This window comes from Sinohyriopsis cumingii, chromosome 18 (genome assembly GCF_028554795.1).
Source record: "Sinohyriopsis cumingii isolate HCF-2022 chromosome 18, ASM2855479v2, whole genome shotgun sequence".
In the NCBI taxonomy this organism is placed as follows: domain Eukaryota; kingdom Metazoa; phylum Mollusca; class Bivalvia; order Unionida; family Unionidae; genus Sinohyriopsis; species Sinohyriopsis cumingii.
The window spans coordinates 102,507,417-102,795,774 of NC_142978.1; the positions used below are offsets into that span (position 1 = coordinate 102,507,417).

The 288,358-nt window shown below is 35.6% G+C and overlaps 4 protein-coding genes across 5 annotated transcripts; 1 reads left to right on the forward strand and 3 right to left on the reverse strand.

The window, feature by feature from the left end:
* Positions 1-30,438: 30,438 nt before the first annotated feature.
* Positions 30,439-90,361, reverse strand: LOC149777611 (proline-, glutamic acid- and leucine-rich protein 1-like). The gene is made up of 17 exons (XM_089942265.1): positions 90,223-90,361; positions 83,632-83,696; positions 78,689-78,794; positions 75,972-76,121; positions 75,474-75,545; positions 68,938-68,991; positions 64,983-65,133; positions 59,308-59,437; positions 58,189-58,276; positions 46,849-46,943; positions 44,569-44,676; positions 41,297-41,438; positions 38,861-39,017; positions 36,192-36,247; positions 35,311-35,517; positions 32,822-33,631; positions 30,439-30,591 (listed from the first exon to the last, which is right to left on the reverse strand). The coding sequence occupies exons 1-17, from the start codon at positions 90,346-90,348 to the stop codon at positions 30,535-30,537; spliced, it is 2,574 nt and encodes an 857-aa protein (XP_089798391.1). The 5' UTR covers positions 90,349-90,361; the 3' UTR covers positions 30,439-30,534.
* A 5,467-nt stretch (positions 90,362-95,828) lies between these two features.
* On the forward strand, positions 95,829-128,037 carry LOC149777612 (prolyl 4-hydroxylase subunit alpha-1-like). Its single transcript, XM_089942266.1, has 13 exons — positions 95,829-96,147; positions 106,148-106,323; positions 107,330-107,652; positions 113,032-113,083; positions 113,707-113,873; positions 114,409-114,576; positions 117,534-117,583; positions 124,338-124,452; positions 125,174-125,224; positions 125,583-125,642; positions 126,783-126,851; positions 127,208-127,304; positions 127,856-128,037. The coding sequence occupies exons 1-13, from the start codon at positions 95,963-95,965 to the stop codon at positions 127,921-127,923; spliced, it is 1,581 nt and encodes a 526-aa protein (XP_089798392.1). The 5' UTR covers positions 95,829-95,962; the 3' UTR covers positions 127,924-128,037.
* A 1,186-nt stretch (positions 128,038-129,223) lies between these two features.
* On the reverse strand, positions 129,224-173,319 carry LOC149777613 (sodium/calcium exchanger regulatory protein 1-like). 2 transcript variants are annotated; one of them, XM_089942268.1, is made up of 4 exons: positions 173,033-173,319; positions 132,668-132,855; positions 131,584-131,685; positions 129,224-130,881 (listed from the first exon to the last, which is right to left on the reverse strand). In XM_089942268.1, exons 1-4 carry the CDS (start codon positions 173,100-173,102, stop codon positions 130,831-130,833), a joined length of 411 nt encoding a protein of 136 aa, XP_089798394.1. In that variant the 5' UTR covers positions 173,103-173,319; the 3' UTR covers positions 129,224-130,830. The 2 variants fall into 2 exon arrangements, with proteins under 2 accessions (XP_089798394.1, XP_089798393.1); XM_089942267.1 differs by lacking the exon at positions 173,033-173,319 and adding an exon at positions 148,282-148,523.
* Positions 173,320-232,794: 59,475 nt separating this feature from the next.
* Positions 232,795-281,541, reverse strand: LOC149777614 (sodium/calcium exchanger regulatory protein 1-like). The gene is made up of 4 exons (XM_089940829.1): positions 281,206-281,541; positions 235,077-235,264; positions 234,095-234,196; positions 232,795-233,258 (listed from the first exon to the last, which is right to left on the reverse strand). The coding sequence occupies exons 1-4, from the start codon at positions 281,273-281,275 to the stop codon at positions 233,208-233,210; spliced, it is 411 nt and encodes a 136-aa protein (XP_089796955.1). The 5' UTR covers positions 281,276-281,541; the 3' UTR covers positions 232,795-233,207.
* Positions 281,542-288,358: the final 6,817 nt, after the last annotated feature.

The following is a 288,358-nucleotide window of genomic DNA, read 5'->3' on the forward strand; positions in this document are numbered from 1 at the left end:
ACACAGTACATGTTGCAGCATACGACATCGTCTTCCATCTTGGATTATTCGTCGGGACTCGAACTTTAATTCATTAGAAACATTTTATTATTAGGACTTCTAACATTTTATTTGTGGAATTTTCTTGGATTTAATTCTGGAAACCGTAAGTCATTTTTAAAATATATTTTACAGTATGTTTCCAGGGAAATAAATTATTTGTCATATTTTTCAAAGTTGTTTTCACTCTTTCTTGTGTCACTGTTTATTCGAGCCTAAACACGTAACATAAGAACTCTAAAGATCTAAATAACCCAACCTCTTTGACGAGGTTCCTTGAAAATGTTTCTGAGCGAGATAAATTCCAGATAGTCATCATCACGTCATGATCAACGCGTCAAACACGGATTACATCAAGTGGAATTTAATAATCTGACAAATACTTTTGTTCTATAAGGATTACAGAAAATGTGTTATTTTATTACGAAGAAAATTGGATTTGTATATTATTGAACCTAGTGGATGAATTTGTTGCAGTTATAAGTATATACTACAACAGTCACAAATGAAAGCATGTTTAGGTTACCAGACGACCCAAATGGAAATTAATAACACCTGGTCTAATGCCAAACTTTATCATTTTAGAATGGACTGTCATTGTGATGAAACATTTCGGAATTGTCTGATGGCGGCATCGCAAAATCCAACGTCTCATAATGATAAACTGATGGCAGATGTTGTTGGGAAGCTCTTCTTCAACATGCTGAGACCTAAATGTCTAATAAAAGACTACCCAATAGTCTGCATGAACTGGCGGTAAGAACTAGTTCAGTTTGTTTATATTTTATTTATTATCAGCTCATTTATGAGGCTAAATTATGTTGTGCAACCAGAGATAATTGTTTGTTATTTAAGTATTTACAGTAACAAGCCAGTCGTTTGTCAATGCATTAAGTTTTCAAGATTATTGTGTATCGTCCATAAATTAATATGGCGAAGAAGATTAATGAAACTTATCATCAACTAATAACTTCGCAAGCGAGCTGAAATTGTTTTCTATGACACTGATACGTGTAAGAAGTAGTAAAGGACATAGCACGGATTTCTGCCGAACCCCAACAGTTAGATGACTTTCTGTTGATACTGAATTTCGATAGAAAACCCTCTGAGAGTGGCTTATTAAGAATCTCCCGAGCCATGAAAGAAATTTACCACTAATTCCATATTTCTGTAGTTTGTAAAACTAACCTCTTTACGAGTACTCTATCTAAAGCTTTACTAAAATAAAGGAAAGCAGCAGAGGGGGCGAATCCGACATTTTGTCCAGTCGTCATTTGGCTTAATTAATACTTTCTGCAACTCAACGATCTAGTGTCGTCAGCGCCCGGTAAAAAAAAAACGACGTCGTCGTTGGGGGATCGTCCAATCGTCATTTGGTTTAATTAATACCTTCTGCGCGCCGATCCCCAGCGTCGTCAGTGTCCGGTAAATACATCGACGACCGCGTCGATGTCATCGCCCCCTCTGCTGCTAAGAGGCTATTTACAATGAAGATCTTTATGATCTTACAATTTAACCGAATATTTGGTCAAGTCCGATACGATATCGTGTCCGAGGATCATGTAAATTTATCGTTACAAATCCATGTGGGGTCGACTGAGCATGACTAAAAAAGTTTCGAAAAACATTAAAGTCCATGTCACCGCCGCACCATGTCTGCCAAATATTTCGTAGCGTGTGTGTATCAACGCCGTTGAATACAGCAAGAATATTGCAGTTGTCTCTGATTACTTTTGGAATCTGAGTGTATCGTTGAGTGACATATATCACGTCAGTGTTTTTATGCCTGCCTCTGGAAAATATCCTAGCTGGGTTTTTTTGATTGTCTAACATAACATCATCGTACACGACTAAATTGTTAACGTCGCCATCAATATCATCGATACCCGGTGCATCATTGATATCTGTAATAAACTCGATGACATTTTTTGTAGCGATCGCTGATGCATTCTCGTTGAAATCTTTCAACACCTCGTAGCATCGTTGATCATCTACGCTAGGAGCAACCAAATACAACTTATCCCACTTCATCCATCTCATTATTAAATTGAGTAACAATTGCGTCTTGCCGGATCCAGATGGTCCGATGATAATCATCCGGATCGAGTTTGGTAACGCTGCAACATGCTTAACTGGTTCTCTTGTTTTAGTCGCCGAAAAATCAATTATATTCATATCTCTATACATAAATTATGGATCTATATTGTGTAAAGTGTAGAGTGCGTACTGGCACAAATGATATGACAACCGCTACAACAAGAAATAACAGATCGGCCCTTACTGGCAAGTGTGTACAATGCGGTACAAAGAAATTTAGATTTATTTCTATTAAACCCGGGGATGTTTTAAAAAAAAGCGAGGGGGCGATATTGCAGCCAAGTTATCAAAACTCCCCGGAACCCCGTGGGCAAAGTATCCAGGAGAAAAGCACCTCCCAGGATATAGCTACTGTGGCCCCGGAACACGATTAGATATCAGACTCGATGATCAAAATCAACCAAAACCCGGTGAGTATCCAATAAATGCTATCGATAAGGCGTGTCATGCTCATGATGTTGCTTACAAAAGTAGCGATCTGCAACAGCGTCATATTGCGGATGTAAAATTAATTCACGCGTTAAATGCTATTCCTGATAAATCCGTCAAAGAAAAATTGGCCTCATGGTTGGTAAAATCGGCTATGAAAGGTAAATTAATGATGGGCGCTGGTAATTAATAACAATATGGAATCCATCTATTATTCTCCGAGAGGATACTGGAAGGGGAAGGCCGCAATTGGTAAGCTTGCAAGCGCTGCAAAAGTAACAAAGGCCACTGCGGCTAATTGGTTATCCAAACAGGCTATATGGCAAATTTATCTACCACCGCCTAAACAAATCAACTTCTCGCGCTTTGATGTCAGCGTACCTAATGAAGTTCATCAGGCTGATATACTATTTCTGCCGCATGACAACGGTTACAAATATGCGCTAACCGTAGTTGATGTTGCGAGTCGATACAAACAAGCGGAGCCGTTAAAAACAAAGTCAGCAACTGAAGTAGCCGATGCGTTTGAGTGGATTTATCGAAGAGGTCCTCTGCGCTGGCCAAATCTACTACAAGTTGATCCCGGTAGTGAATTTCGCGGCGCTGTTTTATCAACGCTAAAACATCATAGCGTCGCGGTACGACGAGGTCATACTGCGCTACATCGTGATCAGGCAATTGTTGAACGATTCAATCGGACTCTTGCTGAACGGTTATTTGGATATCAATACGCGAAGGAATTCATCCAAGAAAAACGATCTCGTGAATGGGTCAAAAGGTTGCCAGGCGTAATTGCCGCGTTAAATAACGAGATTACCCGAGCAATCAACATGAAGCCCAGCGACGCGATTAAATACGAGTATATACCCGGAAAATCAAAAATAAATAGCGTTTCCAAGCCGATTCTTGGCGATGTCACTGTTAGATATCTATATGAACCAGGAGAGCTTGAAGGCGGTAAAAAAAGAGCTACTGATCCTATTTGGAGTGTTACCACACATAACATATCAACGATAACACGATCAACTGGTAGACCACCGATCTATAGACTGGATTCAACTGCTCCCCAGCGCGGATTTACACGCGAGCAACTACAAGTGATACCTAACGATACTCAATTACCCCCGCGTGGTCTTAACTAGCGCCGTTGCGTCTATTACACTCAAGACAGGTCAACCTCACATTGTTTTTGACATGACCGAGACTGTTATCGATCCTGTCCACGGTAAATTGGCGAGCGTCTTTATCCGAATAACGCCAACTCATTATACAATTACAACTCGCGCAGTGATTATTCTGTTGTTGTCGTAGCGAGATTATTATTTCGGCGTCAATATCAAAACGCCGCTGTTTTTTTTTTTTATCCTGTTGGCGGTAACCCGAGAGTTTTCTATCAATGACGCTTGCATCGATGGTGACTTTATCGCCGGCTTCGTCGGTGGCTTCGTCAACAACAATTCTTCGAAGCTGATTTATTTTCCGTACTCGGGACACTGCAAGATAGACTAGATTCGACCATTCGATGCGATTATCAACCATCCAAACAATTGTGTCCGTGATGGTTAGTCCCTGCGAGGAATGTATTGTTGTTGCGTATCCTAGCGTCCACGGGGATTTATCAGCACGTAGCGCGTCCTCAACGACGCTGATATCAACGAGCACGATATCATTCAGCACGAGAATTTCTTTTTTTGTCCCTGACGCTGTCGGGGCCGGGATTTCAACTTCAATGTTCTGCCGCCGTGTATCCGCGGGTCTATAACATAACGGCACTGGACGCGTTGGAAACTTTTCCTTATGCAACGCAAACAACCTCCGCTGAAGTGTGTCCCTGACTATCTTTCTACTCGCTACAATCAAATCATTTGGTCTCCATGTTTCCCAGAATTCATTTAACGGCGTTTCCGGAATCACCTCGCGGATTATTTCACATTGAATTCTATCCAGTTGTAATCTGATTAATTTTTTAACCTCGCGCAGTTGTTCATCAAGTGCTCGGTAATCAGTATCGGTTTCTTCATAATAGTCCACAAAACCCCTTAACCAATCATGTGGGCCCTCGCCGACAAATGGTGGTGGTTGGCCATGGTCGCCACACATGATCATCGCTGTATTCGCGCGCAGCAACCAATCAAGAAACATTTGTAAAACATCTAACGAAACAGTACATATCTCATCCCAGATGATAACCTCAGGAATAAATTTTTCGCCCATTCGATCAGGAGTCCACTCACCGCCGCTGTATCGAAAAAAGCTGTGATAAGTAACGGCGTCAACATTTCGTTGTTTTATCTCTCGCGCTAGTCTATGGGTCGGTGTAAGCACGATTATACTTGCCCGCGTTCGAAATAATTCAATTGCCCGAGTCGTCTTTCCTGACCCGCCACAGCCGCTTAAATAAACTGTTTTGTGCCTACAAATTGGATCAGAACACGGTGGTGCATTAGACCATTCTGACAATTTATCACCGCGTAGGTAATTGTTCTCAACGGTGACATCTGCTGACGGGGAATAATCGCGTCGTATTTCATTTTTAATTCTCCATGTACCCCAACTCTCGTCCGGACTAGTAAACCCGGCTACGTTTTTCCTTGTACTTTACGTCAACATAAAACGAATCAACGGCTACTCTAACCGCGGTGTCGGGAAATTTATTTATCGTCGAGAATAAATTGATAGCGGCGTAACCCAGCATAGACACCCTCAAATGCGGGTATGCCGGGCTGTCTCCATCGCTGTAGGTAACAACTGTACCCAACCTTGTTCCATTGGACAAGAAAGCTGTTTCGCAGTTCACGTATCTATTTTTCGCCACTGCGTCCTTGATTACGAAATCATATTCTGCGTCATCTATAATCAGCCGTGAGCAATATCGTTTGTAGTCGCAGTTTTTTCCACCTTGTGTGAACTTACCAATTATTCTTCTACCGAGATCTTTTGCCTCGTGGTTTCGTTGGTTGAATATCCTCCTGGACCATTCGACGATATATTCCTCGTCGGCATCGATGTGTTTTCTGGACTCGTCAATTATGCTATCTAGACGCTCCGGTTCTGGTAACCAGACTTCAGTCTGCGCCCGGTATGATATAATCGCGTCACTGACAATCAACGAAATTAGCATTTTACAATCAATCATATACCGTAGCAGCGCTATTGGCAACCACTTTTTTTCAGACATGTGTCTACCGATCCAAATATAGCAACAGCGATGAAGTCCTGCCGCGAACTCAAATGATACTATGCGAGCGAATCCGGTTAAATCAAAATCAGGCAGTGGTCCATTAATAGCAACACGAGTCATTTCATGTCTGGGGTGTCCAAATCGTTTGAAATACTCAGCGGCGGATCCATACCCGAGAAAACTCGCTGGATAACAGGCAACCATATCAACGGAAATCATAGCGTCGCGGCTGTATTCAGTGTTCCATAGTCCACCGTGATAATATTCCAAACAACTGGATTGTACATCCGGTAGAAATTCCCTGCGCGTTGGTCTCCACGCATTTTTTTTTGCTGCAACATGAGCTGCAACCGATGGAATCGTAAAACAATTTGTTAGCAGTTGTTCATCATGCTCCTCAAATTCTATGGCGGTTTTTTTCATCCTGTTGTGAAATGCTTCAGTGCGATATAATTCACCGTTTGGTCTTACAAACTGATCAAAGGTATCCGCATCGTTTTCAGCGCTGCGAAGTAACCACACTGATACAGGGTCGTTTTTACACAAGTAGGCAATAGCATCAAATAGTTTCCTCTCCGCGAGAAAACCATCCTGTATAAATTCCCCCGGGATATACTTTACTGTTCTATCCCGTGGAAATATTGTGATCGCGGGCGTCCATGCGTGTTCGTTATGATCAATAATTTTGATTGGGGCTCCATTTGATTTGTACTTTGATTCGTATAATACTTCACCGGTTATCGTTGTAACGGTTATTGGAAATCTCAGCGATGTTTCTAATCTCGCTATGTCGCTGATGGTTGCTCCACGCTCTTTTACGGTTAGTTCCCACTGGTTGATTTTGCTACGTCGTAAATCAGTCAATTTGTTTCCTCGACACGCATTTGTAAAATGCTCTATTACTCGTTCTGCTACACAATTTATCCCCGTTGACTGTCTCATTGGTTTCAGTTTTCCGATATCAGGTTTCTTATTTAACGGGTATATTCCATAAACAACTGCTGTTTCAGGATACGCTCGTTCATAGTATGGTTTGTCAATTCCGGTTAACAACCCCGGCTTGGAGTCGCGGCTAACAGTGACTGTTTTCTTGTCGCTGAGAACTGGTTCAAATTTATCACGTATGATCCAATCACCTGATTCCACCAGGACAATGAATTTTACTCTGAAGAAATACCTTTTACCGTCAAGTTGTGATATTATCATTGCTGCGCGGTTGTCGTTCATGGTAGCATCAACAACGCCATCAATTCGAAATGTTGACCAACTATGAGATGCACCATCACGCTTGAATTCATCGATACAATCGCGTATTTTACTCAACAGGGTTTTATCGTTTATTAACGCTTTTGGTGTGTCCTTGAGGACTCTATCGAGATTGAATTTAATATTTTTCCAGGGCTTAATTGCTGCTAATCTTTCAAACTCATCCATATAATTAAAACAAGTATTTAAATAAAAGAATATAGTATAATGAATAAATGCAAATGGTTGATGATTGGGTCGATAACCCCGTGCAATAAATCATGTAGAGGTGAATTCTGCGGGTATAATTTACAAAGCGTTCGTAATGGTTCTCTTGGCCCCCTCCCGTGCTTGGTTTGCCACGTTGGTGTAAGAGGAAAATCGCAGTTGTGTATCAATTGTGGCGGAAAGCGATACAGAGAGTTAAAACGTTATTACGACAAGCGAATTAAAAACGCCGTCATTGACCCCACCGCCGACTTCGTCATCAAAACCCCTCAAGACTACGTTGAAAGGTTTATAATTAAACCAAATAATAAATTAGACAAGTAGTATTATTATATAAATGGACCAAGAATTTCAGCCGCATCCCCTGCTCGTCAATTACGAGGCATCTCGCGACGGCATTGTTAGAAACCGCAGACTAAAAAACCCAGTTGGTACCGTAAATAATCACGGGTATTTGATGTTTGGTGCCGGGGGAAAAATTTATCTTGTTCACAGGGTGGTATTTGAAGCATTTAACGGATTAATCGAGAATGGGCTTGTGATTGATCATATTAATAATAATAAGACTGATAATTCTCTTATAAACCTGCAAGCCATCTCTCGGAGTGAAAACAATAAAAAAGGCCAAACTGGCAAGTTTTCAAAGCAAGCAAGGGGTGTTAAATCGTTTGATACATCAACGCACAAAGAAAAAATATTTCAGTCGATGAATGAGGCAGGAAAATATTTCGATATTTGTAGAGCCTCAGTTCGAGATGTTGCAGAGAATATAACTAAAACAGCGATCTCAAAAAAGACGGGTCACAGAATTCGATTTTCATATATAGATACGAAGTCACCGTGACAAGGCCACCGGCGCCCATGGCGCTGACGAAGTCGCCATGACAGTGTGAAACGTTATAATCAATAAATTGTCTGTTCCGGAAGAAAACAAAGTATTCAGTGTTGTTAAACACCTCGGGATTGATACGCGGGGTTTCATTTTTTTTTATTTAAAAACAAGATGTTCTGTAAGAATAATGAATATCGAAGACATCAATAATATATTGGCCGAGATTTCAAAATTAAAAAATCAAGGAATTGAATTATCTGATGGTCTCGACAGTGAAAAAATATTATCCGATTATGAGATTATTAACGAACAATCAAAACGGGGGCGTTTCATCCTGGCCCGCGAGTATTTTTTTATAAAACGATTGCAACATACGATTAATGAAAACTTGTACCACAATGACGCAAATGCATTCATTGGACTATTTACTGCCGTTGAAATAATACGAAAAAAACTTGGACGTGTTTATGAACGACGCCGGGAGATTTCTAGTAAGATCAAAAACATTAGAAGGATTATAGACGGAGCCTCCGATGTCACACTCGGCGAGAAATTAGAAATTGCGGAGCAATTGCAATAATGGTAGGCGAATCACTTACTACTCGGCTAGCCAGAGAGCGGCTAGCGGCGCTTAAAAAGTTCATACCGTTACGAGACAGAGTGAGAGAGAAACTTCAAACGCGACAACAAATGCAAACTGATTTTGCTGTTGGAAGCGAACAGTTATTTGCCCCGGTAACCAAAGCGACTAAGGATGTTACGGCGGCAACTGTACCCGTTCTTGGTGCGCTTGAAAAGATAGCGGCAGAAACAAAACAAACAAAAAGGTCTTTAGAAACACTCCCTGCAAAAATAGCGGCTGCTACAACACGGAGGCCACCACCACTCGCTATAACCGAACCACAAGAACCTTATGTTACAATGGCCGACGAGGAAGAACTAGGTGCTACTGCGAAAGAACCAGAAGAAGAAATACCGGAAGAAATACCAAAAGAAGAAACACCGGAAGAAAAAAAGAAAGAGGGGAATATATCCCGTAATGTTCTTAAAATGTTCGCAATAGATCAAATTAGAGACATCGACGACGATGAAGAATTAGTTGATTTTGTTGTTACAACATCAACTAAGAGCCTTCGAGATGAGTTTATCAATGAAGGTTACAAGAAAAAAATAACCTCGACGGAGAACTGGGCAAGAATAGTGTATTTAGCGAGTAAACATAAAGATGCATTACCACATCGTGGTGATCCCGATTACGACAAATTCCTCGAGAAAGTTAAGAGTAGAACACCAAAAAAAAGGAAAAGGATACCCTGTTGGTAAAGAATCCTACGGCGTTACCTGTCCTGGTAGTGTTCTCAGTGATATATCACGGCTGGAAGTACTAATCGGAGGAAAACGAGCCGGAAATAACTCTCCGGAAATAATCAATGAGGCCGCTGATATTTGCAAGCGGTTATTTGCAGGCGGTATTATGGACATTAATGCATATCGAACGCTCATAGACGAACTCGTGGATGATTAATTGGAAAACTGGTGTTTTTATAATAAAGATGATCATACACTACAACCATGATAAACCAGTACTCGTCTACGTGGTAAACTCGCGATTGCCTGTTTACCGCGCGTACTATGGAGATGGTCTCGGTAGCACCATTGCGGGGTTATTTACAAGAATGGCTCCAAAAGTAGCGCCGTTAGCCAAACAATTAGGAATGAAGGCTATTGATGTTATTCGTGATAAGGGTATTAGTGCCATTGGAGATGTTGCCGGAAAGGCGCTTTCAGCCGCGCGGGACAAACTAATGTCGTTGGTGAGGAGAAAAAAACAGATGCCATCAACGACAGTGATGCCTGCAAATGTCAGTAAAGTAATAAATAACGCCGTGGAAGAAAAATTAGAGTCGTTGGCGGCTCAGTCATCCGCCGATGCGTCAACCAACGCGCTCATGAACGCAATAGCGGGGGAGTGGTCTTAAACAGAATTCAAAGAATTTACGACGAAAAAATCGCAATTGAAAACACCAACATGATAAATAATAAAATGTTTGCGCGAACCGCTGATCCCGCGTTTGATATGGATGCTCCAGTGCGCAGGGATGATTCTGTCCGTGATTATCAATTTTATTCTTATTATGCAGCGCAACCTGACCTACGATCGCGAATTGAACTTCAAGTCCAAGATACCAGTAAATATTTTTTGCCGTGTGAAGCGTTTATCGAAATTGAGGGAGAACTCGTGACAAATGCTGCCGATAATGCACCATACGCAGATGACAATCGTGTTCGAGTTGGCTTTGTCAACAACGGTATCATGGCGTTATTTGAGAGCGCCAGATATCTTATTGACGGGCGAGAAATTGAATCAATAGAACGCGAGGTTGATGTTGCAACGACGATAATTGGGTTAGCGAGATACTCGGATGATTATACAAGATCGGCGGGCCCATCTATGATGTTCGCAAAGGACACCACTAATAACGCTGACCATCTTCAGTACGTCAACGTGCTGGCGGAAAGAGATACCGCAGTTGCTAATCAAGCTGAAGCAGCCAATCCAGACCGCAGGGCAAGACCGGGCGCTGAGTTCAATATTATGAAAAGTCTTAACGATAATTACAATATGGGATTCGCAGCACGAGTAACAATGTTGCAAAGACCACGCCGACAGTTTTCATGCGCGATTCCACTCCATCACATATTTGGATTCTGCAGAAATGTCAGAAAAGTTATCTATGGGGCTAAGCATACAATCGCGCTAACGCGAAGGGGCAATGATAACAATGCAATATGGCGTGCTGCTGGCGTCGCTGCCGGTAAAGTCATTTTAACTAAAATGGCATTGTGGATGCCGGTGCTGACTCCATCAGTTACCACGGAAGCACGATTGTTAGCATTTATGGAACGGGGGGAAAATCGTTGTTGAGTTGGCTAGCGGTAACAACTGATGCTAAAGAGGACAACGTCGCCGATACGTTTACATGGCACCTGGCATCAAAACAGGGTGTTTCAGCCCCGCGTCATATATTCATAGCGCTACAGAATAGGGAACGATTGGACAGTCAAGAACACAGCCATATGATATTTGATCAATTAGGAGTCAGGGATGTTTCGCTGAGAATAAACGGACAACAGGAACCATCCGAGGATATACAGCTTAATTACGGCGACAACCATATCGCACGTGTGTATCATCGATTGCTGTCATATATGGGTCGTGATCAAAACGTCGACACTGGTTTGCAAATATCACAACTTGATTTTAAAAACCTGTATCCGATTTATTATTTTTCGCTGGAACATCTTGATTTAACGAGACAATCCGTCGTTGATATACACTTCCGAGCTCGTATAGCCCCGGCTGGTGCCAATTACAGAGCGGTTGCTGTCATTCTCAGCGATAAATCAATGCTGCTAGAAGGCGTTGGTGGACGAATGAGAATCGTTGATGCGCCAGTGGAAAACATGTAATTGAAAGCACAAAACGCGTTTACAATAAAATGTCGTATAGTGTCGTCAGTGTAGAGTTAACTGATGGTCAAGTCAAGAAATTACGATCAAAGTCGGCTAAACAATGCGGGACCACAATAACGCTGAAGCCGTCACAGATGGCGGGTGGTAATCATAAGATATCGTTGACGGCGCGTCAAATAAAACATTTCAATGATGCGATGAAGAATAAAAAGGGTGTTCAAATAGATTTTTCGGCCGCAGCGATTAAAAACATGGAAAAGACCAGTGGGATATTTCCGCTGTTAGCTGCGATTCCAGCGTTGATTGCCACGGCGGCCCCAGCAGTGGCTAAGGCGGCGGCGTTAGGAGCCGTTGGTACCGCGGCTGGGATGGCATTGAAGAAGGCAACCGGGAAAGGCTACAAAAAAAAACGACCCGTGGCCGGAAAGGGTCTAAGATTACCGGGGACCCCGTATTCATGGTACTCGGGAAAGGGTCTAAGACTACCGGGAACCGTTTATTAACGCAGGAGTCAATGACTCCCATGTCTAATTTTGATTTAATAGACGCCGCAAACGCGCTAGCGATAAAAAACTTCAGAGGTGTTTTTATGAGGGATCAATTACCGGCGGCACCAAGGAATATTGAAACCGGCATAATTAACCTCGATGGGTCCTCCGGAGCGGGAACTCATTGGGTTGCGTACGCGATTGATCCGCGTGCAATCGTCTATTTTGATTCATACGGGTTAGCCCCGCCAAACGAGTTCATGCGGTATATCCGGGCGTGTTCAGCCCGGGTTTTTTATTCCACGCTGCCAACACAGCAGTTAAGTGACCCACCGATATGTGGCCGTGAGGTATTGAACGTACTCGCGGCGATTTCATCATCGCGAAAACCACCTCATGTGGTTGTAAACGAATACACTAGTGGGGTCGTAGAAGCTCAACGGATTTTAGAGAATAACATTTACAATAATAATGATTGATATCTGGGGACGACCGGTTTCGGCGCTGAAAATGTCCACGGAAACGCTCGCCACCGATGACATAAAAAAACTAATCGAGGATGAAATCGCCGATACGTTGAACCTAACAAGTGTTGACCCGGGTGAAATAGTTGTATTTCAAGACCGCCAGGGTAAATTGAAATCCAGTAATGTGTCGCTGGATGACGTTTTAATACGACAGCGTGATGCCGCCGAGGGCACTATCGCGCTGTATACCAGCGACGGACGACTCAAACCGGGCGAAAATATATTGGATGTGATGGATAGGGTAACATTAGCCCAGAACGGTTTTATAAGGTTGAATGGATTGGTGATCGAACTCGACGCGCAGGTGAAAAAATCTGCCACCGAGGTGAAAAAATCTGTTACCGAGGTGAAAAAATCTGTCACCGATGTACAACTCACTACTGCTAGTTTTTTTGGGACCCCGACGGTAACCGAACCAAATCTTGCAACAATAAAAAATACTATTTCGGAGTTTACAACGCTGTCGGGCCAATTTTACACGTTACGAAAAAATTTTAACAGGGTTGATAGCGCCGTTGATAAATTCCTTGGTAAAAAAAATGTCAAACCGGATGAGATTACAACAACTATAAATGATATCACTGCGTATGGACAGGAAATAGAAACAATCAAAACTGATGTTGCAACGAACAAAAGGAGTGTAGACGCGCATGAACGGGAAATAGAAATAATCGGCGCTAATGTTGCAACGATCATAAATAATGTAGACTCGCATGGACGGAAAATAGAAACAATCAAAACTGATGTTACAACGATCATAAATAATATGGACGCGCATACACAGGAAATAGGAACAATCAAAACTGATATTGAAGCGAACAAAAAGAGTGTAGACGCGCATACACAGGAAATAGGAACAATCAAAACTGATGTTGAAGCGAACAAAAAAAATGTAGACGCGTATTGGCGGGGAATAGGATTAATCAAAACTGATGTTGCAGCGAACAAAAAAGGTATAGACGTGCATACATATGAAATAGGAACAATCAAACTTGATGTTGCAGCGAACAAAAAAAGTATGACCGAGAATACACGGGAAATAGAAACAATCAAAACTAATGTTGCAGCGAACAAGAATAATATAGACGCGAATTTGCGGAGAATAGAAATAATCAGAACTGATGTTGAAGCGATTAAAGACGGACTACCGAGAGTAACAGAGCAATTCGAAAAAATAAAAAACCCTCATGAGAACATCATCAACACAGTATACACAATTCGGCATGGATCATTCGATTGGACTCCTACACAGAATACAGTAAATATTACCGCAACTGTTAAGGGTATTTATCGATTGACACTGGTTTCAATGATGCAGTTTAATATATTATCGTCGAGTTCATCCGGGTTTAACAATACAATATCAACAATTATAGACAAGAACGCAACTGAACTGTTTACAATTTATGCCGTTGATAGAAATCTAGCCGGGGCAAACATTACATGGTATGTGGAATTTGTAGCAAATCTAAGTAATTAAAAACACTAGCTCTTTTAAAATAAAAATGACCACCGGGGTAATTGAATCAGAGGTATCACCGACGTCACATCAATATCGATTCGATACCGCAAAAGAATTCTCCGCGAATTTGAAAACGCTTTCCGAACAATACCGTGCAAAAATAAAAAAATACCGCCGAAAAATAACCACCATCGACGCGGTCGTGTACTCGATGTCGGGTATAGTAGCCGGTACCGTTGTTATTTTATCCACGGTGACCACGATAGCCCCGATCGCTGTTCCAATCGCTGTCTCCGCGATGACAACAGTTGCTGGAGTTGCCAACGCAATCACTAGGAAGATATCATCGTGTTTTCAGAAAAAACTCAACGAGTATACAGTAAAACATCAAATAGTATCCGACGCGTACTCGAAATTATCCGGGTTGATCTCGTTATCGATTGATAATTTGTTCGTATCCGATGTTGAATTCTCCACCATGGTCCAGTTGTACAGCTCCGCGATGTCAAAAATCGAGGATTTTCAACTGGAAGCCGGAACCACTTCAATGGGCTCTGGTTGTTGAAATTAGACACTAAAGACAACGAATAATAATAATGTCGCTGAACCCCGAAGGGTTTCAGTTGCTTCAACGGATCGCGGAGAACACCACTCCGGTACAAACAAATATGATATCAATAACGTCAACGAAACCCGAATTCAGTGTGAACTTCCCATCGCCGGTTCCAGTGAAGGAAATAGCGCTGGCAAAATTGCGAATATATCACAGTTGGCCTAATATTCGAGCGAACGCATTTAACGGACAACAACCTAATAACTCGCTGGTTTTTACACGGACAAATAAACCCGATGGGGCCCCAGACTGGGAGGAGGTTACAATACCAACTGGGTCATACCAAATAGAACAAATCAATAAAGAATTTCAACGCAGGATAAAATCGATCACAGGAAAGGAATCAAAAATCGCTATTACGGTTCATGAACCAACGTTATCGTCGACGATTGAAATAAGCACACCGGGGTATATGGTTGATATCTATAACAGTTCAATAAGAACCATACTAGGATGGCCTAAGAATCCACCTCATGAAATCCCCGCGGACAAGCAATCGTATCATGAGATTAATCCCGATTATCGAATTGATTGGTCTATTATAAAAGGCGCGTTATTACCCAGCAAGTTTATATTTCGAGACAGGAATACCATGCAATGGGAGTTTCCGTATAAGGAAACTCCTAAATTGTTCGCGTCGACCACAGTTAGTTTAAATGATATCACTAATGCGTTTGCCGAGATTAATCATAATTACCGATTGCAACTAGAACAGCTACGGGAAACAAAAGAACAAAAACACGTTGAGGTGTTAAATCAACTTATATCAGACATGGAATATATCAATGAACGAATCGTTAAAACAATATCCGATAGCAGCGATGATAATAAACAACGATTCCTAACCGAGTATAATATCGCAGAAGCCGATTTACCCGATTTTAGGTTTCCAGGATACAACGCGCCAGAACTAAGAAAGTCTCTTAATGATTTTCTCAGTCCATCAACTCATATCCTCAGACACGATAACGGAGATGATGGTAGGCATATTGCCCCATACAACGTAAATATCGCATCGGTGATAGCAATCAATCTAGTGTGTGATGTTATCGAAGGGAGTTACCAGGTGGATACCAAGCAATCAAATCAAGCTCAACAGGGGTATATCCTTTATTCATTTTCACCAACAGCCCCTCCGGGATTTTTAATCGTTGAGAGTCCGATTAATCCGGTCTATATGCGATGCCATGATCGGTTTTTAACGAGAATTAATTTTAGAATTACCGATCAGTCAAATAACCTAATTGATCTGCAAGAGGAGGAGTTAGTAATCACTCTGTTTGTAAGATCATAAAGACCCTCATTGTAAATAACTCCTTAGCAGCAGAGGGGGGCGATGACATCGACGCGTTCGTCGATGTGTTTACCGGACGCTGACGACGCTGGGGATCGGCGCGCAGAAGGTATTAATTAAACCAAATGACGATTGGACGATCCCCCAACGACGACGTCGTTTTTTTTTTACCGGGCGCTGACGACACTAGATCGTTGAGTTGCAGAAAGTATTAATTAAGCCAAATGACGATTGGACAAAATGTCGGATTCGCCCCCTCTGCTGCTAGGAATGCTAAACACGATATTTTATTAGAATCATTATAGAAACAATTTTTAATAAAGTTCACTTAGTTGATGAGCTGCTTAACGATCTGGAAGAAATATTGATATAAGATTATTTTCACGAAAAAATGATATAGATTTATGAATACAAACTTGTCACAAACGTTGGACTCGCACCTCAGTACAGAAATTGGAACAAAATTAGCATTAGAGTTTTGACTTCTTTGTAATAAATCGGCATGATGTGTTCTAGCTTCCAGTGCAGGAATCACACTGGCTTCAAGTGATTTGTTAATAATATTTGCAAAACTAAAAGTAAATTTCTTCAACAAACATTTTAACAGTTTTATACTCAACAGAGAAAAACAAATGGTTCAGCAAATTACTTCCTGTTACATGATTTTCTAATAAAGTGTATGATTTAAATATTTTAAAGAAGCCAGATTATCATAAATTTTTAACAGTAAGGTTTTCTTAACTGATTTTTTAATTTTATAATTCTGTTTCTCTGGATTTTAGATTTTTGATAACGGTTTGGGTTTCGGATTCTGAAAGCCTTAGCCTTCAGTCTGTCTCTATTTCTCATTTCTCACCTTAAATAAGAAATATCAACAAAAGTGTATTTTAAGAAACTTACGTGTTATGTATATTTGATTTAATTATATCTGATTTAATATATATTTATTTCAATTTAATTGTCTGTCAGTTTTCATTTTTAGTTTATTTTTCATTACATGATATTGTAATGTAAATTTATTCACTAGAGATGGTACTTTTTCCAGAAAATAGTTTGATCTTGACTGTTAGTTTATAAACACCATGTGTTGATCTAAATCCTGACCTTGTTTCAAAATTTGTAGCAACCGTCGTAAACAAGTTATATTTCATTTTAAATTGATTAGTTGTTGTCGACATCATGATGGGCCTTCGTCTTTAAGATGCAAACAATTTTTTTATTATTATTTCTTAGAGTAAAATGATTGGTTTTCGTCAGGGTCACACTGGGTAGACGTGATCTTTAACAAGTATTTAGCTTCTATAAACTTCCAGAAGATGATCATGTGACCCCATGTTTACGTTTTACAAAACCATATAACCTGTTTTAGAGAATTATTCTCAGTTGCAGCTAGGCTTTTTCTTACACTAGAAGTTGTATGTTGTGCTGCTTAGAGTTATTTCAAATTACTTGGATTCAAAAGGATTCTTTTATTTTTCTGGAAAATACGTGTGCTCATGTAAAATTGTTCAACAGGGACAGTTTGTTATAAAAATTTATTCAGCTAATAGAAACCATAGTGATAATTCTTGTTTCTACAAGGAACTGTAGACTTCCACACTACAGATTGCAGCATACGTCATCGTCTTCCATCTTGGATTTTTGTTGGGATTCGAGTTTGAAATCAGTAGAACATTTTATTATTGGGACTACTAAAATTTTATTCTTGGATTATCTTTGGATTCGATTCTATAAAACCGTAAGTTCATATTTTTTTTTCTTCATTTTTACAGATTTTTTCCAGGGAAATAAATTATTGTATTTTTTTAAAGCTTGTTGTTTTCACTCTTTCTTGTGTTTATTCGAGCATAAACACGTGACATATGTTACTTTTAATATTATCCTCAAGCCTCGCTGTGAAAATGTTGACTTGCAAAGTGAAAACTTCTCATGTGCAGGAGTACAACTTTTGAATGTATCTTATTGGATAATTTCATGATTGTACCCATTAACAGTGTCTGGGAAATGAACTAAACAAATTCAGCACATCATGTGAAGATGGGATTTAGGTCATAATAATCGTACTTTGTAGAGTGTCCTATCAACACGTTTGATGGTGACCTTTTGGCTGTGGCAGGGATCACTTTGACCCGAATATGTGCCCTACATTTTCTTACAGCTGATAATAGCTATCCGTTAATTTGTTCACCAAATGGAAACCACATATCTTAGATGAACTAAGCATTTGCGCAATACGCTAGTACTGACACATCAAGGTTGGTCCTGTTTGCTTCAAGTCACGTCCATCCAGCTACTTAGATTTTGGTCTCCTTAAGCCCATAATACAGCAGATGATCTGGTAAACTGTTTACAGCAGAGTATGCAGGTGTTATGGAATATGTATGGTACGTAAACATAGTTCTCTGACTGCACTCTTATTACTTTTGGAAAAGTTGATCTTTTTAAAAGGCAGTCTGAATTAAAGTAAATTAGAAAACAACTATAATGCCACAATTTATTTATAGCCTATTAAACCTATGTCGCTTCTCTTAGCTATTGACAAACATATATAATAAGGCTCAACCCTTTTTCAGGTTGCTTACGTGTACAGAATACAAGCAAGATTTAACCAAACCCATGGTCTGGCAATTCATAGACAGCTACATACGTTACTGAAGTTGAATAAAACACCGTTAATACCACACATGTGACAGAGGGGCTAGTAATACTGACTTCGTCTTACCGTGAATGAAATGAATAATATTACAGAAGCTACATTTTCAAAATTATTAAAAAGAGAAAAGCAACTTCTCACGCTTTTCATACAAAACTATCTTTTCTGGAAGTCACTGTTGTATGTTGATGCAACTTTCCTAATAAAGAAATGTTTGTTTTATTAGTCTGTTTCTTTGCTTCTTAAAACTAAAAATCTTATAATTAAGTACTCGTACTCCATAGGTTAATACCTTTGTAAATCTATACACATTCAGATGTCACTTGTATTTATTTATCGTCCATGACCCCAATTTGGGTGGTAAACTGTCCCATACGGGTTACTTCTCCAAGAAACTATTCCAAGCAGCAATCAGCGCATAGAAAATATGGAATGCTAAGATATATAGGCCAAGGATGAAACATTTCGTTATTAGTTTCTTCTCATTTTACAGTCATCCTATGTTAATCTGAACTTTTTTAATTTGTGGTAATTATATTGTCTTGAGAGCTTTAAATGGCATGTTGAAATCATAACTGGAAAATACTTTTTGTCAAATGAAAAGCCATAATTTATGTTAATGCTGTATCAAATTTGTATTAAATGTGAAAGTATCATGCAAATAACCTGTTCAATAATGTGCACGTTGCAGCACCTAATACTTTGTCATGTTGTGTTTGTTCTTGTTTGTTGTGAACGTCGAGACGAGATTATATTTTGTTTATGTCCAGGAAAATAGCATTGCTAAGCGTTAACTAAAATATGAACACACGAATTTGTACCATATCCGGAGGGATAGGTAGTGGAGAGTAAGATACGGCGGAGTTTAGAAGGTTTTAACTTCTTTCGTGCTCAAGCATCCACATCAAAATGTATTTTTAAAAATCCTATACAAGACACAAGTTACCTCGTCTATGTGGCTCGCTAACATTGGAGTGGTGTTTATCAAGTTTGAATTGTGCATGTTCAGGGCAAAATGACATTGCACACATACTTTCCAACGATCCCGCACCTAAGCCAATTGGACACAGCAAATGTGATTGGTTCGTTATATGGTCAAAAAAAAAAAAAAAAAAAAATTGCAGACGGAACACTGTCCTGACCAAGTTTCTTCCTTTATCATTTCCATAACACATATGGACCTACTAAGCTCCCTCTATTATCAATCTCTCCCGTTATTGCCCAAGTTCCTGTCTTTCTGTCCTGTATCTTGTGTACTGTCATCCTGTGTGGATCAAAAGACCAATGCAGTCGTGATCAGTTCATTGTGTTTAGTTACTCATCAAACAAAACATTCTATTCGGTGTACTCTGTTGTCTAAATTCATACTTACATGCCAGGTGATATTTTGTTATTATTTACGATCTTTTCTATTGCTGGATTGAATAGCTTTTTCTGGATCAGTTTTCTTTATCTTTCGCACACATTTGAACAACTTTTAGACTGAAATCATTGAGTCTGAAACAACCATGTCCTGGAGATAAATAATTTTCAACTCGTAATTCTTATTAGAGCGTAATACTTTCTAAGATTTTGACAATGTAATGAGGAATCTCAAGTGCCGAGAAAGAACGGATAAAATAGTGTCTGAAAGTCAAATGATATTCTGAAAAGACATGTATACTGCCAACTATATAACCTTAGTACCGTATTGTATGCATTACCCACTGTATAATGCCAAGTATTTAGTGTCAGTACCTTTATTGTGTCATTACCCACAGTATAATGTCAACTATATAACTCAGTGCCCTTATTGTATGCATTACCCACTGTATAATGCCAAGTATATAGCGTAAATACCTATATTGTGTCATTACCCACAGTATAATGTCAACTATATAGCTCAGTGCCCATGTTGTATGCATTACCCACTGTATAATGCCAAGTATATAGTTGCAGTAACCGTGTTATGTACATTACCCACTGTATGCTGCCAATTATATCGCATCAGTGCCCATGTTGTATGCAATATCCACCCCTGATCCTACATTTCTCAATTGATTATTCATCATACCTTGCTCAATATATCATTGTTCTTACAATGCTGATTGTAGTAAATCTTTTTATTTATCCAATATTATTCATTTAATTTGAAAGGGTAATTACTACCATAAGAAACTGTTTGGGTTTCAATCAATCTTTCCAAACCATTATCCACTGTATCAGTGTCATCTCCAATAAGTCAATTAAAAATTCATCTAGGTGAAATCAAAATTGAAGAAGAGATATGTAATTTAACTGCTAAAATCTTTTAGCAAAGCTGCTGAGCTTTGGCATGTAATGAAACCTTACACTGTAGTTAGTTAACTCGGCATCGATAATAATATGTGTGTGTGTAGCTCAGTGATGTTTCACATAAGGGTTTCAAAATGTATATAAAATAACCTAACTCGTTCCGCGAACAAATGTTTCAAACACCAATTTATCAAAATACAGATCAACGCTACACCTTTGATACATGCTGATAAAGAGCATGCTGTGTAATTCACCGAGTTTGCAATGAATTTATGCTATCCATTTTTAATACAGGACTGGGGCGGTTATGGGGCCATCGCGTGCCACAAGCACACCAACATCATTTGCATCTGGTGTCCTTTAAACGTTTAAATTTGTAACATTTATACTTTACTTCTGCTTATAATATGACATGTGTTCAGAATAGACGACGTTTCTTAACTTGTGGCATGCACGGACTCCTGTAAAGACTTAGTCTACGACCAACATAGCGAATTACATATACAAATACCACTCTTTTTCAGCATGCATCGAATGAGTGACATCGCTTTTTATATCTATTCCAATTAAAGCATTAGTGTGCAAAACGAATTCGGTAATTTGTAGCTGCATTTTGCGATGCTTGTGAGAACAATGTTTCATTAACCTAAAAGCGCTGATATCATGTCGAGCTGAACGAGTAGATCACCCATTATAAGCCTAATAAATGCATGTTTGTAACCTTATCTGCTTATTAGAATGATAAAACAAAATTAAGAAGACGAGGTTATCTTGGTAATTCTACGTATCTTTATGATGTGTCAATCACAAAGACAGAGCATGGTCCACGTTGTTCATATTGTTACGACTCTATGGTCACAACTAAGTATCAGAATACAGGAAAAACAACAAGTTTTGTAAAACTTTACTAACAATATCATTATCAAAGTTATAAATAAAAACGTGAGGAACTAAAAATAATAATAATAATGACTTTATTTAAAGAGGGTAACACGATTAGCTAAGAACTAATCTACCTTGAGGCCCTCATACAAAGGAATGTATTTTAGCTGCATCTCTGAAGCCACTGGATATATTGGGTTTGGAAGAAGGAAACAGAGTGGGCATTTCTAATCGCAACTGGAATATTATTCAAGAGCAAATATCCAGAGTATTGTAAACTTTTTTAAAAATAATTCCTTATTTTGTTTGGGAATTTTAAACTGCTTGGTAGACAAGGATCAGGTGGGGAGTATTGCCAGGTAGCCTATACTGGAATAGTGATTGTAAATATTCAAGAGCACTGTTACTGGATATCTTGTACATTAATTTGTCTTTCTTCAAATGGATTCGGTTTTAATAGGTAATATTTTTCACTTACCAGCTAAAATTTCCTTGCATTTTTTATGGATTGATATTAGCCCAAATGCTCTTTTTTGAAAATGTGCCAGCTTTGCTATGTTTTTATCATTTGAATTACCCCATACTGTACTACAGTAGACTAAATAGGGTTGTATGTAACTGTTAAAAAATAGTTTTCTGTGCCTTTCTGGGTGAACTTTCTTATCCTACTGAGAATCCATAAACGTGAATTGGCATTTTTTACTGATATGTTTGATATGCCAGTCCATGATAGGTTATTATCTACCAGAACACCAAGTAATCTATACACCATTTGCAAATTTGTAATCTTTCATGTCAGACATAGTTCATCTCTATCAAGATTTGTCTTTTTTTGCTGTGTTGAGATAAGTAATATTTTAGTTTTACCAGTGTTTACCACCATGCCATTGCATGTGCGCCAGTTGTCCAGTTTGTTTAGGGCATTCTGTAAAGAAATTTCGAGTTCATACTTTGTGTTTTGGATATCTGACAAATGTTGTGTCATCTGCATAGAGATCTGTTGATGATATTGAGTCCCTTAGTAAAAGTAGTAGGTCATTAATATAAAAAAATAGTAGCTGACCTAGAATTGAGAATTGTGGTACTCCTCATCTAATTGTTCCAGGTTCAGACAGAACATTATTTATATAAACATGTTGTGTTCTCTCACTTAAGTATGAAGTAAACCATCTAACTGCGCTTTTGTCACATTGGTAGATATTTAGTTTCTTAAAAAGGATTTCATGATCCATCATGTCAAAAGCTTTCCTGAAATTCATAAATACAGATCCTATTATTCTACCCAGGTCAAGTGCATGAAGCCATTTATCAGTTATGGAGATCAAAGCAGTCTCACAGGAATGTTTCTGTCTAAAGCCTGTTTGATTAAGGTGTAACAGGAAGTGTTTGGTTAAATATGACATGAATGAGTCATGGACATGTTTTTCAATTAATTTTGACAAGTTTGGTAGTATTGAGATTGGACGGTAGTTATCAGCATCATCCTTAGAACCAGATTTGTGAATAGGAGTTACTTTTGCGGTTTTCCATATTTTGGGGACAGATGACGTTGCAATACTTAAATTGATTATGAATGTTATGCTATCTAAAATAGCAGGGGTAGAAGATTTAATGAGTTGTGGACCAATCTGATCCAGTCCTGTAGCTTTCTTGGTATCAAGTTCAAGGAGCCATTTTTAACAGTTTTTTATGCTGGTGGAATAGAGAAATATACAGTACCTCCTTAGAAACTTTGCTGCTGCAGAACTTTTTCAGTTCATTAAAGTTGTTTTCTATCACTGGTTCCTTTAATGTTGGTGAAAAAATCACTGAAAACATTTGCAATGCCAATGTCATCAGTGACTATGGTGTTATTTATCAGAAGTGAGTGAATTTCATTTGTCTGACCTTTGTGTTTCTCCAGTGAGTTCGTTGAAGATTTTCCAAATGGATTTGTGTTGCTCTTTTTGTTTTCAAGCAATGATTGAAAATAAAAAATTTTAGTAGCTTTTTTAATCACACTTGTTATAGTTCTCCATGTTTTATATTGTGCATGGTTTCCCATAGCTTTGAATTGGCCTTGTGTTTTCATCATATCTAGGATTTCAGTAGTAAGCCAATTAGGTTGGATTTCATTCTTTACTCAATGTACTTTCAGTGGTGCATACTTAGAGACTACATCCATAAATAAGTCAGTCCACACCCTCAGAGCTTCATCTATGTCATCCAAATTTTGGGTCATATTCAGTGAAACTTTATAAAGGTGATCGAGAAATTGTTCATTAAAAGTTTTGAACGATCTGTAAGTGATCGTTTTGTGTGCAATTTTCTTATTTCTCTTGCACTTTACCTTTCTTTTAATAACAGTATGATAGTGGTCACTAAAACCAACATTCAATACAAGCCACATTGTCTAATAGGCTGATATTCAAGTGATCAATAAGAGTGCTTAATTTTTCTGTTACCTTTGTGGGTTCATTTACCAGCTGGACTAGACCTAATGATTCAATAAATTCCATCCAGTTGTTCCTTATTTGAATATTGAGAAGGTCCTTATTTATATTGCCGAGTATACATGTTTCTTTCACTTGTGCAAGAACATTTTCCATTTGTTTCAAAAACGTATCATTCCAAACTGCTTTGGAGGAAAATGGCCTATAACTAATAATATTTATGAAGTGAATCAAAACTAATTTTTGTAATGGTCTATGAAAGTCCTAATTTTTGTAATGGTCTATGATAGTCCTAATTTTTGTAATGGTCTATGAAAGTCCTAATTTTTGTAATGGTCTATGAAAGTGAATGAAACGTTCCTTATACAATTCAAAACTGGAAATGTACCCCTCTAAGAACGTGACGTTAAAATGGCGCTGTCCAGAATTCCTTCGAATAATGTATAACAGTTCCAGAATAATATTATAGTAAAAAAAAAAAATGCTTTCTATTTCCAATGAACAGTTCAAATAAATGTTTTTCCTCTCGAATAATATCTAGTACAAAATAGAACATGTCTGCAGACTTACAACTGTAACACAAGAAATGTGAATGACTTCAAAATTGCTTAATTCTCTCCTTATATACACCATCGATTGCGAATGTATTTGCAATAAACCGCATGTAACAAATAATACTACTCATTTTGCGTCATTTCATGTGACCAAGGCCAACCGATGGAAAGTTATAGAATTATTGTAGAAAAGTCAAAAACCCAGCCACTGATAAACTTAGCCACGGGCATCATTGTCTAATTATTAAGATTAAGATTATTAACAATTGTCAACACATAAGTAAGTATCTATTTATAAATCATATTGTAACAAGATAACCAGGTGAGATTTCAGATTTACAACAGAACACTTTTGATCAAGATACAAATACAATGTTTAATAACGAATGAGTTGAATGAGAAAAGAATTATGATCAATGCATGCGTATATAATATCTAAATATTGGATCAATTAACATAATCCGCACAAAATTAATAATAAAAATATAAAAAATGACCTTAGACAGTACAAGGACAAAGATGAATGATTCACAATGATTTCACAACCAAAAAATGATGTGTTTGACTCAAATAGTAAAAACTGGTATTTTACTCGTATAGTAAAAATGTATTCACTCAAATAGTGAAAATGATGAAAACAGAGGGACAGATGTACAAAATATCTTTACAGTCACACTGGGTATTACAAACCTCAAAGATTAGCCCACAGCTAAAATACATGTATGTAATAAAAGATTACATGTATGGAGTTACACACTCCATCACCAGCACACTTGGCTACCAGTCACACCGGTCAATCAAGCAGACAGTATTCCAGGTTGGTCAATCAAGTAATCAGCGCCCACAAATCTCAGTCAGCAATATCCGATCACTGGCTACTCGACCATCAACACTTTACTCAGCTCTACGGCTGCTATGGTTCAGCTTCACAGTTGCTATGGTCAGTTCCTATGGTTAGCTCTACAGCTTACACCACGCCAACCCATTGTAATATAGTGTGAGGGAGGTTCACTTGGAGCATTGTAATAGAATGTGTTTTGGGAGGTTCACTTGGAGCATTGTAATAGAATGTGTTTTGGGAGGTTCACTTGGAGCACTGTAACTGACCATGTTTTGGGGAGGTTCACTTGGTGCATTGCAATAGAATGTGTTTTGGGAGGTTCACTTGGAGCATTGTAATAGAATGCATTTTGGGGTGGTTCACTTGGAGCAATGTAAATAACCAACAACAAATTGTCTTCTCTGTAATGAAATGTACAAATGTATAATCGACTATTTTTGCTATCAGCTGCATTGAAAACATACATTCCTTCTCTGGTGACACTTCCATTTGCACAGAAGACACTGAAATATTCTCAGTTAAAGCTTTCTTCAACTTGTCTCTTTTATTGCCACATTGATAAAAAATTCTGCTTTCTATATTTACCTTCTCCTTCCTGAAAAACTAATTTAACCTCTATACTTTCTGCATTTTTTCCGATTGCATTCTTTATTTCCCTGCAAGTGTTACATTATGCAACTAAACATTAAAATTAAACTTGAATGATTTCATTATAACTCAATGCCATCTTAATATATCAATACTTTTAGCACTACAGAAATGTTTGCAAAATAACCACTTCAACAAGGTTATCAAGCTTTTCATTTGGTGGGTATTATTATAGGTCTATTAGTAATCAACTTCACCTTTGTGAATTATGTTGCCTGCTCGAGCTTGAATTAGTCTGACCAACCTTGCAACATAACTTCTTGGCAAGACTGATATCTCTTGTTCCAATCTTGATGTCTCATATTTGCCACTTCAAATTTCTGCGAATGTTAACCCAAGCATCAAGTTAAACATTACTTGAATCTTCTGGCCTTTGTAAAGGTACTTTTCAACCACATTTCTTCTCTGTTTTTGTCTTTGCTATCTTCTCTCTATAACCAAATTACAACAAATTTTCATGTTTCTTGCAAAGTAATATATGGTCTCTTTCAAGTAATTTTAAGTTATTTCTCATTTTATTTAATCTGGATCCTTTTCTTGAAGTTAATTCAGTACAAATATTCCAAGCAGTAGTAGTAACTTTCATAGTAAAATGATCATTCAAACATATTAGTAACATACTGTAGAAGTTGTTTGCTGCATCTTAAATTAGTCATTTTGGCAAGTTTCCCCACACTGAGAATGAGACGGTCCAGTTAGAAATAGATTTGTTGGGGGAACATGATAGGTCACATGGTACCAGTGTATATAAGAGCTGAGGCAAGTTGATTCAGATAAAGAAGACTAAGAAGCAGACAATTTTGAGGATAACTGATTCCAGCAATATTAAAGACAACAATCATTGTAGTTATCTTCTTTGCATAGGCATGTGCCAGGGCTTGATAAGATTTATCAGAACCTGATACCTATCTCTGAGTGAAGACAATCAACGTACAGCAAGAGGGAAGGTTTGCAACCGAAGTTGTAAATATTCATTTTCACATGCCCACTTACATATGACAATATAAATGATGTGTATTTAGACATAATCAAGATGTGGACCAGTGGAAAATAAATCTGAAAATAAATCTGAGTTTAATGCAAACTCTGTATGAGGAAGTGCTTTAAAATGTGCAAAGAAAATAAATAAAATAAAAATTGAATGAAGAAAAGGAGAGAATGTTAAAGGGAATTATAAGAAATATATACTCCAATGACGAAAACCGCAAGATATCAACCAGCAATCTTGAAAGCACTGCAACAGAAGTTAAAGTCAATCACCTAGGGCATTGTTTACTGACTTTTATCATAGATAATTAACATTATAAAAAAATTAAAAAGTGTTAGTGATGATTTAGACCTACATCATTTAATTCCTTTTCTTTCCGCTAATCTCTGAGGTGCAGAATACATATAAAACTTTTACCCTGAAAACAAAGTAAAAACAAGATTACAATAAGTCAAAATTTAGTTAAGCAAATTTTATCATTGATGACATTTTGGATGGAATAATTTCGTCTAAATAGCTTGACCAGAAAGTAAACATTTTCTTCATCTTCTTCTCATTGTCTCTTCGGTGTGATTTTAGCTTATGATATATGGTTATTCATGTTTTTTTTTTTAAATTTATTTTATTCTAATGTTTATATCAAGCCATCGCTAAGTGCTGACCAAAGTTAAATACAACTTGAAAAAACTGTAAATCTTATTTATGTCTTGTTTACCACCACTAACACATAGCTGCCAACCTTCCAGGCTCACAATTAGTGAAAATAGGGATAAAAAGTCATGAATTTGGACATGAATTAGTGAAAAATACAAAGCCAAAAATACCATGACAATAACTCCATCCACTCTGACTGTCAATACTACACTATATCAAGATCGCAACTAAAACACTACATATATGCAGAAATATTTATTTATCAAGACATGATACTGCAGCAGACCTGAACTTCCTCAACTGCTTGATCGTAAATTTGTTTTCTATATAGTTCAGACTTCTTGTCTGCTGGTTGATCTTGGTGACTAAAATTGCTGACAAATTTTCTGCAGCTAAGGAGACCCTAAAGTCTGTCTTATTTTTCCTCACTAGAGAAAATACTCTTTTGCTGTCACTGTTGCTGTGAGGAATGCACAGCAGCTGCAGCACTTTTGGTTCTTCCACAGGAAAATTTAGAAGTGATTTTCAAGTCCAGGAACATTTGTCGGAACAAATGTTTAGCATGGTCTCCAATTGATAAAGGTAGATTATGTTCAACAAGAAAACTCACAAATAATGCTTCAGCACTGGTAGCCTGCAGGTTTTCCACCAATGGCTTAAAATATTCCAGAGCTGAAATTTGCGAATTCTTCATTTTCCCAACTTCTACGTGTTTTTTGCAACCGATGTGCTTCCTCACATCGTCTCTGCGATGGCACACTGAGTGCAAAAAGCATGATGAATATCAATGTTTAATGGCAGAATGTACGGCCAATTTTTGATATATTCCAAATTAAACTTCACTTTTTGAGCAATACATTTCTTTTTCCTTGATGGTGAAGACATTTTCAAGATCTTACACGCGATGCTGAACGGTACCTCAAATCAGTGTTGGTGACGCATGCGCAGAGCAAAATTCCAGTTAGGCCCCAGTTTCTCTCAAAAGTATTTGTAAAACTACTCTTATACATACAGATTAAAATAGGATAAAATGCTTGCTACCAAGCCAACTATACTAATTGGCTGTAGATCTACTAATATCGCGACCAGCTGTACCGGACTGTTTCCGCAACTGCGAATATCATGACTAGCGCTTAACAGGAAATCGGTTATTTTATTAAAGATTTAAAATAACTGAGTATTGGAGAATTCATGAAATTTTGGCTTGTGGTGTGAATCTGTGAATCGCTGAAAAAGTCGTGAAATTCACGCCAAATTTCTTGAGGGTTGGCAGCTATGCTAACCTGACCCACAAAACCTTGAGTGTACAACCATATGGTTTTTGAACAGAAGAAACAACATTATAGTGTAAACATCTATATTTTGTCTTACATTCTTTTTATTTTCAAACTATGTAGTAATACTGGAAACAGTCATGAAGCATTGCAGTAATGGCATAATAATAGTATCGATAGTTTACAGTCATGTCTAGCACTGGGGCATCATGCTGCAGTCATGTAGCATCATGACCCACCCAATCACATTATCCTGACACCAGGCTGACCAGTACTAATACTAACCTCTTAATGCTGAGTGCCAAGCAAGGCAGCTGCTAGTACCATTTTTATAAGTCTCTGATATGACTCAGCTAGGGTTCAAACCTGTGACCTCTAACATCCGAGGCTGACTCTCTAACCACTTAGGCTATTGAAGCAGTCTCATGGAAAGAGTAAATGAAACTTATTACATAATATAATATTAGCAAGACCATGCGAAACTGTAAAGCCAATCATCTTCTTTGGACAACAGTTTCCACAGCATTGTTACCAGCAGCAGTGCAAGCCTAAATGTTAACCCAAGTTTAAGTATCTATATAAATGGGTGTCTGTATAAGATATATCTGAAACTATTTCAACAAATACTTCTTAACATCTGAAGCAATCCTTTGAGATAAGTTCTGGCCACCTTAACTAGGAGTCTTGTAAAGTCTTTAGATACTATATATACCCAACACTGCATGTGTGCAAGATGTTCATGAAAATTTCACATTGTAAAGTTTTCAACAGACTGTGATAACTCTTGGTATATAAGCTAATGACATCAAAGCTTGCAAGAGCTGGATGAAGGGCAACTATCCATTTTTAACTGGTGATCTGGCATCTGACAGGCTGAGTCTGTTATCGCAGAGAATGTATTTTTGAACATATATTGATCAAAACTTTACAATGTTGAATCATCAAGATCACTAACAAGCTGCGTTGTAAGTAAAACTGGAACATATTTATATGATGATACAGAATCTCATTTTGACTGAGTTTGCTTTAACTCTGTCCATGAAAAATAATGAATGATCGGATGAACATAGTGATACTCAGAAATATATGCCATCTGGAAGTAGCTTACACTCAAAGAAAACAGGAGTAGAAGGACTTTTTTTCCCCAGTTTTAAGAAAAATAATACCCTTAAACAAAACAAGTGGGTAAGGAAATTTAAAAAAACAAAAAAACAAAACAAAGGAAAAACAACAAATATACAACATATATGCAAAATAAGCTGATTTTAGGAGGAAATGTTTAGTGCAGCATTGGTTAGGATCCTTAGGTAATGAGAAAAAAAGAGTGACTACATATTATCATGTATTTATTCCAAGATCTTCAATTTTTTTATACACATTCTTGAATGTATATATAATTTCCTCTATACACCTGGATGAAACACATCAGTCTGCATCAGGTCCCACATCCACAAAACTTGAAAGCATTGCATCGATCTCCTCCTGAAAAAAATATTTAAATTGTGTTCCATGCAATGATGTTGCTGAGGCAAAAATTATCACGTCATCAAATCCCCACATAAACTTGAATTTTCAAGAACCCCATTTCTCTGATTAACTAGTGAGTTCTGAATGTGATAGCAATCCATGTATGACAAACATAAAAACCATATATGCATGATAATAACTTATGATAACACCTGATTAAGCACATATGTCTGAAGCAGGTAAAAAAATAAAGTCATAATGTTAAAATGGGTGTTTTAAAATAAATATTTATAGCATCCAACAGCAAATCTGTAGAGTATTTACCACAGTCAATACAAATCTGTACAGTTCTAGTCATAGACCATACAAATCTGTAAAGTCCTGGCCATACAGTCAGTACAAATCTGTAGCATCCTGGCCATAGTCTGTACAAATCTGTATAATCCTGGTCATACAGGGTGTACAAATCTGTACAGGCCTGCCACACAGTCTGTACAAATATGTACAGTCCTGGCCATATAGGGTGTAAAAATCTGTAGTTCCTGGCCATACAGTTGGTACAAAACTAGTGTGTCCTGGCCATACAGTCTGTACAAATCTGTACAATCCTGGTCATACAGGGTGTACACATCTGTACAATCCTGGCCATATAGTCTGTACAAATCTGTACAGTCCTGGCCATATAGGGTGTACAAATCTGTAGTTCCTGGCCATACTGTCAGTAGAAAACTGTAGTGTCCTGGCCATAGAGTCTGTACGAATCTGTACAGTCCCGGACATACAGTCTGTACAAATCTGTAATGTCCTGGTCATAAGTCTACAAATTTGTACAGTTTTGCCATATAGTCTGTACAAATCTGTACAGACCTAGTCAGTGTGTACAAATTTGTACAGTCCTGGTCATACAATCTGTAGAAATCTTTTGTGTCCTGACCATACAGTGTGTACAGATCTGTAATGTCCTGGCCATACAGTCTTTACAAATCTGTAGTACAGTCCTGTTCATACAGAGTGTACATATCTGTACAGTCCTGGCCATACAGGGTGTACAAATCTGCAGTGTCATGACCATATGGTCTGTACAAATCTGTACAGTTCTGGTCGTACAGGGTGTACAAATCTGTACAGTCCTGGTCATACAGGGTGTACAAATCTGTAGTGTCCTGATCACATGGTCTGTACAAATCTGTACAGTCCTGGAAACAAAGTGTGAACAAATCTGTAGGGTCCTGGACAAATCTGTACAGTCCTGGCCATATGGGGTGTAAAGACCTATACAGTCCTGCAATACAGTGTGTACAAATCTTTACAGTCCTGGTCACAGTGTGTACAAATCTGTACAGTCCTAGTCATACAGTGTGTACAAATCTGTACAGTCCTGGTCATACAGGGTGTACAAATTTGTGGTATCCTGATCATATAGTCTGTAAAGTTCTGGTCATACAGGGTGTACAAATCTGTATTGACCTGGCCATAGTCTGTACAAATCTGTACAGTCCTGGTCATACAGGGTGTACAAATCTGTACTGTCCTGGTCATACAGTGTGAACAAATCTCTTGTGTCCTGGCCATACTGTCTGTACAAATCTGCAGTGTCCTGGCCATACAGTCTGTACAAATCTGTACAATCCTGGTCATACAGGGTGTACAAATCTGTACTGTCCTGATCATACAGTGTGAACAAATCTCTAGTGTCCTGGCCATACAGTCTGTACAAATCTGTAGTGTCCTGGCCATACAGTCTGTACAAATCTGTACAATCCTGGCCATACAGGGTGTACAAATCTGTAGCATCCTTGCCATACAGTCTGTAAAAATCTGTACAGTCATGATCATACAGTCATTACAAATCAGCACTCTCCTTTCTATACAGTGCTCAATAAGTTTAGGTATCTGAACATTTACTTAGAAAAGAACGTTTTCAACAATGCACATGGTCCAAAAATGCTAAATGTGCAGCATATTTGTACCTTCATATCAACATATATTTAAACACTGTATGGATGCAACTTCCAATGGTTCTTATGGAATATTCCACATCTGGAATAGATTTCACTGTGTGTTTTATGACAGATCAACTGTGAAGGTAATACTAGCCTCAGGAAATTAGAGTCAAGTGCTTTACCAAATGTCACACAATGGTATAGAGCCAGGCTATTCTCACATGCTAACCACTAAGCCACAATAGGTCTTACAATTTAATCTGGATAAATAACAAATAAATAATTAGTGATAAGTTCCAAACCTTTTCCTTCAAATGGGTTTGCTCTGTAAAGTTTGAAGAGTGATGCAACTCATTCCTCGGTTCTTCCTTCTCAGCTGAGAATCTTCCTTCACTTACAATGTCCTCATCTTCCCCTACTATACCAATGCTATCTAAAGAAGCAGTATTTTCTCTGCTGGTCTTCTGTACAAAATCCACATCTGCTGCACTATCCTTATCTTCTATTTCTATGATAAACTCCACTTCACTTGCCCCCTGATGCTGTTCCATCTTGTTATCTCTGTTTTCTTTGACTGACACATCACTACTTTTATCTTTTTCAATGACATTATTTTGGTCTTCACCAGGGACCCGTGTCCTTTGAGAAACATGGAGATCTGAAGCTCTGTTTTCTTGGTTGTTTACAAGATTTTGAGATTTCGTGTTACCAGATGTGCTTGAACTGGGAACATTATGTGAGATCACTTCATCAACTCTCATCTGTTTATTGTTATTACCATTTCCTTTATGAGCACCTGTCTCTTCAAAAATCCTCTTTCTCCCCCTCCAACTATCACTATTAGGTTCAACTTCCACAGTTTGCTTGGGAGAGTCAGTTAAACTTACGTTTGAAGATGGTAGGACAGTGAATGTAGGCATTGGCAGGTTCTCTTCATGTTGGACTACTGAATCCTCTTCAGAATGATATGTATTGCCATTGCTGAGCTCTCTGATTTTCTGATTTCCAATATGCACCAGGGAATGACAGACAATTGGCCCATTTAAACATGGGACACGGGGATGAACTAAGGCTTCACATACCCTAGAGGCTTCTATGCAGAAAGAGGACACCTGTTTAAAACAAACACAAGTTAAAGCTGTAAAGTATTTTATTAAGCAGTATACTTCTCAAAGTATCCAGTATTAAGAATGTTACTGCAAGAATGAATGGTACATGGATGCCTATGACTTAGCGATCATTTCCTGCTGAATGTCATCTCACACATATTTCATGAAAATCTGGGTTTAACAAATTAATAGCTGAAAACACAAAAGTAATTCATGCAAGAAAAATGTTAAGTGTGAACTAGTTTTGATAATGTTAAGTTACTATACTAGAGGTACAGACAAACACAAAAGTTTTACAAGTCCAAATTTTCCTGGTAAAAGATATTGAGGTCATAGCAAATGAATAATTGATGACACACAAATTGATCAAAATACAGTAACCTGTTTTGGGTACAACTGATTCTGTCTCCTAAAGATGCAAACAAATACACACTTTTTGACATGTCAAGATGAAACAGGGTCTACTATACCAAAGATTTAATGAAAGAACAGTTGAAAATTGAAAAATCACTCTAGCAAGAAAATTACAAAGTGACCTACTTTTGGTATGGTCGAGTGATTCTCTTGATTAACGCACAATGTTTGACAAGTTAAGACGTAGTAGGGTCAAATATACTAAGAGTGTAATAAAAGAACAGCTGAATATACAAAATTTGCTCATGCATGAAAATTATAGTGACTTTTTATTGGTATGACTGAGTTACTCTTCTGGAGATGCACTGACATGCTAATTTTCATAACTATAGGTGAAAAATGGTCTAAGAAAATGAGGGTGTAATGAAAGCATAATGAACAAATAAAAAAGACAGGAAAAGGAACACTACACCAACTTGAGTGGTGAGGGTATAACTAACCATAATTAGTTTCATCAGGCTTCTAACGCATACAAATATTTTTAGACTTGTCCACACTTCTCTGATAACTGTTATGACTGTGATAACTGTTGTGACTCTGATAACCATGAAGACTCAGATGACTCTAAAATATTATACCCATGTATCAAGTAAAAAGTCGAGGTCACAAGCAAAGTGTCAGCCCATGACTCAGGGAAGATAATAGAGACCTTGTCAAGAAAGTGTCAACTGATTCTGTCTCAAAATGACTTTCATTTGAATAGGTCATTAGCACTTTTCCCACTGACTGATACATAGATGAACAGGTAGATATCTACAGGTCTCGTCAGCATCACAAAATAACAATCATTCCAATGCCAATGAGGATGCAGGCAAGAGGGACAAAAATAAGTTGAGAGTTGATTGTAGATTTGTTTGTTTTAATTTATAAATTAGTGCTTTATTTGATGGATATAATGGTTTAAAGCTTCTTCACTGAAAATTGTATGAAGGTTGAAAATTTCAATAACGTGTGATCATTATTTACATCCACTATAATAATGAAACCAATTGTCATAAACCAGCATTGTGGTGCTATGATTTCATTTATTTCCAAGCACAGTTAATCCCATACTTGTCTTTTATGCAAACAAAAGCCTCTTAAAATTTCTGCCCCATTACTTTACCATATGTTCCTCAAGATGAAATGCTCTCTGGATCAAATACAAACTCACTCAAAATCATTACCTTTGTCCTTGTGTCTAGAAGTCAAATGCTAAAGAATTCAAGAGAGATATTTGCCTTTTGACTTGGGCCTGGCAGTTTGACAGATGCCTAAGAGATAATTACCTTTAAACTTGTGTCTAACAGTCCAGTCCTAAAGAGTCCAAGAGCACACTGTAGTGGAGGTGGGACTGTATGATGTGTCAACAGAGTAAGGGCCAGTAGAACTCTGTAAAGGGACCGTCTACACTCAGAATCAGTGTAGGGGATGAGAGGACTCATGATGCACTGGTGAATAGTCAGCAATGTGGAGATCACAAACTCCTGAATACCCTGGTAACATTAAAATTATCAGATGCATGATCAAAACTAAACTGATTTTATAAGTTCTAACAGTTTATAAAATAAATTCTTAAGAGTTCGGAAAACAGACAAATCCACAAATTTAGGATTAGTAATTATGTACCCTTGCATATACAGGAGCTGAATATCAAACTTGGGACTGCAGAGATGCATTGTGAGCTTGTTATTACAATATTATGCAGACTCATTTCCACCAAAATAAAAACATTAAAATGTATTAAGACTCAATTCTAAAACAAATCAAGCCTACACACTCAATGTGACACATTCTATCTTAAATAATACTCATTACTCAATACATATGATCAAAATTTAATAAGTTATTAGGGAACAGTATAATTCCATTAAAATGAAATAAATGAGTGACATAACTTGTGGACTGTTTAGTCACATATTTAATGAGTGACATAACTTGTGGACTGCTTGGTCACACATTTAAACCATTCCAAGCAATATATTTTTGTAGCTTAAAAAAGCGATGGATTTACATATAAATTTGTTGATATAACTCGTACAAGGTACAGGCATATATTAATCTTGTAATGTTTAAGTTTTTGTATGTATATTAAAATGAATCTCTGCGCATATAGCAATATGTATTTAAAATATGCATGTTCTGAGGATAATATCACATATCCGTTTACCTGTAATGCCTTCCTCCCAAGTGATGATCCTGTGGTTGTCAGAAGCCAGTTCAGGGCTAAAATTACACGTAAGAATTTGCAGAGGGCAGCAGAAGCAAAAACAAAGCCAAACCTAACATTTGCAATAGGTTAAATCATATCAACAGGATGTGTGCTTATACCCAAGATTTGACAATATGAGTACCCAAATGAGTCATAACCACAAAACCTATGATTGGATGAGGGAAGAATTTTGTATGACTCTGAATAGAAATAAACCACTCTAAGTGGAACAAATCAATAAATAATAAGAAAGTGTAGAAATAAAAGTTTTGCATTCTGTTATGGATAACATATTCAGTATTATGTTGCAGAGAAGGATAAAACAAACTATTTGATGCTTGTGTTAATTTGTTACACAGTTGGAAGAATATATAAAATCATGAGAATAACTGAATAAATAGAATGACTTAAAATAAGTTGCTTATTATATGGTTTGTATGGAATATAAATGACCAAATGAAGATGTACTGCTGTAAATTATTAGTATTGTGTGTATACCATGGGACCCTCTTATAACCTGTTGCTCAGAAATACCTTGGATAGAAATACATTGTGGCATATTTTAAACAATAATGAGCCATAACTCTACAAACTGATGATTAATTGTTAATGGCAATGTTGGAGAGCAATACCAAAGTGTGAGAAGAATGGACCATCATTTAACTAATTAATGATCTATTAATTTTGCAAATTGTGCAAAATCGATGCCTGAAAATTAAACTACTCTGAAATATCATTACTATCAAGCTGCACACCTAATTAGGTCAAGTTATGCTCTGGAAATCAAAGATGTTGGAGAATGGAAAATAAGGGGCCATAAGTCCTCTAATTTAGTTATCTGGAAACCTGGAAATTGAAGTCACCTGCTGTCTTTTACTTGCAAAGCTTCAGACAAAATCCAGTTTAAACTGAATGTAAAGTCTTGCTGCCAAAACCTCTAAATGATGCCACTGGAATGCTAAAGACCTAATTCATTCAAGGTTTTATTAATATAAAAAGTGCAGAATAAACTGGAGGAAATCCAACAATGCTAAATAAAGTTAAACTGGACAAACAGCAGTTTGGATGATGGGAAATCAGGGTGCTGTAACTCCTGTAAATGATGCCGTGCAATACTGGAAATCAAACTCATGTAAGGTCTACTTAATACAAGTCTATCTTGTGCTGAAAAATGGCATTAAACCCCACAACAACAACACTATCAGGATAAGAAATCAAGGGCCATAACGCCTATTAGCAAAACTGGAAGGATGTATACAAATTCCTTCAAGGCATCAAGATAAAGCATAATGCCATATCTGCCTGAAATCCTACAAGCCTTGGTAAAATTGCACTAGTGAACTGATGTCATGAAATACTGAAAATTAAACGCATTTAATGTTTCATTTTAATAAACCTGCAATCAAAATAGTAAAGTTATGCTGCAGCTAAACAAACAAATGGATGAATAGATGGACTGACAGATAAACAGACAAAATGATTACAGCTGGGCTCTGCCAGCATAGTTGAGAAGAGCCCTAATAACGAACTCTTGCAAAAACATGTTAAAGAAGAAATCTGTCAGAAGAATTATGTGTGTGTGTGAGTGTGATTTGGATTTTTAATGTAGCATTAACAATTTCTGTCAAAAAAGCCTGGCCCATATAAACATGACATTAATGAATGCAAGCAAAAAAAGCCTGGTGCATATAAACACAGACCAGCCAACCCTGATGAGTCTGTCTCAGTAAGGCAGCTGATTTTGTTCCCGTAAGAATAACCAGTTTTCATTAAGGTATAGCAAAAGATCAATAACTGCTATTGTAAAACTGGAAAACATAATTAAAAGTTTGATGCAGCGATGATAACATTATGTTCTACTGAAAAGTTTGCAAAGTAAGTGTAGACATTATTTACCACTGGTACAGTTGCACAAACTTTAGTATAAAATCCTAAGCAACTCAATGCCTTGTTGCTATCTCTCAACTTGACATAATTCTTGGAAATTCTTTTTCCATTTCATATGATGATGGCAATCACATTTCCTGCCATGAGATGTACTCAAATTGGCATGTGATGTCCAATAAACAAAACTGTGTCCTATCCATCTTTTATTCACAAGAATCTGAATATTGCTTTTTATTCTTCTGTTGATTATTAACATTTTCTTAGAGGCTTAAACATGCACCAATTTCAGGAAGCCATTTTTAAACAATTCTATAATCAACAGACTGATCATGCAGATGCTTTGCATGAACAAACAATGCAGTTTAAAGCATCTGGGGTGCTGCTGTAAAGTTAGTCTGGTTCCCTGACTAGTTTCACTAATTCTAATATGAAACCTGGTTCCAAAAAAAAGACAGATGAACCAATTATCCAGATTTTTTGGCAACAAATATTTTCCCATAGTTTTCCCTTGTATGCTGTAAGTCCATATTTTAAGAGTAAGTTTTTTAAGATTTTTACAGCAAAATTGTAAGGATTGGCAGGTCTATAAACATGACTGTAATGAATGCATATAAAAAGAGCCCGGCACATATAAACATGACAGTAATTAATTTGCAAGTCAAAAAAAATAAAAACTTGTTAAAATGCTTCTTACCTCTTATTCAACTTAAGTCAACAACAGAGATCTCTTTTCACTTCACCTGTAAGACCAGATGAGACTAAAGCTGCATTAGCTGTCACGTCAACCTTTCTCTGTGTACTGATGCCCTTGCTTATCTCACTGTAACCTCCCTTTTTCCTCTTACCACTGGGTACTGTATCAGCACCAGGTTTTTGGGAAGACTTTGAGCTATCAATCTGTAATTACAGTTGAAAAGCAATTTTAACTTAAGAATGATGAAAACAGTACATTAGAAAGAAGAAAAAAGATCATATATATATATATATATATATATATATATATATATATATATATATATATATATATATATATACACACATACAAACATACATCACATAGTGTTAGTTTACAACTTGTTGCAAATTTGATTGAGTTTTAGAAGCATGTATGAGAAAAATAAAAATCTTGTAAACAAAAAACTTTAAAAAAAATTTTTTAACCTTACTTGAGGATTATTGTCATTAACCTTGTATCTCATTCATACTGGCGCACTTGAACCTGGCATTCTTTTTTTCTGAATAATATTTTAATATAATTACATCAGCCATAATTATCATTCAGCATGCAGGTGATTATGTCAATTTCATATACAGGCTGACAAATCCAATATAATTATCATTCAGCATGCAGGTGATTATGTCAATTTCATATACAGGCTGACAAATCCAATATAATTATCATTCAGCATGCAGGTGATTATGTCAATTTCATATACAGGCTGACAAATCCAATATAATTATCATTCAGCATGCAGGTGATTATGTCAATTTCATATACAGGCTGACAAATCCAATATAATTATCATTCAGCATGCAGGTGATTATGTCAATTTCATATACAGGCTGACAAATCCAATATTTATAATCATGAATGCTAATTATGGGCTGGTCACATTTTCAATGACTATGTACAAGTAGTAGAGTATGGCTGATTTATTGATCAACATGTCAAAATGACATCTACCTTTGGTCAAAGTATGCAGTCCTGAACTAAGCTCCTTGTTGTTGCTCTAATAAGTTGGCTCATAAGAGTCACACAGACCCAATTAATTACATCTAGATCAATGAAATACAATTTTGACCCAAACTTTGAGAAAAATATCTTCCAATATTTAGAACTTCAGTTATTTTTCAATATACCTCTTCAAAATTTGAAGAACAATTCACAAAAAGCTATTGGTAAAACAAAGAAGTTGTCTACAGAGTGTAACTTTAAAAACTAATTAGACTGACTTGCACCAACATCTTACTGTGGTGTCATCACCATTGATTATTGTAGTCAACTGGAAACAATAATTCCAATAACTGACTTGTATTATCACATCAAAGGACCATTAAGTCAACATCAGTTGTCAAACAAAGCCAGCTGAGTAAGTAGAGTTACAACAACTGCTTTTTATGGTTTATGATTTCTCATTGTCCACTAAGTGGACAAGGGACTAAGCATTCTTCTGTCAATATAGTTCAATGCCCCAGTCAGTGGACAAAGGACTAAGCATACTTCTGTCAATATAACTCAATGCCCCAGTCAGTGGACAATAGATCTAAGCATTCGTCTGTCAATGTAACTCAATGCCCCAGTCAGTGGACAAGGGACTAAGCATTCTTCTGTCAATATAATTCAATGCCCCAGTCAGTGGACAAGGGACTAAGCATTCTTCTGTCAAAACTCAATGCCCCAGTCAGTGGACAAGGGACTAAGCATTCTTCTTTCAATATAACTGAATGCCCCAGTCAGTGGACAAGGGACTAAGCATTCTTGTATCAGTTATGAATGCCACAGTCAGTAGCCACAAGGCTAAGCTATGTTGTGTCATTATAACTAAACACCCCAGACATTAGACACAAGACAAAGCATTATCAGTATAACTGACTAGTTGATTTAGTAGACTAGAGTTAAGCAGTCTTGTTTTAGTATAGCTAAATGTCTCAGTCAGTAGAAAAAAACACTAAGCAGTCTTGTTTTAGTATAACTAAATGTCTCAGTCAGAAGAAAAAATACTAAGCAATCTTATTTTAGAATAACTAAATGTCTCATTCAATAGAAAAAACACTAAGCAGTCTTGTGTTAGTGTAAACATTTATAGGCTGATATGCTGATCTTCTCATTTCTCATTTTAATTTCATCTCAATTTCATCTCATTTTAATTTCAACAGATAATCTGCCATGCGAACATTTAAGATGTATGAAAACTAAATATTACAAGATATGGCTGGACTTTTGCAAAACAGTCTTACTTTGTTATCATCCATTTCTTTGTCTTTATTGGCATCCACCCAATGAAATTCATAGACCTTGCTGCATTTTAATCCAGTTTGTGAGTAATTATAAATGTTTTACAATAATAAGTAATTTGTTTATATTTAAGACACAAAACCTTTGTAACCTGCTCTATCACAATGCCTTTAAAAAAAATAATTTAAATTCGAAAGTGTATAACGTATTTAGATCTTACTTTCAAAATGTCCGTCTGAGGAGTGAGATCATGCAGAATCTGGTGAATTAGCTGAGCCTCATCCTCTCCAGTAATCCCAGTGTTGCTATCCAGGTTCTGACACCGAGTTATGACACATTCATATACCAGTTTCCTCAGCCGACTGTAAAGTAGATTTAACAGCAAATAATATGTTGTTGCCACTACTTTCTGAGTTTCTTTATGTGAATCAGCAAAACTCCTTTATGAAAACATGGATTCCACAGAGAACTATGTACTGGCTACCACTAGCACAGGGGTCTCAAACACACGGCATGTGGCCCGCCAAGCCTTATCCTGTGGCCCACAAAATGATTGGTGTCACAAGTTCTCATTAGAGATAACAAAGGTGGTGCAGCCCTTGGGCCATCGAAAATCCACTCATGCAGCCCTCAGGGTGGTTTGAGTTTGAGACCCCTGCACTAGAACTTAAATGTATGCTGTTGGACTTTCAATATCAACTAGGTGAGACATGGTAATCCCACCTGATGGTCAGAATCTGCTATCTGCAGTGTATCTGCATTCAAATTCTGATTCCATGACTGAGATTTCCCTATCTGACACCTATGCATATGTCTATCTAATTTCTAACCTAAGAGACATAGAAAACAGATGGTGGGTAAATGGTACGTATGTACCAACAGAAATACAAAGATTGTTTTGAAATATTTTACATCATCAGAAAGGCATACAAAGTTTATTTTACAAATTCTTTTTGTTGCAAACAGAATTGATATTAGTCACCTGGTGAAATCTGCTTTAAAATAAGTAAAAAGGATGCCATTACAAAACCATATATATATATATATATATATATATATATATATATATATATATATATATATATATATTCTATAGGAATGTCAGAAAATATCTATCCCTAATGAAAACTAGTACGATGTAGTTATAGAGAAATTGCTTTATTGTAATTAATCATCATAAGTTGTGTAAAATATTTTTGAAGTGGTTTGTTTTTTACAGCAAAAACATGTCTCCACTGCTGATCCTGGCCAAGACCCAAACCAGATATACTTCCTTACAAGTAGAGACCAAATGTAAACTGTAGAGATTCAAATCTGCCACTGTGTACTGTACTGACAGATCTGGGTCTATGCAGTATATTAGGAGTAATCAGTAGCACAAACACCATAGGCCCTGATCTACTGGTACACTATGCAAAGGCAGATTAGGGTCTATGTTGTTTGCAGTTGGACTAGACTTACATTATTGTATAAAAGGTCAAGTTATTCTGAGATGCTGGTACTTGACAGAAGGATAGGAAAACTCAAGCAAGTTGAATAAGATGACTTTTGTCGGGAGTGTGATAAAGGAAGTCTACGCTATTTAAAGACACGATTTTAGTCTTTCTAGTATTAGCTTGAAACATTTCAGTCAATTTATGTAGAATACAGAAAGCTTGAAACATTTCAGTCCATTTAAGTAGTACACAGATAGCTTGAAACATTTCTGTCAACTTAAGTAGTATACAGAAATAAAGAAACCTTAAAACATACAGAAATCCTGAAACATTTTAGTCAATTTAAATAGCATTAGCTTGCAACATATTGGTCAATTTAAGTAAAATGCTTTGACTTTGCAAAAATTAGGATTGATATGACAGTTAATAAAAAAGTGGGCAAGAGCCTGAAATCTTGTACCAAAAGTTATTTGTGTTTGTAAACACCGCTGACAAAATCTGCTTAAATCAAACAATTTCAAGAAAGGTAGAGAAACTGCTATAAAGGTATTGAAATCTAATATGGTCAGCTACATTTACCTATAAAAATGCATGCCAAATTATATGTCAACATTAAAAGGCTTTCGCTAAATTTTGGGAACAAAGTTTTCTTTAAAAAATTCACAAAAGTTCAAAAATGGGTAAAATCGGGAATATCTGCTTTAATGACCTTGACATCTAACAAGGATATGTACATATAAATCCAAATATGCTTACAAAATTTCAGTTGTCTACCTCAAGTGGATTTTGCTGAAATGTGCTTAAAAGGATTTTTAAAAATAAAGTCCAAGTCCAAATTTTATCACAAGTACTTGACTATTGTGAGCAGCACATTATACACCTACCACATGATTAATAGTCCACTGTGAAGGAACTAGTCGGATGCAAATAACTCCAGAGATTACTGACAAACAGATTTCAATGACCTCGACCTGTCCAAGGTATGCATGAATATATATGTTTCTTTATTAACGTAAGTGTGCATTATCCAAAGCTGGGTTAAGAACCTTACTTTGGATTGAAAGTTATCTGCCCTTTGACTTTTAAGGTCTCTTCCATGCATTCGATGCATGTCCTCCCCAATTTGGCAATGCATGTGGTCTAAAAGTAAAGTTATTATACATAAACCATTTTTCTTATTTCAGTAAGCAGTGATGTGGAACTATTGTTACTGTGTGGAAACCATGTTTCTTTCTTCCTGCATGTGATGTTGATCTTTGACCCTTTGACTTGGAAATGGGTCAGCTTCTTTACCCAAGTGCAACCCATCCGCAAAAGTCTGGTAACTGAAGATGGTTGAGGACTCTAGTTATTGCGTAGAAAGATGTATGGACAGACAGACTGACAACATCAAACATAATACACTATTTATAAAATAATACTTATCACCCAAAAAATATTATTAACCTACCCTGAGTGATTTTTGCTTTATCATGATTATTAGGCTCTTGTATAAAAAAAATGTTCAAGTCTGAAAATTTACAAAAATCTGTAACAACACAAAAATAGCTATAATGGCCTGAAAATCAAATCAAGCCAAATCAAATATCATTTTTTGCACACATCATGCCTGTTTGCAAAACAATGCTTACTGCTTTTTGTCAAAAAAATTCAGAAATATTGTAAACAAATTGAAATACAAGTTCCACGGAACTAGGTATATCAACTTCATCCCAATACTTATCAATATAACCAGTTTGTAACTTTAAAAACATTTTTTTTGACACCACAACAACTTTGTGATTACTATAGATCACCATGTTTATGTGGATATCATAATAAGTTCACACAACCTAATCAAGTCTTGGGACCTACCCACGGTATCAAAATATCAAATCTGGTCTGTTTGGCTAAATGGTTTTTGTTTGCTATCTTGCTTACAAGAAAGTATGATAGATGGACAGATGGCAGATGAAATGGACAGCTTACACAAACCAATATGTATCCCTACCTTGGAGAAGGGGACAAGATTTATAAATATAGACCAATATGTCTTATGTCTTACTCAGTAACATACCCATATGGCTTTTCCTGCCCATACTGGTCCACAGTTTTTGTCCAAGATAGCTCCTGGCTTATCACATCATTGATCACTCTGGTGAATGGTATCAACAAACCCTTACAACTGCAAATTAAGAAAAGTATCACTGAAACCATCTGTAATAAGTCCAACCTAAAGGAACTATGAGCAACCTGCCTACATAAATACATAAATATAACCCTGCCTCTCTTGACCCCTGTCTCTCTTGACCCCTGCTCTTTCCCCATGACGAAGACAAATCTAAAGCCAAATAAAAGGAATAACTCTTGTAAAAATAGCATTAGTACAATGATTGGTCAACATGTATGATGATTACAATAATATAAACAAAAGGCATAACTCATAACAATAGCACTAGTACTGTCCTACACTGCATCCAACTGTAAATCAAAATGGGCAATAACTCCTACAAAACTCAAGAAGAACAATAATTTGTCCACATGTGTATCTTTAAATAATGACCATATAATGTACCAAGTTTCACAGCAAAGCATAAAAGAAATCAAGACAATTTAACTTTACAAGATTCTGTCTTGATTTGTATTGACATATTGATGTGCATTTTCATAGCAATCCATCAGAACCTGAGCAACTTGCTGTGCTAAGGAAATCGTGTCATGCTAAAAGACAAAAAGCAGTAACTAAACTAAGTAACAGAAAGAAGTACAAGCAACAAGTTTTGTAAAACTTAATAAACAATTTTCTATATTATAAATTAAAATTTCGGAGGAACTTACAGTATTATGAATTAAATCCAAAATAATCCTAATAGGTTCTACACAAATCAGAAAGAATCAAATGTTCTGAATGAATTTCACATCCTTGAATGTACTGATGTGAGAACAGTCTTGATGTATCACAATGGCATTGTCCATAACTCTTTTTACATAAATTCACAAAAATCACAGAACAAAATTTTAGTCCAGTGTCAATGAGCACTTTGTAATTCTATTGAAGGATTCAAACAACTGTTTCCTCTCAAATTATATCAAAACACAACATTAAACAGATCTGCAGACTGATGTTAAAACAAATACGAATTAACTGTCCACTTCTACATCCTTTCATACAGCCATATGGCTCTAAATCATAATATCTTCCTACCCAATACATGACTACAGGTAAAACCCGTTATAACACGATGCTCAGGGTCCAAAGAATAACATCACAATATAGGTGGGATCTCATTAACAAATTTTTCGGAAAACTTCCCCATAGAAAATGTGCTCAATTTCAATGTCATCAGTTTTAACTTACCTCTTGATCATTTAATCTGCTAGGGATATGAATAATTGGCTTTTCTGAGAGCATGTTTTTAGGATGTTAAAAGAGAGGTCACCTTAAATTAAAAAATGGGAGCCATGCTGCCATCACATTAGAAGCAGAATTGCATTATAACAAATTGCATTATAATGGGTTTTACCTGTATTCTCATATCTCAACATAGCAATATTCTACCACATGACCCAAGCATCCAACCAGGATTTTCTCCAAACTTATAAATAGGTTTATTATAAATACCAATATTAATATAATATTATAAATACCTATTTACAGAACCTAAGCAACCTACAGGCATGCACCAAAACTACAGATACATAATAATGGCAACCAATCAAGTAGATTTTTTTTAATGAGATTATGCCACAACGAAAACAGATGGGCAGAAGGAGGGACAGACATAAGGATTACTATATACCCATGCCTTTGGGAGCTGGGGGTTAAAAAAAAAAATGAGTGCAAATGAATTTTCAAATTTCGGTGCTGTGAAGATACAGGAATAGTTTTAACCTCACTGAATGACAGAATATGCATTAAGTGTTTTATCGACAGTAACCAAAGTTGTTAAAAAGAGACAAAGAAAACAGTCAATCCTATTCCAACATATATCACTATAATATCTGTTAAATGAAAAGTAGATTTACAAGTTTAAGTTAAGGAAACAAATAAAATGATTTCAATATCACACATTCTATAACATGCAACAAAGTAGTTTCTAATTACTGTGAATTTATATTCATGGGAAACAATTTTCTCGTTTGCCACAAAAGTGTCGCATTCAGCTATAATTTGTATAATCTGATTCATGGATTTTTGTGGGAGTCATACTATTTCAATGGAAGGATCATTATTTGAGGGTCTTCATGGTTCGTATCAACCTCAAAATCCCCTAAAACTTGTATCCCTAAAAAGACAGAATTCACAATGTCATTATTCATGACAGACAGAGAAAGAGATTGAAGATATTGATGTTACCATGTAAAAAGTCCTTTGAGCAATTCAAGAGCTGACTCATGTACTGCTGGAATTAAGCTGGCTAACATGATTCTCTCAGTTGTTGGTCTACTTAGCTGAAACAGAAATAGCAGAACATTATCAACTTTCTGATTTCTTGATTTTGGTAAATTTTTAAATCTTAAAATCTTTTCAGTAAAAAGTGAGCTAGTGGCTGATAAATTTCCAGGTTCAAATTTATCTCCCTAACTGGAATATGCACTTGTTTGATTACCTCCAATTTCTATTGGCCATTTTGAATACTGGTAAGTTAATGTCCAATTCTTGTGAATAAAAATTGTTCAACACTGTTACAAGTCAACAATGGCTGCATTTCAAAGCATTAACGGAAGATTCTAAACAAAAGCCCTAAATATAACTTAATTTTGTAACCTATCTTTTGGTTCCAAGAAACATTTGTCTCTTACTCAGTACAATTTTGCAGCACTGTTTAGGTTGATGGTTAGTGAACAAAGGTGGCAAAGAACACGATTTTTCATATTCCTATATATTTGTGTCATAGGGTCTGCCCATGTGAGAAAATCATGTGGGATAGGTTTCATTAGTATTAAAAATATGTGAATACAATGAAATGTATTTTCAGGAAAATTCAAATTTATACAACCAAGTTTGCTACCTGTAATTAGAAATACTTGTCTGCTACCTATCATTAGAAATATGCAATTGTTACCTGTAATTAGAAATATTATGTTGGCTACCTGTAATTAGAAATACACATCTGCTGACTGTAAATATAAGTATAAATGTTTGCATTTGTCTACACTTTATATACATTATTCATTCATACAAAACAGAATTTTAAATCACAGAGAATTGAGACAATAACATAAACACCATTATATCAAATGAGTATTGCTTCACAGCAGTTTCACCTGAATGTAGAAATAATATAAATGGGAATTAAATCTAATTTTTGTAAATTATTTCATCATTATTCTTTTACAATAAATCTAGTATAAATATTTTATATTCTTTTTTATCTCTATCCTTACCAATTTCACATCACATATCAATTGTGGCAGACAGTGGAACCAACAGTTACTGGATACTCTATGCATACATGCGGTCTGGCATAATAAACAATGCACAAAGACTGAATTAAACTGTTTTTTGAAACTGCATCCTTTTGCAAGTGTTGAAAACATCAATTAACAAATTTTCATTTATACAGGCAATTCTTATTATCAGTTACTTTCATCAAGCTATACTCTAAGCATGAAGTTTGTGAGTAAGAATGAACTAGGAAACTTTCGTATCAGCTTCAAATGAAATTTATTTTATTATTTAGAACAAATAAGAACATGTATAGCTGACCTTTTTTTCTTGTTATAAATGAAGTCTGAGTTATAATTGGCATAACAATGGAGTATGTAATTCTAAATCCCAAAATTAAATATAATGCAAATAACAAGAAAAAAAATCTCATAAAATTGTTAAGCCATATTTCTTGCAAGGAACTTCATTAAGAAAATCTCAACCATACATAATATGTAGTCATTACAACTGATCTGAAATGGAACCTTTACATTCAGGAAATATGAGTCCTGAAAATCATACCTTAGGCCTATCGAGACCTATGTTATAATTTTGCAGACAAAATATTAAAGAATTAGCTTCCAAGTGTTATGTAAAATCTATTATAGGATATGCTTGAATATTTTTCAGATCCTTTTCCCAAGAGGACAAACTTGAAAAAATCCAAAATCCAGTCTGATTTGTTTCATACAACCATAACTATCCAACAGGACCTATTATCTTAGTATTGGACAAGAGGCCCATCTGGCCTGATATCACTCACTTGACTTACATAACTGAACAATTTGACCAGTTTCACTGAGCAGTCTTATGTGGCATGGCAAAAATAAACCTCAGTAAACTATTTCTCACACTTTATATTGTGTAGATTTTAATTATTTTTCTATATCCTGAACAAAACTTCTTTAGATAATGGCATAATTGTGTAGATTTTAATTATTTTACTATATCCTGACCAAAACTTCTATAGATATTGGCATAATTGTGTAGATTTTAATTATTTTACTATATCCTGACCAAAACTTCTATATATAATGGCATAATTGTGTAGATTTTAATTATTTTTGCTATATCCTGACCAAAACTTCTATAGATATTGGCATAATTGTGTAGATTTTAATTATTTTACTATATCCTGACCAAAACTTCTATATATAATGGCATAATTGTGTAGATTTTAATTATATTACTATATCCTAACCAAAACTTCAATAGATAATGGCATAATTGTGTAGATTTTAATTATTTTACTATATCCTGGCCAAAACTTCTATAGATATTGGCATAACTGTGTAGATTTTAATTATTTTACTATATCCTGACCAAAACTTCTATAGATATTAGCATAATTGTGTAGATTTTAATTATTTTACTATATCCTGACCAAAACTTCTATAGATAATGGCATAATTGTGTAGATTTTAATTATTTTACTATATCCTGACCAAAACTTCTATAGATATTGGCATAATTGTGTAGATTTTAATTATTTTACTATATCCTGACCAAAACTTCTATAGATAATGGCATAATTGTGTAGATTTTAATTATTTTACTATATCCTGACCAAAACTTCTATAGATATTGGCATAATTGTGTAGATTTTAATTATTTTACTATATCCTGACCAAAACTTCTATAGATAATGGCATAATTGTGTACATTTTAATTATTTTACTATATCCTGACCAAAACTTCTATATATAATGGCATAATTGTGTAGATTTTAATTATTTTTCTATATCCTGACCAAAACTTCTATAGATAATGGCATAATTGTGTAGATTTTAATTATTTTTGCTATATCCTGACCAAAACTTCTATAGATATTGGCATAATTGTGTAGATTTTAATTATTTTACTATATCCTGACCAAAACTTCTATAGATAATGGCATAATTGTGTAGATTTTAATTATTTTACTATATCCTGGCCAAAACTTCTATAGATAATGGCATAAATGTGTAGATTTTAATTATTTTACTATATCCTGACCAAAACTTCTATAGATAATGGCATAATTGTGTACATTTTAATTATTTTACTATATCCTGACCAAAACTTCTATATATAATGGCATAATTGTGTAGATTTTAATTATTTTTCTATATCCTGACCAAAACTTCTATAGATAATGGCATAATTGTGTAGATTTTAATTATTTTTGCTATATCCTGACCAAAACTTCTATAGATATTGGCATAATTGTGTAGATTTTAATTATTTTACTATATCCTGACCAAAACTTCTATAGATAATGGCATAATTGTGTAGATTTTAATTATTTTACTATATCCTGGCCAAAACTTCTATAGATAATGGCATAAATGTGTAGATTTTAATTATTTTACTATATCCTGACCAAAACTTCTATAGATAATGGCATAACTGTGTAGATTTTAATTATTTTTGCTATATCCTGACCAAAACTTCTATAGATATTGGCATAATTGTGTAGATTTTAATCATTTTACTACATCCTGACCAAAACTTCTATATATAATGGCATAATTGTGTAGATTTTAATTATATTACTATATTCTGGCCAAAACTTCTATAGATATTGGCATAACTGTGTAGATTTTAATTATTTTACTATATCCTGACCAAAACTTCTACAGATAATGGCATAATTGTGTAGATTTTAATTATTTTACTATATCCTGGCCAAAACTTCTATAGATATTGGCATAACTGTGTTGATTTTAATTATTTTACTATATCCTGACCAAAACTTCTATAGATAATGGCATAATTGTGTAGATTTTAATTATTTTTGCTATATCCTGGCCAAAACTTCTATAGATATTGGCATAATTGTGTAGATTTTAATTATTTTACTATATCCTGACCAAAACTTCTATAGATATTGGCATAATTGTGTAGATTTTAATTATTTTTGCTATATCCTGGCCAAAACTTCAATAGATATTGGCTTAATTGTGTAGATTTTAATTATATTACTATATCCTGACCAAAACTTCTATAAATAGCATAATTGTGTAGATTTTAATTATTGTACTATATCCTGGCCAAAACTTCTATAGATATTGGCATAATTGTGTAGATTTTAATTATATTACTATATCCTGAACAAAACTTCTATAGATAATGGCATAACTGTGTAGATTTTAATTATTTTACTATATCCTGAACAAAACTTCTATAGATATTGGCTTAATTGTGTAGATTTTAATTATTTTACTATATCCTGAACAAAACTTCTATAGATAATGGCATAATTGTGTAGATTTTAATTATGTTACTATATCCTGAACAAAACTTCTTTAGATAATGGCATAATTGTGTAGATTTTAATTATTTTACTATATCCTGACCAAAACTTCTATAGATAATGGCATAATTGTGTAGATTTTAATTATATTACTATATCCTGAACAAAACTTCTTTAGATAATGGCATAATTGTGTAGATTTTAATTATTTTACTATATCCTGACCAAAACTTCTATAGATATTGGCATAATTGTGTAGATTTTAATTATTTTACTATATCCTGAACAAAACTTCTATAGATAATGGCATAATTGTGTAGATTTTAATTATTTTACTATATCCTGGCCAAAACTTCTATAGATATTGGCATAACTGTGTAGATTTTAATTATTTTACTATATACTGGCCAAAACTTCTATAGATATTGGCATAACTGTGTAGATTTTAATTATTTTACTATATCCTGAACAAAACTTCTTTAGATAATGGCATAATTGTGTAGATTTTAATTATTTTACTATATCCTGACCAAAACTTCTATAGATATTGGCATAATTGTGTAGATTTTAATTATATTACGATATCCTGAACAAAACTTCTATAGATAATGGCATAATTGTGTAGATTTTAATTATTTTACTATATCCGGACCAAAACTTCTATAGATAATGGCATAATTGTGTAGATTTTAATTATTTTACTATATCCTGACCAAAACTTCTATAGATAATGGCATAATTGTGTTGATTTTAATTATTTTACTATATCCTGAACAAAACTTCTATAGATATTGGCATAACTGTGTAGATTTTAATTATTTTTCTATATCCTGACCAAAACTTCTATAGATAATGGCATAATTGTGTAGATTTTAATTATTTTTGCTATATCCTGACCAAAACTTCTATAGATATTGGCATAATTGTGTAGATTTTAATTATTTTACTATATCCTGACCAAAACTTCTATAGATAATGGCATAATTGTGTAGATTTTAATTATTTTACTATATCCTGGCCAAAACTTCTATAGATAATGGCATAAATGTGTAGATTTTAATTATTTTACTATATCCTGACCAAAACTTCTATAGATAATGGCATAACTGTGTAGATTTTAATTATTTTTGCTATATCCTGACCAAAACTTCTATAGATATTGGCATAATTGTGTAGATTTTAATCATTTTACTACATCCTGACCAAAACTTCTATATATAATGGCATAATTGTGTAGATTTTAATTATATTACTATATTCTGGCCAAAACTTCTATAGATATTGGCATAACTGTGTAGATTTTAATTATTTTACTATATCCTGACCAAAACTTCTACAGATAATGGCATAATTGTGTAGATTTTAATTATTTTACTATATCCTGGCCAAAACTTCTATAGATATTGGCATAACTGTGTTGATTTTAATTATTTTACTATATCCTGACCAAAACTTCTATAGATAATGGCATAATTGTGTAGATTTTAATTATTTTTGCTATATCCTGGCCAAAACTTCTATAGATATTGGCATAATTGTGTAGATTTTAATTATTTTACTATATCCTGACCAAAACTTCTATAGATATTGGCATAATTGTGTAGATTTTAATTATTTTTGCTATATCCTGGCCAAAACTTCAATAGATATTGGCTTAATTGTGTAGATTTTAATTATATTACTATATCCTGACCAAAACTTCTATAAATAGCATAATTGTGTAGATTTTAATTATTGTACTATATCCTGGCCAAAACTTCTATAGATATTGGCATAATTGTGTAGATTTTAATTATATTACTATATCCTGAACAAAACTTCTATAGATAATGGCATAACTGTGTAGATTTTAATTATTTTACTATATCCTGAACAAAACTTCTATAGATATTGGCTTAATTGTGTAGATTTTAATTATTTTACTATATCCTGAACAAAACTTCTATAGATAATGGCATAATTGTGTAGATTTTAATTATGTTACTATATCCTGAACAAAACTTCTTTAGATAATGGCATAATTGTGTAGATTTTAATTATTTTACTATATCCTGACCAAAACTTCTATAGATAATGGCATAATTGTGTAGATTTTAATTATATTACTATATCCTGAACAAAACTTCTTTAGATAATGGCATAATTGTGTAGATTTTAATTATTTTACTATATCCTGACCAAAACTTCTATAGATATTGGCATAATTGTGTAGATTTTAATTATTTTACTATATCCTGAACAAAACTTCTATAGATAATGGCATAATTGTGTAGATTTTAATTATTTTACTATATCCTGGCCAAAACTTCTATAGATATTGGCATAACTGTGTAGATTTTAATTATTTTACTATATACTGGCCAAAACTTCTATAGATATTGGCATAACTGTGTAGATTTTAATTATTTTACTATATCCTGAACAAAACTTCTTTAGATAATGGCATAATTGTGTAGATTTTAATTATTTTACTATATCCTGACCAAAACTTCTATAGATATTGGCATAATTGTGTAGATTTTAATTATATTACGATATCCTGAACAAAACTTCTATAGATAATGGCATAATTGTGTAGATTTTAATTATTTTACTATATCCTGACCAAAACTTCTATAGATAATGGCATAATTGTGTAGATTTTAATTATTTTACTATATCCTGACCAAAACTTCTATAGATAATGGCATAATTGTGTTGATTTTAATTATTTTACTATATTCTGACCAAAACTTCTATAGATAATGGCATAATTGTGTAGATTTTAATTATTTTACTATATCCTGGCCAAAACTTCTATAGATATTGGCATAATTGTGTAGATTTTAATTATATTACTATATCCTGACCAAAACTTCTATAGATAATGGCATAATTGTGTAGATTTTAATTACTGTACTATATCCTGGCCAAAACTTCTATAGATATTGGCATAATTGTGTAGATTTTAATTATATTACTATATCCTGAACAAAACTTCTATAGATAATGGCTTAATTGTGTAGATTTTAATTATTTTACTATATCCTGACCAAAACTTCTATAGATAATGGCATAATTGTGTAGATTTTAATTATTTTACTATATCCTGACCAAAACTTCTATAGATATTGGCATAATTGTGTAGATTTTAATTATTTTACTATATCCTGACCAAAACTTCTATAGATATTGGCATAATTGTGTAGATTTTAATTATATTACGATATCCTGAACAAAACTTCTATAGATAATGGCATAATTGTGTAGATTTTAATTATTTTACTATATCCTGAACAAAACTTCTATAGATATTGGCATAACTGTAGATTTTAATTATTTTTCTATATCCTGGCCAAAACTTCTATAGATAATGGTATAATTGTGTAGATTTTAATTATTTTACTATATCCTGACCAAAACTTCTATAGATAATGGCATAATTGTGTAGATTTTAATTATTTTACTATATCCTGACCAAAACTTCTATAGATAATGGCATAATTGTGTAGATTTTAATTATTTTACTATATCCTGACCAAAACTTCTATAGATAATGGCATAATTGTGTAGATTTTAATTATTTTACTATATCCTGGCCAAAACTTCTATAGATAATGGCATAATTGTGTAGATTTTAATTATTTTACTATATCCTGACCAAAACTTCTATAGATAATGGCATAATTGTGTAGATTTTAATTATTTTACTATATTCTGACCAAAACTTCTATAGATAATGGCATAATTAATACAAGTTTTATAGAAATTCTATCATAAATTTGTCTCTTGATCCAGAAAGGAAACAAGCTCATTCAATCAGATGCATAGTACCTCATCAATACAGTAATTAAGTTTTAAGTTTGATCAAAATCAGATCAAAAATACAACTTCAAGAGTGTCTACAAGCTCAGCCAATCAGACCAAAAATACAACTTCAAGAGTGGCTATAAGCTCAACCAATCAGATCAAAAATACAACTTCAAGAGTGGCTACAAGCTCAGCCAATCAGATCAAAAATACAACTTCAAGAGTGGCTACAAGCTCAGCCAATCAAATCAAAAATACAACTTCAAGAGTGGCTACAAGCTCAGCCAATCAGATCAAAAATACAACTTCAAGAGTTGCTACAAGCTATCAATCAGATCTGCGATCAACACCATGAATCCTGTTCCCTTTTGTTCCTGTCCAAGATACTGATGATATAAGTCCTTATTCCAAATTTCATCAAATCAGATCAGAACTATAACTTATAGTGCTAATAAGCTCAGCCAATCAGATACAAGATAACCTCTAATATAAACGGATCTATCTCATTACCATAATTGTCATGGTAACATTGTACTCTTTTGTCATTGTAACTGATGACAAAAGAGTACAAATCACATACAAAGAGCTCATTGCTTGAACAATTAGTTACAAATTTAGGTTTTCTTCCCCATGAACGGTCAAAGATTGTAAACTTTTACTGCAGCTATTCATCCGGCAATCCTAACTGATGCATTTTCAAACTTAGGATGGTCAAATGTGTTCTGAAACATTTTTTGTTAATGCTGCACAGTGCACTATTTTCATTATGATGTAACACTGAACTACACAAGATCACTTACATTCAAGTTTGTATTTTTGGACCATGAAAAATAAACACTCAGACTAAACCATATTAGTGACAACCATTTCATTTTTGGGGTTTGTCAGAATAATATCTGACACAAAAAATGAGATTGGCTGTGCTACAAGTAATATTAGCAGAGTGAATCATCAGAGGAAACCTAGATTTGCCTGAATAATGATAATATCAAAGAAATATTTATGTATTTGTGAATAAAATGGTTCAGAGCAAAAGTGATGTTTTGATTCCCTTGAAAATTTTATCCGTATCTGCGGGTACATACAGGTCACACTATTGGACTACATGCCAAAAAGATTGTTTTAGCTTGGACTGAGAAAGCAAGTTTGTAGTGGGAATCTCTGCTACTAGGCTCCATGATATTTGGGGTGTAATCAAGATTATTTGGCACTCAGATATTCTCGCTTTATGCAAGACTTTAGGAATTAAAGAGTTTGCGGAAAGGCATATGCCAGTTTGGCTCTAACCAGAATCTGAGTGCACAGGGAATTTTGATCCGTGGTAGTTGACCTATGCTTGAAAGGATTAATAAGGATTAGTTGCAACTCAGACTGCACATCTCTCTGGAGGATATCTGGAATCAGACAGGTATGAGGAAAAGCCCGTGTTATGGAATCTGACCTGGGTTCTAACATGGCTAACTCAAGTAATTTCAAGCCTTTAACCCACACTTTGCTAAAGTTTATATCATAACAGACATGTTTCCTGAAAGTTTTAGCTTCTGCATGTAGGGTAAGCAAGTTACAGTCGATTAGAACAAATTTTGTAGCTGAAAACCAGTTGCCATCCATCGGTAACCAAAGAGTCATCAACTCTCTCTTCCATAGACAAGTCAAGAGCAGCACCATGCAAGATTCTGTCTGTGCTCTTGAGCTTTTTACTAAATGAAATGCACAGAGACAAGTCGTGGCATGCACAAACACCTCTTCCTGGTGAAGGCTGGAAAACAAGACATCATCCCTCAAGCCCTTACTTCGTGGCTGAGGTGGGTGTGAGTCTTGCATTCGAACATAACATTTCAATCTAAGGTATCATAGAAGCTGTCAATCATCTTGAGTTTTTACCTCAGAGATTTAGCGTTGCACGAACAAACTTTGAATCTGGTAGGGCAGGTGGCAGCAGCAAAGAGGTCAACCAGACCCAACTAAATCAATCAACACAGCCTGCTAGCTTCACTAGATTTGCCAGTGAACCTTTCTCAACCATAGATAAGAGTCCCGTGTCAAGGGATCCCAGGCTGTGCTGCTTGAGTAATTAGGAGAATGGGTTATCTTTCACATGGGGAATCCAGCTATTCTTCCCCAGAAGGATACCCAAGGTAGAGGCTGGATGCTCAGCATCCCCTCCTCATATTACTTATTCTCCTACTGTAATATGATTGGAAAAAATTTTTGAATGAGAAATTAATTTTTTAAGAAAATTATGTTTCTCTGAGAATACTTATCCAATCACATTACTTAAAAGCTATCCCAACCACATGCCTCTCCCATGTGAGAATCCCCGTTAGTATCTTGATCAGCTAAAAATTGGTGACACCTGGTGGTATCAAGGGGAGGTAATGGACATGAGTTACTGCCCTTCATAAATAGACAAGATAAGATTTTCATCTCTTAGTAGGGCTGGATTTACGTGGTAGCAGGCTAATGTTCCAAACGTAATGTGATTTGAGAACATATCTGAAGGAGAAATGTCCATCAGCCAATGAAAAATTACACCATATGTGCCATTAAGTCTTATTATCAAGATTGTTATTAATAACTGTCAAAACATATGTAAGCATCTATTAATAGATCCGATGTAATTTTATGCTCTTAACAGACTCTAGTGATGTAAGCAAAATCTAACTCAAAATTAATAAAGTCATGTACCAGGAGTTACAAAAAATATAGATATACATAACAGCATCACTAGTATTAATATACTTTAAAAAATACAAAAAAGTATTTGCTAAATGTTTTATGAAATTAGGAGCAATACACAATGAATTCTTTTTCATTGTACAATGACGAACATTGTAAGCAAATATCATAAGCATTATGATGTCAACAGTGTTAGTGAGTGTGGTCATGTGGGACAAGCATACCCAACACGACTTTCTCACATGGGCAAAGTGTATCACATTTATATAGGAATAAGAGAAAAGAAGTGGTTATCACCTTCTGCAGACTAGACTAGTAGGTTAAATCATTCACAATTAATCAAGAAAAAATATCCTGCCTGATGCATTTGGAAACAATGACTTTCATACATTTTCTGAAATCTCAAATGACCATCTCAAGTGCTGGTCACACATTCAAACATGTAAACATCCCTTTTTAACCTATATGTATAGATCTTCTCCTAAAAAACGTCTTTGTATCCAAAATGGACTCATTTCTTGGTCATTATATTGAACTGTTCTGAGAAAACATATCCAACCTACCAGCATTTTGCCATGAACAGACAGTGTACGGCAAACTAGCCCCAAAATCCTCTCAACAGGCAAATTTACCACTGCTGGAAAGCTCTCACTGAAATCATACAAAGATGGAAAGCCATGACAACAGATTTATTGAATCTTAGACACTAACTACAAAGATGAAGTTAGGATTTTTGTAATGATCAACAGGATCACCTTAATAAGCATTTTGCTGATCCTGCCGAAATTTCACCAATTATGGTAAAATCACAACCACCAACAAATTAATTCCCCCACATACTTTTTATTATTCTGAATAACCAGTACACAAAATGACATCCTTTCCTGGCTCATACTTTGTCCATCCTATTCATTTTAACTCAAATGACAACTAGGCTTGCATGCAAAATGAACAGTTTTTTCATCACAAAAGCATGCTACCTACCACATTGTGACATTATGTGAAAGAGACCATACTTGAAATTGATGTTTTGATGGGATACATGATTCTTAAAATGTATCTAAATCCACTGGCAAACTGCTGATAAAGTAGCATGATTTAAGGATGATAGCTTCATAAAAAAATATTGTTACTCAATCAATATGACGCTATGTGTTACATAAGTATATTGCAGCACTATGAATTCTGGGAGACTGGACATAAAAGAACATGATGAAAACTTCTGTCTTGAATGAAAATAATGCAAAAGAAAATACTTGTACAATTTTAATAATTGTAATAACAGTAAATGAAAAGTATATGAGACAATGCAAATCTGATTAATTTTTAAATATTCATTCAGCTTATACCGTATGGACAACTACTGACCAGTGTAACAGCCAATTCTTTAACCCCTACTAAATGTTTCCCCAGGGAAATAATCAGCAAGCTGTTATACTTTCCTATGTAACAACCCTAACTCGGGAATATATTAGCAAAAGATAATGCACAACACCTGGACTCTAAGCAATGTAAAAATAACCATTTCTCCAAAACTGATATACTCCAACATTTACCAGAAATCATCCCCAATACACACTCTATTCAAACTGCATAAAAAAATGCGCATGCTGCATTAAAAAAACCCCAAAGAAACAATGTCTTCATAGAGGGCTAACTGCTGAGGCAATAGTGTGTCCCACCTGAGTAGATTGCTCAAGCAGTCACACAGTATTTTCCATCTCCCAACAAGATTTGTAAGTCTCTCTGACAGACTATCAGGGACATCAGAAGTGAAGATCAACTGAGCACCTTCTTTCCTCGGATGTTTATCTGAAAATCAACAAAACAAAGAGGTGTAATATCTCACTATCCTAAAAATTCTCAAAGGATAGAACTACCACATATCCTCATGCACGAGTCATGTCCAACTGTAATCTGCATAGACCCAGATCTGCTGTTGCATAATGCACTGGCAGATCTAGGTCTATGCAGTTTAAGTAATCAGCAGCACAAACAACAGAGATCCTGATCTAAGGCACAGTCTGTTATTTGCAATTAGATCTGACTTATATGCAGGTAGATATGGCATAAAAAACAACAATGGAAACACATTTGTAAAGCAGTTAATTCAGTTTCAGTCATATGTATTATTTTAATATCCAGGAAATGACACTTACCAAATATATTCACATACAAGTCAAATCCAACTCCAAACTCCATAGATCCAGACTAGCTGTCAGATAACATGCTATATGATCTGGGTGTATTCAGTTTATTAGGATTAAGAAGAACAAGCAACAATGACCTTGGTTTACCACTACATCATGCAATAGCCTATAAGGTATATATTGTTTGCAGCTGGATCTGACCCACAGGTGAATATATAAGGTAATTCAATCTGACCTACAGGTGAATATATTACGTAATTCAATCTGACCTACAGGTGAATATATCAGGTAATTCAATCTGACCTACAGGTGAATATATTTGGTAATTCAATCTGACCTACAGGTGAATATATAAGGTAATTCAATCTGACCTACAGGTGAATATATCAGGTAATTCAATCTGACCTACAGGTGAATATATTAGGTAATTCAATCTGACCTACAGGTGAATATATAAGGTAACTCAATCTGACCTACAGGTGAATATATTAGGTAATTCAATCTGACCTACAGGTGAATATATAAGGTAATTCAATCTGACCTGCAGGTGAATATATAAGGTAATTCAATCTGACCTGCAGGTGAATATATTAGGTAATTCAATCTGACATACAGGTGAATATATAAGGTAATTCAATCTGACCTGCAGGTGAATATATAAGGTAATTCAATCTGACCTGCAGGTGAATATATAAGGTAATTCAATCTGACCTACAGGTGAATATATTAGGTAATTCAATCTGACCTACAGGTGAATATATTAGGTCATTCAATCTGACCTACAGGTGAATATATAAGGTAATTCAATCTGACCTACAGGTGAATATATAAGGTAATTCAATCTGACCTGCAGGTGAATATATTAGGTAATTCAATCTGACCTACAGGTAATTCAATCTGACCTACAGGTGAATATATAAGGTAATTCAATCTGACCTGCAGGTGAATATATAAGGTAATTCAATCTGACCTACAGGTGAATATATTAGGTAATTCAATCTGACATACAGGTGAATATATAAGGTAATTCAATCTGACCTACAGGTGAATATATAAGGTAATTCAATCTGACCTACAGGTGAATATATAAGGTAATTCAATCTGACCTGCAGGTGAATATATTAGGTAATTCAATCTGACCTACAGGTGAATATATTAGGTAATTCAATCTGACCAACAGGTGAATATATAAGGTCATTCAACCTGACCTACCGGTGAATATATAAGGTAATTCAATCTGACCTACAGGTGAATATATAAGGTAATTCAATCTGACCTACAGGTGAATATATAAGGTAATTCAATCTGACCTGCAGGTGAATATATTAGGTAATTCAATCTGACCAACAGGTGAATATATTAGGTAATTCAATCTGACCAACAGGTGAATATATTAGGTAATTCAATCTGACCAACAGGTGAATATATAAGGTAATTCAATCTGACCTACAGGTGAATATATAAGGTAATTCAATCTGACCTACAGGTGAATATATAAGATAATTCAATCTGACCTACAGGTGAATATATAAGGTAATTCAATCTGACCTACAGGTGAATATATAAGGTAATTCAATCTGACCTACAGGTGAATATATTAGGTAATTCAATCTGACCTACAGGTGAATATATAAGGTAATTCAATCTGTCCTACAGGTGAATATATTAGGTAATTCAATCTGACCTACAGGTGAATATATAAGGTAATTCAATCTGACCTACAGGTGAATATATTAGGTAATTCAATCTGACCTACAGGTAAATATATAAGGTAATTCAATCTTGGAGGACAGTTCAAAGTGATTATCTGTCAGACATGATCAAAACATCTCATACACTGCTCCCTCAATAACTCGCGCCCAGATAACTCACAATCCCGCTTATAACGCAGTGTCCGTCTGGGCTCCCGAATTTTTCCAGAGAAAATGTTTTTAAAATATCTTTAAAATATGCTGAACGTCAAAAAAATACGATAAGAACTGGTAAATTAAACCTTGATACATTGCTCATTTTATCATCGAAAATGGTGATTAATGCCCGCAAAAATAGAATCCATATTTTGAAATTTGCAAGTTCAAAATAAGAATTAATTTCAGAGATCTCAAAAATGCTTAATTATGTGCATTTGGATGCCAATTTTTGATGTGGGATGCAGAAAATCACTGAGGAAGGAGTCCTCCATACGCATGTAATAGGTACGCGGGAAAATTCAAAGATTTGCCAGTCCTGTTTCAGCCACCTGCTTTGTGGGAAAATGTGTTGATCAGTTAGCTGTGCTGATATTTACAATGAATAATTCAGTGACTGAAAGACTCCTTGACGTACATACATGTTGTCATTTTATAAGAGTACATAAAAAAAGAATATGATGCAATAGCTAGGCGGCTAGTTCAAAGGCTTTGACTGGCGGCCAGGTGAGAAAATGTACTGATATTTAGTGATTGAATTCAGAGGCAGAAAGACCCAGCTTTAAAATCTAGCGAGACCTCTGTTTAAAGATTTCATATATTATGTAAGTTTTTATGATAAATAGTTGTCAGTATACTGTAAATAAACAGTCTGGTGAAATAGCAATAAATGAAAACTTCTGGTAAATGCTAACAGGTGGCAACAGAGAATGAAATAAACACCAATTAAACGTCTTCCTGTGTGAAAGTCACATTCTAATCCTTTAATTCCGTTTCAGTGTAAACATTATAATCGCAACATATTCTGTTCACTGAAAACATGAAAAGAGTCAATCGACCGTCAAATAGAAACCCGGGAGTACTTCTGTGAGAACCTAATTACATGCCGGCTTTGTTTTGATCAACAACTTGGGGAAGTGTTTGTTGCATTAAAAGATCGATTACAAGAGACCTAGGGTGCTGGATTAAGGGTCTTGAAGCTGCCTTTGACGTAAAGCAAAACAGTAACATAGACAGCAACAATGATAATGACTTTGAAGGTTTCAGTGAAACTGATGTCATTAATGCCAAGGCTGTTTGGGAGAAATTCGTACAGACTCATGGTCCTGAGATGGGTGTTTCTCTTGATGATATGGAGGAGTGGATTTGTGCTGACAATGATTGCCCCACAGCCAAATACATGTCAGATGAAACAATAATTAATTCTATAATGAACAAATTTGCAGCAGAAGATGATTCTAACTGGAGTACCACAAGTGTTGAAAGTGATGCAGACGCAGATGTTGCACCACCTCCCCCCTCTGCACAGGAAGCAATCAAATCTTTTGATATTGCCATAAGGTGGCTAGAGGCCCAAAATGTTGACTATGTAAAGCTCATGCAGTTGAGAAATCTGAGGGATTTTGCTTGACGGCAGACAAACCAAGGAGTAACACACAAAAAAAATTAACCGATTTTTTCAAAAAGTGAATTGATATTTGTCAAGCGTGGCACAAACGGCAAGTATTAACTTGTTCTAATTTACGTTGTTTTAATTTTGTAGACCCATTAAATATGTTAGTACCGATTAACCCTTGTTTTTTGTTTTCCATTTTACTTCTATCGCAATCAAATCTATCTATCTATATATCTATCTATCTATCGTTCGATCGACACTGTTTCTAGAAGAGTCGATCTTTTGCATATAAAAAAAAATGTCTAATTTGGATCAAACAATAAAACTAGAATGAATCCAATTCAACATAAAAATTAGTGACGTAGTACACAGTGTGTGAAGTGGTACGCATGTTAAGCAAACGGAAACCACGTGGAATAATGTTTTCGATGATGGCCTCAATATACCATAATTTATCCTGAAATTAATGTCGCTCTATGAGGAAATAATAAACAAAGTACTCCGTTATGAAGAGATATTTATTCACAGTTAATCTCAGCAGGATTATAAAGTCAGCATTCAACAATATAATCTGCCTACCCCCCCCCCCATTTTTCCTTTATGTCTTTGATCACTTTATTGGTTTTGGGCTTATTTTATAGGTCCCTCGATAACTCGTGCCTCACTTATAGTGCGGTCAATGTTTCTGGACCCTGATGTGCACGAGTTATTGAGGGAGTGGTGTACCAATAAATTGTTACAACCAAATACGTTTTGAAATACTTAATGAATTTGGTTGATGGCTTCAGCCCTACATATTTATGAAAATTATCAACTTAAGTCCATGTAGTGAACAAAGGTTCTGTAATATACAAAAACTCAGATTTGCACCCCCCTGATTGGAACTTTCAAACTTTATTTAAAAAAACTTAATATTACAGACTTTGCTGCAACCACCAACACTGCTGGAAAAGTGACAACTATACAGCAGAAATTTTCAGTGGTGTGGAAATGTTAGAACTAAACTGTGTCACAGTGAGATCATGGAAATAAATTCAGTGAAAATGTTTTACCAGTACCTTAAATATTATCATCTCTGCTAATTCCTATTTCAAATATAAAACTTGCCTAAGCTAAATACTGTTTTTTCTTCTTTATGTCACCAACCTGTATGTCTTCAAAAATACCTGCTATATGATATACACTGCTGTGTGCTATAAACCTATATACTGTTTTGCATAAATGCTGAAAATCTGTGATAATTCAAATCCTATCGTCAGATGGGTGTAATCTGTGATAATTCAAATCCTATCATCACATGGGTGTAATCTGTGACAATTCAAATCCTATCATTACATGGATGTAATCTGTAATAATTCAAATCCTATCATTACATGGGTGTAATCTGTAATAATTCAAATCCTATCATTACATGGGTGTAATCTGTGATAATTCAAATCCTATCATTACATGGGTGTAATCTGTAATAATTCAAATCCTATCATTATATGGGTGTAATCTGTAATAATTCAAATCCTATCATTACATGGGTGTAATCTGTAATAATTCAAATCCTATCATTACATGGGTGTAATCTGTGATAATCCAAATCCTATCATTACATGGGTGTAATCTGTGACAACTCAAATCCTATCATTACATGGGTGTAATCTGTGACAATTCAAATCCTATCATCAAATGACTGTAATCTGTGATAATCCAAATCCTATCATTACATGGGTGTAATCTGTGACAATTCAAATCCTATCATTACATGGGTGTAATCTGTGACAATTCAAATCCTATCATCAAATGACTGTAATCTGTGATAATTCAAATCCTATCATTACATGGGTGTAATCTGTAATAATTCAAATCCTATCTTCACATGGATATAAAATATAATTTTACTGGTTGTTCCATACCTGTTTCCATGCCCTCATACAGCAATGTAAGAGTGTGAGACATGGAGTCAGTCAGCTGATCACACTGTTGTTTCCAACCCTCAGTGTACTTCACCCCCTGGTTCCCTCCTCCACCACATCTAGCCAACAGGCTGAAGCACACTACTGCAGCCTGGTAAGCATAATTTCTTTTTAGAAAAAAGTCTCCTTTCATTTCATTACATTACATACTCTTCCAATTATCTCATAAGTGAATCAATTTTTTTAAACATATGAATAGCAGTCCAAGAATATCTTCATAGTGTTGGCCTTGTCATTTTCAGGCTGGTCTGTTTAGATTTGTTATTTTCAGACTGGGGGCCCTGAGTGGCCGAGTGGTCTAAAGCGCTCTCTGTTACGGATCACTGCCATCTCACCTCTGTCTGCATGATTTCGAGTCTTGGATTCAGCCAATGTGGGTATGTGAGAAAGCCTGCCAGTAGCTTCTCATGGATCAGTGGTTCTTTCCGGGTTCTTCCTCCACCATTAATACTGGCTGCCATGTGTATCGTGTGCTGAAAAATGGCGTTAAACCCTACAACAACAAGAATTTTCAGACTGGTCCTTTTAGACTTCTTGTCATTTTCAGACTGTTTTCTAAGGATGGAAATGACACACAATCCGTGTAAACAGCTCACTGCCGTTAATGAAAGACAACAAACAATACTGTACTTAAGCACAGTATACATTCAAATGTCGAGTCCAACTGTAAAAAAATAGAATCAGATCTGCTGTTGCAAGATGCACAGGCAGTTCAGGGTCTTCAATGTTTGTTCTTTTGGTTACTCCTAATAAACCTATCAGTGCCTTGTGCAATGGCAGATCTAGGTCTTCAGCTGAATCCAAGTGATGCACAAGTATATATAGTACATCTATTATAAATCCATATACCTAATGTGTACACAAAATCCTTACATTAAATATATCAGTTTTACAGCAATGACTAAGCATCTTACTACTAAAGGAATCAGTCTACATCGTAGTACTTAATGGAATGGGTCTTGTTGTTGTTGCTGTAGGGTTTAACGCCACTTTTCAGCACACGATAGGCTATACATGGCAGCCAGTATTAATGGTGGAGGAAGAACCCGGGAAATCCTTGGAAAGAACCACCGACCCTCGAGAAGCCACTGGCAAGCTTTCTCATATACCCACATTGGCCAAATCCTAGACTCGAACCTGCGCAGACAGAGGTGAGATGGCAGTGATCTGTAACGGAGAGCGCTTTAGACCACTCGGCCACTTGGGGCCCTGGAATGAGTCTACATCTTACTAATAAAGCAATGGGTCTACATCTCACTACTAAAGGAATGGGTCTACATCTCACTACTAAAGGAATGGGTCTACATCTCACTACTAAAAGAATGTGTCTACATCTCAGTACTAAAGGAATGGGTCTACATCTCACGACTAAAGGAATGGGTCTCCATTGTATTACTAAAAGGAATGGGTCTACATCTTACTACTAAAGCAATGGGTTTAGATCTCAGTAATAAAGGAATGAGTCTACATTACAGGTGTGTGCAGTATTACTGGTACACCAGTTTACCTTTGTATTTTTTCCATTAGTATGTACCATGGTATTTTTTCACTCTATTGGTATGTCAGTAGTTTCCAGCAATAAGGAATGTACAAAATTCATGAAAGATGGCGTTGGAATGTAAATTATATGAAAATCATGTTTATATTATTCATGACAAATTTAACTTTCTGTTTACAAAACTGATGTATCTATCACAAATTAATGGTGAATATTACAAACATAATTTTATTTCATATCCATTTAATCTTCTATGGCTGATCTGGTTTGGAAACAGATGTTCAGTCTTTGATTCCATATTGCACACTCAACCTGGAATACTCATTTATAACTTGAAATATTAAATAGCATTTCATTTGTATGCTTTGTCTGGAATGATTTACTGCTATACATTTTAGATTATTCAAAAATGCCAACACACATCGGTAATTTTAGGAAATGCATTCATATTTGGTTAAAATGGATGCTTTTGCTGCTGGGGCTAATGCGAGAGTACAGCAAGAAGCGATGAGCAGTTTATGTGCATTTAACTGTATCTAGGCCAAGACACTAGAGTTCGTTTAGGAGGGCAACAATATCTAGGCCTTAACATTTATCAATGAGTTCTCAGATGAACATCAAACATGAAAAACAAAACAAGACAGAGAGTGAGAAAGTATATAACTGCTGAAATCTTACGTTGACATTTTTTAAATCCAGACAAAGAAAGATGCATGCATGCATGTCAAGGCTCCACGTCTCCATTTACCCCATGCTTAATTCCCAAGAAACATCCCACAATAAAAATCATCTAAAATACCAAATTTAACTAAAATCCATTTTAAAAATATGGTCCACAGAATTATATTTTATAAGGAGCAAGTGTAAAAAGGTTTTACAATGTGTCTCTTAAAATTACAGAGGAATCAAATTTGTTTAGTAAATCTGACGATAAAACTGATAAACATTTGCAACATTAATGTAGATGTATCACTGAAAGCAGCAGCTGTTTTGAATATGACACAAAGGAATATAAATTATATTTTGTTGCAACATTGTTAAGATTTTTCACTACAGGGGGTACTGCTCCTGTGGCCTAATGGTTAGAGCACCCGCCTCAGATGCGGAAGGTCACAGGTTTGAACCCCATCTGAGTCATACCAAAGACTTATAAAAATGGCAATAACAGCTCATTAGGCACTCTGCATAAAGAGATAAGTGTTAGGATTGGTTGGCCTGATGTCAGGATAATGTGACTGGGTGGGACATCATGCTACATGTCTGTGACATGATGCCCCAGTGCTAGACATCACTATAAACTGTCACACTGCAGACATCATAGCAAAATGACTGGAAAATTGTTAAATCTACATATAAAGTCCAAATCACACACACACACACTCATTACAGGGGCACATGGTGGGAATCACATTTTTGTTTCATTTTCAAATTCTTACAACTGTTTAAGTAGAAAAAGGAGAAGAAAACATAACATCCCTTACTGTTAATGTGATTGGGGAAGGTGTGAAAGGAAAATTTATTTATCAGTTGTCATGCTTGGTTAAACTGACATCTTTAAAAGATATTAAAAAAATAAGCAATGTTTCACAAACTGAATCATGAAATATAATTTTCCAGACATCAGTGTTCAATTAACTCGCAACTTTTTCTAAATGATATAAAAAGTCAGCAATGTTTCACAAACAGAACTATGAAAAATAATTTATCAGTCATTAGTGCAGATTAAATTGTCACCTTGTCTAAATGATATCATCAAAATATCAGCAATGTTTCACAAATAGAATTGTGAAAAATAATTTATCAGTCGTTAGTGCCTGATTAAATTGTTACCTTGTCTAAATGATATCATCAAAATATCAGCAATGTTTCACAAATAGAAAATTATTTTTTTGGAAACATTAGTTCAAAAATAAGTGTTCACATTATGACAACTATGCATGACTGATTGTGTTATTTCAATCAAGTTGCAACGTAAGAAAAGCCTCAGGCACAAAAAACACAGTACCACGGATTTCTCTAATGGATTAAATTTGATCCGAAACAAATGAATTTGCTGGAAACTCTTGTTCCTGCACTTTTCATAGCCTTGTGAAATGTTGACAGTTTTATTAAAAGCACAAGCTGTAGCTTTGGAGATAGGAAAAATGCAGGCATTGGCGCCTTATAGTGTATATGCTATTACCCTTCTCTTGTAAAAAATACTGGCACATCTGGTGAAAATTACAGTGTCTCATTTATGCAAAATGGATGACAAAAATATATTTTAATTTTTAGTACATGTACATTTACTTAAAGTCAAGTATAGAGGATGGCCTTTTTCAATCACTCTTATTTATTTTATAGTGATGATTTGATCTAAGTAAATATCATTTCTGGATGAATATAAGTAAATCTTACCTTGCATGGCTTGCAAGTCCTTATATCCTCCAGTACACAAGCTTCTATTTTGTTCTGAAATAGACAGGGAAAAGTACTGGAAAATAACATTCTGCATAAATCATGCAGCAAGGGTAATACTATCATAGTTGAAGCCTGACTGAAATGTAAGACTGTCAAATAACACAAATTAGAAAACAGCTGCCATTTTAAAAAGAAACTGCCCTAAAATTACAACCATAGGCAAAGATATCAGAAGGAACAAATTCCTACTCTTAAAGCCCCCAATGCCAGCATTTATCATAAATTTCACCATTCTTCTAATCTAACCAAAAGTTTAGAAGGATGGAAATGATTTGTTAAAAAAGCCATGACATAAACTGTATTTTGAAATGATTAAGATTTTAGGTTTAAATAATCTTAAAATATTCAGTTTAAAATTAAGAGGTAACACTCCTCAATTCATTCAATAAAGTTGCTCAGAATTCCGTTCTTTCTTGGGAGTACTCCAAAAGTAGTGATGTCATACATTTGAAAAATTTCGTTAGCAACTAATTTAATAATAACAACATTCACACATGCCATACACATTGATTCAAGAAGGATTGGAGGCAGGCCTGCTTTCTGAAGCAGATCTGAGAAGAGAAAGTGTGCATTAGATAAACACAAGACTCAGGTGTGGTCACCTAGGGCACTGAAATAATTTAAAGGGTGATCTTGGGCTGAAATCAATTTGACAGTGTCGTGGTGGCTTATGTTTACAACAGTGATAACTTCAAATCTTGTGTTCCAGCTTTTAACTGAGATTGGCTGACCCAGAGATGTCTACGATCAACACAGGATGAATTCATATACGTTAAAAATGGCACGGTTTCTCAGTTCAAATGAGAAATTACATGGCTCAAAATGTGATGAAAATGGCAGCAAATCATGTTTAGGACCAATATCTTTCAAGATTCAGCATTTTTCAGTTGATATGGCACTTACAACTTTCTGCACGTAATAGTGGCATTAGGGCTTAAAATTTTGATTCCTAGCTAATAAAAGTGTTCAACTCAAATAACACATGCAAACTGGAAATTGTTTTCATGGAAATAAAACATTTTGAGTTGCTATAAGTTCCATAGTCACAACTGTAAGACATTAAAGTGGAGTCTTAAGGACTTTTGGTACGAAACAAAATTTCCACTGTGCAAGAAAAGTGTGAAGAATTAAAAGTAATAATGTGAAAAAATTCAATGCTTTTCAAAACCTTTGACTGCGCTTTTAATATTTTATTCATTAATTTTCATAGTTTATATAAAAAAAATATTTTTGTCAAAACTAAATGTGTGAACTGGGGAAGAAATCACATTATTTCCACACAAGAGTAACTCCTCATTGGGTCTTTAAATCTTTTGTTTGTAACAACCACAAAATCCCCACCCCATCTCAAAAGATTACTCAACAGAAAATAGTAAACTGACTATAGATAAAGCATGGATATAGAAAAAAAAAACTTCCCAAAGTACAGCCCATTAAACCATTATCTTTTCTCTCATTGAAATTTGCATTTCTTTTCAAATAAAATGGACCTCTCATAATAATTCAGAAATAGATTTTTAAGAGGCCTCTAAGCTAATGGATACAAAATATTCTGTAAGCAGTGTTTCAGTAAAGTTTGAGAAAAACTGGGCCAAAGACCCCCACCTCCTTTTGTCTAAAAAACTCGACCTGTGGCGTGATCATCATGTGTCAATCTTATTATAAATAAGATAACACTTATATGGTCTTGATTACCTGTTACTTGCAAGAAAAACTACAATAAAATACCAACTTTACTTTTGGATTCTCCTCTGTGATCCTTCAGACCATATACAAATAGAAATGTCAAATTCTTCTGTTTTCTACTGCTCATCCGTTACTGCAATGTGTTGGCTTTCAAGCAATTTCTTAAGGATGCATGAATACTGTTCTGAAAGCTTTCTTTACAATTAGATGACTGCAACGGAGTAAAAAGGGAAAGCCTTGCTAACAGTATCAAGTTCAGGAAACTGCTATTATGGTACTTTATCATTTTCCATAGGTGTGAAATGTTGTCCCTACAGCAAATTTGGCCTAAGACCAACTTCTTCACAAGTGATCGTTAACTTAGACATTGTACATTTCTATCTCCTGCTTTCTCATTCTCCCCAAATAATTTCATAAGATCTAAGTCACAATTGACAAATGATTACTTTTCTTCCTCAGGAAGAAGTTATAGTTGATGCATTCCTACAGATCTGAATGCAAAGGCAACTACATTGGAATCCTTCGAGATTATCTCATTCACATTTGGTTCAAGTTTTCCAGTAAATTCTGTTATTTTTGTACTTTCCCCTGAAGGAACATTGATGTCACTGTTTGACAGCTTTTCATCCTTGCACATAAAGTCGCTGTCTTTCTTCAACAATTTCTCCTGCAGTTCTGTTTGGAAGTGTGATTTACTACTTTTGGCCTTGTTTGTAGCCTTAACTACACTTTTTTAAGCAGTTGGTACAACAGCTATATCCAAGTAGTTTTTGGAACACATGGTTCAGTTGAGTAAATGCTTGTACAATATCCACCATTATCTGCACCGTGGAAATAAATCTGAAATCAGTTTTCATTTGTTTTGCTTCTCACCTAGCTGATACTTAGCTGCTGAAGTATGCATCAGTGGTTTCCATGACAACTTAGCGGCATGTAATGCATCATAAAAAACAAACCAAGTCTCATGGACTTCCATAAATCTGACCTTTTCATGATCTAAAAGTTTCTGAACTGCACATAACTGTGTAATTCTATCTTTGAATCTTTTGAAATAGTAGAAAATAATGGTTCATGGAAAATCTTTCCTATGTATCATACAACATCAACATATCTAGTGAAAAACAGTGAACTTTAACTGCAAGAGGGTCCACTTCTTGGATTTTAGCAGAGACTCTTTTACCTACCAACCATAACAGAAGTCCATCATTTGCAAATGAATAAACATTAAGAATCTGCATTCCATGTAGGCTTTTCAATTTATCAGTTATGACTCATTTCCCAAGAAATGGTTTCTCATTAAGGATTTATCCATCTACCATACATGCATCCACAACTATCTTCATTGTAACATCAATATCAGTGCTTTCATCAATCAGAATGACTAGCAATGGTCTCATCCAAAGCTGTTGATTGACATCTGATGATACTGTCATAAATTCATTCAAGCCTTACAGCTCTGTAAATGACAGAAATCAATCAAAGATCCATACTTCATGGTTGCCATTCATTTACTTGCTAAATAGCATGTACAACGCATGTCATATATCATGGCATCAGTCTTCTAAGTGCCTGCATTGTTTGGTGTACCAGCAAAATTACAGTACAAAAGCACCGTCTCTATGGGCAAGATGATGGTCACTGCACTCAGTATGGCAAGATAATCTTATGGTCCTAAACGTTTGACGTCTAGTTGTCACAGAGTTATTTTTTTTTAACTATGCATAAGCTGCATTATTTTATTTTTCATCTGAATTATATTCTAGCCAACTATATTCACATTTTTGCAGCCTTCAATGAACATGTGCATGACTTTTCTTCTTTGGTTCCACCATTCTGTTATCTAAATCTTCATTGGAAGTTTCGTGTTCAATTAGTATTTCATTCTGTATTGGATTTTTAACGTAGCTTTTACAATTTTTCAGTGATATCGCTATGATGTCTGCAGTGTGGCAGTTTATAGTGATGTCCAGCACTGGGGCATCATGCTGCAGACATGTAGCATGATGCCCCACCCACTCACATTATCATGACACCAGTCCTAACACTAACCTCTTAATGCTAAGCGCATAGCAAGGCAGCTGTTAGTACCATTTTTTTAAGTCTTTGGTATGACTCGGCCGGGAATCGAGCCTGCGACACATTGTTCAGTAGTCAAAAATCTTTAATGGACATTCTGACTGCTGTCAAAGTGAGACACTAAGGAACTCTGTTATCCACCATTTCATATCTACCTCTTTAGCAAAACTTTTGTGCCATTTCAAATGCAAATGTCTACAGCTCACGGTTGCAGAATGTGACTTACAAAAATTGCTACAATTTTTCTTTGATAACAAATGTCAAAAAAACATGGTGTAACTTACCTAAATATGTTTTCTGAAATTGTTTTTTAATATTTTCAATGAGGCTATTACAATTCTAAGCTCATACGGTTACCCAGTCTCAAGAAAAATATATAGGAGCAGCTAAAGTAGGAACAGGGTATCAGTCTAATTCTATGTCTACAAATATGGGATATATCATGTACACCATTATTTAATGCAAAAGTATATAAGGAGGCAAACCCTAGGTGCAATCAGATCAGACTGTTATTTGGAAAGATGGAATCTGTTCATTTTTTGTTAAAACAATCATTGAGAAATTAACTGTATCAGATTAAAGGTAAAAGGTACAACTAGTCCATGGGACTTTGTATCTAGTTTGCACAAAATCCCACAAAGGCAATCCTGGCTGAAACACTGTTCAAGTATTATTGATTTAATCTATTACTACTGTCCTCCCCCTGGTCTGGACCTGGTATTTAAAAAAATGTCCACACTAATTTCCCCATTTCATCAAATTTAATGTTTACTGCCACCTGGTATTTTTTTTTTCACCATACAAATAGAACAAAATCCTTCTTTACAAGGTTTCTCTTACATTTCCTATGAATTGTGTTATCATATAAATAGTTAAACATACATTTTATTACATCTATAGGCAAATGTTTTGACTACCCCCCCCCAAAAAGAGGATTTGGTTTAAGGCTAAGAAGCAACAATCTTATTTTTATACAAAGATAAGGGTTTTCAAAATAAAAAGATATTGTAAAAAAACCTGAAGTATGTATTTTGTGCAAGTACATGTATAACTGTTAGCATTTATTATAATTCTATAATAGCTGTAAGAAAAATCTGAATGTTTATTTTAAATTAGTCCTATGTTTCATATGAATTTGATCTGTCATTTAAAATATCTAAAAAATGTAAATAGATTTAAATATTGTATGGAATCACATGGATAAATGGAGTTCAACAAGGGGTGAATGATGATTTCATTTCCAATTCTATCCCTGGTTTAAATGTTTTTATATCACCAAAACCCACACAAGTTTAAAATTTGGAAGAAATCAAAAACAAAATCAAACTAAACATACATTTGGAATAAGTCTAATGCAAAAACCGAATATTATTATCATTTGGAAGACCTCTAGTACAGAACCAATATAAATTGACATTTGGAAGAAATAAGACTTACACTGGAAAAACCCCAAATATAAACTGACATTTTGGAAGACCTTTGAGACAAAACCAATATAATCACTTGGTGAGCTATGCCTAATAGAGGCATGCAAATTTGCACTATATGTATCACCTGGTAATCTATGCCTAATAAAGGCATACAAAATTCACACTTGGTGTAACACCTGGTGATCTATGTCTAATAGAGGCATGCAAATTCACACTTGGTGTATGACCTGGTGATCTATGTCTAATAGAGGCATGCAAATTCACACTTGGTGTATGACCTGGTGATCTATGTCTAATAGAGGCATGCAAATTCACACTTGGTGTATCACCTGGTGATCTATGTCTAATAGAGGCATGCAAATTCACACTAGGTGTATTACCTGGTGATCTATGCCTAATAGAGCCACACAAATTCAAATTCACACTAGGTGTATCACCTGGTGATCTATGCCTAATAAAGGCAATTATGATACTTTGGTGAATAGCTCTAATAACTGAATGTCTGGAAAACAGTAAAGTTGCAGGCACCTCACATGGGGGAAACTGCCCTCCAAAACAGGCTAGTTGGCAAAAAGGTTGTGCAGCCAGATATATTCATATAATATGAAACTTTTTCACCAGACTGACTGCCGGCTCCCCTCACGAAAAACTCATCATAATAAAGGTACCACCAAACTTGTAAACTATTGAATATATTTATTTTAAATTTGGTGCCAAAACTATGTATACTAAATAATTTACATTGTAATCTATGGATCATATGTATTGCTACATATAGGAAATATACAACTAGAAGTCCCTTTTACTTGACATAAACTGTTTGACTTACCTTAGTTTAAACATATTTTATGTCATAAATTTGTAATTGGAGATTTCAAGATGTACAATATAGAAGATAATAGCTTATAATGTTCTAATCCTTTTAGGATATAAAAATTGAAAATATATATGAATACATGGTAGATGATATTAGGTTTTAATGACAGAAAGCTACATTTTTTTTACAGTCAAAGTGAAGAACATCTTGGTTAAACATTAGCATTTAGCCAGGGTATATAAAGCGGAGGATGAACAATGATGGAGCAGTTGAAAGACAAGGATAAAGAAAGAAATAAGTTAATATGAGAAATTGTCAATTAAAATGTGCCAAACATTGTGTAGAAAGTTGAGAAAGTAGGGATAAAAGAAAAGGAAGGGACAAAAATACAAAAATAAATAAATAAACTGAAAGGAACAAAAAGTAAGATTAAAAATTAACAGTGCTTCCTTCTGTCGACATACCCTGAATGGTCCACATGATCCAGAGAAGTTCCTGATACAGCTGTTGATGCATATAAAGGCAAACTGCCGCCACTAAAAGAATTGAAATTGAGTTAGCTGATTTATTTATCGATTAATGCACTAAAATGTACATGGGGAAACTAAAATAATAAACTGACCTGATAGATAATTGTTTTGTAGCCAGAGATGATGCTTCCAGTTTTTCTGATTTTAAATTCAAGACAAGCCCATTTGTTTTTATTCTAAATATTATTTGTCTATGCATGTATCATCATGTAGAACTCTAAACAAAGTGATTTCCTTCCATAAGAAAGAAATGTTTCCTATCCATTTCAATAAAATAATTTTAAAAAATCAATTACTTAGGGGGTTGTTTTCCCCCTCACTTATAAAAATGTAAAACATTGTGAACAAATTATTTAGTTTTTTATCTTCCCCTCAGTTATAAAAATGAAAAGCACTGTGAACCCAGAATTTAACAGTGAAATAAATACAAACCTCCTTTGTCGCAACAAATAAAAGGGGCAACAACTGTGGAATAACAGAACTGGTTATCTCTCTTGACAGATCAGTGAAGCTAGTGGAGATGGACAGGATGCTGGCACACACATCACAGGCAACGCTATGAACAGCAGCCTTGTTATGGGACTAGAACAAGAAATTCATAACATTTCTTTGAAAGAGCAGTGATACATGAATTTGTGCAGTCTATTAATTTTGACAAAGGTATTCAGTATTATAACACACTGCAACATGTTCTTATTTTAGTGTCCATTTTAGTAAAGTGATTGACATGTTAAAAACGTATGACAAATGTAGAGAGTAATATCTCCCATTAAGTTTCAATTTGTAAAGTGATTTTTAACATTTATTGCAGGTGTAATGATCCATAACATACAAATCTTTCAATCCAATAATATAAAAAAATAACAAAAATGAAAGGTAAAATAATGTTTCCCTAAGATTATATTTATACATGGTCAGTAATATGACTGCATACAAATATATATTATGTTACAAAGATGTTCCTAACTTTTCCTTAACTACTCATTTTCTTAGTATAATATTTTAAAATGAAATTTAGGTTTGTGCAGATGTAATTTCTTCCTATTAGGAAATAAATCCTTATACCGTGTACCATAATAGAGATATAACAATTTATTCTGTTGCAAGAGAGACTTCATTTAGTCGGAAAAAAGATTTAATGGTTCAAGTTCTCCTTACTTGATCAAGTTAAAAGGTATTTTATAAAGTCAATATTTCACTGATTTATGCTATATGTACATCCCTAACCCCTCTACCCAGATCATATTTGTTACAACTGTTTTGGAGTAGTCATGAAAAAATGAAAATTCCAAATCTAAATGAATTTTCTGTTTTTACAGCTTTACAGCAAGATCCAACAAAGCACTGAGTAAGCAGAGACAATAATAATAATAATAACAATAATAATAATAACAATAATAATAATAATAACAATAATAATAATAAATAAAAATACATGTGAGACTTAGTAGTTATGGATACTTCATCCATTGGGATCTTTAGTCCTTAGGGATACATAGTCCTTATGGATACTTAGTCCTTTTTGGGATACATAATCCTTAGGCATCCATAGTCTTCTGGGATTCTAGTCCTTCTGGATCCTTAGTCCTTTGGTATACTTAGTTCTCTGGGATACTTAGATGTATTAAACAGAAAAGCACAAAATTCAACTACAGATCTTCAGAGCTTGAAGCAAAAGTAGTGCCAAGTTGTTTAAATTTTCTACACAGTGACAGGTTCACTGTATTTTATTCCATCTTTAAAAAGACACCAATTCAATGTTTGAAATAAAGTTTCATGGGAGGGGGGGTTTGAATATTTTTCACCTAAAAAGTTCCTACCATTTTCTTTTACTAGCATTTAGTACATTTATAAAAATAATTTAAACCATGTCCACAAATATTGGGACAGTAACCACCTCATTAGGTACCATGAAACAACTGCAAACCATAATCTGAGTACTTGATCTTCAAAAGTAGCTGTTTTAAAATGAAATAACCTGAAGGAACGTATGCAACGTAAGGAGTTCATTTGTTTATTCCATTAAAGAGAGCCACCAACTATGACTCCTACATTTTTTCTCAAGTGGAATATTCACGATTGTCATAACTGCAGCATACATAAAGATCTGTTTAATTTCTCTTTTTGTTCTGAGTAGTGCTGATTAGTAAAACAGCATTTTTGTTTTTTTCCAATCTATGCATTTAGCAAAGGTGAAAATTTCAACATGTCAGAATTTAGCATATTGTTAATTTCATCAATATCTGTACTTACAGCTCAGGCAGCTGTTTCATCCACATACATAAACATATTAGCATAGTTAGATATTAAAGGGAGTTCACGGTAAAAAGAAAAGGTCCTAAATCCTTGAGGAATTCCTACAGTCATCTAGCATACAGTTTTTATCAGCATTAAATCTTTTGTCTTAAGATCTGCTATTTAAATATGAACTAGACAGAAAAGTGCTGAATTGTAACATCCATAAATTCTAAATTTTGGAGTAGAATATCAAGATTCACCTTCACCACATCAAATGAATACCATGATTCACCAGGTCAAATGTGTTTCAAAAATCAAACTAAAACAATTCCTTTCATCTATTCCTTGATAAAAATAATTAGTGCAAGTCATTAAATCCATTTAGAAAATGGAATTTTCAAAAACCTGATTGATTTTTGAATGTCAAATTATGTACTGATAAAAATGGGATTAAAATATATGCATACATGTTTTTTGAGTACTTTGGACAGTATGGGAAAACAGAATTTGCTCTATAATTTATCATCTCTTGTTCCTTTTACTGAAGACCTGTGTGACTTGGCAGATTATTAAAAGTCAGCCCCACCCCACCTAGACTAGTAAAATTTTGAATGGGTGGAGTTTAAACTAGAGACCTGTATATAACAGTATGCAACAGTTTTATGGGAATGATGCATTTATATAGTTTTTCATCGTATGTGGATTAACTTAATTTAACAAATAAACAGCTGATCCAAGAAGCAAACTACACTTGTTGATCTCAGTGGGACATATAAGACTACTATGACAGTCAACATGAAACTCACCAATAATGAATAAATGAGTTTAACTTTGTAAGTCTCTATTGGTTTTGTTTTTTTCAGTCACTACCTATCCTATAAGTACATGTACTGTACATTGCATATGCTCACCTGAATAATCTGAGTGCACAAACGGAGCCAGGTCATGGCATTCTGCATAAACACTTCTGTGCTGCATTGTTTGATTAGATGGGACAGCAGGAGGAGTCCAGACCCACTGGAAAACAACACACTTGATCAGAAAAGAAACTTACTGTATGGATTCAAGTAGAAGCTGGATCCAACCGCAAACAATATAGATCCTGATCTGCCATTGCCTAATGCATTATCTTATCAGGATCTATCCTGTTTGTTCTATTGATTAGTCAGAACAAACTGCATATGCCAAGATCTGCCACAGCATTGTGCAATGGAAGATCTAGGTCCATGCAGCTTGCAATTGGATCTGACATTAAAGCAAATATATATGGTTACAATTTTTTTCTTACTACTTTGGTAATGACTACAATGACTATGACAAATAATCCCGCTGCTAATTATGAACCGTATATAAACTCTCCAGATAATCCAAGAGTCGACAGCTTTTCAAACATTTCTGAAAGTCAGGGAGTCTTATATTTAATCAACAAGAAATTGTTATTATGCAACCAATTTTAATAAGTACAGATACAATGGCTGTCACTTACAAGCACAAAATAGAAGTAACTTACCACAGTCCATGGATGAAAAAGAATGATGCAAAAAAGGAACACCAAGGTAAATTAAATCAGACATTAGAAGCAAAACATTTTCCTTCCTGCATTTACTTCATTCTTGCCTATGCCTAATCCCATTATCTTCAACTTGAGTTAAAATCAGGAGTTGATGACTGGTCTATGAAAACAAATCAAATCGATTTTAATTTGGTTTGATCCACACACACACACAAACACACATATATAGTCTACCACAATGAGTTAATTTATCAAAACATTCAAAATGCAAATCTAATTTCTAAACAAAAAACATGTAGGACTAATTGATGGGATCTGGTCAACTAATTGTAACTGTGTGTTTAAACAATTAATTTATCAAAACATTCAAATGCAAATCTAATTTCTAAATAAACACATGTAGGACTAATTGATTGGATCCGCTCAACTAATTGTAATTCTTTGTTTGAACAATTAATTTATCAAAACATTCAAAATGCAAATCTAATTTCTGAATAAACACATGTAGGGCTAATCAATGGGATCTGTTCAACTAATTGTAATTGTGTGTTTGAACAATTAATTTATCAAAACATTCAAAATGCAAATCTAATTTCTAAATAAACACATGTAGGATTTATCGATTGGATCTGTTCAACTAATTGTAATTGTGTTTAAACAATAAACTATCCAACATTAAAAATATGAAAATCTAATTTCTATAAAAACACATGTTGGATCATAGGATCTCAACTAAATGCAGTTTTTAGTTGCGTGTTTAAAATCTGAATATTTACTTTTGTAATTGGCTTCAAAAAGTCTATATCTAACATGAGTGGCTTCTTTCAAATTCAATTACATGACAGTTGTGGATTTGGGCTTCTCACTTTATATTTCTTCACAGCTAAGGTTTAAAATAAATAATTTCACGGCTTCTTAACACTATTAACTTTAAAGCAAGCACAGCATATATAAACCTTAGCTACTGTCTTAGACCTTGTTATCTGTGAATCTCTATATTGATGTATGTGCAATACCTGGAAGAAAACAAGATTGTGTCTTGCGCTACTTCAACTGGATTGTCACTCCTGGAAAAGCTATGTGTTGTGAGACATATAAGACTTGTAATACAGAATTACTGGGAATAGGTAAGCATATGAAGTCCACAACCAAAACACAGAGACAATGAAGCTGTAACTGACAAGCCAGTCACTTCTAAAGTATCAAGAAAATGTGAAGCTTTTCCAGTTCAGTCAACATCACAGAATCGGCTTAAGAAAGATCCTGGCATTGACAACTTTGTAACTGAGATATCAGCAAGCAAGAAAGCAATATTAGACCCACACGTGACCAACTTCATTCTGACTACTAAAATTGTCTTCTCGGCTGTAAAACATAAGGAGTTTGTCAAGCCTAAATCAATTCTTGTACACAATATAATCATATATTAAAGCCTGATAAATTACAGTAAAAGAAAAAAAATCTGACTTAAATTTTAAAAAATCAGAGTTTTGTTTAAAATCATGATATTTTTCAACCCTGCTCCCATCCCTAACTGGGAAATGTCCCCCAAATTTAATGAATCCTCATATCTTGTCTTCATTAGTACAGGAGGAAAGTGCTGTATACATTGCCTAGAAAAGGTCAATAAAAATGCAAAACTATACATATTATTTTTCTGTCATGTATAATGACATTTTCTGACACCTAATAAACTGCTTGCATTTCACATAGTCTAACAGTTTACCATATCATTTGTCTGTGATGTAGTTGTTGTTGGATTGTACTAGACAACAAATGGCTATATAATTTAACTGTAAATTTATCTTCACATATTTTACCTTTCCTGAAGATTTTGGCAAAAAATGGCAAATGGATTAAAAGGAAACAGTTTAAGTGTATATACCAGATTATGTAAAATCACAAACTGATCAGTTGTTTCTTTATTTAAGGTTTCCAATTATTTATTACTTCAATTACATAACTGCTATACAACTATTTTCAACCAATCTAACTCAGCCACAGGGTGAATAATGATTAACAATCATTATTTACATCTCTTATATATCAGCCTCAATCATGTATTTGCACCACGCACTGTTTAATGATGTACAGCAGCATGGATACATTAACAGCAGACATGGATGACACTAAGTCTTCAATAGGCATGGAATTCACATATGGATGAACTAAGTCTTCAATAAGCATGGAATTCCAATATAGATGACACTGCATATTCAAAAAGCACATTATTCACATATGGATGACACTAAGTCTTCAATAGGCATGGAATTCTAATATAGATGACACTGCATATTCAAAAAGCACATTATTCACATATGGATAACACTAAGTCTTCAATAAGCACAGGATTCACATATGGATGATACCAAGACTTCAATAAGCACAGGATTCACATAAGGATGACACTAAGTCTTCAATAAGCACAGGATTCACATATGGGTGATACTAAGTCTTCAATAAGCACAGGATTCACATATGGATGATACCAAGACTTCAATAAGCACAGGATTCACATATGGATGACACTAAGTCTTCAATAAGTACAGGATTCACATATGGGTGACACTAAGTCTTTAATAAGCACAGGATTCACATATAGATGATACCAATACTTAAATAAGCACAGGATTCACATATAGATGTCACCAAGTCTTCACATAAGCACAGGATTCACATATGGATGATACCAAGACTTCAATAAGCATAAGATTCACATATGGATGACACTAAGTCTCCAATAAGCACAGGATTCACATATGGATGATACCAAGACTTCGACAAGCACAGGATTCACATATGGATGATACCAAGACTTCGACAAGCACAGGATTCACATATAGATGTCACTAAGTCTTCACATAAGATCATACTAAGTCTTCAATAAGTACAGGATTCATATACAGATGACACTGCATATTCAAAAAGCACATTATTCACATATGGATGACACTAAGTCGTCAATAAGCACAGGATTCACATATAGATGACACTAAGTCTTCAGTAAGCACAGGATTCACATATGGATGACACTAAGTCTTCAACAAGCACATGATTCACAAATGGATGACAATAAGTCTTCAATAAACACAGGATTCACACTGGATGACACTTAGTCTTCAATAAGCACAGGATTCAAATATGGATGACACTAAGTCTTCAATAAGCACAGGATTCACATATGGATGACACTAAGTCTGCAATAAGCACAGTATTCACATATGGATGATGCCAAGTCTTCATTTAGCATGGGATTCACATATGGATGACACTAATTCTTCAATTATTATAGGATTCATATATGGATGACACTAAGTCTTCAATAAGCACAGGATTGATCAATTTTGTGAGTGTTATGGTCCAAAACTGGTTGTTATTCTGGACTTGCACTGCTGACTTTGTTGTTGTGCTCCAAAACACTGAATCATTTATTCCATTGACATAATAATGCTGCATCATTCTGGAATAGTTTGCTGTCTTAGACTAGGAATAACTGTTTTAATATTTAAAATCCTATTTTTTACTGATGAAAGGATCATTATTGGTGACAATTACAAAAGTAAAACAGACAGAATTCAGAATTTTGGAACAAGTTTTGCTGCAAGGTAAATGATTTTTTTTACAAACCAAGGCTTGAGGAAAATTTGCATATTTTTAAAAACGTCCACACAAAAATTCTACAGCCTTTATGAAACAAATAAAGTATATTTAACACATGCACGTATGTATGTATGCATGTATGTATGTATGTATCTTTACATTTTTCCTCTCTCTCTCTCCCTCTCAGGCTATAATAATATCTATGTATATTTGATGTATTTTATGTATTGTATTGTATTGCAAAGAAGTGAGCCCTGGACTCCATAACCCTGGCACTGTTTCCATTGTGTCTTGGGGAATGTAAGTATTTAAAAAAGTTACAAAACAAAATTTTCAGTATCTCATGAGACCAAGAAAGTGGCTACTTTCTTGTTCCTATTTAGACAAAAGTTGGTTTATATTCAACATACAAAGTTTTCCCTTTAAACCAGATTCAAATTTATGTACTACCATTTAAAAAATAAAATAAAGAAAATATACATAACCATATAGTTTCACTCTTCTGCCATTGTGAACAATTGTCTTGACAGTCAATTTCTTTAAGGTCTAAATCCAAGGGTTTCTACCTGAGTTTTCCATTTGGAGACCAGGAGCAATAGTTGAATACAAGATGCATTTTATTTGTATATAGTTACCTGTTCTTGTAAGATTTCAAAAAAATCATGGATGTAGCTTTGTATATAGTTACCTGTTCTTGTAAGATTTCAAAAAAATCATGGATGTAGCTTTGTATATAGTTACCTGTTCTTGTAAGAGTTCAAGCAATCATGGATGTAGCTTAAGATTTCTTGACAACTACCTTTCTTCTGAAAAGAAAAAAACATGTTAGAATAGGTACAATACCATTACAGTACAATTCAACAAAGATATGGGGAATTATTTGTCAAAATGAATGAAGCAGGTTCATACGTGCAAAGAAAATGTAATGGTCATAGCTTCAGATAATAAGCACTTGGCACATCTATATTTTAGAATACTTAAAAATGAAGTTAAACTTTTAAGTAAAGATGTGTTCATTTTCATTTTCTACACTCTGACAACCATATAATGATACATACATGTACATACAACTATATATAAAGAGTTCTCCAAAGGATTTTGAAAGCTGCAATTCAAGACTTCTTCTTTTAAAAAGTTAGTCTAAATCCTAAAACTAGGAATCACAGTAGTTTCACCAATATATATATATATATATATATATATATATATATATATATATATATATATATATATATATATATATATATACATATATATAATCAGATTTTTAATGCTCATTCATTGTGAAATATTTATTATTACAATAAAAGAAAATAATTTATTATTATAAAAAAAGAAGAAAAGACAAATGACCATCAGAGGTCTTGGAAACACTTAATCACGCGTATTTGGATGCAAACTTTTTTTCTGGGACGCAGAAAATCACTTAGGTGGGAGTCCTCCATACACATGTATGAGGTGGCAGAAAAATTCAAATACTTGCCATTCCTGCTTAAACCGCCTATTGAGTGTGAAAATGTGTTGATCAATTAGCTGTGCTGATATTTACAATAACAGAGTTCAATGCTGCAAAACCCATGATGAACAAGTTTCCATTATAAGAGTACATCAAAAGAACATGATGCAATAGCTGGGCAGCAAGTTCAAAACCCTTGATTGGCTGCTGGGTCAGAAAATGTGTTGATATTTAGAGTGATTGAATTCAGAGGCAGAAAGACGTACATGTGGTCATTTGTAAAAGTATATCAAATAAACAACTTTAGCTTTCGTTATTGTGTTCATTTCCGAGTGTAGCTGAATAAGTAGTACATGTGACCTCGAAATCGAGACGTGTTGAGACAGAGACAAAATACCATCTGCAAATTTGGATAAGTATTTTGGGGTTAAATGGCAAACTGATGAAGACTGAGTACTAAAGTTGCTAGAACTGGTAGTTTGAATGGGACAGTAACCAAGTGTAAGATAGTGTTATGCCTGTCTTAGTACTTGGAATAAGACCTTTCCTTGTATTGACAAAATTCAGTCACACTGATGGACAAACAAGATATATGTCAGTGTTATAAAGAATGTGGAAATTAAACTCAGTGGCAACCATTATTTCTTATAATCTGCAAAGTTAACATTTTCTGGGAGGGGACTGCAATTTTTTATGGTGGGACTCCTATTTTTACTAAAATGGAAGTCCTGAACTCCTAGTTTTAAAATCCTAGCAAGACCTCTGACCATATTCCATTCCCTTCTTTTCCATTTCATCTTTAAACAACACAGCATACTACCGTCTCATTTACTTTTTAAAAAAAACTTGTAAAAAAATTATTTCACAGCAGGTTTAGGATTCAATCCTTAAAACTGGAACCAGGTGTGCCTTTGGTTGCCATTACATTTTTCCTTGCAGTAATGACCGACTGTGCATAAAGCTAATAATGTTCTATTGTATTTTATTTTTGAGCCCAAGGGAATGAACTATCCCATGATTCATTCCACAAAATCTCTCAGTCTCATTGGCATCCTGTTTTCTTTATCAAAACTAAATGCATCTATTTTCTGTCGTCCAGACTCAAGTGACAAGTGCTCATCTGTAGTCTTGTGCTTGGCATGAAAGAAATTATATAAAGTTGCCATAACAACAGTGCACAATCACTTGAAAATGAAAGTTCATGTATCATCAAAATATGACACTGAAAAACACCTGATTTTATGACAATTTATTATTATTACATGGGAGTTCAAATTCCTCCAGCAAAATAAGTCCAAAATCTTGGCCCTACTTTGTCTAAAAACAGTATACGATAAAATGCAAGTATTCCAAACATCATGTAATATAATGGATTAAAACTATAAAGTTTATCAAAGGATGTAATTATTCTTTTGATCAAATTGATCATTAGAAACTGAACAGGTGATGTAATCTCCTCGTGTGCCAAGATCCAACCTATGCAGCTTCATAAAATCCTATTAAAATTGCTTGAACTTTGTTTGACAGCTTGCACGCTACATGACTGCTACTTTCTCTTTAGAAACAGATTAAATAAAAGGAAATTTTTCTGACAATAAAACTTGTATACCAAGGAATGAGCTGTTGAAAGTCTGATGCTTCCAAAAATAAAAAGTATTTGAACTTTTATGCAGATTACAGCATTCTACTGAACCTCCAGATACATTCATAACACTACACAGATAAAAATTTATATTTCAATCAATCAGTCAGTCAATCATTCATTTAGCTAACTTCTGTATATTTGTCTCCATTGTTGTATAAGCCTCACTCATCTTTTGTCAAAAGAAAAAACAAAATTTTGCCAGTTATTCAACCAAAATCAAAACTAAAACCTGTTTCATTTGTTACTAAACTATCTAAAAGTGATTGAAGTCTTTTGCGTACAATACAGCATGCAGTCCGCATCTACCATGGACTACTTACTAAAATTTGAAGGAAACAAATATTTCATTAACAGGGATCTCCCCAGAAAATTTGTATAGTGACAGAGTAGGTGCCAGTTAGCATTAGAGACTATTTTCCAAAATGTACATTGTCATCATAAAAGGAAACAAATTAATCAAATATAATATGACAAGACACATTACAGACTTTGAATTTAGGTAAGAGTTATCTTTCTTTTATTCACTACACCATAACTCTTAAAGTGACATTAAAGAAAAAATCCTTATAGGAGAGTCTCAGTGATTTTCTGAGATTGTTTTGAGGTTCAAATATGGCCCCATTTCCAATCAGAACTGTTTTAAAAAATCCTTTACAAAACTCATTTTGCAAGAGTAATTACCATAAATGAAACAATGGATTTAATTACTGTAACAACTGCAGCAAGGGATCTAGTTACTATAACAGTGTAGCATAGGATCTAATTACTATACTGAGTGTAGCATGGGTTCTAATTACTATAACGAGTGTAGCATGGGATCTAATTATTATGAGTGTAGCATTGTATCTAATTACTGTAATGTATGTAGAATGGGGTCTAATTACTATAATGAGTGTAGCATGGGATCTAATTACTATATTGAGTGTAACATGTGATCTAATTGCTATAATGAGTGCAGCATGGGATCTAATTGCTATAATGAGTGCAGCAAGGGATCTAATTACTATAATGAGTGCAGCAAGGGATCTAATTACTATAATGAGTGCAGCAAGGGATCTAATTACTATAATGAGTGTAGCAAGGGATCTAATTAATATAATGTGTGTAGCAAGGGATCTAATTACTATGTGTGTAGCAAGGGATCTAATTAATATAATGAGTGCAGCAAGGGATCTAATTACTATAATTAGTGTAGCATGGGATCTAATTGCTATAATGAGTGCCGCAAGGGATCTAATTAATATAATGTGTATAGCAAGGCATCTGATTGCTATAATGAGTGCAGCGTGGGATCTAATTACTATAATGAGTGTAGCAAGGGATCTAATTATTATAATGAGTGCAGCATGGGACATAATTACTATTATGAGTGTAGCATGGGATCTAATTACAATAATGAGTGTAGCATGAGATCTAATTACTATAATATATATATATATATATATATATATATATATATATATATATATATATATATATATATATATATATATATGTATAATGCATGTTCTCTTATTTGAATTATGCCCTCTGTTTCCCAGTATTCATATTTGCATTTTACAATGGATTTAAGCAATACTTTATTTTCCAATAGAAAATGTTATGAGTTATTTTGGCCATTTGACTCTAAAAGAGAATAACAATACCTACATTGTAACGAATTTTAACTGAGTAACCAGTTTACATTATTGTAATTGCAAGTTAGTAAAAATGCTTAATCAACTAACTGCAATTAATATTTTTAATACTGTCTGAAAGTTCACAATAATGGTACTTTCAAAGATTTCTAAATAGTAATGTCCACCATTATTTCTCCATTTCTGGTTCATTTACAGTTTCAAACAAATTTTATAATGAAACAGTGTACAAGAGGTAATTAAGATATCCAGATCATAGATTCTGTTCTTAAAACACAAATTACTGTTTATATACTATTTTTAAAGTTTTGAAACACAAATCTGTATGTTTTTATCACAGGCACTTGATTCATGGTAAAACCAATGACACATTCCCAATTAATTCGGAGTGGGTCATCATTGGTTTCCCCATGAATCAAGTGCCTGTGTTTTTTTTAATCAAAGGATAACATGTAGAAATTGGTCAGTGACAGTTGCTGACTTACTAGGGAAAGGGTTAATGGTCAATAAGCTATCAAAACACATGCCTGTGAATGTGCAAGAGTTTGTTGGTCAGGGTAAGTGATATCAAAACTAGGCCTATCTACTGATGGCTTGATGCATACATTTTACTACAACACAACACTAGAACTAACCTGGCTTAGGCGAGGGGGCATCTCAAAAAGTATGGTCAATGTACGTCTAAAAAAAATCATAGGGCGAAGTCATTTTCACTTTTCTAACAGAAAAAGGCCAAGTTTACACTTTTTGGTGACTTAGTCACCCTCTTCACCTGGTAGCGTGACCCCTGTAGTTACTATAATATGAGTGGCAAGGGATATAGAGTTAAGAATTCAAGGCTAATAATTGCTGGGCATGACTTGTCTTTCCTACCTTAACAGACCAACAGAGACTTTATATGAGAATAGTGTTATGAATATATCCTGTATAGTATGCTTCAACAAAAATGTGGTGGCCGAGTGGTCTAAAGCGCTCTCCATTACGGATCACTGCCATCTCACCTCTGTCTGCGTGGGTTCGAATCTAGGATTCAGCCAATGTGGGTATGTGAGAAAGCTTGCCAGTAGCTTCTCATGGGTCAGTGGTTCTTCCCAGGTTCTTCCTCCACCATTATACTGGCCGCCATGCATAGCCTATCGTGTGCTGAAAAATGGCATTAAACCCCACAACAACAACAAACATATTGTAATTAACTTTTAATGAAGATAATACTAAGTTGTTTATTCTAGAATGAACAGTGCCACGTGCTACTACCATCTGCAACTTAATGAGACTAAATACAGATACCTTTCTGTAGCAAAATAAGTTTCTGACTCCCAAGCTTTCAAGCTTTTAACATAGCTTTAACAATTTTTCAGTCATAACGGTATGATGTCTGCAGTGTGGCAGTTTATAGTGATGTCAAGTGAGGCAGTTGTTAGTATCATTTTTATAAGTCTTTGGTATGACTCGGCCAGGGATCAAACCCATGACCTCCCGCATATCAGAGGAATGAATTCTGGACTGGAGTCACATGATCAACTAACTGTTGATCACACGAAAATAATCCTTTTGTACATGGGTACAAGCTCCAATACCTGACACCAGTTGGTGAACATTACAAAGAAGCAGGTCATACTTTTTCTAGGGATAACATCAAAGTACAGGAGATAAATAAGCAAAGCTAGAGAAATTATGGAATGGGGCCAATAAGGAACCGTGATTCCAGATTGGAACTTCCACCCATGTATAGCAGGATTTTGTCATGTGATCAACATTGAGTTGATCAAGTGACTCCAGACCAAAAGTCAAGTCAGTAATAAGCACACATTCATGTTTGCATGGTTGATTTATGCTGATGCAGAAATTGGTTAAAAGGATGATAAATATCTTGAACGAAATGAAGCTATCTAAACAATTTCTTCAATATTAATATTTTTTTCCTTCTTTTTGTTAAAGAAACATATTTCAACTTAATACGATTGTGGCATTCTCAGCTTCCATCACATCCAAACCATCTAAAATGTAGGCCAGCAGACTGGCTAAAACAGTATGACTTTAATACCTAGGAAATTGTCCAAATGGACTGCAAAGTGTGTAAGATACTCCTAAAAAGTTTACTTCTCTTTGCAATGTTAGTCGACATAGGAACACGCTACACTGCGCCGTTATATAGAAGGTAAGACCTCGACCCCTAAAACATAAATATCAAGGTCGATGTCTTACACTGTATGACTACCCTTCTCCCAGTGCCAGTAGGCTTTTTGTATAGTGCGAATTCTTGTGACTGTTCTGCCGCGTACCCCCTCAAACCCTTTTGCGTACCACACTCTGGGAAACTAATCTAGAGTTGAAATGGTCGGAGAAAACTCGAGTATTAATACACTTCACTGTAATGTATTACATTTTCCAGACAAGTGATATCATGAATTCTGAAGGCATCGTTTTACTGACTATTGTTCTTCAACGATTTTTTTGTTGTCATGGTTTTAGTAGTTTTTTTAGTGTACAATATCCGAAATATATGTAACACCACCGAAAACAGGTAGCAACTATGTATGAGTAAAGTTACATCGTTTATCTGACTGAAAATACCAATAAAGAGTTAGATGAACCTGTAATGAAAAGAGCTGATGCTGCGTTGCAATATCCAAAGCTGGCAAAATATTTTGCTGTCCATGGTCGTCTCCTAACCATGTGGTTTTAAATGTGGAAACCACATGTTCTCTGTAGTCCTCCATGTTAATATTCCGCACCAAATCCGGAACGTATAATCCGAATGTAGCGGGCATAGATTTTGAACAGACCGGAGAAGTTAATTTTCTGTTAGGCCTAGTATATAACCTGTTATGTTTGTATAATGTGTGTGTGTGTGTGTGTGTGTGTGTGTGTGTGTTACAATTAAATTGTTCTATTTTGCGGTGATTAAACAACAAGTTCAAACAACCATGACCTTATTTTTTATTTCAAATTTTTTTTTTTGTAAATAATTTGAACCTGCTCAAAGTAAAGCTTAGTGTAAACCACTGTAATACTTGGGATGATGCACTAAATAGAGATATTAAATGGGTAATGATTTCTTATTTAATTTATGAAACGAGGTGAATAATGCCCAACTTTTGGAAATAGTTAAGAGAAAAAGATGTTAGCATTTAAACCACGTTTGTTATTGGAGGGAGAGGCCATGTTACAACCCCCCTCCCTGAACGGAGACAGACAGACAGAAAGACACATCTCTATCCATTGACCCTTAGTTTTATTTGTTACAATACCCTGGGTGGTAAACAGGACATATTCCGACAGACGTAACCTTTTTTCACCAATGCCTTTGGAAAATCGACCCAGAAACTACTAAATACGACTCCCTCAAATGTTCTGTTTTCAGGTCTACAATAGATACATGTATAAAAAATATATTCTTTATTTTAAAGGAATCACGATAGATAAGTCTTAACACCATGTATAAGTCTTAACACGATGTATAAGTCTTAAAACAATCTTTCTTCATATTATATCTGTAACCTAAACGAACCAAGATCATCGAATGCCGATCGTTATCTCCAACTAACAACGATCCCCAGACATCGTGGTTAATAACCAAACTTTTCAATCGCTCTTTGTGTATCAGCACCCACATTTTGGAATTTCTTACACCTGCATATAAATTATTTAAATTCCCTTCCTTCGTCTGAAAATTCATTAATGAAATTCTTTTTTGACCAGCTGGAATGATACATAAAAGCCTTCAATAGAGAATTGTATAATTGTATCCAAAAATAATATGTCGATATTGTATTTGATGTATGTATATATGACTTCTGACATGTTGAAATGAGTATACCTGTGCATAATATATTACTGATATATGCATCTGTTGACCACTATAGTCACACATATTAATCCATTTTACATCTGCAAGAGTACGTTTTCGAGGCTAGTTGAGTGTTTGCAAGCGACACTCTTTGATATAATCTGCTACAAAAACTGTGACTGTTACGTATATTTAATTTGCATTGTTTATTAGTTAAGCTTTTTTAATTTTGTTATATGTTACTGTAATGTAACATTGTATTCTGGACTTAACCTATTTTATACTTAACCAGAATTATTGACCTTTTTTTTTATTCCGTAAACTTACATATCTAAAATATTCTCTATGTGTATGGGTTTAATATCAGAATCATTATTAATGGAGGTAAACATGCTTATTTGGGTCTGGATATAGGCTATTAGAATTCCCATTCAATTAATCTGCCGTACCTTAAATAGTCTAGGTTATATATTATGATTTTAGTAACAGACGTTCTAATTATAACTTACATTTTATTGTGTAAACATTAAGAAGTTTCTAGTAGGTTGTTGAACATGAGGTAATAGTGATTTTTAGAAACTGCGGTCAAGTAGAGGACTATCACTTGAAAAATTATTCATTCCTGCTTTAAGATCTAGTAGAATAAATTTTATAATATTGTTGTGTCCACAAGTTCTTTGGACTGGAATTTACTTGTTAAAATTATTTATTTCAATGATTATTTTCTCTGGAAATACCGAGTACTCATAAAAAAATAGTATTCTCAGACAGAGACACTCAATGGAATTTATAGCGGATTCAACCTGGAATTAAATTACTCTGTTTCAACAAAAGATTGTAGGTACAACAACAGGATACAGGCCGTCAGAGGTACATCAAAACCTTCAACGTTTGACTTATTTTAGATTTCCACTGAAGTCTTTTGAGAACTTTTACTTTTAGGACTTGCGTCTGTAATTCTGTGATTATTTAGGGATTTAATTCGCAATACGTTAAGTTCTTTTGCCTTCATTTTCACATTATATTCTAGGGAAATAAATTAAATATTTGTTGAATTTTACAAAGCTTGATGCTTTTTACTATTTTCCGTTGCTTATTTAAAGAGCATAAACACGTAACATGACAGATGGGTTTTTCACGACCAAATGTATTATCCTCGTTAAATTATTATTATTATTATTATTATTATTATTATTATTAAATAAATGGCCGCAAAAATGTTGATAGTAATAGTGAAAAAAGGACCAGAAGGTTGGGTAATACAAAAAATTACCACGTTCGCAGACAACTAGTAAAGAGAATACTACACAAGAATTTCATTGACGTATTTGGACAATCAAATTCACATAAAGTGATATGTGATATGTTAACCTGTTGTCATATAAAAAACACCAAACTTCATATAGTATATAAAATGTAACAACTGTGATAATAAAAACGTGTAGTCGTTGACTTCAGACAAATTGAAAAATGCAAAAATGCTCTACCCCATATCTTTTGTTATCCTGAAAAATGAAGTATTTTTTCTCTCAATATTTAGCCTATTTAAATTTAGATCAGACTTCACGTGTTGGTATAATTAAGACATCATATCACTGTATAAATCTCGTTTCTATCAATCGTAATTTATATAAAAATAGATAAGAAGGGATGATAATGTAGAATGAGAGATGTAGTAGATATATGTTCCTTTCATTAAAACACTGTTATAGGTATGTACACACACACACACACACACATATGGACGTAATTCTTTGACACGATGAAGTCAATGCTCAGATTCATCGTAAGGTCTAATGTGTAAGCAATCCTTTGGTTGTTTACCTCTAACGCAGCTGTATTGTGTCCCGTCAAGAGGTTACGTGTGTTACACGAAGGGCAGCCAAAAATCTCGATTTTAACAGTATTACTCTCTTATATGTGGCACGTGATCGTTCATTTTGTAATGAATCCGGGGAAAAATCCCAGACGTGTATTAATCTACCTCGATTCCCCTGTTTTGGTACAATGCGGGAATCGGTGTGTGTGTGTGTGTGTGTGTGTGTGTGTGTAAAGGAACTTTTTCATCAAATTATTTTTGTCATTATCGAATTTCATTTTACAATTTTCCCTTTTTAAACACAGAGCAAGACTTCTGAGGCCCCCTTTGGTTTTCATTTCAGTTTTGAATGCATATGTGTCTTTGTTTACTCCATTTTTAATGGTGTTATATGTACTAAATAATGCGAAAGTCTTTTTAGTTTTTTCAGCTTTAATTCAATCGTTTTATTTGTAATATTTGTTTTTGTTGGTGTAATTAGTCAGTACTTGTTGTACCATACACAATAATATAATTAACCATTCTAGATCTTCTTTTATATATGTTGTTTCTTAATTGCTAAAACTCAGTACACGATGAGTTATTCAATATAGTAAATGTAGCTTCAGTAAGAATTTGTCTGCTATCTTTGGTTATTTTTGCTTTCTGACGAGACTTTATGTGTGTCAATGAATTTGACGGGCCAACATTCTATTTCGGTAACAGGCGATGCACACAAATTTCGATTTTCACTTACTTTCGGTTTGCGATCGACACTAATCAGCACCTGATTTTTCCATAGTTTACATACATGATTATGATTATGATGACAGTTGAAATCACTACGTAAACAATTTCTTCTGATGAGCACACATGATGGCAGATATTAGTCATAAATAGCAAAAGAAAGTTGTTCTAAAAGTGATATCGCCACTGTGGCAATCAAAGCGGTATAGCCACTGTGGCGATATTTTTTTTCTCCCACTGATATACTGCAATATGTCAGTATGAAATAGATCATAAATTACAGTGTGTAATAAACAAAAGGTAAAAGATTATAAAGCCAATAGATTATAAGTTTTCTTTACCGTAACAATACAAAATTGTAAATTCAAATGTATGTATGGTTTTAGATTTCTTGAATTCCTGTAAACGTATTTAATTTTTTTGCCAAGTTCAATCTTACGTGAATCCCATTAACCTTAGCATGGGTTATCAATTCAGCCATCCTTTCTCTTGTTCCTTTTCCATTAATTTGCACTGAAAATCCAACAAGTCAACTTAAGAAATATTATAAATTTGAACAAATAATTGAAGATTGGCTTGCAAGGTTACTTATACGTAGTTAAACATAATCTGATGGAAACAAAGAAATGTTCTAAACATGAAGAAGCAAAACATTTACATAAATTTTGAAGGAAAAAAAAAGCCCAGAACAAAATGTAAAACCTGCAACATTAAATAAGTCACAGTACTGACAACTGGTGATAGGGAACATAGACTAAGATACTACAGTGACAAAAACTGTAGAGTAACATGACAAGATGTGTAATTTAAAAAGAGATTGCTTCGGTACCTATTGTTAATATCATTAGAAAGTCATCCGTTCTTTTAAGAGCGACATTCAAAAACGGGATTTATGAAAGGGAGATTTGTTGAAAATACAAGAATTTTGCATAACCTAACATATCACCATGAGGGGAAAATGAATCAAAGCTACTCTTTGTAATAGCTTTTGAAAAAGCTATCGAGTCTTCTGAATAGGGCTGTCTGAAAATTTTTCCGAAATCTATTAACTTTGGAGAATCCGTTTGCCACTGGTTCTGGCATTTTGCAATAAATGAAGATGTTACGTCAGTAATAATAGGCATTTATCGATTTTTCAAATTTAGAGACAAATTGTATCGAAGAAGGCTACTTTGCACCCTATTAATTTAAAATAGGAACATAACTTATGTCAGTCACAAAGATTCCAACGTACCGTTGACAAACTTGATCGCCACCTATATGCGAATAATTGCGTAATTCGTTAAGCGGACGAACATATGGAAAAACGAGTAGGGAACTTGACATAAATTACAGTATAATGGAAGCAAAATTTAATTCACCCCGTTTTAACGATATTTGCACAATATAGTAATGTGCTATGTTTCAATCAAGGAAATTTTTCAGAGAGAGAGAGAGAGAGAGAGAGAAAATAAAAGAACAACATTTACTAAAGAAATAAATGTTTTAATGATATAATGAGTGGGCGTGTCTATATCTATCTATCTATCTATCTATCTATCTATCGTGAGCCTTCCCTAATTGCCTCGCTACAACTTTCATCATCATCATCATCATCATCATCATCATCGTTAAGGCTATGAAATTGTTTGCATACTCAAATGTCATTTCCAATAACTACTGCATTATTCACTCATTCATTCTGGTTTAAATGAATAAATTTTGTTCATTCTTTGTTCCTTATTTCTCAGTTTTAAGAGACAATTCTCTTAAGCGACTGAACGCATAGCCTAAATAGATGAATTCCGGGCTGTTACTCGTCCGATGGAAACATATGGGAGAATTACATGTCGCACATGGAAGCTGTCCCTAGTACTCGATCAATATATGAAAGATATCGTCTTTTGTACGTGTGACGAACCGTATTGCCGTGCCGTCCAATCAATTTAAATGGGACTGACACGTGTAAAGTGATCATCTTCATCTAACATATAATAATTTGCCGGAATTTTAAAGTGCCATGAAGTATTTTTCCCTTATATTTATTCTGTTTGCCGGTCTTAAGTCGGCCCAGCAGGAATCTTTGAAATCGGTACTGGACATGGAACAGTTTATTCAGCTAGAAAGGACTGTAATTGACAAGCTCGACACATACTTCAAGAGACAAGAGAAACGAGGAGCTGTTGCAACGGAAGAAATCAAACAGTGAGTATCGCCAAATGGTTGTTAAAGCTTCCTTTTTGTACTATTGGCAATATCAAAGTAGCTGTCATCATCCATGTATAACGCGGTCCTGAAAACAGACTTTTTTAAAAGAAAAATTCTATTTGAAAGTTACATTTTTATTTGTACGAGTAGATAAAAATCAATCCTTTCAAAGGTTACCAATTCAACCAAGCCGGATTTCCAGACTGTGTCCTACAGGGATGACAATATTGCATTACTATTTTCTCACGCCTGCGTACTTTTTACTTTCTTCCTACCTACGAACCTACCGATGCGCTTGACAAGCTACGTTCACACTCATTGCGTGATCGCTGCCTTAATTTCATGCCCGCTCGCTCTCCTTTTAATTGCCGCCACACATGCTTACATATCTAATACTTTGTTTTCATACTCGGCCCATCGGCCAAAAGTAAACGTTTTCTCATTTACTTGATAAGAAACTAAGTTCATGCTTTTTTCATGTATATATGTATGCTGTGTAACTACGTATTGAAACCGAAATAAAAATTAAAACGATTCAATTCATGTATTTATCTCTAACGTTATGTTGCGTACTTCATCATTACTGAGTCAATAAAAGACTCAGGGACTAAATGACGCCCTTATCGTTATTTGCCAACGTGTTGATTCTGTTTCATTACTTCTGTGCTTACTTACTCTCGTTTGATTTTCTTCTTTGTGTCATGCAAGGTAACAGTAGGAGTGAAACCATGCTTTAAGTCTCAAATGTAAGTTATTCACGATGTCACAAGAGATTTCTATAACGAACGTCAATCATTCAAGCTGTCACACGAGATTACTGTAACGAATGTCAAACATTCACCGTGTTGCACGAGATAGTTGTGTTGACTCTTAATCATTGACAGTGTTGCACGAGATTGCTGTACTGCAAATATAATTATACTGATTGATATCATCAATCACATAGTCTACAGTGCACTTTTAAAACCAAATGTTTATTTTTTTCATAAGCTATAGCAGCATACGATTTCAATGTTGATACAACAAGAACATTTTTAAGAACAACAATTTCAAATTTACATAAAGAAGAGAGCTAGATAGTTGTAAAAAATTGTTTCTGCGAAAATCAACAAAATAAACTAGTGGTTTGGTAATGTTCTGAACAAAATCGCTGCGTTAGCATCCATGTTACTAGGCCGATAAATCAACCCTTCACCCTTGGTGATATTGATTTTCGGGTGAGGGGCTGATATCACCTATTCATTAAAAGCGGCAATTATCTGCATGCAAATTTGGCTGCACACATCGATGTATATTTTATACACTTACCGGTAGTTCTCATGGCTGTGCAGCAACCATCGGCTGAAGGGTTCTTTTGGTGACATGTAGATTATATTTCCTGAGCAAATCATATGTTTGGTGACTTGTAAATCCCACATGGAATAGCACAACCATCTGTCCTGTGGCCATTTTGAATTTCGCGCTTGATATGGCTATTACCAATAACCGGTGTGTGTCTAAAATGTACGCGGGTTTGTTCCGGAATGATTTGCATGCAGCAAAATTGCATATTTTAATGAACAGGTGACATCAGACCCAAAACATCGTCCATCAGTTTCAACACAGATTTGTGGTGTTGGTTTATCGGACTATCATGTTAACGCCCACATTAATTTGCAACAAGGAGTAAATGTATTTCAACTCTCAAGATCTTGATTTCGTCTTTATCATCAGACGGGCGGAATCGTAATTGCATAACAAAACAAAACTCGAGATTTGTTCAGTTTTGGATAAATACATGTAGGGGTGGCTGTGAGGTACAAAGTTTGACGTCAAAGCTGTCAGCATGAAACAGTTGGTAAATCAGGATTAATACCGTATATAATGGCTTATAAGACCAGTCCAACTGCAAACTACACAGAACCGGATCTGCCGTCGCATAATGCGCCGTCAGATCTGGGTCGGTGCAGTTTGTTAGGAGGAATCATTAGAACGAACAATATACAACTCGATTTATATGCGAGTATATACGGTAATCATTGCTTGCAAATCCACTATATGCCGTGTTTTCTTCACCTGAATCAATTTTCACTGATTATGCACAAATATATGTATGTATCCTATTGCACCGAATTTAAAATTAGAGTAAGTAGGTATTTTTTAATGAATATTATTAGTATATATGATGTACTGAGCTCTTTAAGTACTTGGACAGACCAGCTCAGATAGATGCGTAAATCAATTTTGTTGTTTGTATTATTATTTTTTAACCCTGGGGGAAAATGTGCTAGGGAAGGCAACGAAAAACAAGGACGGTCGGCCGACCTGAAACATTTATTTTTTGGGGTGGGTGGGTCGGTGGCCTTATTTGTCGCAATTACTGTTTAAACATTATTAAAAACAAAAATATCCAACAAATTGGGGATGTGAATATAAAAATATTCGGCCACCTGCCACATAAAACATATGTATTGTTGCTAATTTCTGAAACGTCATCAACACGTTCAAAGCATTTCAAGCTTATTTTGAAACAACCCTAATAGTTGTACATGGAAGAACAAAGACATATGTCTGTGCAACATATATACATGGATTCCAAGAAAGATGGCCACTGATGTTATGCGTGACTCGTGAGTATTCTCAACTTTTTCTGTTTAAGGGGTTATTTCAAGGTTTATGTAAATAATTGGGACATCATTTTTGATGTAACAAGAAATAAACGTTTTGGTGTCGTGACACTTTGTAAAATATTTTTTGATTTTTTTCCTTTTAACCATCTCTAAAATGCACTGCAGGTAAAAAGCTAACACACTCATCAGGTCTTATGGTCGATTGTTGTCTTAAATCATAACCTACAACCAGCAGTTTGAATTGATTACAACGTATAGATTTTACTGTACTCATTTGAAGTCGTGTGACCTAAATACACGATGTAATTGGAAGTGTTATAATGAACCGTAACATAAACCTGCAACAGCTAGACGAAGGTCCCTGATCAAGGTGTTGATACATTTCTACCAATATACCATTTCGATCCATCGTCAACCCCTTCTCTCTGGGACCATGACCATGGTGTTGATATATCTATACCGATATACCATTTCGATCCATCGTCAACCCCTTCTCTCTGGGACCATGACCATGGTGTTGATATATCTATACCGATATACCATTTCGATCCATCGTCAACCCCCTCTCTCTGGAACCATGATCATGGTGTTGATATATCTATACCGATATACCATTTCCATCCATCTTCCACTCTCTCTGGGTCCCTGATCAGGGTGTTGATATATCTATACCGATATACCATTTCGATCCATCGTCAACCCCTTCTCTCTGGGACCATGACCATGGTGTTGATATATCTATACCGATATACCATTTCGATCCATCGTCAACCCCCTCTCTCTGGAACCATGACCATGGTGTTGATATATCTATACCGACATACCATTTCGATCCATCGTCAACCCCCTCTCTCTGGGACCATGATCATGGTGTTGATATATCTATACCGACATACCATTTCGATCCATCGTCAACCCCCTCTCTCTGGGACCATGATCATGGTGTTGATATATCTATACCGATATACCATTTCCATCCATCTTCCACTCTCTCTGGGTCCCTGATCAGGGTGTTGATATATCTATACCGATATACCATTTCGATCCATCGTCAACCCCTTCTCTCTGGGACCATGACCATGGTGTTGATATATCTATACCGATATACCATTTCGATCCATCGTCAACCCCCTCTCTCTGGAACCATGACCATGGTGTTGATATATCTATACCGACATACCATTTCGATCCATCGTCAACCCCCTCTCTCTGGGACCATGATCATGGTGTTGATATATCTATACCGATATACCATTTCCATCCATCTTCCACTCTCTCTGGGGCCCTGATCAGGGTGTTGATATATCTATACCGACTTACCATTTCGATAAATCGTCCTGATCACGGTGTTGATATGCCCATATTGACATATCATTTCAATCCATCGTCCACACCCTCGGTCTCGCTGATGTAAAATAGGCCCAAGCAGAATTTCTGTACATCGTAAGAGGCAACTAATGGAAGGAACCATTTTAACGTGAGACGAGTCTCGTCACAGTGTTCCAGCTAAGTATTAAGCACTTTTAAAAGGCGGTTTATATCGAAAAATTGACTTTGTATTTTAAGAGTTTGCTCTTTTTGTATTTATATTTGTTTTTATGCCTTTTATTGATACTTAAACATACTCGGCACCGTATCCCCTTGAGTGTCATGACCACATACATACCTACATACATACATACATACATACATACAGACAGACAGACAGACAGATATACTGACAGACAGACATACACACACACACACCACATACATACATACATACATTCATACATACATATATACACACATACATACATACATGCATACATACATACAGACAGACAGACAGACATACAGACAGATATACTGACAGACAGACACACATACACACACACACACCACACACACATACATACATACATACATACATACATACATACATACATACATACATACATACATACATACATACAAATCGTCCTAAATATACATTCTTCGTCAGAAAGAATGGATGAAAGCCCTTCTATCCGCGTAGAAAGAGTACAACTCGAGGAGAATAGACACAAGAAGAACAAATACACTAACCTCCTTTGTACTTGCAAATAGCTACGTCGTATTGATTCTGCTATGCTTATTCATGTGACAGATGTTCTTATATATGTAATTAACACAAATGTGGAAAGCATTATCATTACAAGAATGTGGTATTTAAAATTTAATGTCATGTGCATCAACATGCACATGCATTGAAGACTGAAAATGAGCTACAAACTAGATTGAGCCGTTTACTTTATATATATATATATATATATATATATATATATATATATATATATATATATATATATATAGAGAGAGAGAGAGAGAGAGAGAGAGAGAGAGAGAGACATCTACATCATACAGAACGGAAAGTGCTAACTCTAGATCTATAGCAGAATGCATGATACTATTGGCAGAATTAAAATTTAATTTAAAAAAAAAAAAACTATCATACAGGTTAGATAATTTTCAGTTCGTACTCTATGGCGATTCGATCCCAGGTCAACGGGCAAACGGCATCCATCACTGTGTCGGCTTTAAGAGTATTGGTATAAAGCAACTTGATAAACCAATACTATTGGTATATTAAATTGTGATCCGCCCATGGCGCAATAATGCAAATATACAAACATTCTTTCAACTGCAGGCCTATAGATCAATGAAGAATTTCCATTCAGTAATTTTAAATGACATGAACGTAACAATAAAAAGTATTAATAATTTCCGTTTTTTTAGAAGAAATTAAAATGGTACACAATTTTATTGGAATCCTTTCTTTGTTCCGTTCCCCTCTACCCTCTCTTGCGTAAGCGAAAATATAGAGTGAGAGAGAAAAACAAACTGCGCTGCATGAGAGCTAAAAAAACTTTAACTTGTACCAAGTAACCTACAATTATATGGCTCGTTGTAACGGTATGTTTACACTTTCCTTGGGATCTATCTACAGTGTTCATAATATCAATGATATATCCATACATAGTTGCAATAGCCGGTCGACACTATATGTTAAATTTATCGGTTACTAGGCACACATAATGTAACGTATTTAATGCATTGTTATTGTTTCTGAAACCTATTATAATGTTCTAAAAATCGATTATTAATTATTAAACATGAAAATGTTCAAACGGCCTGCCCCACCCCCGTCTCTCTCTCTCTCTCTCTCTCTCTCTCTCCCGCTCCGGTGGCCTAGTGGTTAGAGCGTCCGCCTCGGATGCGAAAGGTCTGGGTTTGATCACCGGCCGAGTCATACCAAAGACTTTTAAAAATGATAACAACAACTGCCTCGCTTGGCGCTCATCATTAAGAGGTTAGTGTTAGGACTCGTCGGCCTGGTGTCAGGATAATATGACTGGGTGGGACATCATGCTACATGTCTGCGGCATGATGATCCAGTGCTAGACATCACTATAAACTGCCACAATGCAGACATCGTGGCGATATGACTGAAAAATTGTTAAAGCTACGCTAAATCTCTCTCTCTCTCTCTCTCTCTCTCTCTCTCTCTCTCTCTCCTATCTCTCTCTCCTATCTATCTTAGCAAGATATGGGCGGAAATCCATGAAAATACGAGCGTTGGGATTTTCGCTTGTGTCATACGACGATGTTTCTGGACCTATGAATGATGGTAACGTTAAGTCTAACCGTCCAAAGGAAGAGAGAGAGAAATGTTTTATCAGGCCCGGCCCAAAGGGCAAGGCGAACGAGGCAACCACCTTGGTCCCCGCGCTTTCAGGAAATCAACTCCGCAGTGCATTTTTTTCGTTTTGTGCCCAGGCACTCATCGCCTGCTGCCTTGGGCCCCGCACATCCAAGGCCGGGCCTTTTTTATAGTCTTTAGAAATTTTAATTAAAGCCGAATAATGACTTAGATCAACTGTAAATATATTAAAATATTTTAATTACCTCTTGTTGGTTCGTCATTTCGCTTAGTTTCTATTCCACGCTAATTTTCACGCCTCGTTTCCTTTTAATGAAAAATTTATTCATCTACATACTACACACACACACATTATATACAGAAAAATAAAAATTGTTTAATATCTCTCTCTCCATATAAATATATTTGTTTGTTTGTGTGTGTGTGTGTGTTTCTTTGCTTGTCTTCACTAACTCCTTTATTTCGTAGGTTCCGTCGTAAATTTTAATAAGAACATAAGAATAATATTTGAACATGCTTTTTTTTTTCAATGCCATATTTATGTGCGCGGCTGTTAACAACGTTCAAGACAGTCTTATAACGAGAATAAAACAATAGAATATGGTTAGCAAGGAGATGTATAATTAATGTGGCCACTGGATCGCCAAACATCATTTTAGAAAAATCAAGTGTTTTTGTACCAACGCTAAAGTAATTTCAAAAGATAACAAACGTTCTCAGTGAAATTAGTTCCGGTGTATAATTTGAGTTTGTTAATAGAATATGTCGATTTTGAATTGTGATTTATGCATAAGGAATACAAATAAATTGACATTTCAAGCAAAGACAACAAACAATATCGCGTGTGTTTTGGTTGTCTGACCAAAAGAACCTGTTCTGCTAAATACTCAATGAGCCCAAAACGGGTTCAGTTGCACATTCAGCAGCGGTTTTGTTCAATCCACACGAAAAACAATGTTAACAAATTGAGTTTTTGTTGAAACGCTGTATTGTTCACTTTTATCAAGCAAAGAGATTGTTTTATTAATATTATCGGTTGCTTTAACAGTGAACCCTCTATGGAGAATTTACACTGACAAAATATGCACAAGTCCTTTCTCACTCGTCTTATCAGTCAGTTTGGCTGAAATTTTTTGGGTAATTTTAGGAATTTTTTTTGGTTATGGAGGTTTTAGACATTTTTAGTTACATTGGCTATAAAATATAAGTATCCAGGGATCGCTTATTGTTTTTTATATTTCATTTCAGTTTTGTTTGTACATGATCATATGTTATGTATATTTATTTTGTATTGTGTGATTAACTTATGTTAGTAATTGAGGGTAGCAGTTTGTACCTACATGTTTAATATCTTGTAGGGTAAACATATTTACTAGGTTTGAGTTCATGGTACAGCTTTGATGTTGACCTTGGAATTTTCTTGAAACGAATTTTGTTTACTGTTTGATGGAAATTTAAATAAATATGACCCTCATCCTGGTTCTCGAATTGTGTCTGTGGTTTTATATTAAGGCTGATTATATTATAATTACTCATTCAGTATCCTAACATAAGTCTTAGAGGAATCAGTTTAAGTTGTGTATCAGTTAATATTTGAGAAGATTTAGTTATTTAAATTATTCACTGGAATTACAAAGTGCTCACTGATACTTTTCGGACTAAATCACTATTATTGGATTATTGTGAATTAATTCAAGAAAAATTTGGCTTATATCATTGTGATACATCAAGACTGTTAGCACATCGCCACATTCCAGGCGACTGGCACATCAGTACATTCAAAATTGGAATTCACTTGGAACACCAATGTAATTCATTCGGAATACTCTATACTGTCGGACTTGTGACAGATCTTGTAGGACAATGTGGGGTTTCATGCACAATACTGTAAGTTCTTTTGAAATTTTATTTTGTATTCTAGGAAAAAATTATTTGTTGAATGTTACAAAACTTGTTGGTTAGTTTATGACCATAGACTTGTTAGATCATTAAAATTCCATTTAATGCATTTTCTCAGCAGCACTATTAATATGTTCACGAAGAAACATATCTATTATAAATTATGAGAACATCAAAATATTGATTAACAAAAGTGGAACTATATCATTGCAATTATTGAAGCCTAGGTATGAAAAATGAACAGTTCTTATACAAAAGTTTGTATTATAATTTTGCATTTTCCCCTTTTGTGTTCAACCGGTTAGATACCAAGACCACTAACTGAGGTCCATGATCATTTGTTAATTGTTGTATATTTCTTTTTAACTCGACAGTTTAGTAATGATGATTTGCTTGACTATAATTTCAGATATTTTCTTATATGTTTCACTGACTTTTATTACGGTTTGATCTCTCTCTGTCACTCTCTGTCTCTGTCTCTGTCTCTCTCTCTCTCAGTAGTATGGAAAAAGCAGTTTGAGATTTTGGTTACAGATCCACACTTATACGTTTCTACATAGCAAATTTCTCCATCTCATAGCAAATTTCTCCATCTCGACCAATGTCGCATTACTTCCTACAATACGTTTTTCACAACACCTCACGGCGAAACAGAACCAACCTGACTCATCCAAAGGGAACTTGCCCCAAACTTGTACACAGGTTCATTATTACGATTAATTGTAAAACTTTTATACACCTTATTATAGATTATAAGCAATTTATGGACACGTGCCAAAAGTGAAAACACAATATGCACACAAAGATCATATGCTCCAAAGGGGCGTTTAAGCCACAAAACCACAATCTAGAGAGCAATTTTGTGACATTATGAGAAGCTAAGAGTGTTGCCTATTGGCAGAAAGTACCATATGTAAACCAGTTAGGTACACATTACATATAGTAAGATCAAGTATGGAATTCTGTATAGAAATCCCAAGAACAATACGATTTACAAACAATTCCAGTTAGTCTTTATCAAAATAAGCTTTACAATATCGGTATAGCATCTTTCTTCTCGCGAATAGATGATATTTTCTCTTTTTGGATTGTATATCCTCTCCTACTGTGTAAGACAGTAGTCTTATCTCACCGTTAGTATGACCTATTATACATGCTACAGTCTGTCAGGTTCAGCGTGGAACACATGCATGGATAATTTCCTTAACTACATTTAGAACTTGAATATTCGCACAGTCGCCATTCAAGAATCAGATGTAATAACACTAGTATAGCAAAGTAACTGTTTACTTTCACCAAGATTAGCTGCAAAGAAACACTAATTTTGCATAGTGATCGACAAACACAAATCTGATTAAGGAACCAGAGAGTTTGAAGTATATCCTTCATAGTTTGTTTAAATATAAGTAATATATGGGTACAGCTGACGTTTGAAAATTTTGTGGTCTTTAAATTTTTTTATTAATTACATGATGTCTGAACGTCAAGTAAAAGTACTAAATCACAAGGGTATACTGCCTTCAAATTAGCAGTAAACACCTACTTAGAATAACAGCCAAGTCGAACTAAAAGTAAATAAATTGATACACGAAGCTCACGACAAAGGTAAACACCACTTTCATCAGTGAGTAATAAATACCTACCTATTTTGGGTCAAGATTTGCGCAAATATGAAAAGAAATAATTACCGGTAAAGGCAGCGACTCTTCTGGTTTCGTCAAATAGCGTTATGTGTATGTAACATTGAAAACTATGCTGATGTATTTAGCCATAGATAAACACAAAAAAACGTATGTCTTATTTCTAGATTTTTGAAGGAAGCCAACATATCAAACATTGAGGCCAATCAAACGACAGGTGGTGTTGTAGGAGATCCAATTGGAACATTCCTTTATCTTCGGAGAGCAGCTGAAGATTGGATGACCCTGAAGAAAAACCTCACGTGCACTGGCGAAGACTGTCCCATTTTGTCGGGAGCGGACGGTATAGTATTAATATCTTTCAGAAAGCATCTGAGATTCATTTAGGTCTCCCATCCATCAATCAGCACCTCACCTACTCCTGACCTGGAACTCATAGCCTTAAATTCTGAAACTGATTATATTGTCAGACGACAAATTCTTTTTCCCGATTTCCATGAGAATGAAATAATTATTACATGTACTTGTAACCATGCTACCGTAAGTATTTACTTTGGGAAGTTGTAACCTTTGGCTCGACCGGAAGTGAGAGTTCTGAATCTAGTTCTGAGTCAGAATCGTAGGTGTACGATGGCATATTTTCTTTACATTTCAGGGCAGTTTACATATTTGATATATGTATGATTGTTATACATCAGTGCAATTACTGATAAATACACTGTAATGATTTATATCAGACATATAAATGATTTATATCAGACATACTGATGTAATGATTTATATCAGACATGTCAAGAGTGAACCGCTTTCCTGTTCTAGAATTTTTCAAACAACAATAGAAAAACCAAAAATAAAGGCAATAAGTATGTATTCGAGAAAAGGAATCTAGACTTAACTATGAATAACTTTTGCATTACGAGGATGATATCGTAAGGTTCGCATTCTTATCTCCCTTTGCTTAAGGCATTTTCGGTACGAGCTATTTCTTTTTGGAAGTAGTCATTATTTATCGCTGTAAAACATTGCCATTTTATGGATATATAATAGGTCAGTCTGATAATACAAATTTTAGTTTTTAATTTCTGCAGGGTATATTTGCGTACAAAAACTATGCTAAAAGCTTGTAATTTGTCTCATCTGCTCCTTAGGAAACAAATCTAAAAAATTACCGACACACATAATTGCTTGTTTGTTTTTTGTTGCTGTTTTGTTTTTCCAGATAAGGTTACCATAGGGATGGAGTTGACCATTAAATAAACGAATTGTCCAATATTTGCTATTTCAATATGCATACTAGTCGATAATTTGAATATTGTTATTAAAATGAAGCAATTTTTCGGTGACTCCAGTGATAGACGCCGTTCTGAAAAGAGAGAAGGTAACTTGGCCATCCCACGAAGACCTTAAGAACTCAGCAGTGACCATTTTACAATTATGGAGTCTTTACGAATTAAAAATCGACGACGTCATGAATGTCCGAATAGGGAGCAAAGTCATCAGACCATTATTACCCAGGGACCTATTCTACATTTGTAGAGCGGCCTTGGATAAGGTGATGCCATACGAGGCCATAAAATGCTTTGAAAAGCTTCAAGCATACCTAAGGGACACAGATAAAGACGGGGTCACGGTAGCGTCAGTGTACAAGGGATTAGCTGGCGCCTATAACCTGGTAAGTAGAGGTATATATGTGTACTAAGGAAAAATTAACCATCGGCTTGTTTTGTTTTCGTTGTGTCGTGTGTGCGTATGTGTACCTAGGAAAAATTAACCATCGGCTTGTTTTGTTTTCGTTGTGTCGTGTGTGCGTATGTGTACCTAGGAAAAATTAACCATCGGCTTGTTTTGTTTTCGTTGTGTCGTGTGTGCGTATGTGTACCTAGGAAAAATTAACCATCGGCTTGTTTTGTTTTCGTTGTGTCGTGTGTGCGTATGTGTACCTAGGAAAAATTAACCATCGGCCTGTTTTGTTTTCGTTGTATCGTGTGTGCGTATGTGTACTAAGGAAAAATTAACTTAAGACCTTAACATTACACTTCAGACTCCATGTTCTTCCTAATTATGCTTCTCACCTGCTAATTAACCTGTTGATCTCGTTCTGATATTACATTGTTGTTATCAAACCTTTATTTAATAAACCGTGTTTATATCTTATATGTTTTTAATTTGATTGTTAAGCATATAATCGAGAGGTTTAAAAAAATTATATTTAAATAAATTTCACAGATAGTAAGATTATTCTAAAATGAAACAAATACGACTTTCACTAATTTGAACAGAACAAAAATAAGTGCATATGCGTCTCGTTCACATTTTACGAAGTATAATATTAGAGTAAGTTATGGCCTACACAAATGACGAAGTATAATATAAAAGTAAGTTACGGCCTACACAAATGACGAAGTATAATATAAGAGTAAGTTACGGCCTACACAAATGACGAAGTATAATATTAGAGTAAGTTACGGCCTACACAAATGACGAATTATAATATTAGAGTAAGTTATGGCCTACACAAATGACGAAGTATAATATTAGAGTAAGTTATGGCCTACACAAATGACGAAGTATAATATAAAAGTAAGTTATGACCTACACAAATGACGAATTATAATATAAGAGTAAGTTACGGCCTACACAAATGACGAAGTATAATATAAAAGTAAGTTACGGCCTACACAAATGACGAAGTATACTATAAGAGTAAGTTACGGCCTACACAAATGACGAAGTATAATATTAGAGTAAGTTACGGCCTACACAAATGACGAATTATAATATTAGAGTAAGTTATGGCCTACACAAATGACGAAGTATAATATTAGAGTAAGTTATGGCCTACACAAATGACGAAGTATAATATAAAAGTAAGTTATGGCCTACACAAATGACGAATTATAATATAAGAGTAAGTTACGGCCTACACAAATGACGAAGTATAATATAAAAGTAAGTTACGGCCTACACAAATGACGAAGTATAATATAAGAGTAAGTTACGGCCTACACAAATGACGAAGTATAATATTAGAGTAAGTTACGGCCTACACAAATGACGAATTATAATATTAGAGTAAGTTATGGCCTACACAAATGACGAAGTATAATATTAGAGTAAGTTATGGCCTACACAAATGACGAAGTATAATATAAAAGTAAGTTATGGCCTACACAAATGACGAATTATAATATAAGAGTAAGTTACGGCCTACACAAATGACGAAGTATAATATAAAAGTAAGTTACGGCCTACACAAATAACGAAGTATAATATAAGAGTAAGTTACGGCCTACACAAATGACGAAGTATAATATTAGAGTAAGTTACGGCCTACACAAATGACGAATTATAATATTAGAGTAAGTTATGGCCTACACAAATGACGAAGTATAATATTAGAGTAAGTTATGGCCTACACAAATGACGAAGTATAATATAAAAGTAAGTTATGGCCTACACAAATGACGAATTATAATATAAGAGTAAGTTACGGCCTACACAAATGACGAAGTATAATATTAGAGTAAGTTACGGCCTACACAAATGACGAATTATAATATAAGAGTAAGTTACGGCCTACACAAATGACGAAGTATAATATTAGAGTAAGTTACGGCCAACACAAATGACGAAGTATAATATAAAAGTAAGTTATGGCCTACACAAATGACGAATTATAATATAAGAGTAAGTTACGGCCTACACAAATGACGAAGTATAATATTAGAGTAAGTTACGGCCTACAAAAATGACGAATTATAATATAAGAGTAAGTTATGGCCTACACAAATGACGAAGTATAATATAAAAGTAAGTTATGGCCTACACAAATGACGAATTATAATATTAGAGTAAGTTATGGCCTACACAAATGACGAAGTATAATATAAAAGTAAGTTATGGCCTACACAAATGACGAATTATAATATTAGAGTAAGTTATGGCCTACACAAATGACGTAGTATAATATTAGAGTAAGTTATGGCCTACACAAATGACGAAGTATAATATAAAAGTAAGTTATGGCCTACACAAATGACGAATTATAATATAAGAGTAAGTTACGGCCTACACAAATGACGAAGTATAATATTAGAGTAAGTTACGGCCTACACAAATGACGAATTATAATATAAGAGTAAGTTATGGCCTACACAAATGACGAAGTATAATATAAAAGTAAGTTATGGCCTACACAAATGACGAATTATAATATTAGAGTAAGTTATGGCCTACACAAATGACGAAGTATAATATAAAAGTAAGTTATGGCCTACACAAATGACGAATTATAATATTAGAGTAAGTTATGGCCTACACAAATGACGTAGTATAATATTAGAGTAAGTTATGGCCTACACAAATGACGAAGTATAATATAAAAGTAAGTTACGGCCTACACAAATAACGAAGTATAATATAAGAGTAAGTTACGGCCTACACAAATGACGAAGTATAATATTAGAGTAAGTTACGGCCTACACAAATGACGAATTATAATATTAGAGTAAGTTATGGCCTACACAAATGACGAAGTATAATATTAGAGTAAGTTATGGCCTACACAAATGACGAAGTATAATATAAAAGTAAGTTATGGCCTACACAAATGACGAATTATAATATAAGAGTAAGTTACGGCCTACACAAATGACGAAGTATAATATTAGAGTAAGTTACGGCCTACACAAATGACGAATTATAATATAAGAGTAAGTTACGGCCTACACAAATGACGAAGTATAATATTAGAGTAAGTTACGGCCAACACAAATGACGAAGTATAATATAAAAGTAAGTTATGGCCTACACAAATGACGAATTATAATATAAGAGTAAGTTACGGCCTACACAAATGACGAAGTATAATATTAGAGTAAGTTACGGCCTACAAAAATGACGAATTATAATATAAGAGTAAGTTATGGCCTACACAAATGACGAAGTATAATATAAAAGTAAGTTATGGCCTACACAAATGACGAATTATAATATTAGAGTAAGTTATGGCCTACACAAATGACGAAGTATAATATAAAAGTAAGTTATGGCCTACACAAATGACGAATTATAATATTAGAGTAAGTTATGGCCTACACAAATGACGTAGTATAATATTAGAGTAAGTTATGGCCTACACAAATGACGAAGTATAATATAAAAGTAAGTTATGGCCTACACAAATGACGAATTATAATATAAGAGTAAGTTACGGCCTACACAAATGACGAAGTATAATATTAGAGTAAGTTACAGCCTACACAAATGACGAAGTATAATATAAAAGTAAGTTACGGCCTACACAAATGACGAATTATAATATAAGAGTAAGTTATGGCCTACACAAATGACGAAGTATAATATAAGAGTAAGTTATGGCCTACACAAATGACGAAGTATAACATAAAAGTAAGTTATGGCCTACACAAATGACGAAGTATAATATAAAAGTAAGTTATGGCCTACACAAATGACGAATTATAATATTAGAGTAAGTTATGGCCTACACAAATGACGAAATATAATATAAGAGTAAGTTACGGCCTACACAAATGACGAAGTATAATATTAGAGTAAGTTACGGCCTACACAAATGACGAATTATAATATAAGACTAAGTTATGGCCTACACAAATGACGAAGTATAATATAAAAGTAAGTTATGGCCTACACAAATGACGAAGTATAATATAAAAGTATGTTATGGCCTACACAAATGACGAAGTATGATATAAAAGTAAGTTATGGCCTACACAAATGACGAAGTATAATGTAAAAGTAAGTTATGGCCTACACAAATGACGAAATATAATATAAGAGTAAGTTACGGCCTACACAAATGACGAAGTATAATATAAAAGTAAGTTATGGCCTACACAAATGACGAATTATAATATTAGAGTAAGTTATGGCCTACACAAATGACGAAGTATAATATTAGAGTAAGTTATGGCCTACACAAATGACGAATTATAATATTAGAGTAAGTTATGGCCTACACAAATGACGAAGTATAATATTAGAGTAAGTTATGGCCTACACAAATGACGAAGTATAATATAAAAGTAAGTTATGGCCTACACAAATGACGAATTATAATATAAGAGTAAGTTACGGCCTACACAAATGACGAAGTATAATATTAGAGTAAGTTACGGCCTACACAAATGACGAATTATAATATAAGAGTAAGTTACGGCCTACACAAATGACGAATTATAATATTAGAGTAAGTTACGGCCTACACAAATGACGAATTATAATATTAGAGTAAGTTATGGCCTACACAAATGACGAAGTATAATATTAGAGTAAGTTATGGCCTACACAAATGACGAATTATAATATAAGAGTAAGTTATGGCCTACACAAATGACGAAGTATAATATAAGAGTAAGTTATGGCCTACACAAATGACGAAGTATAATATAAAAGTAAGTTATGGCCTACACAAATGACGAAATATAATTTAAGAGTAAGTTACGGCCTACACAAATGACGAAGTATAATATTAGAGTACGTTACGGCCTACACAAATGACGAATTATAATATAAGAGTAAGTTATGGCCTACACAAATGACGAAGTATAATATAAAAGTAAGTTATGGCCTACACAAATGACGAAGTATAATATAAAAGTAAGTTATAGCCTACACAAATGACGAATTATAATATAAGAGTAAGTTATGGCCTACACAAATGACGAAGTATAATATAAAAGTAAGTTATGGCCTACACAAATGACGAAGTATAATATTAGAGTAAGTTACGGCCTACACAAATGACGAATTATAATATAAGAGTAAGTTACGGCCTACACAAATGACGAGATATAATATATATAAAAAAGTTATGATCTAAAAAAATGACGAATTATAAGAGTAAGTTACGACCTACACAAACGACGAAATATAAGAGGTACTTGCGGCCTACACAAATGACGAAGTATAATACAAGAGGAAGTTACGGTCAACACAAATGACGAAGTAAAATATAAATATTTAGAAAGTACACGTGGTCTTTTAAATTTGCACGCAGCTTTTTTTTCAGTATGGAATGTCGAAAAGGGCTATGGATGTTACAGAGAAGTACCTGAAACTAGGTAAAATTGCATGACTGTTTGCACCATGTTCGTAGTGTTTCCTCACTGTTACAAACTTTAAGAATATAACAGTTTGTCATATATATTGCTTCCAGTTTTCAAAACCATTTGATGCTGGATTTCAATAAATGCGGTCCTACATGCAATATTACACAAATCGGTAATACCTTAGAAATGCGGAGTTTTGAGGTTGCAGATTTTGTTTTTTTTTTTGTTTTTTTGTTTTTGTTTTTCTTATCCGGACACATAGGACAGGAATAACACTTTAAGAGGTGAATTAAATACGTTGTAAAGTGAATGATGGAGAGGGATTGCATTTCCTATAGAAGCTGAAATGACAGAATGTTACATGTTTTAAATTTGTTTTTCTTGTTCTTGCCTGAAGTGTGAGTGTATAAATCCATTTGTACGTCTAGTGCACGCAGTCCTTTTCGAAAATGACTCATTTTAAGGAGTGTTAAGCTCTACCTAATCTTTGAGTTTGTGCGTGTTGTAAGTGGCCAATAGGTATAAATAATTTTCAATAATGCCTTACACTAATTAAAATAACTAGACTTTTTTATATGCAAACTATTGTTCATGTGGAAGAAATGACAGCTTAAGTCGCTTCTTGAAACTTTAAGACCCGGCAAACGAAGGTGCAAAAAGAGATTTGGAGTTCTTCAAAATGGCAGCCAATAGTTATCGAGGCAAACCGATCAATAACGTCACACGGCATAAAATGGAGACAGATAAAAGACTAATTCGGAATCTCTCAAGATTTGAACAACTATGTAACCGGGAATTGACGGTATGTGTCATGCAGTTATATCATTTTTTGGTATTCTTTCTCTGTTTATTTGTGAGGTTTTCTAAATTTAATTTTTCAAAGCAAACATTGTTTTTTCGTCTTGTTTTAGACAAACTCCGCAGAGCTACACACGCCTAAGACTTTCATAAACTAACAGCTAGTATCGACATTACTGAATACAAGAAAAGAGCGATTCCCTTGTTACGAGATAAATGAAAATAGTCTTTTATATGATTTTCTGAAAGTCAACATTGACAACTCTCACTTAAATTTTCATTCTATACGCAAATGAACCAGCACAGTCCCATTAAATACGGAGATAAGGTATTAAACAGCGGTACAATAAGCATATTATGGAGCTATCGTATTTTAAATAAAAATCTCTAAATTTCAAGGGTATTCTGTTTATATAAAGGCAAAGGTGACTTTAAAATACGCTGTTTAATAAACACTATCTCAGGGCAAGCATTCTTTGTGTTAGTCAGACAAAGTGTTCAATAGCACACATACCTCATACTGATGTAATACTTTACAGAGAACATCAAAAGCATTAGCCAAATTGAGATGCTTCCTTCGCCGAGCTAAGAATTCATACGACATCGTGAAGGAGGAAATCGTTAATAATCAGCCGAGGATAATATTGTATCATGACGTCATTTCCGCTGAGGAGGCTGATGGAATGATTCATAAAGCCCAAAAAGATGTAAATACGAAATGTTTATTCGTCATGTATCTTCTTCCTTTGTATAATGTAAATGCTAAGTCACACTAAAGGAAATTTTTTTGAATATCATATTAATAGTACGTTATAGATGTAAATTGTAAGTCACACTTCGGTACTGAATATCATATTAATAGTAATGTGTTTAAATTCTAAGTCACACTACGGGAAATTTTATTTGAATATCATATTAGTAGTAACTTATGTAGCTAAATTCTGAGTCACCCAACGGTATTGAATATCATATTAATATTAACAAGAACATAAATTCTGAGTCACACAACGGTATTAAATATCATGTTAATATTAACATGAATGTAAATTCTGAGTCACACAACGGTATTGAATATCATATTAATATTAACATGAATGTAAATTCTGTGTCACACAACGGTATTAAATATCATATTAATATTATATGCTCATTTTTTTCTCCGTTAACTTTACATTGTCAGAATCGTGCAATATTACCCGATACTAAACTGGCGTGCAAATACACATATTGCATTCACGTGCATAAAGGAACTACTTTCTATTGTAGTCAAACAATGAATTCAGACGCCAGCACTTTTGATTTGTAAACAAATCATGTACACTCGCGTAGTAGGCACTTTACGTCGTGGTTGTTTAAATTTGTTTCTGAATGAAATAAAGCTGACGTTTCGTGGACTGCCACATACCGGCTGCTTTGGCACATTCCGCGTGAACTTTTTTGATACAATCTTTCTGATTTAGGCTAGCTATACAACAGACGCAAGAAAGAGTCCTTACAAATAACATACCAGTGACGAGGCATATACTGTCTTCTTTAGCTGGTGATAAGAATGGCAAAAAATATACTTACAGTTTTACATCCTGAATTTCCTCAAAATGTACTTTCTTAGTTCTGCAAATCCGAATTACATGTGCCATGTCATAGGTTCTCAATCTTGATTACAAATTTCGAAATTGTGCTGTAATTTCGAATATAAGTGCAATTACATCTTCCTTACTGCACTCAAAATGAAATAATCATTAAATTCCATAGCATCATTTTGATAATTGCAATTAAAATACTTCATATTTTTCCCACATTATGATTTCAAACATTTCAATGACAGAAACAGAAAGACATTTGCAGATGACATCACATTTTTCTCTCGCTTCTTCAATCCGATGTATTTCATGTGGAAGTGTCACGTAATAAATCCAGATCATAATCAAGAAACTTCGCAGAATCGAAAAGAAAAATACAAAAACCTATTCATTCCAGATCAAATGAAAAAGTTGCTGCAATGAGCATTCATTTACATTATGACTCCAAATTTTAATAGTAACTAGACATGCCATTTTCTTTCAAGTTCAGATTTATCTGGGCGGAGTTATGTGCGCAGTAATAATGTTGCTGTTGTGTAATGATGAATCTGCGCTTGTGTATTTAGTTTGGAATAAGGCATACATTCAGTTACTTTGTTTCTTGTAGTGTGTTTTTTAAATATAATTAAGCATTAAGTAGAATAAAAATATGAGCATATGATAAAAAGGTTACTGCTTTTGTATGGTGAAAATATGAACTCGTTTTGTCGGATGTATATGCTACACTCCCAAGGTCCTGCAGTATTTCCATTCGAAAAACTCGTTCATATTTTTCCATACAAATGCAGTAACCTATAAATATTAACATGAATGTAAATTCTAAGTCACAATACGGGAAATTTTATTGAACATGAAATTAATGGTAATATGAATGTAAATTCTAAGTAACATTACGGAAAATTTTATTTTAATGTCGTAAATCCATAACTTATGACGTAAAGTCTAAGTCAAACTGCGATATTGAGTATTATATATTAATAGTAACATGAATGTAAATTCTAAGTCACACTACGGTATTGAGTATGATATTAATAGTAACATGAACGTAAATTCTAAGTCACACTACGGTCTTGCGTATGATATTAATAGTAACATGAATGTCAATTCTAAGTCACACTACGGTATTGTGTATGATATTAATAGTAACATGAATGTCAATTCTGCCACACTACGGTATTGAGTATGATATTAATAGTAACATGAATGTCAATTCTGTCACACTACGGTATTGAGTATGATATTAATAGTAACATGAATGTCAATTCTAAGTCACACTACAGTATTGAGTATGATATTTATAGTAACATGAAAGTAAATTCTAAGTCACACTACGGTATTGAATATCATATTAATATTAACATGAATATAAATCCTAAGTCACACTACAGTATTGAATATGATATTAATAGTAACATGAATGTACATTCTAAGTCTCAGTACGATATTGAATATCATTTTAATAGTAACTTTTGAAGGTATTAGATGGTCTGTAGTTTATGCCGATTTGCGTTTGATGAAATGTTTCCGATTCAGACCAAGTTGTCGGCATTCATTTAAATAAAATTTACACCCGTGATAGAAAAACCGAAATATGGAGAGAGTGAAGGAGAAAACGAACATCATTATACAGGTTAGGGAATTTGTCTTTCTTCCCCTAATGAGATTCCAAACAAGGCCATCATCCATTGTTTTGCCTGCGCACATCAACCCTCTCGAAAAAACGCACATCTCCCATCCAAAAAGGATAGAGCCTAATCCAGTAAATCATTCATAAATACGTTACATTTTATTTTAAAGGCACAAATTATATGTAAAAAATCATATTTTCTCTTTTTAAAATCGAAAACCTAATGTTTGTGATACATTCAGGATGTCTGCATATGACAAGAAGTCACAAAAATAATGCAATGTCATATAGTTGTTTCAAACCTTGTGTACCTATCGCTGACTCGTCAAAATATCTCCTAAATCGCACCAAATGTTGCGTATCTACTAGATGTTATGGCTGTAGTTTAAGGTTTCCCGTGATAGTTGAATGGTTTTATTTTGGTAATTCATGACCAGTTTTAAATATACATTTCCAGGCAAGGCGGAAGGACTATCGACACAGACGTGAGACAGTTGGCAGAGATAAGTAAGGTGTCATTCTTAGATTTCACTGTTGTCTATTTTCTTCAAGCCCCGAAAGATCTTAAAATTAATCTTAGTCCAGTCTAATCATAATGTGAACGAGGTTAGGAAAATACAGGAAAAGTAGTAGCCGTTCATTGTTTTGTGAATCAAATTTTGTTAAATGTCTCAAATACGAAAGTACATTTCATCCCTGCTTCTGTATAACATTCTTTTCACATTAACCCAACAATTATGGTATGTTAGAGTTTCCTGATTAATATCAATAAAAGAGAAATTCAAAAAAAATTTTGGGAGCTCATGCAAAAGTGCTCTCTGTTCTGATAATAATAATAATAATAATAATAATAATAATAATAATAATAATAGTAACAATAATGAGGACTTTGTATAGCGCCTAATCTTTAAAAGCTCTAAGCGCTTTACAAATTAGACAACACCTATAATATAAAAAACATATATAATGATATGATTACAAACACAAACACCATGAAATTAGAAAACATAGAGAGAAACAAACATGCTGAGAATATTTAAGGTAGGAAACATCATTAGGTTTTTAAGTTTTTGCAGTCGAAATAAGTGAGTTTTGAGAGTACTCTTAAATGTGATCACCGTGTCTTTGTGTCTAAGTTCAGTGGGCAATTCATTCCACGTTGCTGGGCCCTGGTATGCAAAAGAACGCTGTCTATATGACTTTGTTTTCCTAGTGGGAATAATGAGTATACGATTGTCAGAAGAGGAGTATCTTGCTTGTGTCTATACATGGGTGAGGTCGGATATGTATGTTGGACTAGAGTCCGTCAGTGAAACGTAGCACAGAGAAGAAATTTTATGTTTGATTCTGGATCGAATGGATAGCCAATGCAGGGTACAGAGCAGCGGGGAGGTGTGCTCTGATCGTGGTACTCTAAGTATGATCCGAGCAGCTGTGTTTTGAACTTATTAAACTTTTTGGAGTAGATATTGAGATGAACCAGACAGAATTAAGTTGCCATAGTCCAGTCTTGAAAGTACTAATGAAAACACAAGTGTTTTAGTGGCATCACCTGAAAGATATTTGCGAATTGAGCTAATGCGTCTCAGCTCAAGATATGCAGCCTTGCATATGTTCATGACATGCTGGTGCAATGTGAGAGTAATGGTTGGTTGGCATCCGTTAGTCTCGAGAGACGATGGCACTGCGCCCATGAGAGATGTCCCGGTTGGTGGTTGTGCAGCGTCTGCTGTGGCTGATTAGTCCAATGCGGGAATGGCAATCCCTACTGCACTTGCTGCACTTGAAGGTTGTGTCAGGTGTTGGTTGGAGCTGCATCTTCTTCCTCTGCGATCGTCTTTCATCAGCTAGAAATCGTTGCTTGTCTTCTTCGGCTTTCAGACCAGTGATCAGAGCATGTCGCCAGCTTGATCTGTCTAAAGCGAACTCTTCCCAGTTGTTGACGTCGATATTAAGGGCTTTCATGTCATGCTTACAGACATCCTTGAAGCGGAGATGTGGCCATCCGATCGACCTTTTGCCAGAGGCGAGTTCCGAATAAAGAATGTCTTTGGGGATCTGTCCGTCAACCATCCGACGTACATGGCCCAGCCATCTGATGCGGCGTTGGCGGAGGAGTGTGATCATGCTGGGAATCTTGGCACGCTCGAGCACCTCGTTGTTTGTTACTCGATCGTTCCAGGTGATTCCGAGTATGCGTCGGAGGCATCGCATGTGAAAGGCGCTCAGTCTTTTCTCTTGTGAGGCGTACAGTGTCCAAGTTTCACTGGCGTACATGAGAGTGCTTAGCACGCATGCACGGTACACGGTGATCTTAGTGTTCATGGTCAGCATGCTGTTGTTCCACACTCTCTGCGACAACCTGGAGAGAGTTGTTGATGCCTTTCCGATCCGCTTGTTGAGCTCAGCATCGAGCGAGAGGTTGTTGGTGATGGTAGAGCAGAGGTACATGAACTGAGTCACCAGCTCAAGTTCGTAGTTGTTGATGATGATGCTTGGGGGTCCGCGTCCTGAACCATCACGTTTGTTTTTTTTAGGCTTATGGTTAACCCAAACTCATCACATGCTTTAGCAAAGCGGGCCATCAGGCGCTGAAATGCAGCTTCTGTGTGGATGGCTAGAGCAGCATCGTCTGCGACGAGTATGTCCCTGGTGGTTACTTCACGCACTTTGCTCTTTGCCTTCAGTCGTGCCGGGTTGAACAGTCTGCCGTCTGATCGTGTGTGCAGGTAAATCCCTTCTGTGGACGTCCCAAAGGCGTGCTTGAGCAGGACTGCGAAGAAGAAACGCCGAAGAGCGTGGGGGCAAGGACACAGCCCTGTTTAACTCCACTTCGGATGTCAAAGGGGTCGGATGTTGAGCCATCGTACTGCACTGTGCCTTTCATGTCATCGTGGGAGGACTGGATCATGCTTAGCAGCTTTGGAGGGCAACCAATTTTCGCCAGGATTATGAAGAGTCCGTCTCTGCTGACCAGATCGAATGCCTTGGTGAGGTCTATAAAGGCCAGGAAGAGGGGTCTGTGATGTTCTCTGCATTTTTCCTGCAGTTGCCTGACAGAGAAGATCATGTCGATTGTGGACCTCTCTGCGCGGAACCTGCACTGCGACTCTGGGTAAACTCTGTCAGCAAGCGTCTGCAGTCTGTTCAGGATGACGCGTGCGAAAACTTTACCCGCGATGCTGAGAAGTGATATGCCCCTGTAGTTGTTGCAGTCGCTTCTGTCGCCCTTGTTCTTGTACAGGGTTATGATGTTAGTATCTCTCATGTCCTGAGGCACTGCACACTCGTCCCAGCACTGGCAGAGGAGGTCGTTCAGGTGTGTGAGCAGCACGCTACATCCACACTTGATGAGTTCTGCTGTGATGCCATCCTTCCCTCGGGCTTTACCAAGGGACAGTTTCTCTAAGGCCTTCTTTAGTTCGTCTACAGTAGGTTTCTCGTCCAGTTCGGCCATGAGAGGGAGGTTTTCAATAGCGTTGAGGGCATCATTGGTCACGTGGTTCTCTTTGGAGTACAGTTCGGAGTAGTATTCCATCCAACGCTCCATCTGCTTGCCCTTGTTGTGGATGGTATCGCCTGTTGCAGACTTCAGTGGTGCTGTCAGTTTCTTCGTGGGACCCATTGCTTTCTTTATGCCATCGTACATGCCTCTGATGTTTCCAATATCTGCTGCTGACTGGATACTCTGACAGAGCTGAAGCCAGTATTCATTGGCACACTGCCGTGCTAATCTCTGCATTTTGCTTCTGGTAGACCTGTATGCCTGTAGTGTCTTCTTACAGAGGGATCGCTTGTATTGCAGGTGAGCACTGCGACACTCTTCTATGACTGGCATGAGTGTGGCAGAGTTAGCCTCAAACTAGTAATTGTTCTTTGATTGCTTCTTACCAAAGATCCGTGTGGCTGTGCTGTATACAGTCTCTCTAATGTGATCCCATCTTTCTTTGGCACTGCCATTGGGGGGTTCTGTGTCAAACGTCTTGGAAAGAGCATAGGTGAATTCCTCAGCCTTGTCTGGATATGATGTCTTGCTCACATCAATGCGTGGTTGACCCTCTTGCCTAGAGCGGTGGATCTTCTTTGGCTGAAGCTTCATTTTCAGCACACCAGCGAGTGGTCGGTGTCGCAGTCAGCACTGTGGAAGGTACGGGTAAGAATCACACCCTTCATGGCTGACCGTCTTGTAATGATCAAGTCCAGCTGGTGCCAGTGTTTAGACCGGGGCTGCCTCCAAGACACTTTGTGCTGTGGCTTTACCTGAAAGAATGAATTGGTGACGCTGAGTTCGAGGGCCAAGAGTCATGATCGGCACCCACCCTAGCATTGAAGTCGCCCAGCAAAATCAAGTTCTCTTCCTTGGGAATTTTGTCGATGAGCGAGTTTAACTCATCATAAAACTCATCCTTGGTATCTGTGAAGGATCTTAGTGTGGGAGCGTAAACACTGATCAGGTTGACAGGCCCGTTTGTGGTGTGGACGCGGAGGGATAGCAGTCTTCCCTTTCCTTGTTGGCAGGGTTCTATCATTCTCAGCAGAGTGTTCCTGACAGCGAATCCAACACCAAACTCTCTGGCTTCATCTGCACTCTTTCCTTGCCAGAAGAATGTGTAGTTCTTTTCTCTGAGGGACCCAGAATCTGGTAGTCGTGTCTCCTGAAGTGAGGCGATGTCGACCTGGAGCCTTCCAAGTTCATCGTTGATGACTGAAGTCTTACGAACATCACTGATTGTCTGGAGATCATCTGAAAGCCCAGTCAGCATGGTCCGGACATTCCAGGTACCTAGCTTGAGGATTGAAGTCTTCTTTTTTATTTTTGTTTTGTAATTTCTTGGTGCAGTAGTTGAAGTAAGCTTGTCAGGTACTCGCGTACCTTAAGCCTTACGCACCCAGCAAGGCAGGCGAACTGTGGCGGGACGGTACCTTATTGGCTGGGGGCTGCCCAGTTTGAGGCGGGCGGTAGCTGTCCAGTGAAACATGTTGGTCTCTCCCACCGTCAGAAGCAATCCCTGGCGTCTGGCTCTACGCCAATCTAGCGGTGACTTATAACCGGTAAACTGCTGCTTCCGTGTTGTGTCGACGCTATCGAGCGAAGCTGGAGTGTCCTCTCCAGGGCGAAAGCCTGGGCTGGGTGATATGGAGAATTAACTGTTGCCCATGCAGCTGATCTCCCTTCTCCACGCAGCTGATGGATCCAAGGGAAAGGACAAGCCGATACGTCATGGCACCAGCTGCGTCGCAGGAGTTGCCGAGATGACAGTGAAATCAATGCCAAGTCGCCTTAGGGACTCCGACTCCGGATTTTCTGTTGGGGTTTACTCCCTTAGCCTTTCCCCTGAGAGGGTATAGTCGCAAGGCAGCGAAGGTTTGAAATCGGAGTTTATCTTCTCCTAGATAGGCGACCACCCAAGGTTAACGAGCCCCATCTGCCCGAAGCATCTGGTTTTGAAGCGCCAGAAGCTTGCCTGTCATCCCTTCTCCAGTCAGTTCAAACAGGTTCCGCCACTCGCGAAGGCCGAGAGCTGGATTTGGTTGTCAGAGGCTCTATCAGACGCAAGCCATTGGGAGATTTCCAAAGGAAGTGGGTGCTTATCTCACACATCCGCCCCCGGCGATGACAACCCTTGAAACCCAATGTGAGAGAACTGTCCAGAGTAACACCTAGGTTTCGTACTGATTGTGTCAATTTAATGTTGGTGTTGCTGATATTTATTGTTTGAGGTAAAGGATGTGAAAGAGAAAGTCTTTGTGTTGTAATCAGAATGGCATCAGTTTTATCATCAGTCATCTGCAGCTTGTTACATGTCATCCATATTTTCACATCAGAAATACACCTCTCTACACCGTGGATGGTAGCATCAACTTCAGTTGGATGGCTTGATTTGTATATTTGGGTGTCATCAGCTTACAATTGAAGACACTGGATGATGATCTGTGACACTTGAGAGCGGCCGAGTGTATAGAATGAAGAGAACAGGTCAAAGAACAGACCCCCTGTGGAACACCACAAAGTAGATCAACTGGGCTGGAATGTATTCCATTTGCAGACACAATTTGTGTACTGTTGACCAAGTAGGACTTGAACCACAGTAAGGCTATATCATGCCAGAGACGGTGAAGTAATATATCATGGTCTATTGTGTGAAATGCTGCAGACAAATCATGGAGGGTGAGAACTGTAATCTTTCCGCAATCCAAAGCAGAGAGAATGTCATTAACTACTTTTAGAAGAGTAGTTTCAGTATTGTGGCAAGGGCGATATGCAGATTGTACATTACTAAAAAGACTGTTTGAATTCAGATGATAGAACAACCTTTTCTAAGATTTTTGATATGAATTGGAGATTATAAACTGTGCGGTAGTTCTTTAAATCGTTATGGTCTAGTGTTGGTTTCTTCAGCAGAGGCTTTACAATGACAGATTTGAAAAATGATGGAAATCCCCCTGATGAGAGAGAGCTTTTAATAGCATCAGTTAGTGAAGGCAATACTGGATCTAAGCACTCAAGAAGCAGTGATGATGGAATTTGATCAAGTTCACATGACTTTGGTGCACTCTTCATCAGGATTGTACGTACGAAATCAATAGAGACAGGTTTAAATGCTGCTAATGGTTGCCGCTCAAATTCTGTATCCCAACTGTATGGTGACGAGGAGTCAGTTGAAATTGTGGTGTCAAGCTTATCTGTAATGATTTGTACTTTGTCACGGAAGAAATTTGCTAAACATGTCCGGAAGGTCGACTGGAGAGAAGGTAGGTGGAAGTGGTGTAGATTTGTTCCTTGACATTAGCTTGTTAGTAATCTCGAAGAGTTCTTTGCAGCTGGAGCTTTCTCTGATCTTAGTAGTGTAGTTGACTGATTTCGCTGCATGGACTATATTTGTGACGTTCTTCTTAGCGGCGTCATAGATTTGCTTATGAATAGTGAGTCTGATAAATGTATATAGAATTTGTCATAACTCCTTTGATTTTAATAACATTGTACGTTGGTCTCATGTGTTTTACAAAATCTTTATTTCTTCTGAAGCCACAAGAAGTTATATTCATATTTCTTTAACCTCAGATGCAAACTCTAAATATATAGAGTCTATCTGTGATGAAAGGTCTCTATGTTGAAGTCATATATAATACGTGTCAGCTTACTAATATTATAGATATAAAGATGTAATTACAATGATGACTAAAACTGGGCAGTGAGCTTCACGTTTTCTTTTGTTATGTTTCTGATGTACAGTCCAACTCTTTTTATATTCGTTTTCAGAACAATTGCTTGTGAAGGACCAAAAGAGCTGCTACTGAATCGCATGTCATTCCGCATCACGGAGCAAACGGGATTCGGCACTGACATTCGCAAGCACCACAGTGATTGTTTTATGGTAAGATAGCGTTTCGCAGTCAACTCCATTCCTTACTCTAAACGTAATTACTAACAATGAATACATATCCATATAACTACTTGTTTTGTTTCCGTTCACCATTTTCTCATTGCGTACCAATGTGACCATAAAAAGGCGACTACTTTCCATTAAATCAAAACTAACTTTGCACATATCGAAATACTCCTAGCCACAAATACGAAGTTACTGACAGTAAATGGGTTTCAAATTTCCCTTAGCAATTCACATATTGAGTCTTTCACGTCTGATTGAATCTGCGTTGTTTTGCGCAGAGAAAATGTACACATACATTACTTGTCTATTACGTTTAGGGGAAAACATTTTTTGGAAAGTGTCTCCTAAGTAAGGAAACATGAAATATGCCTTTAGACTTTTTAAAAATTTTTTATTTTATTCCATGATATGAAGAAGAACAAAAGAAAGAAACAGAAAATAGAACATTTCTCTTTGACATGGTTGTTTAGGTGGTACTGCTTGAACGATAATCCTTTTGAAAAAATTCACATACGGTTAGGTTAGAAAATAAATTTATGATATAACCATACGTTTTATTGTGTGCTGTATACGTGTCCCAATAAGACAAAATCTGAAAGTAGACCAAAAATATAGTTATCAGTTCTTAGAGATATCGAGTTCTTAAGGACACGAGTATCAATTTTGTAATCTAGCCCTATTGTATATTCTGTATGTTTTGTGTCAGATTTCAGAGTTCTATCTTGGCGGTACCTATCTACCTGAAACAGATTACCTGGTAAATATTATACAATAATACTAAATGCGCACATTTCCATTCAGCCATACGTTTGTTTATTTTGATGGAGTTTGATTATATGCCAAAGTGACAAAGGCATTCGTTTTCAGGATGAGTTTTGTAACATAATTACAAGAAACTGGTTTGATAAATTCTCTTATTAAGACCATGCACTAGTGTACAAGTTTTTATTATTATTATTATTACTACTATTACTAACAATATTACTAATATAAAGACACGTTCTTTTCCATAAGACCCTACAGAAAAAATAAACCAACAAACATATATGAACGCTTCACATGGCACATTAATACCTGCGATTTGTTTCTCATTTAACCACTCAATTACATTTTAGAATCAGCCGCAAACCAACCTCTACGAACCCGGTGATAACATTGTTACATGGACGTATCTAGTAAGTACTGACATATTCACTGACTATTTATACTAAACTATATCATAAATCAAATAAAACTGGAAAAATTGTCCTTGATATTTACATCATTCATGAAGTCTTGAAGCTTGAAATGTGGTTATTTACCCCATGAAGGGTCTTAGCAAGCTAGATCGGTTATCAGAAGTGCGTAATCGATTTTCAAACTTCGTAACTTAATGAATCCTGTCAAGTATGAGCGTCAGCTCTTATAGTTAATTTTTTTTATAGAAATACAAAGGACTCTCAAGCAATAACGCAGATATCCATACTTAAGCCATTGTTTGCAAATACTGTCAAAGCACATATGAAGGGCGCATGAATACATAATAAGTATTACGTTTCCGGTGTTATGATGGCGATGCACAGTTATTAACATACTTAAGAGTGGGATGAACTTGTTTGAATTTGAAACATGCACAAGAGAAAATGTTGACATATTTCTGTGCTACTTTCTTGCACGGTGGGAGAAATTTCCTACATGTTGCAGTTGTGGAAATCGGGTGTTATAGAAGCACACAGTCAGTGGTGTAGTGCTAAAAAAGAAGTGAGAGAATGTAATAAAGAAGTGAGGGAACGCATGCTACATAGATGAGGGCATGGGGTGGTGACAAGGGTCTTTTAACAAAACGTAACATATAAGCTGTCTTTTTAAATAATCAGGATAAAAAAAGCGGTGAAGAAAACCTGGGAATTATGTGATTTTAACCCATCTAAACGCTTGTTACAAAGGCTTGGTAAATTGTGTGATTATAAATTTTCAGTGAGTTGAAAACGAAAAAGGTGCCTTATTTAGCGGAAGAGTAATATTTCATTAGTAACCAATGAAATATAAAAGCATTGTACCACCAACAAATTATAATTATACGTGTATATTTTTTGCATGCTGTTTCAAAAATGTTTGTCTTTTCAGTTTTAGAATTAAATGGATAGAAATGCAATACTTGAAAAGAAGCAATAAAATAGTAACCTGTAGCATATAGTACGGTTAGGACAGAGTAAAAAAGATGATCTGATATGACACTCACGGAAGGATGAGAAATTTATGGTTTTTATGCTAAATAAAACAGCTTCAAATTCAAATCACAAATTTATATATTTCATATATGTTTAATTTTTCAGTTGTCAGATCCTGACGAGGGTGGACTTATTGTGTTTCCGAAACTGAAGTTATATATCCCGTGTGTAAAAGTGAGTATACACATGGATTAAAGATATAGAAAATGTTATCACCCCCATCCCCACATCCCGATGTTCTCAAGAATTAAATATGTCCCATCCATCAGTATTTCCTGGTAGCGTCCCCTTTATATTTGTAATATTTTAAAGTAGTAGATCATAGACCTGTATGTTACAATATTGTCACATGTTTGTTCATTTTCTTCACGTACCGATGTCTTTTTACAACTTTAATCAGTTGCACAATGTTTTTTAGAAAATCTTTTTACTTTCAGATACAAGCAATTTTCTGTTTTCACAATTGTCTATATTAACTACGTCATTTAGATTTTCATTTGACATTTGATATGTTTTGTCATCTATTGTAGGGTTCAGCCATATTATGGTGGAATTTGAAATTGGATGGTACAAGTGAGCCGAAGTCAGTGCACGCGCATTGTCCGGTTATTCGAGGCAGAAAATGGAGTAAGTCTGCTGGTTGTAACGATACTATTTTTAAATACCACAAAAAGCGCAAAAATGCAAACTCAATTTAGTGTTTTTACTCAAAGTAACTTTGCGAAGATCATGCCTTCTCTTTTCCATCCTCTTTTTCTGTATTTTCGGTTGATATAAATGGCTGTACTCTCTTTGTCCGGAAATGGAAGAAAATATAATGCTTTTGTAGGTGAATCATCCACGGCTATCTCAGCAAATCGCGCTCTTAATCACTAGCATTTCCGCGTTCGTTAGTCAAGTTTGATTGGAAGTATTGTAAGGAATGGTAAGATAAATATGACTTATATAATAATGTTTTAGTATAACATGACAAGAGTTTATCTTCGGTTAAAACCAAGAGAATCGAAATACGCTTGTCACTAGATAATAACCTTCAAGATCCACAGAATTAATTTTTGTTGTATGCAAAGTAAGAAAATTTCAACAGATCATGTATTTGTATTGTTATTATTTTTAATGAAAGTGTCAGATTACATTTGTAACAGTATTTAATGTTAATCTATCCTTCCTTCCTTCAGTGGCTACGAAATTCATGAGAGCTAATGACCAGATCATCAAAAGAGGTTGTCGTGACTCAGATGTATGAATGAATGCAGTAGTGTACATAATTATGATGTAATACACATGCTTGATATGTTTCATTAATTCAGTACACCACACTCACTAAAGCATCTATCAATAAAACAGTACCGCCCATAAAGTTAGTTCATTCTTCTTTAACATTTAATTGTCCGAACATAAAAGGTAGGATCAAAGACATTTAGAATCAGCATGGAATAATCCTATTTCATTTTGACAATTCATTATATAATCTCTAGTCTATTCCATTGTAATTATAACTATGTGAATTTACCGGTTTTCAAATGGATAATTCAGTCGGAGCACTCGGATCTTTCCGCCAATAATACAAAGAAAACAGCCCTGGAAATGCAACAGTAGTTGTTATATCATATACATACGCCTTGTTTACTAAATGATTTGATGTGGACGTCACAAACCACAGTGGACGTAATTACAGTATCTAATCGAGTGAAATGGTTTATTCTTGGCCGGAACATTCCCGGTTTTACTTTTCCAAGTATTAGCTTACTGGATAGCATTATTTCACTCTTTCACCAGGTGTTCTGCACTGGAAGACACGGTCGTACACATATGTCATTTTAAGAGAAAAAAGAATGAGACTGTATGGCGGCTCATAAGCGCTTCATTGAAACGTTATCGGTATATTGCGACGTCAAGCACGTGCTGTACTGTAAATTGTTCAGCCTTGAGGACACGGCAAGTTAAACATTTATTACATTTTTCTCTTACCTATTAGGCAAAACGAAAGATTCTATATTAAATCCAATGTCGCAAGCCACGTGCAAATATCCGCTACTCTCTCTTAGCACTAATGTCTTCCAGCGATATGATTTCTATATTTGTCCTGAATATATATAAACCTGCATAACCAATTTCTGCACGCGCGAGTCAAATTGTTTGCTCACAGTGTTGACCCAAAATGATTTTAATACTGTTTTGATGGGGTCGATCAAAGAGACACTTCCAATCACATTCCCGTATTAATCGACAAAATTGTACTTTCATTGATGTATAGGGGGAGATTGGCCCATTATGTTTTTAATGACATATCTTTCTTTATGAGTATTCATGAAAAACGATGAAATCTTGTCACTGGCAGCAAGGAGCGTAACGGATTTTCGTCCGTCGATGGCGAAGAAGCCCAAAGCCATTGAAGGGAAAATATCATTTTTCCAGTTGGTATTTTACCAAACAATCGACATGGATGTAACATTGGTATTATCCTAGCGAAGAAAGGTAAATTCCCATGAGCAGTATGTCGATTTGAGACTAACTCCTAGCATAATATTGAAATAAAACAACTCTTTAGTAAACACCAGAATAGGTACATTTATTTGGCAGAATTACTTGATGAAAAAAGTTTAAGAAAAACTTAAAAGTAATAATTTTTTCTCAAATATGATGAAAGCAGAAAGGCATACCCATTTAAATCCTTCACTAGAATTCCTTATTCTCTAACATTGTATTTGTATAATAAATTTCATACTAAATACTATTTCATACAAGTTCTTTATTTTCTCATATTCTCTAAATTTTCCACCACAATTTCAAAGAATAAATGATACATGGAAATATAAAAGATAAACACATGTAAACTATACACAGACTAAACAGCCTCGAAGGTTTGGAAAGCTTACCGAAAATGTGAAAAAAAGAATACAACTTAGGACTACCACTATTTGTTTCACATATCAATCAATATGCCTTATATCCCTTTGTACATATGGCTGGTTTCGATCCAGTATCATGCTTCACATATCTCATCGTCGTTAGAATTTATTGACAATGAAAGAAGTTTACAATATTGGTTGATCTCATACAGAACACTTTGGAGAGTAGTCTCCCTTGTACAAAGCAACAATAATCATGTTGTAAATACACCCTTGCACAAAACAACAATAATCATGTTTTAAATATTGCAATGACATAATGGGTAGCTTTAGGATTTCAATTCTGCCACATTCTGCAAAACATATAAGTGAATTTATGCATAACACTCGAACAATAATCATACGCTTATTATCGTCAAGAAAGAACACACATCCATTGGAGCAACTTCACATAGGAATTACGCTATGGTCTGTTTTACATCTTTCCTTTAGTTATATTCCTAATGAAGAATGATTCAATTGTTGTTTTTAACTTTGTTGCAGAGATTGCTCTTTCTAAATTTTTTATTTTAGGACTGTTTATGTGATTTGGTTCACATGTTGTTTTAATTTTATTTATCTATTATTCATCCCATATACTTATACAAGAAGGCATATGAACCCTGATTATGAAAAAAACTGCTTCTAAATAGATCTTACTTCACCGTGGTATCGGGTCAAATATAATATTTTAAAACCAAATTCCTGTGTTAGTTGCTTTTAAAAAATAACATGCTATCAATACTTAAATTTATATTCAATATCTATGCTGTGTATGCATTCCCCTGCTATTAATATGCCAACTTTTCTTCAATATCTATTCCATTTATGTATTTGCTAATATTACGTCAATTTCTATTCAATATATACGTCGTGTATATATTTGCCTGTTATTAATACTTAAATTTCTATTCAATATCTATTCCGTGTATGTGCAGACAAAAATTATGTGTCACATAATTTTGGTGCTGTATCCATCACGCTAACTCTTGTCCTGTCTATAAACATATTTTGTATATATAATCTTTGTAACTGCTCTAAAGTGGCTGAAAAAGTGAAGGAAATTATACGGAACCTCCCCTGTTATCACATAACGGCTTTAACATTTAATGCACTGGCAAACTGACAACAACCATTTTATACAAGCGTTATGGGTACAACTTTAAATAAAATTATTTTGAAACATTTAATTACTGATCGTCAGGTTCATAAAACATAAGTATATGAAGAGCAATCAGAAATATTTGGTCGCTTGGAGTCATCTAAACTCGCCTGTACTTTCTTGTGCACGTCACCCCACCTCCCGTCATAAGCTGAAACGAGAATATATAATTTGCTGTGATAATTATAAATATTGAGATAGTACCGCCATCAAATGCTAGAATCTTAGTATTATTACGTCATTATTTTAATTAAGTCTCAAGTTATTAAATCCAAAGTCCTGAACATTAAAGTAGGAATTAATTTATGCAAACAATGTGCGATCTAAAAATACTATGAGTAATAAATGTTTCGCGCATATCGAACTTCGGGCTTTGACATTAACAGAAATAAAAAATACGATGGTCAGATTCTTAGATGTAGTACGATTAAGTTGCTATCATGAATTCCAAAATGCAACTATTTCACTTTTACACGCAAGTTGTTCTGATATAATATCTTATTTATGTGTCTTCTTACAAACTCTAAATTGTTTTAAGAACATGTTTAATAGCAAGTTAAAACTACAAATTTTGTTTAGTCACATTGTCTCCTTATTTGTTTTTAAAAAGAACGTACATTGTTCAGACCAAATTTTGTTCCGACGCTATAGATACAAAACTTTCAGGATTTATACAGGTACCAGACAGACTTTAAAATTGCTTATATTTAAACTTTAAAATTTGGTATTCCACATTAGAACCGAAACCTAGCAGTAAATTATTAAATTCAACTAGATGTTGCTGAAAATGCAGCTGATGTGTCAGTGTTGTAATCCAGCAAAATATATTGTGGCAGATATGTTTGAGACTGACCATGGTCAATTCATCACCGCTGACCGTTCTCTCATTTATGCTCTCAAACGTGGCCCCTTTCTGGATCTCAATTAACTTATCACCGTCCTTGTTGAACATCACCTGTTAATTTTACAAAAAGAGAGAATATCAATTAGGTATGCAAATTATATTAAAATGCATGAAACACTTCTTATGCACATAACCAGGAGAATGGCACGTAATGAGTTTAATTAAATGGCAACATATTTGCAGACAGATACAGTTAAAAGCTGTTGTTTTTATTGCTTTTTTTCTGACAGTGAGCTTTAATGTTGCTGTTTCTCTAATCAGCAGTGGAATTTTAAAAAGCCGTGAGATTTGTTTCATCTTGACATGCCATTTTTGCAAGGGAATAATTCTGAGATTCTTTTTCTTTTTACACATATTTAACTTGGAACGAGTTATGTCTTATTCCGGGGTTTATTTCTCTTACATTAATTTGGAACAATATAAATACGAACACCAATCAACTATGTGACCAGAGCAATGTACACAGAACAACTAACTGGATCATATCTACTTTGCATGAGATCAATATTGTAGAATTAATATTGGGTACGGTAGTACAGTCTGTAAAGTGACATGAATGGGCAATGGGGGTTCTTTGAGTTTTATATCAAATGTAAAATGATGATTCACCTCAAGGTAAAGATAACGGAGAAGAAATCTTTTATATTGTGTAAAAAAAGGGATGAGTTTTAGTCATAAACCAGGAAACAAGTCTATAAACTTAATACAACTTCGTGATGAACAATTCAAAACCTTGATATAAACGTGATCTTAAAAATTCATGCCCATTTACAGGCCAACCATGTGGCTTTCTTGGAACTGATTGATAGAAGCCATGCACCCAGAACAGAAGATTCCGAAAACTACCGATAAGGGAGTTGCATTATCTAACCCAACAGTTCAAGTCAACTGTGTTATGTACTATTGTCCTTTGTTTCCCGTCTGTTTTACTTTCAAATTTGGATCACGTTTTTCTTCTTCCGCACGAATCGGAAAACAAAGCAAGTGACAATTTTGATAGACAGCTAAATGATTATGGTGTCTGAGAGTATACCTTGACTGGTCTGCCATCAAGTGTTGCGCTGTCAAACTCCTGCCCGAGTTTGAACTTAATCTCCTTCTCTCCATTTTGGGTCGAGATTTTGAGGGTCCAATCGTCTCCATTGATGGAAAACTCATGAGACATTTTGGACCCGACACCTAGAACTTGACTGGCAATCTTTCGCTTCTCTTCTTCCACGCCTGTCGGAGGAGAAAACAAGAATTGATAAATCTGACATAACAAGAGGGAGGAGTATTTGAAATGTTTGAATTTGTGCTGTGAACATTCGCAAATAATAAGTAATGTAATTCTCAAGAGTACATCGACAAATGTAATTTTATCATACACAGTTTGGCTCAGTTCATTTGCAAATGGGTTCATTATCAGTTTACTCGTGATATCGCTTCTGCTATCCGTTGAAAAGTCTTGCTGCATATCAGAATAATCAATTTCTGATAAATATCACTTCCTCGTTACCAGATGGCTCTATTTATCTGAGTCACGAAGCATACCATTTCCTTGGCAGATAGTACATTTTATGTAGCCCCTGGGGCTATTAATCGGTAATTGGGCTATTCTTTTATCATCAAAAAACCATGAGGGAAATTCTAAACCCTCCACGGGACTTATGTTCATAGGCAACCTGCTCGTGTATTGTTATTATTTTAAAAAGTATCGAATATTTACATAACTTTTAATTTACATTATTAATATCTAGAACTAGAGCTATGATGATTACTTCATTATTTTAAATAATTTTAAAATAAGATTGCTCATGAATGCAACCATCACATACACGTGCGACAAGTGAATAATTCAACATGTATTTTGTTCGTTCTTCGTAATGTATAAATATATTATGTTGATGATTTTCCCCATTAACGCCATTAGGTATACAATTTGTTTAGCACGTTCTTATCTGGAACACCCAAACAAAGCACTGTGGTAATTGTTTAAAACAATGGTGCCAAGCTTCTGTCTAGATTGTCATCCAGAACCTGCCTTATACTTGCAAACAAAAATTATGGGGTTATGTCAAATGCATCCGATAAATCCCATATGGCAGAGGGTGTCAGAATTCATTGTTATTCATAACGGTTATAAGGAATGCCGAATACATTAGTCTAATCTCAGTGAAAATCTCTAATATAGTTGCTGGCTACGTGCGATACAGAAATATGGTGTGTATATTCGTAACTAAAACTGGATCAAGCATTTCATATTAATTGGATATACAATATATGATGGTAATTATATTACGCAAGTTTACCGTGTGAGGTCTAAAGTCCTGCTTTAGTCGCCAAATGAGGTGTGTAAATGAATTTCGCTGGTCTACTCAGTGTCATTTTTCTAATCATAGTGGTCTTCAAACTGCATTTAATAATCAAGGGGTGAAATAAGCACCAACACTTTAGTGATAGCGTAGCTACATAAAATACGATCAAAATGAACAGTCAGTATTAAGGGGAAATATATTAAAATGATACATTAATTCTATATTGTAATATCACTCCATCCGGAAATGTGTTATTTGTGGTTGTACCATTCCTTAAAGAACCTAAAAGGCATGAAAAAATTAAAATGTTTTGCCACTCCTTTATTTCATGCAAATATCATCACTTATAGGTACCGCATACTACGATAGTAGCTGCAACCATAGATACAAGTAGATTTTAACCCTTGCAGTATCGTAATGAGATATATAATGTCTTAATTTTGTACCATGACTGTAGATTGTCAGTGTCATTTGGGAGACAATATATTAAATTGATACTTTTGTCCATTTTATACATTGTGGGTTTGTAGCTTGGGATCAGGTCATTTCGTTTAGGTAAACCCGTTATTGTGCCCTTTTGACCTCGGAAGCTGTAGAAGAAATGTTTTTGACGAATTTGATGGAATTTAAGTACAGGTCATGAACTTCTCCATTGGAAACCCAGGTAATCTAATTTCTGATGGGATAGCTTCTAAACGACGGGATCTTGTTGACAAGTAGAATATTCTGGAAATGATTATTTGTCCCTCATTCTGGTTCTAAAAGTGTGTCACAGTTTTTCCATATAAGGGATGTTTAAGATGAGAATTAGTCAGTCATGCCTTAAACATCAGTCTCAGTGGAGTCATTTATTGTGTCCAATTAAGAGGATTTAATTTATTTGTTTGAATTATACATTGTAATTACATGGTTCGCATTACCATCACGAGGAGATGCATTTAAATTAGTGTGAAAATTATTTGGGGACTTTTTGGATTAAATCATTGTGATACGTCAAAAATGTTAGCATATCAATTTATTCCAGACTATTGGTACATTAGTACAATACAATGTACTTCATTAGGAATACCACTTGAACCCATTTGGAATACATGACACATTTGAACTGGTGTTAGAACCTTTAGAACTAATTAAGATTTCCTTCAACATACAGCAAGTTATTTTTAATGATGAATTTTACAAAACTTGTTGGTTTTAACTCTTTCCTATTGCTTAGTTTATGACCACAAAATCGCAGCAGTACCGAAACCTCCCGTTACCCACACGAACTCTGGTAAAAACCAAACCAGAAATAAATTTCATAATGGTACTGCGCCTAACTGTACCGGCTTACTTGTACCGCTGGCTCTAACGATACGATTGCTTTGATAGAGGCGTCTTAAATAAATTATGCTGGTCTTGTCAGAGGGTTCATTAATAGTACCCAAAATAACTTAATTATGGCAGTTAAGATATGCTGCATACAAGTTATGTATAACGTAAACTTGGATGTGAAATCTATCTAAACAAAGTTATCTACTTGGCAATGAAGAGTTAACTTCACTAAAAAGATAACGTTCCATTCCACTGTAATGATTTACAACAACATAGCTCTGGATTCCGATTTTTTTTTGCTGTGCAAGCAGAAGAGAAGTGTGTTTTAAATAGCAGCCATCCATATTTAGTTGCACACGGTAATCTATTGCATTACCGTCTGATGTTTATCAGTGACATTCCTATTATCTTTTATAACTAGAGAGGCCAGATTAAATAACGCAAACTTTACCCCAGTATGATTACCAAATTTTCGCTTGGCATTCCGATTTAATCATAAATCTATTCCTACCTTGGTTTGTTGCCTTGTAGCCCTATTTTTCAGTGTGCCGTGCGAGGAGGTATCAAGATGCATACCTGTCGAAGTCTGACTGGGTTGGGTTTAATCAATCGACGGTTGTAGATAAGATGTTGGAACTTTTTGTTTAAATATATTAAATGGAAACGCTTAATGGCTTGTGATGCATAAAACGTTGAAACTAGAGAGATCATTTTATAAGAAAGAAAGACCTGATTAGGCCTATCGGCTTATGTTTACAATATGTGAAGTATCGACGTCACGAAACCGACGAAAGGCATCTATCTTGCTGTTTGCTGTCAGGAGTTACAGGGACCATTTGAATGAAAATAAGAACAGTTTACTTTAACGTCGTTGCTGATTTTGTGTGTATATATATATATATATATATATATATATATATATATATATATATATACAGACTGCAGCTAACACTCTCCGTCTGTTCATTCCTTTTGTTGTATTGGTAATAATGTTGGTTATTCAACCACTTGCTTGACGGAGCAGAGCAGCTCACTTTTATGGTGTTAAACATGATATCACCATTGTGGCAATATAATCGTTCTCCCACTCATACATTTTAATATCTCGTTGTGAAATATATCATACAGATGAATGTCAAAACACTTATATCAAAGAAAGCTCAAGAGATCATCTATCTACAACGTCATATATGCAACTTTATCTCAAACGCTACAAGAGTAAAACATAATCTCTAATCCGCATCCTTGATGGTAATTACATTAATGCAAGAGTAAAACATAATCTCTACTCTGTTGTTGTTATAGGGTTTAACGCCATTTTTCAGCACAAGATAGGTTATACATGGCGGCCAGTATTAATGGTGGAGGAAGAACCCGCGAAAACCCCGGAGAGAACCACCGACCCACGAGAAGCTACCAGCAAGCTTTCTCACATATCCTCATTAGCCGAGCCCGACACTCTAACCCAGGCAGACAGAATCTCTACTCTGTGTCAATAATAGTAATTACATTAATGTAAGAGTAAAACATAACCTTTACTCTGTATCAACGATGGTAATTGCATTAATGTTGGAGTGTTTTATGATTTATCTTCATGTGACACTTTAATTAATAATGCTGTTAGAAGATAAAAAAAAAAAAAAAACTAATGCAAAATCTCTTTATGGTCCTAGCATTGCCGCTAAGCTTCTGCATAGACAGCATTTCATAATCGTTGAGTTTTTTTGAAGCCAATTACTGAAATTTCCGTCCTTAGTTAACCATCGAGCCATCTCTCGTGTTGTAAATGAAGTCATGTCAGCTAGGTCAGACACTATTTGCATCGTAATTCATGTATGTACAGTGATCGAGGATCCTTATTTTCCTTAAGAAAATATTGCCACGGAGTTTGTTAATATATTTACCTTGGGAAATTTGTAGTACGTCTGAAATAAATGTGAGGAAAATCAAAAGAGAGATAACCATACGCAAAGTAAATAAATCTGTTGGCGTTAGTGGAAATCTTTTTTTTTTGTTGTTTTACTTTTCGGTATGAAAGTGGTGCTGTCTGGTCACAAGTGAAACTTGTAATTATGGTACAATATGACACAACGGAACCAATATTCTCAATACTCAGAGCAAGCATCATGATCAGACTCAAGGTGTGAAGGTTTTGACATTCTGTAACTTTAATAAAAATGTAATTCAAACATTTATATTAGCAAAAACTGATTATGTATTTGTTAGAAAGAACAGCCTCCAGTTGTTCAGCCTCCAGTTGTCAAAGTTAGACGTTTCTGGCTGTTTTGTAGTTTCCTACCGTGAAGACAATATATATATATATATATATATATATATATATATATATATATATATATATATATATATATATATATATATATATATATATATATATATGTATATATATATATATACTATTGATGAATTTCATGAATTCTTGTATAGTAGTTGGGGAGGGAAAGTAAAAATTAGCCGCTGAAGCCCAAGAAACAAAGAACCATTCCTGCAGGCAATGGCGTGCTTTCGTTCTTACAAAAAATCGCAGATAGCCCAATAATTTTTTAAAATACTTTTTGTTGTGCAGTTTGTATGTCTTTCAGTTGATTTAAAGGGCCTCAATTATAGTTAAATAGTTAAAATGCAATTTTTAACCTTCTAACTAAAGCAAAATATTGTACAGGTATTTCTCACTAAATATAACCATTTTTTATAAATGCTGTAACATTAAAGGTTAGAGATGTGAGTATGTGTTTAGAGTGGAGCAAGGCTATAGTTAAGATATATAAGTTAGGCCTGGTGCAGTTTTAGGCCTTGTTTATTTTGGTTGGTATGGAGTTGGATAATCATGTGTATCCACATAATTTATCAACAGGTTTATCTCATCATTAGGCCTAAGAAGCTTAGCAGGGACAGACAAGGGAATGCTTTCTTTGAGGTCCGCTATTTACAATCATAAGCCATGTCAACCATAGTTATCGAATTTGACCTTATATATCTACCAACCATCAACTACACAACATCCAGTACACAACAACATCAGGAGGCCCAGGGTGGACTAGAACCAACTGCGAGAGACAACGAAGATAATACCGAAATATACACTAACCAGGTGGGTAGGGACAACAAACCGACAACTACACCATCACCAACACCTACACTAGCATCAATTAGCAATACACAACACCAAGATGATCAAGATAGAATGGTAACAAATGCACAAGAAATTGAGAACAATGCCGCAACACCCACAGCAACAACAAAACACCAGCACAACGCACAAAAGTCCACGCCACCAACCAACAGCTACTCTAAATACACCATACATAATAGTCAGCAAGCAGGTCCATCGGAGCACATAACGCCAAGGAAAATGGCTGAAATAGAAAAAGCCCTCCAGGAAGCAAGCCAGGAAGTACAAGAATCAACAAATAATGGCTACTGTAATTAGCCAGAATATGAAGAAGAAGCTCTAGAAGGAAAATTGCAAGCAGCCAATCAATGAAAAACAAAATATCAAAAAAAAAAAAGCCCCAAAAAATATTAAAAAACATAAACAATCGCAACCAACGACAAACGAAAAACATATAAAGGAAAACAACCAGTTAAAAGACAACATGACAACAATAAAACCAACATGGATGCAAACAACCAACATGGATGCAATACTGCCACCAATCTCTCAAATTCAAAGGAAAATAAAACCATAACAAATAAAGAATCCCAATATAAAGAAAGACCTAAACCTAAGTACCATTATCACCCACACGATCAATCTAATATGGAAAACTGGTAACATACCCACATTGTGGAAACAAGCAATAGTCATAGCCATACCCAAACCAGGAAATACCCCCAAAACCTAACATCATATCGACCCATCTCTTTGAATAATACCACCTGTAAAGTCACGGAAAAAATGATCAACAACCGACTAAGACACCAGCTGGAACAAAACCAAATACTCACTGAAAATCAAAGTGGATTTAGAACCAAACGATCCACCACTGATCAGTTAATTAGACTCAAATCCAGCATTAAACTTGCCTTCAATGCCAAACGTAAAAGAGATAGGCACCTAACTGCGATATTTCTAGACATCGAAAATGCATTTCATATCGTCTGGACTAAATGCCTAATCTCCAAACTCAACCAATACGGCATAACAGGACGCATGTACCGATAGATTTTAAACATCCTAACGGGGAGACAAATCAACACCAGAGTAGGTGATGCACTTTTTGAAACCCACACTCTGGACAACGGAACTCTCCAGGGAAGCGTGATAATTCCCACACTATTCAATCTCATGATCAGCAACATCGGCAACAATATTACCAACAAAGTAGTCGATATAGATTATTTGATGATGATAGCGGAATTAGAAAGCAGGCAACTCCAACAGCCAAGCAACATCAACCAATTATATCAGAGCCTGAACGCCATCGTCAAATGGGCAGACAACTGGGGTTTTAAAATATCAGGTGCCAAAACCGCAGGAAGGCTTTTCTCCCCAACGAATAAAAGATCTACCACATACCCCAAGACTTTACCTACAAAACACACCGTTTCAATTTGTAAAAGAAGCATATTTCTTGGGAATGCTACTGAATGAAACCCTTAACTGGAAACCACACATTGCAACTCTAATCAGAAAATGTCAGCAAGACATCAACCTCCTAAAAAATATGAAGTGGACAACGTGGGGAACGGATCAACAAACAATGCTCATGCTTTACAAATCATTAATCAGGGCTAAACTTGATTATGGCTTCCAGGTGTATGCCTCTGCAAACAATGCTTAGCTCCAAAAATTAAGCAAAATACAATATAAAGCACTCAGACTCTGCACGGGGACTTTACATAATACATCGCTCAAGGAACTACAAATACTAACGGGAGATTTACCATTGTACCTGCGACGAGAAGAACAAATATTGAGATATGCCACCAGAAACTCAATACACAAAGACACCAACCTAATTAAAATAGCGATAAAAAAGTGCAACACACTGTTCAGCAAAACATTAGTTCCAAACCACCCAGCAAGTACAAAAATACATACTCTCTGTGAAGAAATTGAACTATAAGGGATTCAAGGAGAGCAACACAAAATTAGCGATCCTACTCCTGGGAAAACAGCATTCCCAAAATAAATCTGAATGCCCAGAACTTCGGACCTAAACTGCTAAATCCACTAAAAACCTTAACAGAAATCCACAAAATCATCGATGAAACTTACTCTGGACTTCTTCAATTCTACACAGACGGATCCAAATCAAAAGAACTAATCAGAACAGCAGCTGCAATTGTGATACCGGAACACCCAGACGGAAGCTCCATCTACACAGGAGAAGTTTGCTCAATAAATGGAGCACTCAGTTGGATTAGAATTCAAAACTACAGCCAGTACGTCATCCCTAGAGGCACATCAAAACGCAGATGAAACATGCTAGAAGAAACAATATTATCCATTAGGAAGATCGAAGACAAACAACAAACCATCGAATTATTTTGGGTACCTTCTCACATCAATCTTACTGGCAACGACAAAGCTGACCAAAAGGCAAAATACAATCTCATGAACGATAGAACAGAGCCTCTAAACTACAGTGTTCACGAGATATATAGTCAGATAAAATACAGAATAAACAAGAAATGGCAGCAGCTCTGGAAAAATACCAACAAGGGCAGACATGTATTCCAACTACAAAATGAGGTCACAAGAACAGTCAAGACTCCCAAAGACTTGGAAACCATCGATCTCCAAATTATTAATAGGATCAAAACGGGAAAAACTTTACTTTAAAGCAGCTTTGGAAAACATCTCAAGAAAGAATCGAATCAAACTATTAACTGTCCTCATTGCCCAGTAGTAGAAACACTGGACCACGTTTTCAACAACTGCCCCAAATACCACACTCGACGAATTAGTTTACAAGAATACCAGAGGAAAATCAGAACCCTTACAACGTACCCTGAACTCTTGGACAAGGCACATTAAATGTCAAGAACTAGAGAAAGTACATTGCTTTACAATGATTAAGAAATACATAATTTCCAAAGTTTTGAACATGCTCGATAATTGATTACGAAAAAGCATCATGCTCTGTGAGTATTATGATATAAGAATCATGAACAGGGCTTAATTATTTTGTGTATTGACCTTTGTTGGTCACTTGGAACCTCTGAGAGCATACGTACTATATGCAAGAGAGCACCGAGTTCAACTAACTGATGAATATGTATCCCTGGGGATGTAAGGTCAAATTATATGACAAATAAAACTACACTTTTAAGTAGCTAAGACATGCAAAGAAATACATATGGGACCGATCAACTGCAATCATTATACGAGAGATCTGATTCCAAATCAATAATTTACGATCTCATTTCCCTAAAAGCATTTCCAGTTAAAATGACTCATTACCAGTCAATATTGCTAACTATATATATATATATATATATATATATATATATATATATATATATATATATATATATATATATATATATATGAAGGACTTAAAGTCAGACAAACTACGCAAACATAAAAATAATTCCTGTCCATTAACATGCATGTGTTGCTATTTCACGATATCGCAAGAGGTAGATATCAATATCCTATTTAAAAAAATTCACAATCTTAAACCTTGTATTGATTCTCTTACAAGAGGTATGGGCATCTCAAATAAATTCATTTCAGTGAACTTTATTTTCATCATTAATCAACTCTTTCGTAGATCATAATTGTTTTATACACCTTGTCTAAATGCTGATGTTCATCATTGGGCCTGTTCATTTTTCGACATGTCAGCAATATAAAGTTTGTGATTAAAACTCGGTATTATTCACCATATATTTCATATATTTAAAATTTCTGTATCGTGAAAGAAGAACATAATATGCCATATGCAATAAACAGGAAGGACGTTTGTCGCAATTTGCATGCCATTGTTTTCGTTCTAATCCAAGATCTAATTTCCAACCACAAATTCATTAAATACAGTATTCATAAACTAAATTACCGAACTTTGTTCCAGGTTTTAACTATGCCAGTGTCACCAATGTTTTATTTAGTTATTATCAAATCGATGCAATATTATTTAAATTCTTTAAAGTACACATTTGCATAGACAAAAAAATCTTATGTTTGGTGAGATTTGATTTGTTTTTATACACTTCTGTACTTGCTTGATTCAGCTGTTTGCTACACTACTGAAACCTGAATTTAGTCTCTGTAAAATAAATAAATGAATTTTACTAATAACAGTAATGCAACACCCTAATATGTCCCTCTTTCTGGCAAAACAAAATGTTGAAAATTTAAATTATTATTGCTTTGAAAACTAAGTTTTGATCAAGGGAGGTAGGTGAAACAGTTTTCTTTTTTAATAAGAAGGGTTTCATCCAAAAAAAAACGTTTTGGTAACATTTGTATAACCACGTTATCACAATCGTCATGAACAAAAAGTCACATAATTAGTTTATGAGCATATTATGTGTGGAACGATATAAAATGTATATTTGAAAATGTTTATGTAGAGATATATGCACATATCTATTCAAGCTGTGTATTTGAATACATAATACTGAATTTTACTGTGCTTAAAGTAATGCAGCTTTTTGACCGTTTATTGCTTCCGTTTTATAATTAATGTAGGCATCTCCCGCATCAACACTCCTCAGTAAACGTAACCATCGCCTTTTTCCAAATTGATAGCAATCTCCATTAAAAATAAATGTTGAAAAATAATTTTAAAAAATAATCTATACTCGCAAGAACACGTGTGTACATAACGACATCACATGGAACACTGGAATAATTCCCATTTTAATTTTCACATCGATACAATGGGCAAATGAGCAGCTGATACCAGAGACATCTGCAGCTCATACGTGTCAATGTTAATATGGAGTAATAGTTATTGGTGAGCAACAGTTAACCATGTCTATTCGAATATGCCGTGTCAGTCAGACATTAAATCCTTCCACTGAGAAAGTCCTGCACTATGGTTTGAAAGAAGAGGCCGTATACAAGAGATAACTTTTTAAAACAACAACAACAATAACAAAAAACAAAATAAAAACGAAAACATGTTCAAAGCAAGGAAGCTGCAAAAACTTGTAACCGGGGTGCATCGTTACAGGAAGTTTTGCAATATAAATTCTGTTTCCTGACCTGTGCTTGTAACTGATTGATGCATACAGTGATCATTCGTACATTTAAACGAAGAAATTTTATAGCATCCCTACGTCATCTATTCGTCCGTCCGTCCGTCCCGCATTAGATATATTGTGCAATCTGTATTATTCTGAACTGTCAGGCCGAAATTGTTTGTCAATAAAATGTAACAGGCTAAACAATAAGCTACTCTTTCTTTCATTTTGTGTTTGCCAACTGTCTTGAATATTGTACAAAATGATTAAATTTTGAGAAGTAGAAAAAAATAAATAAGAAGGACATTTGTTGCAATTTGCTTTTCCTAGACTACTGGAAGGACTTGTATCAATTTCAGAAGGTTAAATCAGCGGTTGACGTATATATGCGAGATAATTTGATTATTCTTTTCTCTCAAGTTTATGCAACTGTCTTTATATTTGCATGTAGAAAATTGTTGTCACATACTAGATTATGTGAGTGATTATATTAATACTTACTTGGCTAAATCAGTCCTTGTTACACAGGATGCACAATAAATGTTAATTATTTGAAGTAAATTTCTAAACCAAACAATGTCAAAACTGGGATAATGAAAATAAACGAGGAGAACTACTCTCTTGATTTTTTTATTATCTTATACTGGTGAGACTCTGCTGAAATGTTGAGCTTCACTCGTATATGTGCAATACGATCTGTTGGTGGTGTAATATTGCAAAACACATAGATATATTGAAAAGCCATGGATAGTTTGATAAATGAAAATTCTAGAAAATTCTCCTTGCTTGTAAATGAAAGCAAGAATGCTTGGAGTTTGTAATTAAATACGGTAGGATTTCAGTGCGCGATTTAGATCATAAAGAAAGACATAAGAAAATTGAAGGGACAACAGTCGAGAGTAGTGGTATTTTGGGACTAGAATTTGAAGTAGAAACTTTCATGACTTTTAGACTACAGTCAAAATTTCACTCGCACGGATACCTAACATGCCTGATGTGCAACGATGTGTCTACGATTGAATCTACCCACCCATAGTATGCATACTAAATGCCTTCTTATTTGAAAGAAACACTTGTTAATCATTCAAAACTCCATCGAAACATATGTTTACGCGCACACACACACAATCTTCTTCATGCAAAACATATGTCAGTGAACTCCACACATTCGGTGTTCCGCAGGTCTAGGATGATAGCACTATTGTAGCCTACTGACGCCTGATAAAATGCAGATCACTCGATCCGACCGAAATTCCATCAGAAATAACTTATCCATTAGCGTTACTTTTCCTTCTGGTGAGCATATGTTCCTCGTGTTTTTGTTCCTTTGTCTGTAACATCAGCCGTATCTGATGTGGCAATTAATTAATAATGAAATAAGAATAGGATATTTTCCTGTTTTTCATCTATAAAGGATTATCCTTGCAAGAAGCTACATTCAGATCTGTAAAGTCCTAATCCTTCTCAAAAATAAATAAAATGTTAATCAAACAGGATAAAAACATGCTATTGAAAGGAAAATAACCTCATTTAATTATATTCCTTATCGAAAGAGTCCAATATGAGCTTTTTTCGGTATCTCGATTATTATAGAATTTTAGAAATTAATGGAATAGAGAAAAAATCCCATATCAAATTTCGTATCTTCGTAGCTTTAAATGATAAGCCCAGATTATGAACTTTGCCATTTCCATATAGGATTAATATTTTATGAGCAAGCTAACGTTGCCATTTCATTATAGGATTAATATTTTATGAGCAAGCTAACGTATCTGATGACGTTAATGATCTCTAGAAATAAAGTTTTCTTCAACATGAACGGGACCCGAGATCGTATCTAATATGCACTTTGGATCATTACAGATGAAAGACATATTGCTTCATTGTTTTGATGAAACGATAAAACAACATATAAGTGGACCCTAGTAAATGGTTATTATTATTATTATTACGTTTTAGCGGGAGACATTGATACCCTCTGTCAGTTGAAATTTCAGTCCGTCTGCCCTTTACTGCGTATTCTACTTACCAGTTATGGCAAAATTCAAAAAACTTTGAAACCGGTTGCATTTCTGGGAATCCTCGGCAAGAGGGGGTCATCATCATAAATCCCATCGCTAGATTCCCGGAAAGGACAGCTGTGCAGAAAGTTCAATGCACTAACATTTTCAAATATTTCTTGATCAAGCTTTATATATGCACTCATAATGGAAAGATATATTATGCATATAAATGATTTTAAATCATAATCCAGGGAAAACTATCTATGGGTGAGGAAGATTAGCGTTGGGGCTGGTGGGTGTGTTGTAAGTGGGGTGGAATATGAAGTGTAAAGCTTGCTGATTTTGAGATGGCTAGCAAAATTAGGTGCTACATCTCGCGCGTGTTTTTCTTCTTCTAGACTGGTAGAGCTGCAACAATTTTCTTTAATCAAGTGTGTGTGCTTGCGACTGTTTGTACTTTTAATGAAAGTTTGACCTATCAACTATCACAATAGCAAGTATTAAATGAACTACATAACAACCAGCGTCAATGAACTACACAATAGTTATCGTTAGTGTATCACCCAATAATCGTCATTAGTATATTACACAAAACCAGCGTTAATGTACTGCACAAGAACTAGCATTAGTGTACTACACAAGAACCAGCGTTAATGTACTATGCAATAACCAGCGTTAATATATGACAATAACTAGCGTTATTGTTCTTCATTATAACTAGCGTTAGTGAACTATACAAAACCAGCGTTAATGTACTACAAAATAAACACTGTTAATGTACTTCACACTGACCAGCATTAAAGTACTACACAAATAACCAGCGTTAATATATTACAAAAAACCAACGCTAATTTACTGCACAATAACCAGCGTTACTATATTTCACAATAGCCAGCGTCAATGTGCTTCACAGCAACCAGCATTAGTGTACTACATAACCAGTCTTATTGACTACACAATATCAAACGTTAATATATGACAATAACTAGCGTTCTTGTGCTTCATTGTAACTAGCGTTACTGTACTACACAAGAACCAGCGTTAATGTAATATGCAATAACCAGCGTTAATATATGACAATAACTAGCGTTATTGTGCTTCACTGTAACCAGCGTTAGTGTACTACACAACAACCAGCGGTAATGTACTACACAATAAACAATGTTAATGTTCTTCACACTGACCAGCATTAAAGTACTACACAAATAACCAGCGTTAATATATTACAAAAAACAACGCTAATTTACTGCACAATAACCAGCGTTACTATATTTCACAATAGACAGCGTCAATGTGCTTCACAGTAACCAGCGTTAGTGTACTACATAACCAGTCTTATTGACTACACAATATCAAACGTTAATATATGACAATAACTAGCGTTATTGTGCTTCATTGTAACCAGCGTTAGTGTACTACACAACAACCAGCGTTAATGCACTACACATAAAACAATTTTAATGTACTTCACAATGATCAGCATTAAAGTACCACACAAATAACCAGCGTTAATATATTACCAAAAAAAACCAACGCTAATTTACTGCACCATAACCAGCGTTACTCTATTTCACAATATCCAGTGTTAATGTGCTTCACAGTAACCAGCGTTAGTGTAATACATAACCAGTCTTATTGTACTACACAACATCCAGCGTTAATATGTTAAGCACCAGCGTTAATAGGCTACACAAGAACCAGCGCTTATATACTGCACAACAACCAGCTTTAATGTACTACGCAACAACAGGCTTTAGTGTACTACACAACAACCAGCTTTAATGTACTACGCAACAACAGGCTATAGTGTACTACACTACAACCAGCGTTAAGATGCTATCATTTTCTTTTGTTGGTTTCCAAACCTGGATCTTATATTGCACATCTTATCTCGGTCAGACATTATACGTTAGACTCCCGGCTTTTTTATCCGGATCCAATTTCTCAACCGTTTTATTGTTGTATTTATTAGACAAACAAAACAATTACTATGGCAGGGAGCTATTAAAGCCTAACATAGTATATATCGCTCATGCTGAAGTTTCGATGTCAGTAAGCAATGTGTAAACTGTGCCCGACGTTAAAATATTTTATTTGGTACACATTATTTAACCCGGAGTTAGGATTACAAGTTTTCTGAATAAAATTTCCACATTGCACGCTGCTGATAAATGTAGCAGCATGCGAACAAACACTATCGTGGAGGGGCGAAGATACCGCCCTTGCGGTTTCATAAACAGGCGGCATATACGATGATACTAGTTGCATTTCTAACACATTTTTTTCTACTTAAACCTGGTATGAATTTGCTACATTTGAGAGTTAAATTTTATGAGATGTACAAGGAATTCTACAGAAACTATATTCCTTTTTAAAAGTTTGTAAAGTGTTTTGATGATCTGGCAAACACTAAATTCAACCCCCCCAAAAAAATCATCCGACATTTATGACATCAGTGGGAAATTCCTTACTGATGTAAATGTAATCCTTTAAATATATTTTATTGTTATTATTGTACAAGACAAGCGGGTTGGACTAAGTTCCACCAAATTATATTGTCCCTCCCCGGGGCTTGTTTGTGTAATCACGGTTAATTATACAACATCTTCTAAATTAATATTTCTCATCATTAAAATTGCATGTTCTCTTTTGCACAATTTTGCCATCCGATTTGAGGACACAAAAATATGGTCAGCGGAATATTTTAGTTTGTTAGTTTCAGGTATTAAAATTACAACCGATTTATTTGTTTTAAGAATCATCTATACTTATACAACGTTTACCACTTTGACTTGATGAGATAGGGAATGGAGTAACTATTAGCTTGAAAAGATGTCCCCAGTAGGAAATATCACTGTAAAGGATGTAATTCTTACCTATTGCAACCATGTACTCCTGGAAATTTATGCTTTCTGCTAGTTCCCATTTTCCAACGAAATTCGCCATCTTTGCTGAATATATGCTAGAAAATCAGTGGACGAAAGTCTGACTGATTCGAATGACTTTCCACTGCCCGTTCCCTGTAAAGGTTTCAACTCAAATCAGAATCGATAGCACAGTCCGGGCTTTAAAACATACGTCATTCAAATCCTCGATCAGGACAATAACGCTAATTCACAACCGACCCTGATACGCCATGCGGGCTGGTTATATATATACTTGCTGATTCAGGGCTTGGTTTTGGCGAGGAAAGTGATGACAAATCATCTGAATATCTAGGGTCAAAGCTACATGATACACCTCGAATGGAACAGAACTCTGTAAGTGCATATTTGTATAGAAACATCCATCACTTACTGCACGTAAAACATACTTTTTGCTGGATATTTAGATTGACAGCATGATAAGTAAATATGCCAGGAAAACATGGTGGATATGAGTGATACAAACATCCAGACGTTGCAATAGTTTCTAGGTATGACAGTTAGAAAATGTAAGCTATGCACAATTTCTCGTTTTACAGAATGTAATCAAAATGACTGCGTTTATTTCGTTTTATCAAAAGCTTCCGAACATAGTCGTCGGAGAAGAGGCAAGATATGCTGGCACAGACGGACCGGAAAAGCTACGAATGGCATTTGATAGGAAAAACAGTAGTTTCAAATCAAGCAGAAGAGGATAATCTTGACGGCCAGTCTTTCCTCATCTGTACAGTGCTAGGATTTGAACGACCAATTAGCTATTGTTACTGACTGGGAAATGTGTAATGGCGCTGCTTGTATTTGATAGAAAGACTGTTTAGTGCAATAAACATACATTCATAAGAATCGATTAAACACTCAGATATGTTCCTTATTCTAAAACAATGGTACGTATTTTGACTATTTTTCTCTTCCCATAGTCTAACCAAATATCCTTCTAGCGCAATAAATGTCTGGCACGCATACCTAAGCAGAGCTAGTTGATGAGAAAGCAATACTCTTACCTTTCCTGCCCTTGCAGACTTTATATATTTGGCTACTGTTTTCTGAGACGTTTTCTCATGTTTGACAATTATTGCCCCACATACAGTATGTTTAGATTTATCTACAGATCTTGGTCTTAGCTTTTGGTCATTATTTTGCATGTTGTTATACTGTACAAATTTATTTCGCAAACAGAGAACCAAAGATTAAGGCCAACGAATGTCTGGAACTTCAAGAATTCATACTAGTAAAAACTGTTTTCTGTACGAAAGAAATGTATCTCAGATGTTATTATGCATTTTGCTTTACAAGCAGTTCTTTTTACAGGCCATATGGCGCCGTGATTAACCATGCTTCAGTAGGTCTGTACTCTGAAAAATGAAACTCGCGCTATTTATCGTGGTGGCCCATTGCGCTATTTGTTTCTGAAACTGCATATGATTTACGAATTATCTGCATGGTCCTGTATGGCAGTGCATTCACTTTACTGCAGGGCAGTATACAAAACTTGAACATTTTTGTGAAAGTACATAATCAGTTAAACGAAATAATTGTATTTCAGAAATGTTTAGGTCACTGCATGGACCACATTTACTTTTAATGTACTTTCGATGTTTTTTCACAAAGATAATTAGGTCATAGTGGGAACTCGTGAGAATATGGTGGATGAAGAACATGCTTATTCACAGAAAAATTAACAAATTACAACAGAAAATAAACGTAAAGGAACCGACATGAAGTTAAGTTCACAATTATGAATTTAAAATTTAATTGACCCTAAAATATGCATAAATACTCTTCAGCGTTTCTTTTTCGACTTGAACTTTTCTTTTACTTTTTATATTTGTAATCTGTGAAACAAGTTGAAATGACGTAATTACTGCATGATGATTACTGCCAGCTTCTCAAGAAAGTTCGATTTCTGCAGAACGTAAGCGAACTTCCAAGATCATATAAACTTTTTGCACATTTTGAGATTTTCTCAGAAGGTCCATACATATTTCCAACACATATGCCAACTGAAATAAAGAAATAAATATAAAGCTACCATGTCAAGAAACTTGTCATAAAAAAATATTTAAAAAAACGGAAAGAAAAAAAGAGAACAACAAAAACAATCACAAAGCGAGGCTTTTACGTGCCTGAATTCCGCATGTCATTTTGTGTTCGTTGATGATTTCAAATGAGAGAATGAGGGAGTGTTCGAGGAAGTAAGATTCTTCGAGAAATATTACAGTGCACAAAAACGTAGTCTTTGCAATGCAGTATTCGATGGATTTGCATTTTATCCACAAATACCTGAAATGTGTACTAACACATTCCTGTTGCTCTTGGCATGTAAACCAACTGGAAAGCAGAAGACGTTTGCCCTATGACGTCATTCATTGGATCAAATGAAGCTGCATATTCAAGTTCAAAAGGTACGATTGTAGAAAAGTTGAAACGGTACAATAACACCGTCAAAGATCTTAAGATTGAACCGTTATACGCAAGGTGCTTAAAGACTGGTTTGTATTCACAATACAATTATTTCCGATGGCTGATTTTATCGTATCAGATAATTTAATTATAAATAATATATACTTTTTTAGAATGATACGGTTAGTTCCTCTTCCACATCTGGTGATTGAATGTACCAATGCTTAACAGAACCAATCATCATCTTATTTTCTGATTATAGTCTCATTAAAGATAAAATTGCAACTTAATGTCCACATACTGGCTTATTCAACTTCAGTATTAGCTGATTTGTGTTACAAATGTTAAGATTCTTTCGATGACATCGAATAGTTTTTTCGTACCATTTTGGAAACGATTTACCATTGTGAGAGCTCAGAACGAACGAGGAAGAATTAATTTGATTTAGTTATAAAACTGGGGTCCGGCGATCGAATGAAAGTGAAGCTCATTTCTGATTACAACATCTAAACCCTTTAAATTCGGAAATATAACGGCAAAACTTCCTATTAATAATCGTTCCTATCTTAAATTATCCAGAGACCGTTTAAGATTTAAAAAGGATAGTGTTACCGTCATATTAATGCTTAACATTTCCCTCCAATTTATTGTATAAATATTGATTATCTTTAAGACAAAAGATATGAGTGTATATGGTAGTTTTAGTTTAAAAGGATTTTAAGCGGTTAAATATGGTAATGTTAGAAACAAATTTTACATTGTTCACATCTGATACTGATAAAGATTCTGACCCATAGAAGTTGGAGTATGTATTTGTCATCACTGTTGTTTTGATAAACTATTGCCCTGGTGTAAAACTACCAATCTATTCTGTGCAAAGGGCAATCGTCTGGAGCCCTAGCTTGGGTGAACATTAAAAATTGGCTGGAAATTTACTTTGTGTTGGATATTATTGTTTGCAACTTTTGTACCCCGTAACAGATAGATCATGCTATGCAGAGGGGTTGCCGGAAATTGAATTAATCACTATTAAAAGAGAAAGCTTATAACCATGTAGTTAATGCAATTATTTATGAATTAATACAAACAGATGCAACAGAGACGGAGGATAAAAAAGATAATAAGAACATAATCAATAACATAGCATATCAGATCAAGACTTTCTGGGAAAACTGCTATTAATAACTAGAGTAAATACGATAAAGCATCCTTAGGACAGACAACGTACACAACCACGATGCCATCGTAAGAACGGAATTGGCTTATTTTGTATAATTCAAACTTAAATAAAAGAAGCCAAGCGTTTCTTTCTTCTGAATGTTCGGAAAGTGTACATTATATTTTCTGTCCTACCTCCCTTCGTCTCTTATCACTTAAAATTTTTTATGCCCTTTCTGATTCTCTATTATTAAAGGCCACAATAATCATCTCTCCAATGTCTGTCTGTCTATCTCGCTCTTGTTTTTTTCCATAATATCATATTGCAACAGTTTTGTGCCGCCATCTTGTATAATGTACATCGTTTGTTGGGAAAATGCGCTTTTATACGTTGTGAGACGTAGTTGCCAAACCCTATTGCAACATTTATGGAACAAAATAGTTTTGAACTGAAATTGAACTGAGCAGTCATCAAAGAGAGAATCAGAAGTAAAGGTGCTTCAAGAAGATAATGGAAACATTGAAGTGGTCATATATGATAGTTATACATGTGCATATTGTGAACAAAATTACTTAATTGTAAACAATAACGTAACTAGTGCAAACAATTATAAGCAGCATTATAGAGGGCGTTAGAAACATGTTCAGAGTTCCGGAAATCCACTCGTTCTTTCGTCCTGACAGGGTAAAAATTGGCTGGGCCAAGTATCACTTTACTTCGTAATCATCCCTAGGTCAAGCAGTTGGAGATTCGCACCTTGAGAATAAATCTGAATGCATTTTCTACCCTTAACAAGCGCCGAAATTCAACATTGCTTAACATTTGACGTATGTAATTTATTCATAGCTTGTGCCTATTCTGCCATGTTGTCAGTATTGAACAGTCTTGAACATGCTGCAAACAAAATAGCTGTTTTTTCGCAGAGGTATCCGATGTAAGCTTCATGCAAAATCGGTAAATGTTGCAACCATATTATGTTGCAGTTTCACATTCTGCCCTTGATTTCTTGATGGTGTTTGCATATTACAGTGACGCTTTTCAGTAATTTAGGTGTCACTGTGATGTGGGAAATTTTCACTTTCAACAAGCTGTCACACATCGTTAAGAGTCAGAGATCTAAGACGTTACCAGAGAGAACGCCAAAATGTTTTGTCTGGTCAGGCGATTTTATAGCTGCCCTAGGTCATCGAGAATTTCAAGACTACAGCTTTACTGATGTTATATCGGTACCAGTTGAGCAACAACGGGGGGGGGGGGGGGGGGGTTGCGAAGCTAAGCTTATTGTGTAGGGAACATTGAATACAGAAATAAACAGCAACACTAGCTGTAATTCATACATTATTTAAGAGTTGTAGTTTCAGTCAGTCTTAATAAAGTCGTGTTACTTGGCAACATGTGAGATTATGTTAATTTATATCTAGATCATATTTTGTATTTGTTATTGTCTTTTGTTTGAAAAGACATCTGTTTTGACTAAAATGGATCATTTAGTACGAAAGGTAGTAGAAATCGAAACAGTTGAATTTCTTCTTTTAAATGGAAGTTACTTACATTTTCCTTGGGAAAAGTAATAGGATAATTATAGAAATATCTGCTGGCTTCTTAACTTTGGCGTCACAATGTTGCAATAAAAATGCATGGTCTTAAAAATACAGACGATCTAAAGCAAGCGTTAATGTTTAAAACGATTCGGGCTTTAGGAATTGAGTTTTCTGAGAATAAAAACTTTTTTAAGTCAACAAAATTTTATTACAAACACTTAAAGGATGAAGATATGTCTGTGTATGATACAGATCTTGAAGATGATCTTGCTACGAATGACTGTAAACTAGCTATTGAAATGTTACACAAATTAGAGGAGATGCGGATACTTTATGAAGAATGAACACAAAAAATATGTTATTTAGAAATAGCGTAATCTTGCTTCTTTTGCAAAACGGATATATCTCTTTTTACTGTGAAAAGAATATGTATATAAGATAATCGGGTATCTCCGTATAGTTTTCATCATGGTAGCAAAAGAAAAGGATTTTGGAAATTGCTATAAATAGTGTTGACCACAAACTTAGGCAACATACAGTAAATGCACATATAGTTCGAAATGTACTGAATTACCCCTCTGTGATATATTGAACGTATTGCAAAATTGTCACGATTAAATCAATGTATTGAAAAGCAAGAGCGATTTCGATTGGAACCTTAGCGAAGTCAGATATCAGTTTATATAGTGAATATATTTTAGGTAAGGTCACTGGAAACATTCAAATTCATTTATGATATGTGTAGCATGATTTAAGAGGAAATAATACAGAAATAAGTTGTTTTTTTACTTAGAATCTGAAAAATTGTAAATATTACTGTCGGTAAAATTACAGTAATTAAATCAACTGTATTTTCAAAATATACACATTTATCTAAACATCCAAGGTGTCCACACCACTCTTTAATTAAGGTTCAACATATGCCTTTTCAATTATGCATTTGAAGTTTGTGCTGAGAAAATCAAGTGACGTGTTATTATTCAAAATTATGAACAAGGTGGTTTGAGAATGGCAAATGCTACATAATTTGTAGAGCCCTGAAAATATACATGCTAAAAAGAACTATATGAAATGGACACACATGGATTTATCTGTCTATTATTAACTTTAAAAAATTTGTTTTGAATCAGACATCAACATCTTGCTCAATCCTCTGTTTTATAAATTGCTGTAAAAATTATTTAGAAAGTATGGAGTGAACTCACAAGCAAAAATGTACATGTATATACACTGGAGAAAATTGTCATGGATCTGGCATTATGCGAAATTGATACGAACAGAACATAGTTATATCAAAACTTGTAAAAACAAAACAAAAATAGGTTTTCACAATAGTATTGATATACCAGTTACTGGAGAAACAATTTCTTTTGGTGAATTGAAAATGATAAATTGATTACAAGGAAAGTATATGTCAATATTACAGAAAATACATCTAAGATGGAAACGGGTAACTGACGATTGTCATTGCATAAGTTTAAAATCAAACGCTATCGCAGCCTGAAATTTTCAAATATCATGATTATTTAGGAATATAATTTGTTATGATCATTTCGTTCAACTGCAAATAAAAACGTTTGCATGAAAAATGGAGAATTAAAAAAAAGTAAATACAAAATCGTATGATATTTTCTTCTTACTACTGGAACATATCAATGGAATCAAGTAAAAATAATTTCAACCGAAAGTATGACGTTATTTTAAGCCCTTTCACATAATATGAAAATATAAGATAATGATAAATAAAACTACTGCCAGTCTGAAAATGTTATCAATTATGCATTTTTATCATTTTAATGTAAAACAAGTGAATCATATTTTGATTGTTAGAAGTCAGCTTAATGGAATATTTCATCATGAGATGTTTGCCACAAGCATTGGAATAGCAAACAGTCCGACGCATTTTAGTTTTCTAACAATATTGAAAATATATTCTATATAGATCACTTTTAAAACCAAATTTAAATATGAATGTCTTCATGAAGCTGTTTAAAGACATTCTTAGACTTGAGTAGTACATTTCAGATCTAAATCAAGTATGAAAATTAGTTGAAACGGTCAGACATGTACAATTTATTTTAATGGCAGATCAGGAATTTTGTTGTTTGCAGTTTGATTCGACTTAAATGCGTGTGTATACGGTACTTGTCTGAAATGTGCAGTGTCTAAATTCTGAGTTAAGGGGAAAAAAAGTTCCCATCTGCGTAAATCTATGATTATCTGTCTCTGGGTAAGAACATGGGTTATAAACGCAGTGATAGTTACATTTTGTTCTTTCGTTGTCTGCAAACGCATTTTAAATTTATTATCATATTTAAGTATTGAAGAAAAAAACTTCAGACTTCTCCAAACGATTGCAAAACTTGTAAGAATAGTTCTCTAAAATTGTCTGTACCGAACGTTATTCACTCGATCAGTCATGGTGTGTGCCCTCAGCGTGAATTATAACGTTTGCATTATAATAGAGAGTGAAATTATTAAGATCACCACAAATGATGTTGAACTATATTTTGCAATATGGAATTAGTCAAATTAGTCAATTTCAAAGTGTTTTCTTTGACTTGAATTGTTGTAGGTATTTATATCTCACTTTTTTAAATAATTTTTAGTGAGCACATACAGTCGCTGTCAGAACATTACTGACCCAGTTGATGACTGCAGAGTCTCAAAATTAGCGTGTGAGGTCGCGAAGAAACATGGCACACAATATTAATTACGATCACGAAATTAGGCTGTCGATGATGTCAAGTTTGTGTCTAAAGCAGGTTCTATATGGACAACACGGTTTCCATATCAGTTCATCCTTACATGAGTTAAACTATCACATGCACTGTGATACAATTTACAGCTCTTGATGTTACTGCTCATTTTACCATTACTATATATGTAAACTCGTGGCCAATGTTTGTTTATATTCAAGGCCAAAGCTTATTTATAACTTTATGCCCAATCTTTATTTGTAACTTCATGGCCAATGTTTATTTATAACTTCATGGCCAATATGTATTTGTAACTTCATGGCCAATGTTTATTTATAACTTCATGGCCAAAGCTTATTTAGAACTTCATGGCCAATATGTATTTATAACTTCATGGCCAATATTTATTTATAACTTCATGGCCAATGTTTATTTATAACTTCATGGCCAAAGCTTATTTAGAACTTCATGGCCAATATGTATTTATAACTTCATGGCCAATATTTATTTATAACTTCATGGCCAAAGCTTATTTATAACTTCATGGCCAATATGTATTTGTAACTTCACGGCCAATGCTTATTAATAACGGTGGTGAATTAGGACAATTTGGCATCAATGAGACTTCTATGTTAAAATGTGGGTGGGTGGATTGTATCCTAGCCACAATGGGAATTTAACATGGGGAATATTGGGCTTGTATAGCGACAAAGTATATTTGGCCAGTATAACGACAAGGGAAATGGAACAGGACTGACGTCACGGTACTGGACATTGGCAACAATGTTGCAAGTGGCTGACCTCAATAGGGCGAAACATCGACAGCAGGGACGAAAGCTATAACGCTTGGCGGTGCGGGGCGTATAACTTTATATAACGCTTGACGGTGCTGGACATCTAGCTTTATATAACTCCAGTCGGTGCGGGACATATAACGTTATAGACACAGACAAAGAAACAAATACACAAACACAAAACATCGATTAAAAATGTTCAGGCAAGAAAGTAAATCTTTTCGAGGCAATGGAGTTGCCCTGAAAAAGCCATTTAACTTTCTTCTTTTCCTTTCTTTCCTCCCTGCTTCTTTTTCAAAAGCACCTCAATTTTTGCATAACACTGATGTTCTATTTCTTCTCTTTTTTATCCTCATACTCTTCCTTCTCCTCTATCTCCTCTTTCTTCCTTTCTCATTCTCCTCTTCTTTGTCCAGCTTTGCATTCCATAATCTCATCCTTCTCTTTGTCCTCTACGTCTTCCTGTTCCTCCTTTTCTTGTCTAATTGCTTCCATTAATATCTCTTTCCCTTTCTTCAAATTATTGATTTCCATAACCAATCTGTGCGGTCTGTAAGAAACAAACTGCATCCTCACCAACATTTCCTCCACCATGCCAATCGTATCCAACACCTCTTGCAATTTCATAATCTTCTCCATGTGGATGGTTATGACAATCTCCTATCCTATCATCTAAGATTGCGTTCCCGTTTGCCTGCAGGCTTTCCGGCAGGATAGGGTCTGTTTGTGCGGAAAGAGAAAGATAACTCTTTCGTGTCCACAAGGCAGTCTACAAAACCTCTGTCTGTCTACTGGTGTTGTTGCTGCTGATGATCTCTCTCTACTCTCTCTGAAGTCTATACTTCTTGGTCCATTGTTCTTGTTGCTTTCTGATTTCGTCTTGAAACACCTCTTCTATCAGGTCTTGGGCCACTTCTAAAATCCTGACATTCTCTATCTCTTCAGGCTTGGGTATCAGGTTTTGTCTGACACGATGTAAGTGCACGTAGGCTTCGTTGAGCTTGGCTAGTCATAGGTTGACGAGTCTACAGTGGATGGCTAGATTGTTTCCGTTTGTTGGATTAAAGTCGCATATCATCTTACTGTATTAATGGTTAATGCCCCCACGGGGGAGGGGGCGTTGATATATTTATTCATGTGGAACGGGATAATACCCATCCTCCAACGCATTAATGCACTCACAGACTGCTGTTCATTGCTCTTATGAAGTCACTCCGGTTCCGTGCTTACACGCTCTTCTGGGCACCTGCTTTATAGAAAAGACGGAATCGGCCCACACACTCGCCTTTTTAAATGTCCGAAGTGGAAATGAAAGAAGGGACGGGAGGGATACACCAAACTTCGACTGGAAAATACCTGAAACGCCAGACGTACTATTTATAAAATTTTCCCAGTCATGTAAGTTTTTGATACTTTTTGATCAATTACGTGTAAGCCACAAATGTAATTAAAGTCACGCAATATTAAAATGGTATAATATTTTCCTATTTCCTAACTGACCAAATATTCGAGTACATAGCGTACATAATACAATACCATGAGTTTTTTGACCTAAATTGTTTAAGCGACATAATATGTGTTGTCAATATCAGGTCTCAGGTTTTAATTTGAACGGTTTCTAAAGGATGGTTTGGTCGAATTGGGATTCCAAGCCAAAATAGAATCCCTATAATAATGAGGCGATTTTAAAAGCCCTAAAACGGATGGCTTTATGATTACAGATTGAAGATCCCGCGGCGGTCTTCTTCTTATTTACACTCCACCGCACTCCGAGATTCTTTGCTGATTTTGGTGGTATTTTGAGTTTAGGAGTTTGTGCTACTACACTTGCAAAAGTCTCCTGTTGTTGTTATTGGTGGTGGTGTTTTTCCGGAACGTGGACCGGGTTTTCCTGGGCAGTCAAGAGCTATAGCCTGGCCCCTGATTGAACTTCCATTCCTTTAACTCGGGAAGTTGCTCTATGCAGCTTGGTCGGCTGTTAGTGTTTGTTTACCTGTTGAGTCATAGTCGGTGGGCTGCAAACAAAATAGGTCTGCATGGGTAGCTCCCTCTGTTGTTGCTGCTTTTTACCACTTCTACGACTCCTGGGCCTTTTCCTTACTTCACATTATTTGTCCTATATTAAGAGCAATGTTGTCCTGTTTGCCTGTTCTCTTAACCTCCAACCGGAGGTTGCTAAGAGACCAAGGCCTGTTAGTGCGCTCAACGCTTGGCAGCAATCATCTCCGTCGCTAGCTCCATTGTTGATTGCGCTGTTGCTTGCTGCTCTGTTCACTTCTGATTATGGCTAGACGGGAGACCATACAACGTTATATGACTCAGGCTCGGACGCGATATAAATCATCCCTACGGTTTTTAAGGTACGAACATTAAAGCTTATCTTATGGTGAAGGATATAGAGAAGGGAAAGAGCATATATTCACAGTGTTCATTTTTAAAACAAACCACCAACACACTTTCCAAACATAACATTTTCATTCAATACACGATTTAACAACAATATATTTTTTTCTTCAAACAAAACATGTTTGATACGGTTGAAAACATTGGGAAGTCAAATTCTACTTCCACTATTGGAGGTCGTTGGGCCATATGTACACTAAATTTCCTAGCTAAAGACAAGGGATATCCATAACGGTCACAAAACCATGGATCTACTTTTTCATCCTGCCTAAAAGCCTAGAAGAGTCAGGATCAAAATAAGTCACTAAAAGTTCTAAGGGATATCCAAGACTGCGTTGATGAAGAAAATACACACAATATTGTCCACACACCATATCATCTGTGCCTTGCAATTTCACATTATTTAAGCGAGTTCTCTGGGCATTTCTTCTCATAAAGTTGATGATGGCTTCTTCCAAACATGGCAATCCATCCGAATCAAAATACTCTGCACAAGCATCGAGGGGAAAGTAGACATCTACCCAGTGGGTTTCTGGGAGATGACTGTCGCCCGTGTTGATGACATAAGCGTGATGGTCTTTAGGTTGGCGATGAGGCAATTCATCTTTGGCGCATATGACAGGATTCCAGGAAGCGGTGTACAAACTGTTGTGCGAAAGGTAATAATGTTCCCAGGTATCCATTTTTTCTTCTTTCACAGGTAATGATAAATCATCAATTCAATCCTGACGTTTTGCTTGAAAATCTCTGTCAAGTAAACGTTTCTTTGCTTCATCTCCGTACTCTGAGCCACGAGAGATTATATGCGACGAATCTTTAGAGCAGTCAATGGAGGTGAGTAATGATCACTCAAGTCTTTATACCACTGATGCAATACTGCTACTTCTGAGATGAGACCCCAAGCGTCCTCCAGATACTCGTCCAATTCATCGTGTTGAATTTGACTCGGATGATCGTTTATACACCCATAGCAATCTTTGTTGGTCAACCCTCTAATGGGTTCTGCCAGGTGTTTGGCGAAACAAGGGAGTAAACGTTGTTCTTGCTCTGGCCATGTGGACATAACCATCCCTTCTTCGTCTTTGTTTTCTCGGTAGGTGGTTCTGCTTCCGCGATATCCTCCCATCCATTTCCAAAGATTCTCCACCATTCAAAGAGGGATAACAGTCTTCCATCGTTTCTAATAGTCTATTCTAGACTTTTCTGAAACTGTCCATTTCTAGAGTGTTGTCGAATTCGGCATACAAGATGACGTTCACCGTCTCGGTTAGAACTTTTGCAAACTGAAGTTCTACACGCAGTTAACCGGATGTTATAGGGTGGAAATGTCCCTCGTCGCTGCCTTGGTTTGGGTGAAGTCAAAGGCTCACAAACTGTAGCCTCCTGCACAATCGTAGTACGATGTGCTTGCCGGAGCTGGTGTTGGTCCCTAACTGTCCCGCGAATTCGTGCAGGGACCAGGAAAAATACGATCGCGACTAATTCTTCTGGGCAAAGTTAGGTTCGAAGGGCTTGATACACAAGGTCAAGCCATCGCGAACAGACAATCTTCGATCTAGGATCGGAGTCAAGCGGCAATGGTGAAAGTTTTCTCTTCCACTCGTCGTATCGGATACTTGACATTCGTTCGGCTCAAAGTGTGGCTGATGTAGCTTCTCACTTTAGGTAACACTTCCACACGTCGAACGTAGTGTCTGGCTTCTTCGATGAATGTTTTGTACTCGTTGAAATTAGCCATCAAATGGAAAACAGTATTGTTGAGCCTTGGTTTGGGTGAAGTCAAAGGCTCACAAACTGTAGCCTCCTGCACAATCGTAGTACGATGTGCTTGCCGGAGCTGGTGTTGGTCCCTAACTGTCCCGCGAATTCGTGCAGGGACCAGGAAAAATACGATCGCGACTAATTCTTCTGGGCAAAGTTAGGTTCGAAGGGCTTGATACACAAGGTCAAGCCATCGCGAACAGACAATCTTCGATCTAGGATCGGAGTCAAGCGGCAATGGTGAAAGTTTTCTCTTCCACTCGTCGTATCGGATACTTGACATTCGTTCGGCTCAAAGTGTGGCTGATGTAGCTTCTCACTTTAGGTAACACTTCCACACGTCGAACGTAGTGTCTGGCTTCTTCGATGAATGTTTTATACTCGTTGAAATTAGCCATCAAATGGAAAACAGTATTGTTGAGACTCAGTCTCAGATGGATATCCACTGCGTTCAGTTAATATATTTCTTGCAAACACATGTCCAAATGCAAACGATCCAGTTCTAAACTGAGTCCTTGCAGGATTTTCTTTCGACGGCTCATATTTTTGAGGATCGTCATCTGCTGTTAGGACAGTGTCGTTAAACTTGTATACGCCTGCTGTGTCAGGTTTCCATGCCACTCAAGCATCCATATGAGTGTTCTTGGGCTCTGTTCTGCACGTCAGGGGATTTTCCAGGTACGCACGGTAATGGTAAGCAGCCATGCTGCTGATGACGAGTTTGTCATTAACGTACAAATCCACTTAACTGAACATGGAATGCATGAAATTGTTGACCCGGGCTACTCTAGCATCGGCTCCCGGAGCGGTGTCGTCCGTTTTGATCACTTTGACTTTCTGGTACAAGTAACTGGCATTCAGATTGATAAAATCTTCGCGCTGCCCTTTCATTTCAAAGTCGATGCGGGCTGAGGTTGTCGAAGAGGAGATAGGATGAAATTATACCCATTGAAGTTCATGCATCTTCATATTAGTGGGTGGCATGGCAAACAAATATAGTTCCGACTTCGAACATTCGCAAGACTCTCGGTGCATCATTGATTTCTCTCTTAGATTTAATAATCAAAGACGTATAATTCTCGGACCAGTCCTCTTTTATTGGTCTTTCTAGTTCTAGGGGTGTGAAGTCCACTGAAGTGGTGTCTTCGTCGTCTCTTTCTATCTTGACCTTGCTGTGGAGTCAGGGAAGCAGGAATGGATGACCGGGCAGCTTCCTGGCATTTGTCAACGTTTCTCGTGGGCCCATAATCTCTTTGCCTGTTTGAAGCAAGATATTTTTTTCTGCTCTCAAGAAGGTTTCTTTTGGGATTCTATTTTTCGATGATGACAGTTTGGAGAAATTCTTTTCCACGCGTCAATGCGGCATCTTTCAAAGCGTTCAATCATTGTGTCACCATCGGTTTCAAAACATGAGCCACCAATTTCAGCATATCTCCTAATCTATGTCCTCGCTGTCGAGTCACTTTATGGTACTTGACGATGACCAAGTCTTTACCAAAGAGCGCATTGAATTGGGCAACTATCGTGTCCACCAGATGTTGACCGTTAAACTAATAGCCTTCAGTAAGTTTCAACAGATCTGCCGTGGAGTATCGGGAGACACTTGTCGTTTTACGTAGGCATCAACAGTTTCGTTTTCATTCAAGTATTGTTGCACTTGGTCGTTTAGACCTTCGACCTCAACCGTGTCTTGATTTGCAGTGATGGTTTTTATTTGTGTAGGGTGAATCATTTCCAACAAAGCCACTTCCCAATGGGCCTCATGCTTCACTTGGATGGCCTGAGGTAAATTGGCCGTGAAACAGCACAAAGTATTGTGGGAAAACATATTCGTGGATCTGTCACTGGGTAACTTTAAGTAAAATCTGTTATTCATAATTCTAGAATTCTGCTGTCCGAGGAGTCACTGGACCCAGAGGGGTGTCTAAGAGAGGATCATTGTGATTGTTGTTTTGGTGATGACTCATGGGAGGGTGGCTGGTATTGGCCGCAAGACTCCCTTTGTTACCATTAGAGTATTTCAGAGAAGAATTGGGGAGAATGTAACCGATGCAACTACTCAGTAAAATGATCCACAATTGTTTGTCTCCTTGTTGCAAACTCATATTTGCAATGGCTGCACCGATGACACAAAACACCACAAAGAATTGGGAGAAAAAGAAAATTTGCGTTTTAGGCACACGTTTTCCACACCACACCCACAAGGGTTGTTTTTGTAGATCTTGCAGAGAAGAACTGAGTGAAGGAGTGGTTATTGTTGTGGTTGAGGCTGTGCTGAAGGGCATGATGGTAGCTTCTTTTTATAGTTGATGACTTGCGAAGCGTCGATCAAGGAGTCGAAATGCGGCGGCTATCCTTTCCAAAGTACTTTGACTTTTCTGACCTGACGTTTTTCCACTTTTTGTTTTCTTCAATCGAGAATGCTTTCGGTCTCGTACACTTCGACTTAAAATTGGTCACACGTTGTAACTCAGGCAAGTAAAAAGTTCCTTTAAAAACTTCCCCGTTCATGTCTTCACGGCCATGCACTAGTCCAGTGACACGAAACAAATTGGTGGTCCATGTGGGTAAGTAACCTGTGTCGAAAGTGCGTTTGGTTTTGCCAATGCGCACCCAATCTTCTGGTGTCAACCCTTTACTTTTCTTTGGGACAGCCATAGTTGGGGACGTACCAAACAGTTACTTAAAGATGGTCACTTCGTTGTCGGGAGTCACTTCTTGGGGAGCATATCCGATGCTCCGATGGTAGGATTATCTTTGATCAGGAGCGGTAAGACGTCGATGTACTTCAGAGTGTGTTGATGCGTAAAATATTTCCACATGCATTCCTTCAAGGTGCGTTGAAAAGGTGGAGAGGAAGAAAGGAGGAAAGAAAGTATAAGAAAGTTAAACGGTCCTTTTCAGGGCCACTCCATTGCCTCGAAAAGATTTTCTCTCTTGCCTAAACATTATTTTATTAGCCCATGTTTGTGATTGTGTATTTGTTTATTTGTCTGTGTTTAAAAAGTCATATGTCCCGCACCACCAGGCGTTATATAAAGTTATATGTCCCGCCCGGCCAAGCGTTATATAATGTTAGATGTCGAACACCACCAAGCGTTAATATAAAGTGATATGTCCCGCCCCGCCAAGCTTTATATAAAGTCATATGTCCAACACCGCCAATCGTTATATATAGTTATATGTCCCGCTCCGCTAAGCGATAAAGCTTCCGCTTTCTTTCCCGCTGTATCAATTTTGCTCGATTGAGTTCAGCCACTTGCAACATTGTTTCCAATGTCCAGTACCATGGCGTCACCCCTGTTCCATTTCCCTTGTCGCTATACAGGTCCAATAATTTCTGTCGCTATACAAGTCCAATATTCCCTATGTAAAATTCCCCTTGTGGCCAGGGAGCACGCCTCCCCCCACTTAACATAGAAGTCTAATTGACGCCAAATCATCCATATTCACTACGTATAACTTTATTGCTAATCTTTACTTACAACTTTATGGCCAATCTTTATTTGTAATTTCATGGTCAGTCTTTATTTATAACTTCATAGTCAGTCTTTATTTGTAACTTCATGGCCAATGTTTATTTATAACTTCATGGCCAATCTTTATTTATAACTTCATGGTCAATCTCTATTTGTAACTTCATGGCCAATCTTTATTTATAACTTCATGGCCAATGTTTATTTATAACTTCATGGGCAATGTTTATTTATAACTTCATGGGCAATCTTTATTTGTAACTTCATGGCCACTGTTTATTTATAACTTCATGGCCAATCTTTATTTGTAACTTCATGGCCAATCTTTATTTGTAACTTCATGGCCAATGTTTATTTGTAACTTCATGGCCAATGTTTATTTGTAACTTCATGGCCAATGTTTATTTGTAACTTCATGTCCAATATTTATTTGTAACTTCATGGCCAATGTTTATTTATAACTTCATGGCCAATCTTTATTTGTAACTTCATGGCCAATCTTTATTTGTAACTTCATGGCCAATCTTTATTTGTAACTTCATGGCCAATCTTTATTTGTAACTTCATGGCCAATCTTTATTTGTAACTTCATGGCCAATCTTTATTTGTAACTTCATGGCCAATGTTCCGTTCAAGATACTGCTTCTTCATTTGTATGCATATCGTCGAAGCATCAAATAGGATATTTTCAAATATAATTATGTCTCTTTTTTCATAACAAAGAGAAGTGTTGAATGTCTGAGTTTGTCATAATTTCAATTTTGCATCAAACATGCATCTCAATAGTTCGTTAAATCGACCTCCCACCCACCCTTAACTATGTCTTGATACTGATGGACTGTTTGTAGGTCTGCCGTCACCTGTCAATTAAAACGTGCAATGCTGCATAAAAACTGTCCGGACACACCCGCGCAGCACTGTTTAAACTTTTACCGGTATTTGGTAACAACAACTGAATGTAGCAACGAAATTCAGAATCTCAAAAGGACTTAATTTTGTGTTGTTTCCACTTAGCGCTTTAGACCAATCGGCCACTCGGGGCCCCTTACGTAAAAAATACCGGTAAGCGTTTAAAATGCACGCTGAAATGATGTTGACATACCTGTCTGCAAATATTGCGTCGATTTTATGCACATAGTACATTAGACACACAAATAATTCAACAATATGAACTCGGAGGGGGGGGGGGGGCTGATTTATTTGACTAGTACAGCAAGCGAGCTCTGTTGGTAACGCATATCTTCTACATAGTGGTTAACCTGGAAAAAGGCCATTTAAAGTTTTCTTCTTCCTGGCTTTATTAATGATTTACAGCACATTGTTATTCAGACAAGAATACGCATTTCAGAACAAAAAGGAACCAAATCAAATTAAAGAAAGCAAAGAAAATTAAATTTTCCTTAATACTTTCTGACTTTAAATAGATGTTCAACATTCATCGAAGAAATTAAGATTCTACGAAAAACAAAAATGTTTCTTTTGCACTGGTGTAGAACGCGACACTATGCAAAACATTTCCATGACTTCTCACAAAATTGTTGCTTACATCAGTAAACACGCTTGTAGCTGCGCTCGTTTATTTCTAGGCCCAGTGTATTTGATATTAAAGAAATTCAATACAATATTGTAAAGTTAAATTCATATTTGACACTATTTTTTACAGATTAGAAATATAAACTTAAAGCAGATGTTTATATCAGCAAAATTATTTTCCTGATATTAAACACTTTCGCACACCAGTCTTTACACACACACACACACACACACATGTCTACCATCATACTCCACTGGTAAGTATAATAAGTACAAATATCACATCACATCAACAAAAAGGATTTACAGAAATGTAATTGTCGCTAGGTCAATATCCAATTAGTTTACTAGGGCTCTGGAAAACATTTTTACTGAAAACTTCGGAAAATTGAGATACGCCTCTTGTTATATGATGCAAACATCGTAACGTTATTATTGTTGATCACTGTACCTGTCTTATGATTTGGCTTTGGCTTACAAAGCTAATGGGGGTTTATGGGTGTTTAAATGAAGCAACTGACATATTATAAACATTGCGTTAATTCATTACAAAGGAGTATAATAGAGCAGGAATTATCAAAAATACACAAGGTCTAGACTTTCCGTTATGCTTGTAATTTGATTTGCTTCCCAAAATGAATGACATGTTTAAAATGAATCGCACTAATAGAAAAATCTGAAAAACAAAATCTGTACACGTAGAAGATGGAAAATAGAGTAGCTTACACACGAGTTCATTGGTATGGGATTGGTACGTGAACCACGGGTGACCGAGTGGTTTGAGACACTCGACATTACAGATCACTAACATTGCACCTATATGTGTCCGAATCCGAGCTGGGCTAACATGGGTATGTAAGAAAGATTGCCAGTAGGTCGGCGTTTCTTCCTGAGATATTCCCGGATTCCTAATCAACTAAATGTACTGGCCGCCATGTGTAGCCAGCCTATCGTGTGCTGAACAACGGCGCCAAACTCCACAAAACCAAATCATTTAGTATGATAACTATACAAGTTTGAATAATTTATATACCACCAGCTGCTTATGCCCAGTTTCATATTGTCAAAAGAAGACGAGCGCAAGGGTTATATTCCTCAGATAACATTAAAATCTTTCCATTGCTCAATAACTTAACTGCCGTGTGTACTTGCTTATAAGACAAGTCCAATTGCAAACTGCACAGACCCAGATCTGCCATCTCGGTTAAATACAATTAGTATTAAATTTCAAAACAACAATTTGTATTTATTTTAAAATGAGTAAATGCGCATTTATGACATTTATGACTTGTACTATAAACCAATCTAAATAAGATCAGATCTCCACTGACAGTGACCGCTTAAGAGTCATATTTAGGCAACCCATGTTCTTACCATAATCGCTAATTGTATCAGCCATTCAGATAAAGTCTTATATCTTCGCGTTTGGAGACTGAGCAGTGTGGATGAAGAGCATGAATAAGTACCGAACGATTTTATTCACTTTCAGATTTTAGGAAGCTGCATTTCCATTGGTTGATTCATGGGTCACCAGGATATGACCCATAACCGGTCGTCGTCAGATATTCACGGACGACAGCGGAGAACTGCTTTTAATCAGATTGACTACCTTAATCTGTAATGTTTCAAACATAATAACACTGGAGATTCTGTGTTGAAAAATAATGACATCACACGCATTGGAAATTTTGTGTTGAAACAAAATGACACCACACGCACTGGACATTCTGTGTTGAAACATAATGACATGACACGCATTGGACATTCTGTCTTGAAAAATAATGACACCACACGCACTGGACATTCTGTGTTGAAACATAATGACATGACACGCATTGGACATTCTGTGTTGAAACATAATGATATCACACGCATTGGACATTTGTTGTTGTTGAGTTTAATTATAGAGGCGTGCGCACAACTGTGCATGTGCCACTTTTTTCTGACTGCACCGCAGCCTGCTAGTTGTTCCTGGGAAAGGGAATGTTGCCACCTCCCCCAGGCTTTTATTGATTCAAGGAACCCTGATAGTTTGACCTCAATCTGTGGGTCCATAAAGGTCCCATACAGTTGAATGGTTGGCTGTCATTAGTGGGAAGGAGAGCTCGGGAACGGTCCTGCTTGCTTTACATCGCTGGTTTCTTGTTGCATTTGCCTGGTGTTTCTTGCGATTTTATTTTCGATTTCTTTTCTTCTTCTTCAAAATGTTCTTAAAAAAAAGGGGGAATGTTCTATGCTGTTTATAGAGGTTCTTAGTAGAAATCATGTATGAAGAGAGATTTTCAAGGTTATTATGGTATTACTAGTCGAGGTGTTTAGGGTGTGCTTCCTACGTTATGTTATTTATAAGTTTTTAGATATTGCCTCTTTAAGTTATTTATTTATTAATGTTTTTAGAGATTGAATGTTATTTATACTTTATTTAGCAAGAGACCGGAGTCCTAGCCGATTACACGGTTACATTGGACATTGTGTGTTGAAACATAATGACATCACACGTATTGGACATTCTGTGTTGAAAAATAATGACATCACACGCATTGGACATTCTGTGTTGAAAAATAATGACATCACACGTATTGGACATTCTGTGTTGAAAAATAATGACATCACAAGTATTGGACATTGTGTGTTGAAACATAATGACATCACACGCATTGGACATTCTGTGTTGAAAAATAATGACATCACACGCATTGGACATTCTGTGTTGAAAAATAATGACATCACACGTATTGGATATTCTGTGTTGAAAAATAGTGACATCACATGCACTGGACATTCTGTGTTGAAAAATGACGTCTGTTTTCAATGTTGTATTTATTCAGACGGAAATTTCTTCTTTGAGTTATAATTCTAAATAATACTCGGCTTTTAAATGTTAATGTTTGTAAAACTGGGCCTTTTTTCTCGCACAACAAATTAAAAGTGCATCGCCTAAGTCATATTGAACGAAATTATTCGCCCTTCTTTCTCTCTACGATTTTCATTAAAATAAAAATAAAAATATGTGATTAAAAGAATCTCAAGTAGGTAATGATTTAATATTAAATTTAAGAAAAACGTTAAATAATGTGAAAGTTTTGCCCGACACGGCCGGAAAAAGAAGGACATTATTCAACTTGATTCATAAATTCAAAAACAAATCATCACCCATTTGAAATCCTCATCAAACCACTCCATTGTATACTGTATATACTCGCTCATAAGATGAGTTCAACTGCAAACTGTACAGACCCAGATCGGCATAATGCACCGGCATATATTGGTATCTGCAGTTTGCTAGGAGTAATCGGTAGAACAACAACATAAACCCTGATCTACAGTTCCATTATGCTACGGCAGATCAGGATCTATGCTGCTTGCAGTTGGACTGGACCTCTAGGCGAGTAATGACGGTAATCTTATCATTAAAGGCTCATATTTTATTTGTACTTCTAAGGAAATTACATCGATGTAATAAGTCCAATCCAGTTCCAAAATATCTCTTATACTGTCATACTGGAAAATGAAATGCATTTAAATCAAAACAAAAACAGTATATTTATTGGACATTTACCTTGTCTACTACTCCTTCAGCGGACAAGTAGTTCCCCCATCTCCCACTCGATACTTAATATGAAATTGTTTATACAATTTCACAGTGACCACACACTGATCACCAAACAATATAATTACTTAATTGGCTGATGAGGTTTCGACGTTTCTAGAAGAATTCAATAACTTTCCGTTGGTTGGTTTAGGTCACAAGAATAGGCAAGTTAGACACAAAATGAGCAGTGTAATATTAGGTGTATGAAAGGAAATAACTGAGCAAACAGATTGATTCCAATTTTGGAGTCATTTTCATTTCTTGTATTCCGGTTGTAAGTTTACAGACGTGTTTTATGTTGTACTTATGTATTATTCGAGAGAGAAAAAATCGTTTCTTGGACTGTTAATTAGAAATAGAAAGTGCTCATTATTAGGCCATTATGTAACTATTGTGGATTATTCGAAGGAGTTCTGGAAGACGCAATCTTGACAACGTAACCATTCTGGGCGGACTAGTCTATTTCCGATTTTGAAATATATGCAGAATTTTTCATTTATTTAGGACTTTGATAACATGTTATTAGGATGATTCAAGAATCACATTATAATACTGTCAGTTCCTCGCAATAATTAAATTCTTTGTTATGTTTTAAAAAACTTGTTTGATTTTGCTTCTTTCTGTTACTCAGATTGTGACAATATAGTCTTAACAAGTGAAATGAGTTTTGCACATGGAGGAATAGTTCTTAATATTGTGTTTGAACTTGTGTGGCTCTTTGAACCTGTCAATGCATTTAATGCGAACCGATAGTCGTAATGATATCAGATACAATGCATACAGCTGCACGTACAGAACGCCGCTAACGTGTAGATATGTGCATATGATTCTGTTACTGAGCAACATGCATGGTGTAAACTTCGGTCGCTCGTAGAGTACCCTCTGACTGAAATCAAGGTAGACTTTGATAAAGTTTAAAGATGTAATTCTCTGTCATATCATCCATTTGAGGTGATTTCTTTATTTTAAGGTGGTCGCGAACCTATGGAAGATGACATATTCTGGAAGTCCGTTGACTGCGACCGGTGAAACAAAAGCGACTGCTGTGGATACGAGGTGTCCATCTATTCCATCACAACGCACCGGCGCATAAATCTGCCATTGTGACAGATTTCCCGAAGAAGCCAAACATTCAAACTTTGCCACATCCGCTATACAACCCTCATTTAGCGCCAAGGGATTTTTTGGCATAATCATCAAATATTCGATGAGGGCAGATGTTTTGAAAGCCGCCATTCAGTTATAAGTGCAGTTTTCCAGTGTGTGAACTACATGCGAAATACGAAAACATGAATACAAAATGGCATTTATAAAATAGATATTCAGAATTAGGTTGAGACAGTTTCAAATGAAGTACCTTAAGGGGATACACAGACGCACGCGCGCGCGCGCGTGTGTGTGTGTGTGTGTGCTTTGGATTTTTAACGTACCTTTAACAATTTTGCAGTCATATCGCTACGATGTTTGTATTTATTTATTTATTTATGACATAGTCTGTACACTTTGCCTACAGTGTGTGCAGTTTCATAATTTTGATATTATACATTTGAACATATCATTTTATGTGTATCTGATTGGTCCAAAAGAGCCGATGAAACTATTGTGCAGTATTCTTTATATTGATTGGCTGCGATCGTGGAAAAACCTTTCTAACCCCGTCTTCTGGAATTTTTTGTTTTGATTGAACATTGAACATTTTTGGCCGCCACTTTTTCATTCTTCTCGCGAAAGGGAATAGGGAATAAACTGTCTCGTCTATTTTAATATTGCCAACTTGTCTCCACAGGGTTTTGTTATGTCATTTATAACATATCATATTATGAGTAATGGCAAGAACCCCAAGATAAAAACAATAACAACAAATATAACTACCGGTATGGCTTAGATGAAAACGAGGGTTGGGGTGGGAATGGATGAGCGATATATCTACAGCAATATCTGCAGAATGGAAACCACCCTGGATATGAACTTGGTTTAAATGTGAACTTACTGAAGTAAATAAATTCATCTTTGTTCACATGATAATGTAGACACAGCGTCTTTACGCGATAAATATGTGATACAAGTCCGACTCAAAATGAGATTCGTTTATGTTTTCTGTACCATCTAATGTTCCAGATCAAATACTGCAAACATCCGGTCACAAATACATTTCAGTACATATGTGTATTTCTGCATCCAGTAACCTTCTTTTGACAAAAATATCGCACCAATGTAATGTTTAGTTATGATGTGAAATTTCAAACACTGTCACTGTGTTGTGTAGGCCAACTCAGACCTGTACTGTGCACCGTATCAAATAATGTGACATCACACGCATTGGACATTTCATTTTGACAAATGTTATGTCTTTTGTAAAATGTTCTTTTTATTTGGATTGACGCTTATTTTTTGGTTTATAGTTATCAAAAATGTATGAGCAAAAGCTGGATACTTTATTAATGAGTTTCATAAATTCAATATTAAATGGATACCCATTTGAGATCCTCTCTCTGTCTCACACTTTCTCTCTCTCTCAATATATATATATATATATATATATATATATATATATATACATATGTGTTTGTGTGCGTACATACATATATACACACGCACGCACGCACGCACACGCACATACATACATACATACATACATACATACATACATATGCAACACCAACACCTGTCCACGTGTCATGTTGTAAATAAGTACATGTTGTAATTGGAAACTGATATTTCAGGCAGACCTTCTTCATTTATGAATGTAATACTTGCATATGCTGACGTACATTGTAAGTAATCCTTCACTGTCCGTGTTTATTTATATGGTTTCACTAAGTATTAAAGTTTTGCTTTTCATTCGATGGAGTCCTGGAGAGGAACAGGTTTTCTGCCAGCCGTGAAAGCAACAGCAACAACAAAAATGGTAAGAAGATATACAACATGCGCGAGACGACGACATTAAAGATGACAAAAAATGGCAACATACGTGCAACTACTTCAACGACGACAACGATGATGATAATGACGATAATACATTTTTATGTATATTTGTTGCTTTGTTATGATCTGAGAATAATGGAGGTTGAATTTAATGGAGCATGGCAGACACACAGAAATGAAAATCTCTCGCTATAACAAATACATCTTTATATCCAATGGATCTTTATAGACACGACACCGATAGTTTTATCAATAAACAAACGTGGTACTTTTACTTTACTACTAACATTATTAATACTCATAATGACGCTAATATTCATACGAATTTGTGTTAAGACTATGACGTTCATTGCAACAAGCCAGTTCAATTACTAATAATACTATACGTAGCTACATGTGCAATTAATAACTGAGGCTTACCTATTGCAGCCATGTATTCATCAAACTGATCACAGGTGGTAAGCTCCCATTTTCCGCAGATGTCTGCCATATTAAATGTAGATCTCCTGCAAAATATTTCCTGGAAGTCGGCACAGAAATTTGGTGAAGAACTGATTCCTTTGCAAGAGTGAGATGGTCGCTAAAACGTTATGGCTACACGCAAGTGCGTAGAGTAAGGTAATGAAACATAAATTAGATATCCTTAATGGTATAGAGAGATACAGCCGGCGTAAAAAAAAAAAAAGTACGACTTAGCTGCCGATTAAAATTTCAATTATGCCAGCCGCTGGTCCTGCAGCTCGTTTGTTTACAATTGCCACGGGAAGTTATATCATTTGCTCGATTTTGTTTGTATTAGGGCTTGCTGATTCACCAACCACTACAATTTAAAACATGGATGGCATTTGTTGTTTTGAACGATATGACACCCAGAAGAGTTAGTTTGAATGTCATAGGTAATATTTAGCCTACACTGCTCTCACCCTGTGACACGGTCTGAGCATTTTACAAGTTCTGGGGAAACAAATGCTACGCACATAATATACAAATATGAATTAGGTCGAGCTATTTATTACAATATTATTTTGAATAAGGTTACTTGAGCAAAATATGACGAATAATGTTGAAATTTAGTCTGCAAGTGCCTCATATCCATTTTTATTTGAAGTTCGTCCTCAATTTAATGTAGTCTGCGTAGTTTTCGGAACTAAGTTCGTATCTGGTTATCAATATATAACTAGTCCAGTTGGCGTATTCTTCGATCAGATGCTTCGTTCGAATTTAGCATTCACGCGTTTAACTTTTGAATCTGGCTGTGGGATATGTAACGAAGTAAGAGCCATGAGTTGTTTCTTGAAAATAAAAACAAAGTTAACTCGGTAATCCCCCTCCCCTTTTGTATTTACGTCCCAAGCTGACTCACCGATGCGAAAATGTCAATCTAACCATACATGCGGAAAGTGTCCCGCAAACTCTGAAGATTTCGTTAATTTGCATGGCCGTGTTTTAAGACGTAATTGCCTTATATGTATAACATAAATCGAAAAAATAACGTTTTGTATATTTCACATTATATTTTACTGAGACCCTGTGAATAGTTTTTGCTGCCAATTATTGTAAATATCCGACGAAATATTAAATGCAAACAGGTATATTGAGGGTACACCCCCCACAAATAAAACATTCTGTGTTAAGGACCCCCTGAAAGGCACATAATTATATATATATGCCTGTTTGCTTAATTTTTGCATCGCAGGAAGTGGTTCATGTGTGATGCTCCGACATGTGTTTTCCGTGATTGTGCTATTTCAGAACTTTCAAATACGGTACTATATTAGAGCTAATACATGTCGATATAACAGAATCTTCGTTTTTGATTGTTTCTTTCGTACCTGTATACTAATAAAACCTTAAAACATACATTGGCTAATTCATGTCTGTAAAGGTATTGTACAAGGTGAACGGAACGAATCATATATCATTTTTTATGTAATGTGGAGATGCACAAAAGTTTCGGCACTTAACAGTTTAACAATTTTCAATGAAAAGGTAGCAATACATTACTTGGTAGCTGTCACTTTCAGTCGACATTACTTTAGCAGAATTTTTTTTTACGGCAGACAGTCATTTAGATACCCTGTCAAGTCGTTTGTCATACATAACTTTTTGGAAATATATATTTCTATGTAGGATTAATATGTATCATATGTCGGTTTTTGTCCATGACTATATACTATGTATATTTAATTTGTATTGTCCGATTGACTTTTGTCCATAATTCAGGATACGAGTTTAGGCCTACTTGAGTTTTTTCTTTATGCAAGCTTTTCATTACCTAGCTAGTTGTTGTCTAGTATTGTAGAATTATATATTAGTATTAACCTTTGTAGGTAAAATTGTTTTCTTTGATCTGAGTTAAGAATATTGGTATTCAGCTGCAAAAACACCTGGTATGCCTGATGTTCTTTTACCAAAGCGTTCGTAAGAGATCCAGCCTTGTTTACAACTTATACTATTCTGGAAATGAATTTGATGGGGAAATGACACTCGTCCTGGTTCTGTTATTGTGTCAGCGTTTTTATATAAATGCAGCGATAACCAGAATGAATCAGTCCTCTCAACATCTGTCCTTAAAGGAGTCGATTTTAGTTGTGTTCAGCTAATGTTTGAGAGGATTGATTTATTTGAATTATTAAGTAGAATTACAAACTGTCCACTAATACTTTTGGACTAGATCACTATTTTGGGATTATTATGAATTCATTTAGAAACATTTTTGATTATATAATTGTGATACATCAAGACTGCTATCACATCAACAATTTTCCAGACCACTGGTACATCAGCTCTTTTAACATTGGAAGCGATTCGTAACACCGCTGAAATTCATTCAGAATATGTTATACTGTTGAATTTGTGATATACTGTTTTATGGATATTTGGGATTTAGTTTACAATACTGCAAGTTCTATTTTATTTTTCACTTGTATTCTAGGGTAATAAATTATTTATTGAATTTTACAAAGCTTGTTGGTTTTCGCTTTTCTGATATTTATTTTAAGACATTAAAGTCTTAACTATATATATATATATATATATATATATATATATATATATATATATATATATATATATATATATATATATATATATATATATATATATATATATGCGGTGGGTGGGTGGGTGAAACAAAATGTGGTTGTTTTTAAACGTCCAATATTAGAAAACAGGAATTAGTATGGGGCAGTGGTGGACAAGAAAAATCCAGTCTATTTAGCTCGTATACAGCTAACGTACATATAATGATGAAAAATGCAATCCTCACCGCATTTCTTACTATACCTTTGGTTGAGAATCATTATCCAAGTACAAACGTCATAACAAACTGGCCCCCCTCTACAAAAACTCCTCAAAGGATACGCTCTGCTATCAGGAAAATATACCGCCGTCATGTAAACAACATCAAACTGCATACTCTCTACGGAATTGTATGTACTCCAAGCAGCCGTCTATATAACAATTAATGTCTCCACCCAAAATATATCTTTGAAATAATTTTATATTAATAACATCCCAACTTCCTCCAATATTTTTTTCTCAAACAATCACTGAGGAAACATGCTGTAATAATTTCTAAATATTTCCAGCATGGGTATATATTTTATCCTATCATCAACTGTAACTTAGTCCTAATGTTAGCAACCGTTTCTGCACAATTATCAACTGCATGAAAACCCGGTATGTGTATATCATCATCTCACTGAATGTCCCAGATATGCCAGGTAAATAAATACTTTTTATCTGAGTAAAGGTAAACGTAAACGTAATCTGCTGATAAACTTCTTTTCCAAACGCTCGTATAGGTGATCTTGATGGTTGATTTTACAAACACGGGTAAGTCCTTGAGGAACAGTATCGACAATACGATGGTAGATGGTTCGGCGTTTGTCCACATCTTGTGACGAGAACAGGTGAAGGGAATGAAGTGAAGCGGGTTATTTATTGTGGAAAAGCGGATCAAAACGGATTGAGTTTTTTTGTTTATCAATCCTAGCACGCGTTACAAAATTATGCCACTGTTCAGAGTCTGTCTTCCAACAATAAACGTCAATACTTGGTAAAATCCCTACTCTGGTTACATTACTTGTGTGACAAGGAAGACAAATGGATCCAGCACGCTCGCAACGGCAGAGGCAAAAAGACCATCGGAACGTATTCGGTAGATGGCTAGGACTTAAAAAAAACCCCAAGATCGTGTACGAGTTTAACGGTTGCTTATTTCACGGATGTCCCCTCTGGTATCCTCAATGTGACACCAAAAAATCAGTTTTTACAACGAACCATGGAAGACATGTACGAAGCCAGTTGTCAGCGGCGCTTGAAGTTAGAATAGCAAGGATACCACGTGGTGGAGGTGTGGGAACATGAGTACGATCACCGTTTGAAAACTGATCCCAAGTTTAAACGCATCATGGAAAGTTACAAGTTGGTGGACCCAACGAACACGCGGAATAATTTGTACGAGGACGGACGAATGCCATTTGTTTACTGTACCACGCCGACGAGAAAGGAGAAGAAATCAGATACTTGGACGTGTGTTTGCCGTATCGTTCCGTGTGCAAATATTGTCACTTTCCCGCTGGGCACCCGCACTTGATGACAGAACATACTGATCTACACAATATTCGACAATACGAACGAATGATTAAATGTAAAGTCTTCCCTCCCACGGACTTATAGCATTCCGTTTTACATCACCATTGCCAAGAAAAACTGACGTTTCCCTTGTGCAGTAGTTTTGCCAAAACATGCAACCATGACCGACCTTGTCAGCACACTCAGGAAAAATGCGGCTTGACGGGAACGTTGGTCAGCGTGGAATTGTTCAAAACTCTGGACCTGGGATACCAGTTGTTAGAAGTGTAAAAAATTTACAACTTTACAAAGACAAAAATACCACAAGGGTGACCAATCTCAGAAAGGCATTTTCGCGGACTACCTGGATGACTTTTTGAAACTGAAACAAAACATCATCAGCTATCCCCTCTGGTGCCACACTCACAAAGACCAAAAAAATTTAAAGATAAATAGTGGGAGCAGGAAGGCATCACTTTAGACCACGTGGAAAAACGAAGGAAGGCGATCGTTTGCCAAAGTGATGATGAATTGTTTGTGGGGAAAAATGGCACAACGACCATGTTTACCCAAGACAGAAATTTTGTCCGATCCTTCCCGCTACTTCCAGATGGTTCACGACAAAACCAAGTACATACCACACGTGGACGGCCTTAATGAGGACTTAATCTTAATCAATTACGAAGAAGATCTGAACTTTGTAGAAGCCGACGAATTTGGAAATGTCATCATTGTGGCTTACATGACAGCCCATGCTCGCTTTAAACTGTCGAAGCTTTAGAACGAACTGTTGGGAGATCGTGTTCTGTATCTTGACACGGACAGTTGTATCTACATCGTTCGCCTGGGTCACTGTTACCCTAAGATCGAAGGAGACCGTTTAGGAGCCTGACGGACGAACACCACCACGACAAGATTCTACGTTTTGCTACTGGTGGTCCCAAACATTACGGCTACGAATACCGGGACAAACAAGGAGAAGTGCACAATGAGTGTAAAGTGAAAGGATTGACTCTCAATTATCGCAACAGTAGACTAGTGATATTTGGCGTATTGAAAGAAGCCCTGCAGTCTTTACAGGATGGAAACTTTAAGGTGACCACGTACGAGCCGCACTAGATTGTTCGTTTACCCACATACCAAATTGTCAGTCGGCTTTGGAAAAAAATGTACAAATCGTGTACCAGAAGCAAGTGCGTCTTCCCAACCACTTCACTTTGCCGTACGGTCACGTCGATAGTCAGTATATAAAAGGGACAACCTCGAAGACGATAGTTCATTGTAACTACAAAAACCAAGCGAGAAAGATGAACAGACATCATTCACGTTCGGGGGTTCAAAAGTGGAGTGCGATGCTGTGCCTTGCGATTGCAGGGATGCTGTACGCTGTGGCCTTAGGGATTCAGTATCACATCATGGGAACTTTGCTACGACTACTTAAGCAGATATCATGGGAACTTTGCTATAACTACTACCACTAGACCTACCATGGAAAGTGATGCCATGCGTGACAGACCTGACGAATGCGAAAGCGATGCCACTCGTTGGATATCACCTTATCACTTTACTGGTTTTCATTGTTAATATCATCATCCACGTGAAACCATGCAGCTACCACCCTACGGATAGCATCCCACCCTAAGTAAACTCCTGCGGATTTCGCCGTACCCTCATCGAATGAGCCTGTGAAATATTCGTTCCCTGTGCGTTTTCCTGAATGATGCAACTTTGAAAGTCAATTCCAAACTTTCAAATGAAAATGGCCTAAATATCAGGAAGGACCTACCCCCGAATAGTTAGCCAGAGCCGGATTTATCTACTTGGGCGAAGGGGATAAAAGTCAAGTGATTTACGAATGGGAGCAGAAAGATTCGGCTTGCCTGGAACATGCTTGATGGTCTCCGAATTGTCACTATCTACATTTAGTTGGACGACCTCGATAATCTCTAGATGGATACTTTACAAGAGAACCTTCATGGTTTGCCTGTGGAGATGAGAGAACGCATTAACCGAGAGTTGGTCAAAATACAGGTGAAACGCAAACTCAAAATCACTTCTCCATTTCTAATCTATCCTCCTTTCTAAAGGAAACGAAGACTGATTATGGGAGGACACTACTTCAGTCACAAATATAAACGAGGTTATTGACCACAACCCAGCGATTCCTGATTCTTGGAGGACACTGAATGGATACTTTACAAGAGAACATTCTTGGTTTGCCTGTGGAGTTGAGATAACGCATTTACTGAGAGCTGGTCAAAATGCAAGTGAAATGCAAAGAACAATTGCATAGGTTACTTCGCCGATGTTTAAACCACAAGTACCTGAATGTTATAAGAGAAATAATTCTGATGAAAGTGTTCCATTGGTCAGACATTGTTACACTGGACGTGGGCTAAAAGGATCAGTTTGTAGTGACTTTATACTGCAATGAATTCCATAAAAAGACTTAGAGGTTTACCAAACTCTTTTACACAATATAAATTTAGTTCAAGAGGAAACGTTTGAACGGAGTGTGATGTGCAAGTTAGTGACTAAACCATTTAGATTTGCCACTAGAGTACGATCATCTCTGTGCAGAAAGTACACTTATTGCCTCCGAAAAAATATATAAAATCCGGCTACCATGCCACAGCCTTTACCAGTAATGATAAAACAAATTCCGTGGAAGGAAATCAATGAGAGTGTTCAAACGTGTAAGATACCCAACACTTATTACATGAATTGTGTCCATTGAATTGGGGTCGTCGTGTGGCGTGTGTGTCTTAGTGATTTCCTTTCTGGGATTTAGTTTACCAGCCGATTCCTTGTGGGCTCTTTACGAACAGTACCTGCCACCAAATGAAACATAAAAGTGGTCCCTTTAAATGACCACGAGAGACTCATTCTGTTAAAAGCCTTGCGTTTTCATGTCGATACGTCTGGACCTCTACGGGAAAAAAGATTCGTCAACTTTTAGGTACTGAAGATGTGTACGACGATGTGTGTGTAGCTTGTCACTTATACCCTTACTGGACAGATGTACGTGACTGGAAAAGTTGGTGTTTCGAAGCTTGGACCAAAGAAGTGGCCAATTATGCCCAAAAGTTGTGATCCTAAATTCAAATATCCAGTGAAAAAAGTAACTTTTAAACCAATGTTAGTGAAAGAGCCAGAAGAAGAACCGACACAGAGGAAACCCACTCCCTTCAGGACAGGAATGTCATGGACATTCACGAAAGACCATTCCTGGAGGAAACCTGTGTGACTGTACCCAATGTAGAGACTGTAAGAACATTACACACTTTCCCTAGGACTCCTTTGTAACCAAAAACTTGTTGTACCTGTTTATATTCCACTTTAATCGTTATGATGTGGAATTTATCGCTGACTTTTATGCATTTTTGTTTTTCGTTTTGTTCCATTTTAAACAGGTGTTGAAATAAACGTGTCCTTAGAAAGTATATAAACTCTTTTCTTGCCTGTCTTCGTGTCAAAAGTGATATTTCCTGCACTACCGCTACCTCTACTGTTTCTGTATCCTCTTCCTCCACTTTTAAAGTCATTGACGAACACTTAGATCGTGCCAGTTGGGAGGCGTTGTATCTTCGCCATCCCTTTAACATGTTAATTGTCGGACCCAGTGGTTCAGTCAAAACCGAATTTGTCAAACGTTTGATCGAACATAAACATCATTTGATCGATCGTTCACCTCAGCGGAACGTGTGGTGTTACAAAGAGTGCCAATTGGCGTATAGTCTCTTGTGAGAATGTCAAGGCGATTCTATCATATTTGTGGAAGGCATTCCTGGCGACGGCGACGGGATCGTGTTTGTCCCCAGTCAAACCCATCTGGTCATCTTCGACGACATGTTACGAGAAGACGAAGAAGAAATTAAACTGGCTTACGCGCAAAAGGCATCATCGTAATGCCAGTGTCATTTGCATTTCTCAAAATTTGTTTCAACAAAGTAAAGCCCATCCCTCCATCAGTCTCAATGCTCATTATGTGGTTCTTGTTTAAAAGTGCAAGTCTTAGCCAAACAGATAGGGACACCTTAGCTAACTCATGCGTACGACGATGCCACCCAAACAACACACACCAATATACTCGTAGCTTCAAAATCTACCATCTCCGATTATTTGCGATTTCGTACCCATATGTTTCACCACTGGTGCCAAGACGTGGGGCCTGTTGTGTATATGTCTTGGTCCTCGACCTAACAAATAAATAAAAAAGTCTATAAACCCCTCGGTCACTTTGGGTCTGTTTCAGACAGCGTCAACATGACGTTCCTTCAGTCTCATCTTTCCTTCAAATTGCCTTATAACGACATCAGTCGAGAACAAAATCCACAAATACGTGCTCATGTCTTAGAAGCCAGTCTCAAAGAAGTCTTGCGATAGTTTATGGTTACATCACGTAAGTTACTGCAAGGTATCATTCACATTTCACATCAAACCAAACGCTTGTATGAGAGAAACAAATTAGCCTTGACACACCTGGCTGATTGTCACATCGAGACTCAAACCAAAAAGCAAACCATTCTGAAACCTGGAGGTAGCTATTATCTAGAAGTTTGTCAGCATTCGCTCCATCTTAAAATGGAATCCCAATGCCCTCAAAGTTCACCCCAAGAAAAAAGCCACTCCCGAAAAAGACAAACGGATCCAAAATAAAAAGCAGTGGTGTCAAGACCAGGTCATATCAACAGAAAGTGAAAAGCCTACATAAAAAGACAAAGAAAAGCCCACAGCAAAGACCTAAGAAAACATCTTGTTTCCGCATGAGGCCACGACCGACAGCGATGGTGACCGCTGCGTCCCCAGTAGCCTCAGGTGTTTCCATTTCTTCGTTGCTACTGATGTCAGCCAAGCAAAATTTGACAACCGTTCTTCCTCCGTTGATGAAACGATGGAAATCCACGTCTCCAAGAACTTCTCCTCCAGCTTTGACACCATTATCCTCTTTAGCTGCAGTAGCAGCTGATCACAAAATACCTTCCCCGAAAATGAAAGTCTAAAGAGATCGGGCATGTCACAGAATTTATTGGACTTGTCCAAGCAAGAACTGTCCCGATTTAGTCCGTTCTGATCTCCTTCACGATGTGTGATGCCTGTCATCAAGTTAATACGACGTATAGACAATCAGTGGCGACGCATTCCAGTATAAAAAGACATATGGTAAGGGATGGAGATCAGTGGGTTTTTTTTTGCTCCTGGACCAAAAAAGATGTCCCCTAAAAGTAGTGCTCACCACTCTCTGGCTAAAAAAGGAAGGACGTGAAAACAACTCAGTCAAACAGTTACCAATGATGACATCGGTACCGTGAACGAATGTTGTCTGAATGTTTTGAAAGGAACGATACCTTTGTCTAAACACTAGAAAGAATGCCTAGCCAAACATCAACACGATCTTCACCAAATGGTCCAAATGAAAAACCCCATCCGTCAAAAAGATGATGATGGTGCAACACGGAGGACGTTTTTAGGACCTCTTGTCAAAGGAATAGCGGGAGCCATGCAGGAAGGACTGTTGGGAAGTGCTTTGCAGATGGGTCCAAGATAAATGGACCAAGAAAATAACAGGGAACTCTGGAATCAAAAGATCTCAGACGTGATCTTTGGAATCGAATGGAAGGACAAAAGCTGGCTCTAGTGCCTTACAATCGATGGTTGGAACGCCATCTTTGGCAAGAACAACTGATCCCGCATTTGCCTCCCAGTAATTATTTGACCGGGATGTCCCAGTTACAACACGAATTGCAATTGATTTGTCCAATACAAAATAAATCTACTGCAACGACTGCAACTCTTTCACCAGAAAGCTGTAGACGAAACAACTCAGCCGACTTTGAAAGATTTTAAGACCTTGATGAAAAGTCTACCGCCACCACTACCGCCAGTGACCAAGACAGAGAAAGAGAAGAAGAGTTTCAAACTCCGCCAGAAAAAGTATGCAAGTTAACAACACCACCAAAGTAGGCAAGTTAACAACACAACCTACATCAAGAATTTGATGGATTAAAATTGATGGTGTCCACCCCTTCTTTCACAGAAGAGAAAACTCAGGTTAAGACAGAAGTGAAACAAGAACCGATTACCACTGTTCAGACATCCTCTCCCTCCTCGAACTTTTCACTTGCCGGACAGTCAAAGCATTACAATGCAAGAAAATACCACACGAAACAAAGAGTAGCATCATAGAGGAGTGGGTGACTTATTAACAAAAATGGAGACGGCGTTACCCAGCATTTACTACGATCCATCCCATTCTGGAGGATTCGGAGGAGTTACAAGAATAAGCCACGTACACATTACACAAACCCATGCGACGAAAATATTCCAGATGTCGCACCCAAGTGGAGGGCATCGATCATCAATGGCAAGCCGATTTAGCCGACGTCTCTCATTTGGTCACATACAATCGTGGCTACAAATATTCTTTTGGTGTCTTCTACTTCCTTTCCAAATTTGCCTGTGTCGTGTCATTGACTTCCAAATCAAGCAGTGCGTTAGTGCAAGCTTTAAAACTGGTGTTAAAACAAAGTGTTCGTCGTATGTGCACCCAAAGAAGTGACTCCCGATATCGAAGTGATTCTTTTTAAGCGCCTGTCACCTAGAACGTTGGAGTGTTGGTAGCAGGAGATTTGGTGCGCATTGGCTAAACCAAGCGCACTTTTAACAAAGGTTACTTACCCAACTTGACCACCAAACTGTTTCGTGTCACTTAACGAGTGCGTGGCCGTCATCCCGTCGTCTTTAAATGATAAGACAGGAACGGGGAAGTGTTAAATGTAGCATTTTACTTGCCCGAGTTACAATGCGTGACCAAAAAGGAAGACAAAGTGTATGACACCAAAGAATTCTAGAACGAAGAACCCGTAAAGTGGGAAAGCGAGAATTCAAAGAAATCAAAGTACGTCGGAAAGGATATCAACCCAATTTTGATTCTTGGATCGACGCTTCGCAAGTCATCGACTATAAAATGAAGTGACCATCATGCCCTTCAACACAGCCTCAGCTGCCACTACAACAGTGACCACTCCTTCACCCATTTCGTGTCTGCAAGATCTACAAAAGCAACCCTTGTGAGTGTGGTGTGGCGAACGTGTGCCTAAAACGCAAATCGTCTTTTTCTGCCAAATCTTTGTGGTGTATTATGTCATCGGTGCTGCTATTGTCAATCTGAGATTGCAACAAGGAGACAAACAATTGTATACCATTTTATTGAGGAGTTGCATAGGTTACCTTCTTCCCATCCTTCCCTGAAATACTCATCAAACGGGAACAACTAGAGCCTTGTGTCCAATGTCAGTCACCACTCCAATTGTGTCCAATGTCAGTCACCACTCCAACAATAACCACTACAACAACAATCCTCTTTTAGACACTCCTCTGACTCCGAGTGACCCCTCGGACATCAACAGAACTCTGGAATTATGAACAACAATAACTAATTTTGCCTACCGTTACCCAGTGACAGTTCCATAGAGGTGTTTCCCAACAAGACTTTGTGTTGTGACATGACCAAATTACCTCAGGCCATCCAATTGGATCACGAAGTCCATTGGTAAGTGGCTTTGGTGGAAATGATTTACACTACACGGATCAAAAACATCACTGAAACTGAAAACACTTCCCAGGTCGAAATCCTAAACTTACAATTGCAAGAAGAGATGAATAAAATCGGGTTTTTAAGTGACACAAAGTCAACAAGCAATACATTATTTAGCATCTATACTGTGAAAATTTCGTCAGTCTATTCTTTTAGTGGTGAACATTTGGTGGACGCAATTGCTGACAGGTTCGAGGCAGCGTTTGGCAAAGCCATGAACAGAGCCACAAAAGTAGTAATCTTGAGTACCATTAAGTGGCTCGTCGCCTACTGATGAAATTTCAGGATACCGAAATGTTGTCCATCAGGTTTAATGGTAGTTTGTTTAACCTTTTGGGTGGACATCCACAGTTGGTAGCACATAATTTGAGCCAAAAGATCAACATTAATATGGAAAGTTACAGGGCCTATGGATACCCTGTAGATCTGAACGAAGGACTTATTTGATATTTGTGTACTCCGATATAGTGGAGTACAACTTGGTGGGACACACCTCCGTACCGTTACTGCGTGTCATTCCTAGTGGATTCTACCACTGTCACTGACGAGTAAAGTGGAAACACCTATCACGTTCACCGCGAATTCGTACATCCTCGCCATTTACCTGTCAGTAAATTGTATTTTAATTCTTTCAACATTGCTAGAAAAGGAGATCTGGGACAAAATATTCCATTCTCCTAAGGGAAACTCCATTTTCGAGAACGATTCTCTAACGAATTGTAAGTCATGTATCCAGTGCACCGAGAAATAGCTCGATAGCATGGACATGGTTTAGCAGATATGTTAAAATCAGCCTTTCGTTCGGTGGTTCCATTTTGAATCCGGTGGTCACACGAGCATTGCACTCCTTGAACGATTCCGCATTCACGCACCACGGCAAAGATTTTCTCCAAAATGTCATCATCGACAAACAAAATCGTAAAGAAACTTTCTTGAGAGCAGGCAAAAATGGCTTGCATCAAACAGGTAAAGAGATTTTGGGTAGGCGAGAAACTCCTATAAATGCCCTGCATGCTGCCTAGTCAGAAATTCCTGCTTCCCTGACGCCACAACGAGGACAAGGAAGAAAGAGATGACGCAGACACCCTTTCAGAGGACTTCACACCCCCAGAGTTAGAAAGACTAAGAAAGAAAGAACTGTACGAGACTAAGACGTTTTAGATTATTTACAAAATCACAGCGGAAGAAAGAAAATGTTGCACCGAGGGTCGTGCGCCTGTTCCAAGTCGGAACAGGATCTGTTCCCCATGCCACACACCATGATGACGATGCAAGAATCCTAATTGTTCGAATTTCATCCAATTTCCTCTTTGACGGCCTCAGCTTTCATCGAGTGTGAAATCAAAGGACAGCCCAAAGATTACATCGATTTAAACAGCAGTTTCTTGTACCTGAAAGTCAAAATGAACGAAACGGATGGTAGCGAGCTTGATGCCGATGAGGAAGTAGCTCCCGTTAACAATTTCATGCATTGCTTGTTCAGCGAGGTAGATTTGTACTTGAATAACAACTGGTCAGCAACAGCATGGATACTTACCCTTATCGAGCGTACCTGGAAAATCTCTTGACGTACGGAAAAGAAGCCAAAATTACCAATCTGGATGTTTTCGTGGTATGGAAACCTGACACAGTGGGCAAGTTCTATGAGGTGGCAGAAAAAAAATTGCACCAAAAAGGGATTCGACACATGTCAAAAGACAATTGCTAGAAGCCGAAGTTTAGAACTGATGGACCACTTGCATTTGGATAAGTGGTTACAAGAGAAGTATTTGCTGAACGACACGGGTTGTTGCCTGAGATGCAATCGAAGCAGTACCACTTTCCATTTGATGGCTGGTGCTGCCGATTACATAACTATCATCGAGGAAGTCAGACTCTATGTGCAACGCTTGGAAGTGTTACCTACAGTGGTAAACGACGTCAGTTACACTTTGAGCAGTACGACCGCCAAGTATTCGATACGACGCGTGGAAGTAAAAGTATGCACCATTGCCAATGGGCTCCGATTAAAGGTCGAAGATCATCTGTTCCAATGACAGCTAGCCAAGCAATTAATCATTGGTATCGTTAGAAATGGAATGGGATGATACCGTAGAAGAAAAATCCAAGGTAAAGATGAAAAGAACACAGTGATGAGGTCCAGATTTCCGGAACAAGAACAACATTTATTCGTCTGTTTTACCAAACACCTGGCGGATAAAATTACGGAATTGATTAAGAAAGATTGCTATGGATGTCAAAACGATCATTCATGTCAAATTCAAAACGGTCAGTGTCTGATGCTAAGTCAACAAGAAATATTGGACGAGTATCTAAACGTCGCTTGGGGTCTCATCTCAGAAGTAGCAGTGTTGCATCTGTGGTATAATTATTTGCGTGATCATTGCTCTCCTCCATTGATTGTTCTAGAATCCATCACATCGAAGCTCTCTTGGCTCTGTGTGCGGAGACGAAGCAAAGAAACGGATACTTGTCAGAGATCTTTAAGCAAAATGTTCGGATTGAATTGATGACTTATCATTTCCTGTGAAGAAAAAAAAACACGAAACAAGAACAACTGAAATATGGATACTTAAGAACTTTATTACCTTTTAAATATCACTTCGTACATTGCTTTTTAGATTCCAGTGGTGTGTGTCAAAGATGAATTGCCTCATCGCAAACATCAAGACCATCAAGCTTATGTTATCAACACGGACGACAGTCATCTCCCAGGATCCCACTGGGTAGCCGTCTATTTCCGGAAAGAGGGTTGTGTGGAGTATTTTCATTCGTATGGATTACCTCCTTTGGAAGAAGACATCATCGACTTTATGAGAAGAAATGCCCAGACGACACGATTCAATAATGTGAAATTACAAGGCACAGATTCCATGGCGTGTGGACAATATTTAGTATATTTTCTTCATCAACGCAGTCTTGGATATTCTTTAGAAGATTTAGTGACTTATTTGATCGTCACTCTTCTAGAAATGCTGACAAAGTAGATCGATGGTTTTGTGACCATTATAGCTATCTCTTGTTTTTAGCTAGGAAACGTGGTATACATCAATGGCCCAATGACTACCATCAGTGGAAGGCTAATTGGACTTTACAACGTTGTCAATCTTGTCAAAAATAGTTTGTTATTTGAAAAATTGTTTGTTTGTTTGTTTGAAAAATATTTGATGGTTAATTGTTTGTTGTTTGTTGTTTGAATAAAAAATGTTGTGTTTTGAAAAATTGTCTGTCGTTTGTTTTAAATTTTTGTCATTATACATGTTCTTTGACTTGAACCATATTAAGCGAGGCAATCACCAGTCTGACCATCCATTGTCGTCTCATCCTCCTATGAAGATGTGTTCAAGACTAGCCAAGCTGAACGAGACTTACGTGAATTTACATCGTGTCACGGAAAGCATGATACCTAAGTTTGAAGAGACAGAGAATGTCAGTATGTTGAAAGTGACTGAAAACCTGAAAGAAGAGCTCTTCAGAGAGGAAATCAAGAAAGAAAAAAAAAAGAACAGTGGACGCAGAAGTACAGACTTCAGAAGCAAAGAGAGCAGAAAGAGCACCAACAGCAGCAGGAACCAAGACAAAGGTTTTGTAGACTGTCGTGTGGACACGAAAGAGTTCTCCTTCTCGTTCCGAAGAAGCAGACCCTATCCTGTGGGAAAGCCTACAGCCAGACGGGCACGCAATCTTAGACGATAATAGATTGCCATAATCCCCGTCCACAAAAAACAGCCCTTTTTAGTGCTACCCCAGTACTCTAGAAATAACATGCTAGTTCAATTGCCAAATATTTGTGTATTTGTGTTTGCCTGTACGATAAAAAATATAAGTGTTTATATAAGCACGTCTTTTCTTTGTTGTATGTACAAAAAATAGAAGCGTGTCTATAAGCACTTCGTTTCTGTAGCTTTTCAAATAGTCTGTGTGTTTTTTTCTGTAGTTTGCGATTGCAAGTAAAAACGTGAGTGAGTGTTTCTTTCAGGTCAGCGCGTTCCATGTTGTTTAGGTAGTGATATGGGCAATGTAAGATTTTATGTGTCAGTGGATATTTTCTTTCACGTCAATGCTTCAGAAATATAAAGGAAAGCGTTCGTCAGTCTGGCTACCCATCGTTGACGTATCAACTTTGGGAAAATGAGTAGCAGAATAGCGAAATTGTAGGATCTTCATATGCATCCGGAGTATGCCAGGCGCATACTAGATGAACCGACCATGGGGGCTATAGCAAAAAGTGCTAAGATAGTGGAGGAGGAAGAGAATAAAACAAAACAAGAGGAGAAGAAAAAGAAGAGAGGGATACTTCCTCACCTTATGCTGAGACCTTTGTGTGAGGTCAAGCCTGAGGTGAGGACGCCTCCACCACTACAACCAGTACCACATCCACAACAACGTCAGCTACAGCCAACAGTACCAGCGCCAGCGATAAGCAGACCTCATTTTCCCCGACTGCAAAATAGAAGACAGGGGGAAGTCTTCACTATCCCACAAAGTGAAGAATGGGATGATGAGGCCATTCAACTCGCGTTTGAGCTCCCGAGAACTAATGTCAATTGGGAGCAGGACTGGATTAGACGTTGCGTGTGTGGGGCCAGGCCTGGGAGATGTTAGCATTAAACAAGTGTATCTGAAGCTAAAAAAAACAGCCCTTCTCAAGGCTAGCCAAATCCCTTGAAAAGAGAATATTTAAGTTGCGGATTGGTTTGAATGTGGAGTAGTGTGACTATAAACACTTACTCCTTTGCTGATGTGATTGTGCTTGTGTGTGTGTGTATGTGTGTGTGTATGCGAGTGGTACATTGTGTGGATAGTATATTTGCTTTTTTTCTTCTTCCCGTGTGTGGATAGTAGAGTGTGTGATTGTATGTGTTCGCCTACGTTTGTGTGGATAGTAGATATTGTGTTTGTATGCGTTCGCGTACGTTGGTGTGGATAATTGATATTAGGTTTGTTTTTCTCTTTCGAGTGTGTGGATAGTGTATTGCGGTTTGGTTTTTCCTCTTCCTGTGTGTGGATAGTAGAGTGTGTGTTTGTATTAGTTCGCGTACGTTTGTGTGGATAGTATATTTGGGGTTTGTATACGTTCGCATCCATTTGTGTGGATCGTAGATAATATGTGAAGTTAGTGTAAGACATGTTTTCCTTCACATCCTTGCTTGACAAATATAAAGTCGAGCGTCTGTCATTCGCGCAATTCAACATTGAATAAATAAAGTTGGCAAATGACCACCTTGATAAAATGAAAAAGCTGCAAGACGTCCTCGATCATTTAGGAATGATCAAAGAAATGTTAGTCAAACTGGATGACGATTTTTATTATTACAGTCCCAATCGAGTGAAGATGGAGAGATGGAGATCAGCAATCGAAGAAAATCAAAGGACAAATTAAAATATATGATTAAAGAAGAAAACGATGAGAAGGAGAATGAAGAGGATAGAACAAAAATAAGTGAATGGAATGAAAAGTTAGAAAAAGAAGAAGAAAATGAAAAGAGGAAGAAGGAGGAGGAGGAAAAGGAGAAACAGGAGGAGGAAAAAATGAAGAAAAAAAAACGAAGACACCAGCGATAACAAAACTAAGAAAATGGCGGAGGAAAAGAAGGAATTAGAAGACAAAGAAGAAAAAGAAAACCAAAGGCCCTTTTCAGGGTCACTCCACTGTCACGAAAAGATATTTATTATCTTGCCTAAATGTTTGTTTAGTCGATTTTTTAGTTTAGGTGCGATAGAGATTGTCTATGTGCTGTATATGTCTGTGTCTGTATCTCTTCTGTATTTGTCTCTCCCGAGAGGAGGCCCGGACTGGCCGAGTGGTCCAAAGCGCTCTCCGTTACGGATCACTGCCATCTCACCTCTGCGTGGATTCGAGTCTCGGATTCGACTAATGTGGGTATGTGAGAAAGCTTGTCAGTAGCTTCTCGTGGGTCGGTGATTCTTTCCGGTGTTTTCTCGGGTTCTGCCTCCACCATTAATACTGGCCGCCATGTATTGCCTATCGCGTGCAGAAAATGGCGTTAAACCCAACAACAACAACAACTCTCCCTAGAGTAGCGCGTATTCAGGTCAAACCCTTGCTACCCTGTTACCAATATCCAGTACCGTGACGTCACTTTACCTGTTCGATTCCTATTCAACCCACATTTCCCTTGTCGCTATATAGGCCCAATATTCTCTATGTTAAATTCCCCTTGTCGCTAAACAGACCCAGGATGTGCTAGAATGTGTTGTAGCTAAACGTGCCACATGGATTCTGTAATGTATTTTCCCATTGTCTCTAAACAGCCCCTATCACTACTTTTGTTTGTCTTTTCACTTAAACTATATTCGTTGTCGACACCACTGAAAGGTTAACTGTTGACTATGAACTAATTCATCCTCTAAGCACCTTATTTGTCACGTGGTTGTTTCAGCTATTGGTTCATTGTTTGCATGAAAACGTAACGTGTCGCATTTTTTCATCTTAATAATAACATGAACAAAGTGTGATATACAGTGAGGAATTTTGATGAACACTGAGAAATAAAATTGTATTTATGATTTTCTCCATTCATACGAAGCCAAATGTGACATTATAATATACTGAAATATTCTGACGATGTCAATGATTTGTTGCTGTACACTCTCTTATCACCTTGATTGTCATTTTCTTCATTTAATACAAAGAAGTAGGAAGTTTTGATTATTGTATGTATACTTGCATGCTATACGTTAATTAATCCATATATTGTAACTATTGTACATTATGTGAATATGGATGGAAATCATGCACATGGGACAGGGTATTTACAGACATTTCCTGTTGCTATATCCATATCAAAAAATGCAATAAACAAATAGACACAGTATTATTGAGCTTCGAGATATAAATATTAACCACATGACCTTCGCTCGATATGATATTTAACAGCTCAGTAAAACAAAACTACTGACAAAAAAGGTAAGAGTTGTCGAAGCAGAAGTAGGTAGAACAAAAGATAGTGTAACCTGCCTTAAAAGACACCTGTATATAAAAGACACTTGTCCGTAAATTATATATTTCTTCTTTTCCCGTAAACGTTTTTTTTCTTTACTGCAAATACCCATTTATACTGAATAAAAACATTTGTAACAAAACAACAAAGCTGAAACATATCGATTGGTATCTTGGCATTATCCAATGGCGATGACTTTTTTTTGAGGGGTGAGGGTTGGAAATCTCAGCTCAGCATGTACTGTGTATGCCATCACTTTCCTGTCTGAACGGTCGATATCCAGAGTGGTTGGTATTGACAGATGTAGTTTTATAGCCACGTCGATAAAACGCATAACCAAAGAAGTAAAATCATACTATTGCTGGAAAAACTGCTATTAGGATATAGATCACCAGATGGTGTCGTCTGCTATAGGCATATTTGAGTGGCATGCTTTGTCACTGGTTTATGACCAGAGTAACATATTTCTGGTTGGAAATTAGACTATATAATTCAAGTCATACTTTTGCTAGACATTGCGTTTATCACGAATGTCTCCTCCAGCCCCACACCCCACCCCAAACACAAGGCAAATTAAAAGTAGTAACCTTTAATGGTACACAAATGTACTGCCTTACCAAATGCAAATTATTGTTACCATGACCCTCTCCATCTTTCAACACCTGAAATAGTCGAGATGGCCTACGTTTGACAGTAGAATATTATATGTAACGCCACTCATCTATACACAAAGGTGAATAGCTTTGAGGCCAGCACTTTTCAAGAAACTGATATATACGCCAAATTCATCCAAAACCATATAAATGTTAGCTATGGTGACCTACTGGCATGTATTTGATAAAAAATAAATATTAACAAAATAAATCCTAACTGTACTGCAAGCAATGAATTTGAACCGAACGTAATAGTAAAACTTAAACAAAACATTGGATATATCGATGGAGGTAAGAGTGCTTTGAATTGGGGTGGGTGGGTGCATGTCGTCACACAGCAAGGCATCCATGTATAAACTTGGATGATCCTAGGGCCAAAATAAGACAGAAACTAATCGCACACTCTCCCATTTGTATGTACCCACCCATTTTAAAAAAATAAAAGCATCAAGGATATAAAAATGCGCAAAACGTAATCAGTTTTTCATTGATTTATAATTTCTAACTTGATTACCGCCAAGGGGTCACTAAGACTGTCGACTTGTTGGAGTTTCAACGCAAACGGAAGCTACTGATGAAAACAATCAGACAGACTGCTCGTTATTCATTTCTGGTTTCCATAATAGTCTCTTTCAGTAAAAAGTATGTCGTCTGCGTCCAATACTTGCAATGCCTAGTTATAATATTTGTAAAACAAACTGAAATAACAAGTAGGAAGAATTACTGTATACACGTATTCAGAGAGATGTGACTTCAAAATTTATGGATTTATTGAGATAATCAAAGACAGACAACTACATAACATCTGTTGCTTCAAAACACCGAGTCGCCCAAGCAAAATATTGGCGTCTGTGTTGCTAACGAATTATTCGATTGATTAGAATGAGAAAAAAATACAATGTTCGGGATGCCCTTAGATAGAATCAGGTTAGAACTTATAAATCAATGAATGAATTGATTAAATTCTGTGTTTTTTATATCCTTCATTCTTCTGTTTAAAATTAGTAGGAAAGGACAAACATTGGAGATAGTGGTGTGAAAATAATATAACCTAGGTGCAAAACTTCACCAAATCAGGAAGGGCATACGCACTTGCAGAATGATAAACTAAATAAGAAACACACCAACATTATATTTTCTTACTCCTCCTAGGCCAACCAGAAAAGGCAGCAGGCACCAGATCAAGTGCGAACTCAGAAAACCCACCAGACTGCCTGATAATCCAATCATTTCTACTTGTATATAAGCAAACAAAAAAGCAAACTGAAGAAAAATCAAAAGCTTCTGGCACATTTAAGACGGAATAAATGAAAGCTTTATAACATAAATGAATGTCATCATGGAACGATCACTAAACTATACAGAGAAGAAGCCAGAAGTGGTGTCACTGCGACGTCGTCAATCTTCTGTGCCACCTCACACGAGGAAAGAATTGATAACAATTGTGCACTCTCCACTAACATCACCTTTATTACCATTACCTCAACTACCATCACCTGCACTACATTGCCTCCACTAATACAATTAAGAGATCGTTCTGTTGCACATGAGAATCATTTCCGTATTCAATCTGCATGCTGGATGAGATGTAAGCTCATGTTTCACCCCCTTAAAGCAGCAATACTGGTGCAACGTCACGATTACAATTCCATACATTAAAGGACACAGTCTCAACAAGTCAGATTTCATTCAAACTTGTGTGAATGTTTACATCACCACAATCAACACACAACACAAATATATAAGAACAAATTTCCGCTGCTTCTGTGACGTTGTGGGCTTTTGGTTGTATAATAATAAAAGAAAGCATGTACATGTTCTGTAGTAAATCTTTGGAGTAAATATCATATCAACAAGGTTTCTACCGTCTAATAAATCCAAACGTATTTTTATAAGTCTTTGGTATAACCCAGCCGAGGTTCGAACCAGCAACCTCCCGCATTCGAGGCGGACGCTCTAACCATTAGGGCCACCATAGCGGTGCACACACACACACACACACACACACACACACACACACGCATGCATACATACATACATACATACATACATACTGTTCTGCTCTTTGACTGATAGGAGAGAAAAGGTATGACAAACACACATACTTAGAATCTATCACCCACAATTACAAACTAATGTGTATAGGATAAGGAAAGTCTGCAGACTCTTATAATCAAATACTCACATACACAATCTAATATGTTTCTAGAGATAAGACGTATGACAGGATGATAAATTTACTTAGTTTTTCAGACAAAATTAACATTGTTAATAAGGGTAGCCTTTTTCATGCAAAAAATACAATGACATATAGATAAACACAAACAAAGAATATAGCAAGAATGCTTAGTGTTCTAATTTCTGTAATACAAGGTGCGGAGGTGCATTGCCCTGAAAAGTGTCGTTGGCATTGTACTGAAAATTTATAAGTGTGTGTGTGTGTGTGTGTGTGTGTGTGTGTGTTTCTGCTAGGATCTAGGGCAGGACAGTGACACCTGCCATACCGGGCCCTATCAAAACGATAGCTGTCAAACCACTTTTCTCTTGACCATTAGCTGACAGAGAACTTAGAATTTACCATTGTCTCCCTTTCCTTTCCTGTTGTTTCTGTTGTTGTTCCTGCCGTGTTCGTTGCTGCTATTGCTACTGTTGCAGCTGCTATTATCCTCCCCACTTCACTTTCTCAACATCTCCCCATATTTGTGTCCATTTGATATTTTTCATGCAAGAGGTGTTAGTTTACTCCCCTCGTGATCTTTTATTTTAATTCTTTCCCTTCTTCCGGTAGGTCTGTTAGGAGAAGAATTGCCATCATGAGATTTGGCATCATTACTAAAGCATTCAAGTTCTGTTAGGCATCAGATCTAGTGTTTCCAAATGGATCACCGACGTGTGTATTTTATCACTTGCCTTTATTTGCCTGATGCGCGAAAATGAAGGCAAACTTCCCTGGATTTTCTACGTAGACGTATATATATATATATATATATATATATATATATATATATATATATATATATATATATATATATATATATATATATTTATCGTCCTTTTTGTGGAAATGGTGACCAAATCATATTCAGAAATCAAAATCAAATTTAAAACGCAACTATATTTCCGATTTAGCGAAGGACGTTTCAACTCCTAATATACTGATATAATGTTTTTTCTCTGCTACGAATTTCTGCACAAAGAACAAATTCTTTAAGTACAAAATACGGGTAAAAAAACAAATACAAAATGGCGACCACGGAATAAATTGTATCACGAAAAACGAATTAATATCTGAGCTAGACACTACAGTCCAATCGATTATGCACGTCCATGTAATCGTGTTCGAAATATGCTACCGAGATGTAATTGGGAGTCTGGTACTCTTTTGCTGTAGGCGTTCCATGACGCTGTTGGTAACTATCCATGCCATGTAGTGACATTTAGTCTTATTAATATGGTATCACGGTACCAATTGTTTTTCCATAGACCTCAATGCTAATGTTTTGTGAAATAAATATACTTTCTATCCTACCTTAGCATGCATGTCACACACTGTCATAGAGAACAATGTTAGACTGTCAATTTGAGAAGGACACAGTCATGTATTCCGCTACATTTAAGAGAGATAACTGTGCTGGAACTAGACAGGGGTAAGAGTTATCTAGTCACAGCTGACACATTTTCAGCCATGTACCACACGTTATAAAATTCATAAAAAATACAAAATATGATCTAGATATGAATTAACATAATCTCATATGTTGCAAAGAGGCTCAACTTTTTTCAAAGCCTGACAGAAACTGCAACTCTTACACAATGCACCAATCACAGCTAGGGTCTTTGTTTATTTCTGAATATGTTCATTTGGTACCGTTATACCATACATTGACACATTTTCCTACGTCCATAGTTTACACTCAGAATGAGGTTCATTTGCATTCTGTTTTTTATTATTGTTGTATAATACCGGGCCATCGCCAGCGAAGACGAGCTCAACGTTAGCACTTTACACAAGCCTTCTAGTCATTGCCTTGATTAAATGACGGCTAATATTAAACATGAACGTATTTTCTTGGTAAAATAATACAATATAATTGGAGAACAATGTAGTATTTCTGTAAGTCCCTATTGGATCGCTATAACTAAGATTGATGGAATACAAGCTTCATATGATGCAAAACTGGAGTTATCAAATAAATAAGAAATCAAAAAAATTAAAATAAAGCAAAACAACCCCCAGCCAAAATACCCCCCCCCAAAAAAAAAGCCTAGAAACAACCAACGGGAGACGGTGCTTTGCATGAAAATTTTTAAATTAATTGAAGAACAAAGCAAAATCAACACATACTAGATGAAAGAAGAAAGGAAATGTCCAGCTCAGCGTACGAATAATTAAATAACGATTACATTTTCGTACGACAAAAATAGTTTCTGAAGACATATTTTACCTTATCCACGAGCTCTTTTTCAATATATGAAGATGAAACCAAATGCTGCATATCCGTTAGTGTAGTGTCTCTAATTGAAAACCAGTTAGAATGAAAAGGATTTAAATGCTCACATATGTTCAGTGGCATGCCTTCAGCTCTTTCTCATTAGGCAAACAAATCGCAACAATGCATCATTCATTTTCAGTAAAATGTGCAACATCATGTGTGTGTGTGTGCGAGAGAGAGAGAGAGAGAGAGAGAGAGAGAGAGACAGAGAGAGAGAGAGAGAAAGAGAACATAGTAGAGTTATGACATTATGTCATTTTAAATCTTTGTATAAAAATGCATTACAGATATAACAATTTGTAATCCTGTTTGCGCAATTTCACATTTAAGTCTGACTGGCGATTCCTAGCGAACCGGTTTCAATTCAAGCAGGTATGCAGCCCTGCCCCACCCCAAACGATTGTGCGGGCGCCATTGATATTTACATATCATCCCATGTGATTAGACCGCCCGCCTCGGATGCGGAAGGTTCGAACCCTGACTGAGTCAAACCAAAGACTTATAAAAATGGTACTAGCTACTGCCTCGCTTGGCGCTCAGTGTTAAGAGATTAGTGTTAGGACTGGCAGGCCTGGTGTCAGGATGATGTGTCTGGGTGGGACATGATGCTGCATGTCTGTGGCACGATGCCCCACTTCTAGAACTTACTAAAAAATGCCACACTGCAGATATCATAGCCATATGGCTATTTTTTTTCAAAAAGCTACGTTAAAAAAAAATCCAAATCCAGATCAACCCATTTCTTTGAAATTAAACGTTCTGAGCTTATATTGCCCTATCTATAAAATTGCACATTCATGAAACGAGCAGCCAATTTTACTAACTTTACGAGATGGGTATATAACGTACTCATGTAATGAAAAGGGTAAAGTGACCGGTATTTTCATGAAATGAAAAATCCTGAATACCATGGCGCATCATTCGTATCTTTAGCTGATGATAAGGGCTACATCGAAACCGATTTTTTAAATTATTCATAAATGGCAGTCTCTAGATAAATATTCTCAAAGTAACAATAATTGTTTCTTCTAAAACTTGACAGTACTGCAATGTACCCAATTATCCCGAGCTGTGTGTACCATCAAGATTCTCCAATCCTAACAAATAGGTTTTCCTGAAAATAAAACGACTTTGCATTCCAGTATAATATCGTGTGAATATGTAGTATATAGATGTCCAGATATACATGTGGTACTAAATATGTACTATATAAATGTCCAGATATAATCTGAGTACTAAAAATATGTACTATATACAGGTCCAGATATACATGTGGGTACTGAATATGTACTATATACATGTCCAGATAGAATCTGAATACTAAATATGTACTATATACATGTCCAGATATACATATGGGTACTGAATATGTACTATATACATGTCCAGATATACATATGGGTACTGAATATGTACTATATACATGTCCAGATAGAATCTGAATACTAAATATGTACTATATACATGTCCAGATATACATATGGGTACTGAATATGTACTATATGCATACATAGATATACATCTTGAGTACTGAGTATGTACTATATACATATCCATATATGCACATGAGTACTGAATTTGTACTATATGGCCTACATATCCAGATATACATCTGAGTATTGAATATGTACTATATCCATGTCCAGATATGCATCAGAATACTCAATATACTATATACATGACCAGATATGCATCTGATTTCTTTGGCGCTTTGTATTTTGCAATTTATCTACGATGACACATAAGTAGTAGAGTTCAAATGCGTTTCTTCAAGAACATCAAAGAGAGAGTTGTTTACAATGTCGAAGGTATGTTTTATTTTTCAGCGCGCTGCGAGGTATTTTCTAGGGCATGGAAGGTTCGTGTGTGGGCTCCATCTTGACGTAACAGAGCCGTGAATTTATATTACATAGCGACATGTAAATAAAATGAACATAGCAATTCAATGAGCACACCCATACCAGTCTCCCTTTAAGCCGTAGGTTTGCAACAATCAATGAGATTTTTAACTTGCTAAAGGCAGAGGTTAACATGTGAATTAAAGTTGATTTTGAAGAATTCGTTGTAACGAATCCAACCAAGCTTATAAAAAAGCAAAAGCAAAAAAGGCGACAATGAAACAGACAAGTACACACCATGGCCAACACAAATCGACAGACATCTAACACTTGATCTCTCCCTGTTGAAGGCTTTTGGTGATCCATTAATGGTGTTGTTAATTCTCACACATTACGCTCTTGGACCGGAACTGGTTCAAACTTCAGTAAGAAAGAATATATCTCGTATTTGATGATTGTCTTTGCTGCCAAACACGAATTATTATTTAGTTGGCTTGGTGCCTCAAATCATTGGTCATACCAGGTCAAGGTTCATTAAAGCAACGATTAAGACAAGGTGTATGTGTTCCTATTAGAAACATGTAGTTTCTAACTTTGTTGTTCCATGTATGGCTCTCATTCTGCATCTGTCTGTCTCTCCATCTGGCTGTATGTATGTATGTATGTATGTATGTATGTATGTATGTATGTATGTATTTATGATCTTATTTTTAGTAATACAAAAAAGCGAAAACCAACAAATTTTGTAAAATTCAACAAATAATTGATACCCCTAACCTACAAAGTGAAGATTACAACGAACTAACAGTATTGTTAAATCCAAAATAGTCCAAAACATTATATCACTAGTCGAAAAGTATAGAGCTATCCGAATGAATTCCAGCAGTGTTCCGAATGTATTCAAAGTTTGACCATACTGACTTTCCATTATCATGGATCAGTTTTCCATCACATTAATAAGTAAGATCCCTCCCTGAAACATCCCAACTCGAGGCCACATAAACATGTTATCCTACAAGTGATAATAATCTTAATATATATTCTAATCTTAGAAAAGAATTAGCTATGTAATATGTTGTTTAAAAAATCAATTAGTTAAGAGCTTAAATATATATTTATTTTTTATTAATTTGTGTAAAACGAAATTCTCATAGAGACTACGTCAGGTAATGAAATAAGGATACAACATCTTTAAACACCATCTAAGCATTCCTGAAAAAGTAGAAATAAAAAATATTTTCTCTTATTCTTCTTTTCAAGTATCTCTTCATTATTACTGATATACGTCTTTTCTGGTACAACGTCCATCTTAATAACGCAGATTTGCATTGCGTATGAACAGAGTCGTAGGTAATTTGCATATGATTGTTCGCTTCATCACCTGTAACGTACTTACTTTATCTTTGTGAAACGATTTGATCAGCCTAGCAATCACTTGAAAGAGGATAATTTGCTTTTGGTTTAGACCAGACTAGCTAATACATTTCACCTTCAGATTTCACAACCAGTTTACGGTATCCCAGTTCTGAGCTCTAAGGTTCAGATTAGGAAAAAAAATTCTCAGGGACCGAGCATTTATTTTGGAGGGTGTGTGTGGGTGATTTCATTTTCCAAAAATCTATCCCATGTCTAATGGTTGATCCCTTAAGGATTTACAAAGGTCATGCAGCCTAGATTAACGATACTCTACAAACATCCTCGATGGGTTTAATATGAGATTTGAAGACTCGGACACGTTTCTTCCTTCATTTCGAGTTGACGATCAAACAAGGCGACGTCTTGTCTTCTTAACAGGTCATCAATTCTAGGTTTACTTTTTTCACTCTTTGATTGTAGTGACATATCAGCACTCATTATTATCAAAGACCACCGTTCTGTGATATTCAATACATTCAGGCATAGTGTCGAAGCATAATTACGATCACTATAATCTTTGAATCATCATTGAGTTACACAGTCTAGTTATTTGAATGTGTCTCGAAATAGACTGTACTAAAATTTATATACCCAGATAATTTTTTCCCAGATAGATTATATTGCATGTAGCTTGGTGGAAGCTCCCGTTCTTGTACCCTTTCTATTTCTTGGTGGAAGTCCCGTTTTTATCCCCTCTCTATGCCTTAGTGGAATCTCCCGTTTTCGTTATCTTTCTATGCCTTAGTGGAAGCTTTCATTTTCGTCCCCTTTCTATGTCTTAGTGGAAACTCCTGTTTTCGTCCCCTTTCTATGCCTTTAGTGGAAGCTCCCGTTTTTATCCCCTTTCTATGCCTTAGTGGAAGCTCCCTTTTTCGTCTCTTTTCTTTGCCTTAATGGAACCTCCCGTTTTCGTCCAATTTCTATGCCTTAGTGGAAGCTCCCGTTCTTATTTTTCTGCATGTTGATTCCAGTAAACTACAATATAGTTCAGTCATGTTGATGACGAAACCGGCTTCTTCCTGAAGAACTGCGCAAGGTGGTGACAAGAAAGTGACTACTCGTTCGTTTTTCTTACAAAGTTTTCCAAAAGGGCAAAGCATAAAGATCCTTTCTGGAGCTTTAAGTTCTAAAATGGAAAATTAAATCAAAGGAAAAGCAAACAACAAAACAACATAGCTCATAGATTAGGGTGGCAGCAACTATTTCTGCTTTTGAAAAAAGAAGGTTAAATAGTTAATTCCTTCGAGGCAACCTGAAATCCCAATATCGTATATGCCTCTTGAAAATTACCACACACAATATTAAAGTAATCTCTACTAGCCCGCCTGCAGGCACAGTCTAGCATAGTGTTGAAAATTATAGTCTGTTTTTCTTTTTTATTATTAGCTATTTCAATAATGCTCGCGTTATCTGGATAACGTTATTACCGATTCTTGTATTTGTGTATTTATTCATTTAAGAATCATTGATTAGTCATTTATTTTTTGGTCGTTTCAGTAACTTTTTCATCCAGTGATGTTCGACTGATAAAATATTTTATCTTGATGAAGAGTTAGTTGTCTTAATTTCATGTTACGAATGTAATCACTTAAGCTGAGAGCTTAGTAACAGTCTCTAAAGTATATAGACAGTAAATCTGTAAAGACTGGGTAGATTGAATGACCATTGCTAAGCTCACATACGTACAATCAAGAACCGTTTGTCAGTAAACCCAGCATACCGCTGACCAGTTAGATTTGGTAACGGACGAGCCAAGTGAGAATCGTTGTTGTTTTATGGCTGAATCGTAGCTGTTGTTAGCGAGATCTCACGAGGCTTGGAAACTAGGCAGTTTTCGCAATCAAAGCAAAGCAATATCTTTATAACGAGAATTTAGACCATATTGACGAAATTGTTAATAAATAGTAAATACTGCTGTTGAAATGTGCTTACAAGTCTATTTCTAGGCAACTTCTTGATTTTGAAAGACATTTATATGCAAATGACGATATGAAGCAACACTGACAGATCAACTTCAGGAGATAGATCTGTCCATGCTTATAAGTACTGGAACATAATTAATAATCCAACTACATGAGCTTATGTGTATGCTTATAAGTATGGGAATATTTTTAATAAATCATCTACAGGAATCAGATCTGTGTAATGTACTCAATATTCTGAGTTAATCTAATTTGATACATTGATTCTGAAATAGATCACAATGTTTACAGACTCAAAGTGTACAGCAGTATATATGACACCGTACTTGATCATGTGCTTTAGAGGAACGGCGATCATACTAAATCGTGACGTCATGCTGTCTAAGACAGCATGGGTCTCTAGCGAAAGATATTCTAGAGAGAATGACACAATTTCTTGCTAAATTCGTGACGATATCACGATTCTTATCTCGTATTTGTCTCAAATATACAGGACAACACAGCTGAGCCTTCACTGCCAAACTGGTCATACATTATGCGAAAGACATAAAATTCAGTGAGTTAGGAAGTAATCCAGTTATGTAGTTTTTCTTACGTAATATTTTCAAATTGCAACAATATGTAAACTGCACTCAGTTACTTTCCTCAAAATGTTAATCTTTGTGAAATTTTAAAATGAAAGAATAACAACTAAGAATAAATATAAATTATCGAATCTTTACAACATTTCCAAATTAATGAGAATGGATGGAGACACTTAACACATGAGTAGGTTTTTTAATTGAAGGAGAGGAAAATTGCAAGTTCATGCAAAAAATGTAATGTCGTAATAATTTTAACTGTGTAAACAAACTTTGTTAAAGCCCTTTATCAGATAAATGGCAGGATGAAATATAAGTATTCTTCGTGCTTAATTAGTACGTTGTTAAGATTAATAAAGATTTAATTATCTAAGAACATTTATTATAGCTGCAATGCTATTTGAAATGAATCGATGAACAAGGCGTTATTCAATATTATTCTCGGTGAAAAAGCATCTTTAATTACGTCGTCTTTTTACCATCATTTAGGAACAGACTTTATACAAAGGATGTTATTCTATACATGATGACATTAATGTGCAGGAATGAGTGAAGTTGATTGAATGCTCTTCCGACATTTCTCGGGATGCTAATGAATCTCAAAGATGAAGAAAATAGCCATAAGAAGAACATTAACTTCAGGAAGATCAACACTAAGAGCATCAGCAACAACAACAAAAACAACAACAACTGCAACCAAAAACTACAAGAAATGATGTTGCCTAGGTTGATAACTCAAAATGTTTGACTCAGGAGTCTCATTTTTCATTGTCAGTTGGGGCCAGTGGTGTCTGGATTGATGGACAGCATATGTGTTGACAGTACATACCAGCTCTATAGGGTCAACATCCAGAGCAGCCCTGCTCCGGGCTAATCAACGACCCATTTCAGGGTCACCTTGTAATGAACAGAATATTTATCACTATTGGCATCTTTTGTGCTTTGTGCTTGTGTATGTTTGAATATATGAGAGTGTCTATGTTTATTTTTGTATTAAGAACATAATTAAATATCCCCATCAATATCCCCACCCAACGGATATATGTGTTTGTAAATGCGTTAGTGTTGGATGATAAAACTGTGTAATAATGAAAATAGCATATAACCATTTCTATTATTGGGTGTTGTGTGGAATGATAGGCGTTGCATGATAAGATAGATACAGGACTGCAGAAGTTGGTACTGGAATGTAATTGCATGTGTTGACCATTCCATAAGTATGGATTATAGGTATGTGTGATAAACATTCCATAAGTATGGATTATAGGTATGTGTGATAACCATTCCATAAGTATGGATTATAGGTATGTGTGATAACCATTCCATAAGTATGGATTATAGGTATGTGTGATAAACATTCCATAAGTATGGATTATAGGTATGTGTGATAAACATTCCATAACTCGATCTTGTAACTATAACTATTTGAAATGCTACAGTCAGGTGTAAAAAATCTTGATAGAATTCTTTTCAACAACATGTCATTATTGTTCTATTTACTGGTCGGTTGATTGATTGATTGATTGATTGGTGGATTTATTGATTGATTGGTCAGTAGATTTATGTCAATATGATAAGGACAGATGTTCCCGTCCGACCGATACTCAAAAATCTGTGCGGGTGAACCTCTCTATTCCTTGACATGGCAGGTATTGTTTCGACATGATGCCAGACACCGATTATTAGTTACTCTAGCCATTGTGTGTGTGTGTGTGTGTCTGTGTGTGTGTGCGCGCGCGTGTGTGTATTTTCAACGTAGATCTCACTGAATCCTCTCTACGATGGCTGCAGTGAGGCTGTTTGTAGTGAAGTCTAACACTGGTTCATCATGCCAGATATTACCCTGACACCAGGCCGACCAGTCATAACACAAACTTCTTAATAATGAGCGCAAAGCGAAGCAGCTACTAGTGCCATTTGCAAAAGTCTTTGGTTTGACTCGGCAATGGTTCGAACCCGTGACCTCCATTATCTGAGTCGAACGTTTTAAACACTAAAGTCATTGTGTGTCTGATAATGTATATTTTTTTACATATGAACCACTCTCAGTTAATAAATGCGTATCAGCGATCACTGGTGATGCTAACCAATCACATTGTAAGCCATTTGTGAATGGCCTAGAAATTTTTCAAGTTGTATTAGTTTATCTGTACTTTTTAAGAACTGAAGTAGTGTTTGCTTGATAGCGGACTGCTTGAGAATGAGACTAAAGGCCATAATGCGACTTTTATTGTGGCCTAGGCCTTGAGGGACTCAAGTGTCCTAATTATATGGACAAGCAGGAACAAGTCTAGAAATGGTTAAATATTGAATAGAGTGTATATGGGTTTGGATTGCCAAAATCGGCTAATACACACTAATGTGAAGGCGTCGGGCCAATAGTGGTAGGTAACTGGGTTTGAGACCTGGTCAGAGCAAGGGCGGACTGAGGACATAACCAAATTGTTTGGTCACAGTGTGATTACATATGATGTCTTCTAACCTGTTAGAGCTTGTACATTAAGTTTAATATCAAAGCAATTATTTCAAACATTGAATGGAGTACAACCACTCCATTAAACTTTAGCACCCTTCAAGAAACAAAGATTAAGACGATTATAAAGATCTGTCATTTAATTTTTAAATTTCTAATTAAATTTACCTCATGACATATTTTTAAAATTCGTTAATTAAAATATATATCTTTATAATATTTCTATTTTCCATTATGTTTGTTTTCTTTGATTGGTTGAATTTTTAAAAGGTAAAATATATGAAACTGTGAAAGTCTTACCTTTCCCCGAAGCAAGCCGGTTACATTCGATCCAGATAAAGACAAATTTGGTCCCTGTACTAAAGATGGGTTAATTTTGTCGACATAATTTACTCTTCTGAAACGCCAACCTATAAAGTGCTAGTGTGTTTCTTCAGTTAAAAAGAAAACAACCAACTTAAATATCACAAATACCATATATGTACCCTTTCTTCATGATGGACCTAGCTTAAAGGGAGACACGTCCATATAAAGAAATATAATAAAGCACGCAAAAACTAAATTAAAACTTAATTGCTTTACTATGTTGTCAACCAATAACCTTTGGTTCCACGTGAATTTGATTGCAATGCTCATCTTCGTGCCACTACTCTAGAACAGAGGCGTAGCTGGCGGGGGGGGGGGGGGCGGGGGGCAGGGGGCTACATATGTCCCCGGGCGCCAAGGTACAGGGGCGCCAAACTGAGGCTTACAACGTTACATTATAATAAGTAAACAAGGGTAATATTCAAAAATGTGATTAAACGGGGAGGGGGCTGGGGAGCCAATTTTATAGTTCGTCCCCGGGCGCAAAATATCATAGCTACGCCTCTGCTCTAGAATACGTTGTGTATAAAACAAAAAAGATTTGTATTTGGATGGATTGTGGACAATGATGTCAAAGCTGTGAGAGAAAAATCACTGCTACGGTCGTAAAATTGCTAATAGTTACAAAAAATTTTTTGTAGCAACATATTTATATTTACAGGCTCAGTTAAAACTACCAAATGTTTCTGTTTTAATGTATGAAAAAACAAATCCTTTACCACCGTATATAGCTTAGCCAGAAATAGTCCTTCAGAGCTGAACAATCAGCTGGTATTTTGCCGGAATTGATGAATTCTTGCGCCTCAATGTGATTTACGGAGTTGAACGGGTACCGTGAGATCTCTGTCGCCAGCATACTCGATACTGTCTCTCCGAACTTCGTGGAGTTGCATAGAAGGGAATCCAGAGGTACAATCTGGTTCTCATCTTTTACTACTTTCGTAGGAACTACCTGCAGTTAATTTGTACCTTGTGTACACTATTTAGTATAATTAAAACATAAAATTTCAATCCTTATAATATTCACTTGCTAAACCGTACATGTTGGATATCGTCTGCACAAATTTTAAATTAAACAAAGTTAAGTTCGATCTCAATCCCAGACTGGTTATGCCATTATTTTTAAAATCTAAATTTAATTAGGGTTTAGAAAATAATTATTACAATAGATTTAGCCGCTACATTTTTTATAGGTTAAGTTCTGTCATATGCTTTATTTATATCTTTGTCAAATTTAAGTGATTATTTAACCTTCAGACCTTGACAACTAAAATTAAGACCGATGACTAAATTATTGCATACCAATTATGTCAATTATTTCAAAATTTTTAAAATGTAATAATTAATTATTTTGGGGGGTTGGAGATGTATAAACATACATGTTATGCTATCCGATAAAATGTAATTGTTATATGTTCTAATTTCCTGCAGTCGGAAATTTTCTCCAAAATATTAGAACGAATTCGTAAGAAAGTACCTTTTACTTCTAGATAAAAACAAAATTCCAATTTTTCAACTCCTAGTTCATAATTTTCACGAAGCTTGGACAATTTGTTTTAAAAAATAGCAACTCCAAGATCATTTTATCCTACTTTGATGGTGATGTCATACATGATACCAAACATTCCGAGGCCGCAGATCAGGGCTTTGAAGAGTTCAGGATGTTTTTTCCTTTACGAACCTTCTCAGTCTCTCCCAGGGAGTCGATGATTCTCACCTCTACGATGATGTCGCCGAACCCGGTGCCATTCCTCGATGAACACATGCCGCAACAAGACGGATGGAAAGAAAATAAACAAATCAATAAATTGACTTCGATCAGCTATTATGTTCTCACCACCTGACTATGAAATACTAAATGCACAGATGTTGACTCATACTGATCTTTGAGACTGAGGGCCTAGAGCAAAGATACACCTTAAAATATAAGAAATGGACCTCGCACAAGATGGTAACTGAAATTCGATCCTGCTCCCATGAAGGCAATTAGCAACATACCAGAAAAGGAGTTAAATTTCCTAGGTCTATCCTGTTAATTAAATGATTTGTGAAGTTGTAGTATGCTTAGAGTAAAGTACAATTTAATATGAACTCACAACTTTTGAGTGATGGTTCATCTATAAATGGATTATACGTTCTGAGTTCCTGAATTGCTAACAGAAACATTAGTAGATACAGGAGGATGGTCGAAGATGGAAAATGTATGAATTTGATTAAACGCTCGTTTGATTCTGTTAAAATTATGTCGTACATATTGTATATTTCTTGATTTGAAACATCTGATAAACGGTTGGAAGAAAACCGAAATTTATATACTGGACGCAGCCCCTTAATAGTGAAATAAAATAACATGACAAAGCTTTTCGCTGTTAGAGATTTTGTATAAACACGTGCATTGAGTTGATGGCATGTTTGTATCCAACTGATAAAGGAGCCCGTTTGTTTTTATAACCTAGAAACAAAATATTTAAAAAGGAAATCAAGAATAGAACATAAAAATAAATCAAGCAAAACATGGCAACATAATACGAAAAAACGGAGTTCAAAGGAGTGATACTCCAAGAAATTCTTTACCTACAAAAGAGCTATATATAGCTATTTCTGTAGACAAAAGATTAACATTCTACTGTTATATATATGAATAAAATAGAATGGATGCGATCACCCCTGACGCACACGCAGATGGGTAAGGAGGACATCTTTTATCAGGACATATTTCTTGATACTGACATGGGTAGAAATTAATACCATCTCGACATTATTTTCCAGTGGTTCTGCCATCACTGTGACCCCATTTTTCACAAGGAACTTGTTAAGCTCGTACAGGTAGACACCTGTCATAACCTTCACTGTGAAGTAGTTACGTTCAGAACTCTTGAAAATGAAACAAAGCGCTTGAAAAAGAAATCGCAATTAGACTCAGAATGTTAATCTTGATATGTCTGAGTTGACTAATCAAAATAATGACTGACAATAATATCATGGTAGATTCGGTGTCATCATTTTCATAATTAAACTGAAACAGGATGAAATCCAAAAAATGTTTGACGCAGATTCAGAGACGACCAAATGCAATCGTTGTTGGGAAACGTTTCTAAATGAAACACCAAGGTAATAATGTCGACTGGCATGTTACGTCTCCAAGCCAATGGCAGTCTACTTGTTTCTTCTAGTTGGACGCTAGCAGAAACAAGTATACATCTTTAACTTCTTCTATTTGTTTAGACAAAACAATGCTGCTAAAACAAAAGTACATATCAGTACGTACTAGCAAGTATATTATTGTAATTTTTATCCAGATAAACTGCTCTCTCCAATTTCAAATGGACGATGATGACGAGGATGGTAATTCAGGGATGCGGTGCTGTTCACTGAGGCCCAATAAATAAGTAAAGATATGACAGTAGAGGACATGTATGTAAAAAATCATTGGGAAAACATCGGATCTTTTGGATGTTTAAAGGAAAGCCTGATGTGTCACAAATGTTTGAAGAAGAACATTCAAGGGATGACTGTACTAATTATATCACCAAATATTTGTTGACTAATTTTTGAGATGTTCAGTCTCCTGTGGTAGATATGGTATGCTCTTTTGTGATACAGTTTGATATTCTTCTCCAGATGAAATTATACATTTTATTTATTCATCAGTTTAAATCTAGGAATCCATTTTTATTTCATACTTACAGTAACGTTATGGTCGTTGGGTGAAGATTTAACAGTGAGAATGAACCTGTATCACTATCATTCAGGCTAACATTTGAAACTGCAAAAGGAAGCTATTTATTGGGGGGGGTTTTCTGCTTGGCTAGTTAGAGTTTATAATACTATATAAGGAATCAGTTCTCGAATCACAGTTAATATGCATTTTAGTCGATATTGTCGGAACGTGTCCCCAGGCCACTTCATAGGCTGAGAGACGCCCGGATTACATCGAGAGTTTTGATGTCTCTAGGCTTTGGTTATATTGAAATTTGGAAATGAATCGCATGCCAGAACAAGCCCATACAATTTACTATATAACGATTTAAAAGATAACTAATTACACACTTAAGTATTTTTATAATAATATTATATAACAATAGAGACCCTTTAGGGGGTTGAGGTCTGGACAATATGTCTCCCCCACCCTCTGATCGGGCCAGCGTATCCCGCATGTTGACCTTCTTTGTGTAACACGATACAACTACTCACACCATATATAAGCTGACAGCCTTCCTATTGGTCATACGTAATTCAAAACAGCCTTCCTATTGGTCATAAGTAATTCAATACAGCCTTCCTATTGGTCATAAGTAATTCAATACAGCCTTCCTATTGGTCATAAGTAATTCAATACATCCCTCCTATTGGTCATACGTAATTCAATACATCCCTCCTATTGGTCATAAGTAATTTAATACATCCCTCCTATTGGTCATAAGTAATTTAATACATCCCTCCTATTGGTCATACGTAATTTAATACATCCCTCCTATTGGTCATAAGTAATTTAATACATCCCTCCAATTGGTCATAAGTAATTCAATACATCAATCCAATTGGTCATACGTAATTTAATACATCCCTCCAATTGGTCATAAGTAATTTAATACATCCCTCCATCTAGTCATAAGTAATTTAATACATCAATCCAATTGGTCATACGTAATTTAATACATCCCTCCAATTGGTCATAAGTAATTTAATACATCCCTCCAATTGGTCATAAGTAATTCAATACATACCTCCTATTGGTCATACGTAATTTAATACATCCCTCCAATTGGTCATAAGTAATTCAATACATACCTCCTATTGGTCATACGTAATTTAATACATCCCTCCAATTGGTCATAAGTAATTTAATACATCCCTCCAATATGTCATATGTAATATAATACGTCCCTCCTATTAGTCATACGTACTGATGATATACAGCCCTCCAATTGGGCATAACTATTTAGACACATCCCTCAGAATGATTACAAGTCATCAGACACAGCTCTCCGAATGTTTATTAGTAACTGGACACAGCCCTCCAAATGGTTATAAGCAATTGGATACAGCCCTCCAAATGGTCATAAATAATTGGATACAGCCCTTCAAGTGGTCATAAGTAGTTAGAAAAAGCCCTCCAAATGGTCATACGTAGTTAGATACAACCCTCCAAATGGTCATAAGTAATTGGATACTGCCGTCCAAATGGTCTTAAGTAGTTAGATACAACCCACGAAATGGTCATAAGTAATTGGATACAACCGTCCAAATGGTCATAAGTAGTTAGATACAACCTTCCAAATGGTCATAAGTAATTGGATACAGCCGTCCAAATGGTCTTAAGTAATTAGATACAACCCACCAAATGGTCATAAGTAGTTAGATACAACCCTCCAAATGATCATAAGTAGTTGGATACAACCCTCCAAATGGTCATAAGTAATTGGATACAACCCTCCAAATGGTCATAAGTAGTTAGATACAGCCGTCCAAATGGTCATAAGTAATTGGATACAGCCGTCCAAATGGCCATAAGTAGTTAGATACAACCCTCCAAATGGTCATAAGTAGTTAGAGACAGCCGTCCAAATGGTCATAATTAGTTAGATACAACCCACCAAATGGTCAAAAGTAGTTAGATACAACCCTCCAAATGGTCATAAGTAGTTAGATACAACCCACCAAATGGTCTTAAGTAGTTAGATACAACCCTCCAAATGATCATAAGTAATTCGATACAACTCTCCAAATGGTCATAAGTAGTTAGATGCAACCCTCCAAATGGTTATAAGTAGTCAAATACAACCCTCCAAATGGTCTTAAGTAGTTTAATACAACCCACCAAATGGTCATAAGTAGTTAGATACAACCTTCCAAATGGTCATAAGTAGTTAGATACAACCCTCCAAATGGTCATAAGTAGTTAGATACAACCCTCTAAATGGTCTTAAGTAGTTCGATACAGCCCTCCAAATGGTTTTAAGTAGTTAGATACAGATCTCCGATTGGTCAGAAGCAGATACACCCTACAAATGGTCTGATATAATTAAATACAGTCCTCCGATTGGTCATGAGTTGTTGGATACAGACCTCCAACTGGTCATAAAAAATAGCTACGGTGTTGCAAAGAAAGACTGAAGTGTCAGAAATATCTATTTTATATGCTTTTAGCAATGTATGTCATCAGTCAAATATTACTTGGAGAGTTAGAGATCTTCGCAATAATAATTAATACTCATGGGTGGCTTGAACTCTATCCTATGTCCATCAAATCTAGTTAAATTCCTGACATCCATCACAATATTTCCTTCATCCCGGTACAGCGGTAACCTACTGTGACCTTCACCTATCGCCCGCACGCGCATGTGCATCATGGCGGCCACTCTGATAATTCTCTGTACTTGTTTAATGGTTGTAGGACGGACGTAGATCAGGTTGTCGATTAGAATAGTCTTGTCCCAGTTTACAAAATGACGGCATTGGACCTATCAGGTACTTCAACATGAAGCGTAATACTCGCATTCTGTTGTAGACTACTAAAGTGAAGAATGCTTACATATAAAATCAGGAGATTACGGCAAGATGATATCTTCGATGTATCTCTGATGTGATTTGGATTTTTAACGTAGCTTTAACAATTTGTCAGTCATATCGCTACTATGTCTTCAATGTGGCAGTTTATAGTGATGTCCAGCACTGGGACATCATACCACAGACATGCAGCATGATGTCCCACCCAGTCACATTATTCTGACACCAGGCCGACCAGTCCTGACATTAACCTCTTAATGCCAAGCGAGGTAGCTGTTAGTACAATTTTTTTAAGTCTTTGGTATGACTCTGCCGGGGATCGAACCCACGACCGACCGCATCCGAGGTTTGACGAACTAACCACTAGGCCACTGGAGCGGTCTCTTTGATATATATATATATATATATATATATATATATATATATATATATATATATATATATATATATATATATATATATATAACAGGGTTTTCTCTCTTGCAATAGAAGGAATAAGAAGGAGCCTTGTGTATTACTCTAATTACGTAATGCACATACATGACTATAGTGTGAGTTGACAGGGAGATTGAAATGTATTACATAATTATGCAGCTGCTACTTCATTCCGATTTAATTGTGCAGTGCGTCCACTGCTATAATTGATTATGAATGTGAAAAAGGGGTATCACTTCAAGCTGATTTTTGCATTATAGAAGCGCCACCTTCACGTAGATTTTCAAAGCATAAAAGTGTTACCTTCACGACAGGCACAACGACTTTACATTCTGAAATCAAATTGATGCAACATAAACAAAGGAAATGGAAGTGTGCGATCAATACGACCGTCACAGTTAACGAAAGAACACGTACAGATTATTTAAATGAAAGGATGGAACAGTCCTTTAAGTAACCTAAATAGTAAGCAATACTTACAACCAATTCTGATGTACTCACTGTCCCTTATCTATCGCTTTGAACCGGATAACGGCCCCGTGATTTCAGTTAGAACTGAAGGAATATGCCGCATGTAGAGTAGTACCTCTGAAAAGGAAAGTATGTCGTTGCTTCAATAGCATGTATGAATTATATTGTTGGTCATAAAATGCATGAATACAATCTTTCGTGGGTTCGTAGGGGTAATGTTTTTTAGTGGCGTACCTACTCTCATATAGAGAACAGTTTTTATAAGTGTTTTTTCTCCTTATGCTTAAAGGAAGATGAAATAATATGCAAATTTCAGCGGGAGCGGTATGATATATCATTAGGTCATACTGTCATGCGTAAATTCGAGCCCAAGTCTGAGGGCTACGGCCCCGATCACCTTGCCTGAATGCTCAAACTGATACACCATCTTGACACAAGGTGAAGTGTTATCCCCGTTACTATTTTCGTTATTTATTGAATATATGGAAACATCATTACAATCTACGGAAGATATCCATCTAGATTTAGACCAGTTGTCTTTATTTTTAACACTGTTTGGTGACGCTTTAGTTTTATTTTCAGGAAACATTGAGGGCTTACCAAACTCATGGATAATTTACACGACTACTGCAAGAAATGAAACAATAACATTAATTTTGATACAAACAAAACGTATGGGCCTTAAAGATTATATAGCCCATTAACAAAATGCGACGTATCCGGGAGTAATATTAATGTGCTTGAATGTTTTAATTTCATATGTCTTGCTTTTTTTTTGAGCAATGGAAAAAGCTTGAAAGCTCAACAAACACTGGCTTATAAAGCACTAAAGGCGATGAATGCATATTTGTAATTTGAAAAATGTGACTTAAATTATAATGAATGTTAAAAACGTTTTATGTTTATGTTGGTCCAGTTCTGAGAGGTAAGGGCTTTTCGACAAGTTGACGCCATTGAACATGTTCAAGAAAGCTTTTAGAATATTGGTCAAACGTAAAAATATCGATATGTTGGATGTTTCCTAATTAAGTAATTTACTCTAAGTTTATTCTTATTTTTAAACAAAGATTTGTATTTGTGTTTCTGACAGATTGTAATAAATTACAAAATTCTAACACACTGCCTCAAAAGAAACATAACAACTGACTTCGGTCTGAAAGATTATTACAAATTCTTGTGTAGCCATAAACATCGATCAGATTTGACAAAACTCCGAGTGACTTCATATAATCTGAGAATTTAGACTGGGAGATATGGTAGCAATATAATCTCTGGAATAAACCATCCGTGCACAAGTACGTTGAATTGTTAACTTCTGTTAATAAAAAATAATACGTTCTCCAGCTCATTGTATTTACGACGCGTTAACAACAATAGGTATATTTTTATTTTTAGAGTCATTTATTATAAAGATTGTGTTTATTTGTCCATCCTCACCTTTCAGATCCTGACGATTACCTTTATGAGTTTTGTTTTAAAGTTGTACATAGTAGCCATGCAATATTAATAATATGTGCTCTATAAGCTTGTCAATGATTCTGATTATGAAATATTGAATTGAATTATATCATTGAATTTTCCAGGTAATTCAATGCCTCATGTACACATGACTCAACGTCCTTATTATTGTAAACCAATCAATTTCTATTAAATGCAGTCTTTTGTTTTATGCTATGCTGATGTTGGTAAATCGATTTGTTAGTCTCTGGTAAATGAATCTAAACTTAACGGTTTGTGTTCACACATTCATCGATTGCGTTTCTTTTCTATATTTATCACATGATATACTCAGTTTTACGTAAAGACTGTTTAATGTACTGTTTTGTGACTGAACTTTAAAGTGCTGTGCTCTGTTCTCGCTCACTGGATGATGTTGAACGATACAGAAGTAGTACATGAACAACATGCATCCTATTAACATCCTATGATCTATCGGACAAACTAAGACAATTTATCCCTTAGAGGTGAGATAAGTCAATATTACTACTACGGCTTCTACTATCATATTTATTTTAAAGTTCGAATTTACTTTCAGGGCCCCTATTACGCAAACTTTTTGATGAAAAAGTAAAATCACACATGCACACACAAATACACACATTTTCGTGTGTTTGTACACTTGAACTGATAACATAGCAATATACAAAGATAATTATGCGACACGGAATATACCTATTCATACATGTACGTAAGTGTAACAATATGTAAAGGATCCAAGTGTACATTACACCCATACTTAAACAGAGCAACTCGATATTCATTTACTTAAATGCAATAAAATATAAAGAAATCACAATGCATATGTATATAACGAAAGTGTATGTACATATTTACATAAGAATGCAAGCAGGAAAGGTAGGAAACGGAATATTTAACTTTTATTTTTAAAACTAGCCAAACGTCTTTCCAAAAGGATTGTGCAGTTTGAGCACTTTGTAATTTACTTTGGAATATTATATCCATCGAAGGGTACCTGAAAGCTGAATACTAAAGACTTCATTGTAAGAGCTCCTTGTCAGGTGTTGTATGTTTATAGCTATTTGATACAGCAGATCCCATATATATATATATATATATATATATATATATATATATATATATATATATATATATATATATATATATATATATAAAGTATATATTTAATGCCATGATCAGGGGCCGATTTCTTACTTGTTTTTAATATAAAGTTCTTTTCTGACAGATATAAATTCGTGTATATATACCATTTTCAACTAATCAATTGATTAAAAAAAAGTCATTTTAGAAGTTCTTTTTGTCATTCTAACAATTTAGTAGATTTTTCTAGTAAGATTGTAAGGGGTATATTTCGTATTGCAACAGTCAAAATATGGCATATTTTAACTTAATAAGATCTGTTCAAAGGAATCCGAGTTTTAATTTTCCAAAGTAACCGAAGGTAAGATTATACTATTTTAATGACGTGATTGATGTGTTCATTCCACAGCAAGCTATTAGATACTTGTACCCCGAGCATCTTATCTTTTCTCACTATTTGTAGGCTGGTTTTATCAGGTAAACTAGGTAGATGGCTCTACTGTAATCTTGATTGTGTTTATAGTGGTAAATAAAGCTTTAGTTTTGCCTGCATTAACTAGCATGAACTTTTCATCACACAATATCTGAAGTTTGTTTCCTGCAATGTTTCAGTACGTTCATGTTCCCATTTGAGATTGATTCACATTTGATGTGGTCGTATCATCTGCCTGAAGGTAAGTTGTCCTGTAATTAGATGTGCCTATTTGATAACGATCAGCAATTCAAGCAGACGTAAAACGGAAACTTGTTTTACTCAACAATTTATTACCATTTACAGGCTGGTGTTCGTCTATAGAAGACTGAACAGGCTCGTCTCAGTTAAATGAGACAATGATGACGAAAAAGATAAATTTTATTCATATTTATTAATAATACTTTGCTTGACACTTGAAATGGACGTAACACATGCAATTTTAAGTAAAGGGATGGACACAATTCTTATCTGTAAATACTCTATCGTAATTAGTAACACCCTCAACAGTCTCATCTGAAAATCAAAATGCTAAGTAAGCAAGAACGTAAAAACCTATATCAATTCCTCACGCAATAATATTTTGAAACAAAGAAACTTAAATTTGGAAATAATAGTAAACTAAGAATAAGTCTGCAATTACAAGTTTATCGGGTCACTTTAAACCGAGGAGCAGATCACGTGTAAGTCACAAGCAAGTGTTAAGAAATGAAGAAATTCTTTTAGCTGAATGTATATGTTTGATATCGTCTTCTCTTTTCATCGAAGTGTGCTAGGTGCATACAATGACATCTACTTTAATCTGAACAGCACACCTTGTAAGCATAGTATGTCTACAATAACAAAGTCCATTTACAAATTTATTATGAATTATGAATTATTTGCCCTTCTTGAATAATATATAAATAACATAATTTAATTATTTTAATTGCTGTATGCGATCATGGAATATCAAGTACACCTTTTTGTATTAAACAAATCATCAATATCAAATTTAATACAACCCCTTACGTTAAAATCCTAAACAAATATATTTACATTAATAAATATTTATATAAGAAAGAGTAAACTTTAGAGTTCAAAAATTGCATTTAATTTCTTTAGAGAAATATCCAAATTAGAATTCACTAGTAGAGGATTAATGCAACTATATTTAATGCATATTTTGGGTATGCATATAAGATCGTGTACCTATTTCGACCTAAATTTATAGGTTGCACTGCTGACACCAAAAAAAGATGCTCATTGTGATAACGAGGACAGAGGTACGAATCCAGGGGACCATTCGTTCTTCAATTCGTTCTTCAATTCTTCTCATACTGGTATAACAATAATATAGAAATGATGCTGATCTACTGAGTTCTAAAATATAACAACATTTATTTGGAATGCTTTGTTTTAAATAATTTGAAATATGTACATAAAGCAGCCAGAGAATGTATACATTATTTCTCTCTTTCTTTTCATTATCACTTGTCAAGTTAGTGACTTACGATTTTATGGAGTACTCTCTGGTAATTAAACATCGTTATGATATGAACGGTTTTATTTGTTATAGGCCCCCCAGCTAGAAAAAAGGTTTCAAAGGTGAATTTCGTTTGAAAGAAAAACAAACGTAATCATAGTTAGAAAACAGCCTTGCACCTAGGATATAAAAGGTAAGGGAACAAACGATTTTAAAGGGACAGATACAATAGTATTTAGTACTTAGTAAGATGGTCTTATTTGCCATCGTTTCCTTGGATACTTACATAATTGTAAGGAACGTTGCAAAAAGTGCTTAAGTACCTCATGAAAAGGGGTCCCGAGTGGCCGAGTGGTCTAAAGCGCTCACCGTTCCGGATCACTGCCATCTCAGCTCTGTCTGCGTGGGTTCGAGTCCAATGCTCGGCAAGCGTGGTACGTGGGAAAACCTGCCAGTAGTTTCTCGTGGGTCGGTGGTTCTGGCCGCCATGTATAGCCTATCTTGTGCTGAAAAATGGCGTTAAACCCTAGAACAACAACAACAAGAACAACAACAACCTCATGAAAATATTAACGTATGAATACCCGACTCACCTGAAATGAACAGTCACATAGAATTTTTCGTTTTGGATCATACTCGCTTTCGGCTGAAGTGCTATAATAAATACCATCTATTTTAATTAGTTCTTTTCAAAATAATAATTCATTGACTCAATAGCAAAGTGTGTATTTGCATAAATTTAGTCGCTTTTGTCATGAATTCAACCACGAAATAAATTTAATCTTTTAAATCTTAAAACAATTTTAATTTCCGACATTAGGGTACAGAAAACAATCAGATAAGAAAATCGTACTCTGATTGTGCAAAGTAATATGCTAGATTTAATTTTCTAGTCTTCGGTGAATGCTTGCGATGCGCATTTATTTAGGAATGGGTAAAACTTCGATGCATATGTTGGACTACTTGCATTTCAGTTACTTGCTTTCTCTAATCCCATCTATAGTTCATAGCATTACTTTCAAAGACATACTGTTTTAATATATACCTGTCTCGATCGAAGTGTTTTAACTTCTACAATGAGTAAAGACTTTTCTCGGAGTTATTTATTCCGATGACTGTATTGACCGTTATATATACCTTAAGCAGGAAGAATCCAGGCTGTCTGGTGCTTATTAACCACAAGAAGAATCCGGATTGGCGTTATATACGCGGCAGCCGAAACAAGTTGTATGAATCACTCAAATAACAACTCCATCTTCGTTAATGACGAAAAGTACTATAATTTTCATTGTGATATTCACTGCGGTGAATGGTATTAACATCTAGGTTCATGTATGTTCTCAATGTCATTTACAAATATGCCCTATTTAATTTGAATATAGTTTATGTTCGGTTGTGATGGGTTGCAAGTTGTACAACTTCAACTGAATGCTTTCATGTAAGGAATAAAATATTGCGTATATGGGACCAGCAAAACGAAAATGTACAATTGAAATTCTAAAATTCAGAAGGCATTTAAAGCAAAGAAATTTGCTGAAGGCAGAAAAAAAAACAATACAAATTGAAGGAAACAGTTGTAATGCAGCAGGCATAAAATATAACTTTAATTTTGTGCGAATCATGTCATGGTAAAATGAAAGAAACGTTTTACTTTGAAGTCCTTGGCTTAGGAAAGAATTTTGAACTAATATTTATAATGTATAAAATATACTTCAGTTTCTGTAATAATTTAGTTATGGCCAAAGAAAAACATTTTACTTTGTCATATCTGGCATACAGATGATTTCGTTTGCTATTTATAATGTATCAGATATAAGACATTAAACTTTCTTTCTTTTTATTAATTGTGGTCAATGCCGTTTGCAAGGAAAACAATAATTTCAAGTCACTTGCATTAGGAAGACATTTTCTTTTGATATTCAAATGGACGCTTCGTTAATGTTCTCATTTTTAAATGTCATAATACATTGTTGTACATGTAATACCGTTCTAAACGCCATAATGCATTGTTGTACATGTCATAATGTTCTAAATGTCATAATGCATTGTTGTACATATAATAATGTTCTAAATGTCATAATGCATTGTTGTACATATAATGATGTTCTAAATGCCATAATGCATTGTTGTACATATAATAATGTTCTCAATGCCATAATGCATTGTTTTACGTGTAATAATGTTCTAAATGCCATAATGCATTGTTGTACATATAATAATGTTCTAAATGCCGTAATGCATTGTTGTACATATAATAATGTTCTAAATGCCATAATGCATTGTTGTACATATAATAATGTTCTAAATGCCATAATGCATTGTTTTACATGTAATAATGTTCTCAAGCATATTTTAAACAAGATTTTCTAATGATAACCGGAATGGTCTGAAAACCTAATAAAATTTGAAAATTAGAAAAGGAAAATGTTATGGACTGCCTAACAATAGTAAACAAAATCTATATATCTTGTTATTACAAGCCATATATTCCGATTGCAGAGGTCCGTATTACGCATTACAGTAACTATATCTTCTCCGTCAATGCCCGTATTACAGTATATATATATATATATATATATATATATATATATATATATATATATATATATATATATATATATATATATATATATATATATATATTCCAACTAATAGCCCGCATTACCATAGCAATATCTTCCGACTGTCGAGGTCTGCTTTATCTCAGCTATATCTCGTATTACAGTAGATATATCTTCCAAATGATGGCCCGCATTACAGTAGCTGTATCTTCCGACTGTCGAGGTCCGCCTTACAGTAACTACTTATTCTGACTGTCGATGCCCGCATGACAGTAGCTTTATCTTCCGACTGTCGAGGTCCGCATTACAGTAACTACTGATTCTGACTGTCGATGCCGGCTTTACAGTATATATGTATTCCAACAGAAGGCCCGCATTACCATAGCTATATCTTCCGACTGTCGAGGTCTGCATTTTTATCTTAGCTATATCTTCTAACTGCCGATGCTCGTATTACAGTAGATATATCTTCCAAATGATGGCCCGCATTACAGTAGCTGTATCTTCCGACTGTCGAGGTCCGCCTTACAGTAACTACTTATTCTGACTGTCGATGCCCGCATTAGAGTAGCTTTATCTTCCGACCAATCGTACCACTAACCGCTTAATGCATCTGGCGTAAAAACCCCAACGTGTTTATAAAAAAAAAATTGTTTATTTAAAAAAGATCTATGCGCCTTCTTCTAATTCATCCAAATATCACTTTCATACTATACATTGCAATTTTTAATCTAAACTTTATCGGACAGCGTGACATCTCTAATATTATCGTGGTTCATTTTCTAGTATGCATGAGTTAGCAAAATTATTACTATTAGTACATTTTTTGGACGCACCATTAAATGCCGGATCTAAATAAAACGCAACAATGCGTAACTAAACATTCCCCCAAATAGCACGATGACTCTACACAAAACTGTGGGACTGTTAGAAGGTGCTTTTGACAGGATGAATATATGGCTATTTATGAAACCGTTTTAAATAACTTGTCCAATTAAATAATCTTCACACTTCAAAAGTTAGAAAGTTCGCCACTCAATGGCTCATTCGATTTTTAGAATTAGCTTGGTGGAGCTAAAACGCAACCAGCTAAATAAAATAATGATTGTGAATATTTGAGCTCTTTTCTTATAAGAATAAATGCTGAACGAGCAATCAGAAAAAAAATTAATCAGTGTTTCGTTAAAATGTTTACTTGAATTGTCCCTATATTTGCACAAATTTGAACCTGAAAAGAAATATTTGATTCAATTTATTTTCTGGTTGTATATACATAAAACTTTATAACCAAGACATGGTGAGGTAACACTCATAATATGTACACGTATGTATTAAAATGTTTACATAAATTGCCATTTGATTGGAGAAACTTCCAACTAGAAATTTGATTTTGCTTAAATCATATATCTTTACTATACCCGATATAGTGTACAGTCCCGTACATTAATTACTAAGTTGGATTTAGCGTGATTCCAGTTGTTGCTGTCTGTGTTTTGTTTATAAACCACACCACTCATTTAAGTATTTGTAAACTATTCCTACTTCTAAACAGTCGTGGTGTGTTATATGTGAGTAGAAACTGCAAAACTGGGATTCGAATTTGAACTCTATTCTGTATTCATATCGGGAAGTACCTCTGGAGAGTTTAGCATTTTCACAGTTTGTCTTGTTAAACAGTTCATGTGCATATTCTACGCGAGCTATTGTCTGGTGATGACGCGGACGATAAAGCGGAGTCGTCTTATTAGTAGGTCATGGAGATGAGACAAACGTTGGTTAATACGTATCAGTTAGCAACGACGAATTCGCAACTGCGGCTATGCGATATGTGACATACGACAATAGTAAGAGAAGAATTAGGAAGTTTGAAGAATGAGACTGGGTATTTGTGCTTCTTCCATCTATTCAGAATAAGTTACTAATGCAACAGAAAGGGCCGTAAAAGGATGAGATGCACCATAGGATTGATACTGCCAACATGCCAAAACGGTCGGAGAAGTTGACCGAGGTGAACGTAGATATAGGGATGCTGAACGTAATTTGTATTGCCCTGATGAAGGACAATCGAAACAAGACCCCAGCACAGAAAGCCCTCCTAATGTATACTATGAAAGCAGGGTAGGAAGGGGTGGTGAATTGTACCTTCACAGCTAGATCATTAATCGATTTGACAATGACGGAGCGATCAAAAATGTTACTTGGGGCAAAGGAGAACTCAAAGGTTCCTGCGATGGCCCAGTTGTTTGCATCCAGGACTGATGCATTGGAGACGGGTTCGAAAGCAGTTTTGCTGCTGAAACAAGAGGGTGTACTTTACTCGTATCAAACGCAAGTAGAAAATTGTTTCTCTGGGAGCAAATTTACCCCTTAATTGAAAAGATTTTTGTTGGTGGAGGTGGAATATTGGCAAATTCCACACTTATCTCTCTGGGAGGGGATTGTTCCCGAAATAGATCAGCAGTTCCTCATTTATAAGGTCAAAGTTGCGAACGGAAGATAGAAGCGTTTTGCACTCCCACTGCCACCATATTGGTTACTCATTGAGACGCTAAGAGGATCATGCATCATTCAGATTGCTTGAAGCTAAGGCCACTCATGCTGATATTGGTAATGCTTTTATAATGAATACAGTATGAAAAGACTACACTTTTGTGTTTTCTTCATCCTTTCAAAGAAGATTTGGTTTCACGTAGTTTCGTTGGTTTCTTTTTTTGTATTTTTTACAGCATATCAACACAATTAGGTTATTTAGTGCTGAGGTAAGTGAAGTAACGATCCTCGAGGACATTATTAAGGTAGTCATAATCTAAGTATAAATAACGGTAGCCGCCGCAGGGTCATCCATTCATAGGATTTGACCATGCATCATATGGTCGCCTGTACGAAAACCCAAACCAATGAGCCGGCATGACTCCTTCCCGAATTAGAATGGTCTCGAAAATGCAGCAAGTTTATAACATTGGTTATTGCCATCTAAATATCAAAAATATTAGCTGAAATAAACACATTTCTTAAAAAGTGAAGGTTTAATGATCACATAGATATATTTTCGGAAACAAATGATTTAAATTGTAAAGAGCATAACAATGGATGTATTTTTATATTTTTGTCTTACTAATTGCAATGTATCCGTTCTCCAAAACAATTATCTAAGAGATGTATTATTTTCTTTTTTAAAGTTGCATAAATCAGTGTATTTAATACCATTTCGTTTGCTTTTAACATTGAGGATCTATATCTATACTGTAGATCTTCCAAACAAACTTCAACGTTTTACAGAGTCCTACAAGTACATTTTTATTTATAGCTGTTTCTAAATATCCCCAGTACTGAATCTACAGCCTTTGTTTATGTGATGACTTAACTATAAAACCTGCAAATAACAAGTACCACAAACTGCAGTTTTTTCCGTCTCATAGACTGCATGTAATGCTAGGGTCACAACTATCTAGATATTAGCATGCTCCATTTGATGGCGTTGATGAACAGGTAGTCATAAATTGGGGACAACAGACCACGCAGGATTTTGAAAATGGGCGCCTATAATGGGACTTTTCTCAAACCCCAGGCTAGCAACATAATCGAAAAGATCGTGATTTGGATATAGTGTGATTGTCCCTGTCTTACCAGGAAAGAATAGTAATTTTGCAAAATATTAACATTAAAGTAAATGATCTGCGACACACCCACTCATCCATTGGACATATGGGTCCAAGTCAGATACATTCTTTACGGCTCTTGCTAAAGATTTGCAATAGCTTATAATTTTACAAACGGTTCTTGAATTCATTCTGTGCATGGGATGGCTCAAAAGAGTGAAATCAATAACCCCCACCATTTGATTTTTGGGTGATATCAGAGGCATTGCGAGAGAATCATTTAAGAATCTTATTTTATTCACTTACTAGTTTTCTAAGCATTCACAGAGGAACATATTTGAGAAATTGATTAGCAAACAAATACACATGTAAACCAAGTTGAACGGTATGACCTTCTTGTGAAATCTAAGTAGCAGCATACTAATTTTATGACCAATATCATAGAAAAAGGTAGATGACAATATATTTACCACAAAATTTTAGTTGAGGGTCTTGACTTGCAGATCACTGCCTTCTTGACTTTGCTAGGACTAGGCCATTAATGCCGTTCAGGGTTAAGTAAAGAGAGATTGAATTGCATTCTCCACACTGCATAGTCAAATAAAACATTGGTCAGTATGACCAACTTCTTTTACATCGTGGTTAATTAACGAGAGAAAGACAATCAATAATTGTGAATATCTAGCATTATATAACAAACTTTCTTCCATGTCCTTAATAGAAAGGCGGGCTGTGATAAGGTACATTATATTATTATAATTATTATTATTATTGCTCGGCATCACGCTACAATGTTCTAATGATCTCGTGATATATCTCCTTTACTGACTCTTGTGATGCAGAAATTAACCGGGATTTAATATATTTATTACATATTGTAATAGCATGTGTATGCTGGTGTTGATTTCAGTCTCGCATGGTTTCCGTCCTTTATCATCACCATGGAAGTAGGTTCAGGGGCGGATTAAGGCTCACTGGTGCCCTAAGCACTGACAAATCTTGGTGCCCCCCCCCCCCTCCTTTCCACGTACACCTGGGAAGATAACCCTAGGGTGCACCATGATCAAGAAACAGAACATTATGATCAATTTGCACTAATTTTATCAATTTTTTTTTACAAATCTTCATTCGTTTTTTTTTCTTTTCACCCTTTTCTCAACTTTGTGGTGCCCCCTTTGGCCCTGGTGCCCTAAGCACGTGCTTAGTCTGCTTAATGGTTAATACGCCCCTGAGTAGGTTAATATAATTTATTTATCTGCATGATTAACACATAATTACACTTTTCACCCCATCTCTGACTGTTAATATAAAATGCTACAACACAAAATATTCGTGATTGTTGCTCATTTGAAACCCCCCTTTATAAAATCGTTTTAATTTTTATTTTCAAATTTCTTAGTGAGATCAATTTAAGTTGGGTTTGAGTTAGTATTTGAGAGGATTTATTTATCTAAATTATTTTTTGGAATTAAAAAGTGCTACTTATTAATTTCTGACTATATCACTAGTTTGGGATTATTGCAAATTCATTCATGAAGATTTTGAATTGTATCATTGTGATAGAAGCAGATTGTTGGCACATCGCCAAATTCCAGGCTATTGATATATCAGCACATTCAGACTTGGAGCACTACTGGAATTCATTCAGCTAACTATATACGTTTGGACCGGGGATAGAACGTTTAGGACTATTGTGTTTTAATTCACGGTACGGTAAGTTGTTTTTAATTTTTTACTTTGTATTCTGGGAAAAAATTATTTGTTGAATTTTACAAAAACTTGAATGACGCTCTTTTCTGTTGCTTGGTTTAAAATCATAGAATCGTAACAATATGTTTTTGTTTTCAGATGAAGTGTGATTTATAGAACGATCGAATTGATGAAATATCAATTTTACACAATAATTTATTCGCTGCTGAATCTAGAGCTATCTTTTAATTCCTGCACTCCGAACGTGTCTGACGTGATCGGGGGCAAAAGCCATTCTTTTACTGCAATCTTGTATTGATACAACGGAGGACAGAATCTTTCTGCATGCATCACTGAATTATACCAATCGACAAATATGAGATATTCGTTGTATGACGTTGGAGAGAAATGATAAATTTATCATGCAACTTTGTGATCAGAATATACTCGATTACTTTTATAAAGGATGTTGCATGCTTTTCTTGATCAGTTTTATAACGGATGCTTTATCACTTTTATAAAAGATATTGTAAACTTTTCTTAATCAGTTTTATAAAGGGTCTTGTATGCTTTTGCTTGATCACTTTCAAAAAGATATTGTAGGCTTTTGCTTGATTACTTTTACAAAGGATGTTAGATGCTTTTGCTTACATTGTTTCAGTAGAGTACGGTAAATGTTGTTTCAGTAGAGTAAGGTAAATGTTGTTTCAGTAGAGTACGGTAAATGTTGTTTCAGTAGAGTACGGTAAATGTTATTTCAGTAGAGTACGGTAAATGTTGTTTCAGTAGAGTACGGTAAATGTTGTTTCAGCAGAGTACGGTAAATGTTGTTTCAGTAGAGTACGGTAAATGTTGTTTCAGTAGAGTACGGTAAATGTTATTTCAGTAGAGTACGGTAAATGTTATTTCAGTAGAGTACGGTAAATGTTGTTTCAGTAGAGTACGGTAAATGTTGTTTCAGTAAAGTACGGTAAATGTTGTTTCAGTAGAGCACGGTAAATGTTGTTTCAGTAGAGTACGGTAAATGTTGTTTCGATAGAGTACGGTAAATGTTATTTCAGTAGAGTACGGTAAATGTTATTTCAGTAGAGTACGGTAAATGTTCTTTCAGTAGAGTACGGTAAATGTTGTTTCAGTAGAGTACGGTAAATGTTGTTTCAGTAGAGTACGGTAAATGTTGTTTCAGTAGAGTACGGTAAATGTTGATTCAGTAGAGTACGGTAAATGTTTCAGTAGAGTACGGTAAATGTTATTTCAATAGAGTACGGTAAATGTTGTTTCAATAGAGTACGGTAAATGTTGTTTCAATAGAGTACGGTAAATGTTGTTTCAATAGAGTACGGTAAATGTTGTTTCAGTAGAGTACGGTAAATGTTATTTCAGTAGAGTACAGTAAATGTTGTTTCAGTAGAGTACGGTAAATGTTATTTCAGTAGAGTACGGTAAATGTTGTTTCAATAGAGTACGGTAAATGTTGTTTCAATAGAGTACGGTAAATGTTGTTTCAATAGAGTACGGTAAATGTTGTTTCAGTAGAGTACGGTAAATGTTATTTCAGTAGAGTACGGTAAATGTTGTTTCAGTAGAGTACGGTAAATGCTGTTTCAGTAGAGTACGGTAAATGTTGTTTCAGTAGAGTACGGTAAATGTTGTTTCAATAGAGTACGGTAAATGTTGTTTCAGTAGAGTACGGTAAATGTTGTTTCAGTAGAGTACGGTAAATGTTGTTTCAGTAGAGTACGGTAAATGTTGTTTCAGTAGAGTACTGTAAATGTTGCTTCAGCAGAGTACGGTAAATGTTGTTTCAGTAGAGTACGGTAAATGTTGTTTCAGTAGAGTACGGTAAATGTTGTTTCAGTAGAGTACGGTAAATGTTGTTTCAGTAGAGTACGGGAAATGTTGTTTCGATAGAGTACGGTAAATGTTATTTCAGTAGAGTACGGTAAATGTTATTTCAGTAGAGTACGGTAAATGTTATTTCAGTAGAGTACGGTAAATGTTATTTCAGTAGAGTACGGTAAATGTTGTTTCAGTAGAGTACGGTAAATGTTGTTTCAGTAGAGTACGGTAAATGTTGTTTCAGTAGAGTACGGTAAATGTTTCAGTAGAGTACGGTAAATGTTGTTTCAATAGAGTACGGTAAATGTTGTTTCAATAGAGTACGGTAAATGTTGTTTCAGTAGAGTACGGTAAATGTTGTTTCAGTAGAGTACGGTAAATGTTGTTTCAGTAGAGTACGGTAAATGTTATTTCAGTAGAGCACGGTAAATGTTGTTTCAGTAGAGTACGGTAAATGTTATTTCAGTAGAGTACGGTAAATGTTCTTTCAGTAGAGTACGGTAAATGTTGTTTCAGTAGAGTACGGTAAATGTTGTTTCAGTAGAGTACGGTAAATGTTGTTTCAGTAGAGTACGGTAAATGTTGATTCAGTAGAGTACGGTAAATGTTTCAGTAGAGTACGGTAAATGTTATTTCAATAGAGTACGGTAAATGTTGTTTCAATAGAGTACGGTAAATGTTGTTTCAGTAGAGTACGGTAAATGTTGTTTCAGTAGAGTACGGTAAATGTTGTTTCAGTGATGTAACTAAACAAGACTATTATTTTTCATATGTTATAATAATCCCTATAAAGAAACAAATGAATGGGTCTGTTAAGCCATTTTGTGGTCTTCTAAATGGAATTGACTACTTCCTCTAAAAATGAATAATTCTATGCTTGATTGTTTCAGTTATGTAAAGCTATCATCCTTTAATGAAAGGGATAGAAGGAAAACAATCAAAATAAAATTCTATATCGTTTTCTCAATGTTTAAAGTTAAGAGATGGTAATTTAGAGAGAGAGAGAGAGAGAGAAAGAGACAGACAGACAGACAGTTTAAAGTAGGAATGTATAAACAACTCAACCAACGTACAGACATAGAGTAGAGTGTGACGTTTCGAAATAAGAAAGACTGAATAAAGTAACAAAAAATGTATGTATAAAACAGGACAATAAATGGTGAATTAAACGAATGCACATAAACGATAATACAGAAGAGTACATTAAATACAAGCTATTACAAGAATGACTGGTATTATTTTTGAATATGAGTTCAGTGTTTAAATAGAACTGTCAATACAGCAATTATATTAGCTGTCGCTCTCGGGTGCGCATAACAAAGTTTGAACATGGCTGATGAATCACTAATTCACTAATCGTAATTAGAATACTTGAGGCAATGAAACAAGTCTTTGTTAGATTTTATTTGCCGTTTTATTTAATCTGCCATACCTAGTGTTTGTTTTATCGATACATTTAATGGTACACATTGCTAGTTCAAATAGTGAAAATACATTTTGTGTGATAATGTAATCTCAAAATAAATAGTTTATTGATTGAAACTTTGAAGAATAAACTACTTTGGCTTAGTTATGACTGGCAAGCTGTTGCTCACAACTGCTGCCACTATTACTAGTCTTTATATATATATATATATATATATATATATATATATATATATATATATATATATATATATATATATGTATATATATAAAGAAGTGAAATGTGAGCAAAATACGAGTGCTCAGATTTTATATTGACTATGCTTGGAAACATTATTATCGATTAAGATAAGTAGCGATAAAAACTACATGAAGTGAGTCATCAATGACGCCACGCTTATAACTGCAGCTCTACTATATTTTTAAAGTATGCTGCTTTTCCTTGCAGGGTGGGTGATGGCAGTTGAAAACAGCTATTAACAACTATTTTACCTTTGCTAAACGAAACGACCAGTTAGAAATATTTAATAAGAGGCTATTAACATATTCTTATACCAACCGTTACTTCCCAACATTTTGACCAAAAATTTTTGAATTTCGTTGAATTCCAACAAGTAATTGTCCAGAAAAACAATCTTCGCAAAGAAATCTATTCAAAAGCAAACGATAAACACCATTATCTTCGTCCATCATCCAACTATAATAGAAAATATTGCATTCAGAACAGAAAGGGATCATGTGTGGTAGGGATTTATTAAGATAAACGAAAGAAAATGACAACGAAAAGTGCAAATCTAGTTTCTATCTAGCCCAAGCGCTTCCACTCTAAATGAATACAATATACACACAAGACAAGCAGAAAGCATAAAATGCGATGAGGTTAAAAATTCTACATGACTATTTCTACAGGAATAAAAGCTTGAAGGTTTTGATGTTTCAACTACTTGGCTTCAACTTCATGCTGATGCTGAAACAGTGTTATACATATCGATGAGTCATAAAGCCATCTGTTTTCTTTTTCTTTTAAATTTGCGTAACGAAAATTATATCCCGGTTATTTCATTGCTTTAGAAGTAATTATTGGTAATTGGGAGACTAATAAGCAAATTAAAATAATTATTCAAATTAAAATGTGCCGACTGCAAAAAGATGATTATATTTGTTGGTGGCTGTTATTTTCTAGTCTTCTTGGTTTCAATGTTCTAAGGCGGCGAATCCATTAAGATTCCTTTTCTTTCCTGGTTTCGGAACTCCAGTTGCGGTTTTGATCGATTCGATAGGTGTTGCATCACTGAATGTGTGGTCACGGAAAGAAAAGTGTTCTACAAGTGAAATTCTGTACAGATTCTTTGTATCCAATCAGATCTGCGAAGAATGATCCCTATGTGTAACGTTTCAGTTTCTCTGACATACTGAAGTCTATATTCTCGGTTTTGCATGTTCTGTTTGGACCATGTATGTTCAGTTTGTCCGTAGACGTTGTGCTAGAAAAGGTGCTAATCTTTATCATATATTGACAGGTCTTGCACCTTTTATCACCACAGGGGTCAGATTTCCTATGGTGGTCTTGGTTAGTGATTGGCGTTAGATTCGCCCTGACTTGAATGTCTTCGAGGTTTTTTGGTGTACGGTAGGCTACTACTGGTTTGCTCGGGAAGATTAACATTAATGTGTCATACAATAACATGCCATATGCAGTAGAGCTACGAGTTCACACGAGACATGTCGAGTCTTCTAAAATAAACAACTTTATAAATGAGGAGATTTTAGCTCACATATTTTAGTCTGTTGTGTCAATAGGTACACATGCATAGACTAATAACCATACAATACTAATTCATTTACAATTATTTTCTTTGGTCTTTTCTTTCATCTGGTCATTCTTTTTATTAATTTATGTATTTAGGTATTATCAATGAAGCACTCAATGCAAACAGAGGAAACCCCAACTTTAACGATGTCTGTAGTTCATTCAAATAGTCAGTAGTTAGAAACATATCCATCATATATACGCATACATAGATGATTGCACTTGACGATTACTCGTTGTAGCTGATCCTGCACTCATAAAGATTTCTTGTTTCGTAAATTTGTTTTTCGAACGTTGTATGCACCTTCTTAACAGTTAAAAAGTTTTTTTCTTCAGTTATTTCCTTACAATTACCACTTTGCGTTGCTTATTGTATGTTTACAGTCTTCAGTCGTACTGACAAAATAGTACTGCTATATTTTATTCTGCGAAATCAAATTTCTTTTTTAGTTATCTGATCCATCTATAAAAATAGAAATGGTACAGGTAGGTGTAGATAATTTTGGTTTTACATTTCATGACCCTGTTTACGATGAGGATAATACGAGGAACAAACTATGCTATAATTAACGGTCTAATTATATCAAATAATTTCTTTGAAAATAAATTTGAACTCATACATCTGAAGTTTTAGTTAATGCATGCAAAGAATTTTGTTGAACACAGTTTAACATAGTTCATAACATCAATTATATAGATCTAACTAAAAACTGAGAGAGAAACATAGAAGAGCTAAAACAAATGTTTGAAGAGAAAATTATTATAATTGCTTCAATTAATACAAATATAGTTATTATTTAAGCAAATCTTGTTCTATCCATATCTAATACGTAACAGATTTAACAGGAGGTTCTACAGGAATTAGTGCTGATGACTGAGGTCGAGACACAAGTTCAGAATGGATGAACACTTGTGCCATCTGTACCAACTATCCATAAAGGGTATTAACAGCATTGTCTCGTGTCACTGGTAGTATTAAAATTATTAATACATACTTTTAACAGTAAATTATACTAGATTATGCATTCATATTGATTACAAATGATTGTTGTACATTTATCTTTGTATTTTTAACCATGATTACAACGAAACTGTCACCATTTTTTTTATTGTACACATAAATGTTACGTCTTACCATTGTTATTTTTTATAGACAATATTCCACCTTTTGCCGAATTGCTATAGACTTCATTCTTTACAAAAGTCGGCATGTAGAGTATTATTCAATACTAACCGAAATATATCGCATGACTTGTTCAAGTTGTTGTTGAAGCCATTAATGCTACCGATTTTCCCACCATATCAATCGGTAATAAAAGATATACCATCAATCTAACCTTGTTCAGGCAAATTAAATTCTTAAATTTTCTTGAACATTGGAAACAGAAACTGTGTAACATAGTATGCCTCAAACCTGAACACCAAAATGCATAATACCTTTATTCCTTCTTCAGTCCTACTAGTCTTATCTTGCAGAAATAAAAAAGCCTGTCGCCTGTACCCATTGAGTAAGTTCGTCAGCGGACAATTTCTGCCCACGATTTAACAATACCCGCTCAATAATTTAATGACGTTTCGAAGACTTTAACGCATTAGGACGTAAGCTTTCCAATATTTGGATGAACTGTCCATCACGAAACATATATTTATTTTTTCCATTATTGTATTTCCGGTTATGCGGAATGTTAAAGTTATTACATACTATTGTATATTATCGCAGAGTTATGTTCGTTGCTGGTTGCCTTCAAAGCTATCTCATCAAGTTCTGGTTTTGCACTTTCATACACCAATTTTCAGATATATCAGTAGGCATTAAACCAGAATGCTAAACCTCGATCTGATAAATTGCAGTAGGACATTTCGCATCTGGCTGTTGCCATCCATACGATTCAGTGTACTTCATTCTGCCAAAATTTCATATCAAAATGTGGTTTGTGTCTAAGAATGGAGTCATCTGTGTCAAGTCTTCAACTGCATGTATCACAACTTTTAATGGTTTGTTTACAAAATGTTTATTTTCAGTGTAGCAATTTCATTTCCTTAAATATTTGCTCAATGTTTTCGTTAACTTTAGCATAAAAATCAAATTTTCATACTTCATTTGAATCATAAACATTAGCACATTTACTCTATTGTTTGTATGCTTGATTATCATACTGCTTATTTATCTTCCCATTATCTTGTATTTTTCTGTATTCGAGCTTGAGTATGTTCATAATTTTCTGTCTCATATATCTGTATTCATTATTCTTTACATTATGACTAAAATAATTTTTCGTTATGATTGTACTATACATAGACCCAGATCTGATGCCATCTTTTTCTATCTTCATATACTAATATGCAGACGAACTTCCATTCCATCTGCTTGTATTGCATATAAATTATAAATCTAGACGTCAGCGAGAGAAATGGCGCTAACAGCCGATCCATAGCAGCGCTGCTTCAAAAAAAAAGCTTGGTCGCATACTGAAATGACTTTATTTTCTCATGAATACTCCATTGACAGTTTCCACCCCCAGAGTTAGATAGCGAAGTTAGGAAGATGAGAAATCAAATTCGTGATTCATTTAACAACAGATGGAATAAAAAGTATTGGATTAAAAAGGAAAACCTCATGCAAAGAAGCATCAAGGTTATTGCTCAAGCTTTTATTGTTTTGTAATATCTGAGTTTAAATGCTGCATCAGTCCGTGACAGAATTTCCGAGCCACGTATGTGTTCCATGTGGCCAAAAGAATGACGATGAGACGAATAACATTCAATATGAGCTTAAATACATTTAAATATTGTCACAAAGTAAATTATAACTTTAATGATTGCGAAGCTTTCAGATGAATAGAGGAGGTCCGTGGAAGAATTTGGTCCTTTGTCTGGTCTAAACTCTCTTAAAATGTCTTGTACATTTTACACCACCTCCTGTCATGAGCTGAAATTAAAATATATATTTGCTAAGATAATACTGGCTGCATTTACAATGTTACACTATTCATGATATAATTTTAGGATATGCTACAAGGCTTTATTAAGTAAGGTAAGTCTCCTAACAGACTCGTCAGATATCAATTTTAAACTGCGAAACTAATTAGCAATCAAAATTCATCGCTGTTTAAAATTGATGCATTTTACGATTTTTTAAAATATGGTTGTCTATTTCCTTAGATGGTGATATTATTAAGTTTTTATCATGTATTTCGTAAAAACAAATTGTTTGATATTTTTAAACCTGAAGCACGAGCATCGTTCATATGAGTTTCATCAATGCTGCTACTTAGAAAGAATGGCTGCTTTTATAAAATGACATTTTTATATATACAGGCTTGTAAAATACAAAATGGCATGCAATTCATTCACACAAGCCTAATGGCGTTGAAAAATAGTCATTCTCAATAAGATTATACTGCTTTATTACTAAGTTCTGTTTTTTGTGTTTCTATTTAAACTTTATAAGATATATAAAAGACCCGACGAAGACTTTCATCTAGATATAAAAACGGGATAATTTAGTCTAGAACTTTAAGCTTATCCAAACTTTCGACACTTACAAACTTACAAACTTAGTCCTTTATGACTAAAATCCATAATTGATGGAGCCATACAACAAATCCTAACCTACAGGTCGACCTAATAATTTCTCAAACTCACAATGGTCATTTCAACCCCGCTGACCAGACAAAGTTAGCCAGTTATGGCTACTACCCAGAATAGATTCCGCCTTGAAGCAGTCCTAAACTACAGGTCAAGATAATAGTTACTGAAACTTGCCATGGTCATTTCATCTCCTATGACTATTCTCTCGGTGATACTGTCAAATGTGTCTCCTTTCTGGATTTCCATCAGCTTATCGCCCTCGTTGTAAAATATCACCTGTTTATAGTTAATTAAGAGTGTATAAATTGAGATTGCTGCTAATATGAAAATGGATCTTGAATAAGTAAAATGTAGCATGTAAATAAAGCATAAGAAGCAATCTGAAATTAAATGAAATATCTTTGTAAACAATGGTGGTACCAAATTAAAATTTTAATTAATAGTTTCTGATATTATGTCGAAGTTAAAATTTAGCCTCTATTTGCAAGATGTTATAAAAGTCATAAGGTCACAAGCTTTTTTTACATCCGATTTGTCAGTTTAACTCCTTAAATTATTACTGTGAGTAATGATTAGACTTAGACTGTAAAATTATTTATGATTTGCATAATGTAAAACTAAACATACATTACAAAATTATTCATGATATTAACAGACAACAAATTACATTTGGGGGGAAGGAAGAAGGGACTCGATAATAGAAGGGACATAATAATCTAGATCTCTCCGCCATGGCACCCCCGCCATTAAATTAAACCTTCACTCAATATTTCGAGTAATGTCTATCAATCCAAACCGGAGAATCTCACGAAATGAATAATGCAACATTGTGATTGGTTAAAATGTTTTCGAGTAAAGTTTTATAACGGAGGAGTCAGAATCAAGGACTCTTAAACTAAACTTTATATATTCAAATTTACTGAACTTCAATTTATTGTTATTTTTATTTCACAGCGCTAAAATGATTTTTACTTTATATGTATGTACCAAGCTACATCTTCCTCACCAATAAATCGTTGAGGTTTGTTAGAATCTGTAGCAAGAATTTTTATACCGAATAATAGAGTGTACTTGACCTAAGAATAATTTGATAAGGATTGAGTACTGAGCTGGAATGGTCCAAGCTTTGTTTATGATTATGTCTCAGTGGGTATACCTTGACTGGTCTACCGTCAAGTGTTGTGCTGTCAAATTCCTGTCCCAATTTGAACTTGATCTCCCTCTCTCCGTTTTGGGTCCAAATTATGATGGACCAATTATCCCCATTGGTGAAAAATTCGGTAGTCATTTTGGACCCGGCACCTAGGACCTTATTAGCAATCTTCCGTTTCTCTTCTTCCACACCTATTTGATAAGAAAACAAAATGGTTTTTATACTCAGTTGCTTTGGTGGTAAAATTGTGTTAGTTCAAAGGCAAAAGGGGGTCTTATTCATATTTGACAAGTTAGAGTTTTGTAAAAACACTGTTAGTAGAGGAAGTATTCTTTATTATAGTTGATTTTTTTTAACATACCGTTATGATGGATCTGTTGTTATGTCTTGAAATTAAACAATCAGGTTCAGGTTCATTCCTCGCCTTGTCTCAGGTGGCACATAAACGTCTGCAGCCCTACAGACGATGATGTTCCATGTCAGGCTGCATTCCTTCATCTCTTTCCCTATTGTCGTCCTCCAAGTTTCCTTCGGCCGACCTCTCGTTCGTATTCCATCTACAGTCTAGATGATGCCTGTCCTTGGATGTGCATGCTGTGATATTCGGTATACATATCCCAGCCATAGCCATTTTCTTTTCTTCACGTTGTGGAAATGAGACGTTGATTCTGTCCTTTGATTAAGGTCTTGATTTTGTATCTGTTTGGCTAAAAGATGCAAAGAATCTTCCTTAGACATATTGTTTAGAGGACGTCAGGCTTATGTGATATTCTTAATGTTAGCATCCAACATTCAAAACAGTAGCACTCTGATGACTTTGCTTCGGTAAATCCTCAAGATGGTCTCTATCCAATATCGTTTGGGATATTTCTCTGAGGATCGTTGGGGTTTGCGTATCGTCTGACTTCAGCAGATTTGGTAAGATGCTGTTCTTACCAGAAACACCCTGAATTATGGGAACTTTGCTGATTTCTCTGATTTCTGATTCAATAGTGTCCTCCTGACTGATGTCATGGTCCTATTCGGCTTCTGGGATCAAGGCTGTAACACGTGGGTCTGGTGTGTCCAGTACCTTCCATCTTGCCAATTTCTCACTCTCATCGGAGTGGGATTCTCAATCTTCATTCTTCAGAGCTAAGTTTTGATCTGTCGTGTAGTCTCCTTTAAACGTATTTGTGATCTATTACAGAGTCTTCAATTCTTATCTCTTTGTTGCATGTCCAGTTTCTGCATTGGGCTGTTCAATGCAGTGCCGCGTGTGATTTCTGGCTCTGTTTTTCATATATCTGTTATTGAAAGAGTGGTATTGGAAAATCCTGTCTTTCAGCTCGGGTAAGTTTGCCTCCATTAGGAGTTTCTTGATTTGTGTTCTTTCTTCAATAGTAGTCCAGTTTAACTGGAAGATCCAACCCTCTTTACATGCTTTCCTGTCGCTGAGAACCTTCTCCCCAGTTTATCTCATGACTATTGAAAGAATTGACAGTCATTTCCTTTTCATTGCGACATGGGTCTAGTAGGAAAATATTACGATGTAGAACCGTATGGCTGTATATAAAAGAGTAGACGTTGATATTCTTATTTCTGATGGTCTTGGTTTAATATCAGTCTGCAGATGTGTATAATGTTGTGTTTGGATATAATTTGAGAGGAAACCATTTGTTTCGATTATTTATTGGAATTACAAAGTGTTCATTGATCTGAACTTAAATATTATTGTGGGATCATTCTGGGTTAATTCAAAGGAGTTCTGCATAATGGCATTGTCATACAACAAGACTATTAGCACATAAGCACTTTCGAGGCTAATGCCCACCAGAACACTGGAGAATCTGGAATTAAATCTGAACACTATTGATGTAACATTTTAAGAGTATTGTGGATTTAGCTCATAAAATTGTACGTTCATCTTAAAGTTTTCATTTTATAACTTAGAGAACTGAATTATGTGTTGTTACGTTTTACTAAACGTATTAGTTTTGCTTCATTTTGGTACGTAGTTTAGGACTATATATTTGTAACAAGGTAGTGTCTCCACTTGCCGTTGTTCAGCGCTCGGGCTATCTTGTCATCTTGTAAATTGGCTTATGCTGGAAACGAGTCCTTTCTATAATAAGAGTGAATGTCCTCACATAGATCATGACATCTTTCACTATCATTTATTTGTCCTATTCCGTGTCTACCTCTGAACCGCTCCCTGTTTGTGTTGTTAACGTTAAAGTCGCCAATGACGACTAGTAAGGCACGCCCTGGAAGATTTTGTCAGCAGCTTAGTGCAAGCGTAGAAGACATCTTTTCCTTCATCGTCAGCGTCAGTAATAGAACACGTCCATTTGGAGCTGTCTTTCTCAAAACAAGATAGGTTTATTGTAATAAAGGTTGCTGACTCGGCAAGTAAGATGGAACAAGAGCAGTGTGCCAGACCATGTCTTTCTCTGCTTCAGTCTTAAGAGAGGTTGAGTAATAGGAAAATGGTGTGCCAAGCATACACGATGTGATGGGAACAGTTATGGGCCTGTGGTGTGTGTGTGTGTGTGTGTGTGTGTGTGATTCGACTGGAATTGTGCAAAACTAATTTTAAAACAATGCGTGATCTAAACAGAAATTTGCTTCAAATAATATTTCTTATCTGCTTATATGACAACCTTCTTCTCTTCTTCTTCTTCTTCTTCTTCTTCATAATAATAATAATAATAATAATAATAATAATAATAATAATAATAATAATGATTATAATAATAATATTTGAGACAGTAGTCCAATGGCAAAAATCAGCAATTTTTCATTGAAGATATGATAAAAAATATTAAAATAAGAATGTGATCCATTGATCAATTACTGATAAATCACTGCTGCATGCAAAGTGAAACTCTTCTTTCAAGATTCTGTTGTTACTACTAGCGATATTTCTAATGATTACACGCTCTTGATAAGCAAATTATGTTAACATTGTTATATTTTCAACATTCCCGACCCCTTGTGGCGTTTATCGTGACGCATTAAAAATTTAAATTCATTGTTGTAAAAGACCTTTCACCGGGTCATTGTAAAACGTGAAAAATTAGTTTATATAGGATAGCGGTACAAGTTCATACAATAGGATTTGAAGGCAATATTTTTACATCTGTAGAACATGTTTTAAAAGACCGTACAATGCCGGATTACCAAATAAGCAGAGTACGCACTGGCCTAGGGGCACCGCGACAACGGATCAAAATAATATTGATTAGGAGATAATTTGCATGGGGGGCCCCAAGATTTCGACTGCCTAATGGCCCAAGGGCTTCCACAAGGTTTACTCCGGCAACGACACCGTAACTATATATTTACTCGTTCTAAATACAATAATAATGTCTTTGTATCTCGTTATTATCTGACAAATCTGAACAAATGATGTGCCCGAGGTACCTATGCTCATTGACAAACGGCAGCCTTTCGTCGCGACGTCTACCCTCAGGTACGGACACATTGTTTTTAGATTTTGTGGTTGGAGACATATACATATGGTCGTATTTGTGTTGTACTCGTTATCAGATGCTAATACGAAACTGGCACATAATTTTAATAATGTTCGTAATCCACAAGTATATGGGCTAAGTCAAGACGTATCTTCATCAAAACTGACGTTATTCCTAATTAAACGACCGATTTTGCAGCCATTATAAGACATGTTTGAATTACGAATGAGGGCATCACTAATGGTCAACATGAACACAAAGGACTGTTTTACATAACATAGTGGGGCCCCGAGTGGCCGAGTGGTCTAAAGCGCTCACCGTTCTGGATCACTGCCATCTCACCTCTGTCTGCGTGGGTTCGAGTCCAAGGCTCGGCTAGCGTGGGTATGTGGGAAAGCCTGCCAGTAGCTTCTCGTGGGTTGGTGGTTCTTCCCTGGGTTTTCCAGGGTTCTTCCTCCACCAGTTATAGCCTATCTTGTGCTGAAAAATGGCGTTAAACCCTAGAACAACAACATAACATGGTTTACTCTGGTATATACACATTACAAATCAGCATATCTGTCATGTCCATGTAACGCCTTTTCCCATCTACAGTCAAGGTCACACTTCTTTTACATCTTTACCACTGTCTAAATACTCTGATTCAGTTCTTGGTAGATTTCATACAGTAACGGTGAAGACAGTTTGCCTATGATATGACACTTGTATTACGTACAGAATTCGCATATCCTTTTATACACCGATGACCCGCGTTAGTCAAAATATAATGATGTAACCATGACATTGTTGTAATTAGTTGGATCAGTACCAAGTAACTCTCTCTCTCTCTCTCTCTCTCTCTCTCTCTCTCTCTCTCTCTCTATATATATATATATATATATATATATATATATATATATATATATATATATATATATATATATATATATATAAATTGACTGAGTATTTAAAAATATTGGTCATGAGTGCATGTGGCATAGATTGCCAGAGCTTGCGAGGCCATCCAACGCCACACGAATGAAGGCCCAATATTTTTCGATATTCAGCCAATAACCTTTCAATTACATAATTAAAAACAATCATATTAATCATTATGTTTTATTAAAGGAAAAATACAATTGCAACAATACAATTATGTTGTTTTGTTTCATATTTTACGTGTTCTTTATTTTTTGAATTAAAACCGAGCACTGCCCATTAATATTCCTTGTTTTACTATTATGAACGCGCATTTCAGCTATGAACAAAACTTAGCACCCTAAACAGAAAGAAAAAGAAAAACAACGTATTATTGATACGAAAAACAATTGATGAAATATTTTGTGTTCTGTGATCTGCATCATTTTATTTAGTGGTACTCCAGCTTTTGAGAGCGTGGTAGCTGTTGTTTTCCTGACGTTGTGATTCGCGATTTTATTAGGTCCCGTATTTTCACCAGCAACGTTCATCGACGTCCCCAATGTATTGTGTCCCATCGATCTTGCGAAATTCATTAAAATAAGGATCGATATTCATTTGAAATCGCTGTGTTTCACGATATTCCAAGTACGGTATACAACTTAATCGGAGTGAATAAAAGTACACAGTTTTCGTTACACGCTCATGCACCTGATAATTGATACATTGTATCAAAGGTTGGAACGGTGTGCTCTCTCTTTCTCTTTCTATCTCTCTCTCTCTCATTTGTACTTTTTTTTCTTGCAATTTTAAGTTCTTGGATGTTGTTATATTAATGGCTTCTTTATTTAATTTTGGTGGAGGCTACATTATATAATTACTTTAAAATTTCAATCATTTTTTTTAAATACCTAACCGTCACATTTGCGTATATAAATCAAATGTTCATTAAGATAGTCATTCAGTAGATCCGGGTTGATGTTTTCCTTTGTCCTATGCTCTCTCTTCACATTCCATAACCATAGCTGAATTTTTTTTTTACAATTCACTGCGCCGCCACTTCATGGTATTGCGCTTTTTCTGATTTTATGTGATATTTTCCGCGTCACCTGGATTTATTTGTAGATCTAGTTCCTTCACCTTTACCTATTCTTCAAACATTTAAATATATAAACGTAACTGTTCTGGACTCGTCTCAGGTACACCATTCGAAACGTTAAAAATTCTTGACGCAGTCAGCGTTCGTTGCCATTTTTATTTTGACAGACAAAAATAGTTCTTCGAACGCGGGCACGTTATGGCCATATAAGGAAGCGCTGAATATTTGTTTTACTTGACTCTGGTCAAGTTCATATATATGATGATATTTGTTTCATGCAGTACAGAAATACTTTTACCAAGATAATGTACATAGTCTTCATTTGCATCTCCATCATCTGTAGGTAAATACGCATTAAGAAGTACTCAGTAACACTGCATATATACTCTAAGCATACTATCCGTGGGTAACCAAACGTAAGCACTTTTACGTATGGCCTCAATGCCTTCTTCCACAATGTAGTGGCACAACTGCTGGATCGTCCAACTAGTAACCCTGTACCAGAGTCAAAGGGAATAAAAGTCTGCATAATGGACATCTACTAATTATGTTTATACTTCTATTTTCCATCTGGGTTTCATTCCAAATAACTCGCTCAAGTGTCAGCTAATTTATGGCCTGTATATGATGGAAATCAGTTTATTAATGTCATGGAAATAATTAAATAAAAATGCTTCTTATGAAATTCGTTTAAATGATACAGTTTTCTTTAGAAGTTTATGTTTATATTTGTAGTTGGTCTTCTAGTTAAATTAAGCATACCTCATCCACAGAACATAATATGGTTTCAGCGTTGTTTTTATTTTTTATTATTATTGTTTTCCGAGTAACCAGTGGGTCTCTTTCTTCTGCTTTAATTAAGTATATCACTTGCACGGCACGTGGTAAATTTGAATTTCCCTTGAGGCTCGAGGTCTGTAATTGCATTATTTCTATATCACTACCAAACATCTGTGAGAATATGTATCCTTATCTTGTACAGGCGTTAATATCGACTGGCTTCTTGTATAGTTCTATGTTGTATTACTTAGAATCAGCTATTTAAGGAATGGTTTCAATAAATAAAATAAAATAACAAATAAATATTAATAAATAGATCAATAAAACTAATGGTCCGGTTATGATTCAAATGAAATAATCTGACAGATGTTGTTATGAAGATGCGTAATTGTGACATTTTCTCGCAATCGATACGATTCCAGTAGATACATTTCCAATCAATACACTTCCAATTGATACGTTTCTAATCGATAAATTTCCAATCGATACAATTCTAAATGTGATTTAAAACGCGACGTTAGCTTTTCTATTAATTCTCAGTAAAATGTTAATCAGAGAAAGGAAATTTAACATGCATTGGTATTTTAGAATGATAAAACGCAGATTGGAAAAATGAATATAAACGAGAAAAGATTTCTTAAAAATGGGATGAAGGAAATCATCTAATAATATGTCCACGAATATATTTATTTGTTGTGGAATGTATATATTTCGTAATTTTTTGGTTTTACCTAAAAAAAATACTTGGAACTTTTAGTACGAAATTAATGTGATTTAGTCCATGTTCATTATATTCCAAATGCTTATTGTCATAGACTAAAATCATTGTAATAAATCTTATTCTTATTGTCCATGCATAAAATGAGGGTAATAAAGCTCGTTCTTAATGTATATGACAAAACTGAGTAATAAATTTCTTTCTGTATTTTCATACAATCAAACCTTCCGCAGCTTTTTTCGTCGCTTGCTAAAGAAAAACACAAGACATAAATAGAAGCCATTTTGACTAAGATGAGTGTAATAAAGCTCATTTGTATTGTCCATGATGAAAACGAGTGCTTAATGCTCATTCTTATTGTACACAATTAAAATGAGTGTAATAAAGCTCATTTGTATTGTCCATGACGAAAACGAGTGCTTAATGCTCATTCTTATTGTACACAACTACAATGAGTGTAATAAAGCTCATTTGTATTGTCCATGACAAAAACGAGTGCTTAATGCTCATTCTTATTGTACACAACTAAAATGAGTGTAATAAAGCTCATTTGTATTGTCCATGACGAAAACGAGTGCTTAATGCTCATTCTTATTGTACACAACTAAAATGAGTGTAATAAAGCTCATTTGTATTGTCCATGACGAAAACGAGTGCTTGATGCTCATTCTTATTGTACACAACTAAAATGAGTGTAATAAGTATTACGACTCTGTGGTTTCAAAGTAAGTTACAGAGAAAGAGAAAACCGAAAATTCAACAAATAAATCATGTTGCTGAAATACAAAGTGAAAAATTTAAAATGACTTACAGTATTGTTACATTAAATCCAAAACAGTCTTGAAAGTTCTAGCAGAAGTCCAGAAGTACAGATCATTCCAAGTGAGCACAAGCGATGTTCCGAATGAAGTACAATGTTGAATGTACGTAAGTACTTTTGTCTTGAATTATTTTTTATATGCTGGCAGTCATGATTTATCCCTATGATATAATCTAAATTGTCTTTAAATGAATTTACATTAATTACAAAATAGTTATTTTTGTTCTAAATTCTATGAGCACAATATAATTCCAACGAATAATTAAATAAAATAAATCCTCTCGAAAACTAATTGAACACAAAAAATAACCATCTCCACTACAATTGTTTGAGATAGGAATTATGAATTATGTTGCCCACTAATTTATATAAAATGCAAAGACACAATTTCAGAACCAGGATGAGGGCTATTAGTTCATTGGCAGAACATTACAACTTGTCTAAAAGAACATGTCTTTTAACAGCCAACCAATTAGAAATCAGTTGACAAGAATTTCGAAGGGGAAAACATATTACCTGAACACCAATATCATCGAATTCGTTAACAATATTACTTCTACACTCTTCCAAAAGCAAAAGATACATAAATATATTTACCGAATTTAAGACTGCGGCCCACTAATCTGAAGCTATATAATAAGCTTCAAAAGTGCCCCTTTAGAATCTACAATTACGAATATAAATGAAACACATACTATAGATATAAAGAACATAAAGCTCGTTCTTATTGTCTATGCCTAAATTGAGTCTAGTAAAGCTATTTCTTAATGTCCATGACTAAAATGAATGCAATAAAGCCCATTCTTATTATCTGTGACGAAACTGAGTGTAATAAATCTATTTCTTATTATCCATAGCGGAAGAGAGTGTAATAAAGCTCATTCTTATTGTCCATAACTAAACTAAGATTTTTCTGTATTCTCATACACTTTTTGGTCGCTTAATAGAAACAAACCCAGATAAAACAGAGGCCATTTTGACTAAACTGAGTGTAGTGAAACTCATCCTTATTGTGCATTGCTAAATTGAGTGTAATGAAGCTCATTTGTTTTGCCACGTACTAAAATGAGTGCAATGAAACTCATACTTATTGTCCAGTACTAAATTGAGTGTTATAAAGCTTATCCTTATTGTCCAGTGCTTAAATGTGTGTAATGAAGATTATCCTTATTGTACAATACTTAAATGAGTTTAATGAAACTCATCTGTATTGTCCATTACTAAAACGAGTGTAATGAAGCTCATCTGTATTGTCCAGTACTAAACTGAGTGTTATAAAGCTTATCCTTATTGTCCAATACTTAAATGTGTGTAATGAAGATTATCCTTATTGTACAATACTAAACTGAGTGTAATGAAGCTCATCCTTGTTGTCCGTTACTACAGTGAGTGTAATGAAGCTCATCCTTGTTGTCCGTTACTACAGTGAGTGTAATGAAGCTCACCCTTGTTGTCCGTTACTACAATGAGTGTAATGAAGCTCATCCTTATTGTCCATTACTAAACTGAGTGTAATGAAGCTCATCTGTATTGTCCAGAACTAAACTGAGTGTAATGAAGCTTTTCATTATTGTCCTTTTCTAAAATGAGGGAATAAAGCTCTTTCATCTTTGTTCTACAATCAAAATATCCTCTGTCTATTTTGTCCCATGCCAGAGGAAGACACCAGATATAAATTTTACAAGCGCTGTATTAACTTCGTCAACGTCACAACATTTAAATGCCTTGACAGCAATAATAGCAACGTAAGCAACAGTTTTAGGCTTTTAAAACCAATGATTGATAATATATTACAAACGTGCAGGAATAATATTAAAATTGAAGTGCTGTATTTCATAGATGATCAAAACACCGTCGAGTGTTATTTTCAACATCCATCGTTCTTTGGGGTTCAACTCTTCTTGCAATTAAGTCTAATGTTTTTTGACCTCATTTAAATAAAACTACCGATTTAAGAAGTATCACTAAGATTATCTCAGAGTCTAGTTCAGGTTGAATCTGCATAGATAATTTGTAGAGATCAGTCTATGGGAAATACGTGAAAGGTACTCGTCTTAGAGATTTGTTTATCTCATTCATTGACGATATTAAGATGTCAAAATGTACATGTGGTCAAAATTACGATAGTCTTTAGGATTGTATAAAACTTCATTCTTCCTAATTTATATCAAATTTACTTGCTTGGCCTTAAACTATACATTTGTATGTTGTGCTTTCATTATTAATTTTTTTCAATATTAGTGAACACTCGCTGATCCGTCATGCGCCCCAACGCCACCCCACGGACATTGGGGAGCATCTTTTTTCAGTTTCAATTCGTTTCTTGGCATGACTTTACACTGCACTGCAATGACATCACTAGCAGGGTGATCTAGGCAACACTCAACAACAAACGTCGCGTCTGGAATATTTCGACTAAATGAATGAAAGATACAGCGCAATGAAAGCAAAAAAAGGGAAATTAGCAGGACATGGCGGATAACTCAGTCCCTTGCAACTTTTGACGAAAAAGCCAAAATAGAACTATGTCAGGATATTACAAGTTCTCTGCTGAGTTCATGGTTATAAGTGAGACCAAACTGAGAGTGTGGTCAGTCTTAAATGCTAAATCTGTCAGTACGTACATGAAAATGGGCGTTTTATTTTTTTTCGTTTAGGTCAACTTTCTGAATATCGTTCAGATATCCAGCGTGTGTAAACTGTAGTATTTTATGCTATCATAAGTGAGTTTCCTTCCTTTCAATTGTTTCTCTATTTATTTATGTGTATGCCACTTTAACTAAACACAAACTTGTTTTACCTACGATGAGTTTACAGAACTCATAGACTTGCCTGCATGCACCGACACATCCCCTTCAACTATGTGCACTCCGAAAAAGGGATGGAACCTAGTTGTGGATATTAGAGATTCCTGAGTAGCATACACACTATAATTAACTCATCTAATACACAGAGCAGAAAGGACCACCCTCTAGGATCCAGGGATAGAGCATTCCGCTCAGTCTGGTGTATAATTGTAATTTTCTATATTAACTTGTACGTGCCTTGGTTTTAGAAAAAGCAGTCCGGAGTAATCAATTTAGATGATAGTTAATCACTGGGTCGCCATGTGAGTGTAGCTACTATGAACTAATGCATATATCCACGACTAACTTCTATCGCTTTTCTGTGGGATGTCCATATGGTTGAGAGGATATTTGATTTGCTGCGCGAAGGCACGGTGCTGTGAGCCGTAGTCCACGGACCCGGGCTCAATTCTCCAGCAGCAGGGAGGGCGTACAGACCAGGTGGCTCAGACCAAAATAACCCTTCCAAACAAACTTTTTCCGTAGAACCCTCGGATTGCAAAAATAAACCTTCCTTTGCAAATTAATCAGCAAAATTTCGCCCGGGGATGCATTTTTGGACAAAAAAAAATTTAACAAAATTTTGGGGGGGGGGCAGTAAAATTTATTTGTTATTGCAAATTTGGGTTGCAAATACTAATTTTATTTCACAATAAAACAATATCGTTGAAAATAAGATGAGTCGAAAAGTTAGTAGAGTTGGAGAACCTCATTCTGCCAGATTAGCGCGAGAAGAATTAGCGGCATTAAAGAAGCTTATTCCGACAAAACGATTAATTAAGAAAAAAGTTCGTGAGTACGATGATGAGCAACATCATATTGGTGAAGTATCGTCAAAGTGGTTGAGTCCAGTCACCGGAATTATCGAAGAAGTTGCATACGGCAAACAAAAGAAAGATAAGGAACTTAGAGATCTCGGGTTTATTCCCATGACGAGAGATATCGAGCAACACACTCGAGTTGTTCCTGGTCAACTTGATCAAATTTATCAAGAACAAACACAAGCACATCAGGCACAAGCACAAACACAAGCGCGAGCGCAAACACAAAGGTTGCGAGATGAATTACAGCAGGCACGAACAAAAGTACAGATGCGAGCGCAAACACAAGAGTTGCGAGAAGAATTACAAAAAACACAAGAACAAGCACAAGCACTAGCAGAAGAACAAGCACAAGCACTAGCACAAGCGAAACAAGAAAAGGAAGAACAAATACAAGTATTAGAACAATCGATACAAGAAAAAGAAGAACAAATACAAGCACTAGCACAAGCAAAAAAAGAAGAAGAAGAACAAGCACAAGCACTAGCACAAGCGAAAAAAGAAGAAGAACAAGCACAAGCAAAAAAAGAAGAAGAAGAAGAACAAACAGAAGTAAGGTCAGGTGCAAATAGATTTACCGATGATACTATCGCAAGGATAAAATCGATGAGTCCGGATGATGTTGTAGAATTTACTTCAGAAAATTATGAGAAAACAAAACGAAAAAAAGTTATGAAACCTGGTAAAGCTGAAAACGTGACATTTTCGCAGTGGACAAGGTGGGTATATTATGTGTACAGAGGTGTCAGATTGGTTAAATATAATGATCCAGAATTTTCTGAATTTTTAGATGCCGTTCGTGAATACGAAAGTGAACAAAAAGTTGGTCAGGAACAGGAATTATTACCTTCGCCTAGTGAAATTGAAACCGAACCAGAGGAAGTTCCAAAAATTAAAAAGTCTTTTCCAGCAGCTTTTTTTACTGACGATGCTCTTGAACAATTTAGTGACAAAGATAAATTAATTCAAATAGCTAGATTTGGTCTTGAAGAATCGGCCGAATATTTGAAACCGCAGTATCAACGCGCATATATTTCACTAAATGATTGGATTCGTCAGGTGTATTTTGCTTCTGTGGATAAACCTATTGACAATAACGACCCTGGTTATATAAATTTTGTAGCAAAAATAAATAAATTAGATCGAGAAGAAAAATTTCCACCCAGAAAGCATTATAAAAAATATAAACATAAAGTACCAATACCCAAAGAAAGGGAGGAATCACCACCACCACCAAAAACCGGAAGCGGATATACTATTTGTCCCGACAATGTTGTCAACGACGTATCTCGCCTTGAAATATTAATCGGAGGAAAACGAGCTGGAAATAACTCTCGCGAAATAATCAACGAAGCATCAGATATTTGTCAGCGATTATTTCGTGGTGGTGTGATTGATTCTTATATTTACAAAAAACTTATTGATGAGCTTATCGATTAAAATAACACAATTGGAATAATATGATTATTCACAAACATCAACGCAGACCCAATCAGGTCCGCGTAGTTAATTCTCGATTACCAGTATATAAATACGTCCACGGCAATGGGTTCGGTGATATCATTGGAAGTCTTGTCACGCGAGTAGCACCTAAAGTTGGTCCCGTGATCAAACAATTAGGATTAAAAGCAATAGGAAAGATTGGCGAGACCGCTGTTTCTGGTATTGGCAATTTAGCTAGTAAGGGTTTCAATGCTGTCAAAAGTAAAATATTAAATTTAATACGTAAAAAAAGACCAGTCAAATTACCTATCACTAGAGAGATGCCACCCGAAATTAGCAAAACCATAAATGAAGCAGCAAATAAGAAAATAAATGATCTGGCACAGGAAGTTGCTAAGACGAATATAGCTCATGAAATTGCAAACACAAATCTAGCAAACACAAATCTAGCGCATGAAATTGCAAACACAAATCTAGCGCATGAAATTGCAAACACAAATTTTGGAAATACAAGTTTTGTTTCAGGAGATGGTCTTCGTTTTAGACGATATCATTAGTAATAATGTTTTCACAAGTGTCAAATGAAGTGTTTGACATGGACGAACCTGTGGGCAGAGACACATCAGTGCGAGATTTTCAGTATTTCTCATACGATGTAGTTGAACCAAATATGCCTAATCGCAAGGAAATTCAAGTCCATGATACAACAAGATATTTTCTTCCATCTGAGGCGTATATCGAAGTTGTTGGGATACTTAATAAAACCGATAATACCAACTATGATGCAAATTTTAACGTTGGATTTGTGAATAACGGTATCATGGCATTATTCAAGAGTGCCACTTACATGATTGATGGAAGAGAGATTGAATCAATCACTGACAATGTTGATGTAGCAACAACGATCATAGGCCTAGCAAGATACTCGGATGATTTTACCAGATCGGCTGGTCCTAGCATGATGTTTGCTAAGGATAATTCTGATGCACCCATATTTCGACCGTTTGTCGTTAGACGACCGAATAATAACGCCGGTGCTGCTGTCGTTGATGTTGAAAATATGATAATTAATCAAACTGAAGGTTACAATCTCGGATTTGCTACGCGAAAGAAAATGTTAGTTGGAGATCAAAATAATTTCTCTTGTGCAATTCCATTGTCTCACATTTTTGGATTTTGCCGGCATTTCAGGAAAGTTATTTATGGAGCGAAACATACAATTTCCTTTATTCGAGATGCCGCGGGTAATGATAGAGCCATTTGGCGAGAGATTGGTGTGGCCGGCGATGCTGGCAAGGTAACATTAACTAAAATTACTTTGTGGATGCCAGCAGTAACACCATCAATTCGCGAGGAGGAAAAATTATTATCATTCATGAATCAAGGAGGAAAATCCATCATGTCCTGGCTAACAACAACAACCGACTGCTCCGCTGATTTTAATCTTAATGGAATATATACTTGGAGAATTGCATCACAACAAGGTGTTTCAGCACCCAGGCATATTTTCATTGTTCTTCAAAATGCAAATAGATACGATCAAATGCACAGTCACATGATATTTGATCGACTTGATGCAACAAACGTTTCATTGAGAATAAACGGTCAACAAGAACCATCCGAGGAAATAGCTATTAATTTTACCAATTACTCTACTGCACGCGCATATCATCGATTACTAAGTTTTATGGGTCGTGATCAAAATATTGATACCGGATTGCAAATATCACAGTTAGATTTTAATACTCTATATCCTATCTATTACTTTTCTCTGGAACATCTTGATTTGGTGAAACAGTCGGTTGTCGATATTCATTTCAAAGCAAGAATTAACACTGGAGGAATGGCAAGAGCAATTGCGGTTATTCTTAGTGATAGAACTATGATCCTAGAAGGCATTAGTGGCAGAATGAGAGTTATCGATGCACCAGTGGAAAATATGTGAGAAATTCTAAATTTAGATAAAGTGATTATTAATATGCCATACGAACACGTCAGCGTAACTCTGACTCCAGGTCAGATAAAAAAACTTCAAGCAGCAACAACAGCACGACGAGGTTTGAAATTAATCTTGAAAAATAATCAGATTCACGGTGGACCTAACAAACTATCACTGACACGAGGTCAACACGGACGATTTACCAAAGCCAGATCAGCGAATTCCGGCGTTCATGTAACTCTCTCCATTGGCGCAGTGAAAGATATGGTCAAGGTAGGTGGTTTCCTTCCTTTGCTGCTTCCTATATTATCTGCAATTGCAGGACCATTATTAGGATTCGCAGGCAAAAAAATAATAGAAAAAGTTACCGGAGGAAGATACGGCAAAAAAAAATACCATCGCGGATCCGGCCTAAGACTAGGGAGACCTCCAATATACGGATCAGGCCTAAGATCATCACGCCATCATCGAATTTAGATTTAATCAATGAAGCAAAGAAAAAGAAAATAAAGTTTTTTAGAGGAGTATTTATGCGAGATCAACTGCCGCATAAACCAAATCCCACCGAGACAGGAATAATTAACCTCGATGAAAATTCTGGTCCTGGCACTCACTGGGTTGCGTACGCGATTAATCCTCGTGAGATAGTTTACTTTGATTCATATGGACTAGCGCCACCAAATGAATTTTTCAAATATGTATCATCGCTGAAACTTCCAGTTTGGTATTCCACACTTCCCACACAAACATCAACCGACCCACCAATATGCGGGCCAGAATCAATTAACGTTCTAGATGCAATTTCAAAATCATCCCGCCCTTATCACAAAATTTTATTTGAATACACTATAGATAAATATCATGGTTGACATTTATGGTAGATCACTTTTTAGAAAGAAAAAAGAAACAGATGAAGAAACTACCATCGACACATCAAAGTTTGCAACTAAGAGAGATATTAATAATCTTCTATCGTTGGCAGAAATAAATCCTGGTGAGATTGCTGTTTTTCAAAATACCGAAGGGCGATTGCAAACTAGTAATGTGAAAATAACTGATATAATTAGCCGAGACGAATATAATGAACGCATCAAACAATTTACTCAATTATCAGACTCAGTAACAAAATCTATCACTGACGTTAATAATATTATCACAAACTTACCATCGAAGGCAAATATCGCAGATGTGGAAAATTCTGATAAAGAACTATCAGCGACGCTGTCACTAAAGTTGGATAAGGCAATCTACGATGGAGATCAAGAAAAACTTACAAAACAATTAACCAAACTAACTAACGATCTTAAAAAACTTGATGAAACATTAAAACAACTTAGCAAGAAGGTTGATGAGAATATAAAGAAAACCACCGATACTTCATTCGTTGCAGATCAACTAACAAAGAAAAAAGTTGATCAGGAATTGCATGATGATCTTATCGATAAGGTGAATAAGATCAATGAAGATATTACTAATATTATCGCTGACGTTTCTGAAATAAAAACCACAATGGATAAGAAAGGCGATAAAATATTGTATGATGATCTTAGCAAGACAGCAAATAAAATCAGCGATGATATTGCCAAAATCAATAAGCACATCGAATCGTTACGCGGAAGTGATTATGATGATCTTGCTGAAAAAACAAAATCCATCAATGATGATATTGCCAAGATAAATAAAGATATCGAAGCTGTGCGCTCACTAACATTCCAGAAGACTGATAAATCATCACACGACGATCTTAACGATAAAACAAATAAAATTAGTGCTGATGTTGATTCGATGCGTGTGTTAGTGAATCAGAATAATGAGAAAACAAAATCTATCAATGATGATATTGATCAAATCAGCAAAGATATTGAAACAGTTCGCGGATTAGTGCATCAGAAGGTTGATAAATCATCACACGATGATCTTGGCGAAAAACTGACAAGAACCACCAGGGACGTTACTAACATTCTTGCTGATGTCACAAAGATAAATACTGCAGTAAATGAAAAAGTTGATAAATCATCACACGACGATAAAACAAAATCCATTAATGATAATATTGATGCGATACGTGCGTTAGTGAATCAGAAAGATGATAATATCAATCAAATCAATAAAGATATTGAAACAGTTCGCGGATTAGCTCATCAGAAGGTTGATAAATCATCACACAATGATCTTAGCGATAAAACAAATAAAATTAGTGCTGATGTTGATTCGATGCGTGTGTTACTGAATCAGAAGGATGAGAAAGTAAAATCAATCAGTGATGATATTACTAAAGTTAGTGAATTAACTCAGCAGAAGGTTGATAAATCATTATATGATGAGAAAGTAAAATCATTATATGATGATATTAATGCAGTTCGTGGATTAACTCAGCAGAAGGTTGATAAATCATTATATGATGAGAAAGTAAAATCAATCAGTGATGATATTACTAAAGTTAGTAAGGACATTGAAGTAGTTCGTGGATTAACGCAACAGAAGGTTGATAAATTATTACACGATAATCTTGGTGAGAAACTAACAAGAACCACTAGAGATGTTACTAACATTATTGCTGATATTAACGCAGTTCGTGGATTAACGATTCAGAAGATTGATAAATCATTGCATGATGAAAAAATAAACTCCATCAGCGATGATATTGAATCAGTACGTGAATTAGCAAATCAGAAAGTTGATAAATTAACACACGACGAAAAAACAAAATCCATCAGTGATGATATTACTAAGATTAGCAAAGAAGTTGAAGTAGTTCGTGGATTAACACAGCAGAAAGTTGATAAATCAGCACACGATAATCTTGGTGAGAAACTAACAAGAACCACCAGAGACGTTACTAACATTCTTGCTGATGTTACAAAGATAAATACTGCAATGGATGAAAAAGTTGATAAGTCATCACACGATGAGAAAACAAAATCCATCATTGATGATATTGAAATAATTCGTGAGCAGAAGGTTGATAAATCATCACACGACGATCTCCACAAGAAAATCAATGATGATGTTAACGCAGTTCGTGATCAGAAGGTTGATAAATCATCACACGATGACCTCCACAAGAAAATCATTGAAGATAATACTAAGATAACTGATGATATTAACGCAGTACGCCAAATCGCAATTAAGAAAGTGGATAAAACAATTCACGATAATATCCAAAAGAAACAAAAGAAAACCAACGATGATATTCTCGCAGATGTTACTAAGATAAATACTGCAATAGGAGAAAAAGTTGATAAAAAATCCATCGATGATATCAATGAGAAAGTAAAATCTATCAACGAAGAAATTGCTAAGGTGAATGCAGCAATGAGTGAAAAAATCGATACATCAATTTTTGCATTATCTTCACAAAAAACCGGTGCGGTATTAAAAGAGCTTTCTGGAAAAATTGACCAAAAAGTTGATACAACATTGTATGATGGAGAGATTCAAGGCATCAACACAAAACTATCATCGTTGAATATTCCTGCACTTGCGCGTATTGTGTTACCTGATGAAGTGGTAACAAAAACAATTCATTGCATGGTACCATTTGTGATTCACGTGATTCACGAACTTTGGACACTTGATGTTGAAGAATTTACATTCACTCCACAAATTAGTGGCATATATCGAATTTATGTTATCTCAAATATCTTTTTTATAATACGACTAAAGAATCAAATTCGTGAATATTATCCTGGATTTTACATAATTGACATGTCAGCAAATGTCGCTGAAACATTCAAACTAATACCATCGGATAGAACCAACATGGGACCAACTAGTTACACCATAATTTTCGAGTATTTATCTTCCGGGCTTTCAACTAGGTAGAGGTTTTAACTCAACCCAATTGGTTAGATAAATAACTAATAAATGACCGCATCGGATTACCGATATAATCAGGCGCGATCATGGCAGGATTCGTTACGAAAATTACTTGACAATTATCAAATAAAAATAAAGAAGTACCAACGCAGATTAGTTACTATTGATGTTGTTGTTTATGCTGCATCCGCTATAATCGCAGGTGCTGGAATAGTTTTATCCGTAGTAACAACAATCGCGCCGGTCGTAGCAACGATAATAATTTCATCAACAACAACGATAGCTGGTGTTCTCAATATCATTGCAAGAAAAATATCTTCGTGCACAAGCGAGAAACTATTATCATACCAAAATAAACTAACTAAGATCAATGACGCATATTCGAAATTATCATCGATGATTTCTGAAAGTCTTAATGATGGAGTTATATCCGATATAGAATTTTATTCGATGATCAGTATCTACGCTGAGATTGAACAAATGAATAATAATAATGTCCGAGTTAGCCCAGATAGTGACAAACACAACACCGTCGATAACAACATTAATATCGCTAAGCTCAACTAATCCGGAATTTAACGTTGAATTTCCAACTCCAATTGGTGCAAAGGAAATGGCATTGATACAGTTACGAGTTTATAATAGTTGGCCTAATATCAGATCAAAATCATTCGGTAAATTATTATCAAACAATTCACTTGTTATTGCTAATAAGAAAAACGCCGATGGAACTCCTAATTGGTTTGCCGTTAGTATTCCAACTGGCAGTTATGAGATTGAGCAGATAAATAGCGAGTTCAACACTAGAATATCGAATATTACTGGTGATGCAAATCCTGGAATAAAGATATCAGCACATGAACCAACGCTATCATCAATCATTGAAGTAAAATCACCATATATGGTAGATATTTACCGTTCATCAATCAGGACAGTATTAGGCTGGCCCGAGATAAATCCGGCAAAACCAAAAAAACCAACGATGTTTATTTCCGGCTGGCACGAGGAGGGATTAGATCTGCCTGAACCAAAAAAATCAGATTTTATCACCGATGAAGGATATTACAAAACAACAATCAAACACAAAGATCTTGTCGAAGATGCCATCATTCTCATGAATAATCACAAAGCCAACTCACTATTTTTTGCTTTCACCGTCCAAGATAAGTTATTCTCATGGCTGCCTCTTTCCCTAATGTCCCCCCCCCTGCTGGAGTTGTCGATTTTTTCCAAAATAGAAAGATAAACCCAATAGATGGTATCTTGGTAAAAAAAACCATCGATGATTTTAACCAGGAACATAAATTACAGTTAATTTTACTAAAAAAAATCTTTTACGATTGTATCTCAGAAGAATCAGAACCATGCAATAAACTTATCATCGAACAAATTAAAACTCTTAATCAACTCGCGATTAATGTTGAATATTATCATAGCATGTTCATTCGGGCCATAATCGATGATATATCAGTCGCTGATCATAGCAGTTTTCGGTTGATCAGGAATTCTGGAGAAAAAAAGAAATTTATGTTATTATTTGGATTAACCGAGGAAACACTACCGAATTATAAAATTCCCGATTACAACATTGATGAAATGAGAAAATCCGTCACCGATGTCATTGATGATTTATTTCCGAAATTGCATGACGCGTGGCTGGTTAGCAAAGCAAAAATAAGATCGATTCTTCAGCATGATAATAACGAAGTTGGTCAAGGGCGTCATATTTCTCCTGGGATAGTTAATATAACCGAAGTGATTGCTGTTTATCTTCACGCTGATGTTGTGGAAGGAAGTTATAATGTTGATCCTGCAATATCAAGAGCGGAGCAGGGGTTTATATTATATGCGTTTTCTCCTAACGTCTCTCCTGGTTACTTGATAATAAAGGAGCCGGTTAATCCTTTTTATCTACGATGTCACAATCGATTATTATCAAGAATAAATTTCAAGGTAACGAATCAAGATGGAAATTTACTTGATATTCGCGGAGAAACACTAAGTATCAGCTTGTTGATAAAATCGTAAGCGAAAGTCTTTGATTTTTAAATCTGTATCCCGGGAAAAAAACAACAAAAAAAAATGATAAAACCCAGGAGAAATTTTCAAAATTAATCTTTTTTTTTTATTTTGCAAATTTATACTGTGTTGTTTTTGGGAATCAGAGATTCTCTAACTTTATTTTCATCAACAAGTTTTTTCAGTTGTCTGACACGAGAGCTTGTGATTTTCCTTGATTCATATGCGTCGGATAAAATTAATCTAGCTTTTTCTACTAGCGTTGATAATTTAACAAAATCTTCGATGTGATCATCACTGACCATTGCAAGTGATTGGTACATTACAATTTGAATTTTCTTTATTAATTTATATTCTGACGGTAGAGTATATTTATATTCGAGTCTCCCCAGAATAATTGTTTCGAATTCTGATCTGATTTTATTCACATCAAGATCCGATGGGAGATCTATCTTTCTTTTCAAACTATTAATCTCTCCCATAATATCGTTTATTGTTTCTTCATCCATTATATTAATTTTGTAGTATTTAATTATTCTTCGTCGTCATCATAATCATCGTCGTCATCATCATCCTCATCATCAAATATTATTGGAATATAGGAGAATTTGATCCACTCGCCGAGATTGTAGGAAAATGTTCTGTGAATTATTCCCTCCGCTGCTCGCCATATTGATACTGAATTAATTTCATAATACTTCGCAGCAGCATTTATCGACTCAAATGCAATTTTCTCTCCTGTTTCCTGATTTATCGACTCAACTGACTTGGCATATTTCGGAACCCTGCCGGTTCTACCAGAGGAACAATTTTCACTTTGAGTCACGGCTCGAAGATTAGTTAATTCATTATTAAGTTTATTTCCATCGATATGATCGATAACCAGATTGTCTCTGATGAGTCCATGGAAACATTCGAACACAAATCTGTGAACTAGGTAATCTGTTCTTCTTCGATTATTATTTTTGCTGATTGAAATTTTGAGATAACCATTTATATTATGACCAACGAGATTTTTTGTTCTGATGTGTCTGATATTTCCATCTTTGGATGCTTCATAATCATCAATGATAGGATGTGGTTTATATTCACTCATAGGAATCGTTGATTTTACTTCCATATATAATATTTTATAAGTCTAAATCATAATTTGCTTTGAAACGATTAATATAATCTTCTTCACAAGAAATTACTGAAGAAGATTTCTTTTCATAATATCTTCGTAGCTCACGATATTTCTTTCCACCACAAGAAAAACATAATCGAGTCTTTCCTCGAATGCCAGCTTGGCAAACCAAACATCGTTGTGGTCCTTTGTTACCTCGTCGAACTTCATACATGTGAGCGCCACAATATTCACCTCTGCAAGATTTGTCACATGACTTTGTTGATCCAACTATTATCCATGCGCATTGATTCATTATTATAATTAGATATTTGTCTAAAATATAATAATGGATTTATTTGATCTTGATGAGGCAGAATTTATTGTTCCTGAAGTAGATCGTGCTAAGAAGGAATTTTTTGATGATGGAGCGATTCATACCTGGTCAACTTGGAAAACTAACTTCATTGATGCTACTATGAATTTGGAACGAGCGAAGAAGATAATCGAGCATATAAAAAATTCACACAAAGAAGAACGATTTATCTTTGGAATAAAATTTATTGCGCAAATGCCTGATGATACTTGGATTATTCGCGACAAACGAGATCCGGTGCGCGGCGGTAAGAAAAATGTCATTCTTGATAAGAATTCGAAGCCGGGATTGTTACTAGGGATTGATGGTCCTTATTACGCTAGAGCTTATCCTTCTAGTGCTGTAGTGTATGGAATTTATCAACTGAATAATAATCCTGATGTGAAAAATCTACCCGCGATGAAAGAATCACCGATGATAAATTGTGTAGCTGAGCGAGTTATCGAACACATGAAAAACGCTCGTCGCGGATCTGGTCTGACCCAATTGAGATTGGATAAAATTAATTCATGGGCAAGGACGGTTGCCGATGGTGCATCGATTGATGATGTTGCTGCGCTGAGCAAGAAACTTAAATTTCCTATTACGGTTAAAACGCTATCGGGTGAAATATTATATTCTTCACCATATAGTTCTCGAGGAACACCAATAGAAATTGTTGATCATAATTCACATGCGTGGTCGCAGTCAGTGATGATATTCCCGAAGGATCGCTCCATTAAATTCTATCCCGTTGATAGTGGAAAAGACAATTCTGATGCAATGTTCCGATATATCAAACTATTAGCCAAGTCCGATCCAATATCGGTTTGGTTATTCTCAAGTGAAGAAAGATATGATCAATTTATCTTGCCACGCGGAGATATTTACCGTGATGAAATATTACACGAAACAATGAAAAATATCGCAGAGAAATATTCGTCAAATCCTGATCAGTTACTAACGAACTGCTTTACTGTTCCGTCTGTTGCGGCTCACGCTGCTAGAGAAAGAAATTCGTGGAAGCCCACAAGGAATGAGTTCCTTAATGATATTCAACTTAGCTGTATCGAATATGGTCATGGAGGATTGTGGAATACCAAGTATTATTTCGAAGATATGATCTCCGTTGATATGAGCGCATGCTATCCTGGAAGTTTCCTTGGATATGGTGATTGTGCAGATTACTTTGCTAAATTCGGTCATCCCACCAACGAGATGACGAGAGTTGCAATCAACGGACCATTACCCGATTTTGTTATGACCGGATTCGCTCATGTTACTTCATTCGAACTTGCTGAGAATTTACATAAGATTTGTTATATTTGGTTTGGTCGGCATTTATCTCAACGCAGATGGGTTCCCATAGTGCTGTTGAGGTATATGTTGGATTCGTCGATGTTACTATCGCTGATGGTGAGTGAAGCGATTATATCCTATAGGAAACAAACTGAAGTGTGGTTACCCACGGATTGTGAGAACGCGAAAGATATTCGAAGAAAAATCATTGGTAAATTCACTCAAGGAGGATCAGTTGATCATAAGCACAGACACGCTAGATTATTTATCAATGATGCCGAGGTGGACTTTATTATTGCTGATACAGTATCGCGTGGAATATTCTGCAATAGAGAAAATATTATTATTGATGGAATGAAGCTGGGTACTGTGATTAGTTATCTCGATGGAGAGTCAGCGCAATATACTCATTTAAGATCATCGATGCTCGCTTATGTTAGTATTAATTTATTGTCGATGATAAATAAATTTGCCGATATCGCGGTAAGAGTTGCAACGGATTCATTTTATATCGATAAGAAATATCAGTGTAGGTTGGAGAATTTAATCGCTAATGGGGATTGGGGAACTTGGAGAATAAAGAATGAGGATATTCTAGATTATTGCGAAGACGCTGATGTGGAAGATTGTGATAAGTTTCATAAAGACCAATGTGATGAAATATCAACAGCATCATCTGCGTTTGATCCGATTTCACGAAACAAATTCGTTTATCTGAATGGTCCTGGTGGTAGTGGTAAAACCACACGAGCGATAAATTTATTTTCAAATTCTGATATGATCGTGTTGACCCCAACTCACAGACTAGCTCGAGAAATAAAGCAGCGTGGTGTTAATTCTTGTACTTATCACAGTTATTTCAAGTACAGCGGTGGATTGTGGGATCCGGCTCGAATGGGAAACAAATATATCAACAAGATTATAATATTTGATGAAATTTGCACAGTAAATTTAGTTATACTAAAATCATTCCTAAGTTGGTTGGAAGAGAAAAATACTGCAGTGATAATGTGCGGCGATCACGGCCAACCTGATCCTATTGATGGCGAATCTCCTCATGAGTGGCTTAGAAACTTTGTGGATTATTATGAAGAGATTGATGCTGATTATAGATCTAATGATAATTTACTAACTGAGTTTAAAAAAATGATTCGGTTGCAACCTAATAAATTTCAATGTGATGTGATGAGAAAAATAATCGACGAGACTCCGATGGATAATTTTCTAACTTTGTGGCGTCCTGATCATTTGATCGTTGCTAGCAGAAAAATTATTCGCGATGCTATTCAGGAAATGCTATTCAAACTTCACTGTGAGAAATTTCCAACGTTGAAGGTACCATTATGCTATAGGCCCGCTGATACTAGAAAACAAAATATTAATGTTACTTTGCCGTGCGGAGAAGAAAAAATAATGGTTTTGAACGATATTATTTTCGTTGATATTAATCTTGTCAATAATGCGATAAACGCAGAAAGATCGCCGTGGAAACTCGGATATGCAGCAACGATACATTCATCGCAGGGATTAACAGTAGATGGTCAAGTCTGGATTGTCGATGATAGAATTTCCTGGTCGAATTTAGTTTATCTAGCAGTTTCTCGAGTAAGAAAATTATCTCAGTTAGGTAGGATTAAATTTCACATTAACGAAGCTGGCGGCAATTGAGTATCCTTTGGTATTATTTGTAGTTCTTCTTTGGTAAATCCTCGTTGTGGTGCTAGTGAATCTAGAAAATAAATTGCTGGCCTTCCTGATGATCTTGTTACGGCCGATATTTTATGTGTCGTAACGCTCCAAGTTGGATCGGTTGCTCTTTTTCTGCCACCTTCGGCTTCTCCTTCCTTATATAAATATCGAACCGTGACACTACCCATCACGGGCGAAATAGTAGAACTTCGCTTTAGTGGTATTTTTGTTTTTGTAATTGCAATTGCAGGCTTCATTGATATTGTTCGTGTTACTTCGTTATTTAGTGCGTTAATCACATGAGGTAATCTTGTTGCCCAATCATGAGAGCGATTATCCTGAATAAATTCTCTTGCGTATTGATATCCGAATAATCGTTCCGCTAGCGTTTTGTTGAATCTCTCAACGATAGCCTGACTGCGATGAACACCAACTACGCCACGCCGGATTTTAACATTATTCTTTTTCATCAATGAAGTAACCGCGCCGAGGAATTCTCGTCCTGGATCAATCTGAAGAAGCTTCGGCCATGCCAATGGAGATCGTGAATAAATTCTCTCAAATGCTTTTGCTATTTCCGTTGCTGTTTTATTTGATAATGGTTCTGCTTCTTTGTATCTGCTAGCAATATCAACAATCGTCAACACATATTTGTATGTGATTCCATCAACGGTATCGTGAGGGAGAAACATTAAATCAGCTTGATGAACTTCATTAGGAACACTAACGGAGAAGCTTGCATATGGTATTTTCTTAGGTGGAGGAAGATAAATTTGCCAAGCCGCTTGTTTCGATAACCATGATGCAGCGGTGGAATGCTTTACCTTTGCCGCCTTAGCAAGTTTGGCTATTGCTGATTTTCCTCGCCAGAATCCTTGCGGAGAATAATATATTTGCTCCATTATAAATTACTAGCACCTAAAACTAATTTACCTTTCATTGCTCCTTTTATCAACCAAGTTGCCAATTTCTCTTTGAATTTTTTATTAGGGACTGCGTCTATTGCGTGAATCAATTTCACATCAGCAAGGTGTCGTTGTTCCAAATCTCCACTGCGATATGCAAGATCATGATGATAGCATGCGTTATCAATAGCATTCACTGGATCCTCGCCGGGGTTTGGTTGATTATTACTATCAAGTCTTATATCGAGTCTCGTGCCAGGTCCGCAGTAATTGTATCCTGGCAGATGCTTTTCTCCGGGATATTTCGCCCAGGGTAATCCTGGAAGATTTTTCATGGAGGCGGCGATATCTCCTCCGGTTCTTCTATCTTTTTTTTAACAAATCTAAATTTACTTGTTCCACAAACTGCACATTCGCCTCTGATAGCATTCCTGTTGTTTCGCGTAATGACTTCGGTTGGATTTAGCGTGGCTGTTCTAGCGCGACACTTAACACAATATGAATCCATAATATTCTAATAACATGAATGTAATTGATTTTTCAGCCACGAAAAAACGCGAGAAAATGAAACACACTGCAGCATTACCAAATTCGATAAGAATGATAATCATTGGACCGTCAGGATCTGGAAAAACACAGTTGTTGTTGAATTTGATAATGAGGTGGTTAAAATGGGATAAGTTGTATTTAGTTGCACCATCCGTTGATGATCAAAGATGTTATCAAGTACTAAAGGAATTTAGCGATAATACTGAAGATGGTACGATAGAATTCATCACGGACATCAATGAAGCTCCATCAGTGGAAAATTTAAACGGTGATGTTAATAATCTTGTTGTTTTTGATGATGTGATGCTGGATAAACAAACTAATCCAGCTAGGATATTCTCGCGTGGCCGACACAAGAACACCGATGTGATTTACGTGACGCAGCGATATACGCAAATTCCAAAAGTGATTAGAGATAATTGCAATATCTTGTCGGTTTTTAATGGCGTTGATACTCACACGCTGAGGAATATTCATCAAACTTGGTGCAACGGCGATATGGATATAAATAAATTCAAAAATTTCTTCAGTCACGCTCAGGCAACACCACACGGTTTTGTCACGATTAATCTTCATGATCCGCGCAGTAGGTATCGAGTTGGTCTTGATCAGATTTACTCATAAAATTGCAGCCCAAATTTGCAATCACAAATAAATTTTACGATACCCCCCCCAAATTTTGTTAAATTTTTTTTTGTCCAAAAATGCATCCCCGGGCGAAATTTTGCTGATTAATTTGCAAAGGAAGGTTTATTTTTGCAATCCGAGGGTTCTACGGAAAAAGTTTGTTTGGAAGGGTTATTTTGGTCTGAGCCACCTGGTCTGTACGCCCTCCCTGCTGCTAGGCAACACTCAACAACAAACGTCGCGTCTGGAATATTTCGACTAAATGAATGAAAGATACAGCGCAATGAAAGCAAAAAAAGGGAAATTAGCATGACATGGCGGATAACTCAGTCCCTTGCAACTTTTGATGAAAAAGCCAAATTAGAACTATGTCAGGATATTACAAGTTCTCTGCTGAGTTCATGGTTATAAGTGAGACCAAACTGAGAGTGTGGTCAGTCTTAAATGCTAAATCTGTCAGTACGTACATGAAAATGGGCGTTTTATTTTTTTTCGTTTAGGTCAACTTTCTGAATATCGTTCAGATATCCAGCGTGTGTAAACTGTAGTATTTTATGCTATCATAAGTGAGTTTCCTTCCTTTCAATTGTTTCTCTATTTATTTATGTGTATGCCACTTTAACTAAACACAAACTTGTTTTACCTACGATGAGTTTACAGAACTCATAGACTTGCCTGCATGCACCGACACATCCCCTTCAACTATGTGCACTCCGAAAAAGGGATGGAACCTAGTTGTGGATATTAGAGATTCCTGAGTAGCATACACACTATAATTAACTCATCTAATACACAGAGCAGAAAGGACCACCCTCTAGGATCCAGGGATAGAGCATTCCGCTCAGTCTGGTGTATAATTGTAATTTTCTATATTAACTTGTACGTGCCTTGGTTTTAGAAAAAGCAGTCCGGAGTAATCAATTTAGATGATAGTTAATCACTGGGTCGCCATGTGAGTGTAGCTACTATGAACTAATGCATATATCCACGACTAACTTCTATCGCTTTTCTGTGGGATGTCCATATGGTTGAGAGGATATTTGATTTGCTGCGCGAAGGCACGGTGCTGTGAGCCGTAGTCCACGGACCCGGGCTCAATTCTCCATAGGGAAAGAATGACAAATTCTTTAGCCAGCATGATAATATTCTTTTCCCATGTATAATTTCACTCTATGTTATCCCGGAGAACCCATGAAGCTCCATGTAATTCCATAAAAACTTGAAAACAATAATGAGCTCGTGAACATTATATAGGATGAAAGAGGCTTCATTCATTATTGAGGAGGTTTTCCGAAAGACAAAACTAACTTGATCAGTTTTCTTACCTATGGCAACAGTATATTTCTCGAAATGCACAATTATAGGTTACTGCATTTGTATGGGAAAATATGAACGAGTTTATCGAATGGAAATACTGCACGACCTTGGGAGTGCAGTAAATCCATCCGACAAAAACGAGTTCATATTTCATATGCTAATTTTTTTTTATTCTACCTAATGCTTAATTATATTAATAAAATACACTACACGAAACAAAGTAATTGAATGTATGCCGCATTCCAAACTAAATCCACAAGCGCATATTCATCGTTACACAACAACAATATTATTACTGCGCACATAACTCCGCCCAGATAAATTTGAACTTAGTCGCGCGCTCGACATAACTTTCGAAAGAAAATGGCGTGTCTAGTTGAAATTTGGAGTCATATTGTGAATGAATGCGCACTGCAACAACTTTTCCATTTGAATGGGAATGAATAGATTTTGGTATTTTTTTTCGATTGTACGAAATTTCGTCATTATGGACTTGATTTATATGTGACAATTCCACATGAAATACATGGGATTGAAGAAGCGAGGGAGAAGCGTGTTGACATCTGCAAATGTGTTTCTGTTTCTGTCATTGAATGTTTGAAATCATAAGGTGGGGAAAATATGAAGTCTTTCAATTGCAATTATCAAAAAGACGCTATGGAAGTTAATGCTTATTTCATTTTGACTGCAGTAAGTAGTATGTAATTACACTTGTATTCGAAATTACAGTACAATTTCGAAATGTGTAATCAAGATTGAGAACCTATGACATGGCTCATGTAATTCGGATTTGCAGAACTAAGAAAGTACATTTTGAGGAAATTCAGGAGGTAAAACTAAGTATAAATTTTTTTGCCATTTTTAGCACCAGCTGAAGAAGACAGTATATGACTTGTCATTTGTATGTTATTTGTAAGGACCCTTTCTTGGGTCTGTTGTATACTGTAGCTAGACTAAATCCGAAACATTGTATCAACGCGGAATGTGCCAAAGCAGCTGGTATTTGGCAGTCCACGAAACATCTGTTTTAGTTCATTCAGAAACAAATTTAAACAACCACAACGTAAAGCGACTCTTACGCGAGTATACATGATTTGTTTACAAATCAAAAGTGCTAGCGTCTGCGTCCATTGTTTGTTTACAATAGAAAGTAGTTCCTTCATGCACGTGAATGCTATATGTGTATTAGCGCGCGAGTTCAGTATCGGGTAATACTGAACGATTCTGACAATGTTAAGTTAACGGAGAAAAATATGAGCATATAATAATCCCTGTTATTTCTCATTTCCCGATAAAATGTGGCATCATTAGTGAAACTATGATACTAAAACAATAGAAGAAGACTAGCAGGTCTAGGCTGTATCAAGTGACGATAAGACGAAAAATAAAATCCGAATCAATAGTTTTGTCCGGACTCTGTACAGTCGTGGTGATTCAAGTGCTCTGTCCGGTCTCGATATATATGTTCACCAGATGTAGACCTGGCACGGAACAGAGCTAATATCCTTCGTACACTGCTATGGCGTTGTCAAGGTTTTGCCAGAGATATGTTTTGGTTGCAGATGTGCCGTGCCAGACGATTGGCACAAGTCCGTGTAGTGCATACAAGAAATGTAATGGTAATGCAAACAGGCGTGCAAATAATACATATAATGCAGTACAAAATCTATACACGTATAACTGGATTCTGCAAATTAACCAATCGCTCATTCAATTGTCTATTGCTCAGTTTCTGGATGAATGGAGCTTACAGATAATGAATGTATCAAATATACCCTGCTATACAAGTATTTTTTTATATATATTGTCTGTAAAAAAGAACTAAGTTAAAGGCAATCCATTAATCCATAAAAGTCAGAAAAGGAGAAGAGGAAAAGAAATCATCCGCAATAGCTATAAGTCCTGAATCATGTCCAAGCCATTAAGTCCTAAATCATCTCGAAGTCATAAATCCTAAATGATGTCCAAGCCATAAATTTTTTAATCATGTCCAAGCCATGAAATCCTCAATCATGTCCTAGCCATAAGTCCTTAATCATGTCCAAGCCATAAGTCCTTAATCATGTCCAAGCCATAAAGACCTCAATTATGTCCAAGCCATGAGTCCTAAATCATGTCCAAGCCATAAAGTCCTAAATCATGTCCAAGCCATAAAGTCCTAAATCATGTCCAAGCCATAAAGTCCTCAATCATGTCCAAGACATAAAGTCCTCAATCATGTCCAAGGCATAAAGTCCTAAATAATGTATAAAAGAGAACCCAGTAGAAATAATTTTTCATGGACACCATTTGTTTCTATGTGAACATGAAATAAAGAAATGTACAGTGTAAGACATAATTTAATCTTGAACAGTGTTTACGCCTTTGATAGCGAGGACTTTAGTTTGACATCAAAATCATTACATATATATATATATATATATATATATATATATATATATATATATATATATATATATATATATATATTAGAATAACATAAGTTTGAATAAAGGTAAGATTATTGTAAATTCTCATTTATAGTCCAAGCCACATGGGTCATGCAGGCATTAAACACCGACAATTTCAGTAATGGATGTCATTTTTTCGACTTTGATTCTACATACCTTTAATGGCAAGTATTGGAAGATCGTTATTTAGACGCTCTGAGAGGTGCATACGACATAATCAATGTTAAAGTACGTCGACATTTTTGGACGAAGTGAACCTAAAGGTGTGATCCAGTACGATCCGTATTGAACGTTGCGCTTTGTGATGTCACAATGAAAGTTACGCATATTGATATACGAATTCGTACTACCCTTGATTGTGACGAATTCACTCAACGCTCTGTTAGTTTGACCCAAGTTTAGTACATGACCACCATTGTAAAGGTTCATAGAGAGAGAGAAATTGTCGTCTGGAAGTGTGTTGGTGACAGTTAAGGTGGAGAGCATTCAATAATCAGGATTGAATAGACTTTGGTTAAGGAAAATTGTTGTTAAATTTTTAAAATAAAAATGAGTAAATGCGCATACATGATCCATGTGACTTGTATTATAGGTTTTCTATGGCGGAATTATTTTCGAAGACAAATCATTTGATGAAGCAATAGACAGAAGATTTGTCAAGACGAGACATTTCAAAGCGATAATATCTTTTCGTATCACTTGTTATATGTTTCAAATTTATTCAGATATCCGCTTTAGTCTTTAATGTCCTAAAACAGGCTTTAAGCGTCAAGGAAAAACACATTGTTTAAGTAGCATTGTATCTACAATTTTATGAACCTATCATTTCATTCGTTCTGAAATGATAATATACCTTAAAGCATTAGAATGTATTTTGATCTGAGGTAATTTTGACAGAACATCTAGAAGGCGACTGTAGCAACTCTTCGTGTACACTATACGCTTTGAACTGCTGCCTCCTGTCCAAACTGTAGGATACCAGCACATATGTAATACACATATCATCCCTATAAGGGCAATGCAACTGATATAACAATTTGTGTATTGACTCTAACAATTCTTGCAGATGTGAGGGCATAGGCATTGAATCAACAAGTTATTTCATTCCTGTGTTAACGTAATTTTGTCAAAATTAGGGAATGTCTCAGCCAGAAAAATATCGTATGTTGTAAAATAGAATCGTAATTGATTGACATGGCTACGTGCTGAAAGCGTGTTTAGTATCAAGAGCAAGTAACAAGACTTAGATTCCAATTACCTGATTGGTTTGTTTTTAGAAGATATGCATTATGCAAGCATTTACAACTCCGTTCATTGGAGGAAAAATCGTGCCAGTACCACCTTTGTTGACACATAAATTCCTAGAAGTCTTCTAATCATGTAGCTTGCCAGACATTTTTACCATGACGTCATCCCGTAGCAGAATGGGCTTAACGTAATAAGTTCAAGAAGTACGTTTATAAGTGCAAGTCTCAGTGTAAACATGATAGACTTTGAGCTCTCACTGTCTTATATAGCACTGTATGTAGAATAATTAATGACATCTTTTCTTCTACGTAAAATAAATATACTCGAATATAGTTTAAGAATACACGTCATAAAAAGTTCACCAATAGTAGAGAATATTGTATTTGTCACAGAGAGAGAGAGAGAGAGAGAGAGAGAGAGAGAGAGAGATGGTTTGGGACAATTACGAAGACAGATCAGGAATTTCTTACACCAAATCCAGAGAAAATAAATCAATATCTGAGATTTAGCAGATATTTATCTTGCATGTCAAAGAAAAAGAATTATAAGGTAGGAAAAACTTCACAAAGAATGCATCACGTTTATTTAAAGGAAGTCAAAGGTAAAATGTTGAAACATCTGAGTAAGAATACGCCTAATGATGAAAAGAGATGGCACTACTTCAGGAGTTGGAAAAACTAAGCATGAGAAGGAGGAAAAAGAAAAGGAACGCGATGGCAAAATGGCCGCTTTGCCGTCTACATTGTTGAAGGTAACTAAGAAAAACTTTTCACAAAATTACATTCCAATTATAATATGCTGTACAACTACTATTTTGCATCCCTATTATAACAGTATATGTAAAGAAAGATGCCGCTTCAATGATTGATATCTATTTATAATCACTTTCTAATGTCTATGGACTTTCAAATTTATATAATTCGAAATAAAACTGAAACTGTTTACTAATCTGTAGCGAAATGCACCCAAAGTACCAGCAGATAAGCTTTCATATTTTTCCTCTAATATTATTTATTGGTATCAAACTAAACAGATGCTACGACCAACAGAATTGACTAAAATTAGCCATAAATAATACCATATCAAGAAGAACAATTTGCAATCTTTCTAAGCTACATTAATTTTACTTTTTTTTACATTACTATTATTGTAATGCATAATGTCATTTATGCATTATACATGCGGAAAAAAGTTTTTAAAAAGTTCACTTTAACCAATAAACAATTCTCAATAGATTTGAACTTTAATTTTCAAAAATATACTGTACATTTGTTCTCCTAGCAAAATAGATTCCAGTAACTGAACAATTTCATTGCAAATACGCATTTAGTTTATGTTTTAGCTGCAAAGTGTTGAGTTAATTAATTCAATATTTCGCTCAGAATCCTCACCATGTTAAGTGCTTAACATAAAACCAGTTCGGTTCCGATCAGCTGCTAAAAGTTCCCCTTCCCAGCAAAAATGTATTTAAGAACTGAATATACGTTTACAAATTACGATGGCATTTATGTAATATAAAAATTGCTTTAAAACATTTGTCCCATTAGTCCTAAAGGTTAAGTCATGTGTTGTAATGAAGAAATGGAGGTGTAGCCGGAACGAAATGACAGTGTTAACGTGCATAAAAAGTTACAAGAATGGTAGTTGAAGTAGTGGTGGTAGTGGTGAAGCCCACATGAACTTAAAAGAGTGGTAGTGATAGTGATAAAACCAACAGGCATTTATAAGGGTGGTTGTGGTAGTGATGAAGTCAACATAAAGTTATAAGGGTGCTAGTGGTAGTGGTGAAGCCAACAGGAAGTTATAAGGGTGGTAGTGGTAGTGGTGAAGCCAACGGAAGTTATAATGGTGATGGTGGTAGCGATAGAGGTGAAGTCAACAGGAAGTTGTAAGGTAGTGGTAATGATTAAACCAACAGGAAGTTATAAGGGTAGTGGTGGTAGTGGTAGTGGTGAAGTCTACAGAACGTTATAACGGTGGTAGTGGAAGTGGTCAAGTCAACAAAAAGTTATAACGGTGGTAGTGATAGTGGAAGTGATGAAGTCAACAGGAATTTATAAGGGTATTAGTGCTAGTGATTAAGCCAACAGGAACTTATGAGAGTGGTAATGGTAGTGGTAGTGGTGAAGGGAACATGAAGTTATAAGAGTTGTAGTGGTAGTGGTGAACCCAACAGGAAGTTATAAGGATGGTAGCGGTAGTGTTTGTGATGAAGCCAACAGGAAGTTAGAGTGGTAATGGTTGTAATAGTAGTGATGAAGCTATTTGGAAGTTGTAAGGGTGGTAGTGATGATGGCGAAGCTAACCGGAAGTTGTACATTTGGATGTGATCTTGGTGAAGCTAACAGGAATCTGTGATTGTACTACTGTAGATTATTGGCTTTGGAAAGAGCAATCCTAGCTATATGTCAAAATATTTGTATACCAAGTTTAGGAAGAAAACATCATACATGTAGTTATGTGATCAAACGTTTTGACATAGCCCAAGAGGATACATTCTTTTTTATTATTATATTCTTTTTTTTTCGTTAGAGATTAGATTGTATCAGACAGACAATGACTTTACAATGTACAAACTGGAAAAGTTGCTATATTACAGGAATCCCATGAAATGCAAGCTGATAAGGTCTTCACGCACAGCTAGATACAGAAAAGCAACAATATATAAATGAATATAAATGATGTAACAAATTTAATGATACCTACAAACAGGTTACGCGCAAAGTATAAATATGTAATACAAATTTGTCATTATTGACGTTATAAGCACAGGGATGAAAAGGGCAAATGATTATTGGACGCATCCATATAAGTATGATTCCGTTAAGTATATTCGGTCCCCCTGTACTGTGGCTCCAAAATGAAATACAAACATACAGCTTAGGTCGATCAGGGTTGATTTACTTGTTAAATCCTGAATCACTTTGTTACTTCCAGAATATACGAAGTAATCTCTGAAACTGACTAAGAGCATCGTTACTGGTGTTGTCTTATCGCAATCTGATTCTGCAAAATGTTAAATAGCTGGATGATAGAGTGGACCCAGTATTGTTCATAATGTCTTAATCCATTGCAAATGGCACATTGCCAGAGCCTAGATACCCATACTTACCAATTATCAGAGCATTTCCCCTTAAAAAACGGAAGTTTTTCTTTCGAAAGTTGTATTACTTTTTTGAGAAATATTTTCAACTATTGTTACAATGCTCACGCCATGTAAATAATAAAGTTATTACGCATTGGATTTATACGTTACATCGTGGAAACTATCCAGGTGTCTAACATTTTGGTCGGCTCCTTTCCTCCGAATAGGACAAGCTGAGCAACATTTATCATTACACAAAGTGACTGATAGGATCGATTTCCAGGAATAAGATTGGTATACGGCTCATTGTAATCTTGAATATACAAAACTTCACTGATAGCTAATGCTATATTGATTGAGTATGGGGGACTCGTCAATTTTAAAGTGAGCCTTTATTCTGAGCGCAGATTCTAAAAGCTTCTGTCCTACATGTGAACCAGACTTTTCAACAAGACTTTCATTGAAAGTCAGTTAATAATAAAACTAGACATTGGTTTTTGCACTGGAACTGACTTCATATCTGACATCCAGCCAATCCCATATCCAACCCCTACACGAAGCAAACCATTTTCTTACATCGTCACAGAAGAATTAAATCAGTTTGGGTATGTGTATTGACATTCAGTTTGTCCTTTAATTTAAGACTACAGCGGAACTCAAAAACAACGTAATCAAGAAATAAATTCATTCTTAGGTCAGCATTATGAAATCATTGATTGAATATACGTAGTGTAATGCTTTATATATATTGTACTACCGGACGCCAATATGATTTAATAATGACATGGTCTTTTCTAAAAAGAAATGAAAGCTATAAATATCATCTAGACCGAACATCCTCTGTACTACTGCTTCGTAATTGGTGAATAATCCCATGAAACCTCCGCCCATTGAAACAAAGAAACAAACAAAACAAGGAACAAAACAAGCAAACAAAAAGACCCCCCCCCCCCCGCCAAGATAAATTGTTTCCAAATTTCATTCTCATTCGCAAATGATTTTATGCATCATATTATGTCTTGGAAATGGGCATGGATCATCAAATAATAAATAGAGTATATTTTCTTTTCCTCCGTTAATACCGGATATAGTTCATATTGTGGTACATAAAAAAAATAAACAAATCTTGACGAGGGATGAAGCCACGAGTTCAAATATATAGATTTTGGTACAATAAGATGGAATATATCAGTAAGATACGAAAAGAAACGTGCACCGATAGTGAAATTCAAAAAATTAAAGTCTCTCGCACAGTCCATCATTTTTCCCCTAGAAATGACCGTCCAGTCAATAAAGGTCTACATTAGTGACTAGTCGGCGCGTTCTAGAATGACGTCGGATAATTTTGGACAATCTATCTCTTCTTTAATTTAAAAGCTAAATTTCGTGGATTTGGCAGATTTAAGGCTTTCCGAGAAATATTCTTTTATTGCTGAACTTTCTTTTTTCTAACGGTCTTCATGAAATGTTCCTTTACTCTCGTTTCAATGTCGAGGTTCTCTGTACTTCATTTTGAAAGCAGAAGAAGAAACAGGTTTCACATGTCGTTATCAACCAGGTATTTGGGTGATTCGGGTTTCGAGAAAATCCGACCACAAGATTGATTTGTGTTATTTCTACCTTGTGTAGAGAGCAAGCCAATTAGTGTTAAAGAAGGACTACCTGGTACCTCGTCAAATTACGTTTCCTTGCAATACAACATTATCGACTTGACAATAAGTTGGACTGTTGTTGTATTTAAATTTGGTGGAAATTTCTCGTCAAGTTTAGAAGAAAAAGGCTTTGGAGGAGAAAATTTGGGATATTAAAAGAATTACTTAGCAAAAATATAACCACATACAGAATTCGACCAGATTGATGGAATTCGACCGGATTCAACAGAATTTGGTCAGATTTGACAGGAATCATCCTGACATAAAGGGCATTAAAATTTGTTATAAATGACGCCAATTTGATATCAAATATGTCCGTTGTTATTAAAAATTGGCAACAATTTAAAAGACTTCTCAAGAACGGGTCAGCAGAATTCAACCAATTTGGATAGAAAGCATTATGATAGAAAATACCTTCATATTTTTGCAAATTCTGTCGATCCACCATCAAATATGGCCACCAACACTAAAGAGCTGAAAATCATTAAGACTGTTTCTTCTCCAAAAGATGAAATAGCCCAACTGCATGATGACGTAACTAGCATAAACACAAGAATGAAATGTGTCAGTAAAATCCGATAACAACCAATAGCCCGACTGTTTTGATTATCGTTAACAACACCTTATAATAGCGTTAATTATCTTTATCCCAATGGACCCCCAATGGTTTAATTTTAAAAAAGTGCCATTGTTTTAACTAATAATTTGTTTTGTCTCAATAAAGTTGACTTTCATAAATATTATTTTCAGTATTATTTTTTCCAGAGAATAAAATTAAGGGAAAATGTGTCAATATTGTTGTATGATTATTTCGTTATGAGATTACCCATGGCTGTACATTTAAGTAGGGAAACTTATAATAGTTTCTACATGGACTTTTGAGTCAAAGGTTGATTTCTATTTTATTTGGGAGTATCACAGTATTAATTTTTGTACCAGATATTTACTCTTCATTTATGAATAAAGTATCGGACATTGTGCACTTTAATTCAGCCCTTAACATCCCCGTCTTGCATTATCTCTACTTTTAGTTTAGCCTAAACAGGCGATACATCGAAATTGTTGCTTTGCATGTGCGATGTTATTGCGAAATAGGTTCTATTTATCCAAATTTGACACAAAATATTATGGTACGAACTTCATTCAGATTTGTACAAATGATGATTGTCCGCCATCAAGTATGACCACCGAAAACATTAAACTACCCTTAAACAACTTCAAAAAAAAGCTATTACGACTCAGTGGTCATAAACTAAATAACAGAAGGAATCATAAGCAACACGTTTTGTAAAATTCATTAAATGCTTTAATTCTCTTAGTCAAAAAATGAAACTCTATAAAGAATTTACACTGTTGTGGACTAAAACCAAAAGAATCCTGAAGGTTCCATAATAAGTCCTAAAGAATAGAGTGTTCCGAGTGAATTGTGGTCTTCATTTTGCTAATGTACTAATATCTGTAATATCTGAAGTGTCAGCAGTCTTGAATGTGTTGAAGTGTCATAAGTCTTGATTGTGTTGAAGATCCAACAATCTTGAGATAGCACAATGTCATTGTCCAAAGTGTCTTTGAATGAATTCACAATAATCTTAAAACGATTATTTAGTCCAAGCTTTCGTGTGAGATCTTTGTAATTTCAATAAATAATTGAAATGAATGATTCCTCTCAAATTAATCCTAAACACGAAAGCAGACCGATATTACAACAAGAACGATAATAGAACATTTGTCAGACCTATAAAGCCTGGTTTTCTTACTCGACATATTCGTCAGGGTTTAAAAAGTATGGAAAAAATATCAGCTAAAGTTCCTATACTATCCAGGGAAACACCCAAAATCGCGTCAGTTTCTTTTTATTGATAAACGTTGCTTATTCAGAAAGTAAAAACTTCATCAGGTTTTACTTGATCATGTCGCACGATATGTATAAAAAATAAAACATGAACACGGCAAAACGCACTTTTACCTAAATTAATTATAAAAATGGAAACACTGAATCAATCAAAAACCACCCAGATGGTTTCCATGTGATCTTTCCCCGTATCGTTGTATACGATAACGTTATCACAACAATATGTTCAAGTCGTTATCGTGTTAAGTAAACGCTGGAGTTTTGAGATAAAATATCGGATACTAAACTGCTTCACTCTATATTGATAACGTCCATCTAGAGTTACAAATGCCGAAATTTCTTTTGCTCTCTCACTCGGTGGCATTTGTCAAAATCATTTCAAAAGATTAAACTTGGTTACAGAGTTTGCATATTATCCATTTCTGTCAATGGAGTAATCGGTTCTTATTAATGGAAATGAAGCTGTTCACCTTTCCCTAGTCAGCACACGTACAGAAAGTATTATCTGATTTCGGCACAATAATACACCGTCAACTCCAATTAATTTAACTTGGTTCGATACGACCATTCGTTAGCAGATAGGTAAGAGACCGATACAATCTACCATTATTCTGCTAAATGGTCAGTCAAATGCAGAAATATGATGCAGATAAGCCATGGGTATCTTTTGATTGGGTTTTCCGACCATGTGACAAGTATGACAAGTATGATAAGATCTACAGTATTTACAAACATAACCTTTAACTTTCGGCCAATAAATTAATTTAATATCGTGTAATAAATGTCACTGATTCCTAAATGATCAACAAATGGTGTTTCATTGGGTTTGATTAAGAATTTCCTGTCTATACAGCTCTGTCACAACAATTTAAGATAGTTCACTGACCAATCGACACCACCGGGTACCTCAGGAATCTGCATTTTCTCATAAATACCCAACTTTTGAGAAAATAAAACAAAATCACATGTGTGGCTTATAGCTCCCTGAAACAAACATTAGGTCTCAGAAATTTGTTATTATTTCTTCCTGTCTTTTGTCTACCTGATTAGAATCAAGAGAATGAGTAGAAAATGAGGATCGTTGTGATTTAGACCTTTTGCCTGTCCAATACCAGAAGCAAAAGTAACCTCTTCAAAATACTGAACAATAAATATGTCGCTAACATAATAACTGCATTATCAATGCCATTCACGAAAGCTTTTTTTAGCTATAGCTCTGGTAACTGCACAAGCTCGATATAAATCGGGGTTTTCATTTTCAAAAACATCAGCGTTTTAATCGAAACAAGGCTTGCAAATTACAAGTGGATTAACCATAGCCGTATCTACAGCTAGGTCACTAACTAGTAATAACTGATAATTAATGGGTAATAATTAATGGGTAATGAAGCCAAATCCTTTTCTCTTACAATAAGTGCATGTAGGAAGAGATAAAGATTTTTGATCATTCTTATGAGAATTTTGATTACTAAAAGTTGTAGCAAATTGAAATGTGAGTGTGCTCAAATGAGACTGAGGTGATTTTTAACCAAAATTAAAACGCTGAGATGAAGATTTATTGATAAATGAAACTTTGTGAGTCAAAGAACATTCCTCAGCTGCACGAGCATCATTTTCTAAACTTTCTACCCTTTTCTCATCAACATAGGATTTGATGGGTGCAATTCTTGGACTCTTCAACTAATACGAGTTTTCTAAGCTTGCCATATTCTTTTTCAACCTTTCAAGTTGCCCGCCACCTATCAAATATTTGTTCTTAGCAAATTCAACATGGTTTGCCCAGTTTCGTTTCTAAAATTCCTAAGCCCTTGTCGAAATGTGTCAAGTACGAACTCGTAACCCTAGAAGATACTTTCCTTAACCACGTCATAATCTGCACTTTGCTGTAACGAGAGTAGTGTGCACTTCACTAGCTTTGCCAATTAGTACACTCTTTCATAATAAAGTCAAATGCTCTCTTAGCCAAGTTTTCAGCAATTTTCTCAAAATGAGGAAAATATTGATCTATATCGTTTCTTTCAAAACCTATTATTTATTGTATCAACAAAACTTTAGTTTCTTTGTTAACTAGTGCTTCCCTCTTGCCAGTTTTAATTTAAGTTGCATTACCTTTTCGTGTTTTCCTATTTGTCTAATCCCTTTCCTCTTTGTTCACTTGCACTGCACTTTTTTTGTTGTTGCTTTTTTTAGCATTTGCATTTCTCTTTCTTCTTCTGCATTTGCATTTGTAGCTGCACTTCTCTTTCTTTTTCTGCACTGGCTTATTCTGAACTTGCAATTCCATTATTTGTTTTTGAACTCTATTTCCATCTGGTTTTATTGCAATTCGTTTAATTTCATTTCAGATCCTTATAGTGTCTGACTAGTAAAACCTAAACCATTTTTATAAAAAAAAACTCTTGTCCAAAAATATTTCTTGTTTTAATAATGATGCTATTAGCTCCGCAACTTGTCCTTTCTCGAAAACTCTCATCCTTCCTGGGTAGGTTTTGAAAGAATGTTCTGCACTTTAGATGGCATTGTGAAAGCTTGTGGCTTCGGTAAAGATTTCTCTAAGATGTGAATTAAAATACCAGGAACTGAGAAAATTCCGACACAGAGTGAAGTTAAATTTCAAAGAAAATGTTACATTTCTCACAAATAGTATCCATAAACTATAATTCTAGACGAACCATCAATTTCGTGTTACAAATCTATATTCTTTAACTAAATAAAAGAAAGAAGCGAAACCGACACATTTTGAAAAAAAAAATAACAATAATTTAATTCTCAAAGTTAATAAATGAAAATGTATGAGGAACTTGCACTATTGCAAACTAAATCCAAAATAATTATGCAAGTTCTATCTAAAGTCCGAAATAATAGAGCGTTGCAAATGAATTCCTGGACGTGAATGTGCTAATGTACCAGTATCGTTAAATGAAATGGAATGACGAAAGTCTTGAATGTGCTGATGTGCGATCAGTCTTGATGCATCACAATGGCAATGATAATGCCTTTGAATGAATTGGCAATAATCCCATAATGCTGCTTTAGTCCAGACCTTTATATGAGCACTTTGTGTTTGCAGTGAACAAATTGAAATAAATGAGTCATCTCAACCTAATTCTAACACAACATTAAATAATCGGCAGACTGATATTAAAACAAGAACCATAATAGGAATATAAATAATTGCTCACCTCCATCTTCACGACTTTATTAGGACTCTAAGTCCCAGTGCATTCCTATGTGACATATTTCACAATTCATCCCGACGTGACATATTTCAGAATACATCCCCACGTGAGAATACTTAATCATCCAATCAAAAAATTACCCCAAACTGATATGTTCATCATTAGGGCTGAGTTTAAAACTGGTAAACTGCTTATTTACAGTTCTATCTAAACACAGAATCTACAATCATGGATCAAAAGTCAAATGCCAAATATAGATATACATAACTAAGCGCCGTTCAGATTTTGATCAAATAACAATAACCATCATATGGCGTAAATGACTTTAAATTTTGTACAAATTGATGCCGATGCACTAGCAGTATGGCTGTCGTTACTACTAATAAATAAACGTTTACAAACGACTTACTGTCAAAATTAGCTAGAAGGCATTTAACAGAAAACACCCCAGCATAAATTCATAAATGTTTTGGTCACTTGCATGCATGTCTTTTATCTTTTAGTCTACTTGCAATTTTATCGCCAAAGCAACTATTTGACCCATAGTTGGGGGGGGGGGGACTCCACAAGGGCATGTCTACTGCAAGACATGACTAATCACAGAAAATGAAAGAAATGAAACAAAACTGAACATAAATTATCTAAAATAAGTTAAACCAGGAACAACAAAAACAAATACATTGCAGTTGATGGAACAACAGAATAACTAAGACGGACATAAATAATTGTTATAACTGCAACTATGTATTTAGCGGAATAAAGATGTACGATATAAATACTTGCTGTGGGCATTATTGTGATTATCATAAAATCAGAAAAAATAATATTTTGAAATGATTTTCATATGTAGCGGAATGTTCATGTACTTTTTCTCTGCGGGGAGAGTTATAAAAGGAGTTATTGCAACGTTTTAAATTATCCTAATTAATATAAAATTGCAATTATTTCCAAGTCATTATCATATTAAAATCGTCTTTAAATTAGTAATATTACAAACAATTTTCAATTATATATTTGGTCATTTTGTCTGGTTTCTGTTCAGCGTTTCTTTACTTTTTATGCGGTCAAATTTGGGTTGATTGCCTTTATCCTTGCTTGTCTTCGCGGTTGAATTTAAGTGCCGTCGGTAAATAGGCCAAGTGTAGTTACTAGTTATCATTTTAGATTATGTGTATAATAATAATGACTGTAATTCATGCAATGAAGTGATCTTTTCATTTTATTGTTATTAACACAGATTTATCAAGCCATATCACCAGGTGAACATTTTCAGAACTCGCTGTAAAAATATTTAAACGTAGATTTGATAAAAACTATTTGTGCGCATGTGAATATGTTTTACGTAAGTAGTAACAGGGGAGGCCGCTAGAGGGCACTGGCGATTAAGATTAACGTTTTCTCAAAATGTCAACCTCATTACACCCGGTACTTTCTCCGCTTTAATATGTAAAAAGCCGACATTATTACATCCGAATGTATTCATGGTTGGAAAGTCAAATGTCTATATTTAACGTATATGGCAGTGGGCCATTTTCTATAACTTATTCAGCGGGGAAAAAAAACGAAAAACGAATTTTTCAAAACGCTGAAAAACTAAATAAACGAACATATACGCTCACCTACGCCTACTTTTTACTTTGGAGTTCTTTTTAAGAGAATAATGATAAAATGTGAGCGAATATTTGCGGAAAACCCACAAATTACGTCTTTTCAAAGGTCACCCATGCCACGGTAACTCTTTCCTTCACATGGGTACGTACAAAATGTAAACAATGACAACAATACGACATAATTTGGGTTCAAAAACACGCTAAAACTTGATTGTATGAAAAGGCAGACGTTTATAGTTGGGAATCGGATTATACAGACGTACTGTCATTCATTATATCAAACGTATTACAAAATATTTGTACAACTTTTGTTGTGTATTATATTTTCGAGGTTAGAGACTCGACGGGAGTATCACTCACCCACTCAGTGATACTAGACGTATTGATAATATGTATGTGATTGTGATCACTGAGATATTATCAATGTCAGATCATCTGTCCTACGTACGATTCTTATCTAGAGACACTGGTATTAAAATTAAAATGTTCATGTTTAGTAGGGACGGAAAAGAGTTAAAAGTTAACTATTTTTCAGAATTTTGAAGAATGAAAACAAATTCATTTAAAATTGTCATGCCATTTTTTGTGAATATCAATATGAATATCATAAGCCAAGGAATAGAGAATTGATCTCTAGTATTTCTCCATTTAAACAAATACATAATCATAAATATTTCTTGAGAACCAACTCAGTGCCAGTTTCTTCTCTATCTCTGATACCAAAATTGTCTTTACTTCATGAACTATGTAATATTGCTCAAAACAATGGTCAGAATTATTATGAAAATATCGCAAATTTGTGACATCCAGAATTTAATGTTGCACCATCCTAAGCTGACACTGTAGAAATCCTGACTTACTGTAATGAAAACTCAGTGGAAAACCTTTTGTCATTGATTTTATTTTATAGATATGAAATCTGACCAAATATATCTTATGATAACTAAATTCTAAAATAGCAATTGTTATTTACTAAATTCTGATTTCAGATAAATGTATATATGTACAATAACACTGTAATGAATATGCACTATTGGTTTTAAGAGTAACATACAATTTTAACTTGGTATAACTCATGATTATGCTATTTCATGCAAACATTTTAGGGGGCGTGTGATAAAAAGGTACAGAAAGTCTTCAGAAGTACATGGAACATAGAAAATATTAATTTATTATTGAAGCTGAATGATCACAACACATTTATATATAACCATATGTAAAAAATATGCAACTTTCAGCATGAAGTAACATGAGGTCAAGAAATTTCAAAAAGTGACCAAAGACCAATATTAAAAATGGTGGATGGTACATGTGTTTGAATGCTTCCTGTGAATTTATTTGAAAAGATATCATAAAGATGGTTTCATTTTTTAAATCTGCACGCTCAAATTAAGCAGAAAACATTCCATTTTAAAAGCAACATATAATTTCAACTTGTGTATGACTCAAAAATATAGAATTTCATGCAAAAAGGTTTGGGTGGGGTGGGTTGATAAAAAGGCTCAGTGGGACTTCTGAATTACCTGGAACATATAAAAAGTCAATTTATTCTTAAAACTGAATGTTCACAAAACATTTCTATATAAAATATATGTAAGAAATATGCAAAATCAGCTTGAAATAACATGAGGTCAAGAATTTTCAAAAATTGCCAAAGATCAATATTAAAAATGGTGGACGGTACATGTGCTTGAATGCTTCCTGTGAATTTATTTGAAAAGATATCATAAAGATGGGTTCATTTTTGTAAATCTGCACACTCAAATTATGCAGAAAACATTCCATTTTTATATATTCTATAATTATGAAAAAAATCATCCCCTGTTGCTAACGTAAGACAGTCTTTCTCAGTAAAATCAACTGCAAGGTAAAATTAATCACCTATTAAAGGCTTTGCAAATGCCAACATGCTTTTATATGGTACAGCCCAGACTATAATAGATGAAAGCTTCATTTGCTAGAAGCGTCAAACAAGTTTTGTCATTAGTAAAAGCTTTGACATGTCGATAATCTGATTATTTTCTATGTAGTCTTATCGGCATCTTAATTTGAATACTTTATTTACAATACAAATTACATGTAATTCTGGCAATACACTGACAAGTCCACATTTTCACGTGTTTAGTTTCGACATCACGTCTAGTCTTCACAATTCACTTATTTTTTTTGTTTTGTTTAAAGTAGAGTATAATGAAGCCGTTGCCTTGGTGGAATAGAGGGAATACAACAGCGGAAGCATTTTAAAAGGGGAATGGAGAATCACTTGATCACTAAGTTAACCCTAGATCCCTGAATGTCAATACATATACTGGTATGCAGTATGAATTTCTAAATATGACCGACACAATACAAAGACCCATTCCGCCAATGACGGAGGCCATACTAATCATGTCTTTGTAAAGTACAGTTGTTATGGACAACTGTATTAGTAATACCAGTACCAGCATTTATACTAATTGGCATATGACAACGACTTTTACTCAGATTTTATGTCCATTACAACCGTACCTCACATAAGTGGAGAGCATATGTTGCATTAATAGCAGGGACTTACCTATAGCACTCATATATTCGTCAAATTGATCACAGACAGTAAGTTCCCATTTCCCGCAAATATTTGACATATTCAACGTAGATCTGTAGGAAGTTTCTTGGAAGCGAATGCCAGGAAGACTGCAATGATGAACACGGATTCTGTTTAGGAAAAAAAGTAACTTTCCAAGTTTATGGCTGAATGCAAGTGCTCACTATATAGTAATTAAAACACTTACCACACCAGTTAGTAAAAACAAGACAGTTCCGTACTAAAATGTTAATTCCGCCAGACATTGGTACTGTATCTACCTTGTTTACAATTGCCGCAGGATAAAGTGTCATCGGCTCGGCTTTGTTTGCATTTTGATTTTCTGATTTATCGTCAATTATCTATTGAAAAAGTGTTCACATGCTTTTGTTAGTGATGTGCTATGCCATTTGTCAGAGTCAGTCTGAGTCAAAAAGTATGAAAGATAGAATAAATAAGAAATTTAAGGACATTTACGATCGGACAATGAGACTTTAGCTGAGTGAAAAGAGACGAAAGTTATAGATAATGTTTACTATCTTGGTATGATTCAGTTAATTCGATACACTAGTGGGATTCAGTTAGTTCGATGCACTAATGAGATTAAGGCGATATTATAATGTCAGCCCTTGATATATTTTGCAGTTGGCATTTAGTGTTGTAACTGTAGACACGATGCAATTTTATATGTATGCGAATTAAGCCGATATCCATGTTATTGCAAAATAGTAACATTTCGTCTACTATATAAATGCTTGATAAACAAGATCTGTTCTTTTATCAGACCTACATTAACCTCTTTCTGGCAGTAGTATTATATTATATCGTAAAGGATATGTGATCGTAATTGCATCCATTTAAACCTCTTTCCATCCATACTCCATTTCCCCGACCAATTCATAAAAATGACAACCAAAAATGTGCGTCTATGTAAACAAACGTTCCGCCAATCATTTCTAAAACTGGTATTACCGCCCCCCCCCCCCCAAGTTTAAAGGAATTACTGCATTAGGATTGCATCGTGTTCGCACTTTTCATGGACAAGCTGCACAACCAGCGTTGAACAGTATTAGTTCTGACGTAATCGCACAACTCTGCTAAATTAGGCATGATGGATAGCAGAGTAAAGTATCAGAGTAGCGTTATTTTTAAAATCGTACGATTGGTGTTGGGAATAGAAACCAATCGGATGATTTGGATTGAAGAAGGTCGGTGAGAAAGAGCAATTGGATGTCACATTCAGGACTAGGGCCTTTAGACAAATTGGTCCTGTTTAAAGGGAAACAACTGCCCTATAACTTCGCGTAGTTGCAACTACGGGGAGAATATTCCGATCAAATGTTTGGGCAAGCGATATATCCAATGAAACAGACCTGAGATAAATCAACGAATTGAGCCTTTTGAAAAAAAGACTGATTACGGTCAGTCTGATCGGATCTAATAAGAACAAACACGCAGAGTATTTTTCGTCAACAAACGATTTTTTTTCTATTAAAAAATAGCATTAAAATAATCTTAATCCAGAAAATTCCAGAGGAGTTGGGGTGGGGTGGAGGATGGTACTTTAGTTTCAATATTTTCTCAGAGAAAAGTCGCTCAATGTTTATATTACTCCGAGGCATGATTTCTACCAAGTGTATATTTTCCTTTGTTTTAATTATCCCCAGGAAAACCTACCGTGAAACCATTTTTTCTTGAGGGAAGAAACTACTTAAAAAGCTATTTCCCCCTCCCGGAAAGGTGTTGCTCATTGATTAGTTTTCCTTCTTAAAGCGTATTTTATCTCACAAGGACATTTTGCTCTATAGTATTTACACACCATGCCATTTGCCTGTACCATCCTACCGGTTTAAAGAACAGAAGACTTCGATGATATAAAAAATGCACAAAACAAGTCATTTCATTCAACGATTCGTAAGTTTTAACCTGATTATCGAAAGGCAGTTCCAAACACTGTCAAATTGTTGGCGCTTCGAATCAAGCGGGTGTTTTATTTAGTAAAGTGGTCCGCAATATTTGCATGGGCGAATCTCTGTTTTAAAACAGCAGATGTGATGTAGTCGTCGTCTTTGATAATCTCAGTAATTCCGTAATTTGGACTTAATCTGTTTGAATACATTTATACAAGAGTTTCTCGTCTTTACTTGTTCAATTTCTTTTAGGAATAGGAAAATTACACATTGCAAATATTCGACGCAGACAACACAGTTGTTACTAAAATGGACTAAGCAAGAAACATACATGGACAGTGAGCAGTCTGTCTGCTTGTTTACATCGGGGTCTTCCGTTTGCTTTGAAACGTCAATAAGTCGACAGAGTTAGGGACCACTTTTGCATTGTGCTTTTTGCATTGTTTATATCCTTGATGCTTTTCGTTTTTGAAATCGGTAGGGTGGTACAAACAATGGGAAGGTGTGCGAATATTATAGTGTAAATATCATTGTGATTACTTGTGACGGATGTTTGGTACACATATAGGAGGAATAATCGAAAACGTTAAAGTAGTAACGGTTGAAAACGTCAAAGTAGTAACGGTTAAAACGTCAAAGTAGTAACGGTCGAAAACGTCAAAGTAGTAACGGTCGAAAATGTCAAAGTACTAACGGTTAAAAACGTCAAAGTAGTAACGGTTGAGAACGGCAAAGTAGTAACGGTCGAAAACGTCAAAGTAGTAACGGTCGAAAACGTCAAAGTAGTAACGGTCGAAAACGTCAAAGTAGTAACGGCTGAAAACGTCAAAGTAGTAACGGTTGAAAACGTCAAAGTAGTAACGGTTGCATTGGAAGAGCTTCTCATTTAAAATAATCCATTGTTACCAGAAAGTTACAACGAGTATGTAACATATTAAGAAAAAAATCTTGAATCAAAACTAAAATGATTATAATATTTAGTCAGCTGTGGGTTATTAAACAAATATTCCATAATTCCGCACATCTCTTCACAAACAAGCCAAATATTAATATTCCAGAACATCGCAGATTAAGCCAAGTGGCTATGTCAAGGAAAACAAAACGGGGATTATTATTTTTATTATTATTAATATTATTATCAAGAAATTTAAGATACTAAATAACGGAAATTAAGAACCGCTTATATTATAGCGAGACTGAAAACTGAAAATAAGTAATAATGGAAAGTTCATTGCAACGTCTGTTACTGAACTGTGCTGTAACCTAGCCAAGGCCGAAAATTCACTATTGAATGCAGAAATATATATAATAATGAACTAAAATCAAAATAAGTAAACACACAATCATTAAAATGTTTTGTTTAAAGTAGTCACACACTGAAATTTGTCGGATATGACCATTTTTTTATGTTTCTACAGCACCCCTACCCCCAAACCTATTGACTGTATCAATCTCTTTTTTTTTTCGTTCGAAAATAGTCATTAATTTGAAGAAATGCACAATCATTATTGTGCAAGGAGAATTTTTTAAATATCGATGTTCAATAAATATTGTAAATTTCGGAACTTCGTTTTTTTCCGTACATTCTTTATTTACAGCGAAGAAGTACCGTGGTATGTACACCCGGAACAAATGACCCCAGTAAACCGTCATTCCGATAATTCCGATCACCTCTAGTACAAAGTACTGTGTCCATCAGAATCGGGGTATTTAGGAACACTACTGATAAGCGGAGATACGTTAATTGGTTCTATTGCTTAGTTAGGAACATTACTGATAAGCGGAGATACGTTAATTGGTTCTATTGCTTAGTTGATACGTTAATTGGTTCTATTGCTTAGTTTTGTGGCTGTCATTCGCATCTTAGTGGTCAATCCTACAGTTCAAAACTCAAATATATGTTGATAGTTGCTGTTCGGACCACCTTGACTAATTACAAACAAGGACGTAAAGAGAAGGTGCGAATGCATCGAACGATCTTTTGATTGGCAACTTTTCCGTCAAAGAAATCATAGACTTAATGATCCAAATAGGTTGCAGAGGTGGAATGGGGTAGTGTTTTTTTGTGAATACATTCCAGGCGAATAGAAATGCACGTGTTTTTGTTTTAATTATTGTGTCGACATACATCTGAGGCATATTTTTATCTCGCATAAATAGCAGAGTTGGTCCGACTATGTTTCCGTCTCATAACGGTCATAGAAATACGTGTTAACTTCTCGTCCGTCCTTTTGCATCGGCATGGTTTCAGGCATATTATGTATTTATCTTGAGTTTTGTTTAAAAAAAAGAACAACAGAATATTATATTTTTTGATTGCTATAGTAATACAGGTGATCGGTTAAACACTAAAAAATTAAAATTAAACCAGTGTATATTTCATTGCAATTATGCTGCTTTTAACCGTACGTTTCAGGGTAATTTATACATAAGTGTTATTTTTAGAATTCACCAGGACGTAAAGCATAAGTGAACTTACACCAATATTCTGATTTGATTAGTGCAGACACGAGACAATATTTATTTCATCTCCATGTAGACATACGCACCTCCCCCCCTTTTTTTTTATTCCTCACATTGGTATGCTTACAAAATTATATCTGTACTGGATGACATTTTCGCATTAATGTAACAGCTGGAGTCAAAGTCAAATAATGTTTTTCTTTTAATTTTTTATAATAGCTTGCTTAATTTAGTGTCTGTAGGAAATTAATAGTCATTGGTACCTTACATAACATTTGTTTCAGTCTCGAGACTTGTCATAACGTTTTCGGAGGAATGCAGTTGTCTATATCTGTTCTCATTGCTAATGTGTGAAAATTAGATTAGTATGCATAATTAGTTGTCTTAAACCGTATGGTCCATGTTTTACTTTGGATGACGGGACTTGTAAAACATTTAAGATAATACAAGTATACAGATGGTCATCCTAGTGGACTGTTGCTATAGAGAACACTTGTGCATAAAGAATATCGTACGTACAATACAAGTTCTTGTAAAGTCTCTACATTCTTTTTACCCTATAAAGACATATCTATATGAATCTATTTGTAATTATACCATATGAAAGTCCATATACATTTTTTATTATTTGATACTAGCATTAGTTCTCAATGAATTTGGATAATTGGCTAAAACTACCCATTTCGTACAGCAGAGAGCGAATGAAATAAAGTATCTTTCTCGGTTTATGTATTCATGGTATACTGTCATTCTCGTTCTTAGTTCATCTTTCGAATGACTATGGCTTCACATTTTAAGTGTATCACATTACTAGTATTACAATTTGTGTCCTGTTTAGCTTTAAATCTCTTACCATTATCACATTTAAGTTTTTTCTCGATTATATCTGAACACATCTCAGATCAATCATTATCCAGACACATGACCAACCAGTCCTAACACTAAGCTCTTAATACATAGCGCCTAGCGAGGCAGCTGTCAGTACCATTTTTATAAGTCTTTGGTATGACTCGTCAGAGGTTCGAACCCGCGACCTCCCGCACCCGAGGTTGACGCTCTAACCACTAGGACACCGGATAGAAGAGGAGAGAGTATTGACTTTAATTTAAGAGAAAGGAAAGGAGGAAGGTATATGCAGGTTATGTTAGTATATAGCGACGACGAGTTATTTTGTTAAAGCTATATTATACAGAGGAAGTTTTTGTGACTATTACGGGAAAGATGTTACGGACCGATATAAATACTTTTTAGGTTTTTCTGAGTGGTTAAAATTGGTTTTAATCCCTAAAACCCGTTAATGTATTAGTCGTTTGCTTAATTAGGATCATACTTAACCAGTTGTGAACTTTTCTACTCTAATTTTAGAATTTAGCGTACATGGTGTACATATATTTTCTTAAACATTTATTAGTAACCTTTCATTTGTTAGTAGCCTTTCAGAGGACCAAGGTCTAACTTCTAAAGGCGGGGACAGGTTCGGCCTGAGCCGTTTGGGTGGCATAAACATTTGTCTGGTAGAACCCTGGGTACTGTTTGGAGTGATAAGGTCTACAATCACGATATCTTCCATCTATGGCCAAAACGCTATGTCGAGAAAGTTGGTTTTCATTCTTTTCTCAAGCCGGGGCTCTCTTGGTAGCTTCCCGTTGATTGCAATGACGTCATCAGGTCTTCCGAATGTTGTTTAGCTGCCAATTTATCCTCTACTAATTTTCACATTCCATAGCCTGTTTGCAGAGATTCTCTACCACGGAAATTTCTTTGTGATGGCGCTATCTGCTGCTTCTGTTGTTCTATCCTCGTTGTCAATGTCTTTTTTTATATCTGCGCTGGTGTTGGTCCCATGGTTTTATTTTCGAATTAAGGTGTTGTTGCTTTGTTATTAATGCAGCTACCCTTGTTGTTGCCTTTTTTCTTTGCTGTCTTTTGCCTTCTGGAAGCTTCTTGTACCTTGTACCTTTTTCCCTTCTGCTGCTTTATTGTTCCCTCCTTGATCCCTTGACCGGGCAACTGATGAGTTTTACTCTCATTCGGTGTTGAAGGTGGCACTGGGGTACGTATTGCAGCTTCAGAAATTGAAGGCAGGGTAATGATGTTCTTGGAGGTGGGGATATTGCTGACTGGGGCTCGTTGGCTGGTGCGCAAGGTGATGGTTGGGTTGATGTAGGCTGCCCTATCTATTGTACCCGCGTTCGTCCTCCCCATCATATTCTTGTCTCAAAAGCTGTACTTTTCCATTCAACTTGAACTAGCTTAATTAATGTGGTTGAAAGGTTCACTAATACAGTGCACTGATCGTCTCGAGTAATATAATCCTTTTCCGTGATGGCTTCCATGATCTTCTTAGCATACTAGTTGTGGGTTTGTGATTTTAATTCTGCTTTGTACTCTTTATTTCTAGTCGGGTCAGATGGTTGACGTTGGTCTGTCCATGAACTTGGTACACGACCGGATTAAGGCTTTACTGGCCCCGGGGCACTGAATATAGGGTCATCCCTTACAGATTTATAAATACACGATGGCATCAGTCCTTAAGCTGTCTTTTATATGTAAAGAATTATTATAGTCATATTAGGCTAAGTATTACTTTAGACCTATATATGGTTTATTTAAAAACGTGTTATTTTATCCACGGCATCCCGGGGCCCTCATAATGAGGTGTGCCCGGGAAACGTACCCTGTACTACATTGTCTTTGATTTCATGTTCACTTCTTGCATGTGTTTTTTATTCGACATTAAAGGTGTGTGTGTGTATGTGTGTGTGTGTGTG

Coding starts and splice junctions, on each gene's coding strand:
- LOC149777611 (XM_089942265.1), bottom strand. CDS start 90,348: ATGGAGGACTACAGAGAACATGTGGTTTCCACATTTAAAACCACATGG. Junction 83,697..90,222: donor ATCAGCTCTTTTCATTACAG/GTTCATCTAACT, acceptor TTTTCTTTTCAG/AAGAAAGGTAGTTGTCAAGA. Junction 75,546..75,971: donor TATTTGTTGCGACAAAGGAG/GTTTGTATTTAT, acceptor CAATTCTTTTAG/TGGCGGCAGTTTGCCTTTAT.
- LOC149777612 (XM_089942266.1), top strand. CDS start 95,963: ATGAAGTATTTTTCCCTTATATTTATTCTGTTTGCCGGTCTTAAGTCG. Junction 114,577..117,533: donor TTCATAAAGCCCAAAAAGAT/GTAAATACGAAA, acceptor ATACATTTCCAG/GCAAGGCGGAAGGACTATCG. Junction 124,453..125,173: donor ACCACAGTGATTGTTTTATG/GTAAGATAGCGT, acceptor GTTTTGTGTCAG/ATTTCAGAGTTCTATCTTGG.
- LOC149777613 (XM_089942268.1), bottom strand. CDS start 173,102: ATGGCAGACATCTGCGGAAAATGGGAGCTTACCACCTGTGATCAGTTT. Junction 132,856..173,032: donor TGAATACATGGCTGCAATAG/GTAAGCCTCAGT, acceptor CTCCTCCGACAG/GCGTGGAAGAAGAGAAGCGA. Junction 131,686..132,667: donor TTGATGGCAGACCAGTCAAG/GTATACTCTCAG, acceptor TAAAATTAACAG/GTGATGTTCAACAAGGACGG.
- LOC149777614 (XM_089940829.1), bottom strand. CDS start 281,275: ATGTCAAATATTTGCGGGAAATGGGAACTTACTGTCTGTGATCAATTT. Junction 235,265..281,205: donor CGAATATATGAGTGCTATAG/GTAAGTCCCTGC, acceptor CTTATCAAATAG/GTGTGGAAGAAGAGAAACGG. Junction 233,259..234,094: donor TAGGAGATGAAATGACCATG/GCAAGTTTCAGT, acceptor TTTTAATTTCAG/CTCATGACAGGAGGTGGTGT.